This window comes from Urocampus carinirostris, chromosome 14 (genome assembly GCF_059441175.1).
Source record: "Urocampus carinirostris isolate Australia breed hairy pipefish chromosome 14, RoL_Ucar_1.0, whole genome shotgun sequence".
Taxonomy (NCBI): Eukaryota; Metazoa; Chordata; class Actinopteri; order Syngnathiformes; family Syngnathidae; genus Urocampus; species Urocampus carinirostris.
In genome coordinates, this window is record NC_142362.1 from 28,114,557 (window position 1) to 28,400,654 (window position 286,098).

Below are 286,098 nucleotides of genomic sequence, written 5' to 3' on the forward strand. Positions count from 1 at the left end.
TTGCTTCTGGTCCCTGTCCCAGCTGTTATAAAGTTCCTGTCCTCGCGGCGAAGCGAAGGTCAACTGGCTGCATCTAGTCTGAGCTTATGTAGGGAAGGACAAGGACCCTTCACCGCCAAGTCCGGGTGGCAAGGGAGAGGCGTCGTGGGGTGCTTCTGGCCATGTTTCTGCAGTTAGGTTTGTTAAATGTAGCCTCTGTCATCTTTGTTAACTTGATTTTTTGGTCCGTCTTGGACCCAGCCCTAGAAGGGGAGGTCTTGTTCTGGTACACCGCCTGGGTTTGGAACTGGACACACCTAATCCCAATCACCACACACCTGTCCCTAATTATACCAAATCTTTATATTGACTTTGGGACAGCACAGTGGGTCGGGTCATAGCATTTGCCATTGCCATGCTTTTTCCATTCAGTCTTCTGTTCTCATGTCAGGTTTGGTTTTGTTTCTTGTTTGCACACTTTGGTAGTTGTTTTGGGACCCGGTTTGTTTTTGTCTGTTGCTTCTGGTTTTTGTCAATGAATATCATCCTTTGTTGAGCACATCTGCCTCCATCCTCCTGCTTCTCCCCTTATGGGTCCACCCTCAAAAACTTAACTTTTCTGTTGCTATGCTATATGCCAGTGGAAGGCAACCTTTTCTGCACCATGAACGGGTTCATGGTCTGACAATATTTTCACAGCCAAGGGCAGCATTCCACGTATCTGTGCTTTTTCTGAAATACCGTATTTTCAGGTACACCGGTAACAAACTACTCACGGCCAGGTACCGGTCCTTGGCCCCGTGGATCCCAACCGACACTACACACTATCGTTCCACATTTCTCTACTTTAACTATGATTTTGTGTCTGCGTTAGCGTCGTTTAGCATGTGGCAAATTGTTGCCCGACACGGCATTAAAAAAACATGAGGGGAAGTGGACTGATAGAAGCGTTCTAGAGAGTAATCAATTCAGCACTGGCATGGAACTTGGAGGTCACAGCAGTTATTTCATCGATTACAATATTGATCTGCTTGCAAAATTTACTATCGTGGGCCGTATTTACATTTTCAGTCCAAGTCTTGTTGGAACTCCTGCTGATGCTGTTGTTGGAGAACAGTCATTGCTTTTGAAAATCAAATTAAACTGAAAATAATTTGATACCTTCAAGTATTATTTATCTCATTTTAACTTTATTTTTTACCTTTTTTGATATTGGATGATAAGAAAAAATATTGCTTTTCCTTTAAAAGATGATTTATTTGCTAACTTTACGACCTCCTTAATTTTTAAAATTATGTTTTTGCAGTAAATGCGACAAGGTAACACGTCGTCTGATTGCTTTATCAACACATTTTACTGATTATTAAGATACTTTTAACATGTCTATATGTATTTTAATAAATACATATTTTTCCTATTTATGTTAATCTTAATATGTATAGTTAAATTTAATCCCTTGTTAATCAAATATTTTTAATTTTGTAAAATGAAAATATGATTATATTCCTTTGAAAGATTATATTTTGTTTCTTTTACAACTGTTCAATTTTGAAAAAGGATTTTTTGTGAGGAAGGGGAAAAGGCAACTACATATTACACTGATTTTTTTAGGATTTTTTTTAATATTGACGTTTATTTTCATTTGATAGTAGACTAGGGATAATGGATCACAGCAGCCAAAACAGTGCAGTTCATTTGAGATAGGCCACAATGGTACACTTCAGTGGCCCAAACCGGAAAATAAATGCGCTCAGCCAACCCCCCTCTCAGCGATAGTCAATTGGGGATAATGGATCATGGCCACAACTGTGCATTTCATTTAACCTGAGCCAGAACACTCTTTTTGATAAAATTGCCTTCTACTGGTCCCAGCTTGAAGCAATATGCGATCAGGAATAATGGATTGCGGCCACATGAGTGCATTTCACTTTTTGGTGGACAGAACAGCAAAAAAGAGCTGCCAGCCCCTTGCAGCAATAAGCGATCAGGGATACACTGAGACCGCAATACGAAAGTGTAAGTAGCGAGGGATAACAGTATCCTAATTCATCATTTCATATAACATTTTATAAACTGGACTACTATTAATAATATTAAAAGATTATTTTTGCTAAATAGAGAAAGAGCAAAATCATCACATTTCTCAATCAGAAAAGGTTCCTTCAAAAGTTATGTATTATTTATTTTACTACGTTTAATCCCTTTCAGACAGCACGGCGGCGCAGTGGTTAGCGCGTGTGCGGCATAGTTCTGAGGTCATAAGATCGAACTTCCTGTGTGGAGTTTGCATGTTCTCCCCGTGCTTGCGTGGGTTTTCTCTGGGCACTCCGGTTTCCTCTCACATTCCAAAAACATGCATGTCAGGTTAATTGGCCAGTCCAAATTGTCCCTAGGTGTACCCTGCCCACTTCCTGTAGATAGGTGGGATGGGCTCCAGCACCCCCCGCGACCCTAATGAGGATAAGCCCATCCCAGCCATCTCCGGGCAGTGGGCAGGGGACACCCTGAACTGGTTGCCAGCCAATCGCAGGGCTTACAGGGACAGACAACTCATTCGCTCATTCACACCTAGGGACAATTTGGACCGGCCAATTCACCTGAAATGCATGTTTTTGGAACGTGGGAGGAAACCGGAGTGCCCGGAGGAAACCCACGCAAGCACGGGGAGAACACACAAACTCCGCACAGGAAGTATAAAGCTGGATTTGAACCCACGACAGGTTCCCATGGCATGAACTGTGCCGCACAAGCGCTAACCACTGCGCCGCCGTGCTGCCCTCTCTTATACATGTTTACAGAAAATGCCAAGAACAGAGTTCTTTTACTCTCGCAGGATTTGGTACAAGGGGAGTACGAGGGACGCAACAATGGAGACCAAGGAGACAGAGTGTTTTACTCATCACTGCCATAACCCTAAAAAAAAAATCACCATCAGATGGCAGGTGTAGCTTTGATCAGATCTTTGTCCACACATCTAGGGAACCCCCACTTTCTACTGTTGCTTCCTGTATCAGCCGAATACAAGTGTGTGGGCTTCAGCAAGGGCTTCCCCAAGTGCCGAGTAGGCACACTGAGGCAGCCATCATCATCGTATGGTCAGAGGGAGATGTTGTGAACGGGATTGCAATGGAGACCGCAATCGTGTGATCACTTCACCCAAAAAAAAAGTTTTCAATTTCAAGCATACATTCAATCTTTTTGCAATAAAATGTTATTTTGCAAACAAAGTGCCCTTGTATCTATGGAAAACATTGCTAAGATATTTAAGGTATCACAAATGCAAATAAAAGTACCCAAATGAAAGTTCTGCTTGAAATGCACTCTTTCACAAAAAGCCATTTTCTCAAATGTTTTCTTGAAAAAGAGTATTTTCAAGAAACTTAATAAGTTTCAAATGTTGTTGACTAAACAATGGCAAAAGCTAGAAACATACATTTATTGAATGAAAGGCGAGGGTTGAAGCTTTCTTTTAATGTGCCCTATGCCTATTTAGCTACAAAATGCTTCAGGCCTCAAAAATGAGTCAAAATGGCAAACATTGGCTGGCATTGGCTCTTCCCAATTGAGATAAACGTCTGGCATTAAATGAGTTACATAGAGATGAGGGAGGGTTGTTATAGGAGGGAAATCGAGACAAGTAACTGCAGCTTTGAGGAGGGAAATTGAACCCAGAAGTGAGAGACCAAATAAGGTGAGGTCAAAAGAGTCAGTAGAGCGAGGAGAGCAAGAGTCATAGAGAGGGAACCTTAATGCAGGGTTGTGACAGAAAAAGGACTCAGATGCAGTTTTTAGAGATCTTGTGACGAGTGCCTTTTCAGACATACAATTTTCCCATCCCGACGATCAGATGCAGGAAATTGTCGACTCCCACAATCGGGACGGATTGTTTATTATTCCACAAACAACGAATCCAAGCCCCACGTTAAACGCTGCAGAGGCTGCGAGAAGGTTCCCACAGATTGAACATTTTACTCACTCTGTGAATTGTTATTGCTCCTCCAGGCCGGTTTACGCAACGGAAAGCCCCGTACTCTTGCAGCTTGCCCGTTGCTTACATCTCTTCTCATTTGTCATACAGGAAAAAAGATAAAGTCGTGCTTGGATGCATAAACTCGCTCTTGACACGCGTGAGTGCAAGCAAATACGGCCCAGATGTGTTTGCATGCAAATCTGACCAACGTTTTTAAGAGATATGACGCATGTCCTGGGGGACTGTGGCAGCGGTGGTTATATCGGAGCATTTGAGGGCATCGCTGCACCCTTTGTCTTGTGTTCTTTGTGCAGGGCACTTTATTAGGCACAGCTGTCCAAGGTCACTCGAGGGCCTTTCGTCGGCGTTGTGTAACCATTAGAAATGAAAGGTTTGCCATACTCAAGCATGATCCTAAACTGAGAGGAAAAGCAGTCTACTCTAATGAAAACCTGAGCGAGAAAAAATAAAACATTGCAAAAAAAAAAACAAGTGACCAGAAGAAAATGACTAGGATGTGATATGAGAAAAAAAATAGAATGTCTGTGGCCCATTAGAGAGTTAGCTGCGTTGGGAGACAGAACTATTTTTGGGTGCCATTTCCCTTTTTGGCCAGGCCATTGGCCTTTTCACCTCTAGAGTGACCCACCGGATTGCTTGTAAACTCTTGTGATCCTGGCTAAAGCTGTTCTGCCCCGAGAAAGTAGAATTTAAATGGCTCAACAAACAATGTAATTCTGTCCTGGAAGAGTGGAATGCATTTCTGGGAAAATGCTGAGTCAACAAAACTAAAAGTCACGAGTCAGTTTTTTTTGGGACATTTTTCACATCTAAGGTAACCCACCTGACTGCCTGTGAAAGATGGTGGTCGTATCTAAACTCCAGACAGTATTGCCATTAAATGAATGGTCTGTATTGTCATTGCATACAATTACAAAACAATTTGAGATTAAGAATGCGACTGGCTATCTGCACCCAAGCATCGGGTATCATTGAAATGAGCTAGGGTCATGCGATTAATAAAATACAACAGTCCCGAATGTAGCTGTTTCCCACGAGTTGTAGCTCCAGGTCATCAGTGTTATGGGTAATAGATCTGGCTTTAGTGAGCTACAGGCTGGACACGGGTAGTTTAAAAGCTATTACATAGCCTAGCCATAGTGGTGGGTTGGACCTGCATCACCGGTATAGCGTTTTCTGCTGACGCTGCCTCAATTGGTTCCCGTACGAGGCAATAATCCACAGAGCACCCGCTGGTGATAAGCATTTCGTTGCGCTCTTCTGACTTTTTAAGGAGTCTGATTTAATTGATGGATTTATTTTAATGTAATGAGTGGCTAAAAGCTAACTGCCGCCATGCATCGCAGTATGTTTTGGTGCCCACTTTTGCAAACAGACAAAATTCGACTCCGTGATACAATTTGCTGTGTGCTGTCTGCTGCAGAAGACAGTGCATGATACGTTGATATCAATGACAATAAAAAACATTTACTTCAATTCAAAATTTGCGAAGCAGTAAAAAAGTGCTAATTGAAGCGCAAAGTAAAGCGGGAATACTGTATTTAAATAATCTAATTACATCACATGATCCGGATATTTTTTAGCCCAGCAGAGAATGCCTTGGAGGTCCTTAGAGTCCACTATTGGTCAATTATTTTATCACAGTTGTTGATTTTAATTTCATTGTAACCTTGCATCTGATCAGAAGTGGGGAAAAAAGTCAACCAATCAATCAAAAAACATACAAAATACGTTATTCCGCCTTTCAAAAATACGTTTACGTAGCGGAGGCCAACAGTTGTCATGGCAACGTAATGACCTGATCTACCTTAGGTGCTGAAACAGCACATCACGTAAGTTCAGGATCTTTTGCGAACATTCTGACTTTGATACTTACTGAAATGTGCTCGCTGCTACGTACTCGCTTCAAAATAAATGGCTCAACAAACAATGTAAAATGTTTTTTTCCAGAAACTTCTAGAACAAAGAGTACTAGTAGGATTTCACACATAATTGAGCATGATTTTCTCGGAACATAGAAACAAATAATGGGGTAAATAATAGAAAACAGTGATGACAATCAAAGATTTGTGTTTTATCGTGATCCATATAACAGTTTGCTGGAGGTCAGAAAACGGCACGATAGAATAATGTGATTTAATAGCGGAAATATTTTCTGATGGGTGTGTAAGAAAGTGTTGGACTGATATTTATTGGACCAATGAATTCCAACAAAATGATATTGCAAAACGAGAGATTGGTTACTAATTGGGCAGCACGGCAGCGCAGTGGTTAGCGCGTGTCCGGCACGGTTCTGAGGTCATGGGATCAAACCTTCCTGTGTGGAGTTTGCATGTTCTCCCCGTGCCTGCGTGGGTTTCCGCCAGGCACTTCGGTTTCCTCCCACATTCCAAAAACATGCATGTCAGGTTAATTGGCGGGTCCAAATTGTCCCTAGGTGTGAATGAGCGAGTGAGTTGTGTGTCTCTGTGTGCCTTGGGATTGGCTGGCAACCAGTTTAGGGTGTCCCCTGCCCACTGCCCGAAGATGGCTGGGGATAAGCGGTGCAGATAATCACTTCATGCTAAAATTTCCGAACTTTTTGGAGACACATTTAATAGTGTTATATACTGTAAAAGCATATACAAGAAAGGAAAATAACATGCTTTGATTAAAATAATTTGTGGGTGTTTTCACGTTTTTATTAAATCAAACAAATTTTAAAATACGGCTGGGTGGTTAGCGTGTAGCCCCACGGTGCGGAGGTTCAGGGTTCAAGTCCAGCTACCGCAGCCTCACCGTTCGGAGTTTGCAAGTTCTCCCCGTGGGTGTCCTCCGGGCTCTCCGGTTTCTTCTCACATTCCAAACACATGCGTGGCAAGTTAATTGTCTATATCCGTGTGCCCTGCAACTGACTTGTACCCCTCCTCACTGTCCGAAGACACCCGGGATGGGCTCCAGCACCCCTGCGACCCTACTAAGGATAAGCGGTGCAGATAATGGATTAATCAATCAAATAATACTTAGAAATAACCCTTTTTGGCATGTTGTCGCTCATGTGAAAAACGAGACGCAGTTCTAATGACAGCGTTGAAGTAAATGCACTGTACATGGTTATCGGTCTGGAGAAGCAGGATAGTATCAGGTATTGGTATCAGTATAAAATAATTGTGTGTCGCAAATAATTACAGTCAATCCATCAACGCTTTAGACATGTATATAATCATATTACTATGTCTCCCTCACTCAAGCATTTATCCAGATTTATCGTGTTGTTTTTGTTTGGGATTCATTTTGTGTACTTGTCTCATCAGACAGCTTTCTTTGTGCTTCCCAATCCGTCTTCTCCTCCACTTGTGACTGGTCCAGGTGTTCCTTGTGGTCTTGTCAGTTTATTTGCATTTCTTTTTCTGACCTTTTGAGTTTTTCTTGGAAGATTGCATCTGTTGATAATGGAAAGGGATGTACTTTCTGGGATGTGTATGATTTGGACATCTGCTGAGAAGTTGTATGTGGATGCTTGGAAGTCGGGAGTTTTTTCTCAATCCATTTGATCCCTGCTCGTGTTAGCATAGACTTTACATTCTGATGGATTATTATCACCATTCAAATTCCATACATACACAACAGTTCAAAAGATAGGGGTTCTTAAGAAATGTCTTTAATTTTGAAGGAAAAGCACTGTTTTTTTCAAAGTCGATATCATCAGACCAATCATAAATTCACCCCATACATTGTTAATGTGGTAAATGACTACTTTAGCTGCAAATGTTTGTTTTCAAAGGCAATATCTACATTGGTGTATCGGTGCTCATTTCCAGTAAGCAGCACTCCAAGTCAAGTCAAGTCATCTTTATTTGTATAGCCCTAATAAATCACGAAGAGTCTCAAAGGGCTTCACAGATTATTACACTATATTACACAGACTACTTTTCAGCCGACGAGAAGAGTAGGTTATTCATATGCTATGGAGTAGAAGTGAGTTTTAAGTTTAGATTCAAACATTTCCACTGAGGTTGCAGATCGGATCTCAGGGGGAAGAGCATTCCACAGCACCGGTGCCCGGATGGAGAACGCTCTCGAACCAGCAGAAGACTTCTTTGCTCTTGGGATCACCAGAAGACCGGCACTCTCAGAAAGTAGGCTTCGGACCGGGACATAGGGGCAAATCAGATCTGAAAGATAAGAGGGAGCAAGTCCATGTATGATTTTGTACAATACTCCAGTCTTCTAATACTATATTTTTGTTTTCTAACTGAGTTAGAAAGCTAATGGATGATTAGAAAACCCTTGTGCAATTATGTTAGCATGGTTAAAACCGTTTAGCTGGTTAGAGAAGCTAAAAAACTGACCTTCCATTGAGCTGGTTGGCAATCTGGGGCATCACATTAGTGTGTGTGATTGAACTATCAGAATGGCCCAAAAAATAGAACTTTTAGGTGAAACTCGACAGTCTATTGTTGTTTTTAAAAATGAAGGCTATTTTATGCGAGAACTTGCCAAAAAACTAAAGCACTCCGACAACAGTAGTGACTACTTCCTTCAGAGAACAGCCCAAATAGGCTCTAATCAAAGTGGAATGAGAAGTGGGTGTCCCACTGAACAACCAAGCGAAAGGACAAGTACATTTGGGTCTGTACTTTTCTGAGAAATGGACACCTCACAGGTCCTCAACTAACAGCTTTCTTAAACAGTACCTGCAAAAAAAAACACCAGATGCTGTGTGCTTTCTGCTGAAGAAGACAATGCTTGATACTGGCTTTCAAGGCAGAATAGCAAAGAAGAAAGCTATATCTGAGACTGGCCAACAAGAGGAAGAAATTTGGGAAGAATGAACACGTTCGAAGACTAATTTAATAAGTGTCTGAGTAACCCAATTTTTTAAACAGTAGTGTACATTTACACATCAGCAATTTAACAGTCGGAGGGCAGCAGCAAGGATCTCCAAGCAGAGGCACTGTTAGCTAAAAACTGATGCTGCAAATGACATCGTGTATAGCGCTCAAGTAGGCCGTTATGAGAGTGTAATTAGTCAGCGGCGAGCTGATTAGATGGTTAACCGATACTTGATTAAAAGATGGGCGAAGACGCTCATTAGCAAAAGATGGAAGGAGGCAAACGAGACCACAGGCTGCTTGGAGGAATGTGAAATACCATCCCCACGATGGAGGTGTGGTCCTCATTACGAAACGACCAAGTACAAATCGTTCGAGTTTTGGGATGTTTAATTCAAGCTGTGTGACCACATCCTAGCCTTTAAGACACAGCTATAATTAACCTGCCCCCGTGAAAACCTTGGTTGTCTGCTGTCCTCCGAACACAATGCACACGATATGTTGATATCAAGGAATATAAACCAGTGTTAAACGAAGCCCAGAGTAGCGAGCGGTCTCTCTGTATATATTTTTCACTCTCTTGTGCACTTGTTTATGGTTGTGATAGCCCTGGGAAGGAAACTATCTATGTGTCTATTAGTCTTTGTTTTAAGGGATCTGTAGGGCCTACTAGAGGGCAGCAGTTCAAAGAGGTGGTGGCTAGGGTGAGAGGAAACCTTTATAATGTCGTTGACACTTTTGCGGTCTCACAAGCAGGCAATGTTCTCCAAACTGGGCTGCCACTCATTTTATGGGCTGCGTAGTTTTTTGTTTTAATTTCAAACAACACCGGCAATACCCCCAAGTACAGAAAAAATGTCACTGTGTTTGTCTGAGTGGAGTTTAAATACAAGCATGTTGCGCGCATCATGCAACGCATTGACGAGACAGTTTCACCTCATTAGCGTTTTCTCGCAAGAGCCATCGAGCACGTTAGCGCAAACGTCAGCCTACGTGACCTCGTCAGCACTTTAATTGCCTTGCTAATTAGCTTGGCCATCAAAGCCAGTGTGGATTTGCTGACTGCAGATCGAAAGGGGAGAGGCAGGGTTGGTTGTCGTTTGATTGCGACAGAATTCATCGTCTGTCACTAATTCCACTGCCAGCTAAATTTTTATTTGCTGTTTCATGTCCGTAGGCGAGATAATGTGAGACCGCTGGCCACAAATCAAGACAGAAGGCCTGGAGACTCTCTGCACTGTCGTCCATGGAGGCCAGATTCAACAGAGCATAAAATGCCAATGTTGTATTCACAAATAAAATGAAATCATTACTTGGGGTGGGCCAATCGATCCAAATGCAGAGACCCCTCGCTACTTTGCGTTCTGGTTATCACTACGCGGATTTTGAATTGAATTTTTTTACTGTCAATGATATCAACTTATCCTGCGTTGTGTTCGGAGCAGGCAGCACAGATCAAATGCTATCACAGAGGCAAGTTAGGAAAGGCTTGGGTCGTTGGGTGTGACTGTCTGTTTGCACAAATGTGATAGGCTGATGTATGCTGTCAGTCAAACAGCAGGACAGGCGCACAAGTCAACAAGAAAAAAACTGCAAAGCACGGCTGAACCTAAAGATAGTATTTCAGAGGCTTGTTCAATTGAATAGAAATTCAAAATAAATCGGACTCTGAGGAAAGTCAGAAGACCGCAACAAAATGCTAATCACCTGCGGGTGCTCCGCAGGTTGTTATCGGGTCCATCTCTTTTCTACGGCTACAAAACAAGCCACCCATGCCGAGCTTGTATATCTATTTTAGTTTTCGTGTTGACATTGCTACACATCATTTGTATTTTCCTATCATTGTTGCTTTTTTGGTTTAAATCTCTTGGATTTTGTTCTGAAACAATGTTTACAGAAATACTTTGATTTTTTTATACTGTTAAAGTTTGCAATGTCGTTTTTAATTGAAAAAAAAAAAACATTATTAATGCCTTTTGCTATGTTTATTGTAATTATCAACTAGTAAACGGGGTAAGGTTCACTTATTGAGTGAATATGACATTTCCAGGCAAAAATCATCTGTATCGGGTCGGGATTGATTGTTACTACTTACATGGATTGGATCCATATCAACATTCCTAGTATTGCACACCCCTACTCATTACAGGGATGATATGAATAATGAATGCATTAAGTGTCATTAGATGGACTTATCTGGAATTCTGGAATACTTCACTTCACAGTAATTGAGCAATTATGTCATTAGAACACAGCTCACCAAGAATGAATGGAAATTAGAAAAGTTATATTTTGGAGTTGCTTTATGTTTTGAATACCTGTATGTTAAATGCATTTATATAGCGCTTTTCAAGTCAATGAAGACATCCCAAAGCGCATTACAATGTGCTTCACACTCACCCATTCACACACACTCACACACACCATTAATGGTGGCAGCCATGCAAGACTGCTTATCGAGGGGCATTAGGGATTCAGTGTCCTACCAAAGGACACTTTGACAGGAATCGAACTTGCGACCTCTTGATCCCCGACCTCCTGAGCTACTGCCCATAAAGTCAAATATGAAACACTAATACCAACGTGTGGAAGGAAAATGACCTCAATTAAAATATTCAATATAAATATCTCATCTCATCTCATCTTATTAACTGCACCGCTTATCCTCAGTAGGGTCGCGGGGGTGCTGGAGCCCATCCCAGCAATCATCGGGCAGTGGTCAGGGGACACCCTGAACTTGTTGCCAGCCAATCGCATCAATATATATATATATAAATATAAAAAGATGTATAAAATATTAAAAATAGTACAGACTTTTCACATGACTATGAATTAACTTTAACTAGATTATGTTTACTTGGGGTTTATTCAAGAAACTGTTCAACTGTTGTTTACTAAACAATAATAAAAGCTAGAAACATACTTTTGTTCTAATGAAAGATGAAGGTGGAAGTTGTATTATGAGAAGTCATATGTTTACACAGATACAGAACGAAATTTTCTGTGGGCGAAATGGCAAAAATTGGCTGGCACCGGCTTTCCCCACTAGAGAAAAACGTCTGGCATTGAATGAAAGGAAAATACAAATTATTAATTCCGCTTCCAGTCGTGCCGCTTCAGTCGATAAAAAGCGTCCTCATATGTCATTTGTTCGCTGAACACATATTGTTCCAGCGGACAAAAGAGCCAGCTAGTGGGGTGTATGGTTTTGTCGATATTCCCGCCTCCCCCATGAATCCCGCGCTATTGCTGTAGTAGCAGTTTATATCCCAGAAGTGAGTCCATACGCTTAAACCAGTCTCACCTCCCGTCTAATCGCACGTGTGCAAGTCGGATCCTGGGTGATGGATGCGTCTGGAGGGAGGGACCTCACGGTCGTTAATTGAAAATTGAGACAGTGTTTAGATGATGCTATTGATTTTGTGGTGGGGGTTGTTCTGTCGCCGTGTGAAATGAGCCGAGGAACCAAGACAGGGAAGGTTCCGATAGCAGTCCGTGAGGGGGAGGTCATAAAGGTGCGTTTCTGATGCTCAACGTATGGCCGGCCAAGGTTGAACGAGCGAGCCCTTTCTTCGCTCACGGATCAGGCGGCAGCTGGCTGTTTACAAGTCGAATACGAGTAATCGATTTGACCCGCGAGTCACGTTTACACCTGGCCGTGTTTCATGGCCGGGCAAGCGTGTGAGCGCAAACCTCTGCTTCTCGCCAGGGACACAAAATCAACACAAGCGGGAAAAGCTGTTTGTCTGAAGTGGCTTACAAACTGGCAGCGATATTAGGTACTCCCATCCCTGGCCACAAACGGACTACGATAACACTCAGGGCCTGCAAGGCCTTCTCTGCTGGCCTAAAGAATATCTGAATAATTGGATATTGTTGCTGTATATTTTGAATACTACAATTCCAAATTGTCTGTAAGCTTCATTTCTTTGCTTCCCTCCCTTGATTGCACCTCTTCTGGACATGTGCCTTCATATTTAAGCATTTAACCAATAACATTTCCGCCATTATTAGTTGCCAGAGCAAGATATCCTGGAGGCCTTCACCATTACATTTGTAGCCTTGAAGAATAAGATCAGTTTAATGAAGATAAGGGTTTTGCCGAACATATTTTGATTTGGCTACATCAAGGCCTTCTTGCAGGCGTATGGAAGCGACAGTTCATGCACCAAAGTCTCATATAAATTATTCTACTAAATTTTTTTTTTTTTTTTTTTTTATTCTGGAGTGAACATTTAACTTATTTGAACCGTATCATACTAAGCACTTCAATCTCAAAACATTTAGAATCTCTGAAAAACTAAATACATTTTAAAATAAAATATTGAACTTTAAGAGCAGCAACAAATAAACTATGAAATAGAAAAATAACCCTTTAAATTTGTTGCGTAAATTTAGAGTGAACAAGATGGAATCCCTAAAAAACATGCATATCTACCAATCACACGAGAAAAAAAGGGTCTCGTAGGCAACTGGCTCAGTATTGAAGGGAGTCGGCTCCCTTCACTCACTTTCAAGCGCTTTCATAAAGCAGCTTCATTAACAAAGGACACATTATCAAAGGCCAGCACTAAAGGCCTAGGGTTGAAATACACGGCCCACCACTGATAACACCCCACTGAAATACTATCATTGATTTCAAGTAGATACCATAAATGTTGATAAAAGGATTTTAGAAAATGAAGTAGTTACAGAAAATGAATCTGTATTTGATAGCGTACAGAAAAAAAAACAGCGAAGTATACTAAGATCTTCAAAATACATTATAGCTCTCTTAATCCGGGTTTGACTACACACCCATATATTCAGTGTTTTGGTCCTATGTAAAGCTTTCCAGTTAATCCACGCAGGCTCAGGGAGAGCATAAAAACTCCACACCTCTGAACTGGGAGGCTGACACCCTAACCACTCAGCAACTGTGCTGACTTTGTCAAGGAACCTGATCAGTGTGTGTGTATGTGATGTACAATTTGACATCAAACTGGAGTTGCTCCTAGTATAGTCGTATGTGAGAGAGTATAGTAAAATATGTGAGAGGGTATAGTAGTCTGCATGTGACAGCATGGTAGTGGGCACGAGAGTGTAGTGAAATGTTCTCACACATAGTAGTGTGTGTATGACACTATCGTGCTTTGTGTGAGACATTATAGTCGTGTGTGTGAGAAAGTATTGTAGTGTCTGCATGAGACTTTACTCGTGTGTGTTAGAGAGTAGAGTAGTATATGTGAGAGAGTATGTAGCAGCATAGTAGTGTGTGCATGAAAATATAGTAATGTGTGTGAGAGGGTATTGTGTTGTTTGTATGAGAATATAGTAATTCGTGAGAGAGTATAGTAGTGTGTGTATGAGAGTATAGTAGTATATGTGAAAGACAATATAGAAGTGTGTTTGAGAGTAAAGTAGTATTCATGAGAGAGTAAAGTAGTGTCTGTGCATGGGCATGACTGTATGAGAATCTAGCTGTGCCTGTGTGGGAGTATGATGTTAAAGCTGAGAGCAAGTATCGTTTACGGCCTCTCATAGTTTTGTGTGTATGAGAGCCTTTGACTGAGAGCATAGTGGATGTAAGAGAGCATAGCAGTGAGTGTGTAAGATTACGGTAGTATATGTGATAGAGCGGGGACAGTGGGCTGTGTGAAAGTGTAAAGTAGTATACACATGAGAGTATAGTACTTGTGTATGAGAGTGTAGTAGAGTATGTGAGTATAGTAGTACGTGTGAGATAATAGTCTTTTTGCGTGCGTATTACTGTAAGAGAGTAGAGTGTGCATGTGTCGAGTTCGGTGTTAAATGTGAGATTAACTTCTCAAACAGCCTCTCATAGTTAAACAGACCTAATGCCCCAAAAACGATTCTTCTGGCATTGTTTTGGCCGACTCAAGATTGTGTGTCTGTATGTGTTCGTGTAGGTGTTTTTCTCGGCAAGATGGATGACGAGGCATGAGACAGTGTGATGATTCACAGTGTGGTGGGAAGCACTCCCTCATGTATGATGTCTAATCTTTTGAGCATGCTTTAACAGCTGCCACTTTATCTGTTTCAAATGAGCTCATAAAAAACATTGCAGTATTAATAATAATAATAATGGCTGGGTAACCATAGCAACGTCCATAATTGACCTCCATGTTGCTGTTTTTTATCAAAAGGATAATGTTGGGCAGTGACAGGCAATGCATTTTACCCCTAGGATATAGTAGTACTGTATATATGAGAGTGTAGTAGTAAGTCCGAAAAAGTATAGTATTCTTTGGGTATAACTGTATGAACTGTATGTATGCGTGGGTATAACTGTATGAAAGTAGAGTGCATACGAGTAGAATGGGCGAATGAACCGGCCTTATGAGCTGGCTCTCGGAAGTGAACTTTCATATTTTATCTGTGAGGACTCGGGTCGAAAAAAGGTTGTTTGGACTTACCCGGACCCCTTCTCCTGCTTCTCTGTGTTGGTCACTGAGCATGTAAAGGCTGTCTTTTGTCAGCAAGAGAGAAGCTTGGCCCAACTTGAACGTAATGATTGACATTTTAGAGCTGACTAGCCTGAAAGTCGGATCGGAAAGGGCTTATCATATTACCCCTAGGCCGAAAGTGGTGGACAAAACATTTTTCCACTTGCGAAAGGCTTGCTCGCTTCAGAGTTGTAGGACCTTTCCCAATTAAACTACACAACATATTTTCTTTGGCGACTCCGTCCCTTCAAGTTTAACAGCTGTTGGTGTGATCGATTTGTGAAACTGGTGATGTTTTTCAAGGCCCTCTAGCAAGCATTCAGATAACAGATAGGAATCTGATTAGCTAAACCAACAGCTATTTTGAAGTTTGATTTGTGTGAAGGTCTCCAGGATTCTGAGGCTGGCAACAACCAACGGCTAAAATGTGAAGGATAGAAAGCCCTGGCACCATCAACTCAAAATCTGATTGGTTAGAACAACTATATCAACACTTATTTTATCGCCTCGAGGCCTGCATAACTGATTACGAAGGCCTGCAGGTAGATTTCTGACCCTGGAAACAAGTAACGTTGTCAAAGTGATGCTTAAATAAGAGAGCACACATCTGGGGGACAGGTCAACCAGGGAAAAGCAACAAAAGGAAGCTGACAGACAATTTGGAATTATTTGATAGGCATTGGACAGATATAATGAACATCAAATGATTCAGATATTTTCTAGATGAGCAGAAAATACTTTGCAAGCTGGGACGGCCCCCTTGCTGTGTTAGGGGTATGTGGAGTTGAGAAGCAGAAAGTACAAAATGTTTTCACAAAAGTGTCACATTTTTCTTCTTTGGTGAATTCACGCGGGCATTTCAGTTTCGACCTTGCTTTTTCTTCTTATCTTATACAGAACATTTCAGGCCGCTACCTAATCAACATGTTGAGATGTGTGCCGCTATGTTGATCCATTGGCTGCCGTCATCAGCATTCATCATTTTTAAAGTGTGACCTTCACAAGTTTGTACAAGCACTTTTCAAGGGGAAAGTACAGAGAGGGACAGGCTTCGGTAGTGACAGAATGTAACTGCGTTACGTGACTAGGATAAAAAAAATAATGTTATTGTATTCACAACAGCTGAGTGGTTAGCGTGCCCGCGCCCAGTTCTGAGGTCATGGGTCAAATCCAGCTACCAACCTTCCTGTGCGGAGTTTGCATGTTCTCCCCGTGATTGCATGGGTTTCCTCCGGGCACTCCGGTTTCCTCCCACATTCCAAAAAACATGCAATTTCAGGTGAATTGGCCGGTCCAAATTGTCCCTAGGTGTGAATGAGCGAGTGAGTTGTCTGTCCCCGTGTGCCCTGCGATTGGCTGGCAACCAGTTCAGGGTGTCCCCTGCCCACTGCCCGATGATTGCTGGGATGGGCTCCAGCACCCCAAGGACCCTACTGTAGGTAAGCAGTGCAGATAATGAATGCATTCTATTAGAATAGAATAGAATCTATCTTTATTGTCATTGTTACAACATGGGTTATATTGTGACAACAAAATTGGACATATTACAGTTACAGTAAAAGACGTAATCAAATTACAGGTATATTTATTCAGAATAGGGATTACTTTGCAGGTTTACAATTCTATTCAAAGTTCTATTCACAAATACAGAATGCGCCGCTAGATGAATTGTCATAATTCATCATCATTTCAATCATTGGTACTCGAGAGATGGAGAAAGAGAGAGATAAGAGAGAGATAAGGCTTAAACACCACATGCGTGTGGACCATAGTGACGTCCGTATCGTAGTACTGTATTTTACTTCTTCTTTCATGTAGCACTCATTTTGTTGAACTGAAAGGAGCTTGCTGTTTCAATCCTGGAACTGCTAATATGCGTACGTCAGGGGAATTTAGTAAATTTAATTGATTATCTTCTTTTTGTATTTTGCATTTCATTGAAGTGAAAAATCCCCGATGTGATCATTGTACTAATTTGATATTAATGTGAACTGAAACCGAGCATATCTTGTCTGCCACATGAAAGAGACGGTTTTATTTTGGCTTTATATGATACTACGCAGTTACATTTTAGCTATTGTTTGTACAACTACAATCAACTACCTAACTTGGTCCATTTCTCTTACAATGTTTCATTTATTTCTATCACAATGTTAGTAATAACCTTTTTAAGATGTATATTTTTGACTTTGATTAGCATTTGTGATATTGGTGTAATCCAAAAGTTATCGAAAGTAATCAAGTAACATTACTGCAGAGGTGGCAAACCCGGTCCTGGAGGTGATGCAAATTTTCAGCTTGTTAGCAAGCTGTGTAGGAGCTTGATAATGATCCAGCTGATCGGGATCACCCGTATTAAACCAGAGAAACTCCAAGAACGTGCAGGAAATGTGGCTCTTGAGGACCAGGTTGGCCACCCCTGCATTATTGTAATATTATGGTATTTGGATAACATTTTTCAACGGGTAACTAGGAACCGTATCGGATCGATTTTTTTGAATAACCCTTCCAACCCATGAAAGGGGTTTTGCTCAAGTGTGAAATTAAGGTTTGTAAAAATATAACAATGAATAAAAAGCGTTACTCCACTGCCTTTGGATTAAACATTGGCACAGCTTTCAAACAGAAGACAAATATTTGGTTAGAATCTTAGATTGATCGAAAAAGTAATCAGTTGAATGTGTTTTTGTTGTTTTGGGATTGAGTTTATTTTCACTGATTTCAATTTTATGTGTTTTTTTGACCAATTGAAGTTCTATATTTTCTTTTTGTGTTGCTGTGTTGTGGCTTTGTTCGTGTTTTGGGGTTGGATTTGACTATAGCACAGCTTCTTAACAGAAGACAAAGATTAGGTGGGAATATTAGATTGTACAAAAGAGAAATTAGAAATCTTGGATTGCCTGAGGTAATTTTTGTACGGAAGGAAACCAATCTCTTTGGTTAGCTGTGTGTATTGTAGCATATTTTGTGTTTTGGGGTTGGATTCGACCCAAGCAAAAGTTTTGAAGTAGACAAAGATGAGGGGACGAATCTCGGATTGTTTCAGATATATTAGTTGAAAATGTGTTTTGTGATTCTTTGGATTCTTTTAACCACTTTTTTTTCTTTACCAGGAAGGGATACAAACTTTTTCGTTTGTTTGGAAAATAAAACAACACTTTTTTTGGTTGACGAGGTGAGTATTTGATCACAGGGCACAATATCCTGCAGATTATGAAAAATCTGAGAAAATCATGTTTGGTTCAGTGTTTCTGACGTTGATGCCGACTCATGGCTATGGAGGTCGATTTTAAAACCACATACTCTCCCACACATGGAGCAGGCATGTCCTGATGTTTGAGGGAGGTTGACCTCTGAGCATCTGTTAGTGGGCTTTAGAGAACATCAACGGTTTCACAAACTATGATTAGCTAGGGGGTGGTAAATGAAGTAAGACAAAAAGAAGGTAGATAAAAAATTTCATTTCCGCTCCTTTGTCGACTTTTTCAGGCCTAAATCGAATAAAAACGCCTGCCAAAAATACAGCAGGACAGGCTGGGCTTTCAGTATTAATTTTGATGGCAATAAAAAAAGAACTTCTTTATTGAGCTGAAACGCACGGGATCTGTTCGAAACACTAATTGAAATCTTCAAGAGGAAACAAAGGAGATTGTGATTTTACGAAAGGTAATTATTGATACTATTGTGTCACAGCTGTAGCTGCAGTAAAGGTTTTATAGCCCCCAAAATAAGGGTTGAGATTCATTCAGCCTATTGAAGGCCTAGGTCTGAAATGCAAGGCCTGCACTGACTTTGACCAAGTAAAGTAAATGGCAAAACAAGACAAGACTACATAGTCGGGTTGCATTGGAACCAGGGATCTTTATGACATCATTGACCTTCAAACGCAGCCCTGCTTTGACATCACAATCAAATAGCTGCCATAGTCATCAATACCGGTGCAACAGGGGGCTTTTGGTTATACAGCAACCCATCAATCAAAAAGATGAAGCAGCTGCCTTTACCTGTCCACAAATTCCACTATTCAGCATTTTCACAGATTCTGATGGAAATTATATACAGTTCAGGATGTTGAAGTCCAGGTTAGGGAACTGTATTTGAGGATTTCGTCATTGAACTCGGAAAAGCACATCGCAAATACAGGTTGTCGGGCTTCCAGTGATAAAGTCTCTTCCCGTCAGTCGGAAATACCACTCAGCTAATACCTTTGTGTCTTCTGATGTATCCTCGAGAATATACAAGTATGTCGCCATGCGATGAATGCAGCCCTGATCCATCAGTTAGGCAGAATCAGTCAGACACATTGAGGGTAATCAAAAGGAGCGAGAATTCAATTAGTGCTATTGATATGCTGAGGCACGTCTCCAAAGATCAGGCGGCAGTTGGAGCCCCACCTCGCCCGCTACCATGTACACAGTGCAATAAAACATCCATGTAAGCAAAGCAACGAAATGGAACTAAATGGCGGGCCGAAATGGGAGGAATTACCGTAAATTCCGGACTACAGAGTACCCCTGATTAAAAGCCACATGCTCAAATTTAAGAACAAAACTCAATTTTGTCTATGCACCAGCACACTGAGTTTTAAACCACAGGCTTAAAACAGCCATAGCAATTCATGTCTATTTCTTACATTTCAAGCCCGGCGAACACCTGGTCCTAGGGGTAAGATCTAAAGCCTGAGCTCAGCCCAAGATTTTGGTTGGGCCTAAAATGTCGATCATTATGTTCGGGTTCCAGTTTCTCCATTACCTTTTTTTAATCATTCACTGGTCATTGTTCTATTATTTTTCTTTGTGGAGGATCTGCATAAAGGATTCCATCCCCCTCCAGAACTGAGCACTTGGCTTCGTCTCCTCAGACCCAGTGAAGCGTGAGTGCTGGAAAGGGTAGTAGTCGGCTAAACGGCCAAAATACCCCAACCTCCGCCTGTGTCCTCACAAATAAAAGAAGATATTTGGTATTTGATAAGATATTGGTTTGCTTCAGGCTCCCTCAAATACAAATAATTGGTCAAGTTCAGGGTGGTTCAGGCTTTAATACCTGCTGGTCTGGTTGGCTGGATTTATTTTTAAGGCCCGATCTTACTGCGTGGGGAATTTGTGCTGCTCTGGCTGCAGAACGCCAACAAGGCCATACTCCGCAGAACTGACACTGTTTTAGGATCATCTGACTATTCAAGATGGTGATTCAGGGCAACCATACTGTGGAGAATAGTGCCAGATTGCAACCCAGATGTGTTTTCTGTGATGTAGTAATTGTTGATTAGTGCTGTGAAAGACCAAATTGCATTCGCTTGACATTGTTCCCTAAGAAATAAAGGGCACTCCAGCGACCTTATGATGTCGCCTTTGGAGTGGAAAGAGAAGTGTAGCGTTTGTAATAGGCAACTTCCACCGCTGTACAATTCGGATGTATAAATTGAGGACTTGATTTGTGGGTGGAAATGTTGAAATACCATGAGTGTGCTCTTGTCATGTATTATTTCATTATTTGTTATGTATAAAATAATGTTGGGAAAAAAAATGGACTAATTTCTCTTGAAGCGCGTCTTAAATGTTTCCAGACGTGGTGTTTTGTATTTAAAGCACAAGCGTTGTGAAAAGAGCAGCTCGCCATTTTCCTTGATGCCGCCACAGATAAATAAATAAATAAATACATCTATAAATAAGCCACATTGTGTTCAAAGCTGCAATTTTCAAAATGTAAAAAAAAGTAGCGGCTTGTTGTCCGGAATTTATGGTAAATATTCAATATGATACAGTATCATACAAGAGCTTCACATCTTCAAAACAAACTTGTCAGTCATTGTGAGGCGTCCTTTTGTCTCAATCTGCATTTTTTAAATCTCTGTGCTTGGACAACGGTCACTACTTATACTACGGTTGCCGTAGAAACAGATGAAAGGATGCTCACATCTGTGAGGAAAGGTTAGGGGGGTCAAACACCAAAGGGGGGCAGAGACCGGCCGGGGTCGAGAGTCAAGGAGGGAAAGAGGCGAATGTTCTTTGCAAACATGAAGGTCATTCGTTTCTTTTCAATGCGTTTCTCGTACGTATATTACAACAAATCGTTCGTGGAATCCTCGCCGGCGGCGAGAACAGTGGCTGACAGTTTGGCACGGAGAGATAAAACACATTTTTCGCTACCTCTATCACCCCACAGTTAAATGCATTCATCCAGAGGTTTTCCTCGAAGGCTTGCGGCGAGGACAGCACCTTTGGAATTAAGTGGAATTATCCACGTTCCACTGTTGATTTGCAGAGCTGAAACTGAAACTTGCAAACCCGGAAGGCGTCGTCGTGGACATGTAAACTTGAAATGAACACGACCGTTCAAAAGCTTGTACTTTTCGAATGAGTTGTCCAATTATATTGTTGTTTTGCCTATATGAATCTCTTCCTTTTGTCGGCCAGTCTCAAGACTTTTTCGCCACCCTGCACGGAAGGCCAGAATCTCGGGATTGCCTCTTCTCCATGGATGTTGACACTGGTGTTTTTAGGGTACTATTTAACCAAGCTGCTCGTTGAGAACATGTAAGGCATCTCTTTCTCAAACTGGAGAATTTAATGTAATTGTCCTCTTGCTTGGTTATGACTTCTACTTCTCTTTCTACTCTGGTTAGAGCCTGTTTGTGCTGTTCTCTGAAGTGCGTAGTACACACCAGATCTTCAGTTTCAGGGCAATTACTCACATGGAATAGCCTTCATTTCTTAGACAAAGAACATACCTTCAAACATTCTCTTTATCTGGCTAATTTGAAAATGTAATCGCACCCACAAACGTGATGCTCCTGATATTTGACTAAGTCAAAGGTCAATTTTATGGCCTATTTAACCAGCTAAACTATTTTTAGACGTTAACATCATAGAAGTAGCAAACCCAATGCACACTCGACTGCCGGTTTCATGTAATGGGCCTCTAAACACGTAAAAGGATATTACATAAAAAAGGGCATTTTCAGCTAAAATATTCATTTACCATGTTAACAATCCATGGAGTGTATTTGTAATTAGTTTAATGCTGTCTTTCTTGATAAAAACTGTATTTTTCTTTCAAAAATAAGGACATTTTTAAGTGACTCCAAACTTTTGAACGGTAGTGTAGCTTGAAAGCTCATCAAGTATAATCAGAAGCACCTTGTTTGGGGAAATAGAGCCCGACCTGACTCGGGCCAATCATGCCGTCCTCAGCAAAATAAATAGGACTACACGCGTCTTCCCTGGGAATCCTTTCCATGTATTTCTTAAGAGTCACAAAGTGCTTGGTAACTGGCGGGCTTCTCGATTCACCATTGTCCTGAGTCACGGTGAATTCTTTCTGCTGGACCAGAGTAGTGCAAGCGGCAGGGGCGGAGATTTAGGTGGTGGGCGGTGCCTAAAAGCCCTCCGCCCCTCGGCCTGGGCCTGCCGCCATCGCAGGAGCTCTCGCAGGGCACTGCCCGAATCCCCGTTGGAAAGACGCAGCCTCTGGAACGCCTGCAAAAAAACGGGGACCATATTTAAGTCAGAATTAAAGCCAGTGGAACCTCTAGAACAGTGTTTCTCAACTGGTGGGTCTGGACCCAAAAGTGGGTCGCTTGCTCTTTTTTAGTTGGTCGCGGGCCTTGGCAAACTAGTACCAAGAATAAACAACAGTGGGTCAATTTTACTCCTTAATAATTATATAGCAATAATGCCCTTTGCTATCTCCACTTCCTATTCAGTCGGTCGGCGGCGGCCTAATCGTGTTTGCCAACATTTCATTTTATTTTGATTTTGTTGGTTCTAATTTCTTATTATACTGACAGGTAAAGTAAATGGTATAAGAATGTTGTATTTTTAGCTTTTTACTAGTATATTAAACTTTATTATCTACATAATTAAATAATTAGTAATGCTTGTAAATATTGTGGATATAATTTCCTTTTAGTATGTGGCTTTTTTTAAAACAGTTTTAGCAAATATGCGATGTAGGCCCATATGCAAGTATATCTGGTATGTTTTGTTTTTTAAAATGTCTTACATTTCTTCATTTTCCTCAAGTTGAGGTTTTTGAATTTTTCCTTGCCCTCATGTTGGTTTCAGATCAGGGGATGGTGTAATAATAGTCTGAAATAATAGTCTGTGCAATAACCTCTGCAGCCCTTTGAGACTCTTTATGATTAAGGGATATACAAATAAAAAATGACTTGACTTGACTTGACTTAAATGGTGAGTCTATTTAACTGTTTTTGCTCTAAACTGCACAGTCCTTTCCATCAATGGATTTGAGAGGTGGGAAATTGTTTTTGATCTGGGTCGTGGCCTATGGAATGGTGGGTCCTGAAGTCAGGCCATTTGAGAAACAATTTAGGACTGGAACATACATTTATGCTAGACATTTCAATAGAAGCGTAGCATGGTAAAATGAATCAGTTTAAGAAGAACATCGTAGTAGGGCTAATTTAAAAGGAACCACAAAATTGTCCTTTTGCAGGAGTTTAGAGGTATTACTTTAATCATTGCTCCTTCATTCTCTCCTCCCGCACTTTTCCAACCATTACAAATTTCTTGTCACCCATTAGCATGAAATTTGGACAACTTCCTGCAATAGACAATAGACAGGATCCCATGCCACTCTGGATGAGAAACACTGGACAAGAGGATCTTAAAAAGTGGAGACATTTTCGCAGTTTGAAGCAAATTGTAGCATGGATAGCAAGCAGATGAGTGTTGTTGGTGAGGACACAAAATCAAATAAATGAAGATTAAAAAAAAGGCCAAGAACGTTTCATACTCTCATCAGGCCGCTATTCCAGACCGAACAGCATTACTGAAAACCAGAATATGACTCTCCGTCGTGTCGGAACAACGACAGAGATGAATCCATGGTCGGAACGGTGCTATCATTCCGGAGATGAGCTGGGAAACCCCCCTTCCTTGGATTAAAAGCTCCGGTAACATCTCTTTTACATCTCCAAGATGTATCACCTCGAAAGGGATCATCCAGCAAAACATCTGTCATCTGCCAGTGTGCGTGCAGGTAAATCAATCCGGGACAGGAATTCCAATCCGCCTCCGTCAGTAATTCCAGGAGCGGGACTGAGCATGGCTGATCCATACCAGGACAGGGCATGGAGGTTACATTTTATAGATGACATCACATTACAGCTTTTGTCGTATAATTGAACAGCGACCTTACGTGATAATTCGGTTTAGCTGTGCAATCTAATCCAGCTCTGACTGTTTTTGACCTTTTGCATTGTATTGCTGTCGTGCATTACGATATATGGTTGTATAAAATTATAGTTGATGGTTCCAGCCACTGTTAGATCCAAACAGAAATTTGACTTGATTTAATTGTGTCTCAATTGCTCAAATCAAATACTGGTTGTAAATCTGTACGCAAAAACAGTTCTGCTATGACAGGGGGATGTCCTTAAAGTTAGGCGCTCTTTTCAATATGTTGGTAGGTGTTTTTCTTTCTCTTTCTAGCCATTTGTTTCTCTTTCTCTCTCCCTCTCTCTCTCTCACTCTCTCTCTCTCTCTCTCTCCCTCTCTCTTTTCGTTTTCTCTCTCTTTCTTTTTTAGCTCCATGTCTTTCTTTTTATTTTCTTCATCTCCTTGTCTCTCTCTTTTTCCGTCTCCCTCTCTTTCTCTCTATCTCTCTATTTATTTTAGTCTTTCTAAATGTATCTATTTTGCTTTGTCTTCCAAGTTTTCACTTTATCTTTCTCTCACTTTCTCTCTCTTTGCCTTCCTTCCTTCTTTCCTTCCTTCCTTCCTTCCTTCCTTCCTTCCTTCCTTCCTTCCTTCCTTCCTTCCTTCCTTCCTTCCTTCCTTCCTTCCTTCCTTCCTTCCTTCCTTCCTTCCTTCCTTCCTTCCTTCCTTCCTTCCTTCCTTCCTTCCTTCCTTCCTTACTTCCCTCCTTCCCTCCTTCCTCTCTCTTTATCTTTATCTCTCGTCATGCCTCTTTCTCTTTATCTCTCTCTCTTTCCCTATTTCTTATTTTATTTTTCTTGCTTCTTTCTTTCTCTCTAATTTACTAGTCTGGCCCCTGCGAGAGTCTTCCTTTTACAATGTGCCTCTCAACTCTGATGCAGAGTGAGGCACGCAATTCTCTTGCCTCCTGGCAGAGGGCGGTATTGAGACCATTGATTCTGATTTAATGCCCAATTTATTCCCCCCAAATTAGTATCAGTGATAATATTAGCAAGCTAACAATTTAAGCCATCCAGAGATATTTTCTTGATGCATCGATTTTTTGTCATAGTAAAGGATTGCCTGTCTATTGACGATTTTATTCAAAAGAAACAGCGTTCGGACTTCATTCATAAGTTAAGACGACAAAAGCTTTTGCAAAGCTGTCTGTCCTTCATCCGACACTAACCTCACCGCACATCACTGCTACAATTAAATCTAAAACCTGTGTCTCATTGAAATACGAGTTTGACAAAAAATAAAATGCTTAAAAATAGCAGTCTCATTTCTATCTAACACGATAAGCGTGATAATAACCCCGTGGAAAATGTAATCCTTCATCCTTGTACTGCTGTGATTTACTCTATTGGCGTCTCAACAGTTTTGAGTGGGTCGAAAAATCATCCAAAATTTTAAGCCCTAAACTTTTGAGTGGTTCAGCAGGGATTATTACACTACTTGAAGTTCTGCGTGAGAGCGAGCAAGTCAGCCAGAGGGCGAGAGAGGGAGGGAGAGAGAAAGAATTTGATAAAGGCGGCATGCCTCAAAGTTCCTGCCCCTGTTTTACCCAAAAAGTCTGGGTCAGACTGCGCACAAAGCGGTCACGTTCTTCCACTCCACATTAGGAAAACAAGGACTTTGTGGACTTTTTGCATTGGAGGGTTCTCCTGTTCAAACAGAGAGGGCTATCAAAAGTGGGTGACCAGCAGGCCACAGTGAAGGCCTCTATTGTGGAATACTTCTGGAGATAAGAACGACTAGGTTAACAAATTTGAAGTAGTATGAAAAGAAACAGTTTTTCTGGAATCAGAGGTTAATTAGAGCAGTGGTTCTCAACTGATTTGACAGGACCCTCCATTCCACCCTTGTGACAAGTTGCCACCCAAAAAAAAGAAAATCTAATTCAAATATAAAAGATTTGAATCAGATTTGAATTAGAACATTTTGAAGCAGAGATAGGAAAATATTTTCACCTTGAAACATATTGCAGAGTCACAGAACCAGCAGGCTGAAGAACAGTTTCTTCCATCAGGCTGTCAGGATTCTGAACTCTCTGCCTGCCCTACCCCCTCCCATTCTCTGCCTTCTGCCAAATCAATGCAAAACTGTTCTACTTAGATTTTGGCTATACTCTGCAGATTTTTTAATTAGAAACCTTATAAATTTTCAATTATTTAATGCATTCTCTTTTTTTACACTTTTACTCTATTCGTCATTTGTATTGTATCTTATTATGTCTTAATTATTGGATGTTTGGAAACAAACAAAATTAAGTAATTTCATCTGTGCTGTATGTTGTGCATATAGCATATTTGATGATGAAGTTGCAAGTTGGAAGTACCATACATACTTGCATATAAAGGTGCTTTAAAATAGCTTCATCATAAAACAATTATGTACCCAAAATATTTATAAACATTAATGATTGTTTGATTATGTAGATAGTAAAGGTTAATATACTGATAAAAAGCTAATTTATGTGTGTGTATATATATATATATATATATATATATATATATATATATATATATATATATATATATATATATATATATATATATATATATATATATATATATATATATATATATATACCACCAACCTTCCAGTCGCGATTCAATTGTCAATTGCAGACATTCATACATCGTTTTTATATTTTGCCTTTATTTTTTTCCACTCGATTGTTGCTGTCACTGTTTTTTATTTCTGTTATCTGTCTCAAACACTGTTGGGGCGCCAAATGCCTGAACAGGAGGAAAAGACCAAGGAGGCATCATCGCCATCTACTGTTAAGGAGTGTAACTGACCCTCTGTTTTGTTTCTGTCTTAGCATTGTTTTGCGAAGGCAAAGGCGACCCACAGAAAATGGGTCCCAACCCACTCTTGGGGCCTGAACCACCAGTTGAGAAACACTAAATTAGAGGTCGCAATTTGTATCCAGAAGAAGTGCTCACATATTCTCGCGTGAGAAAAGAAATGTGATGATTGAGGACTTTTAGTGAGGGACTTCCTCCCTCTCTCTAAAAAAATGGACTCAACACTGAAGATGACATTCCCAAGAGCGCTTGGATCACAATTAGGGCTGCAACAAACAATCCATTTAACAATCTCTTTCCATAACTTTCTCGAAAAACATAACTAATCCGATGAGCTAAAATGTTTTTACTTTATTCAATTTATTTTTAAAAAAAAGGAACATTTCAATATAAATTTGGAGAAATAAACTAAATTGATTGCAAATTGATCACAAACTTGGTCTATATAGTTTTGCAAAATCTTCAAAAACCTTCCTTTTTATTATCTCAAAAAAATCAGGCCGAAATAATCTCATTCCCAAAAAATCTCTTCTAAAAATAAACTCCAAATAGCCAATAGTTTTTAAAATAAATGGTCCTATATTGAGAAATATAATATGAAAAAACAAATATTAATTACTGAAAAGTTAAAATTCCACATGACTTGAAAAAGTATCCAGCCGATTAATTGGTGATTAGAATGGTTGGCCTTTGATTTGATAATCGCTTGGTTGTTGCATCTCCAGTCACAATGGATTTGATGGAAACATTGCCACAAATCGTGTTTCTGGTATAACTTACCACATCCCCAACTGTGGCTTCTCGAGAGCCCCTGATTACCGCCCCCGCCCCCGCGCCCTCATCCATTAGAGGGCGGCCCCAGCTCCAAATGGAGAAAAATTGAGATGACCCCTCTGGAAAATAGAGGAATAAAAAAAAAAAAGTAATAACAATCTGCGGTTATATGGACATATTGACAAAGTGATCAGAGATCTCGCTAATGCTCTTCAGGGGTTTTAATCAGACGTGTGACTGGACCTCCAGTTATGTGTCGCACTGATTTATGATGTTACTGGTGAACCTTGAACTTGGGTGCTCCGCCAGGCGGTTGAGGTTGACTACCACCAACAACGGAGCAGCTGGAAAGTGTCCACTTTTGAAGACAATGTGGTACAAGTGTCAAGCTCACTAAATGTACACAAGCATGGTTGCTTCATATAATTATTAAAGGTATTCCCAAATCATTAAAGAAGCAAAATGTGAAAAAATGTTTTTTATTAGTGGGACCGGATCCAAGCGCATACACACGCGTCAAATTAAGAAGTTTTAAGGGGAAATAGAGATTTAACGCAAGGCGCTTCGAAGAGGAAGGGAATAAGAATCTAATAACAGAATGAAAAGTACATACAAAAACAAGGCTGGTATAATTTCAAAGTCTTACAAAAGCAGCGAGGCGTGGCGAGCTTTCTTGAGGGCGCTATGGATGAGCAAAACATCAGGCAATCCCAGAAAGAAAGTCCGTCACCGCTGTCCTTAAATGCACACACACTAGAGTTCTCATGAGCCCAATCAGTCATTAAGTTGCCATGGCGCACAGGAACCTCAAAATAATAGTACAGAAACACCTTGCTGATTCGCGCTTCGGTTATCGCTAGTTCGCTGGCTCGCAGTTTTTTAATTGAATTCATTTGTTTTCAATGTCACTGATAACAACTACATTTGGGAGAGTTGTATTTTATTAATCGCAGAGACCTGGCCCATTCCGGGGATACCCTATGCCAATGTGCAGCTAACCCGCCTTTCTCTAAATCGCTTTCTTCCACTGTTAGAAGAAGCCGTTCAATTTGTTGTACTTTTGTATTATTACAATAAATACCATTCAATAAACTGCAATTGGTGTTTTGTGTTTTTATTTTTTGAACTATAGTTATAATTTCTGTTAAAGTCGTATACTCTTACTCGATAAAGACATCATCTCGAGGTAAGTTTGACCGTTGGGGTTTTATATGAAGCGGGGTTCTGCCCTATATTGACCGCGAAAACCTAGATAATATTGTACATAGTTTTTACACATTTCTTTGGTATATTCCAATTATTTTCCAAAATCATGTATTTTGAAGCCAGCATGTCTCGTTCATCCTGAGCTGTGAATTCATCAGAGGAACAACCCCATTCTTGTAAGGCCGTTGCCATGTTCTATGTGTTAATTATTTGAAAAGGTCAGTGTTTTAAGGGAAGTTTGGGTGTTTTTTGTTGAGAATTCTCAAGCTTTGTGTCGCAGGTGGATGCAGTAATGATACAACAAAATACGAGCAGTCAAAAAGGGGCTAACCAGAAAAATAACGCATGGAGAGCCGCCAGCAGGGATAACCAGGACCGATCAAGAAAGGCAGCTGCAGCCTCGGCGGAAAAAACACGAGGCTGGATGATCAAAAAACACGCAGTTAGCATCCAGACTAACTGGGAACTAACAACAGAAATTGGCAATGGCTGTGGTGAGAAACGCGTACCAGGGCAGTAATAAATCAGGGGACATGGCAATCTTGCGGTAACGGTGGGAAGACAACGAGCGCCAACCAGGAGCAACAAAACAGGAAAACCCTCAGCAGCCACAACGCTAACAGGGAGCTATCTTGGACAAAATTATACCAACAACAACACACTCGGCAAAAAAATAAAAAGGCATGATCGCCTACCTAAAAGGATACGAAGGAATAGAGGGAATGCACTATGTAACAGAAGCAGGTAAACTTACCCTATGCAGCTTTTGGAGGTCGAAGCGCGCACTTCCGACAAAACACTTGGGGCCCTTAGCAACAATTCCTATTTCCTCCAAGCAGAAATATGCGGTATGTAATCACAGTTCACTACAATCGCTGTCTGTTTCGGAGATGCCTTACATGTTGTGTTAATGGGATTTGCCATTGTTCCTCCGATGATGTCACAGCGACTTTGCGCCTTGAAATATCTTACAACATAATTGCATAATTGTAAGAAGGAACTCGACATGTTCTGTGCCTGATTGAAAAAAATCTGTTTGGGAATACCTTTAAGACTCTGTAAGCTCATTGAGTAAGTCTCAGTGGCAGTCCCTGGGTTTTAAATAGTTGTTTTAGTTACGCTATCATTATCACATAACGAAGTCGAGTGGTATTGTGTGTGTGTTAAATTCAGCTTTGCAACGCAACACCTCAACCCGGAGGAAACGAAAGCTCGCACGTCACGGGTGGCAAACGTTGCCCCGGGGAGGCCGTTTCCTCCCAATGTAAATAAAAACAAAAACAGCTGCAACAAAAAACGCCATCCTTCAAATTTAGACAGCACTCATGCTGCTAGTGTGGAAGTATGGCGATCGGGCCGTGTGTGGAAATATATGAATAAAAAAATACCTGCAAATACTGTATATGCCACAATATAAATGTGAATATAATATAAACAAAAAACACATATATAAATCGCACCATACCTAAATGTATGATGTACAGCTCATTTATTTATCGATTTATGTATTTTGTCATATATTTTTTCATGTTTTTGGAGTGTATTTTGTTGTGATATTGTCATGTATTTGGTCATGTATTTTGTTACAACAAAGTATTATTCAAATGAAGAAGCAGCCCAGTTGTCTGAGCTTTAGCTTTCGGGTGACCAGTGATAAAGACAGGCATTGCAGTCGATCGGTGCAGTGACAAAACACATGACAATAAATAGAGAGTAAAAAAGAGAATAAAAAAAACACAGTATCAAATAAATGACAAAATATATTAAAAAAATGCAGAAATATATAAAAGGTAATTTCATATATAGTGGTACCTCTTCTTATGAATGTCTCTACATACGAAAGCATCAGGTTGCGAAGTATCTGAACGAGATAATATTGGCCCTGGTTACGAAGATTGCCTCTAGTTACGAAGTCAAAAATATAGCACTCTACACGCTCCTATTCACCACACCCAGAGTTTCCGGAATGTAAATTAATTGGCTGTTGCTTTAAATCGGCTTGGCAACCAGTGCGCATGCGTGCTCCCAGCATGCTCTTTGTGTCACTATCACAGTTCAGAGTTCACAGACACGGAGGAGGAGGGTTTTTGGCAGGACACAGCAATCATTCAATCAGCCCAAAGTAAAGACATTTTAGCAAAATTCCATGAAGTCTCGGAATTTGTAAAGGGAATCAACCAGAGAAGGTGTTGACAAGCTGGGCTATTACTACTTCTGCCTTGCAGAAGTCATTGGATCGGTTTTTCAATACACACGAGGCAAAAAAGTATATATATATATTTTTTATAATTTCCTTTATTTATTTATTTTTACATTATGTACCTCTCGTTCTATGTTTATTGTTCGGTAATCTATGTTTAACATGTATTCGTTTAATGTTCTGATGCTCTTATATGACTTATTAAAACAATATCACACTGTACTTTTCCAGGGCTTGGAACAGAATAGTGCATTAATAATACAAAATGCGTCTCTACTTACAAGGTTTTCAGGTTACAAAGCTATTCCCAGAACACATTAAATTTGTAAGTAGAGGTAGCACTGTATTTAGAATTTTGTGATTTATTGATGTGCTCATTTATTTATATAGAATAGATTAGTGGGTATTTATTTAATTATAAATCTTTAACTACCCACTGCGGGATTGTCCCTCCATATGAAATAAAATAATTGTTTACAACATAAACTATCAACAGTCGTAAAGTCACAAGTGCAAATCTAGCGGAATAAGGATGACTGCCCTTTACCTAATAATACATGCTGCAAGTTTAAGTGAGCGAGTGTGTTTGTTGGTTACCTGCGTATGGTGGCTATCCAAGTGCCTCTGCAGAGAGGACGTGGACATGTTTGACTTGACGTGACCGTCGTCCTCGAGTGAAACTGAACACAGACATAAATGAGGCAATTTTAGAAGTTAGAAGTAGACATCATCAATAGTATTATTATTCAATTTCAGCTGCATATCTTCACTTATGTCCTGGGGGTGCTATGGCAGGGGACACCATGGATTGCTGGCCAGCCAATGGCGGGGCACGCAGAGGAAATCTTTCACTCACATGTTCAGTCATAGGGACAATTTTGACAAGTGAATAACCTTCCAAGCATGTTTTTGGGTTCTTTGCCCGGAGAAAAGCCACTCAAAAATGTGGGGAGACATTTATACTCCACAGAGGGAGGCTAGTAGCTGGAATTGAACCCCAATCCTCTGAACTGTGAGGCAGATGAGCTAACCGTTCATATACTATGCCCTTTCTAATTACTACTAATATACCGGATTTATCACCCAGTGTGCCTCATATACTGCAAAACACAGTGAATACGATTCAAATGCATACAACAGTGTTTTCCGAAGAATTCTGTGAGACCCTGGTGGGACAGTCTCGAGGGGTCCAGGGTCATGGTGCCCCGGAATTTTTTTTACCTATGTTTTAAATGTTACTGACTTACTGCCAGATACGTAGCATAAATACAAACCATGATGTGAATTTATATAATTAGAACTTTCAAAGGTATATGATTAATTCAAATATCATTACATTTTAATGGTTCAGGTTTTTGAGACACTAATGGGACCAGTTAAACCCTGGTGAGCCACCAGAATTTTCTTGAAGTATGGGAAAAATACAAATACAGCATTTATACGTGTGCGTTACCACAATAGGTTTTACGGCACATTACTGTATTTGTGCAAAGATGAATCAATCGAAAAACATTGCTGATGGGAACGAACATGAATCATATGGCAGTAAGAGTATGACACTTAACCACTAGACCACCAGTGATACAAAGAACATTTGAAAGGCATTCAATTTTATCTCATTATCACAATATTTTTTCTCATAGTGCCAGAAATAAATGTTGGAGAATAGAGAAAACAGACAATTTGTCCTGAAATATATAAATAAACTAAAAGACTGATCCATCATTAAACTGATCCATCATTAAACACATCTAAGAATTGTTGCTCTTGGTGCTTATTTGCGTTGATGAGGTAAAATGCCTACACAAATATCTTTTGTATCACTAGTGGTTTAGTGGTTAGGTTTCGCTTTTTACACCGTGGGTTTGCTCCAGTTGCATAAAATGTTTTGCGATTGCGGTCAGCGATATTTTGGACGGATCAATCATTGCTCAACTATATACCACAATTGTCTAAAATTCACAACTTATACAGGAATACATAAGGTAGCTCTTATTATAGTTTTTATTCCATGCGCCTTCGTCCTTGTGTGCCTCATATCCAAAAAATACAGGACCAAACACATTTTGGGGGGTATGCCTTATAATACGATGTATTTCATTGTGCAGAAAATAGGAATATACGACTGTGGTAATCAGTATTATTCACACAATCTATTTGACAGTGATCACAAGAAGCCACCAAAACATCCGCCTACCATTCGGGATCTGGTTGCCATTTTCAACAGGACCGTGGCTTGACGAGTGCACAGAATGATTATTGGCGTTCTTGTCCTGCAATGTTAGAGATGGCGAGGAAGGGGCAGAGCCAAACTCTGCCCGACCTTGTAAATTGATGTTGGAGTTGTAACCTGGAAAGAACACATGGGTAAATATCCAGATTTGCAAAGCAGAATGATCATTTCCGCTAAGTGTCGCGGTTTGTAATGCACCAGGACCAGTGTTGAGACTAATGCATTACTTAAATCATGTTCCTGGAATGCAATTCTTTTTCTCTGTAAGGTGGACTGTGACGCGTTATTAACTCAATTCGATGCCATAACATAAATACGTTTGTAAAAGCATTGTCCCTTAGTGGCAAAATATAAGAATAATTGAAAAAAAAAACACTATCATAAAGGGTTTGGCATTGCTCAAGGATAAGTACTGAGCTTCTGGTAGAGTTTTCCGTATGATAGATCACCATAAGATGGCAGGTGGGACTTTGATCAGATCTTTGTGCACAAATCGAGGAAGACACTTTGCCCACCTTCTGTACCTGGCGAATGAGTCTAGGTTGGTGGCCCCAATTGGGAAGTAGGCGTAGTGAAGCAATGTGGTGAGGGTAAAAAGACATGGACATATACTGACAAATAACTCTTCAACAGAGTTGATTCCTTTCAATAAAAGATAACAGTCCCATAGTCATCGTCCGGTCAGAAAGGATGACGTTACATGCATGTCTGCAGAAAGGCGGTCGCCTAGGGGAATACGATCGCCATGTTGACCGAAATCATGTGATCACAGGAAACATTGGGCTCAGAAAAGTTCTTTATACATAGTTCATGCAACAGTTCAGTGTTCTTGCATCCATCTATCCATTATCTGCACCGCTTATCCTCAGTAGGGTCGCGGGGGTGCTGGAGCCCATCCCAGCCATCTTCGGGCAGTGGGCAGGGGACACCCTGAACTGGTTGCCAGACAGTCGCAGGGAAAACAGGGACAGACAATTCGGTCGCTCATTCACACCTAGGGACACTTTGGACCGGCCAATTTACCTGACATGCACGTTTTTTTGGGAATGTGGGAGGAAACCCACGCAAGCACGGGGAGAACATGCAAACTCCGCACAGGTTGATAGCTGGATTTGAACCCATGACCTCAGAACTGTGCCGCACACGCGCTACCAACAGCGCCGCTGTGCTGCCCAGTGTTCTTGCGATAAACTGTTATTTTTAAAGCAAAGTGCCCTTATATTTATTTATTTATTTGAAAAAAAAATACCGAAGTGAAAGTTCTTTGAATGCATCCTTTGAGAAAAAGACATTTTTCTCTGTTTTCTTTGAAAAAAGTATTTTCAAGAAAGCAATGTTGTTCACTAAACAACGGTAAAAGCTAGAGATATGTTTTTTAAATAATGAAAGATGATGGTAAGCTTCATTTTGATATTTCCCAAGCCCTTAAAGATACAGAACCACATTTCCTGCAGGCCTTTAAAAATTTGTCAAAATGGCAAAAATTGGTTGGCACAATTTGAGAAAAACATTTGGCTTTGATAAAATGTGGCAACTCAAATGTTGTTACTACATGGAGCGTTACTGCATTACGCATTAAATGCAGACAATTCATTGAAATAATCCACAAAGGGTGTTTGCTTTTACACTTACCTACAGAGTATGAATGAAAACTTTATTCGAACATTAAAATAAAAACAGAACAAAAACAATAACTCAACAACAAAATAACATTACATAATATGTTCGAAAAGGGGTCGTCAGGAGCAAATGCTTATATTCCATACCCCTTCATCTTACAGTACATCTGAGGAAAGTTATAATGGCATCATCTCAAGCTCATAGTACAAGAACATTTAATTTAATGCATACATTCTCCTAATGTACAGTATATAGTTGCATCGAAGACAAATTTACAACTAAAATAAAGTACCTAATTTAGCTGATATGTGCATATTGGGTTGTGTTTCACCAGTAGCGAATGGCAGGCAGCGTACAGAGAAGGAACAACTAACCAACCTCAAATTAGTGTGACAAACGTAAGCACACAATTAAAAGTGAGCTGATTTTTTTTCTGTTTTTGTATGTAAAAACATTTTCTGCAATACACCGTCCCCGGGGAAAAAAAAGAAAACGTATTGGACAGTACCCGGAAATGGAGAAGGATATCTTAAAGTGGTGAATAACACAGAGACAAAATTGATATGGAGTGTCTCAGCTAAGTGTTTGTTTGAAAAATTGCACAAACCAAGACATGTGAAAGCTTCACTGCTTCCACTGATTGGTGTACACCTTTTATTCTATTTATTTTATTATGTGGCTATTTTTAACCATTTTAGGTGGTTGGTTTCTATGTGAGTATGTGCCGTAATTTGTAACTTAATCGTTACTTTTGGAGTAACGCGTTTTTTTATGGTGTCAGTAGTTTTAGTAGTAACTGAGTAACATTGTGAATAAAGTCACTCGTAACTTTAACTAATCATTATTTTTCTGTACTCGTCCAACACTGAGCAGGACTCAACAAAAATAGTCAAGGCTAGCGAAGGAGCAACAACAGGGAAGGAGTTAAGATTAGCAAGAGTGTTTATGTGCCATTTCTTTTCGAGTATCCCAAAGTCGTGATGTGTCGGTTCTGCTCGACAACAATGGTTTACGTCATCCGGATGGTATGGTCGAACCCCGGGCTAAACACCGGTCACGGAAATAGCGACTGGTCACACCTGTGCAAAAGTTATATTAGTGTTGGGTTGAGAGAAGGCCAGGGGGTTTCTTAGTTAAACTTTCCTAGCTTCTAAGGCAGGTTACGGTGATTTTTTCCTTGTGGAAAATTATCCATACGAAAAAATTGGGATTAAGGATTTAGTTCCCTTTTTTCCGCTTGCTAGTTTTCTGAAAAATAAATAAATAAAACATTTATTTGAAACATGAAAAATGTTTTGCAGTTTTGATTCACATTTGAAGGCTTACAGAAAAGTTTGTTATGTAGCTTTATCGGCATAGGTCATACCAAAAGAAAGCTCAACCCTCATTTCTAGCATTTACCATTGTTTGGTAAACAATAGTAACATTGCCAAGTTTCTTGAAAATATTTGCTCCCAAGAAAAATTCTGAGATAAATGGCTTTCACTTTGGTACTTTTTTTGTTGTTGAATTTTTGATACCTCCAATAACTAAACTATGCGCTCTAAGAACCCAAGGGCACTTTGCTTACAAAATAAGATTTTCTTGCAAGAACATTGAACCTATCCATGAACGATGCATTGATTTTGCAAAAACTTTTCAGCACCCGGCGTTTTAGGTGACGTGATCACTCGATTACAGTGTGACCACGATTGCATTCCCTGCACAAAACGTCATCCCTCTCTCCCCAGAAATTGAAGAGGCGACTCTGTCATCTTTTTAGAAAGTGAAAAAGTTGAAGCGTTTACGGTCTGTACGTGTCCATATCTTGGCTACTCTGACCACACAGCTTCAATACGCCTGCTCACCATGGGCCGCCTACACACTTTAATCGCTGGATAAAAGAAGCAAGACTAGAAGGTTGAGGTTTCCTCGATGTGTGGAGAAATATCCGAACAAACCCGCTCCTGCCATATAATGGTTATTTATCACACTGAAAAAAATTCCAAAATGCTTAATACCAACTGATGAGCAGTGTTGGGCACGTTACTTTAAAAAAATAATTAGTTATAGTTATTCACCGCTGCTTCCAAAAAGTTATTGAGTTAGTAACTGAATTACCCTGTACTCAGGTAAAATAATTATTTCCTTTACTTTAAAAATAAGTTGTATGCCAACTAATTTGAAATTTTCTGAGCACATACGAAACACTATAGTGATGTCTTCAACCGGAGTTTCCTTGAAGATATGGGAATTTTGACTGTTTTTAGAGAACTGGTTCTTTCGGGTTGCAAACGGCTCTTCAGGTTTTGTTTTTTGTTTTAATACCTACATTTAACAATCATTATGTAATATTATGTACCGAATGACTTAAGAATGGAAGAAAAAAAGAAATACAAAAGGAAAAAAAGGAAACAAGAGATTGAATAAGAAAAAACAGTAAACTTTACGCATTCATATTAACACGTCAACACTGAAATACACAGGAAATATAATTTCAACATTGAAAAATCTACAAAAAAAAAGATAAAATCAATTTTCACCTTTTTGCTCAATACATTTAAAGTTAACAACACACAATCACCCCCCAAAAAAATGCATATTGACCAATCACAAGATAAAAAACTGTGTCTCGAAGGGAACTAACTGTCAAATGGAGGGGAGCCGGTGAAAAAATAACATAACGCAGTTGCATAACCAAGCAACAAGTAACAAGATACTTTTTTCAGTAACACTGGTCCTGAGTCAGACCATTTGAGAACCACTGCTCAAGGATCACATGCTTTTACACTGAATGAGTACTTTTCTTCAATTCATCCGTGCATACTAGCGCCGGTGTCATATCTTCAACAGCCACTCCATTCTGGGAACGACTTTCTCCCTCTTCATCTCAGGCTCATTCATTTATTCATCTATTCATCCCCCCTGTGGACCCAAATATAGACCTGTTGCCAGTCCGCCACATGTCGTAAGTTGACAGAGGTAAGCGCAAGAAGAGATGAATCATATCAGAATGGCACAGAGGAGACAATGACGAAGGACCTCGTTCGATTCCTGGCAAGCGTTGCAGCTGACAGGTTGGGGCGGAGACAGGAGGGGAAGTCTTATGACAGTGATTTCCCGGAGACTGCCAAGACCACCTGCTCCCTCCCCACCGGGATTTCTGCAGTTTGCTCTAGGGGTGGGCAGAGCGATCCAAATATCAATATAATGATATTAAGATAATACTCGGATCGGATCAGAATTATTGTCCTGGTTTTGATACTTTGCTCCTCCACCAATTTCTTCAAAGAGCGTCTGTTCTACACAGACAGCCCAAGCCCTCTCTTTCTCTCTCTCTCTCTCTCTCTCTCTCTCTCTCTCTCTCTCTCTCTCTCTCTCTCTCTCTCACCAAGCACGCTTTGCTACTCTTAACTACAGAATGACAGGCAAAATTTTAGCACCTGTCCCTACCTGGCCCGCTGCTGCCTTCTGCGAGGCAGAAGAAAGGTCCAAATCGTTGAGGCCTACCTATTAAGTTTTGCCGGGTGGATAACCCTATGTGGGGGAGGTGTTCAGAACAAATACGGTATTTATTAACAAAATCAGGACTAAAGTATCAAACAAACAAGTGGGCACAAAAAACAATGACAATGGCTCAGGAGATTGCTAGACAAAAATGCCCTTTTAAAGGGTTCAGGATGATTGGACAAAGGTGTGTGATAATTTGACACACCCGTGTCCAGTTCAAAACGCCAATTTGGGCCCTCTGGTGGTGGGAGGTATGCCAGTCCCTAACAGTACCCCCCAAGGAGCTAAAAATGACAAAGGCAAATACGAAACACAGCATGGTGTAGACTTTTTTTCGACACCAGAAAAGTAGTCTGCTATTATCGCAACACCATAAATTGACAAAAACACACAAGAAAAGCAATCAACGAGCTGCAACCAAAAATGTAAACATGTTGTTGTTCCTGAACAAAAAAATGGTCAATCCGTTATCTTCATGACAACTGAGCCATTGAAAAACAATTGATCATTTATTTTATTTACTGCTTTTATGACAAGTTCAATCTGCTTTTAATATTGGACAATTGCAAAGGAGATTTCACAGGATGCCAGTTCTTTACGTTGACTAATATTGCGCACTATTGTTTGTTATTTCAAACATTACGGTATGGTCGCTATTGGCCAATCACGTCGCTGGTATTTAATTTGTACACCCCTTAGGGCTTGTGTGCTTTTTGTAAGCTTGAAAGAAAGGGGTCAAGGGAGGGGTTTGAGATGGGATGGAATCCTCTCATCTCAAGACCCATCTTTTGGTCCTCCTTACAAATTCAAAATGCATTTATGTTTTCTTTCCTTATTTTGAGTTTCAACTAATGAATACAATTACAATGGAAGATACTATAGTATTGTTGTTGACATTATACTGTATTTGTATTTTACTTCCATTGCTCCATTTTTGGTTGGACTCTTAATTGAAATATTTTTATTCATCTTTATACCGTAGTAATTATTAGGTAGTTATTTCAGCACTTTAGTTGACATTGTTATACTGTTTTGGTATTTTTGTTTCCTCTCTTGGCTTTTGTTGAAACAGAAATATACTTATTAAATTTGTATACTGTGAAAGTTTACAAAAGTCATTATTTAATGGAAAAACGAAACATTTTAGTTTCTAAGATATTTGTGCTGTGTTTATGGAAATTATAAACTAACGTAAGGGGAGATGGGTTCAATTATTCAATGGTCATGACTTCCAAAAGCAGAATATAATTGGTATCGATCGATACTACCCCACGTTTACTTGGATCAGACTGCAAAAAAAAATTCCAGTATCGCCCCAGTTTGCTCATTCCCTGAGGATGAAGGAGGCAGCTGCTCCTTGCAGGGATGTCTGGGATAGCCAGCATAACCTCTGGCCTGGCCTCCGGCATCGGGTATCAAACCGAGCGGCTCAACGGCCGAGAGGGAGCGGAAGTGGAGCATCCTGTTAAGCCTGTCGGTATGCTGCTGCCCTCAGATCTAAGTGGGCCGCTTTGCTCTGCCTACTCAAAATAACAGCGAGGTTGCGATCCCGTCACCCGCCCGTCTCCCAGGAGTGCAAACTCCCCCTGTCACCAACCCAGTTTCCACCACGCAAGCGATTCGCCTGCGTAGGAGCGCGTGCTCACCCGTGAAAAAATAAAGCTGGCAACGTCACGTCAGGAAAAACTGTTGTTCCGCCTCTTATAAGGCCTTCAGGCGCTTGCACCCTCAACCGTTTCGGCGACGTGACGGCGGCCAGCCTCAGAGGAGCGGATACAAGAGGCCTGTGATGGCAGCGCAGTTTCTAAAAATTCTTAGATAACAGTAAAGGGTCTCCCAGAGCGCCGCTTTTGGCCCGTGGTACCGGCTTCTGTAGAACACTTGCGAGCTGTTGAATATTTGATAGGCATCCTCATCGTTGCAAAGCTCATGTATTATTAACTTCGCCACAACTAATACTCCTACAGGAAACAGCAGCTCGCATGAAAACATGCATGTGAGGAGGGTTTCTTTGTGGCTGCAATGCTGTGGACTATGGAGGAATCCAATTTGACAATTGGCTGATTTCAAGTTCAGTTAAGTTATGTACAGAAATAAAGTGTGAAATTTCGCGACGTGCCACCGAACACTTAATGTTTTCACTGCGCCGTTATAAGCTCTCATTTAAGGGGCCGAGTACACGTGTTTTTGGATCATGAGTGTCATTTTTGCCATGGTGCCCAATTGTCACCGCCCGTGTGGCGCCAGCTGCGGCTCTTTGACAGATTCGCTTCCCTTCTATTTAAGCTCAGTGCTCTCACTCAACCTTTGTCCGTCCGTCAACAAACTTCTGCCCCGCAAGACATGGGTTTTGACTCCTCCGGTTCCCTGCCTGTGTTTCCTGTCCACTATAGTTCCTGTCTATTTTGTCCTGTTTAATATCGATATCCAGTTTCGTTCCCGTCTAGTTTGTCCTGTTTAATTTCGATATCCAGTTTTGATATCAATCCTGTCCGTACCGTCGTGTCCGGTATCCCTCCCTCTGTCCGATATCTGCTCGAGCAATTGGTATCGATCTCGTCAATCTCTGGCTTCCTGTCATTCCACGCCAAACTGCTCCCTTACGTCTTCCGCCCAATGATCGCCGAATCACTGGCGTTTGGGTTAACGTGCATGACTGCCCCATTTCCCGTAAAATAAAAGCTTGTGTGAGAAACTTCACGCATTTGGGTTCACGTCCTGTTCTGGTTCTTAACAATGAGACCATTAAAAATCACAGTCAGTTAGCGACTACAAAGTCTGGCATATGAAAAAGTAGCGCAAATGAGGGCTTTTAACCCTAAATAGTGCCTAAAAGTAAGATGAAAGCAGCGGTGGAAAATTTTGTAAAGGTTCTTTGAACTCAGTTGTGCATTATTGACACATACTAGATCGAGAAAAATATTGAACTTTCAACTTTTAAGGACACCTCAAACAAGAAACCTCTCCTCTAAGTTTGTAGCATAAAATGTGTAGCCTAAATGGTGGCAAATGACAAAAGGTACTTGGTGGGCCAACACTCTTTGTTGGGCACTGTGTTTTTGCCTATTTTGATGGTACAGAATAAATGGTCTGCATTTATGTAGCGCTTTTCAAGTCATTTAAGACCTCCCAAAGCGCTTTACTATGTGCTAAACCCACTCACACACACACACACACTTACACATCGATAGCGTCAACAGCCATGCAAAGTGCCTAACTGCTTATCGGGGTCATTAATGGTTCAGTGTCTTGCCCACTTCGACATTTACCTCGGTAAACCAGGAATCGAACCTAGCCCCAAGACGAGCGCTCTACCTCCTGAGCGATTCTACTGCCCCCATTTATTTGAAAACAGCATCGAGTAAACGGCCCAAGGGCCGCAGTAATAACAGTCCTATCATCCTCAGTTTATAGACATTTTATTGACTTGTTTGCCCAGCTAATTAGCTTTCAACAGTGACCCTGTCTTCTTTTGAAATATAAGCAGATATTAATTGTCTTTAGATAGATAGATAGATAGATAGATAGATAGATAGATAGATAGATAGATAGATAGATAGATAGATAGATAGATAGATAGATAGATAGATAGATAGATAGATAGATAGATAGATAGATAGATAGATAGATAGATAGATAGATACTTTATTCATCCCCGTAGGGAAATTCACACTTCCAGCAGTCTACCCCGTTGTTTATTAACAGATGAACATGATGCCCTAGGGGTGCTTGTAACGAAGTGGATGACGTCACGCCAGTCCAAAAATTCGACATCCCTGCGGCAGATGGAAAACTGTTCTTTGTGAAAATCCAGGGATACACCACCTCGTGTTAGCAAGTCCGCCTCCTCTCCGATTCCCCCCGGCTTTCGTGTTTCTGTTTAGCGGCGTTGAAGCCGGATTGCTCCGGGTAGCTCCGGGTGGCTACACGTTAGCGTCCGGAATGCTAAACGTGAGCCACGTTTCCGCAAAACACAGCAACTGCGCTCCCTGTGCGCTTCGATGTTTTCCACCAGCACTCGATGATCTTATTTGGTCGTGAGTTCGCATTTACCATGATTACGGATGGTACCAAAGACTTATAACGCCGCTAGCCGCTTTGCTAGCTCCGGCTTTTCTTCCACGATAGGCCCCTTCATCACGCCGGCACGAGAATTTTTCAGGGCAAGGAGTTGAAATTCCTTGAATACACGCATTTCTTGTGCGTTAAAACCCATGTCCATAGGATAGAAGTAATCCATAGTGTAGTTGTCAAAACGGGAAGAAAAAACACCGAAGATAGGAGCAGACAATAACAATAGGGCAGCTGCTGGAAAAGGCAGCCGCTCGTGGCAGCGCCGCTTTGATCTTTACAACTTAAGTGAAGGTAAATATCCAAAAACAAAAAATAAACATCTGTAGGACTAAAAGCGTGATGATTAGTACATGGCATTATAAGCTCAGTTTCGTATGGAAGCCGCCACAAATCATTTAAATTGTATTGTATACCGACAGGACAAAAAGTGCCACAGCTAGCAAAATAGACAATAAGGTCACTGATGGCTTTTCCTCATGATTAGGTTTCAGAGGCGTGGCCGATCCGCAAAGGACACACCATGACAATGATTATATATGGGGAAATATCTTTGGCCTAGTTTCAAATAAAGGTCAGCTTTTGCATTAGCATCCCGGGGTTTCCATGCCCTTAATTACTACTTTTCCTACGGAGTGCCTCTTGTCTCATTAGTGACCACTAGGGGCGATACTGGGAACGTGGGTATTAAAACGATCTCAGTATAGACATGGTAGTCGATACCGATTTTATACCTTTACTTTTTGTTTGGACATGATCATTGAATAATTGAACCCTTCTCCTTTAATTTAGAATTACGATGCACAGAGCACCTACATTTTAGGCACTAAATATTTTTTAATTTATCTTCAAATGACTACATGGCAAACTTTGACAGTATATGAAATTAGGAGGAATATTTTTTTGCAACTGTTTCAGAACAAAAGCCAAGGGTCAAACTAAAACAGCAGCTATGTAACGAAAATACAAAATACATTTTTGGTTGCAGCCAGTTGATATCTGCAGGGTGAGTTTTTTTTTGGGGGTGATTATGTAGATGGGTGGCGTTGCTACAGTAGCAGACTACTTTACCACCCATATTAGTCGTGGCAATGTCCTTCTATTGTAGTTGAAAAAAGTCCATACTGTGCTCCGCTTCCTGTTTGCCTGTCATTTTTACCTTCTGTTAGAGGCTGGCACATAGATTTGGCCCGCTCTTCAGCCTGGTAGGAAGAGTTGCTAATAATGTGCCTGCCAGTCGCACACCAAGGCATAAACTTATAGTGAAGAGGGCTGCATTGTCTACATATAGAAGCACCACTTTGGGGAAATTGTTGGAGGACTGAAGTATCAACCCCAGGATAATAGTATTGATCCGATCCAATTGATGGTTAGTATCAATACTATTGATATTTGGATCTGCCCAACCCTAGTCACCACAATGTGCCTGCAGTCCCCGATTGAAGCCTTAGCTTTGTTGTGCAACCAATGGACTAGCTTAGAAGTGCCAAAGAGGGCAGTTAGTAAGAACATCTCTCAATAAAAAAACAGCGGATTTTCAGGAAATGAAACACCTGCAATGAAAAACACAGGACTATTACTTATCTATTGACTCGACACGGCAGTGCAGACGGTAATCAGCCAGCACAACATAAATCAAGTCCATACTTGAATGGATAACCTATTACAGTGAATACAACACAAAATGGACACACGCAGAATGGGACATGGTACAATAAAGCAGAGGTTAACTTGCCTTCACCCCCTCACTAATGCCCATTCGGCTCATGGGTTTTCAGCGTGAAGAGAAGGCACAAATGAAAAATGACAACAGGAGCTTTATGGTCTTGTTTTATGGCTCACAAACAAAACAAAGCCTCCGCAGTCCCACAACTTACAAGTTGGTATTAAGTATATTATTATTATTATTATTGTCATAATTGGTGTTGGGACTAACGCAAAACAATTACTTTTCTCAGAATTGAGTACTGTAAGTGTTATTAATAAAATCTAGTAACTCTACTGTCATTAGTACAGGGTGCGTTACTGTGTCATTCCAATACTTGAATTCAGCTCATATGCTAGTGTCCTCTAATTGCTGAATACCACTGGAACACTTGTCAGAACCTGAACAGACGGTGGACCCAGACGCAAAACTTTTTCACACAAGCTTTATTTTACGGGAACGGGACTGTCATGCACTGGAACACAAACGCCAGCGATTTGGCTATCGCTGGGCAGAAGAGATCGACACGGTACAGGATAAATCGATACCAGACACAGGATACACGAGCAGATAGCGGACAGGGCGGGACAAATTGGATTGATACTGGATACAAGAGCAAGATACCTGACAGGACGGGATCGATACCAGATTCTGGATACAACAGCAAGATACCGGATAGGACGTGACAGACGGGATCGATACCGGATACTGGCTACACAAGCAGGATAACGGAAAGGACAAGAGAGACGGGATCAATCACGGATACTAGATAGGCGAGCAAGATACCGGAGAGGACGGGACAGACGGGATAGATACTGGATATTGGAGCAAGCTATCGTACAGGACGGGACAGACGGGATCAATACCGGATACTGGATAGACGAGCAAGAAACTGGACAGGCCAGGACACACAGAATTGATACCAGATACTGGAGCAAAATACCGGACTGGACTGGCGGGATCGATACCGGATACTGGAGACTAGAGCAAGATACCGGACAGGACAAGACAGACGGGATCGATACCGGATACTGGAGCAAGATACCGGACAGCATGATACAGACGGGATCGATACTGGATACTGGAGCAAGATACCGGACTGGACGGGACAGGCGGGATCGATACCGGATACTGGAGACTGGAGCAAGATACCGGGTAAGACGAGACAGACGGGATCAATACTTGATACTGGAGACTGGAGCAAGATACCAGACAGGACGAGACAGGCGGGATCGATAATGGATACTGGATACATAAGCAGGATACTTGACAGAGTCAAAATACAAAATATTGCAAGTGAAGAGGTTCGTTGACGGACTGACAAGGAGTGAATGAGAGCACTGAGTTTAAATAGGAGGGAAGCCAATCGGGCAATGAGCAGCAGCTGGCACCAAACGGGCGGGCCCAAGTGAGGGCAATGGGCAATTGTGACAACACTAACATACAACCTTTTTTTTGACAGCAATATTGAAAGAACAATGAATTTCTCCTCATGGAGATATTCACCTTACCATAGATGCTCGTATCAAATCCGAATTTACAACTTTTGACTGTCCACCAGTAGCAAATGATGACCCATGTGACACTGAGTGACATTTCAAAAAAGTAACTAGTAACTGTGACGAATTACTGTTTTTCGGTAATGTGCCCAACACTGATCCTGAGTTAACTGTATGATATAAAAGTGACAAACCTCCATCTCGCATCTTGCGTCCCGTGGAGGTCTTCTTTAGAAGGGTGCGCCCTGTGCTGAACATAGTGTTGAGCTCATCCAAAGGACTGGTCAGGGGTCTTCCGTTGGCTGGGTTGAACAACAGAGGTGAAGAGGAGCAGGAGTGAGCTCTGCGAGGTTCCGGGCGGGATATTTTCCCTGGGGAATAAGGGGGTGGCTTGCCCAATGGCTCCACACTCGGTCTCTGTGAACTTTGCGACTTGGAGGATTCCGACTGCGTCCCGGTGACAGAGGAAGTCCGTGTCAGGGCCAGGAAGCCTGCTTCAGGTGGAAAGGGAAAGTGAGAAGGTGGTCTGTACGGAGGGGGTGGGCCACTACTGGCTGAAAGAGGAAGTGGTGGGGTCAGAGGAGGGGTGGGCTTTTTCTCTTGCATGAGGACGGTGAGACTCGGAGAAGAGTCGGCTCTCTGGCGTATGTATTGGGGCGAAAGCGGGCTGTCTGGACCGGCACTGTAATTGAGATTGGTTTCAAACACCGGAAGCTTCTTTACCTCTAAGGGAGTAAGAGGAGACTCGTCCGAAGCAGGGGAGCAGGTGACGGGAGACGGAGGGAACACCAGCAAAGGTGGTCGATGAGGAAGCAGATTGGGAAAGGGGGCAGGTATCTCAACGCTGCCGTCTTTTCCACGTTTCCTCGGAACGCCACAGAATGGCTGAGCGATGTCCAATGCTGCTGTCACCCCTGACGTAAACCGCTTACTCTCTTCATTCTGAGGGCGACGCATGCCGGATGTCAATCGGCCTAGGGTGAGAACTTCCAGCTTGGATGGTTTGGTTATCGTGGCCGCTGGCGGTGTCGGCAACACGGCGTCATCAGGAGGGAAAAAAGTCATCTCCTCGTAAACGGCTTCCGAATCGGAATCTTCCGGGCTGCCGGGCGGCTCGTGAAGGCTTTGAGAACGGGGATGGGAGCCCAGCATCTCGATGTAGATGTCCTCCTCATCATGGCCCTGATAGAGACTAAGAGACAAGCTACGCGGCGCATCTAGCGAGGCCGTTTTCTGGATCATGGAGCGGGACAGCGAGGCGGTTTTGATGTCAGCCGGCCGCAGCTGGTGGAGGAGGGGCGCCATCGCGTTGATTTCCTCGAAAGAGCCCGTCAGCTTGGTGTTTGGGCTGCGTTTGGGTTTGGGCGGGGGTACCTTCCTCATGGTCGTGTAGTCGTCACTGTGGGGGCGAGGCTTGGACCCTGAAAAAAGTTCAAGGCATTTGTAAATAATGGTCAGGGGTAATCAGATCTTCAATACACCGAATTTTTTTTTTTTCATTTTCAAGATGTTAACCAAAGAATAACAATAAAAAAACATGTTTTTGTTTTTCTGTCTTAAAGGGAAAATGTACATTACTTGACCCCACATGTAAAGTAGTATTTTGTAGTGCAACCAGAAATGATTGCTTCAAAGCAGTAGCAATAACATAAACTATGGAAACTCAAGGTGACCAAAACACACCTTTTTTCTCCTTTTTTATTGTTATTTTTATGCCCAGCCTTTCACCTGGTCTGATACGTTTCTCCTGTTTTTAATATTAAACACCTGCAAAAGGAGATTTCAGAGGATGCCAGTCCGTTATTTTGACTGTTATTGCAAACTGTTGTTCATTGTTTTGACTGTTATCTTTGTCACGCTTGGTAATTCATGTTGCTTTCATTCCACACTCTTAAGTGAGAATCTGCTTTTTGGTAACCTAGATTTCATAAAAATGGCTTAGGGGAGGGCCTTTAGAAGAGGTTGGAATTTTGTTTCATAAGGTTTCCCTCCTAAAATTATTGTTTGCTCTCCTTATTTTGAGTTTCTACTAAAGTTGTCAGGCACCGTTAGCAGCAAGGTGGCGGACAATCATGTCAGTTCCCTTTACGTGAGCCTCATGTCATCTAAGAAAATTAAATTTCTTGACTGACGAGTAAAAAATACACCCTTATAAGATAACTAATGCATTTTTACTTATTGTCCAAATCAATATACTTTTTAAAAATAATTGTGTTTTGTTCTTCACCAGGAGGCACTCAATTTTACACAATGTTAAATAGAAAAGTATTGAGGGGTTGTTCTTCACTGCCTTTTCTGAGTTGAAATAACCAGAAAAGATTTCTTTGGGGATGTTTTGAAACAAAATGACTAATCTCTTTTGCTAAATAAAAAGTTAGGTTTTGGGTTTTTTGGGCAAAACAAGCCAGGAATTTCTGTCAAATTAACCCAAGTAGTGTATCAGTCCAAACTTGTATTGTATTTAAATGTACAATCCATTTTTTTAGAAACATTTTTTCCAGGTGGCTCCAAAAAAATCAACCCATTTTTGAAGTAATTTCAAACAAAGTGAAGCAGTTTTTGAAAAGTAAGGCCAAGCGTTTATTAATATATTTAAAGACTGAAGAATTACTTCCCACAATGCTTTTCTCGTCATTCAGTTCAGAATCTTGTGCAGTCCGCAAAGGCTTTGTGAGTTGGCTGTGCCACGGGCCGGTTTAATGTCAAAAAATGGTTTTGTGGCCCGGCCCAGTAATAACATCAACCAATTGGAAGCTGACTAAAAATGTGTGATGATAATATACCTAATGCCGTTTCATGTGCCTAGTGCAACCCTAATAGTGTAGTGAGTAGGATCTGATGCACTCAAGGCTTTGATTCCCATTGCATGCTATTATGATTAGTAAAGTTTTTCCTCGTAAATATGGCATTTGTTTATTTTTTGTGCTACCATAGTCCTTACAGCAATTTTCTGAAATTCCGCCTAACCCATTGTTTTTCAACCATTTTTCAACCAAGGTACAGTTTTATTTATAAAAAAGTTCAGAGGCAGACCGTCTGTCGAAAATGTTTGAAAATTATGTTATGTCAAATATTTCACTGTACTACCTCATGAGCCGATAATTAGTATATAAAAAGTATCTAAAAATCTACTGCCACCTACTGACATGGATGACTATTACAGTTCCTTGTCTGAGCATAGCAAAAATACTGAATAATGGCCTGATTTTTGGGGAAAGATAAATGTGGGCAAATTCCAGCGGCACACTAGACAAGGTCTCACGGCACACTAGTGTGCCTGGGCAGACTGGTTGAAAAACATAGGTCTAACCAATGCTGATAGCGAATTGTGCCTTGGAAAGCGGTGATTAATCACGGTTTTTGTTTTTATTTTGTCTTATTTGACTCTTTCAATGCTGCAAAATAATGCTTCTTGATGTAGCTTTTAAGCCTGGTGTGTTTTTCTCAGGAAGCTTTCTAGCGTGGTTTGTTGACTACAGTAATCAAGTAGTGTAGGTATGCATGCCAACACTCGCCTGTATTATCAATAAAAGTTCTGTTTTCAACAATTCATAGTTTAAATTTTGCCGGTTTTACTTGGTTATAAAGAAAGCAAAATTACTGCTGTCAGGTCAGCCCAAGGTAGGACGTCACTAGGGTAGGAAAGTTTTGCAGTACACCGCCGTTTATTGTGGATGAAATAAAATATCACAAACAACTACTTTTGGGGTGTGTGACTTATAACCCGGATCACCATATAGTGCGGAAAATAAAGATACATGTACCTGCAGGGTCTGTTGGTGACAGCTGGGATTTCAGGGGGCTCCCAGCAGGCGAGGCTTCACTTTCTGGAGTGGCACTGCCTTTGATCGCCATCACCAAGCCGGCGCTGACCACCTCGTATGAAGCGCTCAGCCGTGTGTTGGGGTCCCTTTTTGGTTTCGGGGGTGGTTGCTTTCGGGGCGAGGAAGCTACACATGAGCCGGCGTTGTCTGAGTTAGACTGATGTGCTTGTTTAAGGGACGGGGTCAAGTTTTCCATAGCCAAGGGGACGGGCACCGAACTGGATCGAAAGTGACGGATGACTCGGGTTCCGGGGTTCCCACAACTTTTTTCTAGAACCCTAGAAATCATACATAGGGTTGGAACAAATGTACTGTAATTTAAATCAACAGTGCAGTTTTTGATGAATGCTAAACAAAACAAAATCTTACACCCTTGGCAGGAGAAATATTTTTTAGGGTTGATTCTTTTTATTATGTTAAGAAAAATAAAATAGATATTAATGATAAAAATAAGATGACGAAAGACGTGTGCAAGGGCGGCACGGCGGCAGGGTGGTTAGCGCACAAAGGTTCAGCGTTCAAGTCCAGCTACCGCAGCCTCCCCGTGTAGAGTTTGCATTTTACCCCTGTTTCCTCCGGGAACTCCGATTTCCTCCCACATACCAAAAAACATGCACCTCAGGTTAATTGGCCGGTCCAAATTGTCCTTAAGTGTGAATGAGCGAGTGAGTAGGCGACTGGCTGGCCACCAGTTCAGGATGTCCCCTGCCGACTGCCCGTAGATAGCTGGGATGGGCTCCAGCACCCCCACGACCCCACTAAGTATAAGCAGTGCAGATAATGGATGGATGGAAGACAAGTACCATTTTTTTAGTGTTAGAATTATTTTTTTAGCAGAGTAGCATTGTTCTGTGTGTTTGTGTTTAAAAGGAGTATCCACAACACACACACAAATAAATCTCGACGTTTTGCTAAAAAAATAGTGCTCTTTTTCATTATACTTGTAACTTGTTTTCTTTTTTTACCTTGAAAAAAACCAACACATTCTTAATTCATAATAGATATTTAATCAAAACTATTCTATCTAGCACATAATCGATACTTTTGCTAATTGTAAAACATTCTTCCAAAATTAGAGAAGAAATACTATCTGGAATCACACTGTTACATCTGGCTTTCACCTTTACTGCTTTCCTTACTACTTGAGTCACCAAGCATTATTAAGCGGGAATGAATATTTATCAGGAAGAGCATGAATATACGCACACTCATGCACAAAAGAACAAAATGATGATATGATAAGTGATGTCAGATTGGATACACTGAGCTCAGGATAAAAATAAAAATAAAAAAAATGTTAAAGATAACAACAGTTTCCAAATTCTAAATATTCCTTTTTTCACTAGAAAAATAAAGTTTAAATATCTCAAAACTAGGAAAATGACTTCTTATACAAAAAAATGCAATTAGCTTTTTTCCCCCAATAAAGGATTAAAGTCACGCATCCACTTGTCACGCCTCAAATCTCAGCTAAGGAGGCCAATTGAAGGATAATGAGACAAGAGATTAAGCTTTAGAGATAATCTCCCTACAGTAATTTGGTCACATTCAGTATGATATTCCCTACGCTAATCTCCGTCCGTCCTGTGATTGCATGCAAAGGAAGTCCCCGGGGGGTTGGGTGGGTCATGTGAGAGGACATGTGCGCAAGTGACAGGGAAAAGTATTTGAATATCTGTGCAGAAATTACGTGGGTTTCATTTAATTTGTGCATTAGCATTACTTAATAGATACTTTCATCTGATTTAGCTACTCCCTCAAAACGCATGTGTGTATATTTGGACAGCAAGAAGCAGATGTCACAAGGACAAGGACACTTTCAGGTCATTAAGATTTTGGTTCCAAACAATACATTAGTATCTCGTACATTGCATACATATTGACAGAAGTTCCCGATTGTGCAGGTGCACCTGGTGCTAGCGTATATTTTTGTAAATATGGCCTCAATTAACCTTCAGAAAAGCTTTTTGGGCTTAGATACTTTATCTAAAAGCTTGTGTGAACCAAAACAGCCTTTGTTTTCGGAACTGGGGCTTTTAACCCCAAATTCTAATTGGTATTTAAAGATAATGGATATACTGTAAAAGCGGTCATGCACAAAAAATGTGTTAAAATTGTTACAACTATTTTCTAAACATGGTAGAAAATAATAAAAAATGACAGCAAATTGTCTTGCACCTACAACATGAAATAATTTTCTTGTTCAAATAATGACATTTTCTCATTTTACTCAAGAAGCAAGTTAAAATCCCTAAAAAATAGAAAAAACATCCGTTAAATTAGAGAAACTTTCTGCTAACGGTGTAAAAATCCATTTTGTTCAGTGGGGATTTACCATGTGTAACCATTAGTAGTAAAAATAAAGGTAGAAGCTTTAATATACTGTAACTGTTAATATGGATTTTTAAATGATTAACAAAATAAATGTAGACTTTTTATTCTAAAATATTTTGTATTTTTTATTAACACTGTATTCATGAACTTAAAAATGAAGGTGTAAAAAAAAAATGCTGGTTGATTAAATACTGAAGATAATAATCACAATGGAGTGGGCGATATGGCAAAAATATCAGATAACATTTTTTTGTGTATTATATGATAATTACATATTAATGGCTGTATTGTAAATGACACCCGGAAGCAAGTGCTAAAAAACAACAAACGAATTACAAACTATGGAGAATAAGTTTTTTGCTCAGCCTTTTTAAGGCTTATGTGTACCCGTAGCAGAAAGAAAGGTTTAGTAACAATATGTAAGTTATATAAGTAATAACAGTAGTAATTGATTTAATAAAGACAATAGTAATATGAGAAAAAAAAAGAAAAACAAATAATTACATATGCATATTACCTTTTAACTGGCTGCTCCTCCTCCTTGCCGACCGGGTCGGGCCTCTCTCCGAGCGGCGGGCTTGTTCTGCCGATGAGGTTGCCGTTGCCATGGCAGCGCAGACGATCGCTTTCCCGTGCGATATCGGACGCGTTCTGTATGACCAATCGGTCGTAGGTGCGAAGCCCCATGTTCTCCGCCCCCTGCAGGAAGCGTTGCACACTGCCTTCTTCCTTATGCCGAGATGCTAGCCGACGTCGAGCACGACTACGAATCAGCCAGCCACGGACCACTGGAAGAAAAGGTGACACTTTGTTTTATCCAATATATTTTCAAGAATTGAAAAGTGCTTGTAAATGTTTGAAATTGTTGCCATGTTTCTCAAAATGTCTACAGTGGTTTTGCTTCGCAATTGCATTTCTTCCATCATTATTAACGGCAGCTGGCGTTAGTTTGTATGGTAATGTCCTATAAGGCGTCATTTTGTATAGCCCTTAATCACAAAGAGTCTCAAAGGGCTTCACAGGTCACCCCCCATAGGTTGCGCATGCTTAAGATCGCATATGCAAATGGCAAATATATTTATGGATTTTCAAAATACATGATTAACACGGGATTTCTTCTCTCAAGTGTACTGGCGAAAAATTGGCTTAAATGCCCTTTAAAAGTGCTTGTATCTGGCCATGAAAAAGGTGTACGATACCTGGGTTGAGAAAAGCCAAAATACAGTTGAACAATTGAAATAATGATGTCTTAAGTAGAAGTATAACGCAAAAATATCAAGATCCAATAGATTGTCAAAGTATTCGCCAAATACTTCTTGTCATCAATTGTTGAAGTAACTTTCTCTAAGAGACATAAATTTGGCAAAAGTATTAACAAAAATATTCCTTGAAGTAGCTGTACAGAATTTGGAACTCGCTGTCTCCTAGCTTGTGTCATCGTTGCAGCTTTAGTCAGCTCATTCATGATGCCCGTGCTAGTACGTGCATTTCTTATACAACTCGAATACACTCTTCTTTTTTCATTTTTTTGGGGGTTTGAATTGGCGTTTGAACTAAACTTGGAGCAGGCCTTTTCTTACTCACCCCATTTTGATGCTGCACATAGAAAACATAGAAAGAAAGAAAAAAACTGCAGGGATGATCTCAGTCCCCAGCAGTCCCCCAAGTTCAAATCATACTTTCTTATGTGTTCCGCCCCAAACAGCTTTCTTAAAAGTAAAATAAAATTAAATAAGTGTATAAGTACTTTTTGAAATCAGGTAGGCATTATTAAAACATACTTAATCGAGAACATATTTAAAATTGGATTTTTTTTTAAGGACACCCCATATTTAATATGTATTTTGCTCCAAAATTGATAATAATATATATCAACAACAAAAACTACAGATGTTTACCAATTTGACCAATTTGAATTGTTAAAAGCAAACTGAAAAAAAAACCCTAACATAAAATTGACCGATTTAATGAGAGCCAGCAATGAGTTTTTACATTGGAAAATAAATAAAATTCAATTCAATTTCGTAAAGATTATATGCCTAAAAGTAAAATTTAACTTTTTATAATGTCTGGTTCTGTGTAGGATACAGCCGATGGTGTACAGTGAGGTTTGTGTCTGATGAGGCACAGATTTACGAATAAATCAAGTTACATCTTATTCAACATTATATTGTCAGAGGAAGAAAGAAATTGATAAAACTATCCTTACTTATAAATTAAGTCAATGCACTGCTTATTTTGTTTGATTTGGGGCTGAGGTAGGCGCCAAATCATAATGCTTTGTCTCACTATCGCCCTCTGTCATGAGGCAAGAGAATTGCCCCACTGACTCTTTCGACACAGAACTGTAATATGTTACATATTAATTGTGTTAATATATAATACTATACATCAAATAATTTTAGATATTGTAAAAATTCTGCAAATTTGCAAAATAAAATCCCGAAATTGAGAAGTTAAATGAGGATGAAATTTAATGTTAAACAAAAATTTGCATTTAATACCTGCCTCCCTCGACTTCACTTCACTGAATACCAGGATTGAGGTGAAATATCTAGAGACGATCAAATGTATTGGTTAATCGACGCGGATAATAGATGGATTAATTACGTATTTGTAGCAGCCACATTACTTGAGAGCCACGACAGTGAGGCTAAAAAACTCATTCCACATTCAATATATTAAAGAAATGAAAAAAAGTTAGGAAAATAACTTTTCACACTGCACGTATCTGAGTGCAGTCACCAAGAGCATGACGTAAATCAAGTACATCCCGCTTGATAGTCGTCACGGATATTTATTACCCATCCCCCCAAAAATAAAATCATAAAACTACGTCAATGTCTGTTTTGTTTTTTACCTTTCTGGCAGGTGATGATCTTTTTACGCAACTGGTAGCAGCGGTCGTTGAGCTGGTCTGCCTGCCAGTATTTGAGAAACACTTTACTGCTACCCATCTAAATACACACCAAAACACAAACAGGCAACATGTGAGCCGACGGGGTGTATGACAGAGTGTAGACGCGGTAGTCAATTGCTGCATGGGTGTTCGTGAGGCGAACATCCGTTGAAAGGGAGTAAGCGACAGTGTTGGGCGCTTTACTGAACATAGGTATTTGGTTACAGTTTCTAGTCACTTTATTTAAAAAGTAATTGCATTACCCCAGATTACTGATACCCCAAAAAAGCGTGTTACTCTGATCTAGTTAGATATTACCGTATATGGTCACATTGAAGCTGAAGCCCTAAACTGCTTAAAAAGAGCCACATAATTAAAGAAATAGAAGAACATGTGCACACCAACCTGTGGAAGCGGTAAACCATTAATACAGTATTTCTTGGCTTGTCTAATCTTGGGAATTTGCACAGCCAAGACACTCCATATCAATTTTGTCTATTGTCTTCAAACCAATGGAATATTTCCTTCTTTATTTCTGTTTAATGTCCAATATGTTTTCTTTTTTCTCCTGATAATGGCAGTTTGCAAAAATAATTTGACTAATGAAAACAACTAAATTTAGCACTCTGTAATTTTTGGCTAACCTGCATTGGCTGCCTGTTAGCCTAAGATGTGATTTCAAGGTTCTCTTAGTATTATACAAAATCATACATGGACTTGCTCCCTCATATCTTTCAGATCTGATTTTCCCCTACGTTCCGGTCAGAAGCCTTCATTCTGAGAGCGCCGGTCTTCTGGTGATCCCAAGAGCCAAAAAGTGTTCGGCTGGTTTGAGAGCGTTCTCCATCCGGGCACCGGTGCTGTGGAATACTCTTCCCCCTGAGATCCGTTCTGCAACCTCAGTGGAAATGTTTAAATCTAAGCTTAAAACTCACTTCTACTCTATAACATATGATAACCTATACTTTTCGTGGACAATATCTTTGTATTATTTGTGATTGCAACATTCTTTGCTGTCTGGTAATCCTGGAAGGGGGATACCACATGTGCAGTCCCTTCTCAAGGTTTCTTCATTTTCCTCATGTTGAGGTTTTTTGAGTTGTTCCTTGCCCTCATGTTGGTTCCAGATCAGGGGATGGTGTAACTATAGTCTGAAAAAATAGTCTGTGTAATAACCTGTGAAGCCCTTTGAGACTCTTTGTGATTAAGGGCTATACAAAATGACTTGACTTGACTTGTAAAAAATGCTCACGTCTGCCCCACTGATTCTGTTTTTCTTCTACAAGCCACTCCTCACGTGCTGTCCATAATTTGCTACTAGTGGTGAGTATATAAACTGCCAGCCTGATTTAAGCGTTTTATTTCATTGTTGTAAATAGTACCACAATCATCACCATCAACCACCAAAAGCTTGAACCTGTCACTGAATTTAAATATCTTGGAGGTGTCATATCAGAAATCATAGCCAGGATAGCTCAAACTACAGCTACACTTGGCACTTTCAAAACAATCTTGAGGTAGCAGTGAAATCAAAGATAAGATTCATGCACGCGCTGGTTTCTTCCATCTTCCCCTACGCCAGCGACTCTCACAGCAAGGCTGGAAAGGAAAATCCAGGCTGAAGAGATGCAATGCTACATAAAACTTCGAGGAATCTGCTGAATACGCCTTGTGGTAAAAAAAAAAAAAAAGTGCACAGCACCCTCAGAGGAGGCATTGGACCAACTGCTGTCAACTGTGCACAGCCGAAAACTTCAGTGATATGGTTATGTCCCAAGATCATCACGAATGGCTAAGACCATTTTCCAGGGCACAGCCCAAGGCAGCAGTAGGATGTTAAGACAGAAAAACTAGGGCTACAACTTTAAGGAATAGATTAGTTGCCAAGACCCCAAAACAAACCAAGAACTTTCAGAAGTGGATAAAGCTGTCCAGAGTTGCGTCCTCAGTGGTGCCTTGACGATGCAGGCGGTTAAGGGATCCATGAACTGTGAAATACGGCTTGGATGTAAGTATATACCGTAGGAAGAATATCAGAATATTTAGTATGGCGATTTTACGTGATCTTGTACTATGTGCTTAAGGCAGTGCCACCGTAACTATATTTAGTTCTATTTTGCAGAAAGACACAAGCATGCCACCTTACTCATTATTTGTATGAAGCAGACTGAGGTTTGCAAGTTGCTTTGTGAGCGAAAAAGGAACTGTAAAAAAATAACTTCATGTTCTGCTTTTTAAAAGTAGTGGAGTAGCGTTGTAATGACCATTGCGTTACCAAATGTAATAAAAAACGTCATTGTTGCAGAGAAAAGTGTTTGCGTCCCAGGAACGCGTTCCTTTGTAACGCACTACTCCTAAGACTGGTGACAGCCCAAAAAGCTGTGTAGGGGTGTGAGTGCAGCAGCAGCTGATGTGACCCCACAGGGGTCAGCCACTCAGACACAAAGGAGTCTGGCAGCACAGAACAGGCAGGGTGGGCGGTTCTGAGGGGCTGGTTTGGTGTTTTGGGGATTTTTGAACTCCGTCAATGTGTGCGTACGCGGTCGGAGACAAGGGGAGAATGATGATGAGGTGGGACAGCTGGAACGTGTTGACCAAGATTCTGAGGAATCTCCAACAAACGGAGTGGCTGGGGTCAGGGGATTAAGTCATTTGGTGAAATCTTTTGTTCCTGATGGAAAGAAAAAAAAAATCACACACCTGCCATCCCTGCAACTTGGTCTGCTGCAGCACATGGCGGCACTTCTCCTCCGCCGACAAATGTTTCTTGTCGCCCAGCGTTGGTACCACCAGATCTTTGTATCTAAACATGCAAAGACAAGATACATTTATTCTGTTTTGACATTAGACACCTGGATAGTAGATTTCATTGGATGCCAGTTAGTTATTTGACTATTATGCATCAGGGGTCACCAACCTTTTTTTGATGCCAAGAGCTACCTTTTGTTACTGAGGGTTACCATTTTGATATTTTTTTCTAAAATAATAACTTATGTCATGACTATTATGTTGATAGTTGGCTGGGCCGGGCCGGGCTTCTTTCTCGCTATTTTTCTTTTTTTTTTAATTGTCAACTCCTCATGTGTTTTATGTTTCTTTTACTTTCACTTCTTTTAAAGGGGCTGGGGTGAACTTACAAAAATGTGCAATTAGAACCATACACAAGGTAGGATATCGTGATCATACTAATATTCTATTCCTGCAGTCCAAACTATTAAAATTGGACGATTTAGTAAAATGTTTCACTTCACAACTGCTATCTAAGGTCAACAAAAATTGTGCCAGAAAACATCTAAAAATCATTCACTCGGAAGGAGGAACGTTATAACTTAAGGGTCTGTAGTGAATTCAAAATCCCACTGGTGAGACTCACCAGGAAAAGTATGTGTGTGTCTGTGTGTGGAGTCAGACTTTGGAACGATTTACTAGACGAGATCAAATAATGTCCAATTATTCACGTGTTCAAATTTAAATACAAAAAACATTAGTGGCAGAATACAGAGGTGAAGAAAATGGGGTATGAGTGATACTAGAGATTGGAAATATTATAGACACTGTCATCCAATCATGTTTCTGTTCTCTAATTAGAGTGGATCTGCATTTAATAAAAATAAAGGGCTGAGGTGAGGGTTTATAGAACAGGTTAGAATTTCTTGTCTGACTTATTGGTCCTTTCCTGTTTTCCTTGCAAGTTCAAAATCCATTGATGTTTTCGCCACTTATTTTGAGTGTGTACTGAACTATGAATTTATCAGGGGAGAAGAAAGTGCTCAAGTTGAAAAAGAGGCTTCGGCAGGAGGGAAACAATTGGTTCAAAGGTCATAGTGAGGGGGGCTGGCACAGACCAGCAAAACAGCATCTGTTCCTGTTGGGGTTGCCTGGGGCAACTGAGGCTCTGAATGGTCAGATTGGTTAAGACATTTTTGTCTGGCATTAATAATTTAATGCGTGTAACATCATTACATGTCAATTTATATGTTGTCCCTGTATCTAATATGTCTTTTGATCGTTTCAAATTGTGTACACCGTAAAACAATTGTGTAAGGGAAAAAAAACAACTAAACTATTAAATTTATTTCAAGCTGGGGAAAAAACAAGATGATGAAATCATTTTCTGTGTTGTTTATTTGGTAAGAAAAAACAACATGTTTTTTTCTAAATAGTCTTGTTTGCTATGATTAAATAGGTGCTCTATTGTGTTTGTGTGTTTTGTAGATTATCTCAGAAATTACCTAATTATTAAGGGGACCAAATATTGAAACGTATGTCAAATCAAACATCTACAGGTTGTATTCTCACTGGCACATCATTACTGTTTATTTTGAGTTTTATTTGTTATTTTTCCTTTACAATTAGATGAAAATATAGTAACATTTGAAAAACAGATTGATAAATAGTCCAAAATAACAGAATCATGATTTGCCAATTTGAATAACCTGAATAACATTAACGGCTACAAATTTAGGCAATATAATAAAAATGGTGCCTGAAAATCATTTTAGATTATTTTCACTGACTGGGTGCATCAGGGTATTTTCATGAAAAAAAAAAATGCGTGCCTTGGTTCGAAAAAGGTTGAAAAACTACTAGAGGAGCGTATTAGTGTGAAGAAACACACGGCTCAAAGGAATGCAAACCAGTAAATCAGTGGGATTTCCAAAGGACATATTACCAGTCCATCCGCTCAACATCAAGATAAAAAGTTGCTCACCTTCTACACTCAGAATCCCTTTCACACCCGAGTAGATCTTACTAAAAATTTATAGGGGAACTATAAAGATGTGATTTTGTAATATTCACTGTAATCTAAGACTTTGTTCTCATTAAACAAAAACCCAGATAAGATCATGGTGTTTCTTTCTTTTCCAGTAAATGTAATTTGTGGGGTTTTATATGGATATGGTAAATAAATCGAATACAGAATGTATCGGAATGAATCGTTAATGTAAACAGGCTTTCTGCGTGATATACATCGACATTAGATCAATCTGGCAATATTGCTTCACTGTGTGGGATGCTGAGAGCAGAGCAGCCGACAGGAAAGACCTACAGGGAGTAATCAACACAGCCCAGAAGAGCATGGGCTGGCCCCTACCCAGTCTAGAAGACGTTGTTGACTTGCAATACAGCAGCAGAGCCATCCGCAGTATGAAGCACTCTTCCCACCCCAGCCACCACCTCAAACATATCTTCAAACATATGTGTGATCATTATTATTATTCTTTTTGTTGCTGCTAAATGTTATTGCCTGAAACTGAAAAAAAAAAAACATGTATACATATTATTACTGTGTGATTTGTTTTGGGGTTTCGGGAGCTGTTAAATGTCATTGTACTTCCATTTACTGCAATACTGTTTCGAAGCACTGTTCTTTTTCATTCACAGACATTACACAATATTATTATACTTAAGGACAGTCTCCAAGCAATATGTTCTAAACATATTTTTTCTGCGTTTTATCTTAATAGCCGTTATTTTTTTTCTCTTTAAAGTGTTTATTACATTTTTACACTGGAGTGCCATGTCTAATGTGGTTGGATACAATATTTCACATGTATCAATGACATTAAAGACAATCTAATTCATTAGGACCGCGACAAATCATGATGATGTCAAATTGATCTCTTGATTATTTTGGTAATAAATCAGATGAGCTAAAAGTTTCTTCCACTTCAAACTACGTATCCTGATTTTCTTTGTAGAAAAATAATCAGAGTTCAGTTTCAACTTTTATCTGGAGAGTAAGCAAAAATGCTGTATACGTTTTAAAGGAAATGGCCTAAAACAACACTATGTGGCTGAAATATTTTATCTACAAAATGATTCACTTTTAACCCCAATATTAAACATTTTACGCATTTACAATTTAAATAAGTTGATAATATGCAAAAACAAACCCCACAAAATATATAAAGAATAAATGATAAAAAAAACAACAACAACAAACTCACTGTTTAAAGTTAGAACTTTAGTAGACACACAAAATAACGGTGAAAAGACATCAATGTCACGGTTGCCATGGCGCCCAATTGGCCCAGCCTGTGTGGCGCCAACTGTGGCTCATTAACAGATTGGCTTTCCGTCTTTTTAAGCTCAGTGCGCTCTCCCTTACTTTGTCAGTCCGTCAACGAACCTCTGTCCCGCAAGACGTGGGTTCGGACTCGGTCCTGTTTTCCTGTTGGTATTTCCAGTCCGGTATTGTTCCCATTTATTTTTGTCCTGTTTAATATCGGTTTCCAGTTTTGTTCCTGTCTATTTTTGTCCTGTTTATTATTCTCACCATTTTTTTGTTCCCTTCTTGTCTGTCCTGTTTATTTTTCCATATCCTGTCTCATTATCTATCCTGTCTGTCTGTCCCGTCTTGTGCGGTATAGACCCCATCTGTCCGATATCAGCTCGGGCAATTGGAATCGATCTCATCGGTCTCTGGCTTCCTGTCTTTCCACGCCAGACCGCTGTCTAACGTGCATGACTCCCCATTTTCCGTAAAATAAAAGGCTTGTGTGAGAACGTCACGTGTTTGGGTCCTGATCAGGTTCTGGTCTCTGACAATCAAACCATTTTAAACTTGCAAGGAGAACCGGGAGAAGAGGTTTTAGATTTAAAATAATATAATCCTCATTAAAACTCTTTTTATCAAATCTTCGATGCTACAAAAACAGATTAGCCCTAAATGGTGCGGATTCAAAGAACAGCAATGCGATTTTCCGATAGCGAAAATGATAAAATAGTCAAAACAACGGACAACACTGAGTCAAAATAAGAAACTGGTATTCCATGAAATCTCCTTTGCACTCATCCAATATTAAAAAACGTATTACTAAGAGACATACAAATAATAATAATTATAATACATATTCAAGATAATAATAATTGTTATTATTATTATCATCATTTATTCCAAATAAGGAATCAAGGGAGTTTTTTTATAACTTAGAAATATAATATAAATTGTCTTTATTGTCATTGATTACGTCGTAAACGTTGTTTACAAGGAGATCAGACCTAGCACTCCAGGATAAACACGTAATAAAGACCCAAAAGTGAAAAATAAGATAAAAAATACCAACAACCCAGAACTTGGGTCATAGTAACCCAGGTGATAGATTTGTCCAAACTTAACCCAAAATAGGGTACTTTAGTCAGCTTAAGCACGGGTAAAGTTACCTAACTAAGAAGAAACATTTTAGTCATCTTTACCAAATACACTCTCGGTTCAAAAATATCCCAACCTATTCATTGTCTGGAAGCCTCTCTGCTTACTTTAGACGGTCACCACCACTGCATTCTAGCCGATAACAGCTTTTTTTTTTTTTTTTACAAGATTTTAGAGTGCGCCTGTGGGACTGCATCTTTGGAGGTGGTCTGACTCAAAGTTTCTGTTCAAGTTCATTCCAAATGTGTTGGATTGGCTCGGTCATGTTCTTCAAAGCCTCTTTACATTTACAGCCTTTGGGAAAGGCATGCGACCCCAAAGAGTTAAAAGCATGAAGACTGAAGTGGAAAGAACATTTCTCGCAGTTCAACTCCTAATTGGTTAATTGATTGATAGTGTCAAAACATTTTTTTTGCATATGTCAGCTGAATTGTGTCCAATTTTATCATCACGATGTCGAGACAATGATGATGTCACGGGTACATCAAAAGAGCCCGAGATAAGAAGCAGATGGCCGGGAATGCAAATCATTGGGTTTACCAATCCTGAGCAAACGCGGGTGCGCTTGAACTCTGGCTCACCCTCTTCCTGTATGGAAATACTGTTTCAGCTGCCCACCACCCCAAAAGACCCATAAAACACAAAAGAACTATGCAAACTCGTGACCCCGTCTATAGGGATAAGAAAACCCAAAGAAGGTCACTCCACATTCCTATGCAACATGGGTGGACAAAAAAGTGTCCCAAAAGTCGCACAAATTTTAGTTCAGCCAAAAGTTTCTAGGACCATGGAACTGATCTGAAGAGTTTTTGGCCTCTTAAAGTACATCTGTTGCTGAGTTGTTGTAATTCCTTCAGGTACGAGCTGAACCTAAACACCAGGTTCATACACCTGATTCTTGGCCAAATTCAAGGACTTTTTAGGGACTATGAAAGTCACTATTAAGTTTTTAGAGTAAAATTAAAAGAAGAAACCCAGTATGAATCATGTTTTCTGCAGATTGACAAATCTATCAGCAATTTTTAATTTTGCGTGTGCATTCATCCAGACATTTGATTTGTAGACCTTGAGGAAATCGCAAGTGTATTCCTAGATCCGGAACAAAACGTGTGTAAATATTATTGAGACAAATGTTTCGCCATATAAGGTGGCGCTTTATAGGAAAATGCAGTAAAAACTAATACCATCCATCCATCCATCCATTATCTGCACCGCTTATCCTCAGTAGGGTTGCGGGGGTGCTGGAGCCCATCTAAGCTGTCTTTGGGCAGTGGTCAGGGGACACCCTGAACTGGTTACCAGCCAGTCGCAGGGCACACAGGGACAGACAATTTCTCGTCGGCTGAAAAATAGTCTGTGTAATATAGTGTAATAATCTGTGAAGCCCTTTGAGACTCTTCGTGATTTAGGGCTATACAAATAAAAATGACTTGACTTGACTAATACCTTTGGACAATTTGGACAGGCCAATCAACCCAACATGCATGTTTTTGGAATGTGGGAGGATACCGAAGTGCCCGGAGGAAACCCACGCAAGCACGGGGAGAACATGCAAACTCCACACAAGAGGTTCGATCTTATAACCTCAGAACGGTGCCGCACAAGCAATAACCACTTTGCCCCGTGCTGCCCTCAAACAAATGCCAGCTGCTGTTAATCATAACAGGAATAAATGCAATGGCAAAGCAAAGTCACCAGAGAGCAGTGTCAGTCGTACTTTTTAAGAAGGCTTGTGAAACATGGCAAAAACTCAAGTACTCTTCGATCTTTGAATCAAAAAATTAAAATTCAAGCCTTTTTATGTATTTTAAGGACCCATATGAAGCCTGAAACCAAACCCCACATGTCAACTGACCACATGATGGAGTCGACTCAATTGCCCGTGAAGAAATGCAGACGCACAATAGAGGCGGTCTGGATTAACACAAGTGACACGAATCGCGAGACAGTATTTGACCTCGCGCAACTGTCGGGGAATACATTGGGCCACAAAACAGAGAGTATCATAAAAGGCAAATAAAAGCAATGGTAAAATAGATTTCCTCATAAATCTCCAGTTGCCAGGACACTAATCCAATTCCCTTAATACAGCCTGGAGGACTTTAGGGAAGTGGCCTGCGCCATGTGTGTGTATGTGGACGCTTCGGTTTGTGTTAACAAGAACAAAGCAAAACTCTGCGTTCACGCTTGACTTATTGCTCTATCGTAGTTCTTGGTCAAGGGTCAGGACCTCATCTTAAATGGGAGACAAATGGAAAAACGGATTAAATCGGGAGTAGGACGAAAAATAAAAATTATAGTGTCCTTTGGGAGAAGAGTAGGGAGAGTCCCTTGAACAAGGCCAAGCCAAAGGGGGTGGAAATGACGTAGACTCTATCTTATAGATGACCCTATGATAAAAATCACACGAAAGAGTCAATGAAAAACTGCAGACAAAAATAAAGCATAAAGTTGAGATTGGTTATGTGTGATAACCTTGTTTTTAGCAATCAGTCACGCCACACAAAAGAAAATGTAATCCTTTTCCAACTACAAAAGTCCAGTCCGCTCTCAGTTATCGCTGTCAATGGGGACCGGAATCCCTCGCGAAGAGTAAAAATTTGCAAAGTAGCGTTGCACCTTCAAAAACCCCTTGAGGGTCAAACTTACATCGAGATGATCGTCTCACTAAATGAAAAAAAATACCAACCATAGATATACAAAACACAGAATTGGAATGAGTGGTCTTTATTGTCCTTATACACAAGTACAGTGCCATTAAGGGGCAATGTAAGAAAGCAATTTAAAATGTGGCTGGCTAGCTTCACTCTAGCATTAGATATCATCAAAATGTGCCAGGTCCCCATGATAATTAAAATTAAACCTCCGGAGCGTAGAAGTCTCCATAAGTTGTAACTCCAGGTCAGCCATTTCATGTGTAATGGATCTGGTGATGGTGAGATACAGTCCCAGCAGGGGTTGCTTTTTACTGTTGTTTTGTTGCCTAGCCGTAGAAGTAGGCCTGACCTGCAGCTTCACTATTTCTTTCTTTCCCGACACGGCCTCAGTCGCTTTCCGAACCCGGTAACAATCCACGGAGCACCTGTTGATGATCACTATTTCTCCGCGCTTTTCTGACTTTCCTCCGTGTCCGATTTAATTGATGAATTTCTTTTCAATATAAAACTGGCGCCATTTGGTTTGGGTAGACCCATTTGCCTTGTGCGCCCGCCATGCTTTTTGACTGGCAACAGGCACAGGCTATCATAATTGCGCACACAGACAGTCTTGCCCACCCAACACACAAAGCCTTCCCTAAACTCCCACAGTGATAGCATAATCTGTGTGTTTAGAACACAATGTACGATGCGTTGATGTACATGACAGTGAAGACAATTCAACTCAATTTAAAATCTGCAAAGCACTAACCAGCGATAACTGAAGCACAGAGCATTGAGAGATTACTGTAATCTAAATAATTTATGCATATGTACAGTATGTTATAGTCCCCCGAAAACTATGTATTAGTAGTCAAGTAAGTCATGTTTATCTGGATAGCCCTTAATCACAAAGAGTCTCAAAGGGCTGCACCGACCACATATTATTGCAAACCACAGACTATTATCACACCATCCCCTGATCTAAACCCTACATGACGGCAAGGAAAAACTCAAAAACCTCAACATGGGGAAAATTAAGAAACCTTGAGAAGGGACAGCAGGTGAGTTAATCCCACTTCCAGGATGACCAGGCTGCAATGGATGTTGCAATTACAAATAGTAATCATTATTAAAATTGCTCGATTTATATGGCATTGTTATTCTCATGCCACTTTGAGGGCTTCGCAACACAAAGCCCCTTTAACAAAGACGAAGGAACTCAGAAATAAAAACTAATTCGTTGTGTAGCGGATATTTAGTGTGACCCTGGAGAAATGAAACAGAAACATGCTTTAGACAATTTGTCCCCCTAATTTGAACAGAAAGATGCCGTTATGCTGACTTGCAAAAAACGGCTTAAATTGATTCGTCCACGAGAATAATGAAACCTTCATAAAGCCAATTGATTTTCATTGTTATTATTCTTAAGCTAAATCGATCCCATTTGGAAGGCTTTCCATAGTCCAAAAGTTCAGCATAAAATCTGACTGGGTACGGTTTCAATGTTCTCATTTTGGAACATCTGAGTCACACAAAAACACCTTTTTATCTGTTTGGTCAATATGCATTTCTGTCCTTAACGGAGAGACAGTGCAATAAGGAAGGCACAAAGAAAATAAGTTAAAAAATAAATGTATCATAGCAGGAAAATGAGCCGAATTTGAGTAATAATCACACATTTTAATATATATTTGTTTATATGTTTTCTCAGGGGTTCTGTGTCATTTCAGTCTAAATTGATTAAAAGTTGAATTGTACATAGTTAAACCTTCCTTAATAGTGTAGTTAGCAATGAAGATACAATAGTTTCCCTTTTTAGTGAAAAAATAAAAGCTAACATACATTGTTGAATAATCTGTTTTTTTAGATTAATCATTAATTTAGTTCGAGTTAAATATTGCATTTTTTATTGGTAATATATAGATTAAAGCAGGGATATCAAACTCAATTTGGCTCTGGGTCCAGATCCAGACTCGAGGCAGTAAAAGAACATGAAATCCAAATATCTAACATAGTCTTTTAGATAGATAGATAGATAGATGGATAGATAGATACTTTATTCATCTCAGTAGGGAAATTCCCACTTTCAGCAGTGTCCTTGTGTTGAAAAAAAAAAAAATAATAAAGTAAAAGGAATATACAGTGGGACATCGCTACTTCAAGGTTCGATGTTCGCGGGTTCAGAGCTTCGCGGGTCTAAAAATTAATAATAATAAAATAAAAAAATATATACCGTATTTTCCGCACTATAAGGCGCACCTAAAAGCCTTTATTTTTTTCAAAAGCTGACCATGCACCTTATAATACAGTGCGCCTTATTTATGGATCAACATTAAGTTTTCCAACTAACTTGCAGCCGACAACTAGATTTTCCCCCGAACGCCAAGTAGTACGCGGTGTATGCTGGGATTTATTTACCGGCGTTTCATTGGCTAACCAATGTGTCAATCATCATTTGAATCGATCACGATTGGCTAAAGTTATCCGGAGGTCAAGAGGCGGATCCTTTTTATCATTTACAGGCTGGAATTGGCTTGAACGGCAAAACAAAGCCTGCAATTGGCTGAAAAAGATGAATGCATATAGCATGTGGCTGACGGCACACAGAAAGCATTTTTTTCTATTCTGTATTCGTAAATATTTTATTCTCCTGGATTTACTGCACTCAGGGATATAAGAGGACATTGGCTGCACATTATTATGAACACAACGACTTCGGTGAGCTACTCCGGGTTTTATATTGTCCCTGTATCTTGTTTCAGACTGAACTCGATGTTTCTGTGATAAGCGGTGCAGATAATGGATGGAATGGAGTGTCTATTTTTAAATTAAACTCAATTCCAAGTGTTTATTGTCATATGCACGGTAAAGTTGCGAGCGAAAAAGAAAATAGAAACTAAGGAATGTGTGGCATTTCTTGAATCCCAAGACTTTAATCTTCCGAATGATGGAACGATGCATTTGAGAGACATCGTACGGACACCGCATCCGCACGTGTTCTCGACACATATTTGCGTCTTTGCAAGCTTTGGGAATGTTAAGGGGGTAATAAGTTGGACTGAACTATCTGACTGTTTTGTCGACGTTCCCATTGTAGCGCCTTATAATCCGGTGCGTCTTATGTATGTCAAAAATAGGACCAAAAACGATTTTTTCGGGGTGCGCCCTATAACCCGGTGCGCCTTATAGTGCGGAAAATACGGTATATATATTTTTTAAAGCATTTTTTAATGGCCGTTGCTACTTCATGGTTCCACCTTCACGGGTTCAGAGCTTCGCGGGTTTAAAAAAATAAATAAAATAAAAAAATAATTAAAAAAAATAATAAATAAATATATATATTATTTCAATAATAAAATACAATTATTAAAAAAACAAAAACAAAAACAACAACAAATGTTTTTTTTTTTTTTTAAGTATTTTGGAAGGGGCGTCGCTACTTCGCGGATTTTCACTTTTCACGGGTGGTTTTGGTCCCCATTAACCGCGATAACCGAGGGATTACTGTAATACATAAATACCCAATGTAACGTGTTAATAGAGAGTATTTAGATAATGCTACATAAAATACACAATTTAATAAAAATACGGTAATATGCAATGTGGGGGTGTGGTTTAATGTGGGCTTTTAGTCCCCCGGGTGGAGTTAAAGAGCCTCATGTCATAAGGAAGAAATGCCGTAGAACAAGACTGTGACAGCAGTCTGTCGCTGAAGCTGCTCTTCCGTTGGAGATGATGCGGTGTAGTGGATGTGATGAATTGTCCATGATTGACCACAGCTTTTACAGTGCCCGTCTCTCAGCTACTGTTGTCAGGCTTTCCAGCTCTGTGCCCACAACAGAGCTCGCTTTCCTCACCAGTTTATTAAGACGAGAGGCATCCTTCTTTTTGGCGCTGCCTCCCCAACACGCTGCCGCACAGAAGAGAGCGCTTGCCACAACTGTCTCATAGAATATTTTCAGGAGCTTTTTGCAGATTTTGAAGGACGCCAGCCTTTTGAGGAAGTACGGTCGGCTTTGACCTTTCCTGCATAGAGCTTCTGTGTTGCCAGTCCAGTCCAGTTTATTGTCCAGCTGCACACCCAGGTATTTATAGGTCTGGACAAATTCTACACATTTTCCTTTGATAGTTACAGGGACCGGGTGAGTTCTCCTGAGGTCCACCACCATCTCCCTGGTATTGGTGGTGTTCAGGTGCAGGTGGTTAGTATCGCTCCATTGGACAAAGTCCTGAATGAATTTCCTGTACTCCTCCTCCTGCCCATTTCTGATACATCCCACGATATCAGTGTCATCAGCAAACTTCTGCAAGTGGCAGAATACTGTGACAATGGCATAAAGTCTTAAGCTTTTTCCTGTTAAGTTTTGCCGGCGATGGACCCATGTGGGGGCGGCAGGAACTGGACCCACGGGTGCTCAAAACAAGGATGGTATTTATTATTCATTCAGTATTATGCTTTATCATTCAGCCTACATTAGTAACCTACCCTCCATATTATAATCATGAACAGCAAGGGATCTTCTAAACACAAGATATTATTTCACAAACAATGGAAAAAAAAATTTCATGTTTGGCATTAGATGTGTTGACTGATTTAGTTGAATGCAGTTTTACACTTTAACCAACTCACGACGCTATATAAACTCAACACTGCATTTTGATTTTATTTGTTTTAAAAAAGCATAACTTTTCCTAGAAATGATCCAGATACTCGCTTCTTTTTTGACACACTCAAAAATACATGGAGGGCTGGATCCAATCATCCAACAGGCCGGATCCGGCTGCTGAAGTAGCTCTTTTACTTGAGCTGAGCCAAAAGAGCCGGTTCTTTAAAAATGTCTTAAATTGTCATCACTATCAAGATCATGATCTTTTTAAAGTCCTTAACAATTTTATATTGTTGTATAGTGCAACTCTGAATTTGATTGTATTTTTCAAATTCTGACTATTTCAAACCCCATTTCACTTTCGATAGAAAGTCTGACATCACTTCAGTAAAAGCAGCAGCCTGATATGTGAGGTCTTGTTTACAGTGTTGGCTAGTGGAAAGTTTTAGGTAAGTGGGGTGATGTGATCATCTTCTTCTTTTATAATGTGGCAGGAATGTCGATGTTAATCCCTTGACTTTTTTGAAAAACCAAACACTAACATACACTGAGAGAAAGTGAACTAGGGAATGCTGTATTTCCGAGGGGGGAATGCCATATTTCCTGCAGTAAAAGGTGCACTGAACTGTAAAGCCCCATCCCCACAAATAGTCTTTCGTATTTATTTTTCATATATAAGGCACAATGGAATTAAATGGAGCATGGAATTGAAACTACAGGAAACGCTACAGTACGTATTTGTGTATTACTACATTTTACAAATTCAATTATATGCTAGCGCAGATATTAGTGAGATGACTGATCAGTCGAAAAATATCGCTGACCAAAATCGTAAAAATATTGTAATCAATGGGAATGGGTTGCAGCGTGGAAACTGACAAAACCTAACTTAATGGATACCATCCTTGTTTTGAGAACCCGTGGGTCCAATTCCTTTTGCCCCCACATGGGTCCATCGCCGGCAAAACTTAACAAAAAAAAGCTCAAGATTTTATGCCATTGTCACAGTATTTTACTCACAGTGCCAGAAATGTTAGATACTGGAGAAAAAAGAAAGTTGGGAAACTCTGTTCTATTTGATGATACGTCAGACTTTGCGTTTATTTATATTTGTGAGAAGGAAATCTGGGTTTTCCCATTCTCGAACATTCATTTCTGACACCTTAAAAATAGTGTGCTAACGAGATAAAACATAATACCTTTTGATATGTTATTCGTCTCAGTGTATAGTGGTAAGGCGGTAACGATTTCAGCACTCAACCTGGGTTTTATTCCCGTCGCACACGATACTTTGCAATGGTGATTAACGATACTACAGCCATTTTTCAATTGATCGATCGTTGCACAAATACTGTAGTATACTATGAAACATTGTGTAGCTATGCACACGTACCAATACTGTATGCATTTCCAATTTTATGCACTGTACATAAGGCACACTTTCAAATTTATGGCAAATTTGGGATTTTCAGGTGCGCCCAATAGTCCAGATAATACGGCACTTCTTGTCTGTTTTAAGTGAAAAACAGGAAAGGATGTGACAGAGAGTCATCTTATATCCCCTATTCTGCAGTATATAAGGCACGCAGGGTTATAAGACTAACTTTCAAATTTCTGGTAAATTTTGGGGTTTTAGGTTTGCTTTATAGTCGAGAAAATACGGTAAGTGAAAAACAGGGAAAGCTATATCAGACAGTTAGCTGGTGCCTGTCTGTATGCTATCAGTATCACTGGTCGTGTAGTGGTTAGGTTGTGGCGCTTTTCCTGCCGTGACCCATGTTCGATTCCCATTGCATACAATGTTTTGCATACTTCAGCGATTTTTCTATTGATTGATCATTGCACAAATATGGAAGTATACTATAAAGCCTTGTGTAGTTACGCACATGTATCAATACTATATGCATTTTCAATCTTATACACTGTATTCTGCGGTATATAAGGGTCACTTTCAAATTTCTGGCCAATTTGGGAGTTTCGGATGCGCCCTATGGTCCAGATAATACGGTACTTCTTATCAGTTGTGAGTGAAAAACAGGAAAAGTTGTACCAGAGAGTTATCTTATATATAGTATTCTGCGGTACATAAGGCACACTGGGTTGCAAGGCTAACTTTCAAATTTCTGGCCAATTTGGGGTTTTTATGTCTGTTTTGTAGAAAATATGGTAGCCTCTATTGTATGTGAGTGAAAAACAGGGTAAGCTATATCAGACAATCAACTGGTGCCTTTTTGTATGTTATCACTATCACTGATTGTCTAGTGGTTAGGTTGTGGTGCTTTTACTGCTGTGACCTGTGTTCGATTCTCGTAGCATACAATTTTTGCAATCATGGTCCGCAATACTTCAGCGATTTTTTCATTGATCACAAATAAGGAAGTGTACTATAAAACCTTGTGTAGTTACCCACATGTACCAATTCTATATGCATGTATATTTTAGGGTATATTAGGCACACCGGGTTATAAGGCTCACTTTCAATTTTCTTGCCAATTTGGGGTTATAGTCCAAAAAATACGATTTTAAGTAAATGAAAAACAGGAAAAAAATGTGTCAAAGAATCATCTTCTCTGCTTTTTGTTAAGATTTGTGAGAAAAAAAAAGAAAAGAAAAACCATTGAAGTGGTGAGAGTAGCAGAGCGGTTAAGAAAAGAGGTGTATTGAAATGACGTCAAATTGAAGTAGCGGGACACGGAGACCTCACGCAGGACTCGCTAGCTTCCTAATGCACCGGTGTCACGCTGACATGAGAAATGTGATAGCGCCGTTCATTAACTGCAATGGCCGCCAATCATCCTATTCCAGTGAACCTCTTCCAGGTCGTAATGTGCTTCCAACAACAACAAAAAAGGTTGCTCTGACTCGGTGATGCTGATGCTTATCCGTAGAACGGATGACATCATCCACTCTCCAACTTCTTGACTCCACACACTCCTTTTAAGGCAACACGCTTTTCTGATGTCTTTTTATTATCCTGACGTCAATTAAAACATATCTACAAGGCGACTAAACTGAAAAAGTATGTATCGCCCTCTCATTGTGACTCAATGATTTAAGTCCAGCTCAACATAAAAGGGAGAGAGTGTAATGTTTGACCACTAGATGTCGCACTATTGTGTAGTGCAAGCAAAAATGAGTGCTATAAAGCACAGGTTAGATGACAAACTACGGAGACTCAAACTGCAACGTTTTCTTATCATCTTTTTAGGCCCAAACACTTACAAAGGAAGAAAAAAAAGTTAAATAAAAAGGTAGTACAACAAAAGAAAAAAGAAACGAAAAAGAAACAAAAGGAAATAAAGATCAAAAAAAGTAAAACAAGAAATAGGTGACAAATAAGAAGAATGGTGACAAACATTAAATAATGGATAAAATAAAATAAAACAGCAACCTCTATGTGATTAGTTATTAATGGTGTTTAATTTTATGCAAGTACGTTCTGGCCACTTATATTTAGGAACCAAGCAAGTGCTATTGTACTGTTTGAACATTATAATTATGACCTCAGCTCATAATTATTTTTCAAAATAATTTAGTCTATTAATTAATGTTTGAGTTTTACATAAATGGAAAGTGGTCAAATTTATATTAAAATATGAAAAAAAAAAACCTTACAAATAGCAACGACCTTCAACCAAAAATGTAAATATGTTACAGTTCCTGCAATTCTGTTGGCAACAGAGCCAAAAAAGCTTGTTCGATACATGGGTAATTTTTTGGGTTTGACTGTCCTGACTTTTGTTCTCTAACAGTACTTGCAGTAGAAGTATTTTATTTTCTATACTGTTAAATATTTTCCGATTTGATTGTTCACACTATTTGCCGTTCCTGACAAAATATTGCGCAATTACAAGCATAGTTGACATGTTGACATTGATTTTTGTATTTTCATTACATTGCGGCTCTCGTGGCTTTTGTTTTGAAATTATTATTTTTTTGAAATAGTAATAGAGATATTTAATAGGAGTTATTTGATAACAAAATAATCATTTTTACTCCCTTAATCCTTTTGCTGTGTTTGTCGTAAATCTCAACTAACTCAAAGGTAAGGGTTCAATTATCGATCGATACTAAAATTCCCAGTATTGCCCACCCCTAATGTTTACACCAGGGGTCTCCAACTGAGTGCCCCCTGAGGACGGCTGAGGTGCCCGTGGACCTATTCTGCAAATAGCTCACCAGTGCTAGGTCATTGTGATTTTCTAGAGCAATGATTTTTTTTTTTATCGGTTGACTGAGTCTGTTTAACCCTACTTCAAATGATTGAACTGGTAATATTTTTTATTTGCGTGTTTTGACTGAGTGATTGATAACATAGTAACAAAAAAGTAATAACATGGAAATATATTATTTTAGAAATGTATAACAAACTGGGTGCCCTTTGCACTAATTAGCAACAAAAAGTACCCTTTAGCGTGAAAAAGGTTGGAAACCTATGCTTTGCACATTACCTTTTACTAGCATCTATAAACCGCGGCTTTTGCCTACCTGCTGAGAAAACCGAGAAAAGACAGCCGCACCGGATAGCCGTACCGGATAGTGCGCACCATATCGAGCACGGCCACGTGCCGCAATTGTGCTGAAACGTGCGCCGCGTCGAAAACGTCCGGTTGGGCGCCGGCATTGGGGAGCACGCACTCCACAAAATGGCCTGTGGAAGCCTGCAGCTTGCCCAAGACCTCCGACAGAGTGTTCTGCATGGAGACAGAAAAACAAAGTTGTTATTTGAAGAAGAATCATAACATGACGAAGCTGTGCAGCTAATAATGATCGACAATGTGAATTTCCCTTCGGGGATGAAAAAAGTATCTTTCTATCTATCTATCAACGTGTTTTGTTTCATAAGTCGCAAAGACTGTTCATTGTTTGACACAGACAGATGAGAATCTCTGACGTATTTGGCGGTTAATTGTTTGTTTTTTTCCCCGGCCTTAGGGTTTTTCATTCATTGAATGACAGCGGGATTTCCAACAAAACACACTAGTGTAGTGAGAAAAAAATAGGACAACACTGGGGGGGAGTAAAATGACAAGTTAAAGTGACGTACTTACTCCAAATTTGTGCTATAACACTCGAGCTGAGAACAATTAGGAAATGATGTAGCAATTCCATTGATTTATGTCAAAACGTGACACTGGTGACACTACTGTGAGTTATAAATGGCAATTTCTTGTTTCGTATTTTTCTCGGTGGACTAAAGCTCTGTTTTCTTGTTTGGGTTCTGAATATATCTTGCCTGTAAGGAAAAACAGAAAAGTAACAGGTGGACACTTAAAAGCCTCGGCTTCAGCCTATCCCCTTTAGGCACACGTTTACGTGTAATACAGTATAATTCAGCTGTTCTTTGTTTCTGTTTTGTGCAAATATTTTGTTGTTGAAATGAAATGAAATTATCTGCATTTATATAGCGCTTTTCAAGTCAATGACTTCCCAAAGCGCTTTACAGTGTGCTTCACATTTCCCAATAGCAGCCTTGTATTGCAGCCATGTAAGACGCTAACCTGCTTATTGGGGGTATTAGGGGTTCAGTGTCTTACCATGTAACACGGACAAGCCGGGATTCGAACTGGGATTCCTTGATCCCAAGACGAGCGCTCTACCTCCTGAGCTACTGCCGCCCTTTTCTTAAACAGTGGTTGACGCAGTTATTACTTTATTTCTGTGCTGTGCCCGAATAAACTGCATTCATTCAAAACATAACCAAACAAGTGTATTCAATTGGAACATTGGGTACATTAAAAGGAGATGGCATCGGATGCCAGTTCGTGATTTTGACTATTAGTGCGCACTGCTGTTCGTTGTTTTGACTATTATGAACTATAAACATAATTGTCACTATTGGCCGACCAAGTTGCTGTTTTTTGATCTCCACATCCTTTAGGGTAGGTCTGCTTTTTACCTGGGATGTTTTACAAAAAGAAATGACTCAGGGAGGAACTTTTAGAACAAGTTGGAATCTCTAATCCGAGGTTTGGGTTCACTCACTTGTTTTCCTTGCAAGTTCAAAGCACATTGATGTCTCCTCTTCTTTTTTTTGAGTGTCTACCAAACTTTAAACTTACCAGTAATGCAGGGACATTTCTTAAAATTGGGGCAAGGGGAATTTGCCTCGTTATGAACATCATAGAATAATAACATGGTGGTCAGTGCAATTTGTTCCACTGAATAGAAACATAACATATCAAAAAGAAACATATGTTAGGAAGATTGTTAGAACAAATGAGAATAAAAATTAAAGATGTACATTAACATTAAAATAAAACGTCTTGCCTAGAAAATAAAATATGAATTAACATTGTAAGAGATAAAGTTGATCTTTGATTCCTTGTACCATCGACAAAAACGTTTTGTAGTGGGAAAAACGTTACAAATTGTGAAATATGATTATTATGCCCCCTATGCATTTGACATAACCCTCTTGAGCCTGATGTCTGGTGTTGGGACTGAATAAATATATCCGTTTAATAGATTCTTAATATTTTTCTCTACAATGTGCAGTCACTGGAAGAAGTGAAGCACTGTCACTGGGCAAATACTTGAGTTTGTGACCTTTGGATATACGAATCCAAACAGTAACATCACAATGTTTTTAGATGTAAGGCTTAAGATTTAGGGTTCGTACAACTTTTTCATGGCAAAATTGAAGCACGTTATAAGGTCTATCAAGGACAATTTTCCAATTTCGTCAGTATCACTATTTTACAGAGCAAAAACATATATCTGATTTTTCATATGCCATTTTAAATCTTGTGTGTGCATTTGTGTATGCATGATTTTTAGATCTTGAGTCAATTTCGAATGTATTTGTTTTAGAGAAAATGACAGGAATATAAAACCTTCTATTTTCAGTTGTAGGAAGTTGTTCCAATTAGAATGTTCCAATTCTCTTAAATGTCCCATAACAAATATCCATAATACATAATCGTTACACTAATACACAATGCATAGTACCCTGTTTAGGTGTAGCACGCTCCTGTCCTTTTGGGCGTGACCTGAAGAAGGCGATGACGGTTCATAGGACAATGCCATACAAACTAATGCCAGCTGCTGTTAATCACGAGGTAACAAGAAATGCAATGGAAAAGCAAAGCTACTAGTGTCGGCATCATTTTTAAGCAGGCATTTTGTGAAACTTGTCAACACTTTGAAGCATTTACAAGCACTTAACCCAACATTCAAGCACTTTTCGATCTTTGAAAACACAATATTATAATTCAAGCACCCAAATGAACCCTGAAGATTGCATTCTATTGTCAGAGAAATTTTGAGAAAAAGATACAATTGTCACAATCACCCGGATCGGGAACACCTGTGTTCAGGATTTGGCGCCAACAGCCAGAACAGCTGATTGGCGCACCCTGTAGATTTAAATCCCCAGCTTCCGGTAACACTTTTATCCGATTGTACTATGCGATCTGTTGCCATCTGCTCAGAAAGCCCGTACCTCCGACTCTTTGCCTGCCTCCTGTTTTTCTACCTGATCTCCGTTGCTGACCCGTTTCCGAATCTGCCTACGACCTGCCCTGCCCGCCTGACTCCTGATCTCTCTTCCGAACACAACGACGCCCTTCTTCTCCAGCCCCAACCAACAACACGACGACTACGCCTGTCCGCGACCATTCCCGCCAAGCCTTCACCCGCCTGTCAAGTCTTGACAATCTGTCAAACAATGGATCGAAGATTCACGTCTTGTAATTCCTTCCTTCCAATAAAAACCAAGAAACGAATGCAAGTGATCTCAGTTTTCCTTCCGTCCTGCCTGACAACAATGCTTTAAAGCATTTGTATGGGGTACTGTTACTTGTAACTTTGTTAATGTCTGCCGCTATTACCTGGCTTAAATCTATAATCGCATCTTCAGTCAGCCTATTCATGATGCGCGTGCAAGTATGTGCGTGTTTTACTTATGCCAATGCTAAACTGACATAAAAAAAAAAAAAAGAAGCATCATGTCACATTCCAACACTGCGCCCAGCCACCATTACTCAGAACTAATGTGTTCTGTCCCGAACTGTTCCGCTAAAGTAAGATAAAAGCAGTGCAGTGTAAAAAAAGGTTAGGAGCTTAAGGAATTAACACGAAAAACAATATCTCCAGTGGTGCTGGTGTTCCTCCGACGACGTCCTAGCTCATTATGAAAATGAGATGACATGCTGTCAGTAAATCACATAATTTGAATATATTGATTAAATATCTTCAACCTGTCATTGTCATGGGAAATTCTGCATAGTATCGGAGCCAGAACCAGCAGGCTCAAGGGCAGCTTCTTCCATCAGGCTGTCAGGACTCTAAACTCTCCCTGCCCTAACACATCCCACCCCTCTGCCAAATCCGTGCACAAATCTTCCATTTAGATACCAGCTTTATGTTACACATTTTTATTCTTGAACCTTTTATATTTTTGTATGCGTACTTTTTCTTTTTTGTACCTTGCTGTTATTTGTTGTGTCTTATTTATTGCATGTTTGCACACAGGGAAGAGGAAATCATTTCTTCTGTGCTGTATGGTGTGCATATAGAATTTTAGAAAATAATGTTGAAAGTTGAAGTTGAAATGTAATGCAAAAATACATGTACTAAGGCATGTTTGAGAATTTGGGATTACTTTTAAGGCAGAAGCCCAAAACTCTTTTGCACAAACACACAATTCACTCTGCACAGAAAGAACTGCATGCCTCGCCGCTCTCAAAACGTCACGTTCACGCTCGGCGTCTGATTCCAACTAGCGTCATTGGCAGCGTGCACAGAGAGGGGGGTGCAGGATGCGCGTCATAAGTCCCTCGCGATCCATTGTTCATTCATTCATAAGTAGGGTTTCAAGCGTGGTATGGCATCATTCTTCCACCTACTCTCTCTGGCGCACGCTCCTTCCTCCTTCCCCCTAAGGGACTCTTGTACCACGCGCCTACAAAGCTACTGTGATTGCGAAACACACTGGCCTCATTTGAAGCGGGCGCTGAAACCCATCTTGGCCGCTTGCATCACCAGCAGGAGCTGCGCTTCGCTCTCTTTACTAATATTATTATTGCGCTGTATAGTCGTGTTATAGTCTTATGAAAAGTCTCAAGGCTCTATGACTCAGAAGCTGTTTTTTGAGCTTAGCATTCAAATTCAGCCAATTGAAAAATATGCTTGATTCCTTAGAACATTTATTTTTTTAGTATATCTTAAAAAGCAGTGCCTAGCTTTTACCAATGCCGCAATGGAATTAAAAAACAACATTCATACATGAATATATACATACATAAATACTGGTATATACTTACCTCCTTCCCTAGATCCCATAATCCATTCATCCATCCATACAACCATTCATACAGAGAGAGAGACAGACCGAGAGACCAAGAATACGAGAGACAGACAGACAGACAGACAGACAGACAGACAGACAGACAGACAGACAGACAGACAGACAGACAGACAGACAGACAGATAGATAGATAGATAGATAGATAGATAGATAGATAGATAGATAGATAGATAGATAGATAGATAGATAGATAGATAGATAGATAGATAGATAGATAGATAGATAGATAGATAGATAGATAGATAGATAGATAGATAGATAGATAGATAGATAGATAGATAGATAGATAGATAGATAGATAGATAGATAGATAGATAGATCAAAATCAAATCTTGAATTAATCATATAAGATCCATTTTTGGTGATGTCGTCAGTTTCAAAAGGATTTTGGCTCTTAAAAGAGCGATGGAATCCAGTGACTTAGGTGATTTATTTTTGCACCATTTTGCTTCGATTCGTTTGTGTTGTTGTGGGGGGATTTTGGTTCAATTGTTGCCACGTTACACAAAGCAGACTCTGCTCTCTGTGACTTCACTTCTCTTTCCCATTGCAATTCTTAGTTCCTACATCATTTATAATGGTACACCAATGTAAAAAAGATTGAAAGACCCTAATTTAATTGCTAAAAAAATCACTAAAAACACTAATAGTTGATGATTGCATGAGTGACTGTTGTAGTGCACGGCATTACCCTGAGCTGGACTGCCACCGTGATGGGCCCGCAGCGCTCTAGTCGTTGAACAAATGAGCTGGAACCTTTCTTCTTGAGGACCTGACGGTGGAAACAAAGTCAGGCTTGAGTGACTTCAGAGCACGTTTAAATCTTTTGAACATCTCAAAAGTATAATGCTCTCACATTGTCATGGCAACCCCCAAAGCATCATCTCAAAAGCCCTGATGACATGTGGGTGGTTTCCATAAAGACAAGTTGCAAACTGTGTTCAGAAGTGTAATTTTCTTTGGATTTTTAGCAATCATTGGAATTTTAATTTGGGGGATAAATGGCTCTAAAGCTTGCCAAGACTGCCATAGCGCCACGTGATATGTGAGGAAATCGTCAGATCATAAGACCTCACTTCAAACATTGCTTGGTCAATGAATAGTTGTGTCTCTTTTTCAAAGAATAAACATGTCAATGGAGATGTTTTTGATCGTTTTAAATTCAGTGTAAGTACTAATGTGTTACAAAGGAACATGTTCCTGGAATGCAATTGAAGCAATCTCGAGCTACTTTGTGCTTTGATTATCGCTGGTTTACTGCTTCGCAGATTTTGAATTAAATTGAATTGTCTTTACTGTCATTGATATCAATGTCCTGTGCATTGTGCTCTAAGGCAAAACACACAGCAAATGCTATCACGGAGCAGGTTGGGGAGGGTTGGTAAAGTCACAAGAGCTTAAAGATATGGTGATTACCAGTAGGTGCTCCGTGGATTGTTGTTGGTTCCGGGTAGGGACTGAGGCAGTGTCTGGGAAAAAAAGTGGTGCTGCAGGTCCGGCCTACTGCTACTGCTAGGCTACGTAACAACTCTTTTAAGTCACCCCTCTTGAGTCTATATCTAACCAAAGCCAGACCCATTACCCATGAACCCTATGTTGCTGGAGCTACAAGTCGCGCAAAATTCTAATTTTTTATGTTAACCATCACGGAAACCTGGCGCAATTCAAGGATATCTAATGCTAGAGTTCAACTAGCCAGATGCAAATACTTTCTTATACTGAAAGTACAAGCCCTCAAATTCCATTGTACTTTTGTATGATAACAATAAAGACCATTCTTTCAACTGCAATTCTGTTTTCTATGGTATTATTTTAAGATCTATAGTTATATTTTTATTACAGTCATACTCTTAGTCAACAAGGACAACATCCAGAGGTAAGATTGACCCTTGGGGGATTTATAAAGGGTCATCGCTGCTTTGCAGATTTTCGTGTTTCGGGCTGCTTTTTTACATATTTGGTTGTGTGTTACCAGTAGCGAATGGTAGGCAGCGCTTGGAAAAGGGGACGTGTCTTATGCAGGAAACAATTAAAATCAATGGGGCAAACATGAGCACAGAATTTCAGGTAAAAGTGTAAGGATTTTAGCTTTTTTTTTTATTTGTAAAATTATGTTTGCGATACACCATTCCTGGAGAAAAAGGAAAACGTCTTGGACAGTACCCAGAAATGGAGAAAGAAATATTTCAGTGGTTTGAAGGTAAGAAACAAAATGCATATCGAGAGTCGGCTAGGTCTTCGTTTGCAATTCCTCAAGACTGCACGGGCAATAAATAACGTAGGCCTCCACACGTTGGGGTGCACGTTTTCTACCATGTCTTTAATTGTGACTATTTTGAAGGAGATTTAGGGGGTCGGCTTTAATACGAGTATATATAGTTTTTTGTAACTAGATGGTTACTTTCAGAGTAATGCGCTAATTTGGGGTGTCAGTAATTTGAGGGGTAACATAATTGATTTTTAAATTAAATAACTAGTAACTGTAATTATTTATGTTTTTTTTCAGTAACACATCCGACAAAGTTTATTGTCATTGTCCTAGAAACTATTACAAGTGAATGTGATAGTTTTTACATTATTGTCACTTCAAGCGATGACACATTAGTTTTTAGGGACATCCAATGATGAGCCTTTATAAACTGCCATGCTCATATAGGTCTATGACAATCTGAGTTTCACATGCTGGCCTTTCTGCACACATAGTATTTACAGTGCCTATATTTTGCTCCATCCATCTTCTCACAAACTCTAACTATCTTGCCAGCTCCTGCTAAATAAAAGCAACCCAAGAGCATGATGCGCCCACCACCATGTTTAACAGTGGAGATGGTGTTTTCATGGTGATGTGCAGTGTTACACTGGAGCCAACCGTAACACTTTGCATTCAGCCCAAAAAGTTCAATTTTGGTCTCATCTGACCAGGGCACCTTAATCCACATGTTGTTTGTGTCTCCCATGTGTCTTTCTGCTTTGAATCTTTCTATGACATTATCCTAGTTTGGTCTTCATAAGGCTGTCTGTTCTCTACTGTTTGCTTTCCCAGACCCCTGAGCCCATCACAGAACAGGTGCATTTAAATTGGAACTAGATGCACTCTTTTTGTCATTGTTAGTCATTTGGGTCGACAGTGGATCATTCAAAGGTTATCAGGGAACTTCTGGAGTCAGTTGGCTGGGCTGAGAGGAGGGGGGGATGTGGGGAGATGTGTTGGGGCAAATATTTTGCAACAAATACTTTTCTCACATGTCTCACAATAAAACACTTTTTGGTTTTTTAAGGTTTAAGTTTAAGGCCCGAAATGTGTCAATTCAACCAAAAGTTCTTGGAGTGGGGGACAATACTTTCGCAGGCACTGTATTTTCTGTATTTTCTCGTGGCTGCAACGTAACCCTGTGCTACCCCAAAAATCGGGAAGGACAGTAAAGGTCTTCATGGAAACCTGCGTTCTAAATGGCTTCAAAGCCACAAAAACAGATGGTTGGATGACCCCCGGGAGGTTACATGAGCAGGAAGTGTCTTCAGTCACACGAGAAATGGAGAAATATTTTTTTCCAAACAGTCAATCTCACAAAACAGTAAGCGGGGAAAAGCCTTTCATGAACTCCACATGATTTGTTAGAAGATGATTTTTATCAAGACTAAATTCCAACTTCAATTGTGCCAATGCTGTGTGTGACAGTTTGGAGCGTACAAACAAATTGTTTTTCTAGAAAGTTATTTTCTGTAGTTGAAAAAAGTCCACAGCGAGCAGTGCTTTCTACTTTCCACTGTCAAGTTTTAGCTTCTTTAAGCGGTGCCCTCTCCTCTGCCTGGCAGGCAGGATGCAGCAGCAGGCCAGGTAGGAAGAGGTGCTAAAATGTGCCTGTCAGTTGAACACTCAGGCATAAACTATCAGGGGTGGCCAAGGGCACTGGGTGATAGGAAGAAGGGCTGTACGATCAATATACAGAAGAGGCGCTTGGAGGATTTTGGTTGAGGGGCGAGATATAGATCTCCATAAAATAGTATGGATATGATCCAATCACTTGCTTAGTATCGATAATATTTCTATGTAAGTATTTTGACTGATATGCCCACCCCTACCATACACACGGAAGCTACTACTGTAGTCCCAATCCTATTCACCTTATAGTCTGGTGCGCCTTATGTATAAAAAATATATGACAAATAGACTAATTTTTGGGGGCGCGCCTTATATTTTGTTGCGTATTATGGTTCGAAAAATACTGTACTCTGTTCCAATTTAGGTGTGCACTTTGTGACCAGGGGACGTTACCTTGGTAAGTTCATGGTAGCCCTGGTAGAGTCGGGGAGGTTGGTAGGTGCCGGCCAGGTTGGCTGCGGGTGTCCGTTGGATGAGTAAAGAAGTTTTGGAATCCCTGAGGCCGAGTCGGCCCTGGGCCCTTGGTGCCAGTGAGCCGGTTTGAGTCAACTTAGCCAGGAAGAGCTGGCGAAGCAAAACGCTCTCGCTAGCTGCAGGGTACAAAAGCGTAAACAGAAGAAAACAAGAGTGAAAAGAAGCAAGCGCATTGGTGGAAACAAGGGGGTGGATGGGAAGAATCAAAGCAGGGGAGCTAGGGTGGGATGCCTCATGTAAACAATTAGGGGGGGCGCATGAGGTTGTTTAAATCACTGGTTCTCAACAGGTCTGACTTAGAGGCCCACCAGTCCACCATAATGACAAACTATGTACTGTACCTTCTTGCAGCGCTTCAATGGTAAACACTCGTACACAATTTTTGCATTTTGCAGTTGTTTCTTTTTTTTGTCTTTTTTTTTCTAGGTGATAATTCTTCTCACTGTTTTCCACATTTCTTTCTTCCCCTTATCACTAACTTCCTAGGGACCTGTCATTATGGGCAGAAAAATGACATAAAACCAACAAAACCACAATATGATGAGATGTGATCCTTCTTAAACATGCCGATTGAGATGGACTTTCTGTTTTTTCATTCTTCTTAGTCCAGTGGTCCTTCTACTTACGAATGTCTATACACACGAAAGTTTCAGTTTACAATGTACCTGAACCAGAAAATATTGCCTCTAGTTACGAGGTAAACAAACTGGCTATCGCTTAAAATCCGACTGGAAACGCAGTGAGCCAGCATGCTCCCAGCATTTATTTATATATATATATAAATAAAACAGAGTAATTTTTTTCTAACACACTCAGTGCTGAGAACGTATATTTATGTTGTGTGCAGTTCTTCCGTATTTTTTTTCAAAACAGTAACCCCCTATTTATTGCTGTCAATGGGACCAGACCTCCCTGCGATATGCACAAATCCACAAGCCCCCCGCCCTAGTTAATGGTTAATAGATTGCTGCCAAAAACTGTGCAGTTCAATTTAGGTGGTCCACAAAGGCACAGACAAACTGCTCAAACCGAAAACAATAAAATTCACTCTGCTTGCTCCTTCTCTCAGCAATAGATGAGTGGGAATAAATAATTGCAGCTGCATCCACACTTTTCATTTCAGGTGGGCCAGAGCAGCACTTCTGACAAAAATGCCTACTGGCAGTCGCTGCTCTCAGCAATATAGGATTGTGGATAATGTATTGCAGCCGCACAAGTACAGCTAAGAGAACGGCAAAGAAGAGTTGTTGGGCCCGACCAAAAAGATGCTGAACCCGCTCACCGCAAAATGCAATCGAGGATAATGGATCACTGTATATGTTTCAATCCGCCATGCACAGAGAACGAAATATACAGACCACATCGTAACAAGGGATTACGGTATTACTGATCTTATATGAGAATTTTTTTTTCCCCCTGGTGAAGAAATATTATTTTCGGGTGTGTTGAGAATCAGTAATCGTAGACCTCTTTTTAGTGGGTCTTAGAGTATCTCTAAAATGAATAAATATTGGCATGTATATATACACATGTATTGCTGCTTTCATGAAAAAGAATACATACTGTACATCTCTGAAACGAATTTTAGACATGTGTTTGGTGCATAATAGCGATAGTACGTATCAAAATAAAACTAGAATGTTCCTTTAAAACAATTCCCTATTTACTTATTGAGTGCCTGTTGAATAAAAATGTATTTTTGATGTCCAAAGCTGTCGTTTTGAGTGAATGAGTTAAAGGGGATCCAGGAAATATTTCTATTGGAAAAAAAAAATCTCCAGCATACATACCTTACAAATGCCTTATAATGGAAACAGGAATTTCCTCTACCACTGGCTGAGTATTTTTTTTACAGACTTTTAGTATTATTTTCTTATTTTACTCTATTTTAACTTGTTTTTCCATTAAAAAAGGAAAGTGTTACAGAAAAGGACAGTGTGTATGAGTTAGCGTTGTCATGAACCGTATTTTATTGATAAAAAAACTTCATCAATGAAAACATTTGTCACGGTTCCTCATTGCCCTCACTTAGCCGTTTGGCGCAAGCTGCGGCTTGTTGCCTGATTGGCTTCCCTCCTATTAAAGCTCAGTGCTCTCACTCACCCCTTGTCCATCCGTCAACGAACCTCTGCACCCGCAAGACGTGTGTTTTGACTCTGTCCGGTATCCTGCCCAGTATCTATCCCGTCTATCTCTTCCTGTTTGATATCTGACTCTAGTCCCCAGTGTCTGATATCGATCCCGTCTGTCTCGTCCTGTCTGATATCTGACTCCAATCTCCAGTATCGGGTATCGATCCCGTCTATCTCGTCCTGTTTGATATCTGACTCCAGTCTCCAGTGTCTGGTATCGATCCCGTCAGTCTCATCCTATCCGATATCTTGCGCCAGTCTCCAGTATCCGTTATCGATCCCGTCTGTCTCGTCCTGTCTGATATTTGACTCCAGTTTCTGGTATCGATCCAGTCTGTCTCGTCCTGTCTGATATCTGCCTCCAGTATCTGGTATCGATCCTGGCTGTCCAGACCTGTCCGGTATCGACCCCGTCTGTCCGGTATCTGCTCGAGTATCTGGTATTGATCATGTCTGTCCCGTCCTGTCCGGTATCTGCTTGTGTATCTGGTATCAATCTCGTCGGCCTCTGGTTTACTTCTGTCTTACTTCTTCCGCCCAGCGATCGCCGAATCACTGCCGTTTGTGTTCACGACTGCCCCATTCCCGTAAAATAAAGCTTGTGTGAAAAATGTTATTTTAAGTAATAATCAAAAACACATGCATTTTTACATAAGCCTAGATAGAGAAATTTGTATTTATTTTACAAACAGTAACAAAAACTGACATAAATGTCCGACATCTTGCTATTATGGGTACCGAAAACCAAAAACTGTTGCGAGAGGCTATGCAAAAATTTTAAAGAAAAATGGTGCTTTATGGTAACTTTGAGTCTGCCTAGCCTGTATTCTTCCTGTGCTTATCAGCACTCCATTTCAGTTGCACGACACAATACAGCAACATTTAGCAGCCTAATAATATACAGGGTCCCTTTCAAATGTGTAACATTATCTAGTAAAGCAGTTAACAAAACATTTTGCTCATTTTAAATAATAATTTTCTTGTTTGCTGAAAAAAATTAAAACAAAATAAAATAAAATAAAGTGCCAGTGGAACAATTTTCTGACTGGGTTTCTTGCAAGCACAATATCTTTAAAAATGCCCTTTTTGGATTAAAAATACGAAAAAAACAGTACAGAAAAGATATCTTGAATCAAGAGACATACAAACACAAACTCGTAAAAAGATGGGAGGTACACTTGAGTTTTACGTCGTAAAAAATCCCATAAAGAGAGCTATGGTAGACCACGTAATGCCTCAGTGAGGCAACAGCAGACGATTCCTCGAAAAACACATCCAACAAAGTGGAAGGGGGGGAATATTTAATTACAGTCAGAGGACCAGCAACGAAAAAAAAAGAAAAAAAAACCTCAATGATTTAAGTAATTTAAGGACTTAATTACACAGCAGTTGAGGGCTAATTGTCTTTTCATTTAAATTAATCACTTACATGGATCTCATCAGGTTGGAGAGGCTTGAAGGGGGGGGGGCGCAAGACACATTGGACAGAACAATGTGAGGCAACGTCGGCTTCTTTTCCATCAAAATCTGCGCCCGTTTTGTGAGGTGAGTCTGCCAAATTCTCGAAAGCACGCTATTACGCTTCCCTTAAGGGAGACACTGGCTTTCATGTGATGCAGGTAGTTATTTATTGACAATAATGTTGTGTACAGTAGTTTGGATGACATATGAAAACGTGTTTGAGCTTAACTCATTATCAGTCTTTTTTTAAGGTTGCTGAGACAAATGTTAAAGATTGGAAAAAGCAGAAAGTTGTCCTGAAAAAAATAGATATCGAAAAAAAAAGTATGACAAGGGAAAGAACTTTTCAGTGCTTCTATAGATGAACCGGATAATGGATCCATCCATTATCTGCACCGCTTATCCTCAGTAGGGTCGCGGGGGTGCTGGAGCCCATCCCAGCTATCCCTGGGCAGTGGGCAGGGGACACCCTGAACTGGTTGCCAGCCAGTGACAGGGCAGTAAGAGATAGACATCTCACCCTTATTCACACCTAGGGACAATTTGGACCGGCCAATTTACCTGAAATTCATGTTTTTGGAATGTGGGAGGAAACCGGAGTGCTCGGAGGAAACCCACGCAAGCACAGGGAGGACATGCAAACTCCACACAGGTGGTTCGATCTCATGACCTCAGAACTGTGTCGCACACGTGCTAACTACTGCGCCGCTGTGCTTCCTGCACCAATCCATATACAGCAAACAAATTAAGATCTGCTATGCTTCATTCCAACAGAGGGCACCAAGCATATTTAGAACTGGGAACAGGTATGTGGTGATCGGATATACATGCGCCCAATTATCCTCACCCTTTAAAAGGACATTATGATCACAACACTTTGTTGGGTCATATTCATTTGCACCAACAAAACAAGGTTTGTTTGTGTTATTGTTTCTGGTTTCTGGTGTCTTTGTTACTTTACTTCTTGCATTTTTCCAGTTCCAGGTTTGTTTTTTGTTTCTTATTCTTGATTGGGCATTGTGTTAGTTGCCTTGCACCCACCTGCTTGTTTGGTACTTTGAGCACCTCTGTTTGCTGCCTTCCTCACATGAGTCCATCCTCCTTCAAAAACTTAACATAAAAAGCATTTTCGTTGAACAATCAAATTACCTTTTATGGTAAATATCAAGAAATGGTTCTAGAAAACAACTCTTACCCATGCCGAAAGTGGCGATAATATTGCTGTAAAATAAACGAAACAAATAGCGTCCCATAATAACGTCCGGATGTGACCTCTGCATTGTATTGCGGCAGTCTGCCGGGAATCCAAATGCCCAGTCGGAACGCGAAGACAAGGGCCGAGTGTGAGTTAAGGTAGAGCCTTTAGTAGATCAGCTACTTCATGGAAATTGAAGCAATTAGGCTGCTGGACGCACAAACGGGGCCTGGCTTCTGCACAAGGACTCGCCTGTGTAGGCTGGACTGCGACAACCCACATCTGGCACCTTCCTATTGAAGGGATGTTGCTCTAGACATGAGTATATCTTTGTGATTATGTATGCACTATCGCAACAATATGGAAGTAACGCATTAAAAAGGACCATGTTACCTGAAGTGCCGTTATTTTTCTCGGAAAGGAGAACTGTAACGCGTTATTCATAAAACTCAACTGTCGTTACTGCATGGTGCATTACTTCGCTATTTTTAAAAATGAATGATGTGTAACACTGTCTTCTGTTCTTTGAGAGTTCTTCCTTTGATCCACCAGCAACACAATGCTGATTTAACAATCAGGTGAAGGGTGGGGGTGTTTACATCTACCTACAAAATACAGTTACGGTGACGCCATCTCAAGCCCATAGTACAGGACTTCTAATTTCTCCCTACTAATATTCTTATATTCTTTCTGCAATGATCAATACGTTGTCTGTATAACTAAGACTCAGAAGATGAGCGTAGCGTTTTATGCTGCTTTCCAGGCTCATCAAAACATACTGTTTCTGGAAATTGGCATTACCCCTAATGTCCATGGTCGGCCCCTGTTCCGCCAGGGTTCTACCAATTCCCCTATTAAGTGAGATACCCACAACTTTAGCAATAACATTGACAATTGTTTTTCGTCACGTCATTACAAGTCCTTTGACACTGGTCTTCTGTCCTGCGCCCTAATCGAGTCAGAGTAGAAGTCTCTGGAATCACCATGACGTGGTTTATGTTTCTCTGATGTGGACTGATGTGCCGTTGCTGGAAGTAACGGCTATTTGTTCCTACTAATGTTTCACTCTTCCTACTGTAAATACTCACATCTAAGTCCTTTTTACAACTATAAAATAAAATACTGTAATCAGAGGGTCAGTTTGTATGCGCTCATTTGGTTTTGTGACACCAGTAGCGAATGGAAGTCAGTGCGTAGAGAGAGAGCATGGCTTATAAAGAACAGCAAAATCAAAAGTGGCCACCGAATTTACCGTAAAAGAGTGCTGAATTCTGGTGTTTATTATGAAATTAGTTTTGCAATACAGAGAATAAAAGAAAATGTCTTGGACATTACCCAGAAACTGAGAAAGAAACATCCAGGTGGTTTGAGGACAAAAAACAAAAGGGATATTAAATGTATTGGCAGTGTTAGTCTGCAAGCTCTCAAAATTGCACAAGATAATAAAAATGAAAGCTTAGCTGCTATAGCGGAGACCGGGTACAGTTCGAACATGGCGACAGTTGTAATTGTCAAAGTTTGACCAATTAGAATATATTTTTATTGATGCCAGTGATATGGGATACTACCCTTTCCATTTTGACCTCAGAAACAACGTTTGAAGACCCTTAGAGACTTTGTCTAGATTTTCTCGGCGAAAATAAATTTCCAGGTGATATATCAAATGTTTTGTCTTTTACTGTTTTTATGTTTCATGTCAAATATGCTAAAGGTTGAAACTTTCTGGCACATGGCAGTAATGACCACATTCTTGGTTTCAATACAATGTGGTTTTTTTTTCATGCCAAGTAACAAGCACATAGAGAAAACGTTAGCTTAACGATTGCTGAAATGTGCGGGTAGAGTTGTAACACATCAAAAATTGACAACTTCTGTCGAAAAATGCATAGCAAAGAAAAAAAAAGAAAGAAAAAAAACATAAGTACAGTGTTTTGATTGCAATGAATTTGCCCATGAAGGCTGCAGGTACTGACTTACATATTTGCCATAGCTGCGTGTCAGACTCTGATTAGCAATACTGTCCTTGAAAACGGGATAGATATGACACAAGCACTTTGTTCTATTCTACTCCCTCCTTGTCATAGATTTCTATTAAATAAATAGTTCTTCAAATATCTGAAGCTTATTTGTAATAATGAATCACACTGTTACAAGTGTCCACTAGCAGTGTCACAACCGTACCTGGTACAGGGTACGGTTGTTACACTGTGAATCTCTTTGCTTGAGAGACTGTCATGTTTTGGAGCTACTTAGCACCCTACCATCGATGTCTACTTGTAAAGGACAAAGGTACCATGGACACAAGTTTGAGCATACTAGCACAAACAATCATAAAATGGGAAGGGAGCAAGTAAAATACTAGACCCGGTCTCTCCTAGGTTTTTTTCTATTTGTTTCATTATGTGGCTATTTTTAAGCAATTTAGGGGGTTGGCTTCAATGTAAATATGGAAGTTTGTAACTAGATAGTTACTTTCAGAGGAACATGCTTCTTTTGGTTCGTAATCTAAGGGAGTAACACAATAACTTTTGGAATATGTTTTTCAGGAAGACACCCAACACTGCTGATACTCACTCTTCATGGTAAACATGATGTTCTGAGGAAGGGAGTCCTTGTTTTTTACAAGTGATCCTGTGAGGTCATACGCAATCTGAGAAAAGAAAAACAACTCACAATTAGGATTATCCTCTCTTTATTTTTTTTAAGGGAGTCAATGACCTCACACTGATAAAAACTGTAATGAATGCTTGCCACTATTCTTCTTGGGCACAGTATTCTGGAAGTAGAAAGTAGTTTTTTTTGTAGTTGATTAAAAATTCTACCCCTATTCATATTCTTTATAATACAACTAATGGAAGATGTTTTTTATATGAGGTGCAGTCTCTCCATTCTGTCCGTATAAAATGTGCCTAGGTCAATGGGACACACAAACAAAAAAATGCTTTCAAACAGGTTTGCATTGTGGAGAAAAGGCATAATGAATGCAAAGGTAGCAAGTGTCATATTCCACCTTTAGCACAAATAGTGTGTATCCACTTTATCCAACTCATGATCATTAATCAGGATTTTAAAAATGGAAGTATTTGTATATGTACAAAGCAACCACTGACTAATTCAATGATTCAGGGCCCATTTAGCTGGCTGAATAATAAGGATGGCACTGGACAAACATCCATAAAATCTTATCAGCTAATGAGTCACTACCATTATATTTGCTGCTTTGCCATTGCTTTGAATTGGTAAGTCTGGTTCTGTACACCTTTTTTTGTGGCCTAATTCGAGCACTTTTTACCGACTTTCAGAGCCATTTTTTCAGTTTCTTCTGTGCCATTAAAAGAAGAAATCAAGCGTGAATCATTTATTTTGCAGAGCCACGAGTATAACTGCAATTTACATAAGCGATTTGAATTCAATCAATTTATGATGTTGTGTAATGTCAATAATCCCTTGCTGTACCACAGTTTACTTATTGCGGTTTTGCTACTTCGTGAACATTCCTTGTGCATTCTGCAGCAAACAATCACCAGCAAATGCTATTACGGGGGCAAGGTTGCGAAGGGCTGGATATGTGTGTGTAGGATGGGCCTGACTGTCTGTGTGTTGGGTTGAGGAAAAGAGTGAGGCACTGTCGAGAGAGGAAGCAATAGCACGGCTGCATGTCCGGCCTACTTCTGCGGCTCTGTATCAACTCTCAAAAGCCAACCCTGCCGAGCCTGTATGACATATTCGTTACTACTGTATTTTGTTATGACGGAGACCTGGCGAGACCAAAGGCTCCCCAATGCTAGCTTTCAGCTAGCTGACAGCTCTCTACACTGAAAGGAAAAGCCCTCCAATTAATTGGACTATTGTAAAATGACATGACCATTCGTTCAAGTGTAATTCTGTGTTCTGTGCTTTCATTTGTAGATATTTAGCTGTTATTAAGTTACAGTTGTATATATTATATGTAACTGATATCTAATAAATAAAGAAATGTTTCTACGTTGCAGGTTTTACCTACTGTGGGACTTTTTTGGAACACACCACCCTCGAAAAACAAAGGAATACTGATTTGCCAAACTGCATCATTGCTTTTATCTGACCTGTTCGGTGTAGTGGCGGACTGTAAAAACAGGGCCTTGATCTTTGGGCGGGGGATTTCCGTTTCCGTCCTTGGTAGTAAAGGAGATCCTGTGTGTCGAGTTGGGTTCAAGCTGGGCCACGAGACGCTTGTAGAGGTTCTGCTCGCTCGGCCAAAGACTTAGACTCTCTTCGTCGAGCACGCTGAGCAGTCCCTGAGGTTTCTGTTTTGTGAAAGGTGTAAACAAATTACCATTTCCTCCTTGCTGAGTTTTATGTCAACATTACAGTGCCTTCAAAAAGTATTGGCGCCGACAAGAACCTTTTGATTTGTTGTTATATTTTCGGCTTCAAACTTATAGGGTACAAAAACAAAACAAAGATATCTAAGAATTGACAGCATGGGATACACAATCGTGAAAACCCCCCACATCTTTTCAACATTTGTTATTGTGCCAACAAGTATGACATTGAAAAGTGGGCGTTTTCTGCAAGAATCACCTCGTATTTGGTGCCATCTATTTTTCCATCAACCCTAACGATCTTCCCAGTCCCTGCTGAATAAAAAATTACCCCAGGGCATGATGGTGCCATCACCATGTTTGACAGTGGAAATGTGCTTCCAGGTTGATGTGCAGTGTTACTCCTATGCCAAACATATTGCTTTGAATTCAGCACAAAAGTTCAATTTTAGTCTTATCTGACAAGTGCACCTTGTTCCACATGTAACTTGTGTTTCTCATGTGGCTTCCTGCAAACGCCAAACCAGCTTTTTGATGGTTTCTCTCAGAAAGGGTTCTCTTCTTGCCACTCTTCCATAAAGGGCAGATTTATGTCAAGTATGACTAATAGTTATCTTGTGCAATGATTGTTCCTGCAGGCTCACCAATGCAACAATGGGCCTTTTAGGCAAGGTTCACGCTGCAGGGAAATCTGATTTTTTTGCACGGACTCGATCTGTATCCGATCTGTTAAAGGCCGTGTGAACGGAACATATCCACTTTTTTCATTTCTGGTCCCAAATCCGATACGTATCCGATCTGTTGGAATGCGACAGCTGTCTGAATGGTCAAGGCGCATTCATGTGACCTGCAAGTCATCATCATCATATGCGGCAGACGTCACTAGTCTGCCTTCAACTAGGCGGAAGAAAAACAGTAATAAACAACAACCACGACGATCAAAAACATGGAATGTCATTAAATCAAACATTCATGGAAGATAAATACTTGTTTATTTTGTAACTCACAGAGCAGCCAACATTGCATCGCAGAATGTCACCAGAGATTATTCTTAAGGTATCCTCTGATGGTTGGTAACAATATTCTTAATGAAATCTCACCTCAGGCAGTATTCAATGGGGGAATTTAATTTATTTTGTTAATAGTTTAACTTAATTGAATTAATATTGGGGGCGGGGACAAGACCCTGCTGTTTATATCCATTGCGTGTGACGTCATGTGTCCTCTTGTGCACATGCATGACAATTGTGCAGTGTTCACACGGGATGATGAATTTGCATACAAGTCATATTTAGTTGGAAAAGTTGAACAATCTCGTAAAAACTGCGAATTTCACCCCCAAAAAATCGGAATTGAGCATTAGGCTCTGCTGTGTGAACGTAGCCTTAGTTGCTTCTTTGATTAGTTTTCTCTCTGTTTTGGTCAAAGGTTTAAAAGGACAGCCGTGTCTTGGTGAGTTTGCAGTGGTTTTATGCTCTATCCAATTTTATATTATTGCTTGCACAGCACTACAAGAAATTTAGTAATTTTGAGAAATCCTCTTGTATCTCATTTTTGCTTTAAACTTTCCCACAGCTTTATCCCTGACCTGCCTGGTGTGTTCTTTGGCCTTCATAATGCTGTCTGTTCTGTGGCGTCGCCTTTCACAAACCTCTGAGCCAATCACAGAGCATGGGCATTTAAACTGAGACTGGTGCACTGCTTCTGTCATTGGCTAACATTTAGGTCGACATTGGATCCTTCAGACTACAGGGAACTTATGTAGTCAGTTGGCTGAGCTGAGAGGACAGGGTGCCAACATTTTTGCAACACCTACTTTCCAATTTTTTTGATTTAATTATAATATGAAATGTTAGAAATAATTTGGTATCAGTATACGATTGTGTCTCACAGGTTGTTGATTCTTAGAAAATGTTTTAAGTTTTTTAGCCTTAAGTTTAAAATGTGTTAACATGACAAAAAGTCCTTGGGGTGCCAATACTTTCGCTAGGCACAGTATTAATGGGTTTCGAAGGTACCTGTTCTGTTTATTATGACAGTGTTGTAGCAATCACCATTCCAAGGGGAGCCAATTGAACATGAATAACAAGTCCAATGGTGGTCTTTGATTTAGTTGGTCATTTCTATTCCATTCTCTTTATTCCTATATCTGAAAGAAGCAGGTTATCCTGCATGTTCCATATAAGACTTGTCAAATGTAATCTAATGGGTTTTATTACGATAATTAAAACATTTTAAATGGAATTGAATGCTCAAAGTTTACAAGCTAAACCCATTGATGTAGTACACATTGTACATATTTGCCCATATTCTTCATTTATCAGGGATGTCTTTTTTAATAAACTTCTAATAATTTAAAACATATGTCCAAAGTTGAAATCAATCAGAATTGTACCACACAGTTATTTATACATGTACGTACATGTAAAGCGTGTCATACTATTTTTTTTAAAAGGACCATGTGGAATATTTGACAACTAGATGTTGCTTTATTGTGCAGTTCAACTAAAATGAGTGCTACAGAGCACAAGGAAGAATATAAACTACAAAGAGTGACCAAATCGGAGTATGTTTGCCCTGCATTTCACAAGATTTTGGTTTTTAGGGTAACCTGTAGCTGCAAGACGGTAGACAATCGCGTCAGCTCCCGTTACATTATATTAAATAAAATGAATACAAATGTCTCAACCTACAAGTATGACAATAGTTCATGCATTTTTGTTAATTATTCACATCACGATATTTTAATGAATTTGTTTTGTTTAACCACAAGGATGTGCTGAATAATACACAATCTCCATTTAACATAAATTTGGACAAGATTAATTTCAAATTAAATGTGTTTAGTTTATTAATTTGATAACACAGTTACTATTTACTACGTTTCTATTAGCAGTATTGACTAAATGTATCAAAGGAGTCCAAAATGCTAAGTCATTCTTCTTTTGCAGGTAATCCTGGGTGACCTTTCTTTTGAGATGGGAAATTGAGACAAAAAGTTATTTTGATATTTGACAAAACGATTGGTAATATTAACAAAGCTAAAATATTTTATGGGGGTTATTTTAAGTTAAGAATAGATATAGAAACACAAACATATTTATTTACTTTCTTGGTTGAGAGCATCTTTTTTTTAATATTGAACACATGCAAATGATGCCAGTTCTGTTTTTTTTGGACTATTATTTGGCACTGTTATTCACTGTTTTGAAAATTACATAATTGTCGCTATCGACCAATCATGTTGTGGTGGTTTGATACCCACATACATCCCTTAGAGTGTTTTTTGTATCCATGATCATTCAATAAATAGAGACGACCCAGGGGAGGGCCTTCAAACGGGTAGGAATTCCTTATCTGAAAGCTTCTCTCTGTCTTACTTGCAAGTTCAAATCCATGTATGTCTTCTCTCTTTAATTGAAGTGTCTACTAAAGTTTAAACGTATCAGTATTCTATAAATTTTAACATCTCTTTCCATTGCATTTATCGTATTATTGGAAAAAAAGGAGTTGATGCTAGTCCCTAAGTGACCGAGCTCACAGTTCCCGAACTGGCGGCACCTGAAGAAAGAAGTCCAGAGCAGAAGGGTGGTTGCTGGGGGACGGCGTGGTCTCTGTGGGGATGCCTTCCTGCAGACACTCAGCCTGCTCCTGCCGGAACAACACCTCGGAGACGTGGCGCCTCAGTCGCTCATTGGTCATGTTGACGCACAGCTGGAATGTACACAACACATACCCAAATGTAATCCCAAATCTTTAGACATGTAAAATGTGAGAAAATAAAACGGGTTTTGGGGAAAAAATTCTATACCGTAATTTTCGGACTATAAACCGCGACTTTTTTCCCAAGCTTTCAACACTGCGGCTTATTCCCATATTGGGAATAATTTTACGAGTCTGTTTATTTGTAAATAAAAATATCGCCAAACAAACAGATTGAAAGAAGAAATCCACAGTGAAGCAGAAGAGTTTATGGCAGGTTCCTATTTATCTGTCGGCTTTACCATGTGATTTGGAGCAGATATTATAATATAATATAAATATGTTAGGCTAGACGGCTAAATTATACACGGTGGGCAGCCAACAAGCGCCAACCGGAAGCAAACAAAACCGGAAAGCCCTCGCCAGCCCTGACACCAAGAGGGAGCTAGCCAGACAAAGTTAAACCAACCTCAACACACGCCTACCTCCAAGTAGAAAGGAATGGTAAGTAATCTCTGTTTACTACAATGGAGGTCCGTTTTGGAGGTCGCCTCACAAGATCTACAGCTAACAAGCCAGATAGGTCAACTTTAAGACTACATTTCTCGACTTCCTCGGTACCTGGAATATTTTGCAAAATATTCAAAAACAAACACTGTTGGAAAGACAGGAGCCCCCCAACGAGATAGAATTGACACAACTACACAGACCCTGAAAGGATTGGAAGTAGAAGAGTACTTGACATCTATAGACATTATTCTCTACATGGTGCACACAAATAGTACTAAGAGGTACACTAGTCTTCTCGGCAGAGAAAGAAAGGAAACAAAAGCCTTTGCTGTTTGTGTTCAGAGCTCGTGGGGAAGTCACAAGTGTAAAGAAAATATATATATAAGTCATGTGCGTGGATTCTAGGAAAACACATAAATATGAATGATGGGTATCTCACTGTAATAAGAAGATTATTGTGCAGGAATTAATACAAACAATAAATTCACCCCTCATTGGCAGAATGTTTTAATAATTTAAACAATTATTTTTCTTACTTTATCATATTTGTAATTCATATGCCAGACTATAAGGCACACAATCCGCAATTTTAATCCGCATTATAATTTGAATTGGAAATGGACAACTACAGTGATATGTTAATGGACATGTCAACAGTTTATGAATGAATTGATTTATTTTAATGGTGTAATGTTAGTCCATGTTAAATTAGATGTGTTTGTTTTAAAGTATGTTTTAATTTCATCTAATTTGTGTGAAACCCTAGCTCTTAAAATCCATTCATTCGTCCATTATCTGCACCGCTTATCCTCAGTAGGGATGCGGGGGTGCCGGAGCCCATCCCAGCTATCCTCGGGCAGTGAGCAGGGGAACTGGTTGCCAGCCAGTCGCAGGGCACACAGAGACAGACACCTCACTCGCTCGCTCATTCACACCTAGGGACAATTTGGACCGGCCAATTAACCCGATGAACCCCACGCAAGCACCAGGAAAACATGCTAACTCATTCCATCTTATGACCTCAGAACTGTGCTGCCGTGCTGCCCAGCTCTTAACATAGTTTTAATTAAATTAAATTTATAATCCAGTGTGATTTGAATTTGAAAAATCTTCCACAAAACGTTATTTTTTTTAAATTGTTTTCGGTAGTTGCCTAATAGTGTGGGAAATATGGTATTAGACAAAGTAAGATGAACAATTCAAAACAAGCTGATATCACACTAAGCTGATATTTGTTGTCTTTTTGTTTAAAAAAATGTAAAAATTAGACATTTTTTGTTAAATACGTTTTTTTTTTAAAATTCATTTAAACGGGCAAATTATTCCATGAAATAAGCAAAATGATCTACTAATGCAGCACTCAATTATAGATACGTGATGCTTTTATAATTAAAAGATAAAAACAGAAAGTAAGAACATGGGGTGTGTGTGTGGGTTGGTGCAACATAGTGATCGTTATACTATCGGACATTATAGCAAAGATACTGCAAATGGATCTAATTTTCTTTGAGGTGATGAAAAATACAACTCATTAATTTTCATATTATTTTTAGATATTGAGGTAATACATTTACAAGAACAACATATAAAGATTATTACCCCAATCATAGGAAATGTTGCTCATTTTACTATATATGTTTATTAAAATATGAAAAACAATACTTCAAAGTTTTTTATAAGCTGAAATGTAGGCTATTTACCTGTTACTGACTGAAAACCTAAGAAATATAAATGACAATATGAACTAATAAGTAAAGCAATATTTTCTTGTGGTTCTGTCAGTAATCTAATTTTCAACAGGCACTATCAGTAGGCCATAGTTTAGGTAAAAATAGGCTAAATTTACTTTGAGGGAAAAAAACAATAGACATTTTCTATATTGCATTTAACTGAAATATTTTATAATACAATGGATTGGAATATAATAAACATAAGAAATATATTACCCCAAAACAACACTTTCTTCAATATACAGTTATACAAATAAAGAATGATTCTTTTTTTTTTTTTTGATGCAATAACGAATCAAGATCACCTCAGGGGCCATAGGAAACCTCCTCGAGGCCCGGATGTGGCCCCTGCTCCCTGACTTTGACGTAGGTGACCTACATTTTCTTAAGTAAGTCACGCTTCACGGTTCACAGATCCCTTAAACGCTGGGCTGTCGGGTCAGGACTGAGGAACGGCAGGTTTCACTACTGGTCACGGTTTCTGGCTTGGTTTTGGGTCATGGCATAGGTGGCACCAGTCCATGCCTTGATGTTCTCGGCCCAGTTACCTTTGTGTCTTACTTTTTCTCCCCTTCCTCTTTGACTGTGCCCTGGAGAATGATCTTGGACAGTCCTAATGATCTTGTGACGTGACCATACCACTGCAGTTTTCATCAGTGCGCAGTTCACAACACTTCTCCGTAGGGTCCAATGTTCCCATTTGATTGTGCTGCACTCTGTTTCGTTTGACAAGGGCTATGTGGCTGATTGTTAAAAGTTTCCTGAAGCATTACATCTCCATGGCCTGGAATTTTCTTTCTAACTTTGCTGTCAGAGTGAATGACTCGCAAGCGTTGAGGAAGACAGAAATAACCAGGGCTTGCACAAGTCTGGATTTATTTCACTGCTCTGTTCTTGACCTTCCAGATGGGTTTAAGTCAAATGTGGCTGTGGTTTGAGGTATCCTGGCCACCATCTCTGGTAACAACCCCTCTTCTGATATGGGAGGTCCAGGTTATTTAAATTTGGTGACAGGTTGAAGCCTCTGTGGTTGGTGATGTTTGTGGTGATATCTTGATACTTGTTGGTGTTTACCTTTGTCTTTTCTGTGCTAATTCCATAAGAGACTCATGCTTTGTCCAGGAGAATGACCAAATCTCCAAGATCCTCTTCTTCTCCTGCCAGTCTAGCAATGTCATCAGGAAAACGTAGGGTCGTGACGTTGTGTCCCCCAATGCAGACTGTACCTTCATGTCTGTCCAGGGCGGTCATGATCCTCTACAGAAGAATGTTGAATGAAGTTGGAGAGATTTCAGCCTCGTCTCTGAAACCACGCCGTAATGGTACCATTGATCGGAACTGCACCGTTGGCATTGGCATACAGCTGTTCAATGGTCTGAACTAGATTCTGACCCATGTTGTACTTCCGCATGGAGGTATAAAGCGGCTTGCAATACTCTGTCAAACGCCTTCTTAATATCCATAGATATGTGTTACAGATTTCTCAGGTGTTGTTGAAACTTCTCTAACACTAAGTAAAATTTTAATTTTTTAAAAAAAAAGGTCTTTCAATATATACTGATGACCTGATGAAACATTGATTACAGTATACATTGATAAAGGTAAAAAACCTATATTGGATGCATCGCCATTATTCACACTTCAGGGCTACAGCTAAAATGTTTCACAAATGCACATATTAAACTTGACCTAGAAAAAAAAAATATGTGTATGTATATATATATATATATATATATATATATATATATATATATATATATATATATATATATATATATATATATATATATATATATATATATTCATGGACAACATATTTGTTGTTGACCTGAGAATAATCATTTGATCAACTTCCAAATTCCAGCAATTTTTATCTCACCGAGCTCACATCCACAAAGTGACAGCTGCTTGAAAACAAACAGAACGCTTGTCTACTGTACATCCCGTCCACGCCGATGATGGCAAATCATATGACTCAACGGAGCAGAAACGGATGTCAACAACAAACACAGCCCTACGGATAACAACTGTGCATTTATGGCAAGAGTGCACTCAGGGACACAGGTGAGCGCTTCTGTTTTCCTTCATGTTTACCTGTTCTATTCTGGGATAGAATCCCAGCATGGGCTTGATTGAGTTAGCTCATTAGCAAAGTGCTGAGCAGGTACAACGCACGCACACATCTTTAATTAACAAGCATTAATGACCCGGATCACGATGTGACAGAGCCAATGGCGGTTAGTGCGTGTGTGTACAAACAGTGACTGGATTTATACGTCTACAAGAAAAAGATTAGTTTTCTTATCCACTGGTTCGCAACTGGTTTGACTTCAGGACCCACCATTTCACCCTAATGACAAGCTGTAACCAAAATCCAAAAATCAAATCAAATGTATCTAATGAAATTGCTTATATCAGAGATAGTAGAATATTTCCAAGTATCGTATATACCTCCATATAAGCCTACATTGCATACAAGCATCCCCTTACCAGAAACGGGAGGGATAAATATTTTTTCTTGTTGTACGCTAAATATTTTTATACAGCACGTTGATTGGCAATTAATAGGCTTAAACTACTTTACAAATACATTTCATTTAATAATACACTGGTAAAAAGCTAAAATTATAACATGTTTAAACCATTTACTAGACCTTCAAGCAGTGCTTTGATGGCAGACTTGTACACCACTTTTGTATTTCACAATATATTTCCTTATTCGACCTCTTCGTTGTCGTCACTGTTTTTCCAATTTTCCTTCCCCTTATGACTAATTTTCTTGGGACCCATTATTTTGGGCAGAAAAAAAAAGAAATTAAACCAACAAAGTCACAATAAAAGGAGATGTGGTCTCTCTCAAAGGTGCTGATTGACTGACGAGTTACAAGAGATCAAGCAGGGCATTATCGCCATCTGCTGATAAAGAGTGTAATTGACCCTCAATTTTTTTTCTTCTTCTTATTAACATTATGTTGCCACAGTAAAGGCCCGGGACCTATTGAAAACAGGTCCGCAACCTACTTTTGGGTCCTGACAAACCACTTTGTTCTAATCTGTCAATTGAACAACCAGAGAGAGACACATATTTTATTGATTAATTAATTGGTGGTTGATATTGATGATTTTTTTGTACTGTGCCTAAATAAAAAGCCGCGACCGAACAATATGGTTAAAAGTTACATGTTAAAATTTTAGAACTGAGTCTCTGCAGCTGTGGAGTGAGGCAAGAAATTATTTTACCTATCCGGCATATCCAGATTACTGAGCGTACGTTTACATATGGTCATAATCTACATAAATCTGCCCTTTATGGAAGAGTGGCCAGAAGACCTTTCTGAAAGAATACCGTAATGAGGCATGTTTGGTGTTTGCAATAAGTCATATGGGAGTCACAAATAACACGTGGAAGAATGTGTTCCGGTCAAAATTGATTTTTTTGGGCTTAATGAAAAGTGTTGCATTTGGTTTAACAATAACACTGCACATCACCCTAAAAACACCGTCCCCACTGTCAAACATGGTGGTGGCAGCATCACGCTCTGGTTGCTTTTTTTCAGCGGGGACTGTGAGCATCTTTAAAGTTGATGGGTGGATGGATAGAGCCAAATACAAAATGATTTAAGCAGAAAATCTGTTGGAGTCTGCAAGAGACCTGTTAATGGGCACAGGTTCACCTTTTAACAGGGCAGCGACCATAAACATAAAGCAACATATCCGATGGAAGGGTTTAAAACTAGCCATACAAAGGTGTTAAAATGGCCAAGCCAAAGTCCCAATTTAATAGTGCATTTGTGGAAAGATCTGGAAAAACGATCATCATGAAACTTTAACAATCTTGAGCTCTATGCAAAGAGGAATGGGCGGATATTTCTGTTATAAGATGCGCAAAACTTAAAGAATCATTTCCAAAAAGACGTGTGGCCGTGATTGCAGCAAAATGTGGTAGTAAAATGTTTTAACACAAAGGAGGGCGTTTTTTTTTTTTTGTTTGTTTTTTATCACGTCTAATCATCATTTGTTAACCCAATAGAAAATGTTGGAGGCATTTAGTTTATTTTCACAATTTTGAGTTTGAGTTTTTTATCTGTAACTTTGAGGCCTAAAATGTTGTAACATGTCAAAAAAAATATTGGGAGGTCGATACTTTTCTCAAAGTACTGTACATACTAATTATTTTCATAATCAGCAATTTTGAAAAAGAAAATCCAAACTTTGTGAAGTTAAACAAGAACTTACTTTAACACTTAATGAACATATTCAGTTGATAAAGTTTAAATTTTATATTTACATGAAGACGGGTGAGGCACAGTTGAGCTCATTGATAAAGCGATAGTATCCTCTAGTGTTAGTTAACAATACTTACATTCATATCACGCCACACGGAGAGCAGTCAATGGGGGGAAAGCAAGGTTTTAAATTTAATTAATATTTGGGGGGGACAACGCTTTGCCTTTAACATCCATGAGTACTTCTGCAAACATGAGAATTAAGCTCAGCAGTGTGATCCTAGCCTTTGCCTTATCTTGATCATAAACTTTTACAAATGGCTTTGGGTGTGTGATTCGGGCACACACTCGAAAACTTGTGCACAAACGCACAACCACAGAGGCACACACACCAACACACATTAACTGAGGCAATTGATGTTGCCGGTTCACTTAAGGACGAGTGAAAGTTAAGCCAAGTCAACCGCGAACTTCACATGATTCGTTTCAATTAGAGACTAGAAACGTCCCCAAGGCAGATGATGATTGTCATGCTTCTTCGCAAATGATTAAACTGCATTCCACAGATGACGCCCAATCGTGTCAGCAAGTTCATATTTTATGGGACGCTTGATTTGACTAACGTGTCGAACGACAGTTACGTTAAAAATTATGTGTGATATAATGCAGTGCAGTGTCATTTGATATATAACTTTCTTATTCATGTTTTTCCAGGGGCCGGCTCCCATACACACACACGAGACTGTGTACTGTAAGTGATGGATGACAGTTCTACCCAACGCATGTGTCGCCACATCTGTCGTTGGGAGTCATTAGGTGACCGAACCCCCAAATTCCAACCCCTAAAGCCGAAAACCAAGCAGGGAGGCATACATATACATATATATATATATATATACCGGTATATAAAACATAATAAAAAAAAAATATATCAATTTAATAAAAATAAATAAGAAAATCATAATACATACCCCAATTTATATAGTAAATGATTATATGATCAAACAATAATAATATACGAGAAATTATGTTAAAAATGTCAAAGCAATATACTAATAATAAAATCAAACAAAATATTTAAAAAAATCAAATATTGTCAAGGGTCTGAAACACCTCTTTTGACCACAGGGCCCCAATCATTGCTACACACCTGTGCCCAATTATCTTGCAAACTTTAAAACGGACATTTTGATCTGCACATGTTTGTTGGGTCATTGCAATTTTTTAGTTCTTCTGCCATCGTCATCCTGGTTGTCATTTTCACTTTCATGTCAGATTTGTTTTGTTTCTGGTTTCTTCAACTTTGCTGGGTGTATTTTCCAGTTCCAGTTACGTCTTTGTTTCTTGTTTGGGCTGTTCCTTGTTTTTGTGAAGAAATGTTTTTTTTTGTTACTTGGTACCTTCTTTTGTTTTTAAATGCAATCCCTTGTTTTGAGCACCTCTGCCTGCAGTTCCTGCCTCCCCCACGTAGGTCCATCGTCTACCATTCAAAACGTAACAATACTAGATTAATTTGAAAATAATAATAATGAGATCATAATTGAATTGATAGCTAGACTTACTGAAAATTATCGATATTTTCAAAAGTTGTGTAAGAAAATGAGTTGCTTTTTTCCTGACCTGCTCATATCCATTCTTCTGAAATTCTTCAAAACCAAAGACGTCCAGGATTGCAATTTCTAAGGCAGGGTCACTGGAAGATAGACAAAAATAGATAAGCATATCAGACATACTTTCAGAAAACGTTGTGCACCCCAGGCACAGTTACGAGTTGTACAAGTACTGCATTCTTTTACCCTGTTTGTAAACAAGCCAATAACATTCCACCAAATACTGATTGTGTAAGGTAATACAGTACAACAAAAACCACGGTTGCACGCATTTGCTTGAGTGTGTGTCTACACATGGTATGACAAACATTCCCTTAAACCTTGGAAGCGTCCCCAAGCATGTTGTTCTGCATTTTCCATTCCACTCTTGAGAGTACATACCATTCCTTGCAATGCATGCAATTCAAAGTATTTGATGCTACGCTACCAGTTTACTCGCTACATCAACAGTGTTGGGAGTAACACGTTACAAAGGACCACATGTACTTTTCTTTGTAAGGAGTATTGTAACGTGTTAGTACAATTTTGTAATTCTACTGTTGTTGTGGCTATTTTTAAACTGTTGTGGAGGTGGGGGTTCAGGAGGGATAAATATGAGTATATACAGTAATTTTTAACGAGACAGTTTCAAAATAATCCTCTACATTTGGGTGTCAGTAATCTGGGTACCACAATTACTTAAAATGAAGTACCGTATTTTCCGCACTATAAGGCGCACCTAAAAGCCTTTAATTTTTTTCAAAAGCTGATCATGCGCCTTATAATACAGTGCGCCTTATTTATGGATCAATATTAAGTTGCAAAGTCTTGCAACTAATCCAATCAGCCGCCGACTAGATTTTCCCCGAACGCGAGTAGTCCGCGATGTATGCTGGAATTTATATACCGGCGTTTCATTGGCTAACCAATGTGTCAATCATCATTTGAATCGATCACTATTGGCTAAAGTTATTCGGAGGTAAAGGGGGCGGATCCTTTTTATCATTTACAGGCTGGCATAGGCTAACGGGGCAAAACGAAGCCTGCAATTGGCCGAAAAAGATGAATGTGAATAGCAAGTCTGGTTGTCTACGGCATAGAGGAAACATACTATTCTGTATTTGTAAATATTTTACTCTCCTGGATTTACTACACTCACGGATATAAGAGGACCATGGTTGCACATTATTATTGAACACAACTTCGGTGAGCTACTCCGGCTATATATTTTCCCTGTATCTTGTTTCAGACTGAACTTGATGTTTCTGTGATAAGCGGTGCAGATAATGGATGGAATGGAGTGTCTATTTTTAAATTAAACTCAATTCCAAGTATTTATTGTCATATGCACAATAAAGTTGCGAGCGAAAAAGAAAATAGAAACTAAGGAATGGTTGGCATTTCTTGAATCCCAAAACTTTAACCTTCCGAATGATATTTGGAACGATGCATTTGAGTGACATCGTACGGACACCGCATCCGCACGTGTCTACGACACGTATTTGCTTCTTTGCAAGCTTTGGGAATGTTAAGGGGGTAATAAGTTGGACTGAACTATCTGACTGTTTTGTCGACGTTCCCATTGTAGCGCCTTATAATCCGGTGCGTCTTATGTATGTCAAATATAGGACCAAAAACTATTTTTTCGGGGTGCGCCCTATAACCCGGTGCGCCTTATAGTGCGGAAAATACGGTAACTCAGTCAAGATAAATACCTGTAATTTAAACCAGTCCCTCATATTTTTCAGAGCATGTTACAAATAGAAAAGTATGTCATTTTTATCAAAGGTTTTGATTTTGGAAAATAAATGCAAAACAAAGGCTCTCTCCTGCCACTAATGGGCAGTGTTGAGTTTTTATAGTGTGGATTCAGGTGTAAAACTGCACTCAACAGTTAAAATAAACCAGTTAACACATTCAATGCCAAAAACGAAACTCGTTTTTCCCTATTGTTTTTAAATAAATGTGTTGTGTTTAGAAATGATCCCTTGTCATCCGTAAATATAATATATGAGGTGGGTTAACTAACGTAGGCTGATAAAGCATATTACTAAAAGCTCAGAGCTAAAAATTTGGAGTTGACATTCTTTTACTCACCCGGCTCGCCCCATAACAGAAAGTCTGGATTTGACCCCTAAGTTTGACATCTTTGAAGTAGAGGTGAGATCTCAAACCTGAGCTTAGCCTGGCCCGAAATTTGGGTGGGGGCCTAAAATGTCAGTCATTATGTTCGTGTTTTTGCCGGGCCTTTCTCCCTGCTGCCCTTTCTATTTCATTATTTGCTCATCACTGTTCTCTGTTTCTTTTTTTGTGTGTGTCACGCGATGGATTCAGTTCCCCTCTTGCACTTGGCACTAGGCGGCACACTCAACGGCACGCTCAGCGAGGCATTTGCCGGTTGCGGTCGGCACTATGTGAGAAGGGTACTAAATCCATTGTGCGGATCCTCCACCAGGCAAAAGAAAAAAAAATATTAAAGTCAATAAATATTTTAAAGTCAGCGAGAGAGAAACTCGACCCTAAAAAAATAATTGTGAAAAATTGGGATTTTTACGGTCTCAGTTACTCAAATGAAACCAATTAGTTTGGCTCTGGCTGGATTTTCTACTTTAGGCCCGATTGAAAGTAACTAGTAACTGGAACTCTAAACTGTTTTTCAGTAGTGCGCTCAGAACTGAAAGTCAATTTGGGCCTTCAGGCACTGTCCGCCGCAGCGAGTGTGCGCATTGTCTTTGTAGGCTCCTCAACCTTCACGCGTCGACAGGAAGTGACTGTTGCGGGACCCCACGTTTTGAAGAAATAGCTAGCGCGGGACCCCAAGCTTTAGACTTCTTTTTGGGGAAATGAAAGCGCCCGGCCGGGAAGCGCTAATGACAGGCGCCTGAAAAATGCTGGGCGGGGCTTTAACTGACACGCTCCATTTTGTGAGGGAACAACTTTGCAACGGCTTCGACCTCAGTGTTAATGCCAGGCATGTCGTCCAGTCACCGCAGTTAGACAACCGGAGGAAATGGATAAATGATACGCGCCAGTTCAATTTTGACTTTTGCGCTTGAGTAAATCTTACAAGCTGATTTTATGACAACAGCTTGTGAGCGCGCACTCCTGCGATGCTGAAAGGGATCATTAGGGGGCCCCTGTCCCGTGACCACAAAGTCGGCTTTTCATTACAGGCACAGAATAAGTGTGCTGTTTTTATGCTCTAACAAACCATTATACTGCGTTGCAAACATATATTTTTGTAGCATCTCTCCCCCCAAAAAATGCTGGCTGCTGAGAACCTGAAAAAGGAAGCTTAACCTCTAGGACAGGGGTGGTGAATTATGGCCCGTGGGCCAAATGCGGCCTGCTAGGCTTTTTGAGCCAGCTTATCAGCCTTAATAAGGATAATATACAGGTTCATTGCTTTGCAGATTTTCTTTATGTATTGTGTTCTGCATTCTGATTGGCTAAAAAGAGGATGATGCTTTCAATCGCCAACAAATTTGTACCTCTCCACCCGCTAAACCTGCTCAGGACCCAAATATGGGTCTTTGGCGCTTTTTCAAAAATGTTTGATTTCTGTAGGACAGAACCAGAAAGTAAATGCAGTTATCCATAACAGCCACATCCTGGCGGTAAAGTATCAGGTAAAGTGAAATGGATTGGGTCCTTGATTAATTAAACAGCAAAAATATTTTTAATGATAACATTTGTATTTTTTTTTATAAAGTAGTCATGTTATTTGTTAAACAACTACCTGAGCCTGTTAATTAGGTTTATTCTTGAATAATAAATAAAATATATAGATAAATATATCGATATATAAATAAACAAAGTTTCCTACTTCACGGACTTTCACATTTTGCATGGGTCACCCTGCCCCCCATCAACCACAATAACTGACAGATGATACACCTCGCAACCTTGGCCTACAGCTCCCATATTAATGATTGGATTTCCCTTACTAAGCAATGAACCTTGCAAAAACAACATGGCACCTGTTTACTCACAGCAAGGCAGAGTATGTAGAATATCGCAACAATATTAGTAATCTACATTGAGGTTGTTTGTTACCAGTGCTGATCTACATTGAGCCAGAATGGACAGTACAAGATTGGTGTGTGGAGTTAGCATGTTCTCCCTGTGCCTGCGTAGGTTTCCTCAGGGCACTCCGATTTCCTCTCACATTCCAAAAAACATGCATGTTAGGTTAATAGGGCGGTCCAAATTGTTCCTAGGTGTGAATGAGCGAGTGACTTTTCTGTCTCTGTGTGCCCCGCGACTGGCTGGCAACCAATTCAGGGTGTCCCCTACCCGAAAATAGCTGGGATGGGCTCCAGGACCCCCGCAAGCCTCCTAAGGATAAGCAGTGCAGATAATGGATGGATGGACGTGTATGTATATATATATATATATATATATATATATATATATATATATATATATATATATATATATACACAACTTCCTTACCTGACATTATCATCATGTCCTTGCAGATACTCATTGATGCAGTTGACCAGATAGCTGAAGAGTCGCCCATAAATGACTTTGGCCAGTTGGTCCTGGTACTGCCGGGCCATCTCCACCGTGTGGCGTCGCGTGATGACATCACCTGCCATCGACCAAGCAATGTTTTCAGTGACGTTACTATTGACCATTTTCATTTGACATCACGCACATACCCAGAAATAGGAACGCCGCTCTAATAGTTGAGTTCCATAGACTCGGTTGAGGTTATCAAGGGTCGACACTAATTTAATGGGATGTTCAAGTAAAAGAGGAATGTGTAAGGTGTTGTATTTTAGTGACTTTACCATTTATTGCTAAGCACTTCATAAAATTAATCCAATATGGTGTGACAAACTTCCCAGCAGCTCATAGCTATGATTATTTAACAAAGAAGGCACATTTTTATGTATACAAAAAAGCACTGAAGGTTTATCTTTGGATTCTATCGACGCATGCATCATTATAACCGACAGGAGTTTGTTGACATCAGTTACCGACATTGATAAAACATCACTGACGAATTGTTGAGACCACCAGGTGCTCCGTGGATTGTTATTGGGTATGGTAATCAACCGAAGCAGCGTTGGGAGAGGAAATAAAAGCTACTGTTACATTACAACTCACAAACACAAGCAAAGGTAAGCCTGTCTCTCACCAACGTCGAAACCATTACCTATAAAATGATGATGACCTGGAGCTAAACCTCGTGGAAAACAAACTGCTGAATTATAATCATGGAGACCTGGCTCTACCCGAGGCTAGTGTGAAGATGGCCCGCCACTAGATATATTGCTTCTTGCACTGAAAGGATAAGCCCTCAAATTTCATGGTACTATTGTATGACAATAAATACAATTCATTTATACCGCTACCAGGTGAGTAGAGGCCAGAGCGAGAACCTCACTTGCAATGCCCCTTCTGTGATAGTGGACGCGCGCCATAAACCCTAAGTGAAATTATTGTGCCGTTTCTTGGAGGAAATTAGCTCCAAAGAAAGCCCCGATTGTCCTTGATGGCCAGGCCAAAAAGAGGGCACCAATACCCAGTGAGTAGAGGGCGGAGATCCGAATGAAGGCAAAATGACCCCGGGGGGATGGCCCGGGCACACTAAGACGCCTTGTTTACCAGCTTATCCCCGACACCAAACGCGTTTCTCTAGCACATATTGTTTTTGTTTGTACATCAGTGAACATTTGCTGTTGAATACATTTGCTGCCGAAACATTTAGTCAAACTTAATTTAATCGCCATATTTCGAATGTCAGTCATAATAATAATGAGGTAAATATATCGTTTTACACCCAACCAGTATGGCCGCAACTACTTGGGTTGTAGGATATTGTAACATGTTAAGCAAAAGTCAATATTAAACAGTATTTGATGGTACCTTTGAAGTACTGAACATCTGAGGTGAGGGCGCTGCCTAAGTCTTTGCAAGACACCTCCAACATCGCTGCCACTGTGGATGCAAAACACACAAAAAAGTAATGTTGGTTCATAAAAATAATTTAAGTTTTAGAAAAGTCATCTGTGCCCAATATTTGGTACTGGTAATGGATACAAATACTAATACTGAATATAAACTTCACAGATTCCTTAGCTGCCACAGCCGTTAAGTCACCACTTCTTGTGGTGTGCCTTGGGCAAGTATAGCCTCGCGGCGCCCACCCCTTCTCCAGGCTAATTGTTTTGGGTAAGGGTTTGCTCCCTCACATGAAACAGATAGCCTTGGTTTCCATGTTTACCATTATCAGGAGAAGCCTCCCGGTCCAACTCAGATACAGCACTTTCATCATCTGCTCGAAATTATTTTTCAGTGTAAAGCGTCATCCCACCGTTCAGAAATGAGCTGGACCTCTGCATTGATGCGGAGCAGTTTGTGACAATACTGATAAAAACTAGTTTTTTCCCAAATTTTAAGTATCGCATTTTACAATACGTATTGCATGACTCGGGACTTTCGTAATTCTGTTGAAAAATAAACTTTGTGGCAATGACATTTGCTTTCTTGACATAAAGTCTCAAAGGCTCTTTGTATCACAAAGGACTTTCCATTTTGTATGTCTTATCTCATCTCATTAGCTGCACCGCTTATCCCCAGTAGGGTCGCGGGGGTGCTGGAGCCCATCCCAGCAATCATCGGGCAGTGGGCAGGGGACATCCTGAACTGGTTGCCAGCCAATTGCAAGGCACACAGGGACAGACAACTCGCTCGATCACACCTAGGGACAATTTGGGACGACCAATCCACCTGAAATGCATGTCTTTGAAATGTGGGAGGAAACCGGAGTGCCCAGAGGAAACCCACGCAAGCACGGGAAGAACATACAAACTCCGCACAGTAAGTCCGGTAGCTGGATTTGGACCCACACAGGAGGTTCCCAAGACCTTAGAACTGTCCCGCACACGCGCTAACCGTGCTGCCATTTTGTATGTCTTCGTATCTATATTCATATTACTTATGTTTAATTGGTACAATTCACCTTGAGACTTTCATGAATGTTCTATAATTACATAAAATATGAAGGGAAAATATAATGTTAGGATTTAAAGACATTTTTAATGGAAATGCAATTTTACACACAGCTTTTGGCGTTAGGTTTCTCCATGACCTAGCCTTTCACAATGGTTTTTGTGTTTTTGTGGGTAATGTTCAAGCAAGATGGCCGACAATCATGCCAGCTCCCTCTATGTGAGCTTGTTAGATAATTTCTCAACCTACATTTTTTTTAACAAAGAAGGCACTTTTGTAGAATATTTCATATTATTTTTGAAGATTCAAATCGGTATTGTTTTTATCTAATGAATAAAGTGTTTTTTTTACAACTTGGGGGCCCTGGATCATACACAATGTCCCTTAAATATTCACTCAATTCTAAAATCTGTGTATTATTTTTCATTGCAACATCCATTGCAGCGTGGTCATCCTGGAAGAGGGATGGCTTTATGTGCAGTCACTTCTCAAGGTTTCTTCATTTTCCTCATGTTGAGTTTTTTGAGTTTTTCCTAGCCCTCATGTAGGTTTTAGATCAGGGGATGATGTACTAATAGTCTGTGGTTTGCAATAATTTGGTCTGTGCAGCCCTTAGAGACTCCTTGTGATTAAGGGCTATACAAAAAACATGGCTTGACTTGACTAAAAATGTGTTGAATGTCATTGTTTGCTACAACCATCATATTGTTCGTCTCATTATATGCAATTTCAAGATAAAACCTTATTTGGATGGCCCCAATACTACTTTGTAAGAACCAAACCAGCAAATCGAATCAACTCATTTGAGATAAAATGGACATAACACTCTGAGATTATTGCCAACCGTAAAGATGACTGCGTGACTTGAGATAATGCTGAGTGTGCGTGACATCATGTTGACATCATACAAGCCTGGCTCTGCTAAATCGATGGTAACATGAAGAATCATGGAGGGATTTCTCAGCAGAGAGCGGAATAAAGAGATAACTCAAATCCGGTCAGAATTCCTTCGGTGAGCTCATGTGCAGCTGACGTCAGGCCGCTTACCCGCTTGGGCCGTGATGTCATTTATTTACTGGTTGAACTGAGAGTGTGGAGAAAAGGGCTTCATCAAGTGCCAGTGTGTTTTATGCGTGATTTAACATCACTATGGTTACCTCGCAACATTTTGGATTCAAGCTAGACTTTAGAAGACAGCAGTTGGAGGACTTTGCGGTAAATACGGATAACCTATCCTATCTTACCATGTGTAGATTGTCGAGAAAAATTGTTCAAACCTCACATTGTTTATTTGCTGTCAATAGTGTCAATAAAATTGTTCAAACCAAAAAATGTGTAGAAACAAATAGATACCTACAACATGTACATACATAAATGACGTAATAAATAAATTACATCAATTTATGCTTGCATTTTCCTTTTATCTATATCAGTATTGTTTTTGTTGTGTATTTTGTCGCCAAAATGTCATTCAAATGTGGGGGCGGGTCAAGCCGGCTGAACTTTTTACCTATTGGTTGGTCAACGAGTGCACTGATCAACTCAGCAGTCCAACAATCAATAAGTGAAAAGCTCAACCAGTTTGACCCGCCCACTTATTTGAACATTTTGTCGTGACAAATGAGAAAATACATGACAAAATACACAAACAGCAGCTTGCACACCCCAACGGAGCTTTTATCGTTGCCGGCGACTTTAATCGGGCATGTTTAAGGACTGTACTTCCCAAATCCATTCAATACCTGGACTGAGCAATTAGGGAAACAAACACTGGACCGTGTGAACAGTAAGATTAAACATCTAGTTGGATTCGCCCATCTCTGTCTGTCCCTCACCCCCTCATACACCCCCCTCCGGAGGAAAACAAAGCCTATACAACAAGGACAGTACAAACATCTTTGTTCCTTTATCTCTTTGTTTTCCTTATATCTTCACTGTAAAATGTGGAACTGGAGTGCCACGTCCAATTTCGTTGTCACAATATATCCCATGTTGTAACAATGACAATAAAGGTATATTCTATTCTATTCTATTCTATTCTAACAAAATACAAGACAACACAAATACCCAAATCGAGAAATGACGAATGAATGACAAAATGCATCAATAAATCAATACATTGCATCCACGTCATATATTTAGGTATTATGCATGTAGTGTCATCAATTTGACACCAAGCTAAACCACCAGAGAAGGATTGTGACTACAGGTAAAGCGTTATTAAAGCTTTATTTTGCATCTCTGGATGGTGAAAACCGCAACAGTACATTATATTGCATTGACACAAAGTTCCACGAAAATACCGTGCATGCATTTTAAATCCCTCTCAACTATTACAAGATATACAGCAGTTTTTTATACATCACACACTTTTTTTTTAGAAACTTACCGCATTGCATTGTTAATCCCTCAACATGGATGGAGATAGATTAGACATGCAACAGTCATGTCGGGCATTTTCTTAGACTTTGTTTACCTTAAGGTGACAGAACTATAAGCATTTCGCTACATGTTTCAATTTAAGGCTTAAATTAACATAAAAAAATGTATATAGAAAGATGGTTAGTGGACCTACCTCTGTTTTAAACTCGCATTATATTTTTATATCTATTAAAGAAAAACAGTTGCCGTTAGGGCAATTTAACATGATTTATGTATGTGTTTGATTCGTTTATTGTACATGGCATATATCTGTCGGTATTGCTTTATGAATGCATTTCTTTCTACATAAGGCAGTATCCGTCCTCCATGGTAAACGAGTGCATTTGAAGCATTATGAAAATTGTTGGACCTCTCCCTTAATGTGCCCAATGTGTATGTGAAAAGAGGAGGTTGGTGGTGGGGGTTGCTGACCTCTTTCAAGCTGGTCAAGGTCAGAAGGAAAAGCGCTATCGGTGTCTGTCAGCGCTGTGAAACGAAGATCCCCGATGTGTAGCACAGCGGAGAGCAACATGAAAACGGAGTCCACTTCCTGTTTGACAAAGAGGTCATTAGAAGAGATGCAAGACAATTGTTTTATTCCTAGTAATAGGATACATTATAATTAATTGCTTCCAAAGATGGTATACTGTTTACAAATATCATCTCCTTGCAGGAAAACTCAGACAACACACAGCAAATGCTATCATGGAGGCAAGTGACGGAGGGCTGTGAGTGTATGTGTTGGGAGGGCATGACTTTCAATGTGCGCAACTGTGATAGGCTAGTGAATGCTATACGTCAAACAGCCAAGTCAGTATGCTCACCGAAAACAAACTGCGAAGCATCGGGATAGCTAGTATTTTAGCAGCTCGTTCTATTGAAAATAAATTCATGAATTAAATACGAAGAGCGCCCCAAAATGCTGATCAAATGCTGGGAAGAAACTGAAGCGCCGTCGGGAGATGAGGCAAACGCATTGGCGCAGGCCCAGCCTATTGCAAAGCTACATAACGCTAACAAGCCACATTTCTACTTTGTGTTTTTTGCCTAAGACTGAGATTTTTTGTAACGCAACCCTCATAAAAAACAAGAGATAACCATATTAGCATGTAAACATTAGCCAAAGTCCGCACTTTCTATCTGAATCTGTGACAACTCAAATCCTTCTCCTCTGACCCTTCCCCAGTCACCAGAGGCGTGCCTGAGCACTCTCTTCAAAAATATCCTCCTCACTCGAGGCCATATCTTCCTTAAATTCAACAATTCTTTCCACTACTTTCTCCTAGAGGTGAGCCCAGGCCTAAAAAAGACAGCCTGACATAAAACATAGAGGCCTGAACAAGCCAATGAGTGATCAACTTGATTTGAGGGACCAAACACGGATTACACCCGGATTTTCCCTTTTTTTGTGAAGGGGAACAATGATTTTGTCTCTAAAAACAAACCCCCACCCTCTACCCCGCCATGCACCTGCCTTCTGAGTCTGACAGTGCAGACAAAAAGCGTATGCGCCAGACAGCGTTAAGTTTTATTTGTGAGGGGAAGGGAGATTTTGGCTATCTCCAACAACCATCGGGTGGCACATAACCAATTGGTTGGCGAAGCACACCTGTCGAAGCAGCATTCATGCTGCCCGGACATCCCACAATAAAAACATACTTTAGATCGCATGACGAGTGGATAACTTGAAAAAAATTGGTGTGAGAGATGCCCGGCCTGGTTTTCAGGCATAATATGTCAATCATTAAGTCGAACCAGGTTCGGGTCGGGCCGGGCCCAAGATCTGGCCTCGACCAACAACGCACACCCACCACCCTCCCTCATTTCCTCCATCCATCCATTATCTGTACCGCTAATCCTCATCCTCGGAGGTGCTGGAGCCCATCTCAGCTATCTTCGGGCAGTGGGCAGCGGACACCCTGAACTGGTTGCCAGCCAGTGACAGGGCAGTAAGAGATAGACATCTCACCCTTATTCACACCTAGGGACAATTTGGACCGGCCAATTAGCCTGAAATGCATGTTTTTGGAATGTGGGAAGAAACTGGAGTGCCACGCAGGAAGATTTGCCCATGATTCATGGTTGTACTTTTGTATAATGACCATTAATTCATTCATTCTTTCATTCAACTGCAATTCTGTGTTCTGTGTTGTTTTTTGTGGAGCTATAGCTGTTTTGTAACAGTCGTTTACATGATGTTACTGATATGTTTCTACTCCGACACCGCGAAAAACGAGGAATTACTGTAGTCGACAAACTACAAACTGTTCGGTTGAGTGCAAACCAGGACAAAAAATGTGTTTTTGTTGGCGTTCTTGTAGTGAAGCTCCTCGAAACAGGTGTATCAGCCAATGAATGTCGAATTGCTGCCTTTGCTGAAAGACCACTTGAGCATTAAGCTCATGTCTTTCACCAACCTTGACAGGAAACAACTATAAGAGGCATAAACGTGGCGCCAGTCAATACCTGCTTATTGAAGCCCAGGGCTTGAAAGGCAAGCTTGACGGCGGACAGACGCTCCCGACTTTCCGTCGATGCTGCAGCAACCGGAGGGCTGCCACTCGGATGCCCTCCACTCAGATACCTTCACAAAGAAGATGCGCCATGGATTGAAAAGGAAAAGAAAACCTCCGTTTGATTTCAAGATCAACCCTTGACAATACAAACCTGTGAGCTAAGATGTTACTGAAGTGAAGGGTGCTCTTCTCCTCAGGTGACAGACTTTCAGCCAGTAGGTAGAAGATGTTAAAGTTGTGTTGCTGCAGAGGATATTGGACCAGCCGAGACTTCTCCAGCATGTATGTATAGATGCGTGCTAGTACAGAAGAAAAAAAAATAAACAAAATAGCAAAAATCTTTATAAGTGTGCTGATACAATTCGTTTTGGACCTGTTACCGTATTTTCCAGACTATAAGGCACACCTAAAAACCCCAATTTGGTAGACGGTTTAAATTGAAAATGCAAACAGTAATTATAGATTTGCATTACAGCACAAGGTTTTACAGTGGTACCATAATCGAACAATAAAACTTATCGATCAAATCGATAACGATAGTTGATTTGAACTGCATGCAACATGAATCCAACACGTGTAGTGACGGTGAAAGTGAGAAAACACTGAGACACCAGAGGCCCAAAATCATACGACGCCGTATTAAATCTCATTAGCACACTATTTTTATTGTGCCAAAACACTGATTTGCATGGTGCATTCTGATAGGTTAAACAGTCTCTCCACTTCTTTAAAAACAAATGTTTGAAAATGGACAAAATACAATATAAACTGTTTTAGGTAAACATACATATTAAACCAAGATATTGTGAACACATAGGATAGGTCATGGAGTGACTGTTTATCCGATCAGAATGTACTATACAAATCAGTGTTTTGGCACCGTAAAAATAATGTGATACGAAATAAGGTCTAATGCGTTATTGTATGTTATACGGGCCACTAGTGGTTTATTAGTAAAGTGTCACTACTCTGCATTGATACCCAATGCGTACATTGATTTAAGTTTTTGGTCGACGGCACAGACTGGAATTAGTGCATTGCATCAATTAGAGGTAAGATTGGGTCTAAAAGATTCAGCCCAACCCGACCTAAGTGGCGGGTATATAAACCCAAACCCGCTCAAACCTGATGAATCAACTTGATTTGATGAAAAGCCCGAAATAATCCCGAAGCTTTAATTTGCCGCCAAAGTAAACATGAAGCTTTATTCCGGCCGTGCAAATTCTTTGGATTTAGTGATTTGGAGTTAAATTGATAAATTGGTACGCATTTTATTTATCCCCAAAAATTACTTGAGTAAAAGTGAGTGCATGGAGTGTAGATCCACGAAGGAAAAAAAAAACAAAACACTTAATGATTGACATTTGACAAGATATTCTGGATGCGAGCATCGTCCGGGAACGAGTTAATATTGTATTGTACTCATGATCAGCCATTGAGGAAGTAAGATACATATATTAATTTAGTTTGTTTGATGAAGCTGTTAAAGATTGAACTGCAGGAAGTATATAAAACAAAGTAAAACATATTGCACATTTTTCTTTACGTTTTTAAATATCAATAACATATTATTTGAATAAAAGAACAGTGACAACGTTAAAACATTATAAAGTAATGTACATATAATGTGAGGTGCCCACACAAAACGACACACTAAACTAGAAAACATGATAACTTAAGTGTAAAAAAACATGACATTTCGTCGCGTAAATTATGTTTTAAACATTTTGACTGATAATGTGTGTTGAGGGTTTGATTTAAAAAAAAAAGTTATTTGGACTCAAAAAGGATGAGAAACTGCTGTTGGAATACAGTGCTCTAAATGTAAGTTTTTACTGACCCCTGCTGGATTATTCTTGGCACTGCACTCATGTATGCTTCAGTTAAGTTTTGCCACTGAGAGATTTTTCTTGGAATACAGTATACAAATGAAAAGAGGGCAACAAAGTTAAAAACAAACAACAACAACAAGATAAAAACTCATACATATAATAAAGTAAAATCTACAGCCAGGGGGAGAACATACATACTAAACACACACACACACACATGTATGTTGTATTGTTTTATTATACAGCTGCATACCTGTCAACCTCCAGGGCTCCATGCCCTTACAAAATGTCGTATTTTCCCTTACAAAATACAAAATAATCTTACTCCATATTTTTTTTCAAACGTTTTTATTTATGTAGTTTAACATGTTATATTGTACATGTGTTTCGTTATATCATATAGAATAGAATAGAATAGAATAGAATAGAATATACCTTTATTGTCATTGTTACAAAATGGGTTAACATATTGTGACAACGAAATTGGGCAAAATATATTGTTAATTAACATTTTGCTGTGAGATACTGAGTTGCTCGACATGAATGAGGTTTATTATAAAATAGGTTAAAAAATTAAGTAGCTTGGACATTCACCGTAGAAAGAAAAAATGTATGCAAATATAATTAAGTAGAATAATACATGATCTTTCTGCATTAAATTATTGTTGGTAATATACTGATTAAAGGGATAACCACAAACCTGTCTTTTTTCCATGTTCTCCTTTTATACTTCCTTTTTTTCCTCATCTTCTTTATACAATATAATAATTCGTAATATAATGCATCAAAGCAAGTGAGCCGTTTGAGAGCCGGCTCTCTTTAATGATTTGAGCCAAAAGCCAGTTCTCTAAAAAGAAACGAACTTCCTTTTACTACATAACTACCACATGAAATCCGAGGCTGCAGACGTATGCGCACAGTAGCATCAAGCCGCTCGCTTCGATCGAAAAACACGATACCGAGATAGAGGCTTCCGCGGCAAACTCCTTTGACTTGATTGATTTGCCGTTTCGTGATAGTCGGTGTATACTGGATGGTACCCATCATTGAAAAATTTGGGTTTTTCCGTACAGATTTCCTTGTACGTCGTACTCGTCTTAAAATGCATAAAAAACGTACTTTGTACGGCAAAACCGTACAGGTTGACAGGTATGTGACAGGGATGCAGCTGTTTGTGTACAAACAGTTTCTTTTCTTTGTGTTAATCATTGATTAATGCTGTTTTTGTGCTGTGCCTGGATAAATAAATAAACATGTTTCATTAGTTCATTCCTTCAAAATGTACACACACACACAACCAAGTAGGAAAGCAAATTTTTAAATTATTCATAGGACCTTTGAACTTTGAGACAGGGTACTTCGACCATTTTACATGCACAATAAATGTTTTGACTTCCACTACCATTCACATAATACCAATAACAACAATAATAACAGTGACAACACCAATAATAAAATAATAAAAAACAACATTAATTTCACTTCTCATAAACAGTAGTACTGACAGCAGTAATTGTAAACATAACTTTAGCAATAATACTAATAATAATTTTCAAGTACTATTTTTGACAAGCCACATTGTTTTACAGTGTTTACTAGTAGAACATTTCAAAAGTTTGAAAGTTCTCTGGGAAATAAAATGTAAAAATAAATGAGCATGTTGTTTTTGTTGTTTTTTTTTTCGTGCGCTTGTAACTTATAAAATATTTGTGCTCAAAGGTGTTTATAATAGGCGTGTTCCATGGGTGGTGGAGGGCATGCCCCATAGGACAATGCCATACAAACAAATGCCAGCTGCTGTAAATGGTGATGCAAGTATAAACACAATAGCAAAATGAAGCCACAAGAGAGCAGTATCTGGGTCAATTATAAGCAGACTTATTGAGAATTGAATTGTACGTGCAATTGTCAATAAAAACAGCATTTCATATTTTTCCAGTTATAAAAAGTAATCAATTAAAGTTAAAAATATATATAAAATGTGGGTTCTTTTTGGGGTATTTAACAACAGCGTGGCAAGTCATTTTAACAAAACGACAAGAGAATGGTTGTACAAAAAATTTAAATCAGCAAGGGCGTATTTTAGGCATAGAAGGAGGTGACGTGGCCCCACCAATATCGAGCAATCATTGCCCTTCCAATATTAAAAATGTGCCATGCCCCCAACAATGTTTCTGACTATAAGCCACATCTGACAAGAGAGGTCGTTTCGTGTTTGGAAACAAGTGTGACATAGCCAAGCTCTGTGTGCATTTTTTTTCGGCAGAATTCATGTCAGTTTATAGCAGCCCATTGACAGAAAAAGATTGCAGATCGTAGGTCAGGGATGTCCTACTCTTTTTAGCTCGGGAGTCACATGGTAGAAAAAAAACTCTCGCTGTGGCTGGACCAGTAGATTATAGACAAAGTAAGAGAGGCGAGGGGGAGAGTGCGAGAGAGAGAGAGAGAGAGAGAGAGAGAGAGAGAGAGAGAGAGAGAGAGAGAGAGAGAGAGAGAGAGAGAGAGAGAGAGAGAGAGAGAGATTGAGGGAGTAAGCGAGAAAACGAGTTCATGCATAAGTGTAGTGTTCTTACCAGTACCCTTGTGGTTATAGAAAGCATTGTTTAGCTATTGGATGTATCACAAATGCAAACAAATGCATGCGTGAAATGCATTATTTCACAAAAAGCCAAATTTTTTACTTGGAAACGAGCAGTTTCATGCATTTTCCAATGAAAGATGAGCATTGTAGTTTTTTTCTACATGCCTTATGCCTAAGCAGCTACAGAACTACATTCTCGAAGGCCTTTAAATATGGTTCAAAATGGCAAAAATTGGCTGGCACCTATCATTTCCCATTTAAAAAAAAAGAAAAACGTCTGGCATCGAATCAGTCATAATTGCGATTTGTGCACTCAATACACACAACTACTGGGCATATTGAATTTTTTGTGAATTGCGACTCAAAAAATGAAACTCCCTATACAAATCTTCTCTCACTCCATTCAAACTCTTACTGCCACATTTGATGTTTTGGGTCAACAATGTGTTGCATGCTGTGGTGATCCTGTGATGATGTAGGCTTGAAAGGGGTTTATATCAGGCAAGATAAGTCATAAAGCGTTTCATTTTACGAAACGTAAATTAGAGTTCAAACTCCAGATAACAGTAATCTGAAACAGCAATCCTTTGCTGTATAACGATTTATTCTTTTAAGGTTTCGATACTTCCATACGGATTTTCATTGTGCATAGTGTTCTGCATTCTGATTAGCTAAACAGTCGTCTTGCGCTTGTTCTGCCCATGCCTGCCTGTGCAGCAGTGGCTCAAGAGGTAGAGTTATAACGCTCGCCTTTGGGGTCGCAGGTTCAATTCTCGCCTCCTCTGAGTTAAATGTCAAAGTGTCCTTTGGAAGGACACTGAACACCCCCAATAAGCAGGTACCACCATGGCCGCTATTCGTGTGTGTGGGAATGGGTGAGTGTGAAGTATATTCTAAAGTGCTTTTGGAGGTCTTCAGTGACTTTAAAAGCACTATACACACAATACTTTTGCTGGACATGCTATGTTAAACAGCTTGATCCAATCCTTATTATATCACCAATTGAGAAAAATGGGCTCTGTACCCACCAATGCCAAGACCAAACCAACACCCATTTATGTTGCAGTGGAATTCAACAAAATCAGTATGTTAGAAATTGTTATTACCTCTTAGCGGCGTCTTCTTCTTGTCACAGTACTGAATGGACAACATTTTGATGAAGCGACTGGAGTTGCTGCTCTTCTCCGTTTTTGCATGCCCGAAAGCCTCCAGAATACTGTTGACCTGCATAATTTCCACAGAAAAAAAATACATGATCCATACTTTATTCTTACCCACCAGGTGTCAGTCTACACCCATACACTATTTATCAAGTCAAGCACAGTTCAGTGTGTAGTAGAATGCCAAGCGGTCCCCAGATGATAAGGCAGCAAGCAGCACACTGACCCAGATATCGCCAGCATGCACGAGAATGACTTCATCGCAAAACGCAGCGTTTGCTCTCACGAGCTTCTCGTTTTGCTTTGCTTTGCAGCCGGGAGACTCAGAGGCGAGAGCTGAGTAGGATTTAAAAGCCACCAACAAGCCACGACATTGCTACCCAATTGAATTACTAGAAACATCATTCACAGTGGGCCCCTGAAGTCTGAAACTAACTCTTGCGTTTATAGTGTGAATACTGAACATGCTACATTAAATTGTGCTGATGATTTTTGGTGTGTGCTGTTTTTGTGTCACAACCTTAGGTTGATATGGTGCCAGGACCCAACTTACGTGTTTCATTTTGGATTCCAGTGCAAGGCTTTTAGAGGTGCACCTGGCTGTCAGGTGTCGCACGATATGTTTACAGGTCTCTGTTTTCCCTGAACCGCTCTCACCACTGAAAGAAACAAGAAGTCAAGTCAAGTCATGTTTATTTGTTCAGTCCTTTAATCAAAAGGAGTCTCAAAGGGCGGCACAGACCACTGATTATTGCCCATCACAGACTATTATTTCACTATCCCCTGATCTAATACCTACATGAGGGCAAGGAAAAACTCAAAAACCTCAGCACGAGGAAAATGAAGAAACCTTGAGAATCCCCCATTCAAAATGACCAGGCTGCAATGAATGTTGCAATAGCAAACAATAAAATAAAAAATACAATACAAAATAATTAAAGTATAATACTAAAAAAAAGAATGGACAGGTTGCAATGGATGTTATGTTGTTGTGTGCACTCTTTTTCTATTAATCCAATATACCGTACAGGGTTCCCGCAAATCATTGAAAAGTCTTAAAAGTCATTGAATTCATTATTCTAAAAATAAGGCCTTATTTGGCATTAAAATGTCTTGAATCCAATCTTCAAAAAGGAAAATACTAAAAGAGGGATCATGTAACCAAGTGCTTCTGTAAGGATGTTTGTTTTCATATTTAAGCATTTAACCCAGGGGAAATCTCACACATTATTTACAATGCCGTTACTGGCGGTCAAAAGTGGAGTGTTCCTTTGACTGCAGAACGCCAACTGTGGCATGCCCCCGTTGGCACACCTGACGGTGTTTTAAGTAGCCCGGTTTTCCGCTTTCTTCACGTCACGTCCATCCATTGGTACTTCCGCAAATGATAGACTCATTGCGTGTCCTATTCTGCACAAGCGGGACACTTATTGCAAATAAGTCAGAGTAGATGGCTTACAAGTCGCATCGTGTAATCATTCAAAATAGCGACTACCAAATACTTTGATAGCGATTACGCGTATAGTATTTACATGTCCGGAAAGAAAAGATGAGTGGGGGCTGGTGAGCCGGCTCTTGGAAGTGATCGAAGGGAAACTGCTCCCCACTAATCAAAAGCTTTTTCCCTCCAAGACACTTTTTTACTTTTGTGATTAATCAATATGCCTATTTTTCTGTGTTGTTGACTTTAAATCTGTTGAGTACTAAAAAATGGCTACCATTGTTTTGTATATTATCTTTTTTGTAGATGTCTAAATATTTTAATCATATTGCCTGTATTTGTATAAACATGTAAAGTGTATTCATTTTTCTCTTTCTTTTCTTTTTTTCCACTTTTGTCTTGTTCTCCTATGTCTCCCCCTTTTTAGGTCATTCCATGCATTATCTTTTATAATAATTAGTAATGGCGGGGTTTAATAAAAAGACTTAAAAAAAAACCTGAAGAGGGTTGGGAACTGTAAAAGACAGATTTTTTTCAGTGAGCCGAGACGAAAAAGTTGGTTCTTTAAAAGAAAGTCGGAAATCCCATCTCTCCAAGAAAGCTTTGCTCAGAAAATTCAAAATTATTCTACATACAACAACTTATTTTTTAAAGTAAAGGAAATAGTTACATTCTCTGGTAGTTAGTTACTTTTACTCTAGAGTTATTTAGTTACTTTTTGGAAGAAGTAGTTAATAACTGGAACAAAATACTCAAAGTATGGCGTCCAATCCTGCCTTCCAAAACTGTTGCCCACAGTTTAAAATAAATTTGTACAAAAGGATCAAGAGACACTGCCAAACAAAGCATGCGGACTACAAAAAGCTAACTGGAAACCAATGCTGTGAAAAGGTGAAGCAACTGGAAGCTTTATTAACAGCACAGCAGTGCTTTTTCACGAGACCCTGCGTGTCAAATGAAAATGTGACCAAAGTGAGCTTAAAACTCGCGTCCTAGAATGTCGATCATTACGTTCGGGTTTGGGCCAGGCAACTTTATTGCTGATTTCTTTTTTTTTGTTTCTTATTCTATTTGTAGGATCTGCACGTAACAGAATGCACGCTCATCGGTGTGAGCGTTCATTGGTGCGTGGGCTTGTCACCGAGTGTGTTTGTCGGCGCATGCGCTTGCCAAAATTACCCCTTCATCATCCCGAGTCCTCATGAATAAAATATGAAAATCCACTTTTGTTTTGGGCCCTGTACCTCACATCAAGTTCATTGGTCAGGCTTGGGCAGATTAGGGCTTTGATACCAGCGGGCCCGGGTGGGGCTGGATTTTTGGACAATCTTACTTTTAGCGTAGGGAAACAATCGCATTTCACAAAATATGATAGCCTAGGGGCTATTATGTACCTAAGGGATGGTGCTGACCGCTGTACAACTGGAAGAGGACAAATAAGAATGATTTACTAGTAGATTGCACTAGACAAAGCTAGTAAACTGTATCTGTAGCCAGCTCCACATGCAAATGCACTGTTTTGTCAACCCAGAATGGCTCAATGAGAAGAAGAAATGGATTTGGTTGCATATTTACCGTCAAAGCCATTTTCGAGACGGACTTTACAATAAACCCTGAACATCATAAAGAAAGGTCGGACAACTCAGACGCTAGCAAGCCTGCTTATAACCGGGGCAAGGAGGAACTTTCACTTTGTGCACATGATGAAAGCGCCTGATTCAAAAACAAAGGAAACTATGAGCTTCTCTCTCTCATTGCTGAGAAAAACACAGATTTACATTGCCAGGTGCCCACAAAAAGTAAATAAAGGATGTTTTAAAGCCTTGACATAGTTATTTAGAGTTGGATTAATTCTGAAGTAGCACACCTGAAGGCCTAGGTGTGAAATGCATGGTCTGCCACTGAGAACCAATACAAGCAAGAAGTAAGAAAAAGAGCAAAAGGTGCTACGGGGAAGGTCAATATCCTAGCATATATGTGGGTGTGCATGAGAAAGATAGATGGCCTGTGGCCAGGCTGCATTAACTCACTGCCAGATTGGTTACAACTCAGCAGGAAAGCTACCGGAGAGCTGGAGCGAAACGTAATTGCAATCAAGGAGCTGCCTCCGTCAGGCCAAGTACAAAGAGTGTGACACCTCAACACATGCCCGGTGTGTTAACAGGCCCAAAGCTATTTAACAGGTGTTGGAAGAGAAGACGAAAATGTTCTTTTGTTTCCAATTATTTCACTCTGTTGACTTATTTTAGGGGGTTGGGGGTCTTAGTGGAAAAGGAGCAGTTGGCCTACCTCAGGATGAAACACTGAGGTCGTCGTTCTTGGAGCATCATGTGGTAAGCTCTCTCGGCTGAGGAAAAGATGTGAGGTGGCAGAGAGGAGCACAAGCGGCCCGTGGAGCTCAGGTACAACTGACTCACCTGGAAAAGATAAACAGTAATATTTTTGACAAGGCATGGACTAAATGTAGGTAATTTTTATTTCTACTATTATTTTTGCAATGCACAATGCTTGAAGAAAAACTATTATTTTCAACGGTACCTAAAAATGGAGAAGACAATCTTTGAGTGGTTTGAAGCCCAGAGACCAAATGGATATGGAGTGTCTCCACCAAGTGTTCGTTTAATATCTCTAAAGATTGAACTCACCAATAAATATAAAGGTCCACTGCTTTCACAGGTTGATGTAATTGTTTTCTTCCATTTTTACTCCAGTAAGAGGCTATTTTAAAGAAGTTGTAGGAGGTCAGCTTCTATGTGAGTATACATGATAATTTGTTACTAGATAGTTACTTTTGGGTGTCACTATTCTGGGGGGTAACTCAATTACCTTTTAAATGTAGTAACTCGAAACTGTAACTAATTACTGTTTTCCAGTGATGTGCCAAACACTGGAGACTAGTAATGTCCTGCTTTAACTGGAATGGCCTCCATTATTCAAGTCAATAAGCCAATTCTTAGTGCCAGGTAGAGGAACTTTCATAATCCTCAGATCACATTTATGTTTGGTTTTTGGAGTTATAATTTCTAGAAATGCTTTGACAATGTTTGAATCTATAATAAATTAAATTCAAATACTGAACCAGTAGATAAAATGGCAGACAACGTTTAAATCATGCTTGGACATTCGGCTTCTGGTCAGAGCAGGTTGAAAACCACTATGATCGAAAAGGGTGAGAGACAGTGAGCAGACCGCAGATGTTCAGACATATGTCCTTCTAAAACAAGCCCTCCACAGTGATGGCGCTCACCCAGACAAGATGGCTCTTCCCATCAAGTCCAAATGCTCCCAATGTGACTATTGGGATCAAGTCCTTTCTAGTTGACTGTATTTCAGTTAGCGTGAAATACATTTTGAAAATGCAGTTTCGGGATCAGTGCCTAGCTCCAACCTTGATTTCTTCATGCAGTCAGCCTTACGCAGTGCATTGCTGACAGGAAGAATGCATAATTTATCAACCACAAGGTCCATTTTGCAAGGCAGCCAGCATCCATCATTCTGTAATTTTGAATGTTCATTGCAACTACTACCGCATGGAAAAAATACACGACTTGTACATACTGTATAAGCTATATGTTCAAGAAATATATACACAGTAATCCCTGGCTGTATCGTGGTTTACTTTCCATGGTTTTAAAATGTTGCTGATTTCCATCATGCATTTTGTTCAGCAGCAGACAACGCACAGCAAATGCTATCACATGGCCAAGTCCCTGAGAGCAGTGTGTGTGTTGAGTAGGCGTGACTGTCTGTGTGCACGACTGTGATTGCCTGACAGCATACACTATTCTAGCAGCTGATGTTCTGAAATGTATTCCTACCCGTTGGGGCGTGCTGCCAAAACCCAATGTGCATGCATAAGCACAACGCCGATCGCGATTTACTGGGTCTTTGACAGCGGTGAAAAATTCAGTTGAAAGTGGTGATCACCTAGGATTTTCCCTTTTTTAGTTCTATTTGACTCTTACTGCCTCAAAATAAATTTCGGCAGACACAGCTGTTGGATCAGCCTATGGTAGGACAACTCGAGAGCGTAGGATCATTCGGCAGAACACCTGGTGGGCGCACAAGTCAAAAAAATAAACAGCGAAGCACAGCGACAGCTAGTATTTTAGCAGCTTGTGACATTAAAAATAAATTGTTCAATTAAATTGGACGCTGAGGAAAGTCAGAAGAGCGCAAATAAATGCTAATTACCACCTGGTGCTCCGTGGATTGTTATCAGGTCCTGGAAGAGACCAATGCAGCGTCAGGAGAAAAAGCAAAGTGGGGCTGCAGGTGCAACAAACTCTCACCAAAGCCATATCCATTACCCAGGGGCTGCAACTTGTAGGAATTGCTACATTTGTGACGGTTCTATTTCAATCATTATCAAATCTGAGGATTCCCGATGATAGCGTGCAACTAGCCAGCCTGGCTCTTTACATCACTTTCTTACACTAAAAGCAGAAACCCTCCAGATTTGTTGTACTGTCGTATAATTACAATAAAGATCATTCAGGTAACAATCATTGATTAGGTCTTTACAATGTAGTTTGTTCTACGGTTTGGTGGGGAAGTCCAAAGTTTCTGTTATTGTTTCACGACGTTTTGTCAGGATCTTTAGTATTTGCCGGGTTAGACGGAAAGTCCAGCAAAGCTAGTTTTGATATAACATTATTCTGTTTTTAAAATTAAACATTTGCAAGTGAGATTGCATAGTGTGCCAATTATTTATTATGACTTTTATTGCTCACTTTTGATTGTTATATTGACTATTGTGCACTGTTATCATTATAGTCACTATCGGCTACTAATGTTGTTGTTCTTTGAAATACACGATTTTGGGTGATTTTGCTTATTGCAACCTAGGATATGAAATACAAAGCAAGGGCTCGGTAGGAGGTAGTTTAGAACAGGTTGGAATTTCCTATCCGAGGTTCTTCTGTTCTCCGTGCAAGGTCAAAATTCATTGATGTCGTATCTCCTAATTTTGAGGTTCTAATAAACCTTAAACTTAACAGGTACGTTACATTCATGTGATTTTGAAACAGGCACTCAAGTGCAACGTCATGCATTCTATATACCGTATTTTCACGACTATAAGGCGCACCAGGTTATAAGGCGCACCCCCAAGAATAGTTTTTTGGTCATATATTTTCCATAAATAGGGCGCACTGAACTATAAGGAGCTACAGTGGAACAACAAAAAACAGTCAGATAGTTCAGTCCAACTTATTACCCCCTTAACATTCCCAAAGCTTGCAAAGAAGCAAATACGTGTCTCAGACACGTACGGACACGGTGTCTGTACGATGTCACCCACCAATCACTCAAATGCGTCATTCCACATATCAATGCCAACCATTTCTTAATTTCTATTTTCTTTTTCGCTGACAACTGTGTGGACAGCAAATAAAGAACTTCATTGTGGAGGGAAACAATCCGCCGAGAAGTATCTGCATCGATTGACGTTGCTTGTTGCTCGCTGTCTGTTTAGTCAAGTCAAGTCAAGTCATGTTTATTTGTATAGCCCTTAATCTTAATCTAAATTAAACATTTCCACTGAGGTTGCAAATGGAATCTCAGGGGGAAGAGCATTCCACAGCACCGGGGCCCGGATGGAGAACGCTCTTGAACATGCGGATCTCTTCTTCTCTTTGGATCTCTTAGCCCCATAATTTCTGTTTACAAATACGAACTAGTAAAAAATGTTTTCTCCATGCCGTAGAGCAACCCAACTGTGATTCACATTCATCTTTTTCGGCCAATTGCAGGCTTTGTTTTGCCTATAGCCTATGCTAGCCCGTAAATGCTAAAAAGGACCCGCCTACCTTACCTCCAAATAACTATAGCCAATAGTGACCGGTTCAAATGATGATTGACACACTGGTTAGGAAATGAAAAGGCGGTATATAAATATATCCCAGCATACACCGGGGACTCGCCTATAGGGGAAAAACGAATTAGTTGCGAGACTTTGCGACTCAATATTGATCCATATATAAGGCGCACTGTATTATAAGGCGCATGGTCCGCTTTTGAAAATAATAAAGCCCTTTAGGTACGCCTTATCGTTGTGAAACTACGGTATGTTTCCGATTAAATGGATAGAGTTTTTGATAATCATATTCAACCAAGCATCTAAATTCTTAAATTCTTACCAAAGTTGAGTAGATAGGGAGTTCTTTGTTTGGGTTGATCAGCAAAAGAATGTGCCCAATGTAAGTCTGCAGAAAGCCAGAAAACAAAACAAAAAACATATTATTATCAAATCGGTATTGGAAATGTAATTTCATAATTCATCAGGTGTTTTTAAAATACATCAGCATCATTGTTACATTTACGCCATTAAAAGCAGTGGTTATTGACTGTTCTGACTCGAGAACCCAAAATTCCGTCCTAATGACAAGCTGCAATCCAAATCAAGAAAATAGTTCCACTTCTCAATCAAGAGGTTTGGTGCAGTTTAAAGCAGAGATAGTTTCAAATCACAAAAAGACAAAAATAAGCTAAATAACTTCAAATACTGTATATACGCTCATATGAGCCTCATCACATATGAACGACCCTAGAAAACGGATTTAAAATAGCCTCATATTGCAAGAAGTTAGTAGCAAAAATATGAAAAAAATAGTGTACTTAATCAATGATAATTACTTATTTGTGTAGATAAAAAAGATTGATATACTGGTAAAAAAGCTAGAAAAATATATTTTTTTAATAATTTTACCCTTCGACTCAAATGTTGATATCACTGTTTTCCACTGTTCCTTTCCCTTTTCACTAACTTGCTTTGGACCCATTATTGTGGGCAGAGAATTGAAATCAAACGAACAAATTCATGATAAAATGAAATACGCTCCCTCTCAAACACAATTGGGACGGCGTCGATTGACTAGACGGAAAGAAGATAACTTTTTTAGCATTATTTTTCCAGTGCAAAGGCTAGCGACCCACTAAAAACGGGTCCACGAGCCATTTTGGGTCCCGACGCATCAGTTGAAAAACACTGCCTTAAAGTTTGGTCTTGTCCGCCTTTTTTAATAAAGAGTCTCAAATGACACTTGAAAGATAGAAGGGTGTATTGGCCTGGCCAGTTCGCGGTTGATGACCCGGACGTATTACGTCTTTACGAGTTTTACTTGTGTGTCCACAAAGGTAAACAATGTTCAAGCTGCTAACGCTTTAGTGGACAACGGAGCCATTGTAATAATGGTTGTCGGGGGCTCTGTCAGTTTGGGATGGGGTTCCGATCCTGGCAGCAGGTGAAAGAAACCTCATCAAATGTGTGATCTCTGACCACCCCGCTGGGGCCATATGGAGCCATCTGAGTCTTTGTCCTCACTTTTTTAGTAGCCCAAGTGGTGTTTAGCACTCGCAAGTAAAAAAAGGGTGGGGATAATGTTTTTGTTTGTGATCTAACCATATAAGTATGTATATACCATATATACACTGTATATATATATATATATATATATACACTGTATATATATATATATATATATATATATATATATATATATATATATATATATACACTGTATATATATATATATATATATATATATATATATACACTGTATATATATATATATATATATATATATATATATATATATATATATATATATATATATATATATATATATATATATATATATATATATATATATATATATATATATATATATATATATATATATATATATATAAATATATATATACTGGGCCTGTGAGGACAGATCAAACGACTGAAAATCATTTATAAACCAGAGGGGCGGAACACAGAAGTCTATGACAGAAACAAAACATAAGTCAGTGGAAAATTCCATATTCCAATTCCTCAAGAGTCCTTTGTCCGGACTGAATCCAAAGACTCAAGCCCTCCCTCCCAACAGTAAATCACAACACCAGTTAGAACAATGGAAAGACTGAAGAGATCTTTTCTTCCTCATGCCATGAGGCTCTTTAACTCCACCCGGCGGAGTAAAGGCCCACATTAGACAACACCCCCTACATTGCATATTACCATACTTTTATTGCAGTGTATACTATTTAAGTACTCTATACAACACGCTACAGTGGGTATTAGCACGTCACATTGGGTATTTGTATATTGTATTCCTTTTGCTTTATTATTGTATTGTTTTCAGCGAAGGGATGCTGATGGAAATGTTAATTTCCCTGCGGGGATGAATAAAGTATCTATCTATCTATCTATCTATCTATCTATCTATCTATCTATCTATCTATCTATCTATCTATCTATCTATCTATCTATCTATCTATCTAGCTATCTAGCTATCTAGCTATCTAGCTATCTAAATGAATAGATACATTGAGATGAAGTAAATGAGTAAATTTCTACATTTGAGTATATTAATAATCATTAGGTGTGTTAAATAATACTAAATTAGTAAGCCATAAAAGAAGAAGTTAAACGTATGGTGATGCACTTTGTACAAGAATAAATAAGCATAAACTGACCCTCATTGTGGAAACAGAAAACATTACCGCATGATGCAGCTTTCAAGTTAAAAGCAATCGAGCTGGCTTATAAAGAAGGAAACAGCTGCTGCACGTAAACTTCCCATTAATGAATCGATGGTGAGGCGACATAGGGCAATGTTTTTCCTCAGTTAGCGTTCTGCTACCGTGCCTTTTTTGCTGTTACTTGTCTTGCTGCGTCTGGACGAAATTTACCAGTGTTTTTTTACCAGCTCTGTTAGCTCTGTGTTACTTGTGTTGCTGTGTCCCGGTGCTTTTACCATGTGCGTTTGTTCTCAAAGGTTTATTTTTTCTTCTGTTTACAGTAATCCCTTGCCTTACTAACCTCTGTTTCGCTACTTTGCAGATGTTCATCGTGTTCTGCATTCTGATTAGCTAAACAAACGAAGATGCCTTCTATAGCCAACAAAATGGATCTAAATTAGCCTTGGAGCCACATGCAGCTTTTTGGCGCTGCCAAGTGGCTCCATGGCACTTAAAAAATGGTTTCTGTAGGGCAAAACCAGAAGGAAATGCAATTTTTTATAATGTTCACACAATGGTCGCAAACTATCATGTAAAGTGATGTGGATCATGTCATTAATCCATACACTTGGGAAATAAAAGAGCAAGATTATTTTTTTTAATTATAATTTGACAGTAAAGAAGTTTTTTGAAAATAATACTTCAAGAAAGTGTAGCACTTTTATTTGATAAACAAATATGTGAGCCCGTAAACTGTGTGTGTTCTTGAGTACTAAATAAATATTTAAATGAATCAATGTTTCTACTTAGAAAGTTTTGACTATCGCAAGACGTTTTTGAAATTTTACCCTCGCAAAAATGAGGGATTACTGTACCGTAATTTTTGTAACTATCTTATGTTTAAAAATGGGCACACGTGGCTTATATTTAGGTGCACGTTATGTATGAATAAAATGTTTTATTTTAAAAAAATGTATTGGGTGCATGTTATAGTCAGGTGCGGGTCATAATCTATTCATTATACTGGATTAGATTAGATTATAGGTACTTGACTAAAATACGGATGTGATGATTAAAATAATAAAAAGGATAATCTGGGCAATTTGAACAATCATGAATTTGCAGTGAAACATTTCAATATTACAATAATATTTAAATACATATTATTTAATAATAAAAAAGTATAATTACAAATTGTTCCTATCCACTTACATATATTTGGTCGTTGGCAAAACGCTTCTGCATCTCGTACAGCAGACTGCTGTCTGTCAACTCGCTGAGGGACGCCAAGTCATCGTTGGGTGCCGGAGGCATCAACTTTACCTGTGTATTAACACCAAAGTGCAAACATACATCCTTAGTTGTGTAGGCAAGGTAAGGAAAGGTCAAGTGATATCAATAAAAAATGTACAGTGCCTTTGTTTTCTATGCTACCGTTTATATACACTGGAGATCAAATTTAGAAAACCATTTACAAATAGCTGATTACGTCTGAAATACTGCATTCTTCAATGCTTATGTTTAAGGACATTTATTTGTGTCTTTTCGTTACTACTAGAACTTTTTCACTAAAGGAATAAGGCATTTAAAAGGAAAAACAGTACTTTCAGGTGCCTCCCACTTAATGGTGCTAATCTAGCACATGGTTTCACTGACTTAGCAAGACTGTGGGCCGTTCTAAAATGATTGAAAGCCCTGGCAGCAGGTTGTTGAGATGAAAATGACAGGGGTGACACTTTCAGACATAGCAAGACAAGTTGATCGTTCAAATCTGTGATTTCGAGAATATTAAATATTTCCAAAACTACAAACTCATTCAAGTCGCCGAAGAAGGCTGATCATCCACGAAACACAAATGCAAGAGAGGACAGGTCACTGCGGACAATGGGTAATCGTTTCAACACTGCAGCTCCAACTGCTCGCCAGTTCAGTGCTGAACATGGTAAGGATCTGTCTCGCCATTTAAGAGATTTGGAATAAAGGCCAACACTGCAGTGACCAAACCTGGAGTGACCAAACCGAAATTAAAAAAAAAATAGAAAGCTAGACTGAGTATGTTTTGTGGACAGGGAGGAACTGGTCCAGAGTTTACTTAAGTGATAAAAGCAAATTTAATGTCGTTGGGTCTGATGGAAAGCATCATATTTGGTGACACATTGGAGAAAGACGAAACTCAAAGCGTGTAAAAAAAGTCAGTGAAAGGTGGAGGAGGAAATGCCATGGTTTGGGGCATGTTTTCTGCAGCAGGAGTTAGGCCTTGTGTACAGCTGCAAATGTGTATCAGAACCATTTTCAACAATACATGGGTCTTTACTTGCATTTATCGCCCAATCAGCCTGCAGTCTTCATGAAGAACAGTGCTTTGTGTCACATATCAAACGGGTTAATGATTATTTTGAAGGTGAAAACATTGAATAAATGGCATGGCCTGCCCAGAGTCCTGATCTCAACCCAATAGCGAACCTCTGGAAAATCATTGGTGACAAAGTTATGGTCAGGAAACCCACATCAGAGCAGTATGAGAGACTAGTGCTATCATGTGGCCGCAGATGTCCTGTAGTCATTCACAGAAGAGTCTTGTAAACTTATTCCTTATCACTGTCTGTTGTTACCTTCAGATTTTTTTTCCATGCCAAATACATTGTTGCACTCTAATTTTAATCAGTGTGTTTCATGCAAAATATTTCTGGGGTGAAATTTCTTTCATCACTTTGTGAAAAAAAGTGTTGTAGCACCATGATATAGAAGCAATAAAATGCCGTTAACCTGTGGAACATAGAGGATGGTATTATTTCAAATTATTCAATATATTTTTTTTAAGTTTTTCTCTAAATTTGAACTGTCTGGTGTTTGAAGATGTACTAAATTTTGCTACTGGCTGTTAACCCTCTCGGTCTAAGGTGTTCTCGCCCCAAGATTAGGGAGATTAAAGGACCAGTGTGCAACCACAAAGCAGAGGCTCTGCCGAACACAGAAAGGCCACCTCTATTTTGAGAAGAACCCAAGTAAATTTTGGACCTCACACTCATTTACCCAGAACGTTTTGGTAATGAATAGACCTCTTTGTTCAACCCCAGAAATCTGTTTCTTGGCTGTGTGTTTTTCCGAGTGCGACTCCCCAGGAATCCACATGACAAAGTAATTTTAATTTACATGAAGCAACATCTTAAAGCCTTTTGTGCATGGAATTTTAAGGTGTCTGACAGGTTTAACCAAATACATGGGTAAGATGGTAAATGGACATAATGTACAGTCAGTGAAAACTGTCCAGGGAGCTGGTATCTTGGGTCAAGTACTCTAATAAGCTTCTTGAATCCCTGATTTTCAACAACGTTGATAGGAAACGTGTCTTTTAGTGGAATACGTTTGTCGTGTTGTCAGTCTTAGTAGGCACATGATGTCGGCAAAGTTTGTAGTGCCTGCAAACAACTGAAGATGAGGGGTCTCTCCTGTCTACGACGCTTTCAGCATACTTTGAGTGGGTATGGTGGGTGTTATCTGTTGTCTCTTCATCGCTCATTCTGACCGTGTTAGCTTTCACTCTGTGTGAGAGGACCTAAAATGATTGTCTGGTCCTCGTCACCTTCTACATCTCCTGAATGTTGGTCTGGGACTTGTAGTTACAGTTTACATTTATTGAAGGTTAGAAAAGCTATCATTATTTAGGTTGGCAAAAATATTATGACTATTATTATTGTATTGTTTATCACCTAGGCCTAATTTGGAGAGCCCTAAAAAGCAAATGACCTGTTCCAGTTTGGTTGATCCAGAACTGAAGGTTCCATCCAGGATGTTATCCAGCGAAGGCTGCCGATTAAGACCCTTGCCCGCTTCTCGGAACATGGCCCACTTCTCGAGGAGACTGTCCCGTTTCGAGATCGGGATTCCCAGAGGGTTCCTATGAGATAAATAAAAGTACAGACCCTTTTAATGGTCAAGCATGAGTCAGAAGTATGTAAGAAGTATTTGACCTACAGGTTTTTGACAGGGGTTTTGAAGTCATGTGATCCGCCCTCGTACTGTCGGTCTGTGGGGAACAGAGGAGTGGATGGGTCCTTCAGCCTTTGCAGCCAGCGGGTTTCTCCACTCAGCAGTAAGTCAGCTACAAGCTCTGATGCAGCAATGTCTGAGGACAATTGAGAAACAATCACAATCAAGACGAATTATAAGGCAGTGATGAATGCGGCAAGGGGCCTGCGTGGAGGTAGGTGCCGTGGGAGTGGGGTGGTGCAGGTAGATGGGGAGGTGTATGGGTTTGGGTGAAATGAGGCCCGTGCCGTTGGGGGGCTGATAGATATTGGTGTTCATGGCTATGCTAATTTAATTCCTATTCCTCCTTAGGTTTTCTTTGGAAGATAGTCACCGGGCTAGGTGAAACTACTTCTGATGAAAAAAAATGAGCTGGCAAATCATGGGAAGACCACGTGCTTATCAGACCCACCACCTCAGCCCTTACGCCCAATTATATTGCGCTTTCTGTTTCAGAATGCTGAGTTGAGGAGGATGAAGTCAGGTATCACACTGCTCCATCTATTATTCACCGCTTTGGGTTTCCTGTCCGCTCTAATCAGCTAGGAGTTAAAGACGCGAGGGAATGGCCGAAGTATTATGAAGAGATATACTGAAGAGCACAAATACACGCGCACACACATGAAAAGAACAAAAAAAGAAGCGATGAAGCTATGATAAATTGAGCTAAAGAAAAAAAAATCTAAACCTAAGGCAAAAACCCTACAAATAAGTTAATGACAAGGCTTCAAAATGGCAAGAAAACTTCAGATGAATCGAACTCTATCATCGGCTCCTCATGCCTTGAACCTGATTAGGACATTCCTAATACATACACGATTCAATTCGCATTTCATCTTAAGTAGAAATATTCTACACTCAAGCGCCACTTAGAGCGTTATTGGACACAAAGGCTTCATTTCGGATGACGACCCCCCGGACTCCCATCACTTATTTCCGTTGGTCGTACAGAATACTGAAGGATGGAAGGAGGGCTCTGATGGAGAGAGTTGAGTGGAGCGTCTCTGAGGCCTTATATAATGCATATTGTGGGCCTTGTAGCTAGCAAGGGCAGCTATTGATTATGGCCAAAGCCATTTGGGGCACACTATATGGCCACAGGCACAGATTGGATTTGCTTGGCACAGGCGGGATGTAAAAGCAGGAATCTTAAGATAGTAAAATAATAATGCATGTGCACAATTATGAGGAAGGTTCTGTTGATATTTTTTAATTGTTACCCATTTCTTAAGGGAATCAATGATGCGGACAACACGTAACGGAAACATTAGTACGTACAATCCCCAAAATATTTTTATTACATAAATACCTTAAGATCCCTACATGGGATTTACTTTAAAGGGACACTGTGTAATATTTGACCACTAGATGGCGCAACTGAAAAAGAGTGCAAATACAAAGCCGCCAAAACTGAACCATTTTTCCTCTTAATTTTTTTGGGCCAGCCTTTTCGTGATTTTTTGGGGGGGAGGGGAAACAATAGCAGCAAGATTATAGACAATTATTTCAGCTGCACATGAATATGTGATAAGTTTATACTTTAGTAGACATTAAAAATAAGCATATACATGAATCAATGTTGAACTTGCAAAGAGAACAGGGGAGGACGGTACAAAAATGCCTCATATTGCAAAATTCTAAATCCGTTCTAAAGGCCCTCTTGGAGCCATTTGTTCTTATTAATTCTCCTAGGGTATAAAAAGTAGATCTGCCATGAGGGGGATGGAAATAAAAAAAAACGGCTCCTCCGTGTTATATGTCGAAGTGTCCTTGGGCAAGACACTAAATCCCTAATGCCCCCGATAGCAAGTAGTTGCCTTGCACATTGTAAATGGTTTGGGAGGTCTTCATTGTCTTGAAAAACGCTATGTAAATGCAGACCATTTACATTTACATAATCCCTTGCACTAATCCTAACACAATTTCACAATTCCTGTTTAGGTGTAGCATGTACTTGTCGTCTTGGGGGTGACCGGTAGGGAATGATGACATTTCGTAGGACAGTCCCATGCAAACTAATGTGAGCTGCCTTTAATCAATAGTGAATAAATGCAATGGCAAAGCGAAGCCACAAGACAGCAGTGTCGGCAATATTTCCAAGTAGACTTGTTGAGAAACATGGCAACAATTTTAAACAATTACAAACACTTTACCTGAAATTCAAGCACTTTTCGTCCCTTAAAAACACAACTTTAAAATATAAGCTTTTTCAAGGATTTTAAGCACCTCCTTATACAAACCCTGTAATTAATATACAATGTCCCTTTAAGAAAGCTGGCATCTTGCACTGATATCAATTCTGGATAATTAATGAAATAATATACATTTTTTTGTTTTGTTTACTCTTTTTTGTTAATCTTAGAAAGGTATTCAGGTAAATAGTAAATGTATTAGCAAATGAACAATCGGTACTCATATCTTATTTATCGACTTATTTCTCTTCACCTACATGGCCATTCATTTCCATGCCCCTTTATACCTTTCCAACCCCCTTCACATTGCCACGCCATCCCGCACCCTCAGATCATTCTCCTCCCTCCATCTCACTATACCTGCTGCCATCTCAGCTCCACGGGGAGCGGAGCTTTCAGCCGCTCCGCCCCCTAGCTCTGGAACTCATTGCCGACTGCCCTCCGGAATTTCGCCATCCTTTCCACCCTCAAAACCAGACTCAAAACCCACCTCTTCAGACTCTCCTTTTCCTGATCATCTGCCTCACTTACTGCCCCTTTTTAAATCTACTGTGTTTTTATTTGCTATTTATTTTTTGTTTTATTCATGTTTTATTATTGCTTTGTGGTTGTTTGGTACCCTGTGTCAAGCGACTCTTTGAAGTAGAATGTATTATTATTTTTAGTATTATTGTTTTGGATTTTTTTGTTTCTGCTTAATCTTATTGCATTATTATTATCATTATTAGTATTATTACTATTATTAGTATTACAAGGCACTTACAGCTTAGGTCAGTCTCCAAAAAAATCCTTGTAAATGTTTTTGTCTCTTCATTATTTTTATCTTATTATTTTACCAAATTCTTATTACGTGTCTATCCTGGAGTGGCATGTCTAATCTCAATTAACAAAAATGTTTACTACATCATTATCGATGACAATATAGAGAATTCTAATTCTGACCTAACACAAATGACCATGGTAAGCTTCCACTGAAGGTCTAAGTATTTTACAAGTCAATAAAGACACATGTCAACATATCATTAAGAGGATTCTTGCTAGGGCTGCAACCAACCAATCTTCTAATAATCCATGAATTGGTCGATTACTATTTCAATGAATCAATGAATCGAATGTATTCAAATATTGAGGTTTTGTGAACAAAACAACAGGATACTATATAATGTCAAACTTTTAAAAATTACAAATTTTTGTCAAATAATAATCCAAATTGAAATATAGAATGCTATGCACTTGCTATATATACAGTATAAGACAATGTTTTCCTATCACCCTATTCAATATTACATTTTGACTTATTATAGTTGATTGGTCGGTTAGTTGGATCCCCTAACCAGTAAGGTTGTAGCCGAACCATTTCCTGAGGTGGGGTCTTAGGCAAGTACAGCCTGGTGGCACCCATCCCATGAATTTCATTCTACGTATGTGTAATATTTTTTCTCATCTCATCTCATCTCATTAGCTACACCGCTTGTCCTCGCGGACAAGCCCATCCCAGCAATCATCAGGGGATGGTGGCCAGCCAATCGCAGGGCACACGGGGGACAGACTACCCACTCGCTCATTCACACCTAGGGATAATTTGGACCTGAAATGCTTGTTTTTGGAATGTGGGAGGAAACCGGAACATACAAACTCCGCACAGGAAGTCTGGAGCTGGATTTGAACCCACACAGGAGATTCCCAAGACATGAACTGTGCCGCATATGCGCTAACCACTGCGCCGCCGTTATTCACACAAAAAATATCAAAACACTTTTGATTACCTCCTGTGTAGTCCTTTCTGATGGTTTCTTAATTTTCCTCTTGCTGATGTTTTTGAGTTTTTTTCTTACCCTCATGTAGGTTTTAGATCAGGTGGTATAATAATAGTCTGTACTTTGCAGTAGCATGTGGTTTGTGCAGCCATTTGAGACTTCTTCACCTTGAGAGTTCTTCTTGTGATTAAGGGCTATACAGATAAACATGGCAACTTGACTTGGTTAAATAATTTAATGTGATAAACATTCCCAACCTGAAAATGATATATAATATGGTTTATAATCTGCCTTGTGTTGAAATAATCATGTAATCGAGATTATTTTAAATCTATTTAGTTCATTATTTTTTTCACTGTTTTACTGCAGCACTTTCATTTCCTATTAAAATAGTCTGAATATAAGATAGTGTTTTTATAAATAGCGCCTCCGCCAGACCAAAGTGGTACTACAACCCCCAACGTCACAAAAAAATCCAATGGTCACTTATTTGCATTGATTTAATGTGCTCGGTGGTTCTCAAATCACGCGACACGCCAAATAAATGAATTAATGAGTTGCTATACTTTAATCATCAATTTCAGTCATTAATTTTAAGGAGTCCTGTTCTTTGCGTTGTCTGTTTGATATAAAGACTAAAAAACGCTTCTGGCGCGTTGGAGATTGTGCATGTTTGTGTGTTTTACCTGAGGGCTTGTCTTGGTTGCAGTTGAGCAGCGTGGGGTTGGCTCCATGCCTCAGGAGTCGACTAACAATGCTCGTCTGCAAGGGATGAAGTGAAATCTTACTTAAAGCGTAACACATCTTGTGGTAAAAGCGCAACAAATCTAACATTTCAAACTGCGAGCTTGAATAAACGAGTGAACATATTTCCGTATGAAGCGGCCTGAAGCATTTATGAACACATTTTTTCCTTGTTCTGAAATGCACACGCGGGGAACATTTTACAGTTGGGGTGGTTAAACTACGGCCTGTGGCCCTTCATAATTTTTCATTCATTCTCATTCTTCCTTTCTATTTTGCTTCTTTCTTTTTCAGGTTCTCTATATTTTCTCTCTCTCACTTTATGTGCCTCCATCCCTCTGTTTTTCCCTCTCGCTTTGTCCTGTTTCTTTCTTTTTCTGTTTTTCTCTCTCACCCTACTGTTTCTGTCTCTTTTTATCCCTCTGTATTTGTCTCTTCCTTTGTGTATCTCTTTATCTCTCTTTCTATTTTTTCTCTCACTCTTCTCTGTATTTTACTTCCCTTTTTATGATATCTCTCTTTTTTATCTCTCTCACTTTGTCATTCATGTCACGATTACCAATGTGAGTCACCTGTGCCCGCTCCTTTGGCAGCAACTGCCTCGGACTCTGATTGGTTCCCTGTCCCTATTTAAACCTACTCCTATCTGGTTCCTGTTGTCAGTCCATCTGCGAACCTCAGTATATACTAGGCAAGCCTTTTTCGACCCTGACTCCCACCTGTCACGTTTTTGCTCCCGTCTGTCTCCGATTAGGACCCGCCTTTGATCCTGACCACGTCTGCTCTCCCGTCCCGACTAACGACCCGATTTTGATCCCGACCACGTCTGCTCTCCCGTCCCGACCTACAACCTGTTTTTGACCCCGACCACGTCTGCTCTCCCGTCCCGGCTTACGACCCGTTTCTGACCCCGAACACGTTTTTGCTCCCCTGCCCTGGCTATCGATCTGTTTTTCCGTCCTTGATGCCGCCATCGCTCGCTCTGGAAGATCCACTTCCGTGTTCGGATCACAATCCTAGTACGAGAGCGACTTGCTTCCAGCGCCTAGTGAACGCCGGATCGTGGGCGCAGCCCTTCCTCTTTCCTTTAATATAACTTGTGAGAAACGTAACGCAATTGGGTCCTGTGTCTGTTCTGATATTGACAATTCTATCTCTCCTTATCACTTTGTCTCTTTCTTATTTGTTTTCCTCTTTCTCCCTCAATTTTCTGTCTTTTTTAATCCAACTTTTATTTTTCTCTTCCTTTTCTCTCTTTCTCGGTCTTTGTCCCACCCTTTGGGTAAGTCTTAGTCTCTCTCTTTGTATCCTCTCCCTTTATCTTTCGCTCTCTTCTCCTATCAGGACTAGTCCTCTATAAAAATCGCAGCACCATATTTGACACATGACACTTCTATGACGCACATGTCATAATGAGCCATCACATGTCAAACCAGAAGAGACCCCCACCCCAACTGTCCTCCTTTGTGCACACAATGATGTGACAGTGACTGTTACCCCTGAACTGCAATCTATTTTCATCTGTCACTATCGCTTTGGTTTATATCTTTTTTGTATGCGTGTTACAGTCTTTATGTGCACCTCTGGAAAAAAGCTGTATTTTATTTAGTGCTGGTGTGACACCGATGGACCTCCGAACCCGTTTGTTGAAAGAGATATACTTCAACGCTGACTGTAGTAGTGACTGGTTAATAAAAATGTAATAGACTGGGGATTGAATGTATGTCAGTGCCACAGGGAGAACTGGTCTAATGATTGTGTTGTGCTTTCTACTCAGGGTTGGTACACCTTTGTCATAGTCAAATTCAAGCACTTTTGAAAGACATTTAAAGCCAAATTTCCAATTTTTCTAGTAAAATTAAAAGAAGAAATCTGTTATTTGAACTGTACTTCAAATATTGAAATGATGCTTTCCATAAACACAAGAACACTTTGTTTGAAAAATAACATTTTGCAAGAACACTGAACTGATAGATGAACTTTGCAAGAACGGTTATGAGCACCCGGTCACCACTGTGATTGCCCGAGCGAATGCGATATTGGAAAATAGCTTTTAATAAATGTATTTTTGTCTTTTGACACATAGGGACAATGCTTCTGAATGCATACAGTGGCTTGCGAAACTATTTGGCCCCCTTGAACTGTTTGACCTTTTGCAACATTTCAGATTTCAAACATAAAGATATATAAGTGTAATTTCTTGTGAAGAATCAACAATAAGTGGGACACAATCATGAAGTGGAACGCACTTTATTAGATATTTTAACTTTTTTTTTAACAAATAAATAAACAAAAAGTGGGTGTGCAACAGTATTCAGCCCCTTTACTTTGAGTGCATAAACTCAGTCCAGAAGTTCAGTGAGGATCTCTGAATGATTCAATGTTGATCTAAATGACTAACAACAATAAATGGAATCCACCTGTGTGTAATCAAGTCTCTGTAAGAATGCACCTGCACTATGATAGTCTCAGAGGCTTGTTTAAAGCGCAGAGATCATGATGAAACACGAGGAACACACAAGGCAAGTCCGGGATACTGTTGTGGAGATGTTCAAAGCTGGATTTTGATACAAAAAGATTTCCCAAACTTCAAAAATCCCAAGGAGCAGTGTGCAAGCAATAATATAGAAATAGAAGGGGTATCAGACCACTGCAAATCTACCAGGATCGGGCCATCTACCTTAACTTTCAGTTCATACAAGGCGTAAAAGCAGCACAGCTCATCACTCTCAACACACCATCCCCACAGTCAAACACGGTGGTGGCAGCATCATGGTTTGGGCCTGCTTTTCTTGAGCAGGGACAGGGAGGATGGTTAAAATTGATGGAAGATGGATGGAGCCAAATACAGGACCATTCTGGAAGAAAACCTGGAGTCCGCAAAAGAACTGAGACTGGGACGGAGATTTGTCTTCCAAAAAGACAATGATCCAAAACATGAAGCAAAAGCTACAATGGAATGGTTCACCAAAAAACATATCAGGGTGTTAGAATGGCGAAGTCCAGACGTCAATCCAATTGAGACTCTGTGGAAATAACTGAAAACCGCTGTTCACAAACACGTTCCATCCGACCTCACTGAGCTCGAGCTGTTTTGCAAGGAGGAATGGGCAAAAATATCAGTTTCTTGATGTGTAAAACTGATAAGGACATACCCCAAGCAACTTCCAGCTGTAATCGCAGCTAAAGGTGGCGTACAGAGCATTAACTAAATGGGGCTGAATAATTTTGCACACCCACTTTTTTGTTTTTTATTGGTTAAAAAAAGTTTAAAATATCCAATAAAGTATGTTCCATTTCATGATTGTGTCCAACTTAATGTTTTATATCTTTATGTTTGAAGTCTGAAATGTGGCAAAATGTCACAAAGTTCAAGGGCGCAAAATAGTTTCGCAAGCCACTGTATGTATATGTTACGGCTTGGAATGAGTTAATGACTTGTATGCAAACAAGTTCCTGGAAAGACTGTCCACCCACCAAGTGTGAAATCCAACAAAGAGGGCATCTATTCTCAGCTTCATTTTTCTGAAAACGTCTGAGAAAATATGTATGGGCTAATGAGTCGAAAAAGTCAAATGTGACTCAGCACGCTCGTCATAGCAGCTGACCAGAAACAATCCTTCATGAGCCTCACATGGTCAACTCTGCTAGCAGTCTATAAATACCGACTTCAGACGTCACCGGCAGATTGAGACGTCAACCTTCTATAGAACCCACGCGAAAATGAAAATAGCACCCGTTGACCCCCTTTTCAGAGGCAACAACGATATTAATTATAAGAAAGAAAAAGACAGAAAGAAAAGAAGTCGCCTTTAAAATTAAAGCCACGGCTTCCGTTTTCCAGGTGACTTAAATGTGCCTTCATCTGGAAATCAAATAAATAACCCCACATCCAGCAGAGACTGATGCTAAAACATTTCATTAAAAGGCATTTTTAATCCCCTCACATCCTGTAAGTATTTAAAAACTCTTGCCTGAAGGGGTCACCGCGGCGCTCCCGCTTATCTCTATAGCAGGAGAGCGGAGCTTAATTAGCCGCGGTAATAGGGTCGTACGTCTTCTTAAAGGGTGAGTGTGTGAAGTGTATGCAACATTGCACAGGAGGTCTTTGGGTTTTATGCTGCAGCTCCGGTTACACTTGGCTGTCTGTGTTACTGAGGAACTGTTTGATGGGATAGATAGCCTTCCATCGACTGACTCATTGCTAAAATCTTAAAAAATAAGTCCTCTAAATGCGCTAAATGGACTGTGTACCTATACCAAAAATCTACAAATACATGTTTGATGAAGTCAACAGCAATGCATTGTAGGAGTGAGCGATAATGGGAATTTCAATGCCGATCCGATCCAAGAATATGCATGGGAACATTGTGTCACGAGCAGTGCAAGCAGTGGACTCAAATGCGTAATGTTTAACACAATGCTTTATGGAGGGGTCAGGGAAGTCATGGCGATAGGAAAAAACAACAGCGATCCGGTGCTCGCTGGGCAGGAGGAGCAAGAAGCCCTAAATAATAAATGGATTTTTTTAATGAATGAAGGTTTTTTTGTTCAATTAGGAGGCACTTAATATTACAGACTGTCTTTTTAATAAGGAAGCGGTTCATTTTTGATGAAAATTGGCGTCCGTGACAGTGACTTTATGCGCTTGGCCATGTCCCATTAGGCAAACCAGGAAATAGCAAGCCACTCATATTTAAAGACAGAGGTGGATTAAACTGAGATCCTCTCACTCGCTCTCCCTCTGTCTAGCTCTCATTAATAGAAATGCCAGCTAAGTACTCTTGACTTTCAAATACCGCATTAAAAACTCACCAAAGACGTAATTCGTACTTTAAGACCACGTTATTGTGGCAGTGTTTGTGAGTGAATTGGTCACAATTTCAAGCTCTGTGCAACTACGTCCATGAATGGTTCAGAAAATGACAATAGGATTGTGTCGTTTTAAGACCTTCCTTAACCAGCTAGGGTCTATCCAAAATGCTGCTGCTGGTCTCCTGTCTGGTGCTTGTAGAGGGAGTACATTTATTCGATTCGAGAAAATATACCAATATACCTTTTAGCAATCTCAACAATCTTGACGTCCGTAATGAGAAGGACAAAAATGAGCTCTCCAGCAAGATGACGCAAAACTTGGGAGCGATTCTAAATATGCATATATTCTCTTTGTCAGCACGCAAGCCTAAAGCTCAGGAATGTAATTATATAAACTCCTGATGTGTGCAGTACTCTAATGTAATTATTCTACTTCATAGTGTCAGATCAAAATCTGCGTTCTGTAGCGACTTTGTAAAAAAAAATGTCTCCTCCTCGGAGAGACCACTACGGAGCTAATCTAAATTGCGATGCTCCATCTATAAGCAATGCGATTGACGATCAATGGGGGCAGAAGGAGCAGTTTATCAGTAAGTCTACAGAGTGGCTACGGGCCACTTTGTCGCAGGAAAGATAAATCACCGTTTTTCGCTCCATTGGCACTGAATCAATAGAGCTTGCAAAGGAAGAAAGCAAAAACAAAATTCTAAGTTTAATATTACAGTAACCCTTCGCTGTATCATGGAAGGATGGTAACTGGATTCCCATGACTTCAGAACTGTGCCGCTGACGCACTGGAATTCCAGCTACTGCAGCCTCCCCGTCCAGAGTTAGCATGTTCTCCCCGTGCCTTCATTGCTTTCCACTGGGTACTCTGGTTTCCACCCACATTTCAAAAACATGCATGTCAGGTTAATTGGCTAATTGAAATTGTAACTAGGTGTGAACGAGAGAATGTCTGTCTCTGTGTCCCCTACGACTGGCTGGCAACCACTTCAGGGTGTCCTCTGCCAACTGCCCAGAGATGGCTACAGCACACCCCCACAACCCTAATCTGTCCACATAGTAGAGGAATTGAATCATCTTGAAGCCCCTACGTATGTGTGAAGCATTTCCCTGCAGCGCTTCACTGCTTTAAAGAAAAATTCGCTGTTACTATACTTGATAACAATGCTGACCCTTTCAGTGTCTTTTCTGGCTTGTCAGAGCGCCACGCCTCAGGTCAGAGCTGGTACATTTGCTTTGCCTAACAAGCCGTTAAACACCAGTACCAGTATTTTGCCTTTGATGTCGTGTGTGTGGGGACATGCTCGATTACTGTAATGTACTACTCTCAGGTTTCCCGAATTCTAAAATAAAAAGCATCCAGCAAACACAAAATACTGCAACTAGACTTTTAACAAAGACAAGAATATTTGATTTTGGCTGACCTGTACTGGATTGCTGTTAGTTTAAGATGCTATTTTAAAGTTCCGTTGGTAATATACATAATTTTGCATGGACTTGCCACCTCATATCTTTACGTTTCATTAACCTTCGCTCAGAAAATGCTGGTCTACAAGTGATCCCAAGAGCCAGCTGCTTGATTTTGTCTGTGAAACTGAAATGTACATGTCCTACTGTTTTTCAAGATGTAGAAAGCAAACTGCAATTACTATGCTCGATATTGATGTTGTCCCTTTGCGCCTGAGTGTCTTTTTCCGGCATAACAGAGTAGCCTGTAGTCTGTGAAGCCCTTTGCGACTTCTTGTGATTAAGGGCTATACAAAAAACATGACTTATGGGGCTTCATTCTGCCATCACTAGTATTTCATAAAAAGATAATGGTTTCTATTCCGCACATTTTGACCATTGCGGGCGCGTTTTGGAGCACAACCATCCCGAAAAACAAGGGATTGCTGTACTTTGTGTTTTATTTTACCTGTCCATATTTAGCAGCCAGATGTAGAGGTGTCCAAAAGTTGTGGGCCACAGGATGCGGATCAGCACCGCTCTCCAGTAGTGCAGTCACTGCATCACAAAAGCCGCTGGCGCATGCTATGTGCAGCTTTTGAGAGGTGCAGAAATTTCATGAGCCACGTCCAAAACATTTAAAAAGACTCCACGCACAAAAAAGAAATACCAAGGTGACCCCTTCGTCATTGGGCTGATTGAGGTCTGCCCCTGAGGCAACAAGCTGCCTGATGTCAGACAGCATGGCGTTTGGCCTCTCTGTCCTCATGGCATGCAGTGAAGACACATCCACACCTGTCATTGGTAAATGAAAGAGTTTAAATAAATTGTATTTAGTAGTATCGAGAATTGAAAAGACTTACAGTTTTTGCATTTTCTGTTTTTCGTGGATCATTTTGACTTGATAATTTTGTATTGCATTCACGTGTTGAAAATATGACCGCATCGCTGACATGAAGGGAGCACATTGATTTACACTAAAGGATCATTGATAACAGTTCTAAGATTGACACGATATTGAGTAACCACAAATTCACATACCAAGTCAGGACTCTGGCTAATGTTTACGTCAAAGCTATCAAACATACAGCCCGCGGGCTGGATCCAGCCCACTGGCTGATCCAATCTGGCTGGCCATGCATTTTTGAGTATGTCACAAAAAAGAAGCGATTCTTTTGGTAATTATGATTTTAAAGAAATGCAAACCGAATGCTCACCTTGGCTGCTAGAAGGCAGTAGAGTATATATTCTCAAATTTAGTAGGCCAAGTAGTTTTGCTTGAATGTTGTGTAGAATGTTTTTGTGATTTTGGCCATGAAAGTGTCAAGACCAGAACGGAAACAGGACCCAATTGCGTTACGTTTTTCACAAGTTTTATTGGAGGAAAGAGAAAGGGCTGCGCCCACGATCCGGCGCGGGAAGCAAGTCGCTCTCGTACTCAGTTTGTGATCCGAACATGGAAGTGGAACTTCTGTAGCGAGCGATAGGGTTGTCAAGGACTGGAAAACAGGTCGATAGCCAGGACAGGAGAGCAAAAACGTGGTCGTGTCAGAAACGGGTCGTAAGCCGGGACGGGAGAGCAAACTTGGTCGGGATCAAAAATGCGTCTTAAGTAGGGACGGGAGAGCAGACATGGTCAGAATCAAAACGGGTCGTAGCCGGAGACAGGTGGGAGTCAGGGTCGAAAAAAGCTTGCCTAGTATACACTGAGGTTCGCAGACGGACTGACAACAGTAGATTGACAGGACTGAGTTCAAATAATGACAGGGAGCCAATCAGAACCTGCGGCAGTTGGCGCCAAAAGAGCGGGCACAGCTGAACAGCATCAGTAATCCCGACAGAAAGAGTCAGAAATCATGTTATGAGTGATTACCTTTGGTCTTTTTTTCTGAACAACCCATACTTTTAACATTTGGCATTATCTACCATAAATATGTATTAAGACAATGAATTTGTTTTCCATTTGATGGTCATTTTGTTTAGATTTTTAAAATATGTGAATAAATCAAACTATGTCTAGTTCAAACTGCACAATATTTTCATTCAATATATTTGAGAAGTCAGAATTTGTTCTTGATTTGGGTTTGTAATTTGGGTGCATTGGTGGGTCTTGAAGTCAGGCCAGTTTAGAACCACTGCCTTAAGAGATAATAAATACATCTAAGACAAAACCTACTGGACATGGGCAGTTTTACCCGACACATGTGGGGTAAAACAGCAACTTAACAATGTTTCCATAGCAACGGAGACCCAGCATGCAATATGTTGCATGATGGTTAAAGTGGTGTGATTAGTGTTAGGCTTGGGGGCAGTGGGTTTGAGAGACGGGGGAGGGGAATCTTGCAGCCTGTAGGAGGGATGTGATCACTTCAAGGCTTGGCTGACAAAAGCTGAGTGAAGTAGGCATAAATTACAGTTAATGGTCAGGACTCATTGCATAGACCGACTGTTGTGCGCGTGTTTTTGTGTGCGTTTGTGCACTGCACCTAACCCTTGAAGGGTTTGTGGTCCAGTCACATGCAACTTCAAGAGCAGCCATCCAGAGCATCATTACATGCTGTACATGTGTCTAACCACATTAGGCCCTAAGAGAATATAGTATGTAATACAAAAAAAACAGACTACACTAAAGTCTTTTAGATGCTAATCATGATCACCAATAAAAGGGTTTGCTCATGCTTTTTACGCTAAAAACGCGTGCGATTTGGAACAGTCTATAAATATATATTTTTACGGTTCTGACTTAGTGTGTAACCTTTATGGGCCTGTTTTTTCCTACATGATAAATGTGTGTAAGGCAGGAGTGGGCAAACTACGGCCAGGGAGCCACAAAGGGCCCATCAGACGTTTTTAGTTTATGTCGTTTCTGTTCTACTTTTTTGTATTCTATTTTCTTTAATTTCTTTTTTCAGATGTTGTGACTCTAAAAGTTTTCCTTCTCCTGGTGTACGGCTTTGTTTTTCTGCGATTTTCACATTTTGCCTGTTTTGAACTCTCAAACGTGTGAATTGGATGTTCGTACCGTTTTCTTCCAGATGTTTTTGCAGAATATATCTACTCTCAGTTCCCTCAGGGGCGTAGTCGAAAGGAACGTTGCCATCCACGTCCTGCAGCCGAACGTTCACACCGGCCTTCCGGAAATAGAGAACATATGAAGGGGTCAAGTCTTTTTTTTAAAGAAATTCCATAACAACACGTTACAATAGAACGTCACCCAATCAACTCTTCCAAAATACCAAAAATTGTACAAATATTAGTCAGGAATAAATGTAAATGTTTAACTTCTGAGTTTTACAGGGACTGTGTCTAATATTTAACACCTCCTACTCGGAATAAAATGTGATTGATTAAAACAAGACATTATTGATTTAAATAATAAGCAAAAATACACAAATTATCATGAAACATGCGTTTTTTAAATTCTCGTATGTCAAAAATTGTGCATTTATTTTACATACCATTATCCTCATTTAAAGGGAGCTGACATAATTGCCCACCATCTTGTTGCTGCAGATACCCAAAATCCTTGTAAAGGCTCGGCAAAAAATAAGATGAGAAGAAAGATGGTGTGTTTTGGTCCCTTTGAGTTACCAGTCTGTATTTTTCCCTATTCCTTTAAATACTTGTTTTTGCTTGCTTTAGACCATACATTGACATCAACTGGTCAAATAATACACACTGTCCATTTAGGACACTCAAGATTGTGAACATTTTTCCTCAGCAAAAGGAACTTTAACCAAACCAACAAAAGTCACAAATTCATAGTGCATATTTTTCAGATAGTTCATGTAGTTCATAGTCAGCTCATTCTTTAAGCACGTGCATTTTTTAGACGCGCTTGATTAAACTCTTATTTTTATCATCATTTTGAGGGACTGGGTTAGTGTTTGGACTGTAGTTGAATCAGGCATGTACTTGTTATTACCATTTTCATGCTCCACTAACAATAAACGCGGGGACAAGCATGAACTCACTGTGGACAACCCTTCCCACCCCCAGCCCGCTTTCCTTTTTCCTAATATGTGGCGCGTACAGGAACAGCGTTGTTAAAAGTAAGATGAAATAGTGTAAAAAAATTATTAAAGCTCTTTGAACTGAGAATGGACATTGTTAACAAATACTTAATGGAAAAAATATTACGTTATTCAGTGGAATTTATTTCGATCTTCTGCAGAAATAGTAGCACAACTCTGTCCTTTCTCCTTTGTAATTCTTCATAACGTGCGTAAGGTATCAGTGTTATACCGCTAATCGAGAGTTATTGTAGGGGTTAAGGGATTTGTGAGATGTGAATTTATTCATTTAAATGCATAAATAATTTGCTATAGATACAAAAATGATACAAAATGCAAAGAGCCTTTAATTCGTCACAAAGCAAAGTACATAAGTTTGTCCCCAAAAGTTTGTTTTTAAACAAAAATATGAAATCCAGTGATGCGATGTTTATTGTACAATGTGATAGTCATTTGATACTCATTATATCCGAACAAAATTGTTTTCCCCTGTATCAGTATCATCACATGCCGCTGTCTGTCAATACTGAGGTATGGCTCATCTCTAAAGAGTGGCACAACGCTTTGTATACCGAAAAATAACAACGACCAGATGACCAAGAGGCTGTATCTGATTTAAATCAGGAGGCTTCTTGACAGGTATCCATGGTAAAACAATACTATCTACATGTGCAGACCCCTACCCAAAATACTAGCCTGGAGAGGGATGGGCGCTTTCAGGCTGTAGTTGCCCAAAACACACCACAGGAAATGGTGCCCCTACAACCCTAGCGGCTGTGGGATCCGTGAACCGTGATTCGTCTTTTTAAGGACACTTCAAACGACACAACCCACCTTTAAAACACGCTTTAATAAAGTTTGTTTTACCATGAAAACAGGACTAAATAATACACTGTTCCTTTAAAGTGGTGGAAAAACTATCAACCGATATTGTCTGGTAGTTACTGAAAGGATTATGACTTTAAGAATTTCTAATCCAAAATTCGAGTAGTAACTCAGATGACATTAATCATTTACCTTTTACACCACTACCAGCATCGTTGAATATACTGTATTTGACCTGTTTCATTCAAATTCAACTGTTGTAATCCTAAAAACAAGGATTATGGGATTAAATTAGGTGTGGTGACCGACAAAATCAAAATGTGTTGCTTTTATTCAAGAAATAGAATTATGTGGTAGTTTTTAGTAGGGCATCACAATTTGTGACTCAAAATGCGGTGCTGCTAGTTTGCTTTTCATGGATGCAATCCATTTCAATCATATGATGTCAGCGGATGATGCAAAATGTGCTCGTGGGTTTTTCAACTTGAAGCACTAAAAATAAAAGACACCGTCAAACACAAGCGCATGAGTCGATCGTTTGACTATCCCATAAAAGACAAGTGGTGGAAATGATTGTCACTGGACCAGGTCTGATAACGGTGAGGGGTGCTGTGCCTTAAGTGAGCACCCTTATTGGTTATGAGCGCTAATAGAATTCTAATGACGTAGGTGTGCAGTGGCAAGGAGATTTATGAGCATAGCCCCCCAGGGGAAGGGTTCAAAACCATCACAAAGCTAAAGTCCTAATTGATCCATACATCAGAGACATGACCCGTGTGAAAAAAAATTATATTGTGCATTTCCAGACAAACTGTTTTTGAGGCAAGAGATATTAACTAATGAAGGAATTATAACAGCCTCACTTTATCATCAGAAAGCGATGATTTTTAAAGGAATGATGTAACCCCCGTGAAAGGTAAGTTAAAAAATCTAAATAGAAGGATAATTCAACATTTACCTGAAATGTTTAAAATTGACAAGAAGGACATGTTTTTGTTTGGGATCTGAAACTGCAACCCAGAGTATTGGGACATCTGAATTATCTCACTCGGATGGTACTTGATACGCCCTCAAAGTGTTTCAAGAAAAGTAAGAGGTCTGGTTTTGCAACCTCTGACAAGGGAAGTATCATTGGAATGACACTACAAGTGGGAGGCCCTAGTCGAGAAGTCGGGGTACATATCTTTTCTCTTGATCGGAGGTTGGAAAACTTGACATCCCATTTTTCTGGAATACAGCATGAGTATGTTTGCATATAGGTTTGTCTGTTTGGCGGTTTTTCTGTTCAGATGTCTCTTTGTGTGTCTGTCCATCCAAAAAAGTGGGTAGGAGTTTCAAAAGACCATCATCTTTCACAGGCTGTCAGGTAGGTTGCCCTAGATGTGAAAAAATTCACACAACAAGTTAACTCAGCACTTGAGCACTTTTGTTTTTGTTGACTCAGCATTTTTTCCAAGAAAGACATTCCACTCTATTTGAACAGAAGCACACTGAATATCAATACCATATTTTACAAGACGTCAGGTAGGTTAACCCAGATGTGAAAATGACCCACTAACCCAACCCATTTGGGCAGTTTTTACCCCTAGTTTAGGATTTTAATTGCCATCTGGAATTATTCTTACTCTTTGTGGTTTCCATACTCATTTGCCAATGATTCTTCTAAAAAGGAAAATGCCCCCCAAAATGGTTTTGCGTCTCAACACGAGTGATCTTCTAATTGCGCAGAGCTATTATAGTTTACTATAAATTATGTTAAATGATGTCCACTTTCTTCTCCATTGTTCTTTAAATTGCTAGCTTTTGTTCGAATTAATGCACCACCAAATTGAACACTAATCAAACTTAGAACTACTTCAGTAGCTTTTGTACATTCGGCTTAATATAGTGTTTCTCAACTTATGGGTCGGGACCTAAAAGTGGATTGTAAACCAGTTTTCAGTTGGTCACAGGATGTTCTTTGCCCTGGAAAAATAAAGCTATGAAGAACAAAAAACAGCGCTAATTGCACTTCTTAAAAGTCCATGGCAATAATGTATAGCTGTCCTCTTCTTCCTGTTCAATCGTTGCCCTCCCAATTATGTTTGAGAGGGACCACATCTCATTTTATTGTGATTTTGTTTTGTTTTTTCCTTGTTTTGCCCAATATAAGTCCCAAGAATGATAGTGATCGATCACTAGTCAATTGGACCTAGCAAATACAGGGTTCGTACATGTAATTTCATAGCTATATTCAGGCAATTTTTAAGGAAATTCAAAGCCAATTTCCCAATTTCTCCAGTACCATTTAAAAAATAAATCCTGTGTATTTTGCACAGCCACAAAAATATCTGTGATTGACTGTGCAAGACATACGCTTTTTAGATCTACAGTAAATCGTGAATATATTTTCAGACTTGCACTATACGTGTGTAAATACTTTTGAGACAATCTCTCCCCATACAGGTGTTGGGTAAAATTACAGTAATATGTAGCTTACATTTTCAGTTGCAGAAAGTTCAATTTTCTACTGGGAAATGCTACCTTAATTTTTTTGCACGGCCTATAATAAGTTAACTGTTCCGTAATCCTTGCACTAATGCACATTTCATAGTGCCCTGTGGATGACACTTCTTAGGACAATGCCATACAAACGTATGCCAACTGCCATTAATCATGAAGGAGGAAGAAATGCAATGGCAGCAAAGCCATCGAAATGCAGTGTCAGCTTCATTATTTAGTGGAATTGTTGAGAAACAAGGCAACAATTTCAAGCATTTGCAAGCATTTCACCCAAAGTTCAAGCACCTATCAATCTTTAAAACACAACATTAAAATTCAAGCATTTTCAAGGATTTTAAGCTCCCATACAAACCCAGCTAATAGGAGTTAGAGTAGTCTTTATCGTCATTGTTACCAACCTAGTTGTAGATTAGATGTGGCACTCTAGTATAAACAAGTAACAAATTGCTTAAAAGAGAAAAATAGGAGAAAATCTAGGATAAATAAGTAGTACTAGGACACTGGCCCATGTTGTAAGTGTACCAGAGCAATAGTACCATAGCATTAATAGGAACATAGTTAGGATTGGTATTGAGCACACTCCACTTTATTTACTTGGATCGGATCAAGAGCAAAATCTTTGGTACCGCCCACCCCTAACCCATAATTAACTGAAACAATTTGTAGCTTTAAACTTTTTAAGGACACTTTAAAATGTATTTAGGGGGATTTCTCTCAAGTGTCCTTAAATTCCCTTGGATGAGATTGAGCAGGTGTAACTCATGTTGTTTTCCCTGAGAGTATCAGTTTAAAAATGCCTCAACTCCCTGGAGAGTTACGATGCCGCCACAAAAGTAATAGCAATGCTTTCACGGCTACACAAAGCGGCCGACAGCCCGGGAGGCGCAGATGGCGGCAGGGGAATTATGACAAGTGGCTTGCAGACGCTGAGGCATTAGTCACGTGCCTGCGCCAGAATGATAGGCCAGGACAGATACAAATGAGTTTGTGTTGGCCAGCCGCCCTGCAGCCTGGTAGAGGTTAACAAGTTGACTCTTGACCCGGACTGGTTTACCGGCAGTGTATGATGAACACCCTTTGCCGGTCCAGGAGACAGAATTTGCGCTTCTGTCCATTAGTTATTCATTTAGACAGCTATTCAATTAGGAATTATTTCCCTAGATAATAGCTAATGTGATTGCCATGGAATCGATTGAGAGGAGTCCTAGACCCTTCACCAGTCATTGCCATTGCTAACTGTTTCTCAAATGGCCATTGCCGTACATACCGAAAATTCTGGACTTTAGAGTGCAACTGGTTACAACTCCTATGTGTAACTTTAAGGAAGAAGTATACTTTTGTTTTTGTACAAGACAACATAAAACCAACATAAATGGTACCAACTGTTAGCTTTATTCCAAGTGAATGCTGTTTGTTTTTCCTAACTGTTAGCCATAAGGCTGTGGTTAGCTTAATGCTAACTGAATGTTGTGGTTTTTTTTTCTAGCTACTACCGTTCACTGTAAGGCTTTATCAAGTTTAACATGACTCAAACATTATTACTCCCCCAAACCGTTCTTCTGATTTTTGTTTTCTTGACACAAAACATTGTTTCTTTAGTACATTTGAGAAAACTCCTTTTGGTAATCACAAAACTTAAGTTCTATGTGGACTTTTTTATGTTTTTGCTCTTAGTAAGTTACAGTATTTTAATTTACATTTAATTATTTTGTATTCATGTACAAGTCTAAAAGTAAGCAAGATAGAAGCATCGATCATTTCTTTGGTATCTATAGTGAGTACAGTATTGCATTCTGCTGTTGTGTGAACCTTAGAAGCATCAGTTATTTAAGCATCCCAGAACAAATTCCTCCAACTGTTTGTTCAGCTAAAATCCATCCATCCATCCATCCATTATCTTCACCGCTTATCTTCAGTAGGGTCGCGGGGGTGCTGGAACCCATGCCAGCAGTGGGCAGAAGACACCCTGAACTGGTTGCCAGCCAGTCGCAGGGCACACAGAGACAGACAAGTCACCCGCTCATTCACACCTAGGGACAACATGGACTTAACAATTAACCTGACATGCATGTCTTTGGAATGCGGGGGGAAACAGGATTGCCCGAGAAAACCCACGTAAGCATGGGGAGAACATGCAAACCCCACACAGAAAGGTTTGATCCCATGACCTCAGAACTGTGCCACAGACGCGCTAACCACTCAGCCCCTGTGCTAGCTTGCTAAACTACGATGTCAATAACATAATATTATTTAGATTGGTCCACTAAAGGGTGATACAGCCGCCAACTGAATTCCATACTGATTATAGGTACTTTGAGCATCTCTCCCAATAGGAAAAAATAAGTCCCATACTATTGTACCAAATAAACCAATTCTAAATTGACTGCTTTATATTTTAGTATAGAATAAACTTGCCGGCCAGGGTACTCTTTTATCGATGGGGATCAGTCGATGAATATTATTAGTTGTTTTTTCTCTTAAATCCATAAAAAAACCTTCATTATTAAAATATAATGACTCTGTCCAGACCAGAACAGAAGGAGGACCCAGATGCGTAACGTTACACACATGTTTATTGAGATATAGTGGAAAATCAGCGCTAGCAATTCGGTGCTCGCTGGACAAGGAAAGCAAGCCGCTCACGTGATTGCAGCGTGTTCTGAATGCGGAAGTGGATCTTCCGGAGTGGGAAATCGTCGCTTGGTTGGACGGGAAAAACGGGTCGTTAGCCGGGACGGGAGATCAGAACGTGGTCGGTTTCAAAAAACGGGTCGTAGCTGGAGACAAACGGGGAAATCAAGAATGGACGAGTGGACAACGATGACAAAACAGGACTGACGGGAGTCAGAGTCAAAAATGCTTGCCTTGTGTAAACAGATGTTCGCTGACGGACTGACAAAGGGCGAGTGAAAGCACTGAGCTTAAATAGGAGGGGGAAACCAATCAGGTAACCAGTAGCAGCTAGCGCCAAACAAGCGGGCACAGGTGAGTGTAATGAGTAATCATGACAGATTCATTTCTTTTCACATCAGATTTTCACTGCAACCCAACATTTTTTCCCTCTCAAAATGTCAACTGAGCTTCAAGAATGCTCTTTGAGAATCAATACCAAGATGCTGTGACTGGCTGGCAACCAGTTCAGGGTGTCCCCTGCCCACTGCCCGAAGATAGCTGGAATGGCCTCCATTACCCCGTGACCCTACTGAGGATAAGCGGTGCAGCTCATGGATGGATGGAATACCAAGATGCTCTCTGTCAAAATGTGTCAAAAGAGTCTTGGCTTCTTCAGACTTCCCATGCAGATGCCATTTTCTTTCTTTCACAGCTAGGTTATTTTGCATTTTAGCAACTCATGCCGGATTAGTATCCTAAGTGGGAACGCTTTATGCAGAATATGATGGCTTTCCATTGTAATGAAATGTGGAAACGTTGGCCTCACTTGACGTGCCCGATTGGAAGTCTTATCTTTAAAAGCCGCTGAGAGAAATCGTCTATTGTGTTTGTTCGTCCTGGCTCCTCCCATTCCATTCTTTATCACTTCGTCCTCCATTGAAGCAGAATGACTTTCTGATGAACAGATTTGCACATTTTCTCTCTCTGTTCTCTGAACCGTTGTTACCAATTTTAACCCCAACCGAGTTCTAAAGATGTTCCCTCACCTATTCTTCGCTCCTACTCTCGTTTTAATGGTAACCGAAATCCAGATACTTCTTTAAAAAAAAAACTCAATATGGGTTTACTAATTGGATCAATTTGAGGCTAATTTCTGGATTGTTTTGTACGAAACAACGCAACTTTTAAAAACTCCTTTATACAATTTAACCTTCTGTTTTTGGGAGGATCTTTTGTACAGTACAACCCAATCACTCATTTTTTTTTTGTTGGTAAATAACAATATTATTTGAATCTATCCAACTTAAGTTGTAATAATGAAGTTTTTTGGGGGGTTGTGATTAAAATACTTCATGTTTTCGAAGATTTTAAAACTAAATGACATGATTTTTTGTTTGTTTTTTTTAGTACAATATAACACACACACATTTTTAGGTTCTCAGGAACAAACAACATTTCTGAGTGTTTAGGACAAAATGTACCAATTTTAGGTGGGTTGTTCTTAGCATTAACCAAAATTTGTGGGTTGTTTTGTACAAAACGGCCTTTTTTAAGGTTACTAGTTTTTTGGTCAATAAAAGCAGCTAATTGTTTATTTTTTCTGGGATATAAAATGGAGGGACTGATGGATACATCATTTATCTGTGTTCAGATTTGTTTTTATCCTGTTTGTTTTACTACTGGACACCTGAAAAGAATTGCAAAAAGGGTTTTAATTGTTTTGACTATTACGCACTGTTTACGTCATTCTGACTATCGACCAATCATGCCACTGTTCTTTTATTTCCACACCCCTCTAGGCTGATTTTCTTTTTGTAAATTAGGAGATTTAATAGAAAGAAAAGGCTCAGAGAGCACCCTTTTATTTGTATTTTCATCTTGAAGGTTTTTTTGTGGAACAGGCTTCTTTTGTTCACCATGCAAGCCAAAATAATTTCTGTCTTCGCTCCTTTTTTTGAGTGTCTACTAAACAATAAACCGTTTTATAAAAGTTGTGTACAATACAATTAAATTGTGGTTTAAGAGAAAACAAATAAATGTATTTAGTTGTTAATTTTGGGGAAAAAATTATTATTGATAAAAAAATAAAAATGCCCAAGTTGTATTTTTCTGCCCAATATGTTTTTAAAATATGCATCGGAACTTCTCTGATTCTAACCCTATCCTTAACAGTCATGTGATCCACAGGAGACATGTTGCCTTCTAAAATGTTACATCCTATCCCTTTTCTCAGTAGGGGACTTGTGGAATCGACCTACTTTCGCCTCTTGTGACGGATGCACTTGGAACGTTTGCGTTTGCCAGGCGTTTGAAGTTTGTGGCTAACAGCAAGCCTCCGGCTGCTCTCAGCTCAGTTTCGTTAGTCTGTGGGTAGATAAAGTCGCTCGTTCTGCCTTGAAGTCCAATGGATGGTGGTCTGCTTTTGGGTGATTACATAACAGATTTTTTTAAACTTGTTTATTCAGTTTTAGATTTGGTGATTTTCAAGATGGGCAGCACGGCAGCGCAGTGGTTAGCGCTTGTGCGGCACAGTTCATGTCATGGGAACCTGTCGTGGGTTCAAATCCAGCTCCAGACTTCCTGTGCGGAGTTTGTATGTTCTCCCCGTGCTTGCGTGGGTTTCCTCCGGGCACTCCGGTTTCCTCCCACGTTCCAAAAACATGCATTTCAGGTGAATTGGCCGGTCCAAATTGTCCCTAGGTGTGAATGAGCGAATGAGTTGTCTGTCCCTGTGTGCCCTGCGATTGGCTGGCAACCAGTTCAGGGTGTCCCCTGCCCACTGCCCGGAGATGGCTGGGATGGGCTCCAGCCCCCCCGCGACCCTAATGAGGATAAGCGGTACGGCTAATGAGATGAGATGAGAGATGAGAGATTTTCAAGATACTGTATTTCTGTCCTCATTAGCTGTTCTCTGGCATCTGAACATGCCTCTGACCAGAGGGTCAAGAATTACATCCGTTTTGTGGCTGAGCGAAGGTTCATTGTTCAAGAGCCACTGTTTATTTGTCGGGTATTTTTTTTTGTTTCCATGACAACGGGTGCAGAGTCGGTGACAGTCACTTTTTGCAAAAGTCCCAAAACGAAGGTGAAGGGAGTCCGCACAATGTCTAATGTTTGTTAATATCTGTTTATTGTTCTTGATAGCTGGGATGGGCTCCAGCACCCCCGCGACCCTACTGAGGATAAGTGGTGCAGATAATGGATGGATGGATGGATGTTATTGACTATTTTCAATCAGAGTTGTGACACTTCAATACCACAATGCTTGATATGTATATACCTTTATATACATTTCCATCTGGTATCTATCTATCCAGATGAAACGGGAAACGATAAAGCGGCCATGTCACTCGGGTCAGGGTGACACAAAACATTCTTCAGTTCAACAGCAGGGCCCGACAGCTTTCACTGGTTTACCCCTGCCGCATCATACGGGTGCCCTGCCCATCCCTTAGAATGCGTTTAAACATCCCACTATCCATTTACAATGCCTCTACACTCATTCCTATCACCAACAAGAGCTCTAGCTTCCACTAGATTTAACCCTCTTTCCTGCAGTGCACTCATAACACCATCCATCCACGTCAATCGCGGGCTTCCTCTTAGTCTCCTTCTATTTACTTCAGCTCTGTAGATCCTCTTCAACATTCGCTCCTCGTCCATCCTCTCCATGTGTCCAAACCAACTGAGTACTCTCTTATTCACACACTTGCTCAGTTCCACTACTACTCCAGTCCTGTCTCTCACAATTTCATTTTTCAATCCATCCAATCTTGCCACTCCTCACACACTCCTCAAAACACTTAATTTCAAAAACATTTGATTTCCTTCTCAAATCTGCGTTCAGACTCCAAATCTCTGCACTATACAACACAGTCGGCACAATCACACTCTCACATAGTGCCCTTTGAACATCCATACTCATATTCTTGTTTGCTCATCACTCTCCTGAGAGCACCCAAAACCTTGCTTCCTTGATTCACTCTGTGCATTACCTCACACTCCATTCCACCAACTGCAGCCACATCTGGTAAATGAATGAAAATAGAAATCTAATGGAATTGTCATTGACAATACAGAGAAACAAAATAATTGTATTCATTTTATAAATTGACAATTAGATTAAATTAAGATACTCAAGATATTATAGATAATGTAGTTGTTGAAAAGCTATGTAAATATTACTTTGCTTTCCACCCATCTGAATTTTCTTTCGATAATGTTTGTGGGTTAGAAATACTTATGAATGGTTTGTTAAGTGGTCTGTTATTGTCATAAAAAATAACATACTAACAGCCTATGTAGAGGTTTCCAAATGTTTAAACAAAAAATTCATTTTGAAAAGTTATAATGCTACTTTATCATAATAGCCTTTTCAACGTCATTTAAACTTTCAAATTGTTAATGCTACACAAAGAACACAAGGATGATGGCACTCATACTGATCAGTCATGATCATCTCAAAAAGAGAGGGCGGAAGGGATATAGGGACAAAGAAAAGAAAAGAAAGAATGAAGAAGAGAAAGAAATAATGAAGAGAAAAACAAAGAGAAAATGACATAAAAAGTGAAAGAGAGAAAGACACAGAGAAAGAGAGAGAGGGAGAGAGGAGAGAGAGAGGGAAATGGAGAGAAAGAAAAAAGGTGAATAAAATAAAGGATAGAGTAGAAAGAAAAAACAGATAAAATGAGAGAGAAATAAAAAGAGAGAGAAAGATAAAGAAAGAATGAGGGATGAAGATAGAGAAACGGAGGAGCCGACACACACAGAGAGAGAGAGAGAGAGAGAGAGAGAGAGAGAGAGATAGAGGGAGAAATGGACAGAGAACTTGAGAGAAAGAAAGAGAGAGACAGAGGGAGGGAGAGAAAAGGGAAATTAAATCAAAATGAAAATAGAGAGTGGAAACAAAAGCGAAAGAGAGAGAGAGAGAGAGAGAGAGGAGAGATACAGAAAGATTACGTTACAGAAAACAAAAAGAAAGAAAGAAAGAGAGAAAGAAAGAAAGAAAGAAAGAAAGAAAGAAAGAAAGAAAGAAAGAAAGAGAGGAAGGAAGAAAGAAAGAAAGGGAAAAAAGGGGTGAAATAAAAAGAGAGAGATAGAGAAAGAACAAATAACAGATAAATATGAAGAAAGAGAGACAGAAAGAGGGAGACAGAGGGATAAAGGTAGAATGAAATAGACAGAGAAATACAGGTAGAGACAGAGACAAAGGGATAATGGGAGGAAGAAAGAAAGAGAGAGAGGGGGGGAGAGAGAGACAGAGAGAGAGACAGAGAGAGAGAAAGAGAGAGAGACAGAGAAAGAGAGAGTGTTCTGATAGGGAGCCATCACTCGTCGGGCACTTCAGAAAGCAGCCTCATAGAGCCGTTTTGTTCTTGAACGACCCACCACTACAATTAAGGACAATCTAAAACCTCTGTTCCTTCAGAAACCCTTTGCATTTCCAAATAAAGAACTTGTATTGGAACCACTTGGAAAAGAGAATACAAATTGTACCTTTCACGCTCGAATTAGCTGTACTTGCCCATGCATGCTGTTATGGTGCGAGTGGCTGGTGGCATGCGATTAAGGAAGTCCATTTATTGCTTTGCTGCGGCATGCGTGCGGCGTGTGCTTTTTGTGTTTCTCACCAGAAGCAAAAGCAGCACCATATCGGCGTGGTCGCACACGCATGCTACATGCAGCGCCGTCCAAAAGTCTTCGTCCTGCCGGTTGACGTTCACACCTCGCTCCATCAGCACCTCCGCCGCTAGCACGTTGTCGTGACGGGCGCACTGCGAAATGTTTGGTAGGATAGCGTTCGGAAAGAGGACCTTGTTAGAGCTCGACGGTTTCTAATTACAGTGGTACCTCTGCTTACGAGCCAAATTGGCTCCAGAATCGTGCTTGTATCTCGAATTACTCAGGTAACGACCAAATGTTCCCAATAGGAAATAATTGGTCCCGTCCCATCCTCTCAAAAAACATATAAAAGAACCCTAAATTGCTGTACAACATATCTTCCTGGTCACTAAAAACACATTCAAATAGTAATTAAAGGGTTCTTACAGCTTTTTCATAGCCAAATTCAAGCCCCTTTTTAAGGACTTCCAGAGCTATTTTTTTCAATACAGGGGAACCTCGGTGTTCGAACGCCTCTCAGTTCGAACAAATCGGAGTTTGACCAAAAATTTAGAGAAATTCTTGTTTCGCTGTTCGGTCAAAAATTCGGAGTTCGAACGCCGGTAATGCGTGAGTGCGTACGCTAGAGTGCGATGTTGAGCGGCGTACGGGTGTAGATGGTGTAGATGGCCCGCACCCCTCGTGACCAACTGTTATCACATGCGCACTTGCCTCCTTTTGCTTTCGTTTTTAATATCGGTGAACGGAGTGTTTTAGCCCCTAACTATGCCTCCGAAGCAGGTCAGTGCAAGCAGGACAGGTGAAAAAGAAAAAGTTGTTCGTACAACTATGGCCTTTAAGAAAGACATAATAGCTAAATATGAAAGAGGTGTGCGTGTTTCCGATCTTGCTAGGGAATACAGCATGCGCCTTCTGCTGACCACCACAAAGGTAAGAAATCCTATTCATAATTATTTTCTTTATCTTTTTTTTTTTTTTTTACACGTTCGTGTTAGTGTAATCTTTCGGACGGAAGATTACGATAACGCGAACGTACAATTAGCCTGGGTTAGCTTTAGTTTACGTTGAACATTCAGATAAACATTCAGGGTGTTGGAACTGAGCCCAAAATTCAGGGTGTTGGAATGGAGCCCCGTTTCCAATGAAGCGCTAGCCACTTGTGGTGCTAAATGACTTGTTAACGACCTGATTTTTTTATTTTTACACGTTCATGTTAGCGTAATCTTTCGTACGGGAGATTACGATAACGCGAACGTACGATTAGCCTGGGTTAGGGCCCGGTCACACAGCCGTTTGCGGCTAAATCACGGCCAGAAATTTCTGCCTGTGAGGCGGACGCTATTGGACGCTTTGAAATCGCCATACAGACGAGATACAGCAGTGCTTAACACGCGGTCGGAAATTCGCGCGCGGGTGGCAGCGCGAAATAGTTTTGCGGTGCTTAATTCTTTAGAGCGCGGGTACACAGCCTTTCACGGGCGTATCGAAGCTGAACCACGGCCAGAAATTTCTGGCCGTGAAGCAGACGCTGTTGGGCGCTGTTGGACGCTTTGAGACCGCCATATAGACGAGATACAGCAGTGCTTTACTCGCGGTCGGAAATTCACACGCGGTTGGCCGCGCGAAAAAGTTTTGAGCTGCTCAAAACTTTGAGAACGTGTTAACCGCGGGCGGCACACGAGGTAATGTCGCGGAACGACGTGCTCTGGCCGCGGCCAGGGCGTGGTTACACATGGGTAGGACGGGAAATTTCAGCGGGTAATCGTGGGTGGAGCATGGTAATAGCATGTTCTGCGCCTGTATCGTGGTGTTATTACGTGAAATTAGCGTGTTACGCGTGTGACGGTCAAACGCCTTTCTCCGCGTATATACAGCGCGATTTGCCGAGCACACGTCAGTTGTGCTCGAGACGTCAAGGGGTGAACATGAATCCCCGTCACCGTAGTGACCTCATCTTAATCCATTTTTATTTCTTGACATTTCTTTTCATTTCATAACAAGATAATAAAATAAAAATGAAAAACTATTACAATAATAACATATTGGCTTCTTTAGGGGGGTTGCGTAGGAGTCGGATTTGGGCACAACACCGGCTCGGGAGCTTTTATACCCGTGGTCCACACGAGAAAATGACGCAGAAATGACGCGATGAGGAAGCGGAACAGTCGCCGGCGTCTGTTTTGCGGGCATACCACCGATGAACAGCGGGTTGGCCAATTTTGCGCATTTTCCATCCCGGGCAACCACGGGCAAAAAAACCCGCAAAATTTTAGCCGTGATACAGCCGCAAACGGCTGTGTGACCGGCCCCTTAGCTTCATGTTTACGTTAAACATTCAGGGTGTTGAAACGGATTAAAACGATTAACATTATTTTTAAAGGGAAAAATGATTTCGGTGATTGAACAAATCGGTTCTCGAACAGGGTTCTGCAACGGATTATGGTCGAGAACTGAGGTTCCACTGTATCTCTAGGACTATCAAAAAATGATATTCGGTGTGAAACATGTATTTTTCAAAGCAACAAATACATTTGCCATCTACTCTACTTATGTAGTTTTTAATCTTGCGTGTTCATTTATCAGATCATATGATTTCTAGATTTTGAGTAAATATTCTAGAATATTTGTGGATCTGAGCAATACGTGATTAAATATTTTGAGACAAATACCTCCCGAAAAATATGTGTTGACTAAAATGACGGTAATATGTAGCTTACATTTTTAGTTGCAGGAAGTTCTTCCCATTATAATTTTCCACTGAAAAAAACTAATCCTGGCATACACCTGTCCTTGTATGCCTGGACCTTAGGGGGCTTCATATTTTAAGCAGACTTATTGAGAAACATGGCAACAATTCGAAGCATTTACAAGCACTTCACCCAAAATTCAATTACTTTTTACTCTTTGAAAACATAATTGTAATATTCAAGCTTTTTCCGGAATTTCAAGCACCTGTACAACCGCATTGGTTAAACATAAAGATACAGTAATTTGATAATGATATTAACAAAATGAAATGCAAGTTTATTATGAGGGTCGTAAAGAGTTTGAGGGCGTGCTGCAAAAAAAAAGGGGGGGGGGTCTAAACCCGATTGTCGCTTTCACCAGTCGTAGATGATAACATCATCTTAGATTGCTAATATTGTCGCAATATTCTACATAGTCTGTCTTGTTGTGAGTGAACAGGTACTGTAGTGAGATCAAGAGGCAACTACTCTACACACAAAAAATTAAGGTTACAGTAACTTCAAATGAACGTACACACCCAAAAAATGTACAGCACATTATAGTAGTAATACATTGGGTATTTACACGTCACATTGGGTTCTCCAGCGTAGGGATGCTGCTGGAAGTGTGAATTCTCCTCCGGGGATGAATAAAGTATCTATCTATCTATCCATCTATCTAGTATGTTTAGGAACGTAGTAGTTGGCAAACTGGACAAGCTGATGCTGGCGGTCTCTCGTGGTAGTCGCCGGGACTTCTCATAAACGTTGTTTATTCTTCTTATAGCAGGGTAAAATTTGTGAAAAGAAAGAAAATCGTATACAAAAATTCTCATTTTCATAGGTGCTCAAATAAAGAGGTACCACTGTGTTATCTTTCTGGGCTAGTGTTAATCATGCGATTCACTCCAAGCCACATTCAACACAACAAACCACTGGTTCACTGTTGTATTGTTGAAAAACTTAAATGGTTGCACGCAAATACAAAGTCCAATAAAGTCATACATACATCATTCTTATTACACCCCATATAGCTGTCAAATATTCAGTGCGCTATTTGTGTGTGGCCTACCAAGTGTAGCAAGGATCCACCAGAGGAAATGGTGGTGTGGGGGTCCGCTCCCTCCTTCAGGAGACGCAGCACTACAACACAATAGCATGGTTTAGGATTTAGAAATGTTTATAACAACAAACAAATAAAAAAACAATTTTTTTTATGGGGGACAAAACATTTACTGTCCCAATCCAAATGATTTATCCATCCATTATCTGCACCGCTTATCCTCAGTAGGGTCACTCATTCACACCTAGGGACAATTTGGACATGCATGTTTTTGAAATGTGAGAGGAAACTGGAGTACTAGGAGGAAACCCACGCAGGCATGGGGAGAACATGAAAGCTCCACACGGTTAGGCTGTGATAGCTGGACTTGAACTCTTTAACCTCTGCACCGTGGGGCTACGTGCTAACCACCCAGCCGCCGTACCGCCCAAGTGATTCAGTTTAGGCTTAAATCACACAATGTAGAGCAAATACAAAATAAATGGATGAATATATATGTATACAGCTAAAAGTCTCACACATTCAAAGTACAGTAATGCCTCATTTTTTGAAGACGCTAGCTTCCTAAAAAAATCTTCCAAGTAAACATTTTTTACAAAAACTAAACATTTAAAGAGTAATAATAATTTACACAGAATGTAAAACATCAAGAAACCTTTATTAAACCAATATGCAATCAATACAAATTAAAAACAAAGTATAATTAAAAAAGGGGGGTGAGAGTGTTATGAGGCAGTTTGTTATGGATAAGCAGGTCAGAAGAGATGAGTTTTGAGTCCGGATTTGAAAATCGACTGGGTGATGAAGTCTTATTGCTGGTTATTTTTAAGAAGTTGATGGAGAACCATGATTTAATTTCAAATAGGCAGGAAGTAAAGGTATGATTTTTGGCCCAAACTTCCAACCATCAATGGCAATTGATAATTATCATATAAGAAATACAGAACACATTTCCATGTAGAAATCTGTGGACTGAATGCTTCTTGGGACAGTAGTCACTTTGTACGAAAATGCTTATCGAGATTAATATAAACTTTAGTAAAAGCTTTTTTTAATAAATGCCTTACATTAGGGAGAAAAGAACTTTCAACTGTGAATTAATAAATAGATGTAATAGACAGCAAATGTAAATGTTTGTATATGGGATTATACAATTATGAAACAATTCTAGTAAACATATTCCTACACAAATTAAGGCTGTACAAACAAAGGTGACTTGACTCTGACAACATTGTGATAAAAAAGAATCTGCCAACTACTGTAGAGTTATTGTTAAATATCTTAAAACGTATCTCAGTCGCTAAAAGGTAAACTATTATAATAAAAATCCCAAAAAACTCACACACACATGAAGCACTTTGCAAGTGAAACTTGATTTTCCCACATTTGTCTCGACAGTGTGATGTTGTTGGGCTAAAATTGAAAAGTGATGTTAATTAGGGCAATTATCCTTCATCTCCTTAGAATACGATTAAGATTCAGGACATGGACTCATCCCTGTTAAGGTTCATTCCCCATTTAAACAGTTCTTAGGGAATAGTGTTTTGGCTTTCATGCATAATCACGGTGATGCTCATTAGCGAGGGGCAATTAAGACACATTTAGGATTTACGGCCACAGGATAGTAAAACTCTTACTGCACTCGATGGTGTTACGTAACCTATAATAATAAGCACAATGAGATTTCGTGAGAGAGAATTAAAATGTACACACACTTTACATAATAGACAATAGACTTGTGTATACAACCCTCAGTAAACACTCATAAGAATTTGAAAATCTTATCAGGAGTTTAATGCACATATTATATTGAGACAGTAACTGGTAAATACAGTGGCTTGCGAAACTAATTGTGACCTTTTGTCACATTTCAGACTTCAAACATAAAAATATGAAACTGTAATTTCTTGTGAAGCATCAACAATAAATGAGACACAATCGTGAATTGGATCACATTTTATTAGATATTTTAAACTTTTTTTAACAAATAAAAAACAAAAAAAGTGGGTGTGCAAAATTATTCAGGCCAATTGAATTAATACTTTGTAGCGCCACCTTTTGCTGCGATTACAGCTGCAAGTCGCTCGGGGTATGTCTCTATCAGTTTTGCACATGGAGAAACTGATATTTTTGCCCATTACTCCTTGCAAAATCGAGCTCAGTGAGGTTGGATGCAAAGCGTTTATGAACAGCAGTTTTCAGTTCTTTCCACAGATTCTCAATTGGATTGAAGTCTGGACTTTGACTTGGCCATTCTAACACCTTTTTTGGTGAACCATTTCATTGTAGCTTTTGATTTATGTTTTGGATCATTGTCTTGTTTGAAGAAAAATCTCTCTCCCAGTCTGAGGTCTTTTGCGGACTCCATCAGGTTTTCTTCCAGAATGGTCCTGTATTTGGCTCCATCCATCTTCCCATCAATTTTTACCATCTTCCCTGTCATCATTGAATCATTCAGAGATCCTCACTGAACTTCTGGACAGAGTTTGCTGCAATGAAAGTAAAGGGGCTGAATAATTTTGCACACCCATGTTTTCGTTTTTGATTTTTTTTTTAAAGTTTAAAATATCCAATAAAGTGTTTTGCACTTCATGATTGTGCCCCACTTATTGTTGATACTTCACAAGAAATTACAGTTTTATATATTTATGTTTAAAGTCTGAAATGTTGTAAAGGTCACAAAGTTCAAGGGGGCCGAATAGTTTTGCAAGCCATTGTACACCGCTTATCTTCAGCGGTGGGTGCTGGAGCCCATCCCAGCAATCCTCTGGCACTGGGCAGGGAACACCCTGAATTGGTTGCCAGCCAGTCGCAGAGCATACTGTCATAATGTAATTCTAAAAATAAGATAGCCATTTTAATGCACAACTGTATTAATTGACTGTGTTAATTGACGTGCATCACACCATACCACCCTGAGAATGCCTAATTTCCGGGAGCTAAGCTGTGTCGGGCCTGGTTAGTACTCGGATTAAATACCGCCCGGGAATACCAGGTGCTATAAATTGGACATTTGGCGCATAAATATATACCGTAAATTCCGGACTGTAAGCCGCTACTTTTCCCCCAAACTTTCAATCCTGCGGCTTATTCAGTGATGCAGCCAATTTATGTAATTTTTCTACCGGCCGCCAGCGGCGCTCGAGTACAAAAGGTAAGATTTAGACCGGTGGAATATATGCGCCGAGGAAGACCGCAACTTCTTAGCTTGTGCACAAATGAAATTAGCGTAGACATATCCTCATCATGCAAACTGCAAAAAGAAAGGCACATGACGCAATTTTTGTAATGTATTTATTTTAGAAACTTATTCTGATATGTTTTGTACGAGCAAATGATAAAGAAGGGGCGGGGCAAACGTGGGCTGACGGGAAGTTGAGAAAACGTGAGACGTGTTTGTGGACGCGGCCAACAATAGTGGATATATCTTTTTCCCACCCTTACCTTTGGAAATATACACTTTTTTCCTTGGATTACTTTCAACGGGCACCCGGACTCTGCAGGTCTGCATCAAACTTTAAGTACCGTTATCATTTTCCGTTCATTTTGCCGGCTGTGATTTTTGGACTGTGTCAGATATGGGTTCATTTTGTGTTTGTGTTTCATTTTTTCAATGTGGGCGCATGCGGCTAATATACAGGTGCGGCTTGTGTATGTACAAAATCTTTTTTTTCTCCCGAAATGTGGTGGGTGCAGCTTATAATCAGGTGCGCTCTATAGTCCGGAATTAACAGTATATAACACAATGCAAGGTAAAAATCCACGCAGTCGTGAAACCTCGATAAGTAAAGCGCAATACAGCAAGGGATTACTGTATATTGGAGTTCTGATAAAATCCTGAGCAATCGATTCACACAAAGAAGAGAGCCTTGCATCAGTCACAAATGTAAAGTCAGCGCGTCTACATCCTGTTGTAGACGCGGGCTTTCTAATAAAGCTATTCAGTTTGTCATGCATCGTTAACCAGCCACAAATGCAAATCCCCTTAATTACTCTTATACCTTATCTTGCACAATAATTGCCAGGCAATATTCTCTATTTATACATTTGCTCTTATCTTTAAAACACGCGTAGGGAGAGCTCCACAATCAAGTTACTCTCAGGGATAGTGCAAGCCCTTGTTACGATGCGCCTGAAATGGTGCAAAAATTAAAAAAAAGCCTGGCACCTCTGTTCAGGGTTTCGTACACCGTTTTAATGAACTCTTTTAAGACCTTTCAAAGTAAATTTTCTCCAGTACCTTGAAAAAAAATCTGGTGTGAATCATGAATTTTGCAGAGCCACACATGTATCTGTGATTTACATACACTGCTGTGAAAAATTATGTGCCCCCCTTCCTGAATTCGGAGTTTTTTGTATGTTTATCTCTCACTAAGGTTTTAGATCATCGAAACATTTTTACAATCAGACTGACACAGCCCAAGGAAGTAAAAAATACAGTTTTGAAATGCTGATTCCATGTATTAAAGCAAAAAAAAGTCTAGGCCTATCTGGCCCAATGTAAAAAAGTAATTGTCCTACTTGTTAAACACAAACGAACTGTGACTTACCACAGTTTGGGGAAAGCTGAATTTAATTCCACAGGCCACACTCATAATGGATTGCCACCACCTGTGTTAAATCCAAAAATTATTTAAACTGAATCTGTTAGACTAAGTGAAGTATGCTACAAAGATTGAAATCTATCAGTTTGGAAAAAGTCACGAAGCTATTTCTAAGGCCGCGGGGCTCCAGAGAACCACTGTCAGAGCCATTATCCACACATGGATAAACCAGTGGCACACCTTCACAGGAGTATGACGAGGGCTCATCTAGGAGGTTACAAAAGAACATAAAAAAACATCCAGATAATTGCAGGATTTGCTGGCCTCAGTTAAGGTCAGTGTTCATTAGTCCACTATAAGAAAGACACTGGCCAAAAATGGCATAAGTGGGAGAGTTTCCAGGTGAAAACCACTGCTGACACAAAATAACACAAATGTGCCCAAAAGCAACTTTATTATTCTCAAAGCTTTTGAAAAAACATTGTGGACCTATGAGTCCAAAAATTGAACTTTTTGGAAGGTGTGCAGCCGGTTACATCTACCATTCAAAATGGCATAGTACTTCACCAAAAGAGCATGATCCCAACATTACAGCATGGTGGTGGCATTGTGTCGGTCCGGGGCTTCTTTGCAGCCTCGGGACCAGCACAATTTGCTGCGGTTGACAGAATAATGAATTCTGGTATTTACCAGAAGATCCTAAAGGAGAATGTCCAGCCTTAAGTTTGTGACTTCTAACTCAAGCGCTATTGGATCATGCAGCAGGACAACAATCCGGAACACACCAGCAAGTCCAACTCTGAATGGCTCAAAAAACTAAAACAACGTTCTTGAGTGGCCAAGTCAATGTCCGGATTTAAATCAAATTGAGATTCTGTTGTGTGATCTAAGACAGGCAGTATGCTAGAAAAAACCCTCTAATTTGGCAGATTGAAACCATTTTGTAAAGAAGAGTGGGCTAAATCTTCCAGAGAGTTGTGAAAAACTCTTTACCAATTTTTCCAAGCGTTTGATTTCTGTTATCACTGACAAGGGTAGCCCAACTAGCTATTAGATTTAGGGGGCAATTACTTTTTTTCACATAGAGCCAGATAGGTTTTTACCTTATTTTCCTCAAAAAATGGAATCAACTTTTAAAAATGGCATTTTGTACTTCCTTGGGTTGTCTCTGTACTTTTTATAATACACATTTCTTAGTGCCCTGTTTAGCTGTAACATGCACCTGTCCTCTTGGGCATAACCTGTAGGGGGCAATAACACTTCATACTTTATGTCAACTCCATACAAGTAATGCCAGCTTCCGTTAATCATTATGGAAGAAAAAAATTAAATGGTAAATCTAAGCCACCAGAGAACAGTGTTGGTGTCATTTTCAAGCACACTTGATGAGAAACATGGCGACAATTTCAAGCATTTACAGTCATGTTGCACAAAATTGTCAATATCCTAAAACACAGCATTAAAATTAGAGCGTTTACAAGGATTTTAAGCACCTGTATGAACCCTGTCAGTTGTCGAATACTACCGATAGCTTGTCAGGTTGCTATAAATTGATGATATATGCTGCACAGGTTTGTCTCAATGGCAAAGTAACAAATCACCATGAAGGAAACGGCTCAAGATCATGATGCTTCTCTGTTAAACATGAGTGCTTTCCCCATGTTGGTATTTTCAATAATTTACAGGACAGGAAAGCCTTCCAAGGCAGCAGTCACTTGGTGCAAAGATGCTGACAACATTCAGGTTGACAAACAATTCATTCACCTTTGTTCTAGTAGCTTACCTTTTTTCTACCTCCACAAAATAGATGTTTTTAGAGCCATTCAAATGTATTCTTTTGTGGCTTATTTTACTGCTCCGTTGCCTAAGAGAGTTATAATATTAGTAAATGTTATTGTACGTATTTAACCACGATGATAATTTTGGGCCAGCACAGCAGCGCAGTGGTTAGCGCGTGTGCGCCACAGTTCTGAGGTCATGAGATCGAACCTTCCTGTGTGGAGTTTGCATGTTCTCCACATGCTTGCGTGGGTTTCTTCCGGGCACTCGGGTTTCCTCCCCCATCCCAATAACATGAAGGAAGGTGATTTGGCCGGTCCAAATTGTCCCTAGGTGTGTATGAGCGAGCAAGTGAGTTGTCTGTCTCTGTGTGCCTTGCGACTGGCTGGCAACCAGTTCAGGGTGTCACCTGCTCACCGCCCTGAGATAGCTGGGAAGGGCTCCAGCGCCCCTGCAACCCTACTCAGGATAAGCGGTGCAGATAATGGATGGATGGTATTCATCCACAATTGTAGCTTCATACTTAGGCTATATTATGCCAGGTTGTTCCGTGAGTTCCAAAATAAATGAAAACATATCTTTTATGAATCGCTGAATTCATGACACACCCGTTATTGATCTTTGTTTCTTTTTCTTTGTGGAGGATCCGCGTGGTGGATTCCGTGTCGCTCTCACAGCCCGCATTTTGCTGCGCTTGGGTTGAGGGGCCAAAAAACACCCCTTTTCCTCCCTCCTCACGATTTAAAAATTGTGTTTGCTTTGGGCTAGATCCCTAAAATCAAGTTATTTGGTCGAGGTTGGGCCGGGTCAGGTCGGGTTGGATTTTTTTGGGGCCCGGAATTACCTCTGATTGGAACCAAGGAAAATGGAAATCAACATGCTCACCCTGTGATGGATTAATGCCACAGGTTTTTGGCACAATACAAATCAATTATGTCGTACCCTTCCCACGGCAGCCTCCTCCCCCAGATCCCAGAAGACTGTCCGCTAAAATTGTATTACTTTGTGTTTTCATTTTAAGTTTATGACGTACAATGTTTACCCCTTACCGCGTTGTATGACTTTACGAGTAAGGAATGCAGTCTCTATATTGTACACAGGGTGAAAAGCAACCGAGGGCAAACTTGATTAACTTTCTGTCAGAGGGAAAATCTGCTAGTGTCTTGTTTCCAATAGATGTGATGAACGATGACAGATGCACTTTTCGGGCTAAATGAAAATGCTATTCCCGAAGTGAAGGGGCCTCGTTGAATAAGAATGTGCTTCGTGTTTTTTAACTATGGTGATGGCCTGTCATCAGCACTAATGATGCAAGGACAGACAGGATCCATACCAGATACTGGAAACTGGAGTCAGATATCAGCATGATGCATAATGATGCAAGTACAACTGTTTTTCTGTAAAGTTTTGTTTTTTTGGTGGTTAAAATTTAGATAAAAACATATAGGCATGGTGGAAAAATGATTAAGGTTATTTGTACGCAGCTTGTAAACATATATTTCAATTAATAATGAAAATATTCGACTTTCAACTTTTTAAGGACAACGCACTTTTAAGTTGTGCGCAATTTGTATGCATTTATTGCACATAGTGTGGTTAGCGCATCCATGCCACAGTTCTGAGGTCTTGGGTTCAAATCCAGCTATCAGCCTTCTTGTGCGGAGTTTGCATGTTCTCCCTGTTGTGTGGGTTTCCTCCTACATTCCAAAAAACATGTTCAGTCACTGATTCGTGCTGCACAGGAAGTACGACCTGAAGGGTTCTCTGGTGGATCGGGAAGCGAGCGACAAAAAGCAGGGGGAAGAACTTCCCACCTTTAAGGACATGGACTTCAGGAACAACAGGAAGAAGGTTTATGTAACCAGTAACCGAGGAGCAGAAAGAGAAGTTTATGGAGAAACCTAATCGAGACGTGGAGTTCCTGGTAAAGCTGAAGATCATGGACTACAGCCTACTGCTCGGTATTCACGATGTGGGCTGCGCCGAGCGTGATGAGGAGTGTATCATGTAGGCCAAGTGCAATCCTCTATAAGCCAGGTGGGCCGCGGGTGTTTCGTTATCCCCTAACCAGTCTAGCAAAGAATTGTAATGACCAAAAAATCCGCAAACTCCTTCTTGCACAGAATCTGATCAGCAAAATTTTCAAAGGTTTGGTCAAAGTGAACTATAGATTTCCCTCAAATAAGTGCACCCTCTCTCAGAGCAGCATCAGCTTCACAACACTGTTTGTGTTCATTAAATTGTGCCAAAACCTCGCATATGTTCACAGAGAGATAATACTTGTGTTAAATTGTGTAGTAAACCCGTGCCTATACTATAAAACACGTTATTCTTCCCAAAGACATACCTTCTTTGTCATCGTGACGGATGATGGCATCTTGTAGAACTTCGGCGAGGCTGAAGCGGACCTGCTGCTTCTTGCACTGACCTGCTGGCGAAGCTCGCACATTGATTCCACCTTGTTGCCGCTGCTGGAGGTCCTTCTCACGCTCATAGTACGCTCTTATTTGGTCACAGCGCATCCTCTTTACCAAGCGCTGGCGCTGGCCGACAGGCAGGGACTCCAGCAGGCACTGGTCGATATCCATGTTCTGCCGAAAGGCGTTACATAGCTGGAAACAGCCTGGTGAGGAAGAAATTTGAATTTTCTTTATTATCATTGTACTTTTCTAAACAAAAGACCCAGCTGACCCATCGAGTCAGTAATATAAAACGAAAAAAAAACAAGTGTTTAACAAATAACTTGAAAGATATTATTTTCCTCCCACTTCACCGAAAGATCATATTACATTTAGACTTATCACACATATAATTATGTGTAGCAAAATATGTATCCACTGAAAAATAAAAATCCACTTTTAAAACCATTGTTATTTTTTTTTATTTTTTTGTGGGGGGCTTAAATCTTTGAATACGATGAACATTTCCAGAATAGAAAGCGAGAATCCAGTGTACAGATAGACAAAGGAGCTAAGACAAAGGTGTTTGATATGTGACGAGGAAGACAATGGACTAGCTAGGAACCAAGGGGACAGAGTAATAACTAAGGAAAGAGAAGTGACCAGAGCTGTGATGATGACAATTGAACCTGGAGGTGAGTGGCCGGATAAAATAGGGGTGAGAGTTATAAGAGTACGATAACGTGAGAGGAACAGACAAAGAGAGAGAAAGAGAGAGAGAGAGAGAGAGAGAGAGAGAGAGAGAGAGAGAGAGAGAGAGAGAGAGAGAGAGAGAGAGAGAGAGAGAGAGAGAGAGAGAGAGAGAGAGAGAAACCCACAGAGAAACAGGAAGAGGCAGCAGGATCGTGACATACTGCAGCTCCAGGTTTTATGAAGTATTCATCAAAATATGACTGCTCTTTGTGACTTCAGACACATGTACGTCATTGGACGGGGTGACACTACAGCTGATATTGTGAAAAAGTCCAAAGCTACCTTTTTGAAACGTTTTGCATTATTCTAATGGTTTTCCTCTTCAAAATCCCTACATTTCCATTACTTGTTTTCCTTTGCAAAACCTGAGGGGAATGGAAACACACTTATAGGCTCTGTTTGTAGCAGGCACAGAAGAGTAAATCGGACTTAAAGACTTGACTTTAGGGTTTATTTGAATCCACTATGATAGATCTTAAGATGATAACATAAAACACAGTCGCTTCTGTTTAGCCCTTCGGCAGCGTCACTCTCCTACCCCAACAGAGATGATCACACTTTATCACTCTTTCAGTAGACCTTAAATAAACAACCTAACATCAAGCAACCACAGGCGATCCCTTAATCAGGTGGAGCTAAAACATTAAACAAGAGATGACTAGTTTGTGGAAATTTACTACCTAAAGTGTCGAGTGAATACATGCTGTTTTTTGTGTCATTAATAACTGTTGCCATCCATCACTGTTGATATGAACCAAGTGAATGAAATCAAACAGATTAATATTAAACTGTGAAGTAGCAATGGCAAAATTGCTGCTAATATTTACATTACAAAATAGCATTACAGTACAAACGGTACAATTTATCCTAAACTCATTTATTTCTCACAAATGGGAAAGGCTGGTGCTATTTTTTTCCCTTTTGACTAATTTTGAAGGCCTATAAAAATTGTAGTTCTGTAGCTATATTGTCACGGTTGCCCATTGCCCTCACTTGGCCCCGCCCGTTTGGCGTCAGCTGCAGCTCGTTGCCTGATTGGCTTCCCTCATATTTAAAGCTCAGTTCTCTCACTCACCACTTGTCAGTCCGTCAATGAACCTCTGCACCTGCAAGACGTGTGTTTTGACTCCGTTCAGGTATTCTGCTTGTGTATCCTGTCTGGTATCGATCCCGTCTATCGCGTCCTGTTGGATATCTGACTCCAGTCTCCAGTGTCTGGTATCAATCCCATCTGTCTCGTCCCGTTTGATATCTTGCTACAGTCTCCGGTATTCGGTATCGATTTCGCGTGTCTTATCCTGTCCAATATCTTGCGCCAGTATCCGGTATCAATCCTGTCTGTTTCATACTGTCTGATATCTGACTCCAGTCTCCAGTATCCGTAATCGATCCCGTCTATCTCGTCTTGTTTGATATCCGACTCCAGTCCCCAGTGTCCTGTAACGATTCCGTCTGTCTCGTCCTGTCTGATATCTGACTCCAGTTTCCAGTATCTGGTATCGATCCTGTCTGTTCCGTCCAGTCAGGTATCGACGCCGTAGGTCCGGTATGAAATGAAATGATCTGAATTTATATAGCGCTGTTTAAGTCAATGACTTCCCAAAGCGCTTTACAGTGTGCTTCACATTTCCCAATAGCAGCCTTGTATTGCAGCCATGTAAGACGCTAACCTGCTTATTGGGGTTATTAGGGGTTTAGTGTCTTACCCAAGGACACTTCGACATGTAACACGGATAAGCCGGGATTCGAACTAGGATCCCTTTATCCCAAGACGAGCGCTCTACCTCCTGAGCTACTGCCGCCCCGGTATCTGCTCGTGTATCTTGTATCGATCTTGTCGGCCTCTTGCTTCCTGTTTTTCCACGCTTCTGTCTTACTTCTTCCGCCCAGCGATCGCCGGATCACCGGCAATTGTGTTCACGCGCTTGACTGCCCCATTCCCGTAAAAAAAAAGCTAGGGTGAAAACGTTACGCATCTGGGTCCTCCTCCTGTTCTGGTGTTGACATATATAGGTATAGGACATATCAAAAGAAATCTTCAACCCTCATTTGAAAAATAGTGATTTTCTAGTTTAACCATTGTTTAGTAGACTACAGCTAAACATTGCTAAGTTTCTTAGAACACTCAACTGATGCATGAACAATGCATGAACTTTGCAAGAATTTTTCATCGCTCAATGTTTCCAGTGACACACTCACAAGATTCCGGTCACCATGGCGATCACGTTTCTGCAAAGGTACACAAAACATCATCCCTCTCTGCCCCAACAATAACGAATGGACTTTGTCATCTTTTTTTATGAAGCATCTGTCTGTCCTTATCCATATATTCGCTTTTCTCACCACACTGCCTCACTACGCCTACTAGGCGGCAGCATGCACACTCTCAGTTACTGCAGACAGGAAACAAAACTAGGAAGAGGGGGCTTCCTCGGAGTGTGAACAAAGATCTGATCAAAGCCACTCCTGCCATTTAATGGTCATTTTTTATACTGATCTCATTACGAGAGGCTTGATACTTCCTGCATCAAGCCCTTTATAATAGTTTTTGGAAATGAAACAAACACAAAAAAGAACATATTTATATGATATGGCAGTGAACATGTTAAGTTATCTCCAATTTGTATGCACTGTTGACACCTAAATCATTTTTAATTATGGTGGAACCTCTATAAAACAACATGGCGGCTTAGTGCAGGCTTTTCTACAATTCTTTATAAGCCAGGTGGGCCACTGGGCTTTTGTTATCCCCCCATCAGGTTTGGAAAGTATTATAATACAAAGGAACCCGCAAACACCCTTCTGCACAATATTCAACTTGATCGGTACAACCTCGAAGGTTGTTTCATAGAAAAGAAAAAAGCATTTTGAGGATTTTAGAAGAATTTGATCCATTCAAAAATTCTAATACCTGAAGGTAAATTGGTGGTAAACTGTGATTAATTACAAAAAACGACCCAGACAAATGGATTAAATATTAAAGGCCATACAGTTGGACAATTTTGGAACCAAACTTGAAAGAACAATGAAGTTCTATTTAGTGTTCATGATGGATTTGGCTCGAGATGGACCAATTGATTTTAACCTAATGCACTACACCTTGCAGGAAATTTGTTTCAACAGTGCTGTTTTGAAGTGGATACATCTCTCATTTCTGTCTGTTATATGACCTTCCATGATTCAGGTGGAAAGATTATTGCTAAGAAGCCATTCATGTATCAATTGAGGCCCTACGCCAGTTTTTAGCACTGTTACATTGCCAATGTTCACGTTGCAGTTTAAGATGACTTATTCTCATTTTTAATGCGGTCTTACACATTAAAAAAAAAAACTTAAACGGAATTTGAATATCCACAGATGAAAGCATGCATAGGTATTGGGAAAAAAATGCAGTATGATGATAGCGCAAGCACAGCTCATCACGGCTCATTCCTGGGATTTGAAAAACAAATTTCCACCAATTTTGCACAAAACTTGTCAAGCAGGCAAATTATGTGGTGATACGTTATTAGGATTAGGGCTGCACAGTTTTGGATAAAACCTAATTGCGGTTTTTCAGACCAGTATTGCAATTTTGATGCGATTTACGATTTTTTTAAAAAAAGGTTTTTTTTTTCGTGATAGTTTGTTTTTTTTGTGTGAGTATTTAACCCTCCTGTTGTCCTCGGATCAAAATGGCCTCCCACTGTATTGTTAAAAACCTTAAAAAAATCCTCTTGGATGCCTATAGGCCTTAATCACAAAATGTCTCATAGAACTGCACAGACCACAATTGCACCATCACCTGATCTGAAGCCAGCATGTTATGACCTTCACAAGAATGAAATGTTGTTTTAATTCACATTTCCATGTAAGCTGTAGAAAAATGTACAAAACTGATGTTTAAAATAAAAAAACACTAGGGTAAATCATGTTAAGATCTTTTATATTTAAGAAAACAGAAACCTCTTCTCAGGAACTTTGTCATGGTTGCCTTCTGCTCTCACAAGGCTAAAAACCACAGTGTTTTGTGATCACACAATCGCACTCGATTCGATTTCAGTTAATCATGTAGCCCTAATTAGGATACAAAACAATTTAATTGTATACCATTACAGTTACAGTAATAAAGACATAATGAAATGACAGTTATATTTACTTAAAATAAAGATTCATTTGCAGGATTACAATTATATCTAAAGCTATATTTACATAAACATAATACACCGATAGACAAATTGTGACTATCATAATTTCAATTACCTACACGAGAGCGACAGAAATGAAGCTTAAACTCGCAGGTAAAAGCACTCCGTTTTTGTCTGTATTTTACTTCTCCTTCGATGTAGCACTCATTTTGCTGCAGTTTCATGAGGCGGTTTACGTATTGCGTATTGGTGGGCTAGTGACTCTTTCACGGACATTTAGTAAATTTGATTGTCTTATTTTTGTCTTTTGCAGTTGTTTTTTTGTTTTAATTATACTCTTGTGTAAGATCACTGTATTAATATGAACCTAGGGTAAACTAAAATAGAGCATATTTAGTCTTCCATGTGAAAGAGAAAGTTTATTTTCGCCTAATTAACTTTACTACAAGGTTAAAATGTGAACACTTTTTTGTAAGATTATAATCAACTATGTTACCTTGTTTTACTCCAATTATTTTTCAATGATTTTTTTGTTCATTTATCCTGAATATAATTGAGTAATTTTTCAAAAATTGTCTTTATATTGTTTTTCATTAACATATTATGTATTGGAGTAGTCCAAAAGTAATTGATAGTAATCAAGTAACATTACTATGTCAGAACACATGGTGGACCCGAACGCGTAACGTTTTCACACAAGCTTTATTTTACGGTAACGGGGAGGTCATGCACACACAAACGCCAGCGATTCGGCGATTGCTGGGCAGAAGTGAGACAGAGAAGTAAGGTGCAGGACAACAGGAAGCCTGAGGCAGACGAGATCGAAACCAGACAGGACAGACGGGATCGATACCAGACACAGGATACACGAGCAAGATACCGGACAGGACGGGACAGACGGGATCAATACTGGATACTGGATACACGAGCAAGATACCGGACAGGGCAGGACAGACGGGAATGATACCGGATACTGGATACATAAGGAGAATTCCGGAAGGAGTCAAAATACAAGTCTTGCAAGTGCAGAGGTTCGTTGACGGACTGAATGAGAGCACTGAGTTTAAATAGGAAGGAAGAGAATCAGGCAGTGAACAGCAGCTTGCGCCAAACGAGTGGGCCTAAGTGAGGGCAATGGGCAACCGTGACATAATGCAATATGACGTAATTTGGATTAGGTTACTGATTGCATTTTTCCACAGATAACTAATAACTGTAATGGATTACAATCTTAAAGTAACCCTTCCAGCCTGGGTTATACGTTCTCTCTATCTCTACTGAAGCATCTGACCCGCAATCCTACCATCTGCTTTGTTTCGACATAAAAACACAACAAATACCAGTGTTCCAATCACAAACAAAGTTGGAGGTTGGAATGACTTTAGCTCTGCCCATGCCATTTGTCCTCTACTTGAACTGAATATTAAGAAAACACAAACAAACAAACCATGAAACTCAATCACACCAACTACTTTATCTAATATATGTCATTCTGTCTTCCTGAAGTCCTCTGTGACCAAGTATATTGCTACTTCTTTGTCGTCTGCGATCATTTTCATTGTTGCCTTATTCCGAGGGTGTCTCACAGGAAGTCGCTGTTTTAAATTAGAATTCCATTCCAGTCGGTCTACTGGAGGTGCTGAAACCAGTTGACTCTCGCTAGCATGCTCAAATGTTCTCTCCTGGGATTTCACTGCTGCCCCCCCTAAAAAAACATAAAGGCATTCCAGAGACATGAAAGACGCCAGGTTATATTTCACTAAAATAATCCATGGTTTAGGGGTGAGGGTTAAAGCAGCTTTTTAAAGTTTTACATATTAACAGTGCGATTTACTTGCACTAGAAACTTGCACTACCAGAATATGCCCATAAATAGCTTCATATTTACCTGATAGGGCAGGGGTCTCCGAACGTATTCAAGCTGAGTGATACTTTTTGTTAATAATTAGCACGGAGGGAACCCAGTTTAATGTGCATTTCTAACATATCAATTATTATGTTGTTACTAAGTTATTACCAGGTTAAATATTAGATGTAAGGTTAAATGGATTTAACCTCTAACAAAAGACATTTACCAGGAAATCATAATAACCCAGGACTGGTGAGCTATTTTCAGAACAGGTCAGCGGGCGCCTTAGCTGTCCTTAGATGAAGTTTGATGTTTTATTTGTGTGTGTTTGCCCGTGTGCCCGCAGGCATCATGTTGGACACCCCGTAGTATGGAGTGAGCGGATCAATACTACTGTCATGGGATCAATTCTTTGCTCATCCACCAATTACTTAAAAGTGTCGATTCTCTGCACATATATTAAGATGCACTTTCAACTAAAGCTATTTTTCAAGTACTACCTTGCATATAGTTTGCGCGTTCATCCTGACACTCGGTCTATCTCCTTTTTCTCTTCTAAACCTTATTACGAGTTTATCCTGGAGTGCCACAGCCAATCTCGTTGTAAACAATGTTTACTACATTGTTATTGATGACAATAAAACTCAATTCTAATTCTACTAACTTTGTTTACAAAATATAGTACAATGAGAGGTTGTTTACTTTTCCTGTTGACATTATTACTCAGTAATTGTATTTTTGTTACATTGCTCCCTTTTTTGGTCTGACTCTCTTGACTTTTGCTGTGAAAGACTTGTAATAGATATATGAAACATTAATGTCTTATATTGTTCAAATTTTAATTGCGGTATTTAATTTAAGATATTAACAATTTCAGTGCCAAAAATGTTTGAGCTGTGTAAGCCGTGAATAGAAACTTACTCAAAGGGACATGGGTTCAATTAATCAATTGTAGGAGAAACACTGCCAGCTGACTCCACTTACAGGAAGTGACTGAACTCCCCAAAGGGATGGGTTGGCCTAGGGTCGACCAATCACGTTGAAGTCACTACCCCGTCTCCCACCTATAAAAGAGTGGAACCCCCTTAACTCGCTTTCTTTCTGCCAGCCCGCAATACTGCTGAACACAAGCACTCTACACAACAATTATGGCATTTGACACTTAAAAAAGTATCAATATCAAATCATTAGGATTGATACTATCTTGTTTTTACACCCACCCCTATTACATACCTTTCAACTTTTGTTAATAATTAGCACGGAGGGAACCCAGTTTGATATGCATTTCTAACATATCAATATACCTTGTTTTTACTTGGATCGGATTGAGACAAAACTCTCCAGTATCACCCACCCCTATTACATACCTTTCAACTTATATATCTCCCCTCCCTATTTTATAAATTTTTGATCATTCAAAATTGGGTACGCCTAACAAAATATTTTTGCATGGGTAAAAAAAATGTGCTTTATAAACCTGATCTCTTCTTGCCCTAATTTGGATTGTCTCAGTCACCGGTAACTGACGAAATCTTCATCGTAGATCGCTACTATTGACTTGATATTCTACATAGTCTGTCTTGCTGTAAGTAAACAGGTGCAGTGTTATGTTTGTAAGGTTCATTATTGATTAAAAATCGGAAATTGTGATCATTAATACGGGGAAGCAATTGGCCGAGGTTGACGGATATGTATTTACATTGGCACGGAAATATATATTACCAAAAACAGATCTTTCTTTTGTAATACAAAAAGAAAGAATGAACCAAAATATTTTATGTTGGGCTGGGCAAGTACCCAAACGAGATATAAGCCTTTTTTTTTAAAGTATTGGTACTCTTGTTGGAATGGCATACCGGTATAGGCTGCCTTAAAACAACCATCTAACTATTAGAAACATAAATGGTAAAGGGAAAGATATTTTGTTGAGATTTCCAGTTATTTCTCTGAAGACAGACATTACTTACACAGCACAGGGAATGATATGGATAAGTGGTATTATTATATGGTGTCATTCTCAATGCCTACAAGATGTTGGGAACCTAAAGCCTTTAAAAGTTTGAAATCAGAATTTTTGACATTTTTTTAAGATACAGTGTAACCTCGGTTTTCGAACGCCTCTCAGTTCGAACAAATCGGAGTCCGACCACAAATTTCGAGAAATTCTTGCTTTGCTGTTCGGTCAAAAAATCGGAGTTCGAACACTGGTAATGCGTGAGTGCGTACCCTAGGGTGCGATGCTGAGCGGCGTACGGGTGTAGATCGCTCTTTTCGTGACCAACTGTTATCGCGTGCGGACGTGCTTCGTTTTGCTTTCGCTTTTAATATAGGTGTACGATGTGTTTTAGCCCCTAATTATGCCTCAGAAGAAAGTCAGTGCAAGCAGATAAGTTGCTACGGGTGAAAAAAAAAAGTAGTGCGTACAACTATTGCTGATCTTGCCTGCGCCTTCTGCTGACCACCACAAAGGTAAGAAATCCCATTCATAATTCTTTTCTTTATCCTTTTTTTTTATTTTTACACGTTCACGTTGGTGTAATCTTTCGCACGGAAGATTACGCTAACGTGAACGTACGATTAGCCTGGGTTAGCTTTAAGTTTACGTTAAACATTCAAGGTAAACATTCAGGGTGTTGGAACGGATTAAAACGATTTACATTATTTTTAATGGGAAAAATGATTTTGGTGATCGAACAAATCTTTTTTTTTTACAGGGTTCTGGAACGGATTATGGTCGAGAACCGAGGTTCCACTGTATTGGTTGGCCTTGTGTCTTCCGAAAGTGCTGTACACAGCATGAAAATGCAAATGCATCAAGGCATCTATGAACAATTCATGATGCAGTAGCAGCAGCAGTGTCCATTATGTGCTGAAGATGATGCATTGTAAGCATCTATGCGGATGTAGTACCCTCCAACTTTGGCACACCATAGTAGCTTTTCAGCTTTAAAACCAATACTCTTCATTTAGCAGCCCGTAGGCAACATGTGACCCAGGACAAACACCTCAGTGGCCTTATCTTGTCTGGCCACATCCTCTTTGTATTTTCGTGTTTTGATAAGACTTTCTTGGTCAGAGAACTTTTCAAATTGCGAATAGTGGCCATTGTGTGGTTTTCTCATTTTGTTTGTTTCACAAAGTTGCCCAAAAATATGCAAAAGTATTACTAGATGGAAAACCACCTGGAGGCTGTCTTTGACGTCCATTGAATATTGAAATGCGATGCAAACATTATCAATCAAATGAATGGATCCTATCCATTCATTCAAAGCTGTTGAAAGTGTATACATGCGTAAATACCAACTTTACGCATATGTAAATTAAGCTTGAGTTATTGTTGCCCTGTTGTTCTGGATTAAACAAAGCCTTAAAAAAAGGGCCCAGCTGCCTGTCTTTCTCAGCATTGCTGTTTTTCGAAAAAGTAGTGGATCAGCTCAGTAACATACCCCTTTTGAAATGTTCACACATTTAAAAGGATTGCAAAAAAAGCATATATTTAAGTATTGGTTTAATTTTTCATTAGCATTTGCTTTACAGACGCTGCCCTACTTACGAAAGATGTCATGATTTGCCCATTGCCCTCACCTGTGCCCGCTAATTTGGCTCCAGTTGCTGCTAGTTTCCTAAATGGTTCCCCTCCTATTTAAGCTCAGTATTCTAAATCAACTCCTGGTCAATCCGTTAACGAAACTCCACACTTGCAAGGCAAGCATTTTGACTCTGGCTTCCGTCTGTTCCGTATCCTGTATCTACCCCTGATCTAAGCCCTGTATCCTGTATCCTGTCCGGTATTCTGCTCGTTATTGATCCGGTCTGTCCGGTATCCTGTATCTCGTATCAATCCCTGATCCAAGCCCCGTTATCCCGTATCCTGTATCTAGTATCGATCCCGTCTGTCCCGTCCACACCTGTATCCTGCTCCTTTGTCCCTGACTTCCCGATCGTCTCCGGCTACTTGACCCGTTCTGTCCATCGACCACGCTTCGATCTCCCGCTCCGGCTACTTGACCCATTTTTGCACATCGACCATGCTCCGATCACCCGTCCCAGCTACTCCACTTGTTTTCGCATTCCGACCACGCTCCAATCTCGTGGGCTTCCTGCTTCTCCCGCCCAGCAATCGCCAAATCGCTGGCGTTTGTTTTCCTGCGCCTGACTTCTCCGCTTATGTGATAAAGCTTGTTGTGAAACGTTACGCGTTGGGGTCTACCCTCTGTTCTGGCTCTGACAAACGAGATAGGTTCCGGACGATCGTTTGTAAGTTGAATTTGTTTGTAAGTTGCTTCAGTGCTATATTTTGGATGTTTAAGGTTTATATAAGTATGTCTATGGCTTGTATAAGTAAGTTGTATTGTTTTGCACGCAACAAATCATAAAATAGTATGCTCTATAAAGAGAAGTTTGACTAACTTTTGGAAGATGGGTTGCAAGAGTTAGGCTACTTCCTCCTCCGTGGGTAAAAGTGGCCGAAAAAAAAGTGATCCAACCATTTTCTCAACCGCATCAAGCTTTCTTATTCCACTTTCATTCTAAATGAAACGGCTCGCCTCTTATTTACACTTTAGACCAACCATATTGAATGGATTAACGAGATATTAAACATTAAAAATGTCTAAGTTTTTAGCGCGCTGGAGATAGTAAGATAGTTTACACACAAACTAGGAAAAGGAAGCGGATTTCTTCTTTAGGGTGGATGCTGGGTGACCTCTCATAGTGCCCACACAGGTCGCAGCGGAAAGAAGCACTACAGTAATGTACTGTACTCTGAAAAAGTGCACACAATACAAAATCTAACTTACAGCAATGTCCGGATATTTTTCGACATCCCCAAAAATATGTTCGTATCTACCGTTTTTTGTAAGTCGAATGGTCGTAAGTAGGGCTGCGTCTGTATTCGTATGGCCGGAAGACAAGTTTTGATTTTAAAAAGTGACCATACTAAATTTAGACTGAATAGCTTTAGTATATCATCTTTAAAATACAACAACAAATTACTCACATCGTTTAAATAAAGAGTATACATGTTAGTATTTCTACTAGCATAGCCTAGATCCCAATATGGGGCTGTTTTATCACTACTTTTCACTCATGCCATTAATAAAAGACCAAAATTGAGTAACTTTTTCCAGGACTGCAGTCAATAGGCAATAGAAAGAATAGCTCCTTATCTAGGAACCCATCACAAACTTTATTGGAAAAGATATGTTTTTGAATTGAATTTGTTGATTAGTGAGCAAAAGAAACAGGCCAAGAGTTCATGAAAAGCAAATTGAAGAACCATCTATTGATGTTTTTCATAGACATTTGCAAAAATACCCAAACTACTATTCATCCCCTTGTTCCTCTCATTCGTGTTTTTCCTATCTATTGTTGCTGTTATTTACAAGATACTGTATCCTTAAATTTAATTTGCTGACTAAAGACTTGTGTGGGGGAGAAAATATGTTACCTTGAAATCCCTTAAAATATACAGATCTTTTTCTACACTTATGTCGGTCTCTATCAAAGGCAGCACTTTTGTTGTAAAAAGAAACAAAAACATTTTTATTGTGTATTTAGACAGCAAATGTTACTCAACTTTACGGTTATAATACCTATACACAAAGTCATGAATATCTTAACAGCTCGTAAGAAATGAGAAGACGGAAAAAGCAAGGTGAAAATATGCAAATAGCCACTTATGAAATATTGTGTAAAAAATATTGAGACATGGTATTTCAGATATTCTATCAGGTAAAACAACACCTAAACAATCATCATCATAACCACCAGTTTGTGTTCCAAGGAAAAGACATTAGACCAGGGGTCAGGAACCTATGGCTGACAAGCCATATATGGCTCTTTTCATGAGTTCACATGGCTCGGGATAAAATTGGACTCATTTTCAACTGTAGCTTACAACTGTACTGTAGTTTTATTCATGTACAGCTGATTGTTGCGCATATGAAGCCGAGTCACAAGTGAAGAAGTGATGATAATGATATTGGGTTTGGTCCACAATATATAGCACACAGTTTTAACTAGAGTTTAGAGTGAAGGTCTCACACCAACAGAACCCGTTTGGCTGTATATTGATCAATAATCTTTTAAATGAAAACTCACTAAACTTCTAGCAAAGAATGTAGATCAATTTGATTGGGTGTGCGGTAGGAATGAGTGTAGCTATATACAGCACGCGTAAGCTCGGTCTCCTTTTCCCAGCGCTGTCTGCACTGAAGGTTAATACGTTTGTATCCTCGATTTAAGTATTTCGTGACATTTTTACAAAAAAACTTGCACGTCTGTTTGAAACTGTTATTTAGAACAAAACAAGCCTCAACACTCTTAAGTAACTGCGAGAGAGAAACTAATTTTAAGTAGTATATTTATATTGATATGGGACACATGCTCCAGCATTGTTATTATGTCATAGATTTTATGAAATCATCTTACATCAAACAGTGAAATAAAATTTGCGGAATTATTAGCTTTTGTCTGAAGAGCGGGTTTGGCGGTTTTGTTGGATTTTGTCCGAAAATATACCGTTCTCTCTCAAAAGAAAAAATGAAAATATTTGGGCTTTAATGGCTTTTTGGGTCAAAAAGGTTCCCGAACCCTGCAACAGACTATCAAGCGTTGGACTGCTAACGTCCCCTCTCGCTCCGCCTTGACTTGTTGATAATCATAATTTCCTCGGCTAGGCTACTCCCAGCACGTCCTTCACACCGCCACCCTGTACTCAAGGCTGCAGTTGTACCACCTCCATTTATTAGCGGCGCATGACAGACGTCACATTGCCCGAAACGTTTATGCCGACATGACTCATCCTCAAGATCGCAGCATATGCAGGCAATATTAATTCGATTTACAAAGACATACATCAATAAGACTTGGGTGCCTCGAGGTGAAATCGAGTAGCTTGATGACTAGAGGATAAAAACATGGATTGAAATCAAGTCATAGAAATTAATTTGTTAATAAAGCAAGCTTAATAGAGGCAAACCGTGCTTAGAGGGCTTACAATAAAGACAATCATATATCAAACACACTACCACTCTCAGGACAGATGGTTTAGCGATATAAGTCCTGTCGGTGTCATTTACCGAAAGTTCTTTTGGGGGGGGGGGGTTACCTGGTTTTCACTAGAGTAAAATATTAAAAAAAAGGTGAAAACAATGTAGTTGTTAGAATCTAGCAAGCCACCTTCACTTTGGTCATTCGTATCTTAAAACTGACTCAAGTAGAATTAAACTTTGTAGTCCCAAAGTTCGCTTGATATTCAGTAGAAATGCAAAAGAAACTGCCCAATATGGGACAATGTGTAAGAATTAGCCACTTATCCATCCATCTATCTTAATATCCTGGTCATATCCCTCGAGAGGGAAGATCGACAGCAAGACAAACACATACAAAAACAAAGAAAATAACAAAGGGGAAAAAGTAGCAAAAAACCTACACAAAATGTTTTGGGACCATGGCCAACCCAAATGCCCAAACAACCAAAAGGGTTAAGCACCTCAGCACCCAAGTTGGTCATGCCTTCGTCCCTCCAGATGAAACGGGACACGAGAAAGCGTCCATGTCACTCAGGTCAGGGTGACACAACACACTCTTCTGTTCAACAGCAGGGCCCGACAGCTTTCACTGGTTTACCCCTGCCGCATCATACAGGTGCCCTGCCATCCCTTAGAACATGTCTAAACATCCCACTATCCTTTTACAACACCTATCTACTCATTTCTATCACCAACAAGACCTCTAGCTTCCACTATATATAGACCTCTTTCCTGCAGTGCACTCATAAATAACACCATCCATCCACGTCAATTACGGCGTTCCTCTTGGCCTCCTTCCATTTACTTCTGCTCTGTAGATCCTCTTCAACATTCACTCCTCATCCATCCTCTCCATGTGTCCAAACCAACCGAGTACTCTCTTATCCACACGCTTGCTCAGTTCCACTACTACTCTAGCCCTGTCTCTCACAATTCAATTTCTCAATCTATCCAATCTTGTCACTCCTATCATACTCCTCAAACACTCCTCAAAAACATTTAATTTCCTTCTCAAATCTGATTCAGGCTCCAAGTCTCTGCACCATACAACACAGTCGGCACAATCAGGCTCCCATCCAGTCCTCTCTTTACATCCATACTCATACACTTGTTGCTCAACACTCTCCTCAGAGCACCCAAAAACCTTGCTTTGTTGATTCACTCCGTGCAATACCTTGCACTCCATTCCACCAACTGCAGCGACATCACGACCCAAGTACCTAAAGCTTTTAACTTCTTCCAGAACCCGTCCATGCAACCTGATTTCTAACGTAATGCCCACTCCATTTCGTGAACTTTCATCACCTTACTCTTCCCAACATTTACACATAACTCACCATACGCAGTTTGGTGCTGAAGTACGCACGCTGCTGAAGTTACGCGAGGCGAGGAAGTAAAGCTTCGGGTTTACTTCTGGCTCAGTCCCTTAAATCATGTTAATTGGTCGGGTTCGGGCTTATGAACCCGCGGGTTTGGTCGTGCAGAACTTCCTAAGCTCAATCGTACCTCTAATTGGAGTCTTCATGGTGTATTTATTGTCTTCATTGTGCTTTTAAGAAATCATTTTCGGTTACACTACACAATACAGCGATATCTAGTGGTCAAAAATTACACAGTGTCCCTTTTAAGTCTTCAGTCTTCATCTACTGCTTTCTATGCGTTTTGCACTGTTCAATCTCAGAATGCGTGAAATAGATAAATGGCGTCTCCCACACAGTCAGAAAATATTATGCAGCTGAAAATGCATGTGATACTTCATTGGCTCTTTTTAGATAAGAATGTCAATGCTGATTATTACACAATCAGTCAATTCAATCTATTTCACTTTTCATTTACTTCAAAAAATAGAGAGACACTCGATGATTGATTGATTCTAAGGCAATTTCCCCCCAAATGTTCATAAAACCTACAAATGTTCAAATGGTCTCATGAATTGCTCCAGGAAGAAATGTGAAGGAGAGGGGAAGGACGTGCATCTAATGGAAGGGAAAAGGAATAAAGCCGCTTCCACTCTCTCATTCTGCCGGCTATCAGTTATTGATTGAATGTGAAAATGCTCCGTGCAGGATGCAGCTAATAACACAGGCAGTCACTGAGCAATTGCACATAAACGAAAAATTATGTACTGTATTTTCCTGACTATAAGGCGCCCAAAATTTGAACGTGGGTCTTATAAATGTGTGCCCTTTATCTATACATATGCAATTAGAAATGCATACATGTATATTACCATATTTGTGTAATTATCGATCATTTGCTTTATTTTTCTGACCACGAACCCATAACAATGGTGCCAACAGGCATGGATCTTGGATAGTAACGTTGAGAGTACTGAATAGGATCCACCAGTCCACTAGGGGCATCACTGTTTTTAGTGACAGTACCAGATACTGTCACAGCTGCCCAATTGGCCCCACCCGTGTGGTGCCAGCTGCAGCTTGTTGACCGATTGGCTTCTCCACTATTTAAACCCTGTCCTGTCAATCCCCTGTTGTCAGTCCGTCTGGGAACCTCAGTTTTACAAGGCAAGCCTTTTTCGACCCCTGACTCCTGCCTGGTCCGTTTTTGCTCCCGTTTGTCTCCGGCTACGAGCCGTTTTGATCTCGACCACGTCTGCTCTCCTGTCCCGACTTAGGACCCGGTTATTACCCCGACCACGTTTTTGCTCTCCAGTCCCGGCTATCGACAAGTTTTCCAGTCCCTGACACCGCCATCGCTGGCTACAGAAGATCCACTTCCGTGTTCGGATCACAAGCCGAGTACGTCCAGCGAACATCGGATCGTGGGTGCAGCCCTTTCTCGTTTCTTCAATAAAACTTGTGGTAAACGTTACGCAAGTGGGTCCTGTTTTCGTTCTGGTCGTGACAGATACAAATTTTAGATAATGGAGAAAACTGAAAGTGCTAGAAAATTGGTGTAGAATTTTGTTTTACGTTTTCTCAACTCTATAAGTGTAAGCGACAAACATTTATTGACAACGCCAACATCAAATTTACAACGTATTCATTTAATGTCCTTCTCAGTCTGATTCATTATCATTAACATTAAAGTTTTGTTTCCCTCTTTTGCGTTTATCAATATATTTTAGGACAACTTTCTGTTTTCTCCAATCCCTGAGATGGTACTAAAAATACAGGAGTGTGATGTTGAGATAAAATGTATCCTTTCATGTGTTATCTGTATGCCAAGTCGGCTAGTGGATAGGATATATCCCTCTCCCCTCTCTCTTTTGCTGTTGCATCCAATGTTTTGCAATTGTATGCACCATATTGAGCGGGAAATACAGTACTCTAAAGATTTGACGAGTCTCCTCATTTGCAACGTTTTCCATTACTCATTGCCTGCAACCTCTCGGTTGCATGTCACTCATTCATTTTCATCCCAATGCTTGAAAAAGCATTCCTGTCATCTGTTATCTCTCGTATGTTGCTAAGAAGACAGCAGAAATAACCCCGCTTCTACCTGCCGCATTTTACCGGTCAACTTCACACACACGCACGCGCGCACATCTGCAGCATTTCTCTGCAGCGTACAACCACACGGCACATTTGAAGTTTGGAAGGTCAACTTACAGCATTTGATGAAATGATAGTGAGACATTTTGGAGTTGAAGGAGTCCATCCAGTTGGTAGAAATCTGACAGGTTTTTGTAAATGTCCTAAACGGTAGCTACAGGTTCCAGTGGGAACTGCATGCATTATTTCGGTTTTCTGCATCTTTTCCCCACACTCCGACAAAAAGCAGCTTTCCTTGCGTGTGCATTTTGGCCACTTGCTCACAAGCAAGCTCGCGGTGATGTCCGGCGAGTGAGCTCCTCGCCTGCAGCGTCTTCCCAGCCATCACCGTCACATGTGTCCCCTGCGTCATTGAGTGATAGCTGGTGAGGCCCGCCTCCAGCTCAACACACCCCCGATGACGCAATGCTCAAGCGCGGATGCAGGTTTCCTTAGTTTTCATGCAAACGCACGAGTGATGGGAATGACGGCTCATTTCAGAGGAACGGCTCTTTCGGCTCGACTCTCTCGGCTCCCAAACGGCTCTTCAGAATGTTTTGCTTTCTAATGATCTCATCTCATCTCATTAGCTGCACTGCTTGTCCTCGGTAGGGTCGCGGGGGTGCTGGAGCCCATCCCAGCAATCATCGGGCAGTGGGCAGGGGACACCCTGAACTGGTTGCCAGCCAATCGCAGAGCAGGTTTCTAATTATATATGACGAATTACGAATATTCAAGTCAAGTCACATTTATCTATATAGCCCTTAATCACAAAAATGTCTCAAAAGACTGCACAGGATTACAATTACACATATGCACGATTACCTGATCTTAAACCAGCATGTGGGCAAGGAACAACTCAAAACCTCAGTGTGAGGAAAAAAGAGAAACCTTGAGAAAGGACCTCACATGTGGTAATCCCCCTTCCATATTGATTGAAATGTATGATGCTACTGTATTATAATACCTTATATTCAATATACAGTGAACTTTTGTATAATTCAAACTTTCAAATGGTTTATAGTACTAACCAAAGTAAACAGAGATGAAGCCAATCATATTGATCATGGGCCCCTCTAAGAGAAGGGAAGAGTGAGGCAGCGAAGCAAAAGAGAGACAGAGAGAAATAAAGAACAAGAGAGAGAATGAGAACAAGAAATTGAGACAAAAAAGAAGAAATGAAGAAAGTAAAGAAAGACAGTGATAAAGATAGAGAGTAAGAAAAAATGTGAGAGGTAAAAAGAAAGAGAGAAAAATTAAGAGAAAGAGAAAGGGATAAAGACACGGAGATAGGGAGAATAACACAAAAAAAGGGAGAAGTAGAAAAAGAAAGTGATGGTAAGAACCAGAAAAACAGAGAGAAAGAAAAAAAGATTGAGAAAGAAAAAGGAGGAGAAAGAGAGAGAGAGACAGACAGGGAGAAAGAGAAAAACGTAAAGGAAGAGTGAGAAAAAAGAGAGGTGGAGAGTGAAATAGAGGGGTAAAAAAGTAAAAGAGAGAGAGAGAGAGAGAGAGAGAGAGAGAGAGAGAGAGAGAGAGAGAGAGAGAGAGAGAGAGAGAGAGAGAGAGAGGGAGAGAGAGAGAGAGAGAGAGAGAGAGAGAAAAAGAAATATATTTCCCAGAGAGGAAGGGGAGCCAGTTCCTTATCGATGGGTTCAGGCTCTCGTCCTTCACTTCGAAGAGGCGGCTCTTAGAGCCTTTTCGTTCGCAAATGACCAATCAACAAATGCCATACGTGTGAGAAAGTGTGTGTGGGTTTAATAATGTTATTGTTTTGTGTTTGTGTTTCTCGACTTTACGAAGTGAGGGACGAGCATTTTTAAAGTAAAAAAAAACGATTAGAATGAAAGAAAACGAAGCTTCAGCAGAGCGACGAGGGAAGAGGAGAGATCCCGTGGGAAGAAAAGTGTATATGTGTGAGTGAGTGTGCTAGTGTATCGTAAAGAATGAAAGCTAAAAGTGGGAGAGGGGGAGAGAAGCTGCTGCAGTGCGGCTGTTGGTGCACCGACAGGTTAAGAACGAGTCTGTAACTCTAAACCAGTAGTTCTGAACTGGTCGGACATCAGGACCCACCGTTCCACCCAAATGACGAGCTTTGACCCAAATTAAGAAAATAATCCACTTCTCAAATCTATTGAATAAAACAATTGTGATGGAAGAATATGTTCATCTTTTTTCAAAAAATACAATGACCAGCAAAACCAACAATACTTCAAGTCGCATATCTACAGGCATATAAGCCTACATTGCATATGAGCAATCCCCTAAAACTGTTTTAAAATAGCCGCATACTAGAATAAACTATGAATCTAACTAAAACTTGTGGCCAGACAACAACAATTATCGAATTATGTAGATCATAGAGATCAATATACTGATGAAAAGCTAAAAATATAACATTTTTAAACCAATGGGCAGAAAAAGGAAATAAAACCAACAGATTCCCAATCAAATGAAATGTAGTCCCTCTCAAACACGATTGAGACAGTACAAATTGACTGAACAGGAAGAAGAGCTCGAGCAGGGCATCTACAGTTAGCGTGTGTAATTGACCCTGTTTTTTCTTAGCTGTATCTTGACCCAGTGAAAATTGGGCCACAACCCACTTTTGGATCCCATTCCACCAGTTGAGAAACACTACTTCTAACCATTGTTTCCCAGGTTTTTTGAGACCAGGTCCACTTTTTCTCAAAAACATATTGAAGCACACTGTCTGTCAAACATGTTTAAAAATGTAACTACCAACACCAGTTTTATGTGTTTTTAAGCTTAAATTATCTTGTCGCATACATTTTCAGGAATCACAGTTTACCCGTATAGTGACAGTCGGCCATAATGGATGAGTCCAACAGACTATTTTTGGGGGATGTTCAAATGAAAGACAAATGTGCAATGCTTTGTTTTTTTGTGACACTACTGTTCATTTATAAGTACTTATTGAAATGGATCGAATATGTTAGATGGCTCTCCCATTCAGTTTATGTTTTTTGTACCTACTATATGTCTGTCTTCAGACGCGTCTGTCTCACATGTTATTGATTCTTAAAAATATTTTGGATTTTTATCTTTCAGTCTGAAGGCTAAAATAAACGACATTCACGCATACATGGGCATAGACCACTTCAACTGACAGGGACTTGTGGAGATCGGCTATCAACATTGATACAAATTGACAACATTGACAAATTGGCATAACCACCAGGAGCTCTGTGGATTGTTATCAGGTCTGGGAATACAGAGCGGTGGTGTTGAGAGAGGAAACAAAAGCAACTGCTGCGGCTACATAAAAACTATCCCAACTACAAACAGGGTTGAGCCCCTATCTCAGACCTGGCTGAACTAGATTGTAGCATGAAGCTAGCCAGCTGCTCACTATATCGCTTATTGCGTATTTTTTTTGTACTATTATATAATGACAATGAAGACCATTTATCCATTCAGACTGTTACGTTCGAGTCAAGTCGAGCTTCTCTTTTGCCAGTTGGTTCACAAACGACACTCCATTAATTCAGACTAAAGGCCTAGGTGTAAAGGCATGGTCCGCCACTGTCAAACAGCCGACCTCAGTTCACACTATGATACAAAATTGCCTTACACATTTAAAAAGATATGAAATGAGTGCTGATCCACTAATTTGGTTGCTTTTTCTGTTGGTAAAACCAGAGACAATCGCCCAATTTGATTAAAATCATGCAAAAGGCAAGTGAGATTTATTCAGGGGAGGGAGAGAGCCATCTTGAAACAGTGCCAGAATAAAAGAGTACAAGAGGGATGCACATATTGCAAAAAAATGGATGTGCTTGAGTAATTTCTGTCGCTGGAAATCAGGTCAGAGGAAAGCATATTGTCTTCTGAGAAACGACGGTGGGACAACTGCGAGAACTAAGTGAATACAAAGTGTGTGCATGTCTGGTTGCACGGACAACCCCCCGGCTAGAACACACTAAAATTGAACCCCTTTAATAATGCATAGGCACTTGGCTAAGACGTTGAAATTCACACCTCGGCAGCAGTGGTTAAACAATATCATGCATACCGATACCCCCTTCGACCCAAACCCCCTCCTCTTTCAAATCGTTCACAACACTCCAAGGATGACGTCACGAGCTTACAGTGGAGGATGTGACTGTGAAAATGTCATGCTTTGAGATCCAAATGTCACATGGCTTTGGAGTAAGCGTGTGGAATAATTGTTTGGCTTTGCTCCTGGGCGCCCTCTTCAGCTGTAAGGTCATATGGTACAACAAACTGCGGTGGATTGATATCAAAAAGCCAGAAAAAAATATTTTAATGAAAGTGACATGTTTTTACTTTTGTGAGGCAAAATCCACATGACATCAGAGTATTAAGGAACAATAAAATTTAACGAATGAATGGACGAATGAATGAATGAATGAAAACTTTTATTTCGAACATTAAAATAAAAACAGGACAAAAACAATGAGTCAACAACAAAATAATGTCACATAACATGTTCGAAAAGGGGTAGTCAGAAGCAGATGCTTATTTTCCCTAGCCCTTTATATTCCCCACTAAATACATCCCACAAATCCTTCTTTCCTCCTCGGTCTTATACAACAAAACTTCATGGATTACATAGGTCAGATATCAATAATTATAATAACTACAATAATCACATATTTTAACAATAACAACAACGATAAAAATAAACATAACTCCGGTTTCCTCCCACATTCCAAAAACATGCATTTCAGGTGAATTGGCTGGTCCAAATTGTCCCTAGGTGTGAATGAGCGAATGAGTTGTCTGTCCCTGTGTGCCCTGCGATTGGCTGGCAACCAGTTCAGGGTGTCCCCTGCCCACTGCCCAAAGATGGCTGGGATGGGCTCCAGCCCCCCCGCGACCCTAATGAGGATAAGCGGTACGGCTAATGAGATGAGATGAGATGAGATTTATAATAACAGTTCTGATATAATAATAGCAACAATAACAACAAGTTAACCATAGTTTTAAACACAGTATTTCCAATCTCACTCATATCCCATTTTCTTCATCCCTGTATTTCGTCAGTAATGCTTTTTTGTATTTAAATTTGAACACATGGATAGTTAGACATTGTTCGATCTCATCTTGTAAATTATTCCAAAGTTTGACTCCACACACAGATACACACATACTTTTCCTGGTTGTTCTCACCTTTGGGATTTTGAATTCACTACAGCCCCTCAAGTTATAATTTCCCTCTTTCAGAGTGAATAATTTTTTGATGTTTTCTGGCACTATGTTTTTGTTGACCTTAAATAACAGTTGTGAAGTGAAAAATTGTATTAAATCATCCAATTTTAATAATTTGGACTGCATGAATAAAATATTAGTATGATCCCGATATCCTACCCTGTGTATAAGATTAGATGAAAATTAGATGAACATACTTAGATAAGCTTGTTTGTTTTATTATTAAATGGAGTATGAAAAGACTATGTGTAGAAAAAATGGCTTTATTTTGTCAATTGCATAGCAAACGTATTTGCCTTTTGTCATGTTGCCGCATTTCAGCCTTCAAACTTAAACCTAAAAACCTAAAACAAAGAAAATAATTTCTAAGAATCAACATGGAACATAATTACTTTAACGTTTCAACATTTATCATATTTACGACCCCCAAAAAAAAAAAATTACGTGTCTCAATAACAATGGGCCCCTGTTCTCTCAGCTCAGCCAGCTGCTTCCAGAAGTTTCCCGATGACTTCAGAATGATTCATCGTCGACCTTTATGACTAACAATGACAAACAGAGTTTACCTGTTTGTACGCCTGGGCGATAAAACGATAACGATAATTATAGTCATATAGTGTTTGTCACAATAAATAATAAAACTGTTCAATAAAAGTCGATAGTTTAAACTGTAATTACCACCCGACCACTGGAGATAAAATGGGGGCGCTATTACAAAGTAAATGCGAATTCCAGACTAACGTTCAGGACCAGCCAATCACTTTGCAGGAATAGCGGAAGAGCATTTTTGGAATATAGAAGTGAAAGTGGTCTACAACACAGTCAAAATGAGCGGAAAAGACAGAAAGGATAACACCCAGCATACCCCTCAAAGCCTGCTGAAAGAGTTGGACAGAACAGGAGAGACCCCTCATCTTCAGTTGTTTGGTGGTATTTTGGCTACTTACGAGTTTGACAAAAAAAGAAAAAGAAAAAAAACGTGCACCGCAAACTTTGTCGACAAAATGTACCAACCAAGCGAGCAACACGAAAAACTTCCAACATTTAAAACAGTGAAAACAATTTTCATCCAAACGAGTGCTCGCGGATTGTGAGTAAGCACCCGGCTAATGAGCAAAACCGACTAGCTATCAAGGCATTACCTGTGTATACCTGCAACCAGCTACTCCTCTAAAAAAGGTATTTACTTTATTAATGTTATGCATTATTTTGAAATAAGGTGTAATAGTGTAATAGTTTGCCAGGTGATGTTAATGTATGTTGGGTAGAAAGTTGTTGGAAACATTGAAGAGTTTTTATGTGAACAGCAGAGCATGTGTAAGAGTAGGGAGTGAGATATGTGAGTGGTTCCCTGTGTTGACTGGTGTGAGACTGTTGTGGCAAATCCTCAAAAGCATTTGCACTTGCATATATAGAAATAGATTTGCATACATGTCTACATTAACTTACAATACATTACTTGCTTGTGGGAAAAGGTCGGGGTGACCTCGGTTGAAGATACCGTTACCAGACGATTAGAGTTTACCTTGAAGATACCGTTGCCAGACGGCGTGCAAGGAACGGTCACGTACTCATACGGCGTACACGGGACTGGTCACGTACTCATACGTGATACAGGACCGCCTTTTGGGGTGTACTCAATCGAAGCCTAATCGTCACTACCAGCTTTAAATACATTGTCATGTTCCTAGCTCTGTGAGATCTTTATTGACGCATCAATAAAGTGACAATCTCCCTCCGTAACGAGACTGGCTCCTGTCTATTTCTTTTATCCACTTATGAGAAGACTTTCTCTCGATTATCGGACCTCCAATTTCTACAACATTTGGCGCCGCAACGTGGATTGGCACTAATTAAGTAAAAAAGAAAAGGGAAAAGACTTCTCAGTGGAACGGTCTCGAATGAGCGGTTGAGGTAAGGAAGATTTTTTTTCTCTCCTTACTTCGGTTTGCTTGTGGAGATTCGTGGGTGGACAGGAGCCTGTGGCGTCGGAGCTAAATTATGAAAATTCGTGCACGTGGATTTCCGTCTTAAAGTCTGGCCCCCAAGTTAGGACGGATGAGATATATAGACTGAGTTGAGATTTTTATGTCCGACGGGAGTTCTGAGCTCAAAGAATCCTGTCTGTTTTGGGACATGGGCTGCTTGAAAACCTGGATAAAATGGTGCAGCGGCGTCGGTATTTGTATATTTATGATTGTCTTGAGATCTGTGTAAAGCTGTGATAGGACGTCGTCATTTGCTAGTGGCAGTTCAAAATAGACGATTTATATATTGTTAATACGGGAAATATTTATTTGTTTCCCTAGTGGATTTATGATTTGGGAGTCCGACATGTAACCTTGACTTAATGAAAAGTGTGGTGCGTGGAAGACCGCCATTTTCTAAAATCTGATTTTATTAGACCGACGTTAAAAAATGAGCAGTAATCGATGTTTTATTATTAAAATACTTTCGCATAGAACAGGCGATACAAAGAATGTGTGGGAATTGATGACATGTTTTGGTGTGGGAGATGTCTCATTCGGGAATGTTGGTGTGTGCCAGCTAGCGAGAATTGTGCGTGTGTCTTTCTGTCTGTGGATGTGTGTTCTCCCCCGCCCGGCTAGCTCAGTCGGTAGAGCATGAGATTCTTAATCTCAGGGTCGTGGGCTTCGCTGAGTGATTTTTATTTCAATGGCAGATAACATCGCTTGCTTAAATGTGATTTCTCTTTATTTAAATAATAACAGTCATTAAAAAAATGTTACCAATGAGCGAACGTTACTGCTTTTATATTTAATATTAAAAAGAGGTAATTATATAATAAAAATAAATACAAGTAAAAGTGTCCTAAACGTTTGTTAAAGACCCCTTTGAAATGTAATATTTATTTGACTGTTTATGCAAATTATATTCTGTATTTTTGTAAAAAAGGAAATAAAATATCTTATTTTGTACGCGGGTGATTTATAGTTAACTGTTTAAGGGCTAGGACGACGCTGTGCGGAGGAGAACTTTTGTTGTTTTTGTCTTTTTTGTTTTTTCTTTTGTTTGGCGTTGAGTGTGGAGTTATGGATGCATGGATGAATGATGGAGTGACTGCTTCTTGGTTTTTGTGGGTTATTAGCGCAAACCGTTGGTTCTTTTTGTCTTTTTTGTTTTTTGTTTTTTGTTTTTTACCCCCCTCCTTACCCCCACCACTCTGTCTATCTCCGTGTGAGTTGAGCTCAACCGTGTGTATTGTTTCCCTTTACTTTATGTAACGTTATGTTAAGTGGTGTCATAAAAATAAAAAAATGGAGGGATTACTTAATTCGTCAAGTCAAGTGCTCCTTTTGCGTGTGGCCTTTTGATTTGTGAGATCTTGTTCCGATAAACGTAATAAGTATAGTTTGGGTAAATTGAGGACAATTTGGCAAGCTTTTTCAAAATACAATGAAGAGCAGATTACTCAATCTTGAGGAAGACCATGGAAAATTTAAGAATTTAATTGCTAAGGTGATGTCTTCATTCATTCATTCAGTCATTTAACCTAGACTAAACATCCGAGTTTGTAAACATGACCGATTTAACAGGATTCAGAAGTCAGACGATCGTTGAAAAGGGCCGAAGATGGACAGAAAAACGAGCAAAGAACAAACAAAGACGTTCACTAATCCATTGTCTGGCCGCTTGTCTACAGAAGGGTTGTGGGGACACTGGAGCACATCCAGGCTGGTCTCAAACAGTGCTGATTGCAGCCAGTTACGAGGAGAAAAAGGTAGACAGCTGGGCACCAAGGTCAGTCTGGTACTGATAAGCTCACGAAAACATTCCGGCGGCAGACTGCGAGTGAACGTCACGATGGACTGAGCCAGACGGCCAAGGCCGTCGACGGTGATAAACTAACAACACAAGTCTGCTTTGAGTCACGCTAGAATCTTGTTGATTGACGTAGTGTTTACAAATCTGAGGAATATTGATACGTTTGGATTGTGAATTATTTTATTTTAACACAGAAATACTGCTAAAATTGTATTTTGAATCTGCATTCCAGGAAATCGGTGATTGTGTCTCCAGAGGCAGGGAGAATAGGTAACAGGGAAATACCTTTGACTTTATATCAGATAAATTTGTTTGTTCTAAAGGTCGTGAAGGGCATCTTACAAAAACAACAAATTAAACAATGGTTCCGTGGGTGAATTAGGTACAACCCACTACAGTACTTTCATTTATAGATAAACTCTTCTGCCATAACAAAGACATTAGAGGTATGTTCTAATGAGTTACTTTTCATTTGGTCATGATACAATTATTTGTTCATGAAATTTGAACTCTTCAACATGATTTATGTGTTAACTTAGTAATCACATGAGTTAGATATGATGGTATTCTCAGTGATAGTTTTTAAAAGCAAAGGTAGTCCAATGTTTTTTAATGTGACTGATTTTGAGTTGACTTAAACTGTAATTTTATATGGGAAGATACATTGAAAATTGATGCTGTTGTTTTGTCTATTTCTTTGTCATCTGAATGCATTGAAAGTACTTTAAAAACACGGAAAACCCATGAGCTTCGGGGGGGACTTCGCCCCACTAGTCCCCCCACCGGGGCACTGCCCTGGACCCAGTTGGGGGCCCGCACCCCCCAGACCCCCACCTAATTTTCAGATAATTTCACTTTGGTCAAATCATATCCGTGTAACAGGCAGACCAGCACCGCATCTGGGCCACTTGAGCAACTACAAAACACTACAAACTGAACTGAGAGACTGAATGTGACAATTGACGGCTGTCATCTACTAGCTGGTTAAGAGACAGGAGTCCAAGGTCGAACAACCATTTGAAAAGACGTCCCAGGGGATCTCGTGTACATCAAGGTCGACGAAAGAGGAACCATCAGAGGCGTGAGGGACCGTACACCGTCGTGAGGGCAACGCTGGCCGCAGTCCAGGTCGAGGGCTCACGCTGCCACCCGGGGGTCATCATTAATTGATTTTTGGAAAAAAATAATATTTAAGTGCGAAAAAATTAAAATTAATTTTTTTTGCGGCAGGGCCAATTGATGGGTATTTATTGGATTTCTAGCCATTAATTGGTAATTTAATGGTGTGCTAGCCGTGTCAATATGGTCGAACAAACTGGTCCTTTAATCTTTACTTTTAGTACAAAAAATATCTTCTGAGTTATTGGTGATCACATCAGCTACCGGCATGTTGGGGCTTGTTTTATAATTATAATTTGTCGATTCCTCCTAAATTAATATGCGAATTGTCGGAACACTAACTGAGGTTGGATGAACAGTGAATGATGGAACATTCACGCCAACATTATCATGCGCAGTAAGACACCTTAGTAATAAGAGATGTTGCTATTTATTACACATTCATTTTTGAACAAAATGTGTACAACATAGAAACATCGGATATAGTGAAAATGTTAGAGATTTTCATTAGATGAAACGATGTGGGAAACAAATTCGCTGTCCCAGAAGCGGTTGTTATAAAACAAAAAAGTTGGGCTTCTAGGCAATTTGTTGACAAGGTTGAATTTCATTTCTCATAAAAAGCTGGGCCTTATAATGGGGGAAACACGGTAGCTTACGCGTATACATGCACTGTCCCGATTGTGCGTGTATGTGCCCTTGACCGCATACGAAATGCTCGCGCGGCGAAAAAATTTGCACGTTTGTTGACGCAATCGACTAACAAAAAACCCGGATAATTTCGCAATTAATGGGTCGCAAACTCGCAATAGTTGCTAATTATTTAAATTTTGCAATAAATGGATTTATGAATTTAAGCAACCATTCCATTAATTTTTCGCAATTAATGGCATTGATTTTTCACCAATCATTTATTGCTGACCCCTGCTGCCACCGTCAACGAGACCAAGCAAGATCAACAGGGCAGTAACGTTCAAATTAGGAAAACAAGATGTGGATAACAAAGCTGTGTGTGATAATGAATTGTCTGGTATGATTGTTACTAGGGGCAGAGCTCGAGAAATCGCAGCGGCGAATGGAAATTGCGGTTCCGAAAGTGCAACCGGAGATCCGAAAGGCGACGCTGACGACCATGACGCATCCTAGAGACAGCGACCCGGTTAAGTGTGACACTACTGTATAACATGCCAAAACGGTTGGTGATTTGGAAAGTACAAGTACACTTTACCTCATGAAGGGCTCACTGGCCCTGAGGTAGATAAGCTCTAAAGTACCAAAATGAAATTTACAGGAAAAGGTTGCGTCCCCAGCATAGATGATGCATCTGGGACACAGGAACATGGTGAAATGAAAACACTGAGTGTATAATACAAGATAATTATACAGAATAGTTTAAAACAAAAGAATGTTTAAGTAACAAAACTAATCATCTCTCGTTGAATATGCGAATGTAAGAAGGGTAAGAACTTTTAAGACGTGTAGTTTTGCTAGAGCAGAGGCGAGTAAAACAAAGAAGAAGACTGGAAACCATCCATAATTTTAGTGTCCATCTTTTCGTTGGTTATAAACGGACATATTCAAAAGAGGCGTAATACATAAAAAGGTTGTAGATAGATTACCAGTGGTATGAATGATTTCGAATTATCAAAAATTGAAAGAAGTTTTGAAAACGACGATATAGTATCACAGGGAAGAAAATTGGAAACTAGAAATCATTAATAACGTAGCTGAAGCTATTCCAGTCACTGAATGAAATATTTCTTTTAAAAAGAAAAGAAAAAGAAAAACAAAGGGAACTAAGACAATTGAGTAAAAACGAAGATTGTTGCGCGGAATAAAAGATTAAGATAGTAATATAAAATAAATACGATTCAACAAGATAATTCATAAGTGACAAGTAGGTATTGCTTTATATCGAATCAACAATAAGAGATTATGATTACAGAGGGATGAAAAGACAATTAGAAATTTTTGACATTGAGTTCGAGTTGGCAGGTTTTTTAGGACAATTGATTCCACACTGAGTTTTTTAGAATGAGTGTTACGTTCGACAAATGATAAATGAATGTGAAACAATAGCTGACTTATGGTTGAATAAGTTAAAATGAAACATTGTCTATGGAAAAGAGCATTTTTTTTAAGAAAACAATGAGAAAAAGATTGATCAATCCTGGAAAGGATTAAAGGAATTAAAAATAACGACAGAATGGATTTCGAGACATATCGTGGTGATTTAAAATATAACTGCATAGAAAATGAATGGAAAATAATTAAACTAAGACAATGTCTACTAGTACTTAAATTTTGGGAAAAGTTTAGAAATTGAATAACCTGGCTAATTCACTAAAACAGGGGTGTCAAACTCATTTTAACTCAGGGGCCACACTAAAGAACAAACATTCTCACGGAGGCCGGACTAGTACATTAGAGAGAAAGAAAATGAGAAAGTGCAAAAGAGAGAGAGAAGGAGAAAGAGAAAGACAGAAATCCATGGAAAAATAGAAAGAGTAAAAGAGAATAAAGTAAAAAGACTGAGAGAAAAAGAGAGACGAGGGGAGTGGAAGAGAGATAATGGTTGAGAGAAAAAGGGAGGAAGAGAGAGAAAGAATGTCAGCCTACAGCTTGTTTTTCTCTTGCGCTTCACTAAGTGTTGTCGCAGGCCGGATTCAACCCCCCCTGGTGCTGATAACGCCAAGGTCGCGGATTCAATCCCTTAGCGGGCCGCTTGTTTGACACCTGTGCACTAAAACATCTCAGTACGTAAGCACGATAAAACTTAACGAGACTCTAAGTGCCCCTGAATTCCACAGAAAGTTAACCTAGTATATTGTTTTGCTTTAATTCTGAAAGAAAAGAAAAAGAAACACTAAGACAAACATACAACATAAATTATTTAAATAAGGATAATTTGCTGAAAATTGGGTATGAAAAACTTGCGACAAAAGTATGAAAAACAACACATTATGTAGTGTTAGGGAGTTCCTCAGGGTATTGGAAGGCACTACATATATGCGCATCATTTATGATAAGAAGGAATATAACTTTACGGACATAGTTACAAAACGGGTGCACACATTGTAACTGACAATTACATTTGGCATGACACTCCATCTTCAGAGTTAGGTAAAGGAACGGAAAAGATAAGGTTATAGTTATAATTAATACAATATGTACACAAGAATGTGCATTTAAAATGTTACATACGGTTGAGGTTTGTGTAAATATGCATTTGGTGAAAAATAGTCAATATAGTGCAAAAGAAAGTTGTACACAGTTGTACCTCTACTTATACGTTTAATTGGTTCTAGCAGTAAATATGAAATGATGAAACTATTGTAAATCGAAACACATTATCGATTTGAATCAATTGGATTGAAACGGGATTAGTCCGTTCCGAAAGCAAACGAACCTTGTTGAGTCAACTGCAATTGCCCTGAAGGTATACTGATGTTCAGTAGAGGTTCGTACATAAACAAAATCTAAAATAATATGTTTTAAAACTAACAATATAAATGTGTTAGAATAGCCAAGCCCAAGTCCAGACATAAATAGTGTTTGGGGAAAGATCTGAAAAATGGTGTATCCAAGCGATCACCGTCGTACGTTTGGGAACTGGGGAGCGGTTTTGTAAGGAACAATGGAAAAAATAACAAGGAACAAAGGGCTAATATTTCAGTTTGATGTGCAAAGCTTACACAAAGTAAATAAACAGGAATTAAATATAATGAAATACAACATCATAATTGTAAATGAGAAAAACTGGATGTGTCCCTAGGCCGTGACGACAAAAGTTTGCCCACCATTGACTTAAAACAATTGTTTTTGGGACGATAGACTGGTGGTTAATTGCGCTTTTAATGACTGATTTTTTTTTAGGTTCTTTTAAGAAGCAGAATGTTGGAAAAATTTTAAGCTGATTGTAGGCGATGATGAAATAGGTTGGTAAATTCTCTATAGAGCGTGACGTCTCGTTTGGTTTCATGTTATAGTCGTCATAGTTCCATTCCACTCCTTGTAGTTATTAGTATCGATACGACGACACACACACACACACACACATACTGCTGTCGTCTTAATAAAACTGAATCGTCTCTGCGCAGCACAACACAGTAGCCACGATCACACTCTCAGTCCACTCTTGGCGCCCATTCTCAGTCATCCCTCTTCTCAGAGCGCCCTAAGCCTTGCTTCCTTGATTGAGTAGAAGGACGTGTATAAATAGTGCAATTTGCGATAGAAGACAAGTTTGAATTACTGAAATTCCGGGTATCATGGGATGAGTCAGAGAAACGTGCAACCAGTCGGAGTGCCGACGGACTACCAGAAACCAAATATGTTAACGACAGTACAGACTAAAGTTAATAATATACTAAATAATAATACTAAATAATAATGATAGGCTAAACCTTAATGTGACGATACAGGCAAGAAAGGTTCCGACACACCAAAGTCCAGAGAAACCTACACCCACGGCGACAGCACTAAAGAGTGAGGTTACAACGCCGACAGCCAAAAATGAGTGCACGGCCAGTACGTAAAATTCGGGAAATTGTGTAGAAGAGGAAAACCGTAACCCTAACTCGGTAGTTGTGTAGGCGCATGGTCTCAATGTGCACTGACTTAATTTGACTAAACAACTTAAATTTTTGTGGGCCATTTGTCTTGTCATATGTTTTATGGTTGTTCAATGTGTAAATGTTTGTATCCTGTCCTATATTCTCTTTTTTCTCGTCTTATATGTTTGTTTGTACTAGCGTTTAAGCGGCCCACGTAACTGAAAAGAAAAAAGTAGGAAAATACGAAGGAAAATTGCCGCGGACGAGAGCGCGTGCGTTTTTAACAAAGAAGAAAAAGGAAGCGAATTTAAGTGCACAATGCAACGACAGAAACGTTTTGTTATCAACAGTAAGACCGTTTAAAAATATTGTTTTTGGGTGGAACCGAGAGCACATCGCGTCAGGAATCGAAAATGTTCGTTTTTTGGGAAATCAGTGTTTGACGCTAAGGGTGTTCAACATAACGCATAGGGGCCTAAGGGGTTCCAATAAAAATTTTTACGGTCCAAATTTTTTCTGTTTTTTCGATTGGACAACGATAAATTGAAGAGTGGTAAGTTTAGAAAAATTATGTTTGAGTTATTTCAGATTCATGGAGGTAATGCCAGAACCACACCATAGAAAGATGGAATAGTGACAGAAAATGAATAAAAATGTTTCGTTTTCAGTAAAAATTTGAAAATAAAGGAATGTGAAGATGATGAAGAATCCAATTGAGTGGAATAAATGGAGTAATTTGAGAATGAAAAGCATTGTTGTACGAGAGTAGTGGAAAAGCGTGAGTAAATACCTTTTTTCATTGAATATGGAGGAAATATTCATTGAATGGAATACAAATGAGTAAGATGAATCGTTGTAGATCAATGCACGTCGTTTTCAAATGAAGTAGGTGGAGCTAGGATAGCAGATTTAATTGGTTTGGAAAAAATAAATAAATGAATTGAAAGATTAAGTGAGATGGTTATATGTCAATTTCCCATTAAACTAGTGGGCTAAAAAGCATGTGTTAGGGGGCGTAGGAGAAGGGAAAGTTATGTAGAAAATGGTTTGTTGGCAGAGCAAGTAAGGAAGTTACAAATACAGAAAGATAAGAGTTAGCAAAGGAAGAAATAAAAAGGCGAAAAGAAAGTAGGCGTTGAGGAAAAGAGAAGAGAGGGATATACAAGTGGTAAAGGAAGAAATGAAAAGGGGAAAAATCAATTAAATGAAATATTTTTGTTGACAATTGGCCGGAGTAAAGAAAACATATGTATGTGGACGGGTATGGCTAAATAACATCGGACAACCGAGAGTAATTCCAGAGTAATTTATAGCTAGCAATGAAATTAAGTCTGGATTAGAATCGGTGTTTATCTGGATAACTCAGAATAAGAACGCAAAATGGATTAACTACATTTATTACAACCAACAACGTTTATTAATTACATTAACGAGGCCTTTAGTGCAGTAGGAGAGCAATTACATGAGACATCTAGGATGGCCTGGCAGAATCATCAGGCCCTCGATTTTCTCTTAGCCAGTAAAGGAGGCGTGTGTCATATGATAAAGGAGGAAGGCTGTACGTATATACCTATAAATACATCCGAAGCAGGAAGCTTCACAAAAGCACTGTCAAAGATTCGTGAGTTGAGCAATGAAGTGACAGTAAATACTGAGAAGAACAGTATCTCTTTTGATTGGTTCTCGTCTACATTTGGGTACTGGGGTAGTATGTTAGCGAAGGGGGGAAATTTTCGTACTAACTATCGTAATAATTATGTATTTGTTGTGTTTCTGTGCCATACCTATTCTTAAAAGAGGAATTCTTAAGACTTTTGGAGAACAAATGACAGTAGTGGCTAATACTAGGGTGGCAAGAAGCTCAATGAGCACAGTTAGTGATTAAATATCGAAGCCTATTCCTGAGGGAGAACAGATGACTCAACTAAATTCAAAACCTTGAATTTTATTTGGCAACGTTAATAGTCAGTCTACATTACATTAAATAATGGAGCATCTGCGGAAAGAGACACAAATGATAATCTACACTAATGACAATATCAAGTAGCACTAGGAATAACAGCAACAAATATATTGGTTTCTACTTGTGATTCTTTTGTTGGTATGTCACACTGCCGGGGAACAAGCTGCTGCCTGGGATGGTCATCGTCGCTTCCGGGTTTTTGGCTGCATGGAAACTGAGCGTGATGCCTGCTGGGATAACACTCACTCCAACATCTGACTTCACGCCACCCGTTGACGAATACGACAGTGCATGGTCTTCAAATTATGCACAGGGGTCAGGCCAAAGGCCGATGTATATGCTGTATCACTATCCAGTCATGCACTCATCTTGAAATGTATCGACGGCTGTTACCAAAATTTGTTATCGCTGATCAGTTTAATTATTCATTTACCTTTATCACGTACCGATCAACCGTCGACGGTCCACGTGTATAATACAGTATGTACGGATAAAGATAAATGAAGGGGGGGTTAGTGCATGGGTCAGATGTTTGGAGTGTTAGGGGTTTTTTCTTTTTTATTTAATGAAACATGAACAATGAAAGTTAGAGTAATCACAGCAGGCTGACCGCCAGAATTTTATTTTATTTTCGCGTAAACTCTGTCCTGTATTGATATCTATGATTGGTAATAATTTGCCACTACTCTGTATTCCTTTTCAATTTTAATTTCCATTCAAAGGAAAAAAAAAAAAAAAAAAAAAAAAAAAAAAAAAAAGGGGGGATTATGTTGTGGCAAATCCTCAAAAGCATTTGCACTTGCATATATAGAAATAGATTTGCATACATGTCTACATTAACTTACAATACATTACTTGCTTGTGGGAAAAGGTCGGGTTGACCTCGGTTGAAGATACCGTTACCAGACGATTAGAGTTTACCTTGAAGATACCGTTGCCAGACGGCGTGCAAGGAACGGTCACGTACTCATACGGCGTACACGGGACTGGTCACGTACTCATACGTGATACAGGACCGCCTTTTGGGGTGTACTCAATCGAAGCCTAATCGTCACTACCAGCTTTAAATACATTGTCATGTTCCTAGCTCTGTGAGATCTTTATTGACGCATCAATAAAGTGACAATCTCCCTCCGTAACGAGACTGGCTCCTGTCTATTTCTTTTATCCACTTATGAGAAGACTTTCTCTCGATTATCGGACCTCCAATTTCTACAACAAGACAGGGGTGTGTGATGTTGTCATGGCTGTTTAATGTGCACATGGATGATGTGGCGAGAGAGGTGAATGCAAAAGTATTTGGAAGAGGTTTAGAGATGATGAATAACAGTGAAACAGTGTGGCAGGTATGTCAGTTGTTGTTTGCAGATGACAGTGCTTGTGGCTGATTCTGATGAAACATTGAAAAGGGTGGCAATTGAGTTTGGAAGAGCGTTTGATACGTGTAAGTAATGTTTGAATGTCGGGAAGAGTAAGGTGATGAAGTGTTCACGGGATGGAGTGGGCATGGCGTTAGAAGTAAGGTTGAATGGACAGTTGCTGGAAGAAGTTGAAAGCTTTGGGTACTCAGGTTGTGATGTGGCTGCAGTTGGTGGAATGAAGTGAAAGGGATTGCACTGAGTGAATCAAAGAAGCATGATTTTGGGTGCTTTGTGGAGAGTGATGAGTAACAAGAGTATGAGTATGGATGCAAAGAGAGGACTGGATGAGAGTGTGATTGTGCCGACTGTGTTGTATGGCGCAGAGACTTGGAGCATGAACGAAGATTTGAGAAGGAAATTAAACGTTTTTGAGATGAAGTGTTTGAGGAGTATGTTTGGAGTGACAAGTCTGTAATAATAGTTTGCAATAGTCTTAGATCTGTGCAGCCCTTTGAGACTATTTGTGATTAAGGGCTAAACAAATAAACATGACATTGACAAGAATGGATGGATTGAGAAATGAAATTGTGAGAGACAGAACTGGAGTAGTAGTGGAATAATAGAGTACTCGGTTGGTTTGGACACATGGAGAGGATGGATGATAAGCGAATGTTGAAGAGGATCTACAGAGCAGAAGTAAATGGAAAGAGATCAAAGGAAGGCCGCAATTGACGTGGATGGATAGTGTTATGAGTGCACTGCAGGAAAGAGATCTGAATATAATGGAAGCTAGAGCTCTTGTTGGTGATAGGAAGGAGTGAAGAGGTGTTGTGAAAGGATAGTGGGATGTTTGGACGCGTTCTAAGGGATGGGCTGGGCACCCCTATGATGCGGCAGGGATAAACCAGTGAAAGCTGTAGGGCCATGCTGTTTTGTGTCACCCTGACCCGAGTGACATGGCTGCTTTCTTGTGTCCCGTTTCATCTGGAGGGATGAAGGCAACGTGGCTGTTTGGGGATGGGCATTTGGGTTGAACATGGTCAATTTTTTGTGTGATTTTTGCTACTTTTTCCTTTTTTCTTTTCGTTGTTATTGTGTATGTGATTGTCTTGCTGTCGTTCACCCCTCTTGAGGGATAAGACCAGGGTAGATAGATCGATAGAATTTGTGGCCATGCGTCATTGTTATCGTCTTTGTTGTACATTGGTTAAAGCAGCATCGGATTTTGTGACAGATAATCAAAACTTGATCATTTTTGCAATAAGAATATTTCAACTGTATTTGAATATTTCAATACCGCCCAGGCCTACCTATGTGTCAGTTTAAATGCACCTGATTTGTGATGGGCTAATGGGTTTATGAAATGAGTCACTGGAGAACAGACAGTATTATGAAGACCAAAGAAAACGTCAGGCAGGTGGGGGATAAAGTTATAGAAAAGTTCAAAGCAGGAATGGGATAGAAAGAGATTTTGCAACATGTACACATCTCTGTGTGAGCAACACTATCAAAATGGAGAGTGCACATAACCACCACAAATCTACCAAAACCTGGCCATCTCTATAAATTTTAGGCCTAAACAAGAAAAAAAAACTAATCAGTGAAGCAACCAAGGGACCCATGATCACATTGGAGGACCTGCAGGCATATAGAGCTGAGAAAGATTCTGTGCACAACACTTAGCCGCAATGAGCATAAACCTTCCCTTTATGGAGGAGTGGCAAGAAGAAATCCATTTCTGAAATAATTCTATTAAAAAAAAAACTTTTGGTGTTTCCAAGAAACATGGGAGAACACAAACGACATGTGAAACAAGGTGCTCTGGTCAGATGAGATCTAAATTGAACTTTTTTGGCCAAATGCAAAGCATTGCATTTGGCGTAAGAGTAACACTATATCTCATCTCATCTCGTTAGCAACACCGCTTATCCTCAGTAGGGTCGTGGGGGTGCTGGAGCCCATCCCAGCAATCATCGGGCAGTGGGCAGGGGACACCCTGAACTGGTTGCCAGCCAATCGCAGGGCACACAGGGACAGAGAACTCACTCGCTCATTCGCACTTGCCACACTTTTCTTTAGCAGGGACTGGGAATATCGTTTAAGTTGATGGGAAGTTGGATGGAGCCAAATACAGGGTGTCTCCAGCAGAAAATCTGTTGGAGTGTGCAAGAGGCCTGAGAATGGGGTGCAGGCTCAGCTTCCAACAGGCCAACGACCCTAAACATAAACCAAAACCTACGAAGAAAATGTTTAAAGGTTAAAATGAGCGAGCCAAAATCCATACCTTAATCACATATAGAATTTGCAGAAAGATCTGAAAAATGTTGAGCACAAACGATCATCATCAAATCTTAAGGAACTTGAGCTGTTCTATAAGGAAGGATGGGAAAATCTTTTTGTTTCAAAAAGTCTGTGATCGCAGCAAAAGGAGGTGGTACAAAGTTTTAACTCAAAGTGGGCCAATATTTTTGCGACATCTACTTTTCAGTGTTTTATTTGTGAGCACAATACAATACGTTCAATAATTTTGGTTTGTTTTTACGCGTCTGTCTCACATGTTATTGATTCTTAAAAATATTTAAGATTTTTATCTCTCAGTCTGAAGCCTGAAATAATTCAAGATGTCAAAAAGTACTTGGAGGGACAATACTTTTGCAAGGCACTGTAAGTACCATTAATTCAGGACTTTAAACGCTGCGATTGTAAATACATCGTGGCTTACTCTTCTTTTTTTGCGGCGGTTTAGTGAAAACGGGTCATCTGACCCAGAAGACTCAGAGTCTATACAAAAAAAGGACAACAGGAGGGTTGACTTCCCTAACTAACTCAAATGTGCTATATGCACACCATACAATACAAATTACTTCCTCTTCCTCGTGTGCAAACATGCAATAAATGAGAAACAATGAAAATAACAAGGTAATGAAATTAAAAGGTATGCATATGAAAATATATAAGGTTTGGAACAAAACATGTGCATAGTATGGACGGAATTCCAAAAGAGCGGTTTTGCATTTATTCAGCAGAAGGCTGATGGGTGGGAAGGGGTAGGGTAGAGAGATAATTCTGAGTCCTGACAGCCTAATGGAATAAACTGTCCATGAGCCTGCTGGTTCCAACTGTGCAGTTCTTTCCCTGATTGAGGCAGGTTGAAGAGGCTGTGAGATGGATGGGTGAGGTCAACTACAATCCTGGTGGCTTTGGGTTTGAAACAGGGGTTGAGATGTCCAGGAGAGGCATGACCTTTTCTGCTGATCTCACAATGCGCTGCAGAATCTTTCGGTAGGACACGGAGAATGTGCCATACACGGTGATGCAACTGGTCAGTGTGCTCTCAATGGTGCCCCTGTAGAATGACAGCATGATGGGATCAGGGCACTTGCTCTGTGGAGAAAGTACAGGCATTGACAGGCTCTTTGGCTAGGGCTTTGATGTTGTGACTTTAGGACAAGTCCTCCTTGATATGCACACCCAAGAACTTGATACTGCTCACTCTCTCCACCGCAGCATCGATTGTGAGTGGAGCGTGCTAGGTGGGCACCCTCCTTAAGTCCACAGCAAGCTTCTTGGTCTTCTCCACATTCAGGTGGAGATTGTTGTCTTTAGGCCACTGGAACAGCCTGCTCACTTCACTTATATACAGCATACACCTTTAATTCAATACGTTTAGTAAGTGGAACTTTTTTCTTTATTTGGGTTGTGGCTTGTATTTTGGTTGGAATGGTGGGTCTTCAAGACCAATGAATAACTGCTGTACTAAACTATAACTATATCATCCTGCTATTAGCACAGGCAGGGCAATGCTTTGTAATGAAGGTAAGGTGACACATATTCTCGGTGTGAAACATTGTGCTGGCACATTTCCACTGCGGCGCTGAGCTACTCACACTTGGGAGTCACGTCCTAATAAGTTTTACCTCGCTAACGTTCCAATTAGGTCATGCACCAGCATACAGCGGGGCTAACAGACAGTGCAGCCTGACTGAAGAAATTGTCGTTCTTTCAAAATGTTGTGGTCCTCTCGATAGCCCGCAGTGAACAAACATGCTGTCAGAAAATGACGAGCATGTTCTTTTTGACACATGCCATCCTGTCAGTTTTGCCCCCAGGGGCCAGTCGTGTACTTTAAAGGCTGCACGAGGCGATCATATTTTTAGTCTCAATTTATAATTGACACAAATATTGCATGACTTGGACTGCTGAGAATTCCCCAATTACAGAAGAGGCAAAGGCTGGCGGGAAGGGTTCGTGGTCAATGCATTAAACATGAGATTTCGATTTTTTTATTCATTAGATTTCATATGTTTAGAAAAATAAATATTCATCGTAATACTGGTTAATTTTTAATTTTTGTTTTCCCAGTTGAATGAATTTATGATTTAAAAGTATGTGTACAGGAGCAATACATCAAAAAAATAGAAACACACAACAAAAACATGATTATGAAATACTGTACATAAAAGCTATTGTCCTTCCTCTCCACCCAAAACCACAACCAATGAGTGTATTGTCTTATTTGATATTTGCATTGTTGTTTACTGTTTTGAATTGCATTTCACAAAGATTTTTTACAGTTTATGGTCAAGTTTACGGTACTCTCAAATTTGTCTTCAATTGCTTAGGTTTGTCAACATTATAGTGTTAAACATGTATATACTGTTAAGTGTGTAAAGATTTTTACGATATGTTACAATAATACTCAAAGGTTTGGACTCATATAAACACTTAGTAGAGTCAGTATAACACTCACAATTTTGCAGTGCATCACAGTCCAGTCAAGGTAGCTATAAAATGTGTTCATGGAGAGAGCCTTGAAGTAGCCCACTTAGTCCTACCATTCAAATGTAAAACTTTCAATCGTCACACAATTTAAGTTCCCCAAATAGAGCTAGAAAAAACTAATCATTTTTAGTTAACTGCTGAAAGCATTATATCCTAAAAAATACAAAATGATCTAGTTAATGCAGAGTAAAGACTATTTCTTGGGTCTTCTGTTCATCCAAGAGCTTATTACAATCGTCCAAAGGAGCCCATAAAATGATAATAAGAGACAGAGGTATTCACTAAAGAAAAGTGAAGAAGAGTTGTGCACAATGGGCACTGCTGACGCACAATGCCGAACACAAAGTGAATTTGTGAGTAAGGCAGAGTGCAAGACTTGGATGTTATGCTTATCATCATTCGTGCTGTTCTCACAGCTGCTACTATTTGAGGGTATCCATGTCCCGGCCGATACCTACTGTGTATGTCGGCCGATGTGTACCATTGAAATACTCCCTCGCACACTCAAACAATTTATTGAAAGAAAAAAGACAATAAACATCGTCAGGTTTTCTGTGTTTATGATGACTTTAGTAGCCCGGTTATAAACATAATGGATGGTACTAGCAGGTGGTTTCAAGCCATTACGTACATTTCTATTAGACTTAACACCGATTTGATCTCTGCTGCTCTAATGTGAACTTGAGCTCACTGATCTATTTCTAGTAGGGTTGTATGTCATATGAGAATAATGAATAACATTTTCTTTTTTGGAAATAGCGAAGGTATTTATACATCCGGTTAATTCAAAATAAGTCTTATCACTCTGTAAAGGAAATATTCACGTTTAACCATGCCCATCTTTTGAATAGCAGATGCAACCAATTGGTCAGGCTTGTATAAGACCTTTTATTTTGGGGTAGAATCTAAAAACAAAACAAACAGAATAAAAAACATTGAACTTATCATGAAACATCATCATCATCCAATCATGGCGGGTGTGTTTTCTGTTTCTGTTTGTTTTTTATTAATCAAATATGATACAATTTTTCCGTTTCTAATATTGGACAATTGTAGAGGACAGTTCCTAGAATGCCAGTTCAACAATTTGAATGTTTTTTCACACTGTTGTAATTTGTTTTGACTATTACATCTCTATTACGTCGCTTTTGGCCGATTGTGTATCTGTTCTTTGAATTCCAAACCCTTTAGGGTGGAATTGCTTTTGTAAGATAGGATATGTATTTAAAAATGGTGGCTCAAGGGAAGGGCTTAGAATGCGTGGGTTCTCCTTATTAAACTTATTCAATCCCTGTCCGTTTTGCAAGTTGAAAATCCATTGATGTCATCTCTCTTCATTTTGTCTCTCGTCAAGTTTAAACTGATCAATCGACTACTCTTAAGTTTGATAATGCAGTTTTACAGTTGAACAAACAAGCCATGTTGGGTTCTCATTAAAATAGTTTTCAAGAGGGTTTGGGGAGCTGATTAAGCTATATTTGTCTTTTTTCTTAACTTTTATAAAATTCAACATTTTTGCCATTTTCTAACACTACATGAGTTAATGTGTTACAGTTCACCCCTAATTTACATCAATAAAGATCAGTTTTTCTTTTGATTTTTTGTGGTGTTTTTGAGTATAAAATAAGAAAGGTTTTATGAGAAGAGCAGGCAATGCCAGCTCATGTCAGACTAAGTGTTTTATGGTTATATACTCTGCTGTTGACAAGTGTAAGTAGTAAACATCTTTTACAAGTCTGACTACACGCCTCTGTTCAACATGGATCTTGAGTTGGAATGTTTTTTTTCCGATTTCTAGAATTGCAGCAGTCCACCACAACTGACCTTGCATGTATAAAGCAAATTCAAGTCCACTCCTCAATTCCAAGAATTCTCAGTTATGGAATTGTGAAAATAAATATAGAGCATGTGCCTTAAAGCCACTACTGTGCATAATCAGCGGCAATTGCTTGTTGCCAGATCAGAGAAAAACATGATATCCAATGTTGGGCGACAGCAAACAAATTGCTTCATGCAAATGGTTATGCAAATTGGTCGCTGTTGCACTTCTTCCCCAGATATAATCTGACAGCACTGGCCTGAGGAGACCCAAAACATTCTATGTCTTACCGTAGTAAGGTTGAATCTCAAACTCTACCGGCACAGTGTCAGACCAGCAGATCTGGTGATCAGCTGGTAGTCCCCAGGCTAGATTATGCATCCCGTATCTAAATGCTGATCCTTTCATCCCTGATGTAATCCCCTTCCTCATTCAGGATGGCAGCCAAGATGAAAAAAAAAGACTGTTAAAGACTGCCGGCTGGTTTTGTAGCGACCTCTCCCTCCAACTTGAGCTGTTTGTCTCTCAGGGGTTAGCCGTGGTCAGCAGGGTCATTAATCACAAGGCCAGATGAATGGCCCCGACTTTGCTGGTGAAGCCGCCGCGGGTTTGCATGCTGAGATGTGGAACAACTGTTAACTCAAGGGAGCTAGTCGGACATGACCAAGGGCGAGTGCTTGACCTTGTGCCCTGATCACCCAGGGGAGAAGTTGCTCTTAAACTTCCCTTAAAATGACTTCTATGCAAACAAAAGCAAAGCATATCATAAACTGAGAAAACATTCTTTTGAGTGCTTAATAAGATCAGTCTTAGACAATCAGCTGTTCATTCCCAGCCTCTCTCACACACAGACACACACACACACATTCGTCCACACCAAACTATATATTTAGATCTGTGGCAACAGCAAAGAGACACATCCCTTTTTTCCTCTATTTCTCAAGTGGCAACTCCAATGAATCGCGTGACGGTCATGGATATCGGAGCGAAAAATTGCCGCCACGAAACAATCCCAGTGAGAGTCGAGGTTTGACTTACCAGTCAGCATCTGCCAGAGAACTGCGACCGGAAAAATATACCCACCAGCCCGGCCGAAGGGGACCCGATGACGGCCGTTTTCCTCGCGGTCCGCCGCCGAATCAATTTCAGACTCTCTCGCTTCCCCGCCAATGTGATGTCATTCATTCATGCATTTCTCCTGTAACCAGGGCAACCCTCCCGCTCTCTCCTTTGCATCTCTCTCACTGTCTTTCTTTGTCCGTCCTGCACACCCCCAAACTGAACACGGCCCACCTACTCCAGTAAAAAGGTACAGTTGCACCCCCTGCCCCCATTCCTTCCACTCATGCATGGCTCCACTATCAAACAAGTAGGAGGGGTGTTCCACACAAAAAGGAGGCGCGTGAAGTCCCTCAAGCTCAAGAGTTTTGCTGCACGGCACACTTTTGTCAAGGAGCGTCCGATAAAGACAACTGACGGATAAACCCGACACAAATCGGCGCCTAGAAAATCTCCTGTTTTGACGTTAGGCAGCTGTCGCGTTTGCACACAGACACACAATCATAACAAAAGTCCTGTTTGAGCCCACTGAACAGATGGGTTTGTCTGGGTTTTTAGAGATGGCGATAATTTCCTAAAACGAAGCATGAATATTTAATGATCACCCCTGTAGTGAATTGGAAAAGTGGAAGGTAAACCTTGACATTAGTTGCGTTTTTAATAAAGTTATATCAGCATCATTTCAATACAAGACAATTTCCTTGGTTGACAGTTTGCATTGAAGTTTGATTTACTTCTCTTCTCAATAGAATATTGAATAATCATATGAAGTTCTGTTGAAAATGCGACCACAAACGACAAAGGGTGAATTTAATTGTGAATAGGAAATTGTGGCTTTTCGTTTGTGTTTTTAATCGTGTGTTTCGTTTTCAGTTTAATTTTGTTTGGCCAGCTCACCGTTACCGTCAGGGCTGCAGAGGGCTTTCTGATTTTGCCGGGTCCTCCGGGTTATATCTGGCCGGATTTGCGTTTAACGCCGTAGCGGTTGCTGCTTTTAGTAGTTGGTTGATGATTAGCATATCTGTGTGTTTTTTGGTCGGCCAGCCTCGTGTCTTTCCACCGAGGCAGCAGCTTTTGTTGATTGGTCCCGGTTGAACCCTCTTGGCGGCTCTCTCCGTGTTATTTTTGCCAGTCAGCCTCTTTTTATCTGCTCTCCTTTTATAACTGAATCTACACAACGCCAAGATATTATCCACAAAACTTTGCTTGAAACTCTTTTAACCGCTTCGACTAATCAACACGTAAATAAATCTGGTGACTGGCTTGCATGCTTGCTGGTTTTCCTCACAAGACTTCACAGCTCAGGCTATGTTTGAAATGCATTATCTCAGAAAACAATTGGACTATACCGATGAAATAGATAAAGCTTTTATGCAAAAAAAAAAAAAAAACGTGTACTATTTCTTCAAATTTTGCTCGTTTAAGTATTCTTAAATAACTCTCATCAGCTCTTTCAGCCAAGGGTGGGCATTATGCTTCATTAAGTTCTAAATTGATTTGATTAGAGTGGCGTATGGTTAATGACCTGCTTGAAAGTGCAATCAGATATCCCCTTTCAACTCAGTTCAACGTCCCCTGGCAGCATCTCTGACGGATCAAAGTAGCGGTTTAAAGAGAATGTGGAACCAACAGTAGTTTGAGCATGCGGGGGAACAACCCCTGTTGGTGGACAAGTGTTTGTATGAAGAGATGTGGGGGTAGAGGGTCCTCGTGGCTCCCTGTTTGTTGCAGGTTTGATAGCAATAACAGAAGCGCAGCAGTGGACTGATTATATTTCGCACACCTACCCTCCCACGCCAGGGGAGGACCAGCTGCCTCCTGAGCCATTCATTCTCGCTTTAAAATTGCGTTCCGGCTCTCCGCTTGCGTCATCTTCTTTACGATCCTCTCATGGAGAGAAAAATATGCAATTGCACACTCCTGATACATTATCCTGCCCAGTCAGCAAGTTGTGGTTGGGAAGAGAAAGTGAAGGAAAAATATGATTTAGTTTTTTAAAAGAATTAAAAGTTTATATTTGCTTTCAGATACCACTAATAAATATTGCAACCACAAAAATTCTGCAACATATTTCCTTTAAAATATCAAATCAGATGCTAATGCTATTGGCTTAATTCCCTTGTTGGATCCTGCACACTAACATCTTCCAGAGGGGCCCAACAGGCAGACCCCATACCTGATCCTCATCACCCACACCTGACTAATAAGGAACTCACTATTTAAGGACTGCGCTGACAGAAAAAGCTGTGGGACCATTATTTTCCCTTCATGATCCTTATATCCCACCTTGTCGGTCTTTTATGGACTTTCTAAACATTGCCAGCAATGAGTGTTTTACAGTTTTAGTTACTCGTCTACCAGAGGTACCGGACTATGTAGCAAATTAGCTAATTATCTTAGGTTTCTGTTTCCCAACATACAACTATTTCGCCTTAAAAATACCAGAGCTTATTAACGTCTTACATCAGGGATATACATCCATTCATCCATTTATTGCACCACTTATCCTCAGTAGGGTCACGAAAAATCTCAGAGGACACCCTCAACCGGTTGCCAGGCAGTCGCAGGGCACACAAAGACAGACAACTCACTTACTCGTTCACACCTAGGGGCAATCAACCTGCTATGCATGTTTTTGGGAGAACATGCGAAATCACACAGGAAGGCTGGGAGCCGGATTTAAACCAATGACCTCAAAACTTTGTTGCGGATACATTAACCACTCAGCTGCCGTGCCGCCTACATCGGGGATATACTATTCTTAAATGGAGAAAAAATAGGTGTATCCATGCACAATACTAGCTGCATATCCTTGCAAACACTATCAGTTTTGGCTTTACAAAATGACTTGTTTGTGTATCTACTTGTCACTTTTTTAGTTTTTATGTTTGTTCTCTCGCAGATTTCCATTCTGTCAAAATAGAAAAGAAGTTCAGTGAGGTTTCGTAAGGCAAAACAGTGCATAACACCAACAGGCAGCACATTGGACCCAATAAGCAAATGTTGTCAATTGTGGTCAGAAGAAAAACTGCAAATGGTCATGTCAAAAGATCTTCAGGACTGGCTAAAATAATTCTCGAGGACACAGTCCAAGGAGAGGAAGACAGAAATGAACTGGGCAGACAAGATCAAGGAATGGACTGGTGCCAATCTTGCCACAACCCGAAATCAGCCCAGGAATCTCAGCAGTGAAGAACAATGTCCAGTGTTTCGTCCTCAGTGGTTCCCAACAACCCAGCCAGGTAGGGGTTTCTTGAACCGAAAACCGTGAAGATTATATTTCTTGTTTTACAATTGAATAATGCTTTGCTTTTTATTATTTTGTAAATATGTATGAAATATAATAATAGAGAAAAAGATCCTAAAACTGAGCAGATTTAACGGTAACGGGCGGCAGTTGGACAATTTTCATTGCATTCATAAAAACATGTGCCTACATTTCCAGTGTTCTTTAAAGATAATAATTATAAGTATGAATATGATGTTTCAAAGGGCAGTACGGCGGCGCAGTGGTTAGCGCTTGTGCGGCACAGTTCATGTCATGGGAACCTGTCGTGGGTTCAAATCCAGCTCCAGACTTCCTGTGCGGAGTTTGTATGTTCTCCCCGTGCTTGCATGGGTTTCCTCCGGGCACTCCGGTTTCCTCACACATTCTAAAGACATGCATTTCAGGTGAATTGGCCGGTCCAAATTGTCCCTAGGTGTGAATGAGCGAATGAGTTGTCTGTCCCTGTGTGCCCTGCAATTGGCTGGCAACCAGTTCAGGGTGTCCCCTGCCCACTGCCTGAAGATAGCTGGGATGGGCTCCAGCCCCCCCGCGACCCTACTGAGGATAAGCGGTGCAGCTGATGAGATGAGATGAGATGATGTTTCAAATTGTACTAAAACAGGAGTCATTATTTGCTGTTCATCCAGTATTTAGCTTTTAAAATTGCCCATTAACAGTAAACATAAGTTTCAACTCATCATTACAAAGTTTATTCAGTATTGCCATGCTGGTTATTAAAATTTTGGACTAGGATGTAAATTTGCTTGTTCATAAATGGAATCTTGGAGTAATGGGGGAAAACTTGCATGCTTAATCTGACTTTATCCAGCAGAGGTGCTTTCAATTTGTTTTCGCTTTTTCTAATCAAAAGCAGAATAGCTTTCTATAACTTACAATTTTTCAAAACTGGTCCCCACAACAAACAATTAAGCAACAATATCACAATAACATGCACATACAGTACAGTAAATATAGCTTTGGCAAGTCCTGGCAAGCCCAGAAAGTGACCCAGATGGCCCTTCTTGAACTAGTGTCCAATAATAGTTCTGGAGGGGTAAACCGCATGAGGGATTTCCAATAGACGGTGCATAGCAGGTTTATTACAAGGAAAGTCCAAAGTTTGCAGCAAAAGGAAGGACGATTCATAAAGGATCACAAGTTCAAATGATATTTTCCTTTAGCAGAGAAAGAGATCAACTCAGGGCAAATGATAGAATTTAGTCCTGGCTCCTGGAAGTGTCCCATTTCTCAAATAAATCGCTGCTACCAGCTGTGACCCTCCGACTGCCACCTGTCATTAGCTTTAGCTGGACAACTGCCTGGTCTCTCCTGAGCCAACACGGGACACAGTCCAAAACGTCCTCTTCGACTTGGTTCTAGTTCTAACAGATGCAGACACCCAAGACAGTTAGAATCAATGCGATTGCTGTCACAAATGCTTGACAACTATTTTCTTGAGATGCTGATATGTGTGGTTACCACCGCCAAGGCAGAAGAATCCTTGACAAGAATTTCATGCTGTCCAGAGTTCCGTTCCTGTCATGTAGACAGGAGGCAACAAGTTAATTTCTCCAGTTCAAATTCCTAAATCTGGGCAGCGGACGGGAAATTACTTGGACCCCTCAATGATAGCTCTAACCACAAAAGTCAAGTAAAACATAACTATTAAAAGAAACAAGGGAGGGGCCATCATGGTGCTACGGGTACACTCAAAAGACAAAAAGTTTGTAAAAAGACAAAGTAATGAGAAGAAAAATGTTGCGGTTGGCTCATTTCGAGTCTGCGTAGTTTGTATTATTTCTTGTGCATATCACTTGCTTTTGGTTGCACTTCACAATAATATAAGACAGTGCCCCTTGAAATATATTCTAATAAAAGCTTTGGAGCCCATCTCTTATTCATTTATTTTTCAAGTTGGATTTCTACTTAAGAAATTCCACATTTGTTTCTTACAGCATAATCCTAAAAAAAATGAATACCCCATCTGGTTTACGACATGATTTTTCTCTCTGCAATCTTCTTTTTGAATTATAATATTGTTTAGACTTACTAAAACTAAACTAAAATTATATTATATTCACGGTATTCTGGGAGTACGAGAGACCGAGAGTAATCAAATCAGCATAGGAAATAATTGGCTGCTCTCTCCCCAGTCTGAAGTAAATGCCGGGTTGCAATACCGCAACAGAGCCAATAACATTATAAAAGACTCCTCTCGGCCCGGCCAAAACCTCTTCAACCTGTTGCCCTATGGTAGGCAGGTTAGGTCCCTTAAACAAGGACTAGCAGGCCCAAAAACATTTTTTTCCCTAAAGCCATGACAACCCTAAACAAGCATGCAACTGACTGTAAAAATGATCTTCAGATTCAGATTCAGATCTACTTTATTGTCATTCTAGTACACGTGTATACAGAACGAAATGTCGATGCATCTGACCCCCACAGTTTCCTTGAATGTACAGATATAAATAATGTTGTATTGTATTTTGGCTACGTGTAGTATTTTACCATAGTGCCGATAGTGCAAGAAGAGTAGCTAACCAGATGTGCAAAATGGGCAGTCAGGTTAACAAGTCAGGTACACAGTAACATTAACACTGTAACAATAACGCTGTAATTACAATAGTGCAGAGAGCAATGTGCAAGGAGTGGCAAGCTATAAAAAAAAAACTGCCAGTAGTGCAAAAGTCAGATTAGCAGCCGTTTAGATTTAAGTTAACTATATGTTAGATTGACCATTTAACAGTCTAATGGCCAGGGGGACTAGACTATTGCGGAGCCTGGTGGTCCTGCACCGCACACTGCAGTACCTCTTCCCAGAGGCTAGCAGAGTGAACAGTCCATGATGGGGGTGAGAGGGGTCCCCGGTAATGTTTTTTGCATGGGATAGGCAGTGCTTCTGGCCAATGTCCTGAATGGAGGGAAGTGTAGTCCCGATTATTTTCTCTGCTGTCCTCGTTACCCTCCTCACACTACCCCAGTCGGTATCTTGCCAGTTGTATTAAAAAATTGGTACTGTATAGAAAAGGGGTATTCATATCTAATCCATTTCTGGGGATTTGTATTGCTACTCAATTATATTCCAATATTTTCCATTGAACTATTGTTTTAATGAGCTACTTTTATTAGTACTGTTTTGACAATACTCTGAGACCAGTCTTTGAGCAACAGAATTCCCATTACTCCTTATAGAAAATCCTATAAGAAATGCATGTCAAAGCATTTAAAAGACTGTTACTAATGTGCTGCTGCTGTGTTTCTGCCACACTACCTGCACAGTTTAGAAAAGAGGTCTGAAGTGATTGACAGATAACAAATTGCGACCACAATCATTACATCTTTTGCTACCACAGTGTGGCCTAATTCAATTTGTAGGCAGGTCAAATGAATGTTTTCCCTGGTAATCCCACCTCCAGCAGTGAGCATCAATGCCGTCTGCACCGGCAGCTGTTTCGCCTCTGATGTCAGCCATGTGGAAGGCTATCTAAATGAAATCTATCCACTTGGGTTGAGAGGAGTGCGGTGAATGAGTGGTGGTTGGTGCCAAAGATGATGAACCGTTGAGCCTCTTTCACCTTTCATTTTAATACTTGTTCCTCACCAGGGAAATACCAAATCATATCGTTTTCGCTTCATTTTTTCAAATGCCTAAGTGTCAACGAGCTGGGAACGTGTCAAGGCTTTAACGACAGCATCTTCTCGAAAAAGCTCTTGTTTTTTGTAATTTTCTTTTGTCATAAATCAACAAAAAAGTATGGAATCAACATCTGACCAAAACACAAACATCCTTCAGAAAAGGTGTTGATTAATGATTAATATCACATACTCCAGGGGAAAACCGTGTTTAAAATGAAATGAGAAAAGATTTTGTAAAACCCACATTGAGGCTGATCAATAGTATTTCATTGTGAAGGGGAAATTGACCGCATTTGGACATGGGATGTTAACTCAAGAATGTTCATTTGATATGACTGTACATTTTTTAAGTTAATGTTACCCTTTGTGGGTAGAACAAAGTGAAGGGAAGCAGAAACTGAGGCAAGGTTGCTCAAAATAAGAAAGTTAACGAATTTAGCAAGTCACAAACAAACAACATGTCCAAACAAATTCAAACCAGACGACATCCAAATTAGAACCAAAGACAAAACCGAAAATGGAGATGCAAGAAAAAGAGTAACAAACAAACAAGGGGTCAAGTAAAAAATAACTTGTCCAAACAGTCAAACCTGACAACATACAAAACTGGATCCACGACCAAACCACAACTAAGGATGCAAAAACAGAGTAACAAACAAACAAAGGGTCACAAAGCAAATTTAATGTCCCAAAAAATTCAAACCTGGCATGTTTAAACCAGGAACAAAGATCAAACCAGAAATGGAGATGGAAAAAACAGAGGAACAAAAACACAAAGGGTCACAAAATAGATAACATATCCAAACTAGAAACAAAGACCGAAATAAGACCCAACACAGTGTGCTGTCTGAGCTTAGATATGATAACCATCTTTCCCAGGAAGTCAGGTAAGTTACCCTGGACGTGAAAATGCACAAAAACTGACTCAGCATTTTTGGTTTGTTTGACTAAACGATTTATCCAAAAATACATTCCTCTCTCGCAAGCCCAAACAACATTCAATTTCAACACAATTTTTAGAGGCTGTCAGGTAAGTTACCCCTGATAACTGCCAAAAAAAGCTGACCTAACATTTTTAGTTTTCCCTTATTGGCATTCTACTCTCTTGGTCCGGAACAAGTTTGGCTTGAGGTTTATGTTTTCCCAAAAATATATATGGAGACAAATACATATTTGTTTGTACCCCCATTTCATGATTTTAGTCTTCGCCTGAACTCAGTCTTACTCTTTGGGTTTTCTGGTCTCATTTGCCAATGACCCAGCTAAATAGGGAAACACTATCCAAATGTCATGGTTGCCATGGCGCCTAATTGGCCTGGCCCATGTGTGTGTGTGTGTGTGTGTGTGTGTGTGTGTGTGTGTGTGTGTGTGTGTGTGTGTGTGTGTGTGTGTGTGTGTGTGTCACGGTTGCCATGGTGCCCAATTGGCCCCGCTCGTGTGGTGCCAGCTGCAGCTCGTTGAGAGTTTGACTTTCTGTTTATACAAAGCTCAGCGCTCTCTTGCTTCAGGGTCAGCTCGTCTAACAAACTTCTGCCCCACAAGACGTGAGTTCTGACTTGGTCCTGGTTTCCTGTTGATATTTTCAGTCCGGTATTGTTCACATTTATTGTTGTCCTGTTTAATTTTGGGTTCCAGTTTAGTTTCTGTCTGTTTTTTGTCCTGATCATTATTTTCTCCAGTTTTCGTTCCCGTCTAGTTTCTCCTGTTAATTTTCAATATCCTGATCCGTTATCCATCCTGTCTGTCACTTCCTGTCCGGTATCAACCCCATCTGTCCGATATCAACTCGGGCAATTGGAATCGGTCTCGTCGGTCTCCGGCTTCCGGCCTTTCCACGCCAGACCGGCTACCTAACGTGCATGACTCCCCATTTCCCGTAAAATAAAGACTTGTGTGAGAACATCATGCGATTGGGTCCTGTATCTGTTCTGGTTCTGACACCAAAAATGCTTTAGCATCTCAATGCGCGTTATGCTCTACTGGCGCACAGCCATTCTAGTTTTTGTTATCAATATATGAGGTGAAAAGTGATTCCAATGTTGTGGCTACCGAATATTTTGCTATAATAGTGTTAAGCCACCCCCCACACCACACACTTGAGCGAGTGTATTTGTATAGGCCCGCTCTCTGAATGAGCCCATCTGCGAGGTCTTGCGGAACAAAAGCAGAGTTCGGTGTGGTGACACACATCCAGAGTTAGGTTAGTCTTCGACACCGTGCAGAATAAAGAACACAATACTGTGATTCTGATTTCTCACTCTCCTGTTTCCTTCACGTCTGCCAGCATCATTCACACACAGACTACCAAAGTCCTCTGAGAGGAGGATGGATTCCCCAGGTGGCATTCACAGACAGCCTCGCAGGTTTGTTTACACAATGGAAACCTGCTTTTCTTTTTTTTTTCATTGTTTTTTTTCTCTATCACATTCAGCAGTAGCTCAAGGCGATAAACAGCTTGTAAAACCGAAAGAGACAAACAATAAAGAAAAAGGACCAGTTGGTGAATGACAAACACCTAAACATGTCTGGTCAGCAAGTGAGAGGAACGAGTAGAAGATTTTAGATGCAATAGAAGATGACCCAAATCAGGGACGTGTAATCAATAATGACACAAGACAGGAGAGGGCGGTAGCTTGTAAAAGAGTTTAAAATTCTGTACAGGACCTTTAAGGTTACACAATGAAGCATTTTCTTCCTATGCTACAGTTTATATATTGCTTTCTTGCTCTGTATTCATGTATTTGTATATCTGAGTGTGCTTCACCAGACAAGAACCTCACTTCAAGTCACTGGCAAAGATATACGATTTTAACAAACACAAACTTACCTCAAAGTGACAGCATCCCTTAGTTTTCAATGAGGTCCTTTGAATTAGATGCATCCAAGAGCCCTCACCATGAGCCACAATGATATGTGTATCAAAAAATCCAGCGTCCTCTCTCACGAACTCCAATCCTCTACTGACATGCCATCAGTGGCTCACAGAAAAGAGAGTGAGCAGAGGGGAGGGTAAGGGGAAGGGTAAGGGAGGAGGTTTTGTGCCGGTTTGAGACAAGCAACATGGGGAGGAGGTTGTTTTAAAGTCCAGACAAAAGAGAAAGTTTACACGTTTGTGTTTAGGGAAGTATTTTCTTTGCAGGAGGGGTGAGCGATACTGAGATTTTCCGTATCAATCTGATTTAAGTAAATACAGAATTAGAGTTGATTGTTTTAAAGGAGGGTTCAGGAAACTTTTTGACCCATAAAGGCAACAATTTGGGGATTTTTCTAAAAGAGCTAAACCATATATTTTAAGGCAAAATTCAACAAAACCACAAACCTGCTCCTCAGAAAAAAAACTTTTTATTTCACTGTGTGGGGTTTGATGATTTGATGAAATATTTGAAATAATAATAATGCCAGAGCCTGTGTCCCATGTCAAAATAAGTATACCACTTACAATGTGACTCCATTTTGCAGTTGCTTAAAAGTGTTAATGCTCATTTTGACCGACTTTTCTTTTGCCGAATAATGTTTTCAAAATAAGGTGTGAGCAAAGGTATTTTGTAAAAAAAAAATCTAAAAAAATACCATCGGTGCAGTCGGCGCTAGGCATTGGGGAGGGCGTGGGGGGTTGGGGGGACTACTCCGCTCGGTGTGTGTATAGCTGTTCCTACTGCTCACACAATCAACTTGCTCCGGGTGCTTTGCTGAAGTTTTTGGGCGTTTACAGTTTGTTTTGTGGGTTTTTATGATAAAGTGTCTCAACAGTGAACATAGACTGTTTAATTATCTTCCATATTTATGATTATTTTGTAGTGTACAGCCTAAAAGGGGTATGTTGGTTTGACACCTTGACTGTAAATTGTAGTTGAGATTGTTCCCTATACATACTGGACCGAACAGATTTGACTAGTAATGTCTTCCCAGCTTTGTACGTCCAAAAATTACCTTTGCATTTAAGGATGCAATGAATGTGCATGTTTAATTTTATCTCTGAACCAGATGTACTCGTGAAAAGAGACATATATAGCTTGCGAGCCATAGGTTCCCAACCTCTGTTTTAAAGGGTAAACATGTAGGATATCCTTTTTCTTTAAACGTACAAAAGAAATATTGATTTGAATAATAAGCAAAAATATACATGAACTATCATATAACTGCAAGTTTTAAATAATTGTAAGTCAAGTGATTTGTATTTCTTTGACAAAACAGGAGGCTCACCTAGAAGGAGCTTCCATAGTTGTTTGCCATCATCAAAAAACGAAAACTTTGTGAAAGGTTGGGAAAGAAAGAAAATAAAGGTGTTCGTTTTGTTAACTTTAAGTCTTCATAATTTGTATACTTCCCTGTGATTTTTATCACTTGTTTTTGGTTGCACTACACAGCACAGTGACATGTAGTGGTCAAATACTTTCCACTGTCTCTTTAAGTGAGTCAATTATAATTAATTTAATTTTCTAAGTGTCTATGATTAGAAATACTTCTGTTTCAGAAAACATGGATCCAAATTAAAAATACATTATGGTTCTCTGATTCATTGTATGTATGTATTAATTGACAAAAACACGGACAAGTTGAATTTTAAAATAATAGCTGGTTTCGGCTTTAAAAAATCCGTCTTTTTAAAAATTAGCCATTATCGATATGTTTTTAGAAACTGAAATTTGTGATCCTTTATTTTTTACGCTTGTATAAAAATGTGTTACTGCCAATATGATTTCTTAATGTATAGCATCTTCATTATTTCAGACATTTTTAGCTTTTTCATTTTTTTGTCGTACGTATGTAACTTCTTCATTTATTCATTTTGTTCAGTCTTGATTATTCAGCTTTTCCATTATGTATTTTATTTTGTAGCCATAAGTGGCCATGAGTGCCATCATATCAGTACTTTAGGTTTATACAAAGGCTCATTGTGTAAAGTTTTCTTTGAACATCCTTGAATTTTGTCTTTGTTTTGGCTGATGGAACTTGTACTATAAGAATAATTGTAAGTCAATTTAGTCTTTGTATACGTAAACCTTTTACAGCCATTTTCTGTGACTCATTTGTGCCCAGAATATTCTATAAGTAAAATCTTATCATCTCTTCTGCCTTATTTTGACTGTTCCACGGTTAAATGGAATTTAATTTCTATATCATGGTACTACAATAGTTTTATTTTTATTTTTTTTATTTTTTTCACAAAATCACTATGGACAGTTCACCCCCAAAACTATTCTTCAGATAACGCACAAAATTCACCGATCAAAATTAGAGAAGACACTGATCACAATTAGAGAACAACGATAACTTTGGCATGGAAAATGGTTACAACAGTCAGCAATTAGTCAGAAGTGCATAGGCCTCTGCTCTGGATGACTTCAGCACATCTGTGACCACAAGATAGGACTAATCTCTCACACTGCACTGATGTAATTTTGGTCCATTCTTCTTCCAGGCTCCTCCACAGTTCGCTGATTGTAATTGGTTTCTTGACCATAACTTTGTCACCAATCATTTTCTAAAGGTTCTCTTTGGATTTAGATTAGGACTCTGGGCAAGCCAAGTCATTGATTCAATGTTTTCACCTTCAAGAAAATTCTTTACCTGTTTTGCTGTGTGAAATGTAATACTGTCCTCCATGAAGACTGCATGGTTATTGGACGATGGACGCAAATAAAGGACCATGTGCTGTTGAAGAAGGTTCTGATTCACATTTGCATTTACTCGGCCATGTAGCTGTACAAGAGGCCCAATTACGGCTGCAGAAAACATGTCCTAAACCATGACACTTCCTCCTCCACCTTTCACTGACTTTTTTACACACTTTGGGTTTATTCTCTCTCTAATGAGGTTTCCCATCAGACCTAGATAAATCATATATGCTTTCATTACTGAAGTGAACTGTGTAAACAGCAGACGCTTGTACGCTACTTACAAATTGCTGACTATTGTAAAAAAGTGTCACAGTACCTTGGCATAGAAACAACAAAACATCCTTAAACTGTTGAGCAGTGAAGATGGCATTATTTCAAAATTATTCAATTTGTTATCAGTGTTCTCTAAATTTGATATCTAGCGTATATCTTTTTCTCATTCCTCTCTCTCACCCAGCACCATCTTCAACTCTCTGAGTCTATGCCAAAGTGAGTGACTGACAGGCACTTTTTTAAGCTTCTCCCCCGTACCTTACGATTGGCTGGCCGGATTGTTTTGCCCGCCCTCACGTGATGCTAAAAAAGACAGTTGGCGAAGCGTAGTGCACTACAGCAGTGTTTTTGAACCTTTGTTGAGCCAGGGCATGTTTTTTACATTGGAAAAATTTTGCGGCACACCACAAACCGAAAATGTGATAAAATTATACTGAACAGTATGTTTAATTACAATATAATTTATAGTACCTCCAGTGTTTACAGCACAGACACTTGACATAATGACAATGACATAATATTTGCAGAAAATGATTCATAAATGTTTTATCCATCCATCCATCCATCCATTATCTGCACCGCTTATCCTCAGTAGGGTAGCGGGGGGTGTTGGAGCCCGTCCCAGTAATCTTTGGGCAGTGGGCAGGGGACACCCTGAACTGGTTGCCAGTCAGTCGCAGGGCACACAGGGACAGGCAACTCAGTCTCTCATTTACACCTAGGGAAAATTTGGACCAGCCAATTCACCTGACATGCATGTTTTTTCTGGAATGTGGGAGGAAACCGGAGTGCCCGGAGAAAACCCACGCAAGAACGGGGAGAACATGCAAACTCCACATTGGAAGGTTCTCACGACCTCAGAACTGAGTCACACACGCGCCAACCACTGCCCCACCGTGCTGCCCTAAATGTTTTATGAAATTTTAAAAAGTGATATTGGATAATTTCTCACGGAACACCTGACGATCTCTCACATCACACTAGTGTGTCGCGGCACAGTGGTTGAAAATCACTGCACTACAGTATTCTCATTGCTACTTTTTTGGTTTGAATCTCTTGGCTCATGTTCTGAAACAATTGTAATGTAAATAGTTATGTTTATTTTTTTATACTGTTAGAGTTTGCATTGTGCTGTAGTTATTTGATTAAAATAAATGGACACTATTTTTAGTGCCTTAAATATTTATACTGTGATTATTGAAATAATAAATAAACGTTCAAGAAAAAAAGGATTAATAACAACATTAAAATACCTCCTAGAAAAAGGAGGAGGATAAACCCTGTCAGTGGGTGCCGCAGTGTGACAAAGGCCAGTTTAATTTGTGTACACGTGTAGGAAGGGGGCAGGGTTGGTTGACGGTCCAAGAAAAACTCAGACAATAGGGTAAAAGGGAGGTAAGACAGAATGGGCAAATAAAAGAGCAGCAAGGAGCAGATGTGCAGAGGACGAATGAAAGGCTAGAACAAACCACCACCATGACCACATTTGCCTCCCTTGTCCACTTCTCTAATCCCCTGAAGACACTTCTCAATTCTTACTCCCTTAACTGCATCTGTTGTCGTCAGCAAGACAAACATAGCTGGGAGCAAGGACACCGAGGAAAAAAAAAAAAAGAAGAAGCAGAATTAAACAGTATAAAAAAAATAAATGGACAGATACATTTGGTCATTTTAATGTGGCCCAACACATACATCACATTATGTGGCCAGCGAAACAATGCTGAGAAGTACAAGAGAAAAATGAGCCCAACAACGACCTGCAATTTGAAATATTTCCACTAGATGTTACCAAAGCCAGACACCAAATTCAAATTCAAAGTGTTTATTGTCATATGCACAGTAAAGAACCAAGTTTCCCGGCACAATGAAATTCTTACTTTGTTGACCACACGGTTGCCAGCTTAAAAAAAAAAGAAACAATATACATGTAAACATAAAAGAATATTACAAATATCAAAAAGATAAAAATACAAGATTAACTTATGATGAGTTAAGGCAATAGGATAAAAATAAGATAAAACACAGTTGAAAATGACTGTAGTGCAAGAACAGTCCAAGTATGGTCCAGTTTAAAGTGTCTGTAGCAGGGGTGGCGAACACGCGGCTCTAGAGCCGCATGCGACTCTTGGCCAATAAGAATGCGGCTCTTTGCTTCATCATATTTTCTATATACTGTGGCTCTTTGCCTCGTTTCATGTTTGTTTTTTTACCCTCTTAAAACACACTTGAATCCATCAGGGTTAATAACAAATAAATAATATTTTGAAATTAATTTGGCAGATTTGTTGTGTTTATGCTGCTCCGGACACATACCTGACTGCCAATCATCTGCGTAGGTTACGTCTAATGCGGGTCAGTGCGTGTTGTGGCTCTTCGACTCTCACGGTTAAACATTTCGGCTCTTTGTGCAAACTTGTTCGCCGCCCCTGGTCTGTAGTGTAATACAGTGTCTGTAGTGTGCTGAACGTGTCTGTAGTGTATTGTTCAATCAGCAGCCGTTTAAGAGTCTCATAGCAGAAGGGTAAAAAAAGTTATTTACACAGGTTGTCCTGCATTTCATCCTCCAGTACCTCACTCCTGAGGGTAAGACTGTAAACAGTCCGTCTCGTGGGTGGGGTCCTCAATGATGGAAGCAGCCATACTGTGGACTCTGCGGTGGTATATGCTCTGCAAGGAGGTCAGTGGAGTTCTAGTCATCCTCTAAGCATTCTTATCTCTGTGCAGGCGTTTGCTGCCCATGGCTATGATGCTGCCGTACCAAACAGTGATGCACCTGGTCAGGATGCTCCCCACGACGCGGCTATAGAAGTTGCTGAGGATCTTGCTTGACATTCCAAATTTCCTCAGCTTCCTCGGGAAGTACAGTCGCTGTTGGGCTTTCCTGACCAGCTCTGTGGTGTTGAGGGTCGATGTGAGGTCCTCAGTGATGTGCACGCTGAAGTACTTAATGCTGCTCGCCCACTCTAATTCTAGCTCCCGGATAAATAGTGGCTGATGAGGTCTTCTCCTCTTCTTCATGTACACTGTAATTTTTTTTTGTCTTTTCCATATTGAGGGTGAGACTGTTGTCCTCACACCATGTCACCAGACGTGCCACTTCCCTCCTGTAAGCCTCTTCATGCCCCTATCACTTCTTTGTCGTCGGTAAACGTCAGGGCGATGTTGCCCTTGCCGGAGGAGACGGAGTCGTGCTTGAAGAGGGTGTAGAAGAATGAGCTGAAGACACATCTCTGCGGAGTTGGTGGTGATGCTGGATGATTTCCTATTTCCAATCCTGACGGACTCTGGTCTGCTCGCTACAAAGTCCAGGAGCCAGTTGCAGAGGGTTGGGTGCAAACCGATTGTGGATAGTTTGTGTGTGAATTTATGGGGTGTAATCCACAAAGAGCATCCTGATGTAGGAGTCTTTGTTTTCCAGGTGCGGCAGGGAATGATGAAGAAAAGCTGTAATGGCATTTGAGGTGGATCTGTTGGGCCAATAGGTATAGTGTAGGGACCCAGCTTGTCTGAGATGTGGCTCTGGATGTGGGGTAGAACTACTTTCTTAAAGCACTTCATAAAAATTGGAATGATGCGACCGGTCTGTCGTAGTTCAGCCAGGTGGGTGGGGTCTTCTTAGGGAGGGAGACAATGGTTGTGGTCTTCAAACAACAGGGAACTGTGCTTTGGATGAGGGAAAGGTTGAAAATGGAGGTTAAAAATATTTGCCAGCTCATTGGCACATGCTTTGAGAGCATGGCCAGGGATGTTGTCTGGTCTTACTGTCTCTCTCTTGTTCCTCCTCACTTTTTATTCCCTCCCTCTCTCAGTCTCTCTCTCTCGGTCTCGGTCTCTCTCTCTCTCTCTCTCTCTCTCTCTCTCTCTCTCTCTCTCTCTCTCTCTCTCTCTCTCTCTCTCTCTCTCTCTCTCTCTCTCCCTCTCTCTCTCCCCTCTCTATCTCTTTCTCCCTTTCTTTCTCTCTTCTCTCTCTTTCTCTCTACTTGTTTGTTCTCTCTCTCTCTCTTTCTTTTCACTTTCTTTCACTTTTGCTTATTTGGCGCTCTCTCTTTCTCTCTCTCTCTATCCCTCTCTTTCTCCCTTTCTTTCTCTCTGAATCTTCCTCTTCCTCTCTCTAATCTTTTGCTCTCTCTCCCTCTTTTTTTCACTTTCTTTCTCTAAACCTCACTTACTTTTACTCTCTCTCTCTCTCTCTCTCTCTCTCTCTCCATCCCTCTCTCTCACTCTCCATCTCTCTCTCTTGCCCTTTCCTTTTCCCTTCTCTCTCTTCAACTTATTTCTGTAATTTCTCCTCTTTTCTCTCTCTCTTTGTTTCTCTTTCCCTCTCTCATCTTCTCTCTTTCTTTATGTCTCTGTCTTCCTCGCTCTTTTTATTTTTCTCTGTTTTATTCCTATTTTTCGATCTTTGTCTATCTTTCTTTCTTACTCTCTTTTTCTTTTTCACTTTAAACTATTATTCCGGTGCCTGAGTGAATGTTTTTTGTACCATTTTGCCCTAGAGTTTGACACCCCTGTTCTAATAACTTATTTATATGCCGTATTTTCCGCACTATAGGGCGCACCGGATTATAGGGCGCACCCCCAAAAAAATAGTTTTTGGTCCTATATCTTCCATAGATAAGGCGCACCGGATTATAAGGCGCTACAATGGGAACGTCGACAAAACAGTAAGATGATTCAGTCCAACTGATTACCCCCTTAACATTCCCAGAGCTAGCAAAGAAACAAAAACGTGTCGTAGACACGTGCGGATGCGGTGTCCGTACGATGTCACTCAAATGCATCATTTCAAATATCATTCGGAAGGTTAAAGTCTTGGGATTCAAGAAATGTCAAACATTTCATAGTTTCTATTTTCTTTGTCACTCGCAACTTTACTGTGCATATGACAACAAACACTTGGAATTGAGTTTAATTCACTCAACTCATCACAGCAACATCAAGATCGTTCTAAAACAAGATACCGGGAAAATATAAAGCCGCATAGCTCACCTAAGTTCTCACGTTCAATAATGATTCGCAATCATGGTCTTCTTACAACCGTGAGTGACGTAAATCCTGGAGGATAAATTATTTGCAAATACAGACTAATAAAACATGTTTCTTTATGGTGTACTTTAGCAAGCTTGCTAAGCTTGCCACGCCATTGCTAAACTCGGCCAATTGCAGGGTTTGTTTTGGCCATCTAGCCAATCCGAGGCTCCGAATAACTTCAGCCAATAGCGATCGATTTAACGGATGATTGACACATCTTTTTCGGCCAATTGCAGGGTTTGTTTTGGCCCTCAAGCCAATCCGAGGCTTTGAATAACTTCAGCCAATAGTGATCGATTCAACGGATGATTGATACATCTTTTTCGGCCAATTGCAGGGTTTGTCTTGGCGCTCTAGCCAATCCAAGGCTCCGAATAACTTCAGCCAATAGCGATCGATTCAACGGATGATTGATACATCTTTTTCGGCCAATTGCAGGGTTTATTTTGGCACTCTAGCCAATCCGAGGCTCCGAATAACTTTAGCCAATAGTGATCGATTCAAATGATGATTGACACATTGGTTAGCCAATGAAACGCCGGTATATAAATCCCAGCATACACCGCGGACTACTCCACGTTCGGGGGAAAATCGAGTCCGCGGCTGTTGCGTAAGTTGCGAGACCTTGTGATTTAATGTTGAGCCATATATAAGGCGCACTGTATTATAAGGCGCATGGTCAGCTTTTGAAAAAAATTAAGACTTTTAGGTGCGCCTTATAGTGCAGAAAATACGGTACTATTAATTATTTAGTTGGTACAAATATCATAAAAATTGAGTTTATGAATATGAAAATACAGATACAAAAATAATATGTTCCATCAGCATTTAATGCAAAAAAGTCCATTCAATGGGTATGTCTCTATAGGTTTTGCACACCTTGAAACGGAAATATTTGCCCATTCTTCCTTACAAAATAGCTTAAGTTCCTTAAGAGTTGATGGTAATTATTTGTGCGCAGCAATTTTGGGATCATTCCAAAAATTCTCTATCGGATTGAGGTCTGGACTTTGCTAGTTTTAAACTATTCCATTGCAGATTGTGCTTTATGTTTAGGATCATTGTCATGTTGTAAGGTGAACCTGCGCCCCATTTACAGGTCTCCTGAAAACTCTAACGGATTTTCTGCCAGGTTTGCCCTTCATATAGCTCGACCTATCTTTCTACTAAATCTAACGATTTCCCCAGTCCCTGCTGAAGAAAAACAACCCTAGAGCATGATGCTGCCACCACCATGTTTAACAGTGGGAATGGCTTTTTCAGGGTGATGTGCAGTGTTACTCTAATGCCAAATGTAAGGTTTTGCATTCTCCCGGTAAAGTTAAATTTTGGTCTACTCTGATCAGAGGATGCTGTTACACATGTCATTTGCATCTCTCATGTGGCTCCTTCCAAACGCTAAACGGGCCTTTTTATGGTATTCTTTCATGAAGGGCTTTCTACTTGCCGCTTGAATGCAGACATATGTAGAGTAAGATTAATGGTTTTCTTATGTTTTATGGACCTGCAGATAGTTCCACCTAAGCTGTGTAATTTCCTCAAAATGTTTATTTTCTGCGCAGATAGAACACCCCTCTTTTAATCTCTATCTCACCCAGCGTCCTTTGCATACAAAGGTCATCCAATGTGTTAATGACATCTCTTGGTTTACTCTCTGATTAGTTTTCACCTTGTTTGGGCCAAAGTTCAGAGAGACGGCCAGGTGGTGGTAGGTTTGCAGCAGTTTAATGCTCTCTCTATTTTGAGGTTATTGCTCGCACAGTGTTTTGGGAGATGTGTGAATATTGTGAAATCTTGTATCAAATTCCTGCTTTGAACTTTTCCACAACTTTATCCCAGACCTGTCTGGTGTGTTCTTTGGTCACCATAATGTTGTCAGAATACTTTTAATGCAACATTTTCCCCACTGCTTCTTTGCCCACATCATGCATTGTTGTTTGGTGGCTGGGAAGCAGGGGACACTGCCTGGGGAGAACACAGCAGCAGACATTTGATCCCAAGAGCCAAGAAGTGTTCCGCTAGTTCGAGAGCGTTCTCCATCCGGGCACCGGTGTTGTGGAATGCTCTTCCCCCTGAGATCCGATCTGCAACCTCGGTGGAAATGTTTAAATCTAGGCTTAAAACTCACTTCTACTCTATAGCATACGAGTAACCTAATCTTATATGTAATAACTTGTGAAGCCCTTAGAGACTAATTGTGATTAAGGGCTATACAAATAAAAATGACTTGACTTGACTTGACTTGTTTCGTAAAGAAAAAAAACTGCAGTTTTTTTAGCTTTAAGTTTGAAGGGTGACCAAAAAAAGTAATGGGCGACAATACCTTTGCTAGGCACAGTCTATTTTGAAGTACTTAAGAAACTCACATGAACTTTTTCTTGTTTTTCTTCCTCAATATGGTCCTGAGGAAATACACCCACTTTCAAAAAGTGCATCTGAAGGATGGAGTCAAGTTTTCATGAGTAAGGATAAAGTTGGAGGGCATAGGATGAGATGCAGTCAATACTCAGAGACAGCCTTCAATTGTGAGTGTGTGCGTGCGTGTGTGTGTGTGTGTGTGTGTGTGTGTGTGTGTGTGTGTGTGTGTGTTTGTCCACTCTGTCAGTGCTCCATCCTGAAGCCATAAAATAGAGTAAAGTGCAAGATGAAGAGCTGGACAAGTGGCTCTCATTCATCTCCTGCAGGGAAGGCAATTTACAACAGGAGAACATTTCTCATTCTATAAAGTCCCATCATAAGCGCACTACAATAAACTTGAAAAAAGGCCAAATACTCACCCCTTCAAAAAAACTTAAATATTTTTACATTAACTCAAAATGACTTTGAAATTATTCCAAAATTTTAACATAATTAAAATTGCCTATAGATTATATAATCTAATGCATAATCACTGAACATTTTACTAATCAAGGCCTAGTATAACTCCTCCCATAAATGCAATAATTAAAAGTGAATAATACTTTTATTTGAGACAGAGCCTCAACAGGGGTGTCCAATTCATTTTAACTCAGGGGGCTGCACGATAGAAAAAACATTCTCACAGGAACAGACCAGTTCATTAGGGAGAAAGTAAAAAAGAAAGAGAGAGAGAGACAGAGAGAGAGAGACATAGAGAGAGAGAGAGTATTAATTAAGGGGAAGAAAGAAAGAAAGAAAGAAAGTGAAAGAAAGTGTCAACTGCCCTCACCTGCGTTCACCCTTTCAGCACCAGTTGCCACTCGTTCCCTAATTAGTCCTCCTATTTAAGCACGTCATTCTCGTTCACTCCTGGTCAGGCTGTCTGTGAACCTCAGCGCATGCAAGGCAAGCGCTATTTACTCTGGCTCCCCTTTTAATCCCGACCTGTTTCCTGTATCGATCCCCGATCCAAGCTCAGTTCTCCTGTCCCGGCTACCCGTATCCCAATTCCGTTTCCTGCATCGATCCCCGACCCCTGACTTCCCGCTCGTCCCGGGTACCCGACTTCTTTAAATCTCCGATCACGCTCCGTTCTCCCGTTCTGGCTGTCCGACTCGTTCCAATCACTGACCACGCTTCGTTCGTGAGGGCTTCCCGCTCCTACTGGCCAGCGAGCACCAGATCGCTGTGTTTTTCCTCTCGCCCTGACTTCTCCGATCCCTTAATAAAGCATTGTGTGAAACGTTACGCATTTGGGTCCCCTGCTTGTACCGGTCGTGACAAGAAAGAAAGAAGGAAAGGAAGAAGAGCAAGTAAAAGACAAATAAAGTAAGAAAGAGCGCAAGCAAGAGAGAGCAAGAGATAGAAAGAGTGAAAAAGAGACGGGAAAGAGTGTAAAAGAGGGAGAGAAGGAATGAAAAAGAGAGGAGAGTAAAAGAGAGAGAAAGACAGATAAGACAAAGATGATAGAAAGAGAAAGAAAGAGTGAAAAGACACAGAGAGAAAGAAACGAAAACGAAGCTCAACCATCCATAGTATGGATCAGGTTATATTCAGGCAAACGAGAGATTAATAACACAAGTCAAAATAAATAAAAATACTCACTTGGATCATGATCAAACATAATTACCGTCATCTTATGCTGGATGGTTTAAAAAATGATCCCAACCGCAAACCCCTAACACTCAGTTTTGTGATCCACTAATTCCTCAGCCGGTCCGAGAATGATAAACTCAAATGCTGATGCTGCCAGTTTGACTTTAGAACTCTGGATAAGCGTGATTACTTTGGGCTGCCTGCAGCGGATCAAAGTAATCCCCCAAATACAAATGTGTACACAGAACATACTTGTCTTATTCTGGAATGTCATTTTGGAAAATTTGAGGATGAATATATAGTGGGTCTACTGACTGTACAACAGAACTTGTTATGTTTTGAGGGTGGACGCCAGTGAAGGGAAGCAAGAACTGACGCAGGGGTGCTGAAGACAACAATGGTATTTAATAGCAAAGCCAAGAAAAAGAACAGAACTACCAAATAAACTGTGCATACAAGAAACCAGGGGAAAAAAACGACAATATCCAAACCAGAAAAAAAGGCAGAACAGGAAATTTTAATTTGAGGAACAAAGTTACAAACGAGGGGTCCCAAAACTACAAACAAATTGTGCAAACATGAAACCAGAGGGAAAAATCTGACCATGTCCAAACTAGAAACAAAGACAGAACCGGAAAATGAAATTTAAGGAACAAAGTTACATATGAGGGGGTCACAAAACTACAAACAAATTGTGCAAACATAAAACCATGCAGTAAAAACTGACAGTATCTACACCTGAAACAAAGACAGAACCGGAAAATGAAATTTGATGAACAAAGTTACAAACAAGGGGTCACGAAACTACAAACAAATTGTGCAATCATGAAACCAGGGGAAAAAAACAACAATATCTAAACTAGAAACAAAGGCAGAACAGGAAAATTTAATCTGAGGAACAAAATTACATATGAGGGGGTCACAAAACTACAAACAAATTGTGCAAACATAAAACCATGGGGTAAAAACTGACAGTATCTAAACCTGAAACAAAGACAGAACCGGAAATTGAAATTTGATGAACAAAGTTACAAATGATGGGTCACAAAACTACAAACAAATTGTGAAAACATGAAACCAGGGGAAAAAAACAACAATATCTAAACCAGAAACAAAGGCAGAACAGGAAAATTTAATCTGAGGAACAAAGTTACAAACGAAGGGTCACAAGACAACAAACACATTGTGCAAACATGAAACCAGAGGGAAAAAACTGAAAGTGTCCAAACCAGAAACAAAGACAGAACCGGAAAATGAAATTTGAGGAACAAAGTTACAAACGAGGGGTCACAAAACTACAAATAAATTGTGCAAACAAGAAACCAGAAACAAAACAAAAAAACATGCTACAGATCTTGCGACTTTGTGTCACTGACAGGCACACTTTTAGCACTTCTCCCTTCCTGGCCTGCTCCTGCATCCTGCATGCCATGCAGAAGAGAGGGCCAAATCTACACACGCATCCTTATCAGTAGCGAAATATAAAGATATGAGTAAAATGGGAAGCACAGCGCGGTGTGGACTTATACAGTATATTTAACAACTGAAAAGGACAATGCCAGAGTCATTTGTGTGCTAAAGTGGTCCGCTACTGAAGACAAATGACATCAACGCATGAAAAAAGTTTACCCAACAAAGAGCTGCATCCAAAAATATAAATTGAAAATGGTCCTGCACCAAAACCTGTAAATCCGTTCTCACTATGGCAGCAGTGCCAAAAGGACTTGTCTGTTACATTGCTAATTCTTAAATTGTGGTGATTTTTTTTTTCATACTGTTAAAGGTTGTTTCATTGTACGGCTTCCCCTTCCTAGTTCGTCTGTAAACATACTACGGACGCTGCCCTACTCACGGACGAGTTTCCACACGATCGTTCGTAAGTTATATTTATATATCACTAATACCATTTATATATCACCTTTGTTGCTGCTGGACCTTAGTGCTGCTTTTGACACAGTGGACCATAATTTCTTACTAGAACGATTGGAAAAATGGATTGGTCTCTCAGGAACTGTCCTCTCATGGTTAAGATCCTACCTCTCAGATAGGACGCACTGTGTTAATTATGGCGAAATGACATCTGAGCCCTTTAGTGTCACCTGTGGTGTTCCGCAGGGTTTAGTACTTGGCGCCCGTCTTTTCAGCATTTACATGCTTCCATGAGGTGAAATTATTCGCAAGTATAATATCATTTTCCACTGCTACGCAGATGACACTCAACTATATCTTCCATTGGAGGAATCTGCTGCACTAAATTGTGGAAATTTGGAGGCCTGCCTCACTGAGATAAAAGAGTGGATGTCACTCAATTTCTTGCGTCTTAACTCTGAAAAGACCGAAATGTTAGTAATTGGTCCATCTAAATGCAGTGACTTATTCTCAAAAACTGATGTGAACATTGACAAATGTCACATCACACAGAGTGACTCAGTTGAAAATGTAGGTGTCATATCTGTCCTTTCAAACACACGTTAAGGAAATTACTAGAACCGCTTTCTTCCATCTTCGCAACATTGCTAAAATTCATCCTATGCTGTCTCAGTCGGATGCGGAGATCATAATTCACGCGTTTGTTACCTCCCGTCTTGATTACTGTAATGCACTACTCTCCGGTCTCCCGAAGTCCAAAATCAAAAGCCTTCCGCTATTACAAAATGCTGCAGCGAGGCTTTTAACTTAGAAAAGAAAGTTTGATCACATTATCCCGATTTTGGCTAACCTACATTGGCTCCCTGTTAGCCTAAGATGTGATTTCAAGGTTCTCTTAGTATTATACAAAATCATACATATCATTCAGATCTGATTTCCCCCTATGTTCCGGTCCGAAGCCTTCGTTCTGAAAGCGCCGGTCTACTGGTGATCCCAAGAGCCAAGAAGTGTGCCGCTGGTTCGATAGTGTTCTCCATCCGGGCACCGGTGCTGTGGAATGCTCTTCCCCCTGAGATTCGATTTGTAACCTCAGTGGAAATGTTTAAATCTAAGCTTAAAACACACTTCTACTCTATAGCATATGAATAACCCATACTTTTTGTGGACAATATATCTGTATTATTTGTAATTGCAACATCCTTTGCTGTCTGGTAATCCTGAAAGGGGGATACCACATGTGCGGTCCCTTCTCAAGGTTTCTTCATTTTCCTCATGTTGAGGTTTTTGAGCTTTTCCTTGCCCTCATGTTGGTTCCAGATTAGGGGATGGTGTAATAATAGTCTGAAATAATAGTCTGTGGAATAACCTGTGCAGCCCTTTGAGACTCTTTGTGATTAAGGGCTATACAAAAAAAAATGACTTGACTTGACTATTTGTTCGTAAGTTGCTTCAGTGCTATATTTTGTATGTGTAAGGTTAATAGTCAAAAGTTGGATTTTGAAGGTTATTTTATAAGACAAGGCTGACTGATTGGAGGACTTTTGCTGGGAAAATACTCGTATGAAAGAGTACATGTGTATGTATAAAACAAGTAAATATGTCATTAAAACTCTATGGTTACTCTATGGCAGGGGTGTCAAACTCATTTGAACTCGGGGGCCACACAATAGAATAAACATTCTGTCGGGGGCCGGACTAGTAGATTAAAGAGAAAGAAAAAGAGAGATAAAGAAATAAGAGAAAGAGGGAGGGAAAAGGCGAGAGGGCGGGACAAAGAAAGAAAAAGAGAGAGAGCGAGAGAGCGTGAGAAACAAAATATAAAAAGTCGTGAGAGAGGGGGAAAAGAAAGGGAGAGGAAGAAAGAAATCCAAAAAGAAAAAGAAAGACAGAAGGAGAGAAAAGAGAAAAGAATGCGCAAAGGGTAGGAAGAGAGAAAGAGAAAAGAGAGAGAAGGAAAAAGGAAGTTAAAGCAAAAGAGGTTAAAGGACAGAGAGAAAGAGACAAAGAGCAACAAATGAAGAGAAAAGGAGAGACATAAGAGTGGAAGAGACAGAGAGGGAGAAAAGGGGTGGAAAAGAGAGAGAGAGAGAGAGAGAGAGAGAGAGAGAGAGAGAGAGAGAGAGAGAGAGAGAGAGAGAGAGTAATAAATACAAGTGCAGTGTCTTTGTGAGAGACACCTGGCTTTGGCAACATCAAGTTGACATATTTCAACCTGCAGCTTGTTTTTCTCTTGCGCTTCTCTGAGTGTTGTTTCACGGGCCGGATTCAATCCCTTAGCGGGCCTGATCTGGCCCGCGGGCCGCCTGTTTGACACCTGTGCTCTATGGTGAAAATAACTTGTTTCAGGGAAAGTAACTATTTCTGTAACTTTAAAAACAGGTTGTATGTTGAAGGATTTTATACATTTGACTATAAAGGATTCTATACGATTGAATACAAGTTAAATTTATTGAGTGCAATGAAGACTTTCACCGAGTAGGCTTAGTTCAATGAGCAGTGAAAAGTTTAGGGCACCTTGGTAGAAAGTATTGTTTACAGGAATGGCGGGAACGGGATGTGAGGCTGATAAGATAAACAGCACATCCGACGACGCGGAAAGGCCCTGATGACGGCAGGCATTGCTCTCCGCTGTTTTGAGTTTTCCAGACATCGCGGCAAGGTGGTGGGGCTCACGTTGGCCTTCATTGGCATGCCCATGGGAGGAGCCGGCACATCATCTTGCGGAAAGACGTGGGCCGAGAGGAAGAAGGCTAGAGGACTTTAGAGAAGGCTTCCCAGAGACTCCAACGACACTAATTCGACCAATTCTTCCGTATCCGATGGAGTTTACTTAGTTCAATTGTTAATGAAATTAAATCTGTCCCAGAGTGAAAATGTCGGCGTTTCTTGTTCATCTTTTCCATCAAGAAACGAGCGCGCATTCTTGGGTGAGTGTAGGTTGTGTTTGGTTAATAGAGTCAGATAACTAATTCGAACAATTTGGTAAACGATACATTTTAATATTCAATTCCCAGCAATGTTAAACAATTTGAAATGTTTTAAACAGTATTCATGACAGTTGAAGAACATACCTTACTTTTTGGAAGAAATAGTGAGTAACTATAACTAATTACCCCTTTAAAGTAACATTCCCAACACTGGTTGACTTTGAGTGATAACTTCTTGATGAGAGGACAGGTATGGAGTTGATCCATACCTGTAGGTGACAGACAGAAAACGTGCTTTCCTACTTCTGATTTTCCTGTCTTCGTGGATACAAAGAAGTCGTTTTTCATCAGATTGTCAGCATTTGGTGCTGGGGGCATCATCCAAGTCTTTGTCCAGATGATTTGTGTTGAGTTCAAGGCCTGTGGCAAGATAAACTGTTTTCAAAATGACTAGGTCTCCACAGCATTCCAGCTAGTCTACTGTATGGGCTGTCAAGCCGCTGATGTTTGACATTAAGTTACCTTTAACTATGTTAAGTAAAGATATAAGATAATCCTTTATTCGTCCCACAATGGGGACATTTCTTTTGATACAGCAGTAAGACAGTGAGCAATGGATAACAGCTAGAATATGAACAGTATTAACCAGTATTTCGAAATAGAAAAAAAAAAAAAAAAAAAAAAGAAATAGTTAAATATGCAAATATGCTAAGACATGGAGGGTCTGTGAAAAACCCGATGGTTTTTCACAGACCCATTATAATATTAATTGTCAGTAATATTAAATGTATATTAGTCCTTGAAGGGGTATTGTCGCTGCAATCTCTAAAACGTTTTTGTACCCCTTCAGTTGCGGTTTTACGAACGGATGTGTCACGACCAAAACGGAAGTAGGACCCAGATTCGTAATGTTAATCACAAGTTTATTGAGATATAGAGGAAAGGCAGCACCCGCGATCCGGTGCTCGCTGGACGCGGGAAGCAAGCCGCTCACAGAATCGGAACGTGTTCCGAATGCGGAAGTGGAGCTTTTGGAGCGGGAGATCGTAGTGTCCTAGACGGAAAACAGATCGAAAGCCGAGACAGGAGAGTAGAACGTGGTCGGGGTCTAAAAACGAGTCGTTAGCCGGGACAGGAGATCAAAACGTGGTCGCGGTCGAAAAACAGGTCTTAGAGACACTTCACCTTCGACTAGGTGAGCCTGGAGAGGAGGTTATTTAGTGTAGAACTGCCACTGCACAGCACCATACTGAACTAAAGATAAAATTTCAGCTGGATTAAACATATAAAAGACATAACAATAAAACATTATTTACAATGCTTTTATCATGAATTGTACATGTTAAAAACACAAATCAAATAAGTTGATTTAATTCAAGTCAACAAATTTAGTTACTTGAGACAAGTGGATTCACCCATTAATTAGCAACAGGAGAAGCGCAGGGGTTGGGGATAAGTAGAATTTAGGATACTTACCGCTATATATTTCCTTGAGTTTGATGTTGAATTTCCTCAGGCAAACAAAGGAAATATTGCATACTGTAGCTTTTGTTTTGAACCTATTTTAAAGAAACGTGCTATGGATATGAGGCCAGGGATGCGCCTCCTCCTCTGTGTATTCATACTCAGTATTTCTAAGCAACATTTTCATCGTTTTATCCATAAACATCTTCCCCCTGCTGAAATTGAACATGGTCACGTGAAGAGGTTGCTACGTTTGATTGGTAAAACATGGTAGAGCCTGCCAGAGTTCTGTGTCAAAATAAATGCGCTTTAGCGGAGACAGACCGACGCGTAGTTAAGAGGAGGGGATGTATTAAGTAACAAAATAACAACTTCAATGTTGTTTAATGTAGCAAAGTAAGAGTACCGTTTAATCACAAATTTATTCCAGTAAAAGTAAAAAGTATAGGGATTTAAATAAAATAATCCTAGAAGTTCATTTCCCAAAACTTACAAGACTGTGAATACATACCTTATGCTATGTATGGAAAAATGATTATTCATATTTGATTTCTCTACTCTTATTTTAGAAATACGTTGCTGCTAGTGTCATGCAACTATCTCATTGCACTATTTCCTCTGATGCATTTGCATATATACCATACCTGCCAACCTCCAGGGCTCCATGCCCTTACAAACTATCGTATTTTCCAAGGGAAAATACAATATAATCTTACACCATTTTTTTTCAAACGTGTTTATTTATGTAGTTTAACATGTTATAGTGTACATGTGTGTATATCATATATATTGTTTATTTACATTTTGTTGTGAGATCCTGAGTTGCTCGACATGAATGAGGTTTATTAAAAAAACGTTCACTGTAGAAGGAAAACATACATGCAAATATAATTAAGTAGAATTATAAATTTTCTTATTCAAATTATGAATTCATTTTCTGCATTAAATTATTATTAGTAATATACTGATTAAAGGGATAACCACAAACCTGTCCTTTTTCATTTTCTCATTTTATACTCTTTTTTTTAACTTCTTTATACAACATAATAATTTCTAATATAATGCATCAAAGCAAGTGAGCCGTTTGAGAGCCGGCTCTCTTGAATGCCGAAAAAGCCGGTTCTCTAAAAAGACACGGACTTCCTTTCACTACATCAAACCGTTCGCTTCGTTTACAATGAAAAAAAAAAACAATACTGAGATAGAGGCTTCCGCGGCGAACTCGTTTGACTTGATTGATTTGCTATTTCGTGATAGTCTGTGTATACCGGATGGTACCCATAATTGACAAATTTGTGTTTTTCCGTGGATTTTCTCGTAGGTCGTACAGGTCTTAAAATGCATAATAAACGACTTTGTACGGCAAAACCGTACAGGTTGACAGATGTGATATACCCTAAAAATAATTTTTCATTTTATGTTTGTCTTTTATGCCTTTTATTACATTTATCTAATCTCGTTGGTAACTTTATTCACTTCTTTGTTGTCAATGACAAATAATGTAATGGAGTAAATTTACTCCGTCACTACCCACCTCTGACTATTCTACTGATGACCGCCACGTCATCATTTATATTATCACTTGATAATCTTACACAGCAGGTGAGTCCGGTCATACCAACTACTTGCCTGTTTGACCCAATTAGGGGATCGCTGATTAAGGATCTATTCGGGATCCTTGGACCTTCAGTTTTAAATATTACCAACATATTGTAGTCCTCGGGTGTTGTTCTGGTAGCTTTGAAGTCCACCTAAAACACACTCAAACGACCCAACCTTGACCCGGAAAGGCTAAGCAATTCCAGACATGTGTCAAACCTACTGTTTCTAAAACACTTGAAAAAGTTATGGCACAGCAGCTAAACGATTTTATGACTGAATCTTTTTGAATCAATGCAGGCAGGATTCAGGGCTAATCACTCTAAGACAGCCTTGGTTAAGGTAACTAATGATCTTCTCCTGGCAGGGGACTCCGACGCTTCATCACTTTGAACAGTGACAAACGTAATATGACTTAGTTACTCAGTCAAAAGTCTAGGTGTCACATTTGACCCTAATCTGTCCTTCCAGTACACATTAAGAATATTTTTATGGGCAGGACATATGGTTGTTGCTTTCTTTAATTGTATGATGAAAATGGTGACAAGGAGAAAGGGACTGTTTAAAATTGAGTCCAAAGGTTTATTCAAGCACATTTCACATACTTGCAAATACAACAAAAGGAGCTGCAATGCCGATTTCAGCCAGAAGATGACGTCAGCAAGTAGCATAATTTTTTAAGTTACATACACCACATTTAAACAGCTCATCAACTCAAATTAGTGCTTCCTGTCTTTCATTGTGTATTCCACTCAAATATATTATAAAATAAACCACAACTGAAGTTACAAAGTTATGACTGAATAAATGAAGAAGTTATAAATAAATAAGTACATATTCAAATATCGACAATATTACAACAAAATCCAGCTTGGAGTCATTTTTTGGAATCAGCTACACAGCAGCGTACATCAGCAATTAGTTTGGTCTTGAAAAATAACTTTGTCATATCATTGACTGATTAGAAAGTGGGCGGAGCTCCACGCTGTTCTCAAGAAAAGCCAATCAAAATGTAAAATGGGCCTTTTTTTCAGGAAAGAAAATAGGCAAAGAAAAACATGGTCAGGAAAGGTCCCCAGCACCTTGCCTGTGCTTTTGTTTTCTTTACAAAAGAGAAGTGGGCAGGCGGTTCCCCAGCAGGCCAGCCACTGACGCTGCGCCCTCTGCCCTTCCCCGCAGGGCCTACTTATTAGGGCAGGATCAGCAGGTGCAGTACCGGGGTTAGTTTTTGCAGGACGGTACGCCACACAGGAGGCGCTTAGCCTGCGATACAACAGCGTGTTGCACAGCCACCTTCGCAGCGTACAGTGGCGGGGACGGCGGATGAGGTAACGGCCCATGGGCCTGGGTGACCAGCGGGCCGCGCTCAATGTAGGTGGCCTGATGGTGCCGCTGCAGGTGCTGATGCTGGCCCTGCTGTGGTACTACCAGTTCCTGTACCGCCACCTCTTCATAGAGCTGGCATCAGCCTCGCTGTTGGGCCTCACCGTCTTCTTCAGCCTGCTGGCCATGCGCGTCTACCACCACTGACCCTCGCCACGGTGGCGCCGGACTCACCTTCTTTGTCCATCTTTGGCTGGCGCTTCTGCCACTAAATGGCCGCCTGTCTGGATGGTGACCAAAGAAAGCCCATTAAATCATTGCCTTCGATTCTTTGCTTTTCTTTTTTTCTAAGATCCGCCACGTCCAAAGCTGATGACGTCGCCGCTGATGCCCGTGAGGTGCATTGTGGGTAATACGTGGGCGGTGGCCCTCGGAAGAGACTCGAGTCACGCCGCTTTTAAAGCAGCAGCGGCGCTTGTGCGCTCGTTAATTCATCTCACGGCGTCGCCATCAGCTCTGAAACACATCACAACACGGACGCAAGTCAACAAAATGTTCGGCCGCCGGCCTGCAAGACGGCTTCTCGTCGCGTTAGCCAACCCCCGAGAAGCCATCTTGCCTCACCCGCCACGCCCTTGCAAAGCAACGACGTGTCTTTTTCCCTCGGCTAGACTCCGTCTGGGCCCGTCTCTGAGGTTGGGTGGTGTGGCAGCCTTCTTGGGTCCATTGCCGGAATCGGTCCCAGCATACGTGAAACAAGCGGAGCATCTGACCAGATGCTGCCATCGTAGCACTGGCACTGTCCATTATGACAATACAGCAGCAGAAACTCTTTGCCAACTTTAAGAAGAATGGAGGAATCTTTTCACTATGGTTTTGATTCCGGCATCCTTCTCTTAATAAAAGGTTGTGCCTGGCTATATGCGTTTATAATGTGCTGCTATTCATGCCTAGTTGCTGAATTAGCGAACAAATATCTTAAGTAATTGTTTCCAAAGAACTAATTCAATTAACTGCAAATAATGGTTTTACCCGCTGCTAAACAAAATAAATTTAATGTTCAAAGAAAGCAGCCATAAACTGTTAGCAGGAATGTTTTGAATAGGCTATGTTTCATTTACGGCTAAACTTCCAGAGTTGATATCATTGAACCTCATCTCTAGGATTTGCCAGTCCAACCTCCTTTCATTTTAGATTCAACTCGATCAAAGTCCCGGCAGCAAAAGAAACAAGTGCACTTTTTATATGAAATGCAGCAGCAGCGAATAGAAAAGCTCTCAAGGCCTGGTGTGTGCCATTCTCATCCTACCTGCAGCAGCGTGGTGATTTCGGGGACTTCCACGTTGACCGTTTCCAAGAGCATGATGGTTTCCGTCAGAGGGAAGTTACGGCCCGACGTCTTATCGGCTTCTTCATCTTCGTCATCCATGTTGCGACGAGACATGCTGGGAACACACATAAGCGCTTGGGTGTTGATTTCTGATGCAAGGTACAGTGGAACCCACATTGCGATAGACAATGCTGTCAGTCCTTAATACATTTATTTACGTTGCACCATTATGTTAGCAAATTCACAGTCAAATGTGATCAACAAGAGCGGTCTCTCAGGCTAAGCACCTGGACATACCGCTTTTGCTCTGGTCTCCCGAGAAAGGGCAGCCTCAGTTTACCTGGTGCGGACCAGCTTGAGAAGGTGCTGCGTATACAAGCTTATCCAGTTATGGATGAAGAGGCGGAGTCCATCCTTAAAGGGTTGGAGGTCCACCTGCAACCAGCCGTTGACCAGGTCATAATCCTCCAATTCGTTCACCTCCACGAGCTGCTTTTGGAAGGCGTTGATCTAGAGGCACGCCACACAACAGGACTGTAAGGGTGTGGCCAAGGTTTAGAAGCGGGGTCATGCGCACCTCTCTTTGAAAGTCGGCAAGTGTGGGCGGGCACTCGTCCACATCATCCTCGCCTTCATCCAGCTTTCTGCCATAGGTGAGAAACTCTTGCATCACGGCACGTTTATGAGCCTGCCATAGCGGCGAGAAGCGGTCCAGTTCGACCCTCAAGTTCTCCGCCTCCTCGTTGACATCCTGCACGTTTTGCATCACTTCCTCTTCCAGCGACACCAGCTGCGAGTTATCGCGCAGAGCTTCCTGTGACAGTGCCACCAGAAATTTCTACACTGCCGTGCCGCTTAATGTCACAATTGCGACGGCCGAGGGCTCACCTGGTAGTTGTCTTGATAGGCGGGGGAGATTCTGGGCGGCAGGCTGGCGGCCGCACGAATGTCAGCAATGAACAGCTTGATGTCATCAGTCAACTTGGTGGCCAGGGGTGGGTCGAAGTCGCTTCCCGTTGACTGCAGCTGCAGGGACACTTGCATCAAGGCACCCCCGAAACTCTGCACGCTCACACAAAAAACAATGGTCAATCACAACTTTTCACATGAACCCTCGTAGTGGATCAGTCCGGAGAGCCAAAATAGATGGCAGATAATTGATATCTTTTCGAGATAAAAGCAACAAATATACTTTATGACATATATCACCATTGGGGACATGTTATCCAACAGGAAGCGAAGAGAGTGCATCAGCATTTGGAGGACGCCGTTCTCCACCAACTTGTCTGCGTGGTCCAAATAAGCCAACCATTCGGGTGACGACTCGTCCTTAACGTTATAAAGGGTCTTGTTCTCCTGAACGCATAGCATGATTTTAAAAACACAACAGTAAACAGCATAATAATCCACATCCCTGGCTCACCTTTATCAGGCTTATGACCTGGTCCGCGTCCTGCCGCACACGCTCATAGCTCACCTCCGTAGTTCCACCTCTCTCCAAGAACTCACCTGAGCGACTTATGAGCAGAAGCCCTGACCATCCCTAGGGGTGGCCAGAATTTTGTGTGAAACAGTGCCAGCGCCGTATCTTTGCAGCTGTGTACTGACCTGTATTATGGCGCTTAGGGCGGCAAGATTTGTCCGTGCTTCGTTTACAGAAGCAAAGAAAACAGCCAAGCTCCGCCTCTTCTGCTCCAGCAGCTCATGGACATCTGAACACATGTACATCAAAATTCAGCGGACACGAAGCATTCCAAAAATGACATGAAGTCCTTTCCATGTGTTTAGGGAGTCAGGAATGATAAATGAAGTGTGTTAGAAGCAGCGTTTCTTCGTTCAAAAATTTCTCTACATTGGTACTCTTGAGTGAGGCAACATACTGAGACAAGAGCTGTTATTTGGAAGATATTAAATGGCTAAATGAACTCAACAGGAGGCAGTTAATCTAGGTACAAGTCCCATATCACAGCTAGCAATGCAACACACATTTCTGTTGTACAATTATATCAAAATATTTAACAATAAAAATTAAAAATACATTAGAATAGTAACGAAAAAAAAACATAAAAGAGGCTGTATTTATCATGATCGCTGAGAGGTGCCATGGGAAAATTGGGGGATTCACAATTGATTTCCTTAAGTCTTTTTTGGTGACCGGAAACAACCCTCATCAGGTTCTCCATTGACCAAAACCATGATGATTGGCCTGGGTTTTGAACGCAAGTTCCACCTTGGCCATGCCGCACCCCTTTTGTCTTTGGAAGTTTGGGAGTATGTCTTTCCTTTTCTTGAATAAGGAGTCTGATATTGTGCCTACTCTTATGGTGAAACCTAATCTATAACGCCATAATCCTTCATAATCAATGTATATCTTATAAGGAGAAAAGGGTTACAGGTCAAATGAACTGGCTTAGCAGAATGAATAAGCAATCTCAAAGGTAGTGTACTGACAAACATTGTGGGGCTGAGGCTGGAATGGTGGACAAGGTTACGAGCGTGGTAAATTTAAAATGTCCCTGGTTGCAGAACTGAAAGACTGAAAGGAATGCAAAAGCCCGCTGAGTGAAAAGAAAATTCAAAAGTTGGAGGAAGTCCTCACCTGGACTCGTCCAGGTAGTCTTCTTCAGCTCTAACAGGCTCTGTCTATGCTCCTCCAGTTTATTCTGGATCAGAGGAAACTCCACGGGCAAAGCTGCGCTCACCAACTGGAGGGCTGCAAATCAGTCTGGCTCAAGCTGCCAAGTGTGAAAATGCATACATACCTGATTGAAGGATGACACGATGTTAATGAGGCTCATATAACTTTTGCCGATCACCCGACCGGAACTCAAAATATCAGAGGTCTCTGGGCGGAGCTCCATATCCTTCTCCCAATTGGCTTTTTTTATGTCGTTTAGCAGAGCCTCCAGCTGTAAATACACACACTTCATGTGAAACAAGGCTTTTCAAGGTAAATTCCAGCCCAACTTAAATGTGGATTTAGCAAAATATTTTCATTTAGAATACTAGCACTACAATGCTAACATTGTCCGATGCCAGCATGCTTATTTGGGTCCGAAGACTTAGCCTTGTTGATGAGTTTCCTAATTTTTCATGACAAGTGGGCATATCTGGAGTCACCTTCTTCCCGCAGGGGATTTCCAAAAGGTTTTCCTGCTCCTGGATGAGCGGAATCTGAAGGACGGCGGCAGCATCCCCGTCCAGCTGCTGGCTCCACTCCTGACACACGGCGCTCCGGATGTCAAGCAGCTTGTCAACGATCTTTTGAAATTTCTGCCGCACCGCTTCACTCGACTCCACGCATCTTCAAACCAACAAAAAGTTAGGTTGCTGTTTAGTTTTCATGCTTCAACATGAGTTCAACCGGCCCCCATCCTTACAGTTGCTGGACAGCCTGAAAGTTCAGCAGGACATTATGAGCCCTGAGCATGAGTTGCCTGGTCCACCGCAAGGTGGCAGCGGGAGAGGGGGCAAACTTGGATTCCACGTAATTCTTGCCCTTACTCCTAACCAGTGCATACACCTCGTCCAGTTCTCGCAGGACCATCTCAACCAGCGTGGACAGCTGAGGACGTACCTGGTCCCGGATGGCTGGCCGCTGCAACAGCGGTCCAAACATGGTCACCACCTTGACGGTGGCGGAAGGCAGGTGGCATTCATTCAGAGTCCCGCGGAGGATAGACACTAAGCGAGCATCCAGGTGGGCCACATGCTCCTGAAAGGAAGCGACCTGCTGTGCGAAGCCCTGGGCTCCCGGGAGACAGGCACGAGTCAGCAGGCGTCGATGTTGATGGCGACGACAGTGCTTACCTGATCAGCGGGCTCGCTGGCATCATTCTTGCAGTTGGAAAGGGTTTGCATCTGCTGAAGAAAGTCGTGGCTAACGCCTTCCACGGCAGCTGTCCACATTCCGCCACGCCCACCACCCACCACCACTTGCTCCAGCTGCAACTGGAGACGCACGCGATACACTTCCTGTTTGATGACACAACGGGTCGGTAAGCTACAAATGACCTGCTTTAAAATTCACTTGCTCAGTTGTCCTGTGTTTTAAAAGTGCTTTAAAAATGTTGCAATACTTTGATTAACGGTTGTGTTTCGGGACAGGGAGTGAGATCATTGTAATTGGTCCTTCAGGACCATGTCAATTGATATGCTTTTACCCCTATTCCATTTCTCAGAACCCCATTTTACTTTGGATTGCGCAAGACTTTTGTGTTTTCCCACTTTCTATTAAAGTTATATTTCAAAGCAAATTTGTTAAGCAAAAGTGGGATGTGTTTTCAAAAACTGCTGAGAAGTCACTTGATGTGTTTAGAGCCGGCAGAAGTAGTTTGGGCATGTGTTTGAACATCTGCTTCGGCTAAACAGCTCAACACCTGGAAAAATCTGCAAATATTTGAAGGAAAAGGAAAGAAGTAGCTCAGGAGGTAGAGCGCTCGTCTTGGGATCAAGGGATCCCAGTTCGAATCCCGGCTCGTTACATGTCGAAATACCCTTGGGAAAGACACTGAACCCCTAATACCCCCAATAAGAAGGTCAGCGTCTTACATGGCTGCAATACAAGGCCGCTATTGGGAAATGTGGAGCACATTGTAGAGTGCTTTGGGAAGTCATTGACTTGAAAAGCGCTAAATAAATGCAAATCATTTCATTTCATCTCCCCGTTGAAGCTGTGATGGATGGATGGATGGATTATTGGATGGATAGATGGATGGCATGTGTGGTTCTCTCTTGCCTGAATGCTTTGCAGGCGTATCAGGAAGTCGTCCAGGCGAGAGAAGACCAGATGAGACGGGAACTCCCACCGGTGTGAGCCTCCGTCCTGCACACAGTGGGTCATATTAGGTATCCCGACTATATGGCCTGTCTATGTATGTAGTAAAAAGAAGGGACATGCACCCGTTCAAGGAGATTTCTGTGATGGACGTATTTGTCTTTGAGAGTCTGCAAGGTCAAGGTCACAACCCGTATGTCATCCAGAACCTTAGCAGGATCTTCCAGAAGGCCACGCATAATTTCCTCTCTGTGCAGGAAGTCTCTGCTCTGCAAGGCCAGCAGTATAGAGTCCGTCAGTCCTCAGCAAGCGCAATATAGCTGGACTCATCCTGCCTAATGAGTGGCGGCTAAGTACCCGGTCAATGAAAAGGTTACAAATCTCCTGGAGGAGGACGACAATCCAGCAAGGCTGGCAATGAAAGCGTGAACCCAGCCAAACCTGATGCACCTTCTCCATCAAGGCAGCCATATTGTCCCTTAGCTGCAAGACACAGATTCACACTGAGATGTCGGCATTTTCGTTGTCGGCATTTTCGTTGTCATGGTGGACTAGCCGGCTGACATGCCTACCTGCGAGTAGTCCATTTGCTCCAGCTCCTCCACTTCGCGCTGCAGCGGCGCAAGATTGTCGTTAGCATCCTGAGCCTCAACCAGTCCTGCGGGCTGTGTCATTAGCGTTGTGCACACTTGGTCCCTCCACCCCCTTTACCTTACCATTTTCTGTGTCAGCGTGGATGTCTTTCAAGGTGGCGCGGTACGCCCCCTGGGCCGACTCCAGCAGGGATGACAGCTGCTGGGCGCTGCTGCTCGTCATCTGAATATCCATGAAGCCATATTAGTGTAGGGACCGAAAAGATTTCCGTCGTGGCATGAGGTTTGTATTTGCTCACCTGCTGTAGGACAAGCTGCAGGTTCCGGAGTCTGTTGCTCCAGAATTCAAACTCTTCCGTAGGAGGTGGTTTGAGGCCTTCAAGAATTGGCTGAGCCGGGTTTTGCTGAAGGAACTCCGACACTAAACATGCCCACTCGATGATGACGGACTCGCAGCCATGGAGCAACTTCACGTCGCACTCACTTCTGTTCAACATTGTAAATGGAGAAAATCGTATCAGCTCAGGAATCGGCAATGACTGGGTCAGGACCAAAGGACCTTTGAGAGCCCGCTGCTGACTGACTCACTTGGAAAAATTGACTCGGTGAGTAAATGTTGAAAAAAAGCAAGGTTTTGCTAGTCATCAGAACTGTCACTAACCAGGTCAGAGCCAATGGTTATCTAAGGGTCCTTTCCTAACCAGCTTTTGATTTGCTGACTAGTAAGGTAGTGTGAAAGGAAAAGAAAACACAGAAGTATATTCATGGAAGCGTCATTAACCGGGTCAGGACTCACGGGCCAGACCTACTCCCATTTTACAACTGACTGATTTCAGGGTTGGATCAAACATAATTCGTGATAATCTGAGCTCATGTTTCATGTGTTGGTTGGGTCGGGTGACGCATCATAGCGTTGCCTTATAAAGCGGAGAATAGCCTTTATTTTTCTTTTGTTTTCTTTTTGCAAAAAAAGGTTAATGCCTTGACAGCTTGTGACTGATAGCAGAAGATCACGATCCTGACCTCTCTATGTTTTCATGGAGATTTTTGGGGAGTGGCAGGAAAGTCCAGCCCTCCTTCAGAGCCTTCATGGAAAGCGCCTGGTTCTTCAGCCTCTCCATCAAGATGAGCGACTCTTCGGCGGCACCAGGAGCCCAGCTCTCTTGGTTAGCCGGGTTGGCAAGCAATGGACAGATGACCTGCAGGCACAAGAAAAAGGCGTTGAGGGAGACCGGCAGCAGTAGATCGGCAACTTGCTGACCTCCTGAGTGAGCGCAGAGATAAAGGTGAGCAAGTTCTCCCCATTGACCTCCTCCATCACCATCACGGTGGCTATGTTGTCTGTGCCCACGGACTCCTTATTTGTCTTGGCCAAGCAGACTACCTTGCTGGCCACGTAGGGGTAGTCCAGGCTGGAGCTGACGCTGCCATCAGGGTTAAGCCACACGTACAGGTTGACCATGTCCCTAGTGTTGAAGTAGCCGTTGAGGGCATTTAGGTGCTTTTTGACGTTGAGGAAGTCTCGCCACTTGTCGTCGTCCAGGCGCAGACTTTGCGCCAGCAACGGCCGCAGACTCTCCAAGACTGGCTCGGTGGGTTCCATTCTTCGCCTTCCGGGTTTTCACGCTGCAGGAGGCGCCAAGGAGGGCAAGCTCTTGGTAGGCATGGGCAGGAATGACTACTTTGTCACACAGAGCGCTGTCATCAGCTCACGACATCATTGTTGTTGTCATCATCACAAGCGCTTTGCTGTCACAGAGGCCGCCATCACATGACACACGTGCTGCATTCCGCTCTAGTGAACACTTGCTCAAACTTTTACTTTCTAAAATAGGCTAAAGAGTGACTAATTTACGGATCTGAGATTGTGAACTATTACTGATCGCAGCATGATTTATGCCGTGGTTGCTGAACTGAGTACTTTAAGCTCAGTTAAGAGTAAGGCTTTGAGGCGTCCCGGCTCCTAGAGATGGAATAAGAGCTTGCTCTGTCCACTCCACGCATCGGCCCGGTATTGCAGTACCTCCGGGAACGGTGCATTCGCAATGATCGCATCAAGGCTTTAGGGCTAGGACCTTAGCTTGGCCTTTTGGCTGAGAGTAAGTGTCCCGGCTCCCAGGCTTTGTAGCGTATTATGAACTGACCGACAACAGATAATGGATAATGAATAACGAAGATAGAACAATAACCCTTAAAAATCCCCTATTGACACTATCAAAGATGTTACATAACGAAATTGTGAATATGCTTGATTGCTGTTAACATTGTCGAGAAGGGTTGTTAAAACTTCACATTGTTTGTTTGCTGTTATTAGTGTCAATAAATTTGTTCAAACCAAAAAAATTGCTTAATTGATGTTGAAAATGTCAGAAAAAAGTGTTAAAACGTCATATTGTCAGACATAACGAAATTGTGAACATGCTTGATTGCTGTTAAGATTGTCGAGAGGGGTTGTTCAAACCTCACATTGTTTGTTTGCTGTTATTAGTGTCAATAAATTTGTACAAACCAAAAAAACTTGAAGGATGCTGCTTGGGAGGGTGGAAAAAAATCCTACTTGAGAAGACAGAGCTGTGCCCCTGCACAATAGTATTGCCCTTTACACATTGGTTAACTGCTGTTAAAAGTCGATAAAATTGTTCACACCTCATATTGTAAGAATATGATGTAATGAAATTGTCTCATCTCATTAGCTGCACCGCTTATCCTCAGTAGGGTCGCGGGGTTGCTTGAGCCCATCCCAGCAATCATCGGGCAGTGGGCAGGGGACACCCTGAACTGGTTGCCAGCCAATCGTAGGGCACACGGGGACAGACAGACGCTCATTCACACCTAGGGACAATTCGGACCGGCCAATTCACCTGAAATGCATGTTTTTGGAATGTGGGAGGAAACCGGAGTGCCCGGAGGAAACCCACGCAAGCACGGGTAGAACATACAAACTCCGCACAGGAAGTCTGAAGCTGGATTTGAACCCACGCAGGAAGTTCCCAAGACATGCACATGCGCTATCCACTGCGAAATGAAAATGAAATTGTGAATGTATTTAATTGCTGTTAAAAGTGCTGTTAAACCTCATATTGTTAGAATATGATATAATGAAATTGTGAATGTGTTTGATTGCTGTTAAAAGTGTCGAAAATATTGTTCAAACCTCACATTGTTTATTTGCTGTTAAAAGTGAAAAAAACTGTTCAAACTAAACTAATTTGATGCAAACTAATCAAGTCCAAATTCCTTGATATATTTTAAAAGCTTTAATACTGTAGTTTGAAGTTCCCAAAAATGAAATTGGTTTGCATCATAAATGCAAATTATGACGTCTAAAAGATGTCAGATTCAAACAAGATTGAAATAAAGGTAAACGATGCAATATTTGACCACTAGATGTCGTTACAAAGTGCAACCGAAGAACAGTGCTACAAAACACAATTAAGATTATAAACACATGTTGCTGTGGGCGGGCAATAGGAGGCCTGCCATACATAATCGATTCTATGGCCTACTAACAATAATCACCAGAGCATATCTAGATATTTAGTGCATACCCTTGAGTTCAAATAGAAAGTCTTGAAAATATTCCCAACATTTGGGGTCACAACAAGCAAATTGCGACTAAAACTAAATTAGTTCATGTTTGCATCTTGCACAAGTTGTTCTAAATAAATAAAAAATAATACGATTTATACCGATATAAAAGTTACTCAAATGTATTCGTAGACCCCACAGACTTTCCACACATACATTCAAAATATTACTTAAGTGTATATAAGCAATCATAAAGATTTAATTCTGTATTCAAGATTAGTCTATAGTTGAAAATATAACATATTAAACAATTTACCTCCCAGCAGTCCTTCAATAGCAAACAATTGTTCACCATTTTCGTGTTTTACGATTACCTTCTTCAACTTGATTGTCTTTGTCACGGTTTTCCACGTTTACTTTTCTGTATCACAAACTTTCTTAGGGACCATTTATTATTAGCAGAAAAAGGGAAAACAACAAAAGAAATTACAATAAAATGATATTTGGTTCCTCACGAAAGCACCAACTGACTGAAAAGGTTATTGTTATTGTAACTTGTAAACTGTTATTGATCCTCCGTTTTTCCTTCTTGGTATTATTTAGCCAAGGCAAAGGCCCGTGACCCACTGAAAACGGGTCCCGACCGACCACTGATGCTTTCTTATCTTTTACCGCCAATTTATTCATTTTGTTGCACACAAAAAAGGAATGCAAAATTAAACAAAACAATCACAATTTAATTTTACGTACCTTGAGCAGTCAACATTTTTCACTGTTTAATTTTTTTAGCATCCATTAGTTGTTTTTTTTTTTTTGAGAAAATGTTTTTGCTTCTGGTTTGCAAATTAAATTACAAAACACAGCTCGTGTACTTTCCGACGTTATGCACAAGCGGTAAGGAATATTAAACTGCATGAGAAAAGGGGAACACTACATTTATTACTTTAAATAAGACACTCTAGGGCTTTACAGTTAGAACCGGCAAATAGTCAGTTCTCAAAGCCTTTTTTTGTCCTATTATTTATTCCTAAGGACCATTATAAGAGTATTGTTTGCTTGTGCTCATGCCCAGGAGTCTGTATTCCTTCACCGTAACATGTGTACTTGGGGGCTTTCATATCCTGATTCCAGGCTAGACCCTGATTTCTGTTTTGTGTGCTGGACCCACAATGACATGAGTTTGCGCCAAACATGCCGGCCATCGCCATGGAATCGCACAAAGGCCGCCATAAAAGGGGTGAGAGCGTTTTTAGAAACCACCTGGTTATAATGTTTTGGTTTGGATCTAAGAATGTACATATATAGTAATATCTCGGTTACCGTGTTAATTGGGGCCCATAACCCCTCGCAAAACATGAAGATCTGCAAATGTGCGTCACCCTTCGAAAATGTCCTCACCGACTGAGAGTATACGACCTTAACAAAATAAAAACTATAGATCTACAAATAAAAACAAAGAACACAGAATTGCAGTCCAATGAATGGTCTTTATTGTCATTCTACAAAAGTACAATACAATTAGTGGGCTTCTCCTTTCAGAATAAGACACAAGTTCAAAAGAGGCTGCCAAGCTTATTGAGCTCACTCTCTGCGAGTATCAAAAATACAACGACTTGGAATGTAGCTTTTTCCCACGAATTCTAGCTCCAGGTCAACCATTCCATGGGTAATGGATCAGGCGCTGCTGAGATAGACGCTCGGCAGGGGTAGCCTAGATGCAATAGGTTGAACTTGCAGCCTTGCTATTGATTTCTCTCCTGATGGCGGCCCAGTCCCTTCCCGGACCTGATAACAAACCACAGAGCATCTGCTGGTGTTCACCATTTCTATTTCTTTTTTTCCCCCTTTTATTTTGACCCTCAAATTACGAATTAATTGTCAAATTATTTTTCAATGTAACGAGCCGCTGAAAGCATTTCAATGCTTCACAGTTTGTTTTGGTAGCCACATTGAATTGGTTGACAGCATACACTATTTTATCATAGTTGCGAACACAGCCACGGCCACTTAACACACACACACACATAAAACCTGCCCCCGTCATAGCTTTTACTGGGATAGCTTTAACAGTCTTCTGCAGAACATAATGCTTAATATGTTGATGTCAGTGACAATAAAAGACAATTCGTTTCAAAATTTGTGAAGCAATGAACTAGCGATAACCGTAGTATCTGTTTCTATCCATTTGTTTGTGTGGCTGTCCACCCAAGCAAAGGGGGTTTGAGTTTAAATGTAACCAGCTTGCCTCACAGGCAATCAGGTAGGTTACCCTGGATGTGAAACAGACCAAAAAAGCTGACTTAGCACTTTTGGTTTTCTTGACTTAGCATCTTTCAAAGAAAGCTTTTCCTATCTAGCAGAGCAGAACAATATTGAATATCAACACTGTTTCAGAATTTAATTTTTTTTTATGTTTATTTTTGTAACATTACTGTAGTTTGTTTTCTTAATGTTTTTTTGGTACTTCTGCAGTCAGATCTCAGTCGTATTTCTGTAGTTTTTTGTAATATTACTCTAGTTTTGCTTTTTTATTATTTATTTTGTATTATTTCTGTAGTAATTTATTTGTATTATAATTTTTTGGGGTTGCTTTTTTCTACAAAGGTATTTTTTAAGTATTTCCACAGTAGTATTTTTGCTGTATTTCCTTAGTCGTATTTTTGTATGATATTATTACCGTAGGTGTATTTTCGTAGTATTTTTATAGAATTCAGAATGAAAGAAAAATAATACATTAAGTCACCGTTTTTAAGCACTAAATTTGATATTTAGTTTGGTAGTAATTTCTGGGGGATTCATGTGGTATTTTTATTGTACACACACATAGGGACAGAAATGGCACCCATAACTGTTTTTATTTGTAGTACTTGATTTACTATCAGATAAATTGCCATTGATGTTTGGTGGGCTGGATGGAAAAGCCCGACGGTCCTCATGTGGTCCACAGGCTGAAGTTTGCTCTGTGTTTTAGTTTCATATCACATTTGCCATTTTCCTGCCTCTCCTCCATCACAGCTTCCTTCTTTTGATTTCAGGAAAAATGACTTCTGACCGGAGGCCTTTCTTTCTGCTGCCTTTTTGCACAAATGGCTGCCACTCCGTTTCTAGCTATCCATTAAGCCCATTTGGAACGGCTCTTCTTGTGCGTTCTATTTTTGGTTTCTTCTCCCAGTCTTCCATCGCACCACAAGTCTCAATTTGCCAAATGGAGTCATGAATCCCTGGGCACGGAGAGAAGAGGCGACCACCCACTGCGCTTTGTCCAACTTTATGCCCCTTTGGATACAAACGGAGTTGATGGATTTCGGGGTTCAAATGGATTATGTCTTGGGAAACATACAAATCAATATAGGTTTGAAGGGACACATATTTTACCACTAGATGTCGCTGTATCGTGTGGTACAACTGAAAACGTGTGCTAAAAGAGATCAAGGAGAAATATAAACTACTGAAAGGCGGATTACCTCATCTGCGTCCCCCTTCTCAAGGTTTCTTAATTTCCCCATTCAGAGGTGTTTTGCGTTTTTCCTTGCCCTCATGTAGGTTTTAGATCAGGGGATTGTGTAATTATAGGCTGTCTGTGCAGCCCTTTGAGATTTATTGTGATTAAGGGCTATACAAATAATTGACTTGACTTGACTTTGTATCCTCAGTGTATAGAGTCTTTCAAATTCAGATTTAGAGGCTATGCTATATCTATAATGACGTGAGCCCTTGCCCGAACATTTATTTGAGATTAATATTCATCTAGGTTTTAAATAGCGGCCACCCTGGACGCACAAATTACCCAACATTCTGGGGCTCTCCTCCTTTTGGAGCTGGATTATGGACTTTCTCTCCAACCGCTTTGTGTGTTGGGTGGCCGTGACTGTCTGTGTGTGTGACTTCGATAGGCTATTACAGTGTTTTTGAGCAAGGGCAAGTTTTTTTACATTGGAAGAATTTTGCGGCACACCACTAACCAAAAACGTTGTAAAATGACACTGAACAGTATGTTTAATTAGAATACAATTTATAATACCCCCTGTTTTTACAGCACAGACACTCGACAATGATAATATTTGCAAAAAAGTATTCATAAATGTTTTACAAAATTGTAAAAAGTGACATTGGATAATTTCTCACGGCACACCAGACGTTCGCTCAGGGCACACTAGTGTGCCACAGCACAATGGTTGAAAATCACTGGGCTAGTGTATGCTGTCAGTCAAACAGCCGTGGTGGGCGGGCGTCAATGTGTCCACCAAAACATGGCAACTGCTAGTTCTTAGCGGCTCGTTACGTTACAAAATTCATCAATTAAATCGAATTCCGAGGAAAATCCGAAGAGCACAAAAAATGGCGATCACCAGCAAGCGCTCCATGGATTGTTATTGGGTCTGATAAGAGATTGAGGCGGCGGCGGGAGAGAAGGCAATAGCAGCGCTGCAAGTCCAGCCTACTTGGGCTAGGCTACGTCATAACTCTCATGAGCTACCCCCTGCTGAACCTTTATCTCAGAACTTTGACACTTTTATTGTTTGATATCTTGTGCATCCATTTAATATGGTTGGTGTAAAGTGTAAAGAGGCAAGCCGTTTCATTTGAAACAAAAGTGGAATAAGAAAGCTTGAAGCGCATCTTTCAAAAGTAAGTCAAACTCATTTTTATTTATCTTTATAGAGTATATTATTTTACAAAATATTTATGTTTTAGTGCAAAACAATACAGGTTACTTATACAAGACTTAAACATACTCATATAACATACAAAATATAGCACCAAAGCAACTTACGAACAAATTCAACTTACGAACGATCGTCCGGAGCCTATTTCGTTCGTAGGTAGGGCAGCGTCTGTAGCTTAAAATATGGGATCATAAGTGCACTTATTTACAACTAGTTCTGTTAAAAAGAATAAAAGAACATGAAAACATACATTAAATATACACTGGTCTCAATGGTCTGCATTTCTACAGGGCTTTTCAAGTCAATAAAGACCTCCCAAAGCGCTTTACAATGCGCTTTACACACACTCCGACAGCAGCGTCAGCCATACAAGGCTAACTACCTGCTTATTGGGGGCATTAGGGATTCAGTGTCTTGCCAAAGGACACTTTGGAGATGCAGGGATTTGAACCTACGACCTCTTGAGCCCAAGATAAGTGCTTTATCTCCTGAGCTATTTATTTGTTTTTATTACTAAATTTCAAACAGCTTACCTAAAAAAACTGTCAAAAATTTTACTTATAAAATAATCAAACATATTTTAACCATATATATTTTCAAATCCATGTCACTCTTCCAAACAAACTGAGAATGAAGTAAATCGAAGTAAAAATATTATTTTTTGGAAAAAAATGTGATTTGTCTTCTTGTATGTTAATATTTTGGTTGCAACCTTGATTGTATTTCAGATTTTTAAAGCAAAGTGCTCAGTTTGGTCACTCTGAGTCTCCGGCAGTGTATTCATCCTTTTGCTTTTTTGCACTTCTTTACAATTGCACAACAATAAACAGCAACATCTAGTGGTCAAATATTATTCACTGTTCCTTTTACGTAACGGCCTATAGTATTTTTCATTTAGTTTCAGACAACTACCGCACCCCCTATTTTGTTTGTTTGTAAAAAAAAGAAAAAACAAAAAACATATAAAACAATAAAAACAATCGGAAAAACAACAATAACCCCAAATAACCTCATCTCATCTCATTAGCTGCACCGCTTATCCTCAGTAGGGTCGCGGGGGTGCTGGAGCCCATCCCAGCAATCATCGGGCAGTGGGCAGGGGACACCCTGGACTGGTTGCCAGCCAATCGCAGGGCACACGGGGACATTCACACCTAGGGACAATTTGGACCGGCCAATTCACCTGAAATGCATGTTTTTGGAATGTGGGAGGAAACCGGAGTGCACGGAGGAAACCCACGCAAGCACTGGGAGAACATACAAACTCCGCACAGGAAGCTGGATTTGAACCCACGCAGGAGGTTCCCATGACTTGAACTGTGCCGCACATGCGCTAACCACTGCGCCGCCGTGCTGCCCCAAAATAACCTCAAAACTGGGTATTCTCATTTAAAACATTTAAAAGCTTAGCAATATCCTCCCGGAATACCACTCCTACCCCCCCAAAAAATTGTTTGAAATAAGTCTTTGAAATGCCTCAAAGCTTGAGTCTACTTGTTTTAGATACCACCCCCAAACTTGGGAAAAATCTAAACCAAAAAATGTAGAAACAATATGAAAGTCACAAATCAAATAATGCGTATTGTACGGTATAACACTCAAAAGTTTTTCCCCAGTCATTTTATTATCTGGTGTCTGTATTGTCACAAAACAACGGCGACCAGGTAATGAAGTTGCTGTATCTGAGTCCGATCAGGGAGCTTCTCCTCCAACTGATAACCATGGAAACCAGTAATATATGTCCCATGTGGGGGAGCATTATTTCCTTATTTGTTTTGTTTTTTGAATCAAATGCAAGTGATAGTGAAGAATGATGTAGTAGTTTGTGCACGTATAAGGAAGCATCTTTGGTCATAACTACATTAAATAACATAGATATAACTTAGAGTGATGAACTGGATTCATGCCTAAATATTACCGACCTCCAAAATGAATGAAATCCGGAGTATGTTGCGTTCTCATGCATCAAAAAGCCCTTTTGATGTCTTTGCATTTGTAGTTTTCCTTTGTGGCAAGGTGTTCTTTTATACTTAGACTATAAATAGCCGGCAAAGTCTCGTATGTTATTTTTTTTTAACTTTTTATTTCCCACACACAATTTCGACAGAGGGTTGGTTCACCCATCATACAGCAACACGAACAATACATATAAAAAATTGACACTCCCATAAATAACAAAAGAAACAACAACAACAAAATATAATTAAAAGGTGAGGTGTTTGGAAATCAAATAAAAATAGGCTTCCATCTTTTCTCAGATTGGAGTTTCAGTTGAAGTCTTGCAGTGATTTTTTTCCATAATGTACATTTGCTTTAATTTGTGTCTCCACTGTTTTATGTCAGGAGGTTGTAGTTTCCACCAGGAAACTGATCATTTTTTTTGCTACCAGAAGCATAACTCTTAGTACATGTCATGATTACGCATTGCCCTCACCTGTACTCGCTCGTTTGGCGCCAGCTGCTGCTTGTTGCCTGATTGGTTCCCCTCCAATTAAACTCAGTACTCCAGGCACTCCTTGTCAGTCCGTCAGCGAACCTCCGCATACGCAAGGCAAGCACTTTGATTCTGACTCCAGTCTGTCCCGTCCTCATCAGTATCCTGGTCGTCTGCTCCTGATTTCCCGATCGTCTCCGGCTATTGACTTGTTTTTGCCCATTGACCACGCTCTGATCTCCAACTCCGGCTATTGACTTGTTTTTGCCCACCGATCACGCTCTGATCTCCCGCTCCTGCTTTTGACCCGTTTTTGCCCACCGACCCCGCTCTGATCTCCCGCTTCGGCTATCGACCTGTTTTGCCCATTGACCAGGCTCCAATCTCCTGCCCCGGCGATCCTGAGAGCCGCTTGCTCCTCCCGTCCAGCGAGCACTGGATCACTGGCATTTGTTTCGCACCTGACCTCCTCGAAATCCCAATAAAGTTTTTGATGAAACATTACGCGTTTGGGTTTACCATCTGTTCTGTCTCTGACAGTACATATTTTTATTAACCAGTCAGTAACTCTTCTGGCAAAATTCCTAATACATAGGTCACTGGGTCCAACCGCAACTCCCAACCAATAATTAATTTTATTTCTGTCTGAATACTTCTCCAGAAATGTAATAACATTTTGGTAACATCGGAAAGCTTGCATAGCGTGAACTGAGTTTCGCAGACGGACTGACCACAGGTGACAGAAAAACGGGGGTTTAAATAGTGACCAAAAGGAGCGGGCACAGGTGCCTCGCATTAGTGATCGTGACAAATAGATTTTCACTTCTTCTACATCGCTACTGATATGAATGATAAGGATTCCACAGGCATATTTGGACCAGACCGCTGCTCTATGTCCACCCATATTGTATCTTTGTCTTTAGTAATCCACAGAATTTGAGCTCTAATTTGAGCTGCCCAATAATAATTTCTACAATTGGGTGGATCCAAACTCCCTTTTTCTTTGGAAGCTAAAAGGGTTTTGTATTTAATTCTAGGTTTCTTATTTTGCCGAATGAATTCTGATATCAATTTATTTAACACTTTGAATGTGGATGCCGGAATCTGAAGTGGAGACTGAAACAGAAATAATAGTCTTGGTAATATGTTCATTCAAATTGTTTATAACCTTTCAATAAGGCTTAAAGGCAAAATCTCCCATCTTTCCGAATCCTTCTTTATTTATTTCATCAAATTTCCATATTTTGCATCAAACAGCTGTGTGGAATGTGGCGTAATCTCTCATCTCATCTCATCTCATCAGCTGCACCGCTTATCCTCGTAGGGTCGCGGGGGTGCTGGAGCCCATCCCAGCAATCATCGGGCAGTGGGCAGGGGACACCCTGAACTGGTTGCCAGCCAATCGCCACCCCTAAATATTTAAACCCTTTATTTCTCCATTTGAAATCAAAATTTCTATCACCACCATTTTCCTGATATCATCATGGCTACTGATTTGCTCTCATTAGTCAAATACCCAGCTACCTCTTCATATATTTTAAGGTTCTCCAACAGTGGTGGTAATGATAAAGATGGCTCTTTCAGCATTACCAATAAGTCATCTGCAAAAAGTGATATTTTATGCTCTTCTCCCTCATCTAATATTCCCCTTATTTGCTTATTTTGTCTTATCGATTCTGCGAGTGGTTCTATGCTTACTGCAAACAAGAGTGGACTTAAACAGTCCCCGTGCGGGACTCCTCTTTTAAGATCAAAGAAGTCTGAACAGTAACCATTGTCTCTTAGCCTAGATTTAGGATTTTTAGAGATAATTTGTATCCACTTTAGAAATTTGTGAGGGAAGCCAAATGCTATAATTGTTTGATGTAAAAAGCTCAATTTCACCCTATCAAAAGCTTTTTGGGCATCCGTACTCAGCAACATCGAGGGATGGGCTTTCTATTTTGTGCTCGTATTTATTTATGTTCAATATCCTCCTAAAATTGTTTGCCCGGAATAGACCCCGTTGATCTGTTTTAATTAATCCCGCTATGAAGTTCTGCATTCTTTTTGCCATCATGCTTGTAAGAATTTTTAAATTATTACACAGTAAACTAGCTGGTCTATAGCTTTCACACAGCATTGGATCTTTTCTTTCTTTATGCAGGACTGCTATGGTGGCTTCTGACCACGATTGGGGGGTGGGGGGGGTTGTCTCCTTTTGTTCACGTATAGTTAAATGCATTGTATAGTGCTGGTGTTAATTCTTCCTTAAAGCTTTTGTAGAACACCCCTGGGAATCCATCCATTCCTGGTGATTTATTTATCTTTAAAGTTTTTATTGTATCCTGCATTTTCTAATAATTTCTAATGTATCCTCTCTCGATAAAGTTGGTAAATGTAGTTTTTCCAAAAGGTTTCGTGCCGTGCAGTTATGTTTCTGAGTCATTGTATACAACTTTATAATAATCTGCAAACGCTCTTGCAATACCTTCGGGTTTTGCTAAACATTGTTTAGAAATAGGATGTTTTATACATGAAATAATTATATCTGTGTCGAGAACCGGAACAGGATCAGGACGCAATCGTTTGACGTTTCTCACAGAAGCTCTTATTTTACGGGAAATGGGGAGTCATGCACGTTTGGCAGGGGTCTGGCGTGGAAAGACAGGAAGCCAGAGACCGACGAGAGCGATACCAATTGTCCGATCAGATATCGGACAGGACGGGACTGACAGGATTGATATTGAAACAGGATATCGAAAATAAACAGGACAAACAAGACGGGAACGAAAACTGGAGAGAATAATAAACAGGACAAAATAAACGGGAACAATACCGGACAGGAAATACCAACAGGAAACAGGACCGAGTCAGAACCCACGTCTTGCGGGACAAAGGTTTGTTGATGGGCTGACAACGGAAGAGTGAGAGCACTGAGCTTAAATAGACGGAAAGCCAATCTGTCAACGAGCCGCAGCTGGCGCCACACGGGCAGGGCCAATTGTGCGCCATGGCAACTGTGACAATCTGTTTAGAAGTTGGAAGGCTAATGATCGACTGGCTCTATTGCTCCCTTTCCACATTTCCCTCTCGTTGGCTTTCTCTTTTGGTTTTCTTTCTCTCTTCTCCTCTGTCTCTTTATCATTCAGTCTTTATTTGTTCCTCTCTTTCTCTTTTCTTTCCCTTCCTTTTTCCTCTCTTTCTGACTCTTATTTACAGTCTTCTGCAGGCTTTTTCCCTCTGTATTTTTCTGTTTCCATATATGTTACTTTTTCTATACCTCTCTCTCTCTTCTCTCTATTGTCTTCTCTCTCTGTCTCTTTTTTTTGTCTCGTTTTTCTCTTGTATTTTCGCTGTAATCTAGTCTGTGAAATGCTATGATAATTAAGTGGTCTTATAATTTTTGCAATCAGTAAATTCATCAAATTCGTTTAAGCTTGGTGGAAATGCATTTGTTAAAATGAAGCATTGGCGACTGAAGAAAATAAATAAATAAATAAATATTCCGTTTCTTTCTCTTTTTTCATCAGTCAAGTCAGGCACCTTCTAAAGCAGGCAAACAGCGTCTCCCTGTGCTAAGAATAGAAATAACACTGAACTTCTCCACTAACCTGATCCTAGGTAAAAACAAAACCTTTCCCTTAGGACAGTGTTTTTTATCTCGTCTGATTTTAGAACCCACCATTCCACCCTATCGACACTCTGCATCCCAGAAGATTAAATAAATCCATTAATAAAACAGATAAATCAACTATCCACTGCTCAAATTTATCAAATGAAATGATTGTGCAGTTTAAAGCAGATAGTAGAATAGAGTCACATTCAAATGGCTTGAAGTACCGTTTATATATTATATGTACATACATATATTATGAACATTAACCTTAAGTGAAGCCAGCAAAGTCTGTAGTTAATTGAATATTTTTTGAAGTTCTTTAGTTACCTCCCGGATGAGCCATCGTCACACTCTTGGAGTAATCTTAATTGGTAGACCACTGCTGGGAAGTTTTGACACTGTTCACAATTTTCTTTTGTGGATAATGGCTCTGACAGTGGTTCCCTGTTGCCCCTCTGCCTATGAAATGGCTTTGCGACGTTTCCGGTGTAGAGGACTACACTGCCAAATATTTATTTTCCCCTAGCCGTTTCACAACCCAAACTGCCAAAACAAGGACGATCCTCGAGCGACCCACACTTTGTTCACAAGACCTTTCCCTTTTCAGAGCTTATGGACAGACATCCATTTTTTATCTAGAGGAAGTCAACAGACTCTCCAGCTGTATAATGCAGATTTTAACCCACAGAGTGTTCATTTGTAATCAAAACATTAGTGAGTTGCCTACGTATGTTGTCGTGAGTCATGCCAAAAACTTATTTTTTTGCCTATCCAAATTAAATTCTGTTTATTAATCAGTCAATTGGAGAACTTTATTTTGAAAAGCACCAACAGGAACCTTTGACTGGTCACAGGACACTTCTCTGATGAACAGTGACCTCAACGCCATTTAGGAGGGCAAGCGGGAACGCCTGCTCCAGGGGGCCCTGGTTGGCCTTTGCTCCCTTGGACAATGGGGACAAAGGAGGCTTCCACGTCCAGGGCTGTGGCCCCCTAGCAAGGAAGCCTGGTGCAGGCCAAACACGAGGCCTGGATGGTGTATGGCCTTCTCTCCCTCCCCATGGGCTGAAAGTTCAAAATTTTGGTTTTCTTCAGGGGACCATGCAGAGACCCTTCCCCAATGTGATGCTTTTGTTTTAAATGTAACACGGGAAAAATATTTTGCAACAAACCGCTCTTGGTGCTGGGTAATAGTATCCTTCTGACACGCATTGAAGTCCTCTCTTATCATTGAAAAGAGTTGATTATCTTAAAATCAGGCTTATTGATCAGTTCCTTTAACCGCAATAGAATCCATCACCCCATTTCTTCTCATTCATAATGAGAGTTTTGCAAAAATCAGTCATTTCAAGCTAAAATGCCATGTTTTTGGAGGATTGCTTCTTTTAGAATGAAATGAGACTGTACTGTATTCTGAAACTAAATCAGGTGGGGAATCTTCAGCATCATCTGCTGGTCGATTCGGTAACTTCGATTCTAATCTAAAATCATTTAACAGTGTACCGTGATTTAAAGCCATTCTTCCAAACCTGGACAGATAGATTTCAATTTTGTTCCGAAGAGCGGGCCAAAATCCCTTCATAGCCCATATCAAAATTGGTTTGATGATGTAAAACCTTTCGAATTGATACATATGCAGAAAAACTGAATTCAGGAAGGGGAATTTTTTCACGGCACTGTATGAATGACATTAAAAACGAAATAAAGAAATATGTTTCTATTTGAAACACGCCAGCGACAAAGTTCACTGAAAATAAAAAGTGTCATTACCTGTCAAACTATATTTTCTCACATGATTGCATTACTTTGAGGATGTTTTTTTAATGACCTTTATTGCATGTTGTAGCACAAAATACACAAAGTGAAAAGCTGTTCATACAAACAGTGACATATGGATAAAAACCTAGAAATGGTAAAAGTGAGGGAAAGATATTCATTCGGTGATCTCTTCAAGCTGAAGAGGAATTGTTCAAATGTCTGGTTGTGAAAATGTACCATTGTCAAGTCTTAGTACAAAAATGAACAAAGTGCAAGTTACTTACGGAAACAATCGCATGCCAGTTCCTGAAAGCAACATATATAAGTAGTTTCATTCTGATTCATTCATTTTAAAATTAAAGACATTCAGACATATGTTGCAGCTGTAACAACGGACTCGACTTACTATGTGTAGGGAAAATATTGGCCCAGCAATACATTTGTCATTTTACCCAATTCCAGGCGTCAAACTTAAAACTAAGGAACTGAAAATGTTTTCTAAGAATCAACAACATGTGAACCACAATCGTGATATGGAAACAGATTCCATCAACATTTTATATTAAATTTAAAATGAAAAAAAAAGTAGTTATTGCAAATTATTGGCCTCCTGTTCGCTCAGGTCAGTTCCTCCTACCTGCCTAACAATGGCAAACAAAGTGCCACTATGTGGAATAGAGTCTCTCTGTGAAAGGCTCAAATATCTGTGAAAGGGATCACTGGAGAACAGACAGCATTATGACGAGCAAAGAACACACCAGGCAGATCCAGTATAAAGTTGAGGAAAGGTTCAAAGCAATGATGGAATACAAGATTTTGCAACATTTAGAAATCTCCTGAAGAACTGTGCGATCAAAACATAGAGAGCATAAAACCACTCCATCAAAACCGGGCCGTTCCTTTAAACTAATGGCCCAAACAAGGAGAAAAATAATCAAAAAAGCAACCAGGAGGCTCACGATCACATTGGTTGACCTACAGGCATACATAGCTGAGGTGAGACAATCTGTTCATATGACAACTATTAGTCGTACTCTGCATAAATCTGCCCCATTATGGAAGAGTGGCAAGAAGAAAGCCATTTGGTGTTTTGCAAGAAGCCACATGGGAGATACAAACAACATGTGTAACACGGTGCTCTGGTCAAATGAGGCCAAAGGTGAACTTTCTGGACTGAATACAAAGCATTACTTTTAGCGTAAGAGTATTACTGCATATCACCCTGAAAACAATCCCCACTGTCCAACATGGTGGTAGTAGCATCATGCTCAGGGGTTGTTTTTTTTTCATCAACTAGTGGGAAGTTAGTTGATGGAGCCAGATAAAGGGCAATTCTGGCCAAAAATCTGTTGAGAGTCTGCAAAAGACCTGGGTTTGGGGGCATGGATCTTCCAAACAAGACAACAACCGAAAAGCAAAATCTACAATGGAATGGTTTAAATTATATTAGATGTTAGAATGGCCAAGCCAAAGTCCAGAAATCCATTTCATAGAGCATTTGTGGAAAGATCCGAAAAAAAATGCAGTGCAAAAACGATCACCATTATGCCTTAAGGAACGTAAGCTTTTATGTAAGGAAGAATGGGAAAATATTTGTTAAAATGTGCAAAACGTGCAAAATAAACTTGTGGCTGTGATGACAGAAAAAGGAGGTTGTGCAAAGTATTAACTCAAAAGGTTTATTACATTTGGTTTCTTTACATGATTGTCTCACATGTTGTTGATTCTTAGAAAACATTTTGAGTTTTTTATCTGTAAGTTTGAAGCCTGAAGTAAGACGAAATATCCAAAAGTCATTTGGGGGCCACTACTTTAGCCAGGGACTATAAAGCAGCACCCCTCCTCAGAAGACTTTGCTTGATTAGCTCATTACCAGCCTTCTTATGGAGTGCGGCCATTTTGGCACATGGTGGGAGAGTGACAAACAAAGCCAGTTTTGTGTTCCACCATATATTCTGGACTATAAGACACACCTAAAAACTCAAATTGGGGTTTTGAACCTGGGTCATGACATTACAAGCGCTGACACCTATCCACTTGACCACCACTAATACAAACAAAACATGAAAAGGCATTACAAATGTCCTATTATGACACTAATTTGTGAGAAAATGATTTCAGAGAATGGAGAAAACAGATATTTCGTCCTCGAATATATAAATAAACGCAAAGTTTATCATCAGGTACACAACTTGGGGTTTTTTTGTCCTGCTTTTTTGCGTTTATATCTTTTAGGACCATTTTTTTCTATTCTCTAATATTAGTTTCTGGCACCGTGAGTACAAATAAAATTCAGATACAATCTAACCCCGTTTCATATGTCCTCTGTATCACTAGTGGTATACTGATTAGTATTCAGCGCTCTCAGCAGCACGATTCAGGTTTGAATCCCATAGGTCATCAAATTCCCTATAGTCCAGTGCAAGGGTCTCCAACCTTTTTAAAGCCGAGAGCTACTTTTTGTTGCTATCAAACGCAAAGTGCACCCAGTTTGACATCCATTTCTAAAATTACACCCTATGTTAATTACTATGTTGTTATTCTGTCATTACCTCATTATTATCAGATTTATCATTGGAGGTTGGGTTAAATAGACTCAACCAATAAAAAAAGTATCTTACTTGAAAATCACAATGACCCAGCATTGGTGAGCAATTTTCAAAAGGGGTCTGCGTGCATTGGAGGTGTCCGTAAGAGCACCCTGGTTCCCGCGGGTACCACGTTTGAGACCCCTGGTAAGAGCACCTTGCATATGAACAAAATATGACCAAACACATTTTTGGGGGGTGCGCCTTTTCGTGCGGAAAATATGGTAAATGCCAAACAAAAGACATTCTTGTAGGAGACAAAATCCAATACGCATGCATTGAAAAACTTAAAGAAGCATTGTAAAAACTCATTCAGTGTATACAGGATTCCTATTGCAATTCCAGTGGATGGATAGATTTGACAATGAAAAAATATATATGAAGAGACTGCTTTAAAAAACGCATTCTGAAATTCAAAAGGGGGAGTTCTTGATTCCATTTTAGAAAGGAACGCTTCCATTTCACAGAGGAGTATTATGGCCACGTGAAGGGAAATAAAATCACACATTTTCCAGACTATAAGACGCATCTAGAACCCCAAATCGGCCAGACATTTGAAAGTGTGTCTTATAACCCGGCACACTTTATAATAATATAATAATAATTTCCTTTGTATTGTCATTCTTTGTAACAATGCACACAGAACGAAATGTCGATACACCTGACCCGTTGTAGCGGGTCGATGCAGCCGCAGCCAACAGAGGGCGCCGCCATTATACCAATTAGGTATGTCTCGGCCGAGGCGCGAACCAGCGACCTCCCAGTCCCAAAGCGGGCACACTACCATCTAGGCTACTGAGCTGGTATATATTATATACCGCAAAATACACTAGAACAAGATTGGAAATGCATACAGTATTTTAACGGTATACTACCGTATTTGTGCGAAGATTAATCATTCGTAAAATACAGGTGAAGAAATCGAAAAAAAAGTATGCAGTGAGTCGCCTTATAATCCGGTGCGCCGTATAGTGCGGAAAATACAGTCTATTAAATGTGCCAGATAATAACATAAAAACGCATTCGATTTTATTTCATTATTACACTATTTTTTTTTCTCAAACTAATGTCAGACTGTTAAATGGAGAAAAAGAAATTTAGTCTTAAAATAAATGAACGCAAAGTACGATTCATCATCAGATACACTCAATAGTTGTTTCGCTCGTCGTGTTTTGCATTTATTCAAATCTTTCGGGACAACTTTCCTTTTTATTTTCTGACATTAGTTTTTGGCACTGTGAGTAAACATAGTGCAATAATGAGAAAGAAATGATCAAATGCCTTTTTATATGTCATCTGTATCAAATGTGAATTTTAAAGGGGTTCACATATGGATGGAATTTTCAGAACAGGATATTTATTAAAGGAAAAAAAGTTGCTAATATATATTAGGCCCCATTACACGCTCGTAATTCTTTTCTCATTTGCATCGATCTCAAAGTGGCATTCATAAGGGCTCCGCGTGGAATAATGACGTTGTATTTACATGAATGTGCATGACAAAAGCATCACATAGGGCTGAACGATTTCAAGAGATAACCAATTGAACAGTAAAGAATGGGAATTGCTGTTTCCACATGAACGTGTTACTCGTCTGACTGTGCAAAAAATACTAAGCGGTGCCCTTTAAGTTTGAAGTCAGGTTAGTGTGAAGTGTCCGTAGTTAATGAGTCCAAGGTGTTGATTTAGATGGAATAATTAACGTATACGTCATTCTCACAAAAAGAATTACAAGGAACGAGGAAATAAATGCTAATTGTGAAAATAACAGTATTGCTTTTTCATAAACTTAATTTTTAGCTTTGTGATGTATGAGCATTGCAGTTGCTTTCCATCATAACATTGACAGAGTTCAAAAAATACTATTTGTCACTGATGCAATCATCAACTGCCAGAACCAAGTAAGAGTATAGCTGAGAACAAACACATACTTTTTGATTCTACTGCACTAGTCGAAAGCAGGGTTTGTAATAGGGCTGAAACTGAAGTTTTTTTTTTTATACAATTGATGAATCAGTCGATTATTTCTGCGATTGATTAATAAATCGGATTTTTAATGAACACATTTAATTTTTCTCCTCTTTATTTAAAGTTTTGGACATATGGGGAAAATAGTGCACAAAAGAGAATATTTGACGATTTTAAATTTTAGTGTTAGTCAAATAACGCAACAATAAACAAAAACGCATACAAATGTATGCCATACAACTGCAAATATGCAAGATTTCCAAACACCTCATCCAAATGTCATATTACATTTGGACTTACTATACAAAAGACAAAACAAAGAAAAGACAATAAAAAACATTTTATGTGTAGCAACATTTTTTTTATTAGGAAATAAAATATTAAATATTTAAACCCACTTTTGAGAATGTAGTCAAAACATTTGAAATTTGATTGAATAACATTCCCGATGTGCAATTTATATATAATATGCTCAAGAATCTGCCCCCTTAAGTACCTTTTAACTGTTTTTTTACTTTAGAGTATTCATTTATTTTCCGACTTTTTTTGATCTGTATCTCTGCAGCACTTTGTTCCTTTAAAAATCAATAACTTTGTAGTGTTTGACGGTTTCATACCGATGTTGTCTGTAATGGCGCATTGTTCAATTAAAAAAAATGACATGAAAAAAAAACCTTATAAAAAACGATCTTGGGGAGCCCTCTGCTGGACCAAGTTGGTACTACAACTTTCAACTTCACTAGGGAAATCAATGCACCTATTTGCGTTGATTTAACATGGTTCGTGGTTCAAAAATTGCGGACACAACCCATCGATGACGAAATTTGTGGCCATCGCTTTTAATACTCTATTTTATCAATTCGTTGTTGCGGCCCTAGTTTGCAATCTCATTCAAGACAGTACAAAATATTTAATATTAGAATGCTTTTTTTGTCCTGAGTATTGATGTCAAATTTTGGGTAATCGTAATTGTATACACAAAATGTAAATCGTTCAGCCCTTGTGTTACAGTCAGATTTCCAAGTCTTGCATGGTGGACTAAAAATGCTGTTGCAGCTCGGGTCTTTGTCGCTCTGCCATGACAAGACGGCAGATTACGTCGCAGCTCAAATATATCTCGGTCAGCATCATCTTTTACAAGTGACCTCAATTATTAAGACAGTGGCTCCCAACCAGTGTGCAGCACCACATTCCATGCCAAATGAAAATGATTGACTTAATTGGTTGTGATATTATTTATTCACAACAAATATTGCATAGATCTACCATCTATGTCAGGGCCAAATGATAAAAAATGAAATGCTCTTCCGCTAGATGCTAAAGGTACATATTCACGTGCACTCTCCTTGATGACACATTTGCCAGTTCAATAAGGGTTGGGACACACTGTATTAAAAATTCACAAAAGCAAGCACTCATGGCTGAAACCCAAGAAAAAGGGTGTTTCCCTTCCCTGAACAAAATACCGTATTTTCAAGGAAATAAGGCGCACCCAGATTGCGCCTTTTATATGCGGACGCAATTGGAAATGCGGTACCGTATTTGTGCCATTATTGATTAGTAGGGCTGGGACGAAAAAAAAAATATTGATTCATGCATATACTGTGAATTCGACACAGTATACCATTTTGTTTTACTTTTTCTCAGTTCAGACTGAGCATTCTAAGTCACACTTTAAATATGTGGGGCCATGTGCTTAACATCCTTCAGAGGACGACCAAATTACTTCGCACAGCGCCTTTTCCTAATTTCTATATGACGAAACGACTTTCCACAATGCCTTTCTCTTCATTCACTTCAAAATCTTGTGCACATTGTCAAAGCTTTGGTCTGAGTTCTGACAATACCCTCGCGGCTCGGCCCAATAATAACACCAAATTGATACAGTGACTAAAAATAGTGCGATAATGAGATGTGTGTCGTGTGCATCCCTTGTGGTTTGTGGATAAGTTCAGGCACACTCCACGCCGCAATCCGGGTTATATTCCTGTTGCATCCAGTGCTATAAAATTGTGACTAGTGATATATTCCAACTGATAAAGAAATGCACAAATATGGATACTCTTAATATTTATGGATCCCTAGTTCTTATTGGAGTTGTAATTTCATGCGCCTTATAGTCTGGTGCGCCTGTATATGAAAGAAATATCGCAAATACAATTTTAATGGGGTGCGCCTTGTAATCCGGTAGGCCGTGTAGTGCGGAAAATACGGTACGTTTACAGATTGTGAGAGACATTAAATAAAAATAGACCTCAGATGATGGTGACACTCGAGGACGTCTGCACACGCTCCTCGTGGGCGTGGCTTCTGAGCAGCTCACTAACAAACTGCTCCAAGGCGGCAAAGTAGCCCTGGCACTGCCAAGTGTCGTTGTGCGTGCCCTCGGGGAATATGGCAAGACGTTTGGTCCGTGAAGGCGACATTTCGTACAATTGCTTCATCATGACCGGCGGAATGAGCTGGTCCGATAACCCGGAGATGAACAGCGAGGGCATGCGGCAGAGCGCCACCTGCCGGTAGGATAGGAACTGGTTCCTGTAGCACCACAGAGGTAGCATGCGCATGGGAAGGAAAGAGAAGAGCGTCGCCGCCATGTGCGGGATGCTGAGGAAGGTGTTTTCCACCATAATCGCCGCCACGCGGTGCGGGTTGGCCGCCGCCAAGCGGATGGCCACGGCGCCTCCCAGCGAGCGCCCGAACAAAATCACTTTGGTTTTGTCCAAATCTGGCCGGGTCATCACATAGTCCAGTGTGGCCTCGGCGTCCAAATAAAGTCCCTCCTCGCTGGGATCGCCTTCGCTCTTCCCGTAGCCGCGGTAGTCCACCAACACCACGTTAGCTTTTAGGTTAACCAACATTAGCAGCGCGTTGGGCACTCTATGGCCGATATTTCCCGCATTGCCGTGAAAGTAGAGAAGGGTGGGCGGGGCAGAAACGGCGGGGCTGCTCTGATTGGCGGCACCGATTCCAGGAGGCGGGTCTCCGCCCGTGTAACGCAGGAGGATGAGGTTGAGCTTTACGCCGTCTTTGGTGCGAATATAAAGGTTCTCGTGCGGGATTCCAGTCGGCACGGGGACGTACAGGCGCGATGACGATGGTTGGTCGGGGAAATAAAGGAGCGCATCTTGGAATTTGTAGAGGATGCCCGCCACTGAGACGAGGATGAGACCCAGAAGTGTGAAACCGCCATACAGGTGGAAGGTTAGGATTAGCGCCAAAAGAGAGACTCGACAGGCGCTCCAGGACCAGGAGACTAAAGTGAGGGTACATCGCTCCACTGACCCCCACAACCTCCACTGCTTCTCCATGGCAACAGACCTTAGTCACAAGAACCTGGAAATAGATTTCTCGATTTAATTATGTTGCAAATGATAATAAACAAAAAACATGTCGACAGAGAAAAGTACATATTTTATTGAACATACTCTGGATTAATACAAAAATTACATAAAAATGATAAAAAAACAATTAGGCACCGTGCTCAGTTAGTCGGGACATACCTATACAAAACTTTTATAAATAAATGATAAATTCATATAAGGTTTGTCATCCCTGTAAACTAAGCACAGGCACACTGACAAATAAAACAAATATGATGTCGATCCTGTGAAGTACATTCAGTAATAAACAGCAAAGCCTGTAACAAAAGTACAAACCAATTCTCAACAGTTTAAAATCAAACAGTTTTAACAAACGGCATTTTTTGTTTATTAATGTTTCAAAAACTTAAATTTGTTCTTCGGACTGCATGCATTTAATTTCAAATACGTTCGCCAGACATAGTGCCAAAGCTCTCTTTTATAGCGTGATATACGCAAAATAAATGTACAATTAATGTCATTAAAACTGTATTAGCTTGACCGTTACCACTGGTGCTAAATGTTCGAACGTAACTGGTAAGAAGTAAGATCGGGCCTATAAAAAAAGATCCAGCCTGACCTGGGCCTATGGGTATTAAAGCCTTACCTAGCTTGAGCTCAACAAATGAACTTGATTCAAGGGGGCCGAGCCCGAAGGAAACCCGAATTTTCAGAATCTATAAATTATATATATATATATATATATATATATATATATATGTATATATAATCTGGGAGGAGAAGGGCTACTCTCTTGCTGACTTGCTGAAAAGAAAAAAAAAAAAAAAAAAAAAAAAAAAAAAAAAAATCAACCCGTCACTGTTATGTGTTCGTTGTTTGTTTTTCTTATCGGAGGATCCGCACGAAGGATTATTTCCCCGTTTTTCGCATCGGAGCCCGCCTCCGTGGGAAATTCATTGCTGATTATTTCTATTATCGTTTTTTCGTTCGACAACATCAGCTAATTGTTGCAGCCCTACTAAATACAAATCAAAATGGCTTATAGCGGAACCTGCACTTCAGGGACACATCCTATAATCAAATACCTGTTTTGTTACTAGCAAAATGTCACCTGGATTGGCTACCAAGCAGAGGATCGACTCATGGAAGAAGCTAGCAAGAACAAAGCACAACCAAACCGTGAAGGTGCCAATTCACAAAAAATTGAGGAATTACCACCAGCTACAGGTAAGTGGCCATCGACTCATTAGAGATGAGCAGTAAGGTCCACCAAAGGCCATCTACCAATGTTCCCAAAATTTATACTCCTGCAGGTATTCATCATAGACAATGGAGGTGAAACAATGCAACCTCCTATAAGGCACCCCCAATCCATATTATCTAATATAAACTAGACAAGGTCTCACAGTAGCCTACTCTGCCCGAGCACACTGGTTGAAAAACACTGCCTAAATCAATATGAAATGACTTGATATATCTTTTTTTGTGCATGAGACTCTATAATCCAAAGTTCTCCGACGGTATTTGCTACATGCAAATGCCCCGCGCTTTGGGAAGTCATTGACTTAAAAAGTGCCATATAAATGCAGATCATTTCATTTATCTTCGATCTAGAAAGCAAAAACAATGTTCAGGATCGGTGTTAAATGGACACTGTCTAATATTTGACAACTATATACTGTGTTGGTACACCTTTTTCGTGGCCAAATTCAAGCACTTTTTAAGGACATTGAAAGCTAATTTTCAAATATCTCAAGTACCATTAATAATATAAATTAAGTGAGGATCATGTGTATTCTGCAGAGCCAAAAATATATTTCAGAGTTACATATGGGATTTTTACTATTGCATGTGCATTTATCAAGATATATGTGGATCTTGACTAAACCTCAAATATATTTGGTAGACCCGAACGATACGAGTGAAAATATGTTTTAGACAATTATCTCCTCAAGTGGGTGTTGGGTAAACATGACATTAATATGTAGCTTACATTTCGAATTGCAGGAAGTTCTTTCCATTACAATTGGCCAGTAAGAAATGCTACATTTTTTTTTGCATTGTCCATAATAAATGTCCATAGTTAATATGTAGTCCTCAAACTTATAAACATTTTATAGTGCCGTTTAGTTATAGCATGCACCTGTCCTCTTGGGAGGGAGCCATAGGGGGACAATGCCATACAAACTAATACCAGCTGACATTAATCACAGAAAATAAATGCTATGACAAAGTGAAGCCACAGTCGGGATTTTTAAGCGGACTTGTTAAGAAACATGTCAACAATTTTGAGCATTTACAAGCAGTTCATCCAGAGTTCACACACTATCCAATCCTTGAAAACAATAATCAAATTCAAGCCATTTCGAGGATTTCAAGCACCAGTACGAACCCTGCAGACGAATCAAGGAAGAACACAAATTACGAAGACTCGGATCTACCCAACAGTCTCAATCTTATTCTTTTTCTGCCCAGCTTTTCACAAGGATTTGGGTTTTGGGGGGGTACCCGCAGCAGCAAGATAGTGGACAATCATATCTATCACCTGGCACACTTGTTATAGAGAATAAAAAGACATAGCCTGACCTACAAATATATAGAGATGTACGTTATGTGATAATATTAATTTTATGATTCTAATCAATAATATTTCATGCATAATTATAAATGATAAACAGTGTCCTTTTAAAACAACCAGAGCCACACCCAACTACTTTGCATTCCAGATTTAGTTGACAGGACAGCATTGTAGCAAGGTATGCTAGGGCTAACCAAACTGTAATTTCATGTTCACATAATTCTCATTTTGTTGAATTAAACCCTTAGTGAGAAATTAATAACAAAACTAGTCTGTTAACACGCAATTGACGTTATCGTCGTGGTAGCCATTTTGAGCGTTGTAGGAGGCTTTTGCACGCCAAAGGCTATCGAGAAGCTACCTAACGTGAACTAGTCAACGTTAACCGTTCAGTCGGCCACTCGTAACATACCTTCCTTTCATTTTTGCTTCATCAGACGCTCAGAGTGTCGTGAGCTCGGTCGCAAAATTATTATGAAGACCCCGCCATACAGGTCTGCGTCATTTATGGGAGTTTCATTAACTTGAAGTGCTCTGCCCTGACAGAAAACCGGTGGAGCTCAGTTTGCTCGGTTAGCATTTCCGTCATTGTCTTCCGGGTGGAAGTTACGCCAAAAATATAGTTCCGGATGAAACAGTTCCTTGTCAAGTCAAGTCATGTTTATTTGTCTATCACTTAATCGCCAGGAGTCTCATAGGGCTGCACAGACCACAGATTATTGCAAACCACAGGTTATTACACCATCCCCTGAACTAAAACCTACAAAAGGGCAAGGGAAAACTCAAAAACCTCAAGATGAGGAAAATGAAGAAACCTTGAGAAGGGACCACACATGTTGGGTCTTATTTCGGTGATCAGCTGAGAAACTGCAATATTGATCCATATCAATAGGTGGCAGCAAATTACCATTTTCTTTTTGTACAGTATACTAAAAAATAAGTTCACAAGGTACTACAGGCAATATATATTTAGTGAATTGTTTAGTTTCATTAATATTTTAATATTGCCATGCCAACAATTGTAAAAAAAAAAAAAAAAAAAGTAAAATAAAAGATTGCACATAATTTTGCCTATTTTAATTATCAACTCAAGTCATGTTTGTTATTGTTTTTTATTTACGAAGAAGAAAGAAAATAGAAAACGTTAAAATGCAGTAAAAACTGGGAGATGCAATGTTTTCTCATTTCAATAATTGTTTTTGTTATATTTCTGGAAAATCAAGATAAAAATGTAGTAAATCAAGTAACAGATGCAGTTAAGTCCAAAATTAGTATTGATAACCCGTCTTACTTACTCAAGCACGGTTCCCACAAATGATGAAAATTAACTTGATTCCGTCAAATAAGGAACAATGTGACTCAAGCTTTCATAAAAAAAAATAAAAAATAAAAAATACAACAACATAGACGTTGTGTCATCAATTAATTTGTATGCATTTGTAACGGACAGTGTGTTTCGATTTTTTTAATGAGTTTTTGGGCTAAAAATATTGAAAAACAATGCAGTAAGTACTGTAGTTACAGTATAAGGCTGTTACTTACTGTTACAAAAACACACCACACGAGGTCTCTCTTCCATTATTATTAATTTCTCAAAATGTCTTCGCGGAAAAAAATAAAAAACTAATGCCTTAAATCAGTGTTTTTCAGCCTTTTTTGAGCCACGGCATGTTTTTTACATTGGAAAAAATTTGCAGCACACCACTAACCAAAAATGTGATGAAATGACACTGAACAGTATATTTAATTACAATATAATTTATAATACCCTCGGTTTTTACAGCACAGACACCTGACAATGACATATTTGCAGAGAATGATTCATAAATGTTTTATAAAATTTTAAATTTAAAAAGTGACATTGGATAATTTCTCACGGCAAATTAGTGTGTCGTGACACAGTGGTTGAAAATCACTGCCTTATGTAATGATAACAATTCTTCCCGTGATGTAAAGCTGACTTAATGATCAGTTTAATAGGGTGAAAATGCAGTTTTGGACATATAATTTTAAGACATATTCACTTATCCTGTGTTGCCCAATGCCCACTAACATTTATCTTGGTTTTGAACAATGTGTTTTTATATTCTATGAATGTAACTGTTTATTATGTCTTTAAAAATATATAGATCATCTAAGTTTTATTTAGCCATTCTTTTGTAGCTGCTGATCTTGTTTTCCTGTGCCAGAAAATGATTATATAATCTTATCTTATTTTGTCTTTTGTCTTATTCTCATTATGTCTATGAATTGAGGTTTTCTTTTTGCAAATAAACCCAACGAGTATACGAATATGTGTTTGTTGTTGGTTCAGAATAAAAACAAATATCATTGCGTAGACAGGTTTATTTTATTTACCAAATAAACAACATGAGCACATCTTTCAGCATCTTTCTTAGTTCTTTACTATGCAAACACTACAAAAATACTACTGCAGAAATCCTACAAAAAACACTTTTGCAGCAATACTACAGAAATGCTACAGAAATACTATCCAATTCCTACTCCAGAAATACAATAAAAATTGTACTGCAGGAATACTAAAGAAATACTTCTGCAGAAAAACTACAGGGATACAACAAATATCACACTGCAGAAATACTACAAAATAATACTACAGCAATATTACAAAAATAAGAAAGAACCATCACAAAAAGCCAACTCCAAAAGTACCACAGCAGAAATATTTCAAGAATACATGGAAAATACTACTGCAGAAATACTACAAGAATACTAAAGAGAGAAACACTTCACAAACGCTACTTTGGACGGAGTGCAAAATTACTACAAAAATACTACAGCAGAAATACTACAATAAGCTAACATCTCCATTAGTAATGCTTGCAGTTCCCCTTTTTTAAATAATAATTAACCTTACAAACACAACACAACACCTATTTACTCACAGCAAGACAGATCATGTAGATTAAACACAAAGATAATTTGTGTGAACATGTTTATTTGATTCACCAAATAAACAACGCAAACAATTATTTCGGTATCTCTATTAGTTCCTGATTACGGAAACACTACTAAACTACTACTGCTGAAATACTACAAACATACTCAAGAAATACTACAAAAACATCTATTATAGAAATACTAGTAAAACACTATTGGAGAAATACAAAAATGCTACAAAAATCCCACTACAAAAATACTACTGAAATATTACATTAATTCTACTACAAGAATACCGCTGCAGAAATGCTACAAGGATACACTAACATCTACTTTATGTTTGGGATTCCCTTATTAAGTGATAATAAACCTTACACATGCAACACACTACCTATTTACTCACCACAAGACAGACTGTGTAGAATTAAAACAAAGATCATTTGTGTAGAATAGATTTACCAAGTAACAAATACCAACAGCATTTTCAGAATCTTTCTTAGTTCTTTCCCCATTTGCAATAAGTTTAGTGTTGCTTATACTACATAGCAGTATATTTACATTTCCCGTAAAAAAAGGTCACTCTTCAGAAGTAAGCAAGACCTCGGCATTGACAGGCAGGGGAGTGTGACAATACTGATACCAGATCCTAAATCGCTGGGAAAAAATATTTTGTTCCAAAATCTTGACTATCCTATTGGACCGATAGAAATATGCTTTCGTTACATACAAACTGTAAATGCATTATGATTATGTTAGTCTAAGCACCCCTCTCCCCGCTGGCTTTCAGCATCCCGCTCATACTCCATCATGTGACCTTGGTGAGAGGCAGACGGATGATGAGCAGACTAGCACATCTGTCGGCTGTTCGCTCCGTCCTTGAGGTTTCACTGATTTGATTCTAGCATGTCCCGGCTAACATAAAAGGGAAACTAATGCGTTAACCAGGTGTCTCTCTGTTCAATATAAATTGTATAATGGTCATAACAACATAGACGTGGATAAGGTAGATCTGAAATGAACCCTAAGTTGTAGCATTGAGGTAAGGGGAATTTGGTCCATGATCAACATTTGCTTTATGATGAGGGTGACAAGCATGGTGTACTGCAGTGGCTTTTAGCCTAAATGCATTTAGTAAATATTCACCTGGAAGAGAGGTATTTTCACCTCTCTTTATACTTACCTACCTACCTACTTACCTACCTACCTACCTACCTACTTACCTACCTACCTACCTACCTACCTACCTACCTACCTACCTACCTACCTACCTACTGACCGACCCACTTACCCACCAACCAACTGACTAACCTGAATACCTGCCGACCTAGCAACAGCGTTACCTGCCAACCTGCCAGCCGCCCTATAACCCACCCAGCACCCCTTACACGCCTACCTGCATATTTACCAACCGACTTACCCACCTACCTAAAGACCATCCTACCAACTGACACTTACCTCCTACCAACTAACCTGCATATGACCTGCTTACTCACCAGCCTATGCGTCTACCTACCTAGCGACCGACCAACCTACCCACATACTTATCAACTTACCAATCGCCTTGCTGCCGACCAAGCTACATACCTACTGATTGACTGACTAAGCTAACCACCAACCCACTGACCAAATTACCCATCTACACACTAACCGGCCTGTACAGTTTGTAGTAAACATGCACTCACTGTATCTTTAGTGACTCCAAATGTATGGCTCTAAAGCTCCGGCGGGCCA

General features: G+C 40.1%; 3 protein-coding genes and 1 long non-coding RNA gene across 7 annotated transcripts; 1 reads left to right on the forward strand and 3 right to left on the reverse strand.

Annotated features, from left to right (window-relative positions):
* Positions 1-19,071: 19,071 nt before the first annotated feature.
* Positions 19,072-227,161, reverse strand: myo16 (myosin XVI). Of its 4 annotated transcripts, XR_015852658.1 has the most exons (36): positions 191,758-192,005; positions 174,371-174,646; positions 165,710-165,780; positions 161,920-162,063; positions 149,359-149,467; positions 147,007-147,131; positions 146,806-146,931; positions 140,012-140,087; positions 135,323-135,473; positions 135,095-135,245; positions 132,560-132,670; positions 129,037-129,102; positions 125,186-125,313; positions 122,009-122,114; positions 121,402-121,519; positions 116,034-116,181; positions 115,833-115,950; positions 113,799-113,916; positions 109,860-109,931; positions 108,435-108,576; positions 104,011-104,083; positions 95,784-95,936; positions 92,004-92,204; positions 90,493-90,568; positions 83,050-83,246; positions 79,465-79,545; positions 73,952-74,157; positions 57,762-57,864; positions 55,023-55,119; positions 52,680-52,950; positions 49,769-50,106; positions 46,199-47,425; positions 33,585-33,737; positions 31,985-32,067; positions 27,988-28,100; positions 22,560-22,708 (listed from the first exon to the last, which is right to left on the reverse strand). XR_015852658.1 is itself a non-coding variant. In XM_088352519.1 (35 exons), exons 2-35 carry the CDS (start codon positions 174,609-174,611, stop codon positions 22,535-22,537), a joined length of 5,754 nt encoding a protein of 1,917 aa, XP_088208645.1. In that variant the 5' UTR covers positions 174,612-174,646; positions 227,052-227,161; the 3' UTR covers positions 19,072-22,534. The 4 variants fall into 4 exon arrangements, 3 of the variants coding, with proteins under 3 accessions (XP_088208645.1, XP_088208644.1, XP_088208643.1); XM_088352519.1 differs by lacking the exons at positions 27,988-28,100; positions 191,758-192,005 and adding an exon at positions 227,052-227,161 and having other exon boundaries at positions 19,072-22,708; XM_088352518.1 differs by lacking the exons at positions 27,988-28,100; positions 191,758-192,005 and adding an exon at positions 217,300-217,367 and having other exon boundaries at positions 19,072-22,708.
* Positions 108,295-108,754, forward strand: LOC148353110 (uncharacterized). The gene is made up of 2 exons (XR_015852659.1): positions 108,295-108,355; positions 108,461-108,754. It is a non-coding gene; the product is annotated as an uncharacterized LOC148353110 (long non-coding RNA).
* A 20,401-nt stretch (positions 227,162-247,562) lies between the features above and the next one.
* LOC148353111 (dynein axonemal heavy chain 17-like) lies at positions 247,563-256,680 on the reverse strand. Its single transcript, XM_088353305.1, has 21 exons — positions 256,286-256,680; positions 256,048-256,223; positions 255,324-255,510; positions 255,148-255,247; positions 255,004-255,089; positions 254,789-254,914; positions 254,557-254,700; positions 254,393-254,479; positions 253,465-253,629; positions 253,035-253,399; positions 252,775-252,958; positions 252,417-252,563; positions 252,254-252,359; positions 251,263-251,366; positions 251,078-251,197; positions 250,864-251,010; positions 250,543-250,716; positions 250,232-250,468; positions 249,995-250,164; positions 249,634-249,769; positions 247,563-248,608 (listed from the first exon to the last, which is right to left on the reverse strand). Exons 1-21 carry the CDS (start codon positions 256,625-256,627, stop codon positions 248,555-248,557), a joined length of 3,357 nt encoding a protein of 1,118 aa, XP_088209431.1. The 5' UTR covers positions 256,628-256,680; the 3' UTR covers positions 247,563-248,554.
* A 19,461-nt stretch (positions 256,681-276,141) lies between these two features.
* On the reverse strand, positions 276,142-282,040 carry abhd13 (abhydrolase domain containing 13). The gene is made up of 2 exons (XM_088352696.1): positions 281,879-282,040; positions 276,142-278,901 (listed from the first exon to the last, which is right to left on the reverse strand). The coding sequence occupies exon 2, from the start codon at positions 278,874-278,876 to the stop codon at positions 277,821-277,823; it is 1,056 nt and encodes a 351-aa protein (XP_088208822.1). The 5' UTR covers positions 278,877-278,901; positions 281,879-282,040; the 3' UTR covers positions 276,142-277,820.
* Between the last annotated feature and the right edge of the window lie 4,058 nt (positions 282,041-286,098).

What these genes read in the sequence shown, in the direction of transcription:
- myo16 (XM_088352517.1), bottom strand. Translation starts at nt 191,806, where the DNA reads ATGGACTCCTTCAACTCCAAAATGTCTCACTATCATTTCATCAAATGC. An exon ending in TGGTGCTGCTTTTGCTTCTG is followed by an intron (nt 149,468 to 161,919) that starts GTGAGAAACACA and finishes TATTTCCGGAAG; the next exon opens with GCCGGTGTGAACGTTCGGCT. An exon ending in CCCTGGGCTTCAATAAGCAG is followed by an intron (nt 113,917 to 115,832) that starts GTATTGACTGGC and finishes TTTGTCAAACAG; the next exon opens with GAAGTGGACTCCGTTTTCAT.
- LOC148353111 (XM_088353305.1), bottom strand. Translation starts at nt 256,627, where the DNA reads ATGGAACCCACCGAGCCAGTCTTGGAGAGTCTGCGGCCGTTGCTGGCG. An exon ending in TTTCAGGCTGTCCAGCAACT is followed by an intron (nt 252,959 to 253,034) that starts GTAAGGATGGGG and finishes GTTGGTTTGAAG; the next exon opens with ATGCGTGGAGTCGAGTGAAG. An exon ending in TGGATAACATGTCCCCAATG is followed by an intron (nt 250,717 to 250,863) that starts GTGATATATGTC and finishes GTGAGCGTGCAG; the next exon opens with AGTTTCGGGGGTGCCTTGAT.
- abhd13 (XM_088352696.1), bottom strand. Translation starts at nt 278,876, where the DNA reads ATGGAGAAGCAGTGGAGGTTGTGGGGGTCAGTGGAGCGATGTACCCTC.